Raw genomic sequence first — 216,508 nt, forward strand, 5'->3', positions numbered from 1 at the left:
CTCTTAGATAAGTTTTTAAGCCTTATTAATCCGTTACTCTTTTTTTTATAATAAAAGGGCTGCTTTTATTTCTATAATAATATATTATAATATCTCTTTTATTAATTTCCCTTTAAAGGATATAATTTAAAAAACCTTATTTATTTTTAATAGTTAAAGTTCTTTCTTATTATAATACCTAACTAAATATATTAGTCTTATATCTTATTTAGGGTAAAGTCTTCTTTATTTAGGTTAAAATATTTTTTATCCCTATATTTAAATTTAGGATACTCTTTAGCCCTATATAGATTATCTTAGGCTTTATAATATAAGCTGCTAAGTATATTATTAGAAGTATCTATATTAATTAACTTAAAATCTCTAAATAGTTAAACTATCCCTAATACTAAGAATTTTTTAGGGAGAAAATCTTTAAATAAGGATTTTTTAACTTTTATATTATTTTTATCTTTTATATTTTTAAGACTTCTTAAATAAGACTCTTTATTTTTCCTTTAATTTAGCTATTGCTAAATATGCTTAATATTTACTTAGCCTCTATATTATCTTTAAATTATATAGTTTTAATATTTTATATATCTTTTAGGTATCTAGTTTCTTTTTTAATAAAGGGGTCTTCTAGATTTACTACAGAAAAGAAGGGCTTTATATTAATTCTTAAGGCTTTATTAGGAGGTTTTATTACCTATTTATCTTTAAAAGTTTTATTTATAAATTATTTAGTTTCTTTAAGTAAATTTTTATAAAAATAAGTTATTATTTTAAATAATCTCTTTTTCTATTACTTTATTATTACTAGCTTTATATTTTTAACTATTTTTAATATTCCTCTGGCTTTTTTTATAGATATATTCTCCTTTATATTAATTATATTAGCTAATAATTATATATATAGCTTGTAGATTAATTTAATCTTCCTTAAATTAACTTATTATAAGACTTTTTTAACCTCTTTAATACTTATATTTAGTTTATTTAGCTAAGTCTATATTTTAGTTTCCTCCTTATCTAAGTAGTAATAATCTTTAAAGTTAGTATTAAATCTTTATCTCTCTTAAAACTATTTCTAGTAGTCTATATTAGTATTCTAGGATTTAAGGTTATTATTATTATCTATAAGTATTTTTAACCTTTTTCTAAGAATATTATCTTTTATACTTCTTAGTCCTATTATATTTTATATTTTTTTAATATAAACTTAATATATAGCGGCAGGTTTAATCCTTTCTTCCCTTAAAAATTCTAATATTTTTTTGCCTTTTAGATTAATAATAGCCTTTTTTATTAATATAGATATACTAACCTTATATTTATATCTTTTTTTTAGCTATTTCCTCTTATTTTAAATCTTAAGCTTTTTTTTTTTTTTTAGTTTTTTAGGACTTTTAATTCTCTTCTTCCCTTTCTTCTTTTTTTCTATATTTTTTTTTCCTTTATCTAATATTAGATCTATTAATAAGCTCTTATTTAAATCTTTTATTTAATATCTTTTCTCTTCTCCTATAATCTCCTTTAAAAGATTATTTTTTTTATTTTTATTTTAACCTCTTATAGCTCTTTATTAATAAATTTTTAAAAAATTAGTCTTTCTCTACTAAGGGCTTTTCTTAAGATATCTCTTGCCTTTCTAATATTAATTAATTAAAGGCTTTTTTTAGTTAATATTCCTTATCTCCTAATATTATAAAATCTGTTAACCTATACTTTTATTAAATATATAGCTGCTATTCTTTAGTCTCTAATATTAGATATTAATCCTCCTATAGCTATTAAGATCTAATATAATTATCTAATAATTAATAAGACTTAATCTATAGTCTCTTAGCCCTATTTCTTTATAGCTTTATAATAACCTTTATTAATATATTTATAATTCTTTTTTACTTATATTTTTAATTCTTTTAGCTTATTAATAGCTAATATTTCTTTTTTTTTTACTTCTTTTAATAGCTCCTATTAATTTAAAAAATTATAAAAATTACTAGCTGCTTTATTATGCCTGCTTTAAAAATTTAAAATAATTATTACTATATTGCTTATAAACTAAATCTTCTCTTTTTTATTATTAGCCTTACTTATTATCTCTTTTATAAGCTTATAAATTTCGCTAATTATAATATATATATATATTTTAAGTTAAAGAGCTTTATCCTAATAGATAATATTTTATATTTTTAATATATTTTCTTCTATTTTTAATATATATCTTTATAGAGTAATTTTTTAAAATAGTTTTTAAGTAAAAAGATATACTTAAAAGATAAGATAGGGTTAAGTTTAATTTAATTTAGTCTCTAATTACTTCTGCTGTAGTATTATATAATATAAAAAGTAAGGTTTTTATAATAAGGTAAGCATTCTTTATTTATTGCTTATATTCTTTATCTAATATTTTCTATTTTTAGCTTTATTTATAAACTTTTTTAAGATATTTAAACTAATATTATATATTTTTTAATTATCTCTCTTTTTCTTCTTTCTTAATTATTATTAGGCATCTTTAAATTCTTCTCCTCCCTTAAAAAAAATACCCTTATCTTAAGTTTACTCTCTTTCTTTTTTTATTATAATACTAGTACTTATTTTATTATTATCTTTTTATTTCTTCTCCTTTTAAACTAATTTTTTATTTAGCATTAAATTTACTTTACTGCTAGCTTTTTACTTCCCTCTTTTTAAGCTAATATTTTTAAAAAGAAGGTATTAAAATTATAACTATATATTTTAATCTAAATAATATCTAGTCTATATTATTGTTACTATTACTTAATTACTAATTTTCTTACTTAAATATTATATTATTACTTATAGTTAATATTTTATTTTAATTCTCTTATAAATAGTAGCCTTTTAAATAATTCTTATAAATTAGGTTCCTAAAAGGTATACTATTTAACTTTTTAAGCTTATAAGATTTTTTTCTAAGGACTTTTTTAATCTTATATAGTTTAAGCTAGTGGTATACTAGTTTTATAAAGTAAAATATCTTAAGCTTTATATTATAAAGCAGAATAAGCTATCTTTCTATTAATTATTCTTTATAGAGCTATTTTTTATTATTAAAAACTTCCTTACTAGCTTCTCTTATATATTAGATATAAAGTTAGGCCTTTTTTATATCTTAATCTTAAAGCTTTATTTATTATATATAAAAGAATAGAAGATCTTTTATAGTCCTAACCTTATCCTATATTAAAGTCTTTTAAATAGGTATTTCTAGTTTAATTAGCAGTATAGTATTATATCTTATAATTGCTTTAAATAGTATTAAGCCTATAGAGGTCTTAATTATATTCTTATCTGCCTAAATTACTACTAATAGATAATTTACTTAATTTACCTTTATTTCTTTTATAAGTTTTCTAATACTATATATAAAAGACTTATATATAACTTTAATTGCTTTATTTGCTTGCAGATTATATAATAAGACTTTAATATAATTAATCTTATATTTCTATACTAATATATTAACTATAGCTTTATTTTTTAATCTTTTATTATTAATAAGAGTCTTTATTACTCTTTAATAATAAATCTAATCTTTCTATAGGAATTTAGCAATAGCTCCTAAAATAAAGCTATTAAAGACTTTATATTTAACTTAGCTAAAGTTATCCTAAAATATAATAATATAAGTTTTTCCTTTACTAGGCAGTATAATCTTATAGATATCTAGATATAGCTTTAATCTCTTTAATAGAATAAATATTAACTATAAAGCTTCTTCTATATATTCTTTATTTATTTTTTAATATTTATTATATATCTTTACCTATTTAGTAATATACTTATATAGGCCTTTTTATTAATATTAATTAGCTATCTTTTAATAAGTTGCTTTATGCTTATAATATCTATACTCTTTATAAAGGGCTATAAGAATTTTTTTTTACTTTTTTTTATTGTTAATAACTATACAGTAAGGCTAATTTTATTATATTCTTTAGAAAAGCATATTATCTTAGACTATATATTTTAGGGCCTCTTTCTTAAATTTAGTATACTATCTTTTATCTATATTATCTAGTTTTATTATAATTTATAACTATTCTATAATTAGTAAAGACTTTTTTAACTAATATAATATAAGTATTAATTAAGGGATATTATTTAATTCTATCTCTTATATGCTAGTATAATAGACTATATAAAATTATAAATCTAAGAATTTCTCTATATTATTATCTTCTATCTTTTTTAAATCTTATTCTATTGCTAGCTTCTAAAATAACCTATCTATAATTAAGTTCTTTTTCCCCAATATATAGATAATATTAAAGTTAAATAACTAAATTTAAGCAATTTATTAAGTAATTATTAATTTAAGAAAGTCTATAACTATCTTATTTAGTTACACTACTAAAATTTTTATATTTACCTCTAATTAAAAATATATATTATATAGGTATATTTAGAATTTATAAAGCATTTTTAGCACTATCTTATATTCTAGCTTTTTTTTATTATATTGCCTCTCTGCTTATATTTATACTTTACTTTTATATCTAGCTGGGTATCTCTTATTAAACTCTTTTTTTTTTAAGTAAATTAAGCTCTTTATTTACTGCTATTAGTATTAGTATTAATAATAATTATACCTTCCTTTTTATAATTAATTAGCTTAAATGCTAGTACTATTATTAGGGCTATTTTTAAAGTATTTATTGCTTTTTATTATTCTAGCCCCTAAAAGAAGTCTTATTTCTTTTTTAGTATTAAGTATATTAGCTTAGCTTTAATAATATATTTTTTAATCTATATCTAGTAATAGGCTATAACTCCTAAAAATCCTCTTGCTTTTTATAAGTTCTAATAAAATAATTATTTTAAGATCTTAATTATTTTAACTAACTTAAGATATTTCCCTTTAATATTATATATATAGCCTACTATTTTAATTCCTAGTATTATAAATTATAATTTTTCCCTAATAATTATTAAATCTGCAAGTTTAAGACTGCATAATACCTTATTAATATTCTGGATATATTTAAATATAAACCTTCTAATTCTTAGTAGTATCTCTTCCCCCTTATAATTAATCTTAAGTCCTTATATTAGCATATTATCTAGAAATATATTATAGATATTAGGAATATTATCTGCTAGTATTCTTATAACTTCTTATATAAATTCTTATATTATATTTATCTATTCTTAAGATAGTCTAGCTTAATAAATTAAACTAATCTCTAGTATATAAAAAGCTATTAAGTCTTATAATTCCTTAGCTAATTTTAATTAATTATATCTAGAGAATAAGTCTATAAATATTAATACTAATATTTTATTAAACTCTTCTAAGAACTTATTAGCTAAAGGGGGCAGATTAGTATCTTATATTATTACTTAATTAACTTTTATAGCTATATTAATTAGCTAATATTTATTATTTTTCTTTTTTATTAGGAACTATAGATTTTAGTAAGATCCTTAACTATATTTAAGGATCCCTATATTTATCCTCTCTTTTATTATTTCTTATATTATATTATAGAGTATTTTTAATATTAAGAAGCTCTTTACCTATTATAATTTATAATTTATAGTCTAAATAGCAATTAAAGGTATAACCTCTAGATATATTTATTTAATCTTTTTAAAGGTCTAGATAAAGACTATTTTTTAGGCAAAAAGTATTTTTATTAATAGTTTTTTTTCTCTTAGCTATAAATTGTTATTTATAATGAGATTCTTTAGATAGTCTAGTATTAATCTTATTCCTCTCTTAATATCTAATATCTTTAACTAAATATATTTAGCAAATCCTTTATATATTTTTTTTATATTTTTTTAGAGGTTCCTATAATAATATTCTCTAATAATTTTTTTTTATTTTAATAACTCCTTTAAAGCTATTATAGGTCTGTTTAATATATTTATTAAATAAATCTTTTTATATTTCTTTTTATACTATATATTAATAGAATATTTTATTTTTATAGTAAAAAGGTTATATCTTCTAGATAGTCTATACTCTTATAACCTTCTAACTCCTTTATTTAATTTAATAGGTTTAAATATCCTTATTTCTTTGCTTTTAATTTCCTTACTTATTTTAAAGTTAATATTATTTATTAAGTATAGCTCCTACAGGCCTTTTTTATTCTTAGTCTAATATTTATTATTTTTTTTTAATTCTAGTTTAATAATTCTTATACCTAGGATAATAGATTGCGCAATATTTTTTCTCTTAATTTATTTCTTAGGTTATCTATTAAAAATACCTAAATAATAGCTTAATTTTTTTAGTCTATAAAATAAATTATACTCTTTACTATTTTATCTAATAAAGTAATATATTATAAATATATTTAATACTTAAAAGGCCGTCTCAGAATATAATTATAGTTAATCTTATTATTTACTATAAAGAAAGGGACCTTATAATAAAAAGATCTTATTTATATAGGTATCTCTTTATAGAGACCTATAAAAGGAGTTTGCCTACTATCTATTAATATTATATTACTTTTAAATTTCTAGCTTATAATAAGTTTATAGTAATTTATTATATCTTTATATATTATATTAATTTTAGCTCTACTATCTATTATAATATTTTATATCTTCTTATAACTATTAATTCTAATTAATAACTTTAGAGTTGCGGCTATATATAGTACCTTATCTTTATTAAGAGGCTTAAGTTATAAGGATATATAAGTGCATTAATCCGCACTATTTATTATATACTTTATATTTAATATAGAGGTATTAAACTATATTCCTTTAATATTATAAAATATTATCTTTATTATTACCTGCTATAGTTATAAAATAAATAAGGCCTTATATAAATTAGGAGATAGACTAATAAGGTCTTAAATTAATATCTGAACTTTAATATTTAATATCTAATTTATAACCCCTATTATATTAATAGTCCCTTTTAGCTTATTTATAATTTTAAACTTTTTTAACTTTTATTTCTTTTTTATTTTAATAACCTTTTTATCCTTACTCTGCTTAGGTATATTCTTTATTTTTTCTTAAATTATTCTTATTTTTTCAATTATACTTAAAGGCTAATAATTACTAAATTAATTTATCTTAATTAAAAAAAATCTCTATTTTTATTTAATTACTTTCTATAATTTTTCTTTATATAATTATTTAATCCCGCTTTATTTTTTCTTTACTTTTTAAGACTTATTTAATCTTATTATATTAATAAAATAGTAATTTTTTATAATATTCCTAGCTTCTTCCTTAAAACTTAAGTTATCCTTAAGCTATTCTAGCATAATTAACTAAATATTATACTTAATTAAGCTAATATTTTTTTACTCTTCTTTTAGTCTCTATTTAATAATCTTTTTTTATAATATATTCCCCTATATAAGATAAATAACTTCTTTATTTTATCTTTCTAGCCTAAAATAAAGTTTATAATCTTTTTTTTAATAGATAAGCTTCTAATTTAAAAGGCTTTTTAAATCTAGATAATAAGATTAAATATAATTAAGAGCCCAGCAGAAGTTATATAAATTTAGAGATATTCTAGATTCTCTAGTTAGATTAAATCCTAAAGATGCCTTAATTTATATATTTATATTAGTATTAGGCATACTATTATTAGGCCTTCTTATATATTATATACTATATAATTTCAACTTCTTAAACTTTTTTATTAACTAATTAATTTATAACTATTTTATTAACTTTATTTTAGTACTCTATTATTTAGTCCTATTTTTATTCTTATTTAGGTAAGTTTTATTAGATTTAATAAGAAGTTATATATTGCTTTCTTTAATTATTTTCTCCTTTATTAAAGCTATTATATCTTAATCTTTCTTTAGTTTATTATTATTAAGGTAGTAAAAGGTTTTAATTATTCTTACTCTATTTACTATCTTTTTATAGAAATTAATATATTTAATAATAGATAGAATATAGTAATTTATATTTAACTCTTAAACTATTTACTATTTAAGCTTCTCTAAAAGTTCTTAAAAATACTAAACTCCCTGTAAGTATTAGTTTAACTTATTTAAAGTTACCAGCGCTTTTAATACAGCTTAATATTTTTAGTTATACTCCCTTAGATTTTTAGAGCTATTATATTTTATATTTTTAAACCTTTTTAGCTATTAGATATTATATTTCTTTTAGTGCTTATTATAGTAAATATACTCTTATTTAATTGCTTTTATTAGTTTTAGATAATTCTTTTTTTTATATTTAGATTAAATATTTATTTATAATAATATTAATAGGCTATAATAATCTATAAACTATTTAATTTTTTCTTTTTCTAAGAGTTAATTTACCTTATATAGCCTTTTAAAAAGCTTTAAGTAATAAGTAATATTATCCCCTTTAAAATATAGTACTCTAGAATTTTTAAGCATCGGCATTTATAGAGCTAATATAATCTAGATTAGCTATATTATTAGTAGTTCTATATTTTTAGATACCTAAGCTATTTATACCTCTAGACCTAATAATATTAAGAAGCTAGGGGTTCTTTTATTTTAACTAACATTAAAAAGATTAGTACTTTTTTTTATATTTTTTTAAAGGAATAGTAATAAGGATAATAATAAGAAATTCTTTTACTTTTTAATAGATAGTTCTTGCTTAATAATTTCTTATTCCTTTTAAATTTTTATTTCTCTTTTATATTTATTAAGCTCTTCTTTATATTTAATAGTCTTTCCTTTTTCTTATTATTAATATATATTTTCGCCCTATATTATATTTGCTGTCTTTATTAATTTAAGAGATATATTTATTTCTTTCTATTTATAGTAGTAATTTTCCTTAATTATTTTATTTATTTTTTTATTGCTTTTTACTCTTTTCTTTAATTTTAGCCTTAATCTTAGCTTTTAATTTTTCTTTCTCCCTTATTTCTGCTTAATATTTTAATACCCCCTATATTTAGCTCTAATTTATTATAGGAAGATATATTAAGACTTAATATAAAGTCTTTAAGTGAGTAAGTATTAAGAAAGAAGAGAAGAGTATTTAGCTTTAGAGCTTAAAATAGAGTTAGAGAAAAAACTCTAGCTATAAACTAATATAGTAAACTAATAATAATCTAATATTAAACTAATACTAAATAATAATAGAAAGGAAAAGCTAATTATTTTATTTTAAATAACTAAAAGGTATTATCTTCTTACTCTCCTGCTTTACTTATAGACTTTATAAAGACTTTAAGTAAAAGCATATAACCTCTTGACTAATTATATTCTTTACACTAATTCTCTTTACTATACTAGGAGTTATAATATCTTAAATAGACTCTTCTCTAATTATCTTAATAATTAGCATTCTTTATATTAAGTATTTTAAACTACCTATACCGCCCGTTTTAATAGGTTTATATTCTAAACTGCTTTCTTATATATGCTTATTCTAAGCTTTATACTAAAGCTTTTTTTAGAGGGTTAGAAATAATCTTATTTAAGATTTAGATTTAAATAATTTAAAATCTACCTTTTTAAATAGAGTATTTATAATATTAAGCTATCTTAGCTTATATTTAATTTAAAAGTTATATGCTACTAATAGTTCTGCCTATTAAGCTTATCTATTATTTAATATCTTTATAGTAAAGAAATAGTATAAGTTTATATAGTTGCTTTATATCTATATAGAGTATCTATTACTTTCTAGATAATAATACTAATATTTAAAAGTATTAATAATAGCTAGAAGTTCTTAATTATAGATTTTATAGTATACTTCTATTTTAATAAACTTTTAGGCATAATATATTATAAAGTGCTAGTTCTTAAATATAATTTATTAGTCTGTCTAGGTTTTAATTCTTAGACCTATTTCTAATTTAATACCTAGAGCTATTTTATTATTATTTCCCTAAAGAAGTATAATAGTAAGAATAAATCTTAAGATATTAATCGCTAGTATTATTAGCTTCTCTAGATTAAAATACCTTAGCACTAATAGAGTTATAAAAGCTAATTTTAGCTTATTAAATGCCTTTATAGCTTCTTTAGTTTAAATAAATATCTTAATTTTCTTTTCTTAAATATTTCCTTTTAGTAAACTAATTAAGGAAGCTATTTTTATAAAGTAGTTATAGATAAATCTTTTAAAGAAACTAATAAATTTTAAAAAGACTTAAACTTCTTTAAAAGATTTAGGCTCTAGCTAGTCTTTAATAGTTTTTATTCTGCTAAAATCTATTTTTATTCTATTTTTTTTTATAAAAAAATTAAGGAATTTAACTCTTTTTTTATAGAATTTATATTTAGATAATTTTATATATAATTTATATTTTTATAGCCTTTCTAGAATTTATACTATATATCTCTTATACTTCTTAATAGAGTTAGAGAAAATTAAGATATTATCTAAATATATAATATAATAGATATTTAATAACCCCTGCAATATCTAATTAATATAGGCTTAAAAAATAGCAGACGTATTATATAGGCTAAATAATATTATTAAATATTTAAAATATCTATAATAGGTTTAAAAGGCTATTTTCTATTTATCTCCTTAGTGGATTTAAATCTAATAATAGGTATTCTTAAGATTAAGCTTAATAAAGATCTTAGAGCTAACTAATTAATTAAGCATTTTATCTACTTTAAGTAAAGAATATCTGTTTTTTATAGTAATACTATTTAAAGCTCTATAATTAATATAAAGCCTTAATATACTATCTGCCTTTAGAATAAATAGAATAAGTACCTTTATAGAACTAATTAATAATTATATTTAACCCTTCTATTATATATCTTTAAGATATTTATATAGAATATCTAATTCTTTAGTAAAGAGGTTATAAAATCTACTCTATAGAGGCGCCTTATTATTTAAAAGTTTAATCTTATATTTACTTATTTTAGCGGGTAATATATTTATATTCTTCTTTAAAAAGACCTTAATATATTTCTTATATTTTAGAGATAGATCTTTAGGAATAATAAGGTTAATTTAGTCCTTATAAAATATATAGATTATCTCTCCTCTTATTATTTTAGAGAATTATTAAGCATTTTTAATCTTTATCTATAGCTAATATAGAATATAATATCTCTAAGTTATTAACTCCTAATCTATAATAAGATTTATAATATATAGCTATAATTTCTTAAAAATAATATTTAATCTAGATATTAAGATAATATAAAAATATATCTTTACCTTCTCTATTATTTTTTTAGAGTTAATAATATAAATCTTTACTTTAAATAATCTATACTTCTAAATTTTATACCTATTAATAGATTTAAAGTTTATATATTATTAGAAGTTTAAAGAAATTTTATAATATATAGCTATATCTAGGCTAATATAATAATAGGCTAATCTAGAATTAATAAAAGCCTTATTTTTAAATATATTATTAGGAAGGTACAGTTATATTAAAATATATAAAGATTTTTTTTTTAGCTTAAACCCTTTATTATAAAAAGCTATAATAGTCTTAAATTTTTTTTTAAGAGGTCTTTTTTTTTCAGGTATAATTTAAATCTTTATATATAGCTTATTTTATTATAATTAAAGTAGTAGCTTTCTTTTTTAAGCTAATCCTATTTTATTAATAATTTAAACTTTTTTTTTTAAGATTTAGTTAACTCCACGCGCTAATTATTAATCTCCTTTCTTTTTTATCTTAAGGGAGAGTCCTTTAATATATTTTATATTAATCTACTTATATTTAGTAGAATAAATTAATTTATAGTCTTATTTTTCTTCTAATTTATCTTTTAATTAATAGCTAAAGATATTAATTAATTAAGATTTATTAGGAGGTCTTAATAGTTTAGTAATTTTATTTAAACCTTAGGTTATAATTTTATATAGAAGATATAAGACTAGATAATTCTATTATTATTAAACCCTTTACCTTAATTTAACTTTACTTAAGCCTACTTAAAATAATATAAGAAGGCTTAGGCAGTTTAATTAAGATATTAAATTAAGGTATAAAAATAGTTTATTACATTCTATCTTTAATAATATAGATTATTAAGTAAATCTAATAACTAATCCTTAAATTCTTCCTAAATTAGCATTTAAAAGTTAGAATTCTCTTATTAGTAGATTTAAAACTAAGCTAATTCTCTATTTAGTAATACTATAATATAAATAACCTTCTTAGCTTTATTTTTAAATAACAAAGTATTATAAGCTAAGTATTTATCTATATACTAGCACTACTAGTAATAGGTATTAAGTATAGTAGCTTTATATCTCTATAAATCTAATAGCTTAAACCTTAGCTACTTATTAATATAACTAGCGGCAAAGAACTATAAAAGGTTTCTTTTTATTAATAATTTATTTTCTGTTTAAGCTTACTTTATCCCTGGGCTTATTAGAGTATCTCCTAGGGTTTATAAGCTAGCTTTAGTAATTAATTACTGCGAGCTAAGTTTAGCACTTTCTAAACCCTTTAAAATATATACTATAGGCTAAATATTAAGACCCTTATTCTCTAAGTTATAGGATATATTAATACTGCTATTTATATTGCTAAATTAAGTAATTTAAACTATAAGGAATAGAGGTTCTTAAAGGTTATTAATAAATTACTCTACTAATAATTATAATAAGAAAGATAGCAGCTTTATATATTTAGCTTAGAGAAGGGTTTACTAGCAAAATAAAGGGTTAACTATTATAATAAAGGGTTTAACTAGTATAAAGAAAGGTCTATGCTAAAGGGTTTTAATAGTAAAGAGTTTATATAAATAGAAAAATAATAAGATATATATTATATTAAAACAGATTACTAGCTTTTAATAAAATAATAATCTAGAGCCTATTTATATTCTAAATCTTAAGCACTTCTTAGCTTTATCTTATATAAATCTTAAAAGCAGGGAGAGTAAGGTTTAACTAATTACCTCGGTATTATATTTAGATTTGGGGCTTCGCTATAGTCTTATAAGCTTATACCCTAGCGGGGAGCTAGGAGCATAATACTAATCTATTAAAATTAATACTTAGAATCTCTTAAATAAATAATATATTTTCTTTTTATCTTTTAATATATAAAATTATCTAACTCTATTATTATTATAGTCTACTTATAATTTCTTAAAATAGGGAAATAGTATATTTCTTATTTACTTTATTTAACTAAGACTATTTAAACTATTTAAAAAAGCCTTAGCTAAATACTCTTTAGAGGTTTATATTAGGTTATAAATATATAGTCCTTTTAATATTTTTATAAAATATAGAATCTTAATATTTAATCCTTATAGATAAGAGGGTAAGCTCTCTATATTACCCTATTAAAATTAGTTAAGACTAAGTATAAAATAATAATAAATAAATTTTATATATATATTATTAAGATTATATAAAAAGGCCTTATATACTTATTTTTAATAGGAGATTTATTCTATATTATAGTTTTTAATACTATTAAATACTAGGATAAGGCTATAAATAACTTAAAATATATTATGTTTAAGATAGAGAAAACTGCTATTATATTAATTATTCTAAGTTTAAAAATAAGATTTTTAAAAAAGTAATTGCCTAAATAGTTATTATAAGTTTTAGGGATATTATTAATAATATAGTAGATGCTATAATAAGATTAATTACTAATTTATAGCTAAACCTCTTAGTCTATATTAGTTAAAGTTTATAATATTTTTAGTCTTAAAGAGAGGAGTATATAATAGCTAATTTATAGTCTATTTCTATAGCTTATCTCTATAGTATAATAAATATATTATAATAAATAGATAGACTTATCTTTTTATAAATAAGTTAATCTGCTATTTATTATTTTTATAAATAAAGAGATTACTTATTAATTAATTACACTAAATCTATAGATTATATATTAAATAAAGATAAAAAGAGTTTAATAAAATATATTATCCCTACTATTAGCAATTTAAAAATAGATATAAATATAAATAATATAGAAGATAAAGGATAGAAGTCTAAATTAAAGCAGAAGTATAAGAAGAGGCTAGCTAATATATCTAATAATAAAAAAAAGATTAAATTAATTAATAAAGGATTAGGGTATTAAAAAAAAGAGAATTAAGACTTCTTATAATATTGCTATTATATTATCTAATACTATTAAAGATTTTAAAGGCCTTATATTATTTTTTATTAAATTAAAGAAAGAATAATTATCTTTAAGAAAGAAGATATAATATAATTAGCAATACTTATTATTATAATTATACTAGAAGTAAAGAATTATTAAATACTTAATACTAAGTATGAATTTATAAAGGCTTATTTATATATATATTATTATATCTCTATTTATTTTCTCTCCTTATTTTATTAGTTTCTTTTTTTTTTTATTTTTTTAAGATTATATATTAATCTAAACAATAAATACTAGTTTTATATAGTATATTAAGGCCACAATTATATTAGCAGTAATTAGATTAGTATAGTACTTGATTATTAAGTTTCTCTCTTTTTAAGCAGTTGTATTGCAAGTTGCAGAATATATATATACAGTAAGACTACAGAGTTTAGAAGTCCACAAAATCAATCAACCTTTCCGCACAGGAAATCAAATAACTAAATGCATAGGATAAAGCTCCCGGACGAAGTAGTCTTAAGGAGATACGTCACGTTTATAAGCGAGTCATTTTAAGGTCTCGAGTCTATTGTAAGCTGCGGGTACGAAGGGCAAGGTTCTATTGTCCTGCTGTCTTGTTCTTCGGGCCTTCTCCCGTATTCTAAAGGTATGTGTGCTGTGAGTTATTGTCAATAATGTAAGGCAATCACAATAGATATTGTATACAGACTGTCCCGAGTCATCCTTCTATTTGCTAGGTAGGCGCTGTACGTACATATGTGCATGCGTCGATGAAAATCAGACAAGAACCGAGGGCGATGACAGGGACAGGAAAGAAAAGATACAGAAGAATAGAGATGGCAACTAAAAATATCTACGGTAGAAATAACTCGCTTTAACAAGGTTGAGAGCGAGGACAGAATCGTGTAGGTAAAGCGAACCGCTAGGTATGGACATCCAATGCAATGAATGGTATCTGAAAACGCCGGCTGATGCATGAGATGCTTCCTTTCGATCATCATGATGCAAACAAATCCCCAAACAGCGGCCATGACCTGGACCACTAGGGATGATTGTGAAAGAAATCGGACATCTTCTCCGGCCATACTTATAGTTGAATAAGATCGACCTCCGAAAAGTCCGGGGGGCTACGACTGAATATTGTGCGGCCCTTTCCGTCCAGGGCTTGGTATTCGTTACTGATCCAGATGTGCTTGCTGAATCGCTGCGTACGGTAGATCTCGTCGTCGCTGACACCAAGATCATCCCGGGGAATCCAAATGACAGGGCGTTTGGCCCGCAAAGCCTCGTGTTGGAACGCGCGCTGTACCAACTGATCACGCTCGTCGGGAGTCAGATCCTCCAGCTCGTCGTGAATGCCAGAGAACAGCGCCTGGCCAATCCTGTTGGTTGGGGGAGCTTGGGCTTCCTGGTCTTCAGCTAACTTTTCACGCATACGCCGAATTGTAGGCATTGTGGTGTCTGAATTCGCGGCAAAGTATTTCGAGCGTCGGTTGCGATTGTTCGTTCGATCTGCCCATGTTTGACGATGGATGAACTTGGTGGCATCACCTAGCTTGTCGATTGTCTTGTCCACCGTCTTGGCAATCGAGCTTCCACGATTATGCTTCCGTTTTTGCTTCTCTGCCTCGATCTCTTTCATCTCGATCTCTTGTGCTCGTTCGTTCTCTTCGCGCTCTGCTCGCTCGCGGTCTGCCAGTTCATGCTCTATGCTTTCACGCTGCTCATCTTCATCGTCATCAGCGGGCATGCCGAGCCTGATCCTCTGTGCCCTAGCAAATTCTTCGTCTCGGCGGACGGCGTCATCTTCCAGGGTGATGGGAAGATAGCGAATAAGAGGATGAAAGGCTTCGTTAAAGAGATACTGGAAGCCGACAGTGAGAACCATGACGACAATCATGCAAATGGCTTGACCATCGCAAGCAACGTCACCGTTCGCGTCCCGGACCAAGAAGAACATGCCAATCAAGGAAAGCTCCATGACGTAGATACCGGTAAAGAGCTGATTGATGGCTTTGGGGAAAAGCAGACCACCAGTATCGAAACGGAACTTGGTCACATAGAGGGTGTTATATCTATACACGAACCAGAACAGGCTGAAGGTGATTACGTTGAACACCAGGATGAGGGGTGCAATAACGCAATAGATCAAACCTATCAGCAGATCAGAGTTGAGGCCACAGAGTATTTTAATAGCAGAGGCACTCACCGATGGAAGCAAGGGTCGTGTAGACAGGGAAGAAAGTGCCCCATTGCATCTGGTTTAAGTTCGTCGTCCGAGCCCATTTCATCCTGGCCGTGTTATCCAGTATGGGTGCCAAGATGAACCAACTGATCAGATTCCAGATCTGTACCAGTGCACCAGCACTAACGGACAAGGCTTGCAGAATCATGTAAGAAAAGAAATAGTTGCTGGACTTGGGGATATTCTCGGCCAGGAGATTTGGCCAGCTAGTAATGTCTGTCAGGGAATTAAAGATGGTCGAAAAACTGGATGCGACAGCTACGACCAAGAACAGTTGCACAAAGAGAAAGGCAAAGTAATAATTCTGGACAGTCAGTTCAACAGCCATGCCTGTGTGGACTCCTTGTGTCTTTGAAAGGAACCGCAGCATGATGGGGAGTATAGCCATAAGGATGGCAAGGAAAAGAGGAGGCAGAATACCCTGGATAGCAGAGAGAAACCAGTTCGGGAGCTTGCTGAGCCAAGCGAGCCAGGGGACTCGCCCTTCGAGATATGCGAGTTGAGATAGCAGACCAGTAAACGCAACCGGGAACGCCCATCCGACAACCATCGCGCAGACGATGATAATTACACCAAACGTCCGCAGATACCGCTCCCACCACTTGATTGACATGTTATCCCAGATGACATCGTCAGGTGAAATCTCGACGATACGAGGCGCCATTTGCTTCGGAATGTGGTGACTGACGGCTTGACAGGCCATGTGAGCAGCGACTTGATGATTAAACTGGATGAAGGCCGAATTCATCAACGGGAACTTCTCCGGCTCCTGCTGGTCCATTTCGATTTCCAGGTTCAGGCGTGCGACCTCTTTCCGGCAGTAATTTATCGTGTCGACTTTCTTTCCCACCAGAGGCAGCGAGGGCATCCAACTAAGACCGAAGATGGGCAACCGCATCGTCTCCCGATCTTTTTCCTTGATATACTTCTTCCACAACGGCTCCCCATAGTCACCGTCCTCAAATTCTTCGTTGTACGCAATTGGATACTCCTGTCCTTCCACTTGATCTCCCTCCCTCGCGTTACCGTCAGCGGCCGTCTTTATCTCCTGCTGCATCTCCCGCGATTCCCGTTTTCTCTCCGAGTCCATGGTGCTTCTCGGGGATTCAGGGGCCGTCAAAGGCTGCTCGTCCCCGTGAGGGTCTGGTGCCGTTTTAGCGCTGCGCTTGGAGGTGTTGGATGAGTTCCGCTTCCAAAACGGCCTTCCACCGTCCGAGTATGACCTCTGCCTCTCAGACTCGTGAGGCTTGTCTGCATCGAACGGCTGGCGTTCTGCTGCGCTGTTGCTGGCAGTCGCCGCACGACGTTCAGCGCTGGGGGTTCGATGGAAATGATAGCCGGGTCCTACGCCATCGCCAATCGCATCGTCCTGGGTTTCCTCGTCCGGTCCTGTCGTTATATCGGGAACAAACCCATTCATTCTCGCTAGTTTCTCATCCAGCCCTCCCTCGACCTTCCTCGCTTCACCAAAGACCGCCTGGCCAACTTTCCCGACACCGTGGCCGACTGCATCAAAACCATTTCCTACAACAGGCATGAAACCACGCTTTTGTCGCGAGTCTCCTGTGGCGAGGCGCGAGGTCGATTCGCCCGCCAGCGCATCGTCGATGGTGTGGGCTACCTGATGCGGATTGCCCGAGCTCACGCCAGCATCCATTGCCAGATGAGAAGCTCGTCGATTAGCTGCCTCTTGCTCCCGATTTGCCACCTCCTTGACACTCTTTCCTGCCTTCTTTGCTTCCACCTTGGCCATCTTGATCTGAGCTTTTTTGCATTTCTTGATCAATGCGGTCTCCGCATCCTCCAACGCCAAGGCAAGTTGGTTTCGCAATTTAACCTTCTCGCTCAGTTCGTCGAAGTTCCGGTTGATCCAGATGTTACGAATCCCACCGGGGAAAACATCAAATAACGAGTCCAGCATCTCTACTGACAGCCAACGTTGTGGTATGGCAGTGACCAAGACAGTCGTTGCCGACGCTCGCAGACGATGTTGGGGGGATGTCAAATAGGCCTGTCGTAGACGTATATAGCCACGCATTTCGTCGAAGAAGACCGCGCACACGTAGATCACGACGATAACGGCCAGGACGAGATGAGCCCAATATCGGTGTGTATGATGCGGGTCGACGTTACCCCATGCCAGCTGATCCAGCCCGGTGACATTCCACCGGGTACTGTTCACGGAGTTGGGATTCTCAAGGTTCTGATCTCTCCCGCCAACCTTGTTCAATGGTATCAGGATGGGGAGCAGCAGAATGGCCAGCGGCACGAATATCTTGAGCAGCATGCGGAGATAGCGCAGGAAGAAGAAAGCGTCCAGGCCGCATTTTTGGATAAACTCCGAATTGCTTGTGCCAAACACGGGGGCTATCCATCGTACCAGGCCTGGGGGTGAAGGCCGCGTCCGCTCTCGATCCGGAACCAGGTACGTTCGTGGTTGACTGTGTAAGAGCTCTTGGTCAGCTACTCCCTCCCTGCATCTTCAGCAAGCGGATACGGTCAATGAACACTTACTAGATACGGGTCAGCTTCCCCTTGAGGAACAAGAAGAGCAGGAACTCTATCGCGAAGACGATAATACCAGTGGCCAAGGAAGCTACAAAAGTCGTGATAGAGATTCCCTGCTTGCGCTGTCCGGCACCACTGACGTCGTTCAAGGCGCTGCCCAGGTCCCCTCCCGCCATCTTGAGCTGGCTCCTAGGTCATTTAAAGGTCCTCCTGCGGGGGGAGGGATCACTGCAGAATAGTCCAATGGTCTCTGGTTAACCTAAAACGGGTGTCCCTCGCAGAAACCTGTCCAAATTTGATAAAGATAGTCTCTAAGGAGCGATGCGGAGGTGAAACGGTGAAACGGTTTGGTGAAGAGGGTCTAGACGATCTGCTATAGCCCCGGCATGGGTCGATCTCGACTATGCGTCCACGAATAGGGCCGGTCTGTCGTTGTTCAATTTGGCTGGGAAACCGATGCTGGTCCTCGTGGACGAAGAAGTCTCCGGGGTGGATCTGGTTTTTAAGAAATAGCCCTGGCTGCCAACATGCGCCGTGCTTCAAAGGTGAATACCCAAGATTTCATGACAACAGTGGCTCAACGAACGAGAACAGTTGGCGCCGGTGATCAACAACGATAGAGTCGCTTCCGCTTTTCATTCGCTCCCTGACCGGTATCGAGCGCTCGCCGGCCGGTTTGACTTTGGAGCTTCTTGGATCGGTCGGGGGTAGCTAGTTAACCGTAATCTAGCTAGAATGATGGGATGACATCAAGCGCCTGCTGAAACGCCGGATTGTGGCGCTGGGCTGGCTATTTGTTTCGCTTGGGCGAGCAGCACAGGCCACTATAGGACGCCAGAAAGCGACGCCAAACATTAGCAGATGCCAAAGCCCGCCGGGCAAACGGTAATACGGGGGCGTCCATTGACAGCAAACTTTGTGGCATACTCTCTGTGACAGCTAAAACAAAGAGAGCGCTGTGAATTGCTGTCAAGAACCACCACCACCAGGGAAACAAAGTAACAGCTCCTTTGTTAGAGACTTAGAGACAGACATCGTTACTCGCCCAAGATTGAGATTGAGATTGCCCAATGATCGACTTTCCATCGCGCCAGGAGGGGATTCTGCCCCCTGATTGGACAGAAGCATCCAGGGGTCACATGGAGTGGCTTGCCTCTGGTGGCGGTGCAAGAACCATGTGGTGCGCCACAGACTGCACGTGATACAACATCATGTGACTGTCTGACCGGAACGCGTGTTCCCAAAGAGGAAGTACTTTACACGCTTCCTCACGCGTTCCCGACGCGTTGCCCAGCAGAACTCCACCGCTCTCCCTCGCTGCACCGAGATGATTATTTTGCCTTCGCAGGACCTCATTCTTCCCCTCCACCACCCTCACCCCGCCCATAACCACACTTCCAGGCGGCCACAACATGTCTTCTCCGGCTTCAAATCGTCGTCGAGGGCAGTCCGCCAGGGACTCGGCCACCGCATCGCCTGCCCGCTCAACACGCTCCCAGCAGCAGCCCCCCTCCAGCAGCCCTGCGCCTGCCGCAATGGATAATCAGTCGCAGACGGCCACACCACGGGCCTCAAGGCGCCTGAGAGAAGAGGCAGCTGTGCAGTCTTCCTCTCCGATGTTCTATCGATCGTCCTCGCCGCCCGGAGGGACCCAGCAGTCGAACGGGTCCAGAATGGAGCCTAGTTCCCCAGTCAGGGCATCATCGAATGCGGACGATGGAGAAGCCACCCCTCGAGGCAACAGACAGGCAATGAGAGGTAAGAGAGGCTAGAACAATGTTCATGTAGTGACGGGAACACAAAAGACTGACAGAAGACTAGATTCGTCTCCAATCCGGTACATGTCCAGTTCCAGCCCGACACGGGCCAGCAACCGTCGAGAGCCACGCTCCGATATCCCCAGCAGCAGCAGTGGCCTATTCGTGCGTTCCACGAGGTCAGGCTTTTCTGCATATCAGCCGGCTCCCGCGCGACGCGGAGACATTCATTCAGACGCTTTCGGCTCCACGCCGAACCGTCGTCGTAGGCTCTTCGTGGACGCCAATGGTATGCCTGTCGCGGATGGCGAACCTCGTTCCGATGCGACCTTCTCCAACGTCCACCCGGGCACATCAGAGGCGGAGGCGCTGGGTGGTAACTCCACCCGTGTCATCTGGGGAACAAACATCTCCATCCAGGATTCCATGTCCGCCTTTAAGAACTTCCTGTACAACTACGCCAGGAAGTACCGTCTCTGGGCGGATGGTATGACGGAAGATCAGACCCGCGAAATGGGTCCGGCGGCAGAAGAGAGGGAGTATATCACCATGCTGAACAATATGCGTCAGCTCGGCGTGACGGGTCTCAACCTAGATGCCAAAAACCTCAAGGCCTATCCGTCGACGTTGAAGCTGTGGCATCAGCTCCATGCCTATCCTCAAGAAATCATCCCGTTGATGGATCAGACGGTTAAGGATGTGATGGTCGAGCTTGCCGAGAAGGAGATGGAGAGCATCATGGCACGGGGCCAACGGAACCACCCTCATGCCAGAGACAACAGCTCTGCTCCTCCAGCACCTAGTTCAGATGCCCTGATGAGCGATGCTGGCAGGGCTCCGCCAGCGGAGATCCCCGACCTGGTAGCAGAGGTCGAGAGCAAGACATTCAAGGTGCTACCATTTGGTCTGGACAAGACCGTGAACATGAGAGATCTCGATCCAGCTGGTGAGTGGCAACCATTGATAGTCGCCTGGACTCTTGCTAATGTCAATAGATATGGACAAGTTGATCAGCATTAAGGGTCTTGTTATCCGGACAACGCCGGTTATTCCTGATATGAAAGAAGGTAGGTGTTCCTCCGCGGATATCAATATACGGATGTTCACCTAAGGCTAACGCCCGACGCAGCATATTTCCGGTGCCAAACATGCGGTCACAGCGTCAAAGTCGATATTGACCGCGGAAAGATCGCGGAGCCTACCGTCTGTCCCCGACCGGTGTGTGCAGACAAAAACACGATGGAACTTGTCCACAACCGCTGTGTCTTTGCGGACAAACAGGTCATCAAGCTCCAGGAGACTCCAGACTCTGTACCGGATGGCCAAACGCCTCACTCGGTCTCGCTTTGCGCGTACGATGAGCTTGTGGATGTTTGTAAAGCCGGTGATCGTATCGAAGTGACGGGTATCTTCCGATGCAACCCTGTGCGCGTCAATCCCCGACAGCGCACGCAAAAAGCACTCTTCAAGACCTATGTCGACGTCTTGCATGTCCAAAAGGTTGATCGCAAGAAGTTGGGAATCGACGTGTCCACTGTTGAGCAGGAGTTGGCTGAGCAAGCCGCGGGAGATACGGAGCAGGTCCGCAAGATCACGGCGGAAGAAGAACAAAAGATCAAGGATACGGCTGCCCGTCCGGACGTCTATGAACTCCTCGCTCGCTCGCTCGCCCCGAGTATCTATGAGATGGATGACGTGAAGAAGGGCATTCTGCTCCAGCTCTTTGGAGGCACAAACAAGACCTTCGAGAAAGGCGGGAACCCTCGGTACAGAGGAGACATCAACGTCCTCCTCTGCGGTGATCCTTCTACGTCCAAGTCACAGCTTCTTAGATACGTTCACAAGATTGCGCCCCGAGGTGTCTATACCAGCGGCAAAGGTTCATCGGCCGTCGGTCTGACGGCTTATGTGACACGCGACCCGGAGACGCGTCAACTTGTGCTGGAGTCAGGTGCTCTTGTCCTTTCAGATGGCGGTGTCTGCTGCATTGACGAGTTTGACAAGATGAACGAGTCGACCCGGTCCGTCCTGCACGAAGTGATGGAGCAGCAAACCGTGTCCATCGCCAAGGCTGGTATCATCACCACGCTCAATGCCAGAACGAGTATTCTTGCTTCGGCCAATCCAATCGGCAGCAAGTATAACCCGAACCTCCCAGTGCCCCAGAACATCGATCTGCCTCCGACCCTGCTTTCCAGATTCGACCTTGTCTATCTGGTGCTGGATCGGGTTGATGAGCAAGAGGATCGCCGACTTGCCAAGCATCTGGTTGGCATGTATCTGGAAGACAAGCCAGAGAACGCGAGTCGCGACGAGATTCTGGTAAGTCTAAAAATCCGCTCGTCTTATCCATTTGATGCTTTTCTCACTGACGACTTGAATTGCAGCCCATCGAATTCCTTACGTCTTACATCACCTATGCCAAGACCCGCGTCCATCCGGTCCTGACACCCGCTGCTGGTAAGGCTCTAACGGATGCTTATGTTGCGATGCGCAAGTTGGGCGATGACATCCGCTCCCATGAGCGCCGAATTACTGCCACCACCCGTCAGCTGGAGTCCATGATTCGATTGTCTGAAGCACACGCGCGGATGCGTCTGTCCCCCGAGGTCACGGCTGATGATGTGGAGGAGGCCGTCCGATTGATCCGCTCCGCCCTGAAGCAAGCTGCAACCGACGCGCGCACAGGACTGATCGATATGGGCTTATTGACGGAGGGTACTAGTGCAAGTGAGCGCCGCAATCGCGAGAACATGAAGCGCAATATCCTCCGAGTCGTCGAGGAGATCGGTGGCAGCGGCGGTACGGCCCGCTGGGCTGAGGCCTACCGAAAGCTCGGTGAGCAAAGCAGCATTGAGGTGGACGGCGGCGAGTTCGCAGATGCCGTGCGAGCACTGGAGACCGAGGGACTAGTCAACGTTCTCGGGGAGGGTGCCCGGAGAAGCATTCGCCGTGTGGCGGGTACATTTTTGTAATCATCTTCTATTGCTTTGATTTTACTAGTGCTTCAGGACTTCAGCGGAGAGGAAGAGTCAGATTTCTGTGTACGGTTCACAGACGTACTCTTGATGATGAAATTAATGTTGATGCTGATATAACAACCAAAGCAAACGTGGAATGCGGGACGGGAACGGGAGGGTCGGATGATCCGGGATGGTGTTGTGTGATTTACCCTTGCTTATCATGTCCCTGCCGATTCTTACCATCTTGTCTCTTTCTCGGTGGAGTTTGAGGTGTTGATAATCATATCCCAGTTTGTTGTTCAACATGTCTATTCTGAATCTATTCATTGTTTTTAGAGATCTGGTATAACATAGTTATATGACATTTACATGCAGATTCCAGATCCAAAAAACACATAAAGCACCCGATAGGTTGTCTGCATACGCTATGACCTGCCCCGTAGATCTTTGATCTATATTTTAAGTTATCTGATTATCACAATTGATCCGAGTTATCGATCTAAGAGAGGGAGAGAGAGCCTTTACATGGTAGTCCTAGACCTAAAACTGGTTATAGACGATAAGTTATTATCAAAGGATATTATTGTCATTGATTATTATTTTACTCTGATGCCTTAGCTATCCTTGTTTAATCTCATGTGCGTTTGCACTTAATAATAGTCAAGGTCAAAGCGACTGACAAGTATTAGTTAGTATGTATTGCACACTGTAGTTATTTTCCCTTTCTACTATTGCAAACAAGAACAAGTAAATGATGGAAACTAACAGGGAATAAAGAAGCTTCGTGTTTATGTAGTACTACTGTTAACTAATATTAATCGAGAACAGAGTAAATGTTAATATGATATGATAGACACGAAGAATAATAACTGACCGACTCGGCTCTTTCTATCATCGTCATCTATCAGCGTAAAAGTAGCGAGGGCGGACCCGGTAGTACATACCATAGTGGGTTCGATTCGGTCGAGAGGCGATGTCCATTGTCTAGTCTCCCGCATAGTGGATAAGTGAGTAAGTGGGACATCCTTTTTTTTGTTTTTATCCCGTCTAATTAATAATGTCATGCTCACTTACGCTTATTTGCTCATTTACGGGAACAAGGTTTTGCATATAGACGGCCATTCTGGGATCTCGATTTAGTATTATTAGTTAAGAGTCCTTTGTTGTATGGTAGTTGGTATGGTTCTATATTATTCTTCCCTATGGTATCTAAGACTTTCGCGCCCGATTACAGTAAGCCAGGGCCGAGAACCGCCCTGTGGGTAGTTTTAAATATTATTTTTTTTGGCCTCTGCGAGAGCTTTTTGTGTGAGATTTCTAGTGCCATTGCGGAATGCTATCGATTGGTGTGGTCACTGTGGTGTGGCTGCTGGCTGCGCTTCTGGGTTCCGTTAATGCGCTGGGGCAGAATGGCTGGGAAGATCACACTGATCTTCCTCTTTAAATTTAATGTGAGGGTTTGTGTCACTGTCACCACTGGCCAGGTGTTCAGTGAGGAAGGAGATGGATGGGGTGATGTGCGCATCTCCAGTTCTCAACAGATCCAGGTACGGTCGCGAGCATTTCTGAAGCTACGTAGTATTCTTGTTATTATTCTTCTTCTTCCACAGTCGACTTACGTAGCTCAACCGTGGCTGCGAATGTTTAAGCTCCCTTAGCGAGTCGAGCAGGAAAAGCCACCTGGTAGAGAGGGGCGAATGAAAGAGTCGGGACAGCGAGCATGACGGCGGCAGGTGCAGTAGTGTAGAAGTAGAAGGAGATGGATAGTTCGACTCTGATATTTAGCCTAGTCTAGGGTCTGTTAGCACGACGGCAGCCGTCAGGGAGAAAAAGAGCAGGCCAGTTTGCTTGAGAGAGACAGACGGCATCTCGATCTCAGAGAGAGCAAGCGATCGATCGATCGATCAGGGATTTCAGCGCGGTGTGGTCCGTATGTGGTCCAAGTCCTCTTAAGAATTATTTTAGATCGTAGGGAAATCAACGATCCCGGGCGAGTGAAACAGATGAAACAGATCTGGTCAGTTTCTCGACTACGGAGTAGTTAATAATTCGTAGTCTCGCCAGGGATGCGGACACGTGCGGTGATGAGTGGCTTCCGGTTGCGGTGAGGGAGCCGGAACAATCAGAATAGAAATAATTGATCAATTAATTGAGTTAGCACCTCCAGATGGCGACAAGAAAGACAAGAACAAGAATCGAATCGGTGGAGCAGGACATCTGCTGGTTTTCTCCCGCGGTTCCTTGACTCTGGCTGGTCGATCGAGTTGCCTTTTCCCCAGATATAACCAGGTAGATAGTCTACTTACTGCTCGCCCGCGGTTCCCTACTTAGCTAGCCAGGTCTGGTATGTACCTACGATCCACGAGTTAGTGATAACTGCACCTCTGCAACCTCCCCCCGCGCATCGATCGACTTTTCCCTACGATTCTTGCTCCTTCATTCCTCGCATCCCCTTGACATCTTTTCCCCCGTCTTTCCAGCAATTGGACCATCGAGCTCTAGTTCCCCTCGAGCATCGACAGGGTACCGCTTCCCCAAGCTCGACCCAGGTACTCGCATTGCCGACGGAGGGGGGCGCCCACCTTTGTGACAAGACTCTTGCTCTCAGCACCGGAGCTGACTCGAGGGCGTGCCCAATATGAGGTAAATCCATCTACAACGCTTTATCAGCCATGGTCCCGGTCCGCCAGACTCAATCGGCGTCACGCTAATACGTTATCATCGCAGATTCGGGGAGCAGCTACAGTCGTCCCTGATCAAGGAATGGACATGGCACTACATCGCCTACGATGACCTCAAGAAGGCGCTCAAGACCGACTATGTCACTCCGCCAACGCCGCAGAACCCGAAGCCCGACCGGAAACCGTGGACGGAAGACGACGAGAAACGCTTCGTCGCCCTGCTAGAGGGTGACCTGGACAAGGTCTTTACCTTTCAGAAACTCAAACGTGACGAGATCGTCCGCCGTATCCAAGCCAGTGAGGGGGATGTCAACGAGGTCGTCTCGCGGATAGAACAGGGGGATCCTCCCACTGATGAGGAGTTCTTCCTACTTGAGGAAGACTTAAGTGATATCATCGCCGACGTGCACGACCTGGCCAAATTCACCCAACTCAACTACACCGGCTTCCAGAAGATCATCAAGAAGCACGACGTACGTGGACTTCTCTTCAATGGGCTTTCCCTTCGGGATTTTTCTCTTAAAACTAACCGTCACAGAAACAAACCGGATGGCATCTCAAGCCGGTCTTTGCAGCGCGCTTGAAGGCCAAGCCTTTCTTCCAAGACAACTACGATGCGTTTGTGGTGAAGCTGTCCAAGCTGTATGACCTGGTGCGGACCAAGGGAAACCCCGTGAAGGGCAACAGTGCCGCCGGCGGAGAACAGCAGAACTTTATCCGCCAGACCACCAAGTACTGGGTGCACCCGGACAATATCACTGAACTGAAGCTCATCATCCTAAAGGTATGCTTTTTTTTATCTTGATTTTCTCCCTTCCCATAGGACAGCTATTGACGGCAGCATCAACAGCATCTCCCTGTGCTCGTCTTCAACCCCAGCAAGGAATTCGAGGAGAAAGACTCGGCCATCACATCCATCTACTTTGACAACACAGATACGTGGGAGCTGTACACCGGGCGGTTGAAGAAGACGGAGGGTGCAGAGGCCATCCGTCTACGTTGGTATGGCGGGATGGAAAATGATCAGATCTTCGTGGAGCGGAAAACGCATCGAGAGGACTGGACGGGAGAGAAATCAGTCAAAGCTCGGTTCCCGATGAAGGAGAAGCATGTCAATGCGTACTTGTCGGGCCAGATGAGCGTGGAGAGCATCTTTGAGAAGGCCCGGAAACAGGGCAAGAAGTCGGAGAAGGAAATCGCTGAATGGGAGCAACTAGCCCGCGAGATTCAATATCGTGTCATCACCAGGAAACTGGAGCCAGTGACGCGGACATTCTATCACCGCACTGCTTTCCAGCTCCCCGGAGACGCCAGAGTCCGGATTTCGCTGGATACGGAGTTGACTATGGTCAGGGAAGACAATCTGGATGGCCGTCGTAGATCGGGGGACAACTGGCGCCGTACGGACATCGGAATCGATTGGCCATTCTCCCAGCTGCCCCCTGAGGACGTTGAGAGATTTCCTTACGCCGTCCTGGAAGTGAAGCTCCAGACCCAAGCTGGCCAGGAGCCTCCGCAGTGGATTCGCGAACTCGTGGCCAGTCACCTCGTCGAAGCTGTTCCCAAGTTCAGCAAGTTCATCCACGGCACAGCAACCCTCTTCCCAGACCGTATTAATCTCCTCCCCTACTGGATGCCGCAAATGGATGTCGATATCCGGAAGCCGCGGACGCGTGCCTTCGGCATCCAACGACCGCCGCCCGTCGCTAGCCTATCCACCAGTGATGACCCCGAGGAGGATGAGACAGAAGACGAAGACCAGATTGACTCCGCCACCCGTAACGGAAGGCCGCGGCCGGTTGTGTCCTCAGATGGCCACTTGCTCCCACCAACAGACCCATCACGCGGAGCAGCGGCGCAGCAGCGAGGCCAGAATGGTCTGTTCGAAGAGAATGGCAATAGTCTCGATGTCGAAGAACGGGTTGCCGCCCAGTGGCCTGAGGATGAGGACGATTATCCCCTGTATGACTCGGACTACGAAAGTGAAGGCTCAGAGGAGCTTGAGGAGGCTCGACGGATTGGTGGAATGCACTACCGGAAACAACTGCTCAAACACTATGCTCGGAAGGCTGGAAATCTCGCCCTCAATGCGGTCCAAGCCATTGTTCCACGACCGAGAGCAACCCAGATTCCCCCGCAAGAAGACTCGAATCGCATTGCCGTCCTAGGCAATAAGCGCATCGCCAAGCGATTCTATGCGCCCAAGGGAAAGCGTGAGTGCTGTCGATACATCCTGCGTGTGTGTCGTTCAAAACTGTTCCCGCTAACTTGTAACTAGGTATCCATGTCCCCGTGCGTGTCGAACCCAAGGTATACTTCGCAGCGGAGAGAACCTTCCTCTCTTGGCTGGAGTTCTCGATCATCCTGGGTTCTATTGCCGCGGCGCTTCTGAATTTCGGCAATGACACCGTTACTCTCTCTTCGTCGTGGGCATTCACCATCCTCGCCGCTTTGGCGCTCCTCTACAGTTTGGTTCTCTACATCTGGCGTGTGGACAAGATCCGCAAGCGACGCGACGTCAAGCGCGTATACCACGAAGCGTGGGGTCCTACTGTCCTCTGCCTCGGTCTTGTCGCTGCCATCTGTGTCAACTTCGGTCTGCGCCTTCGAGGTGGCGGTTTCACGCTCCCCGAGAACGGTGGAAAGTTCAGCGATGGCCTCCGTGATCGCGTGGAATTGTAAAATATATATATCTCTCTCTCTATAAGTAATTCTTGTCAATGACTGATGTTTTGCTTTTTCTTTTTCTTAACGTCTTTCGACGAATGAAGTGAAGTCCCTTTCAGCTCTCAGTCTTGTACTCTATTTGGCAATATATCTCTATCTCACTTCAGGTGAGGGCTTCCATCGCATCATTCACATTATGTATACATATTTTTTTCTCTCTTCTCCCACTTTTTTTTCCCTTCGTTTTCTTTTTTTTTTTTCCTCCTCCCATTCATGCAGAATGTATGTACATATCGAACGAGGGGGGGGGGGGGGGGGAAGGAAACTATAAGCACAGCGGGGAAGATTATCTTTATTCTACTTTATGGATGAAAAGAGACTTGTCATGGATACGATAGGATTAAATGAAAATGAAATGAACTGAAATCGGAAGGAAATTTCCGAATGAAATATTACTTTACTACCTAGTTAATTATTACGTACTCGAGTCCAGACTAACTAACTACGTAACTTACTATGTATGTATGTATATATGTATGTAGTTCATAATTGTTTCAGAGAGAGAGAGAATTTTCCATCATATCTGATTGATTGATTGATTTGACTGGCATCGAGAGAAAAAAAAAAAGAACTAACTAAAAAAATAAATAAATAAATACATCTAGAGCTAATTGAGACGCTCTCTCTCTATTTCATTCATCGCTTCTTGATACTCACGTCGATCTTGCCGATGAGCCAGACGGTGAAGAAGATAGTGATGAAACCACTGAAGATGGTCAGGGGTTTGCGAAGAGAGGCGAGGAAGGGGTAGTCGTAGATAACCTGAGAAAAAATATTCAATCAGCATTGCATTTTGGTATGGTGTGTGTTTTGCTCAGGTGGATTATGGATGTGGATTATGGATATATGTGGTGAGTGTGTGTTATATGTGGTCTAGGGGCGAACTTACCAGTAGTTGCGAGTCTCTAGCTTCGTCAGAGAGATTGTTTACAGTGAGAGTCAGGGCTGTTCGGCCGAGGGTGTCCATGTAGGTGATGTGCTTGGTGACGCTGGAGGAGATCTGGCTCGATCCTGGAAGGCCGTTGCTAGAAGTTCCTTCGACGATCTCGTATCGCACGTTAGAAGCGCCTTCGGGGAGAACGACGCGGACAACGGCCTTTTCGTACTGGAGGCCCTCGGGGATCTTGGGGCCTTCGATGAAGGGAACCTTGAGGATGTAGGAGTCTGTTCCTGGGACAGGTCCGCGCAGGAAGGAAGACAGATCGTTGTTCCAACCAATGCGGAAGCTGTACTTCCATCCGCCAAAGATGGGGTATCGTGGTCGGAGTTCCAGGTGGGCTTCGCGACCTGGACGAGGGCTGGGGCGGTATCGGCTCGTAGAGACGTTGCCAATGTCGTCGGTGAAGTATGGGTCAACTGAGCCAGGCTTGAGCGGGTACTTGAGCTCCCGAAGCGCGGAGCTGGGCTGCCCTTGGTACGTTTTCATAGTCCAGGAGACACGGTCAAAGTGCTTGGAGAGGTTGGCGCCGTCGTTGCGGAGCCAGTAGCGCTCCTCCGTGGCGAGGTTACCACCCCAGTGCGAAACTTCCAGATCCCTCTCGAGAAGGGATGCCGTAAGGACAGGCTTGGTGAACTCGTAGCGGACGGTGATCGGTTCATTGGTTCCCGGGGCGACCTTGGCCGTGTTGTATGGGCCATAGGTGTAGGTGCTACCCTGGCGCTCCGGGTCCGAACCAGCGCCAGTCTTCAGTCCCGATGTCTGAGTGTAATCGGGGACATTCGTGGTAGGGAACTTGACCTTGGTCTTCTGGCTCACTGTGGTGTAGGCAGATGGAGCATAGGCGGAGAAGGTGTAAGTGAGGAATTGCTTGTCATCCTGGCTAATCGATGCGGGGAGTGGTTGCACGCTTGAGAGGATATAGTAGGAAATGCCCAGAGTAATCTGCGATGATGGCGCGAGCGGTTCGGGGAAGTGAACGAGGAAGAATTGAGTGTCACTTTGTAAGGAAAATGTCAGTTATTCTGGCGCAATTCAATCGAGCAACCGTGGCATTGACGCGGATAACTATGGTGCTGAGATAGTATAATATAGCCGTAATACACAAAACATACCTGCCATCATGCGTTGTAACATCTATATCGAATCGTCCCTTCTCGGGCGCCTTCTTGTCTCTGACTTCCAGTCCTCCAACCTTGTCAATGATGTCGGCTGAGAAGGGGATGTAGTAGTCGCTCTGCGGTTTCTTGTCCACATTCTCCACGACCACGTTCACCGTTTCCCGAAGATATCCCTTCTCAAGATTGATATTTCGCAACAAGTTCGTATTCTTGAACACCTGAGGAGGTGTGAAATCCTTGGGAAGGACCAATCGCGCGACTGGTGATGTTGTGATGTTGGATTCAGCAGCACATAGTAAGCTACTGGACAACAAACCGCAGAGCGCAGTGGCTGCGGTGATGAGCCTCATTGTGTCGAAGGCGCCCTTCCACTGGGCCGCTCAGCTACACACAATGCCTCGCCAGAATAGAGAAGGAAGTAAAAACACCAGGAAATGGCGAGTGATGGACGGAGCTGGATGCTGCCCTCGTCTACGCGGCCTCTGGGAGAGCTTAGTTACTAGTAGTTACTTAGGTGTCCCGTCCAGGTATGCAGTACGGCAGCCGCTGCGGCCACTTTGCGCGCTCCGAGCCGCCGTTATCAACTCCGCGGGGGAGCTTTATCGGATCTCTTGCTCGCCGGTAATAATTATAATAACTCTCGTCTTTGTGTACCATAGAGTACATGATGTTGACCTCACGGGCCACTGCCCGGATGTCCCGCTGGCCGGTCAGGAGGCCATTGGCAAAGCTTCCACGGCCTTCTCGGAATTATCATGACTTTGCCCAGAGCAAGTTCTTCAAGGTTGCAGAGGAGGTCCGGGATGCCGTCGCGACTGGAAAGCCCGTGGTAGCATTGGAGACGACGATCTATACACATGGTATGATTGAAGGTCTGCTAAGAACAGACCAGATTTACAGTAATTGACTGGTGCTTTGACAGGCTTTCCGTACCCTGAGAATGTGGCGCTGGCGTCGCTTCTGGAGTCGGTCATCCGTGTAAATGGCGGTGTTCCCGCGTCCATCGGCATCTTCAACGGAGTGGCCCGAGTCGGTCTCGAAGCGGAAGAGCTGATTGAGCTGTGCGCAAGTGCAGAGAAAAAGAGTGCATTGAAGGTCTCACGTCGAGATCTTGGCTACATCTGCGGCCTGGTAGGACCATGTCTGCGCGAATGTGTATCTGGCTCTTGCTAAAGATCGACAGGGATTAACTGGAAGACCTATCCATGGAGGCACCACGATTTCGGGTACTATGGTGCTTGCACATCTAGCAGGTATCAAGATATTTGGCACTGGTGGCTTGGGTATGTGCTTTTGTAGTCTTGCGGCATCTTGCTCAGAGGGTCACTAACCTGGATAGGCGGTGTGCACCGTGGAGGAGAGATCTCCATGGATATTTCTGGTAATGACTTCGTCCCGTCATGGAGAAGCTGTGTACTGACTTTATTAGCTGACTTGACGGAATTGGGACGAACACCGGTCACCGTCATCAGTTCTGGCTGCAAGAGCTTCTTGGATATTCCACGGACCCTCGAGTATCTAGAGACGGAGGGTGTCTGCGTTGGCACATTCGCAGATGGGCGCGAAGGACCAGTGGATTTCCCTGCCTTTTTTACGCGTGAAAGCGGAGTACGAAGCCCGAAAGTGATTAAGAATGAGGAGGAAGCTGCGGCTATTGTCTGTGAGTCAATATCAGTCGTCTCTGGCATAATATTATCATCTGACACCTGATTAGTTGCGCAATCAAGACTTCCTGTAACATCAGGCATTCATTTTGCCAACCCAGTCCCCCAGGAGCATTCAATCGCCAAGTCGGAAATGGACAAAATAATCGAGGAAGCGGTTCGACTTGCTGATGTGGAAGGATATCACGGAAGCGACAATACCCCCTTTATCTTAAGCAAGATTAAGGAACTCAGCGGCGGGAAGAGTGTGGCTGCTAATCGTGCTCTCGTCGAATCGAACGTGAAACGTGCGACCAAGGTTGCCGTGGAGCTTGCTAAACTAGAGAAACTTCACAAAGGAAGCCTCAATCGGTGAGCAGTCATCCCTGGGTGCCTAGAAAAGGGATGTGCTTATGATACATAGGCAATCGTTTCCGAGCGCCGCTACACCTACGGCCGCAGCTAGTTCTACCAGTACAGAGACCATAGACAATTCAACGAGCCCTGACACGGCCAATTCTCCCACCGAACATGTAGAAAAAGCAGACATCCTAATCGCAGGATCTCTTGCTATTGACTTCTCATGCGACTACGCTCCTTTAGCTGAAAGGAGCACGGAAGTGACGCCTATCCCGCACACGTCTAATCCGGCCATCATCGGACAGGGTCTAGGTGGTGTCGGACACAACGTTGCCTTAGCTGCCAGCTACGTAGGCAGTCCTGTTATTTTCTGCAGTGTCGTTGGAAACGACTTCAGCGGCCACGCAGCGCTTGCCGCTCTGAAGAAGGAAAAATTGACAACAGGGGGCATTAAGATCTTACCGTCTGATTCTGGGGCTCGCACAGCGCAATATGTCGCTGTAAACGACGGGAAGAAAGATCTTGTTCTCGCTATGGCGGATATGAGCATCATGGAAATGCCGAGTCATGACCTGGACTTTGACGGCTTCTGGGAGCCCATGCTCCGCCGCACGAAACTAAAATGGGTCGTAGTCGATGCAAACTGGAGCTCTGAAGTTCTCGCAAACTGGGTTGCTGCTGCCAGGAAACACGGAGCTCGCGTCGCCTTCGAGCCCGTATCGACCGCGAAATCAACACGGCTTTTCAGTAAAGGTCCTGGCCAGAGCCCAGTCATCGGTCCTGACGATGCAGTCCCCAATCATATGCTCAATCTAGCCACCCCGAACAACCTCGAACTGACCGAAATGTACACCGCGGCACGCGAAGCTGAACTCTTCGATTCACCCGGCTGGTTCCGCATCATCGATGCCCTTGGCATGTCGAACGCCGGTTCTCGAGAGAAGCTCGTCTCCATCACCAATGCGGATCTCGTCAGGGAGGGCATTCCACAACAAAGTATCCAGCTCCTCCCTTACATCCCCGCTATACTGACCAAACTCGGCTCCCGGGGAGTCCTACTCACCCAGCTCCTCCGTCCGCGTGACCCACGTCTAACCGCTCCTGAATACGCCCCATACATCCTCTCCCGTGCATCAACCGATGACAATCTCGTAGGGGGCGTATACATGCGTCTCTTCCCACCAGATGAGGTCCTGGTCGGTAAGCAGATCGCGAGCGTCAACGGTGCAGGAGACACGTTATTGGGAGTTGTCGTGGCCGGATTGGCCAAAGAGACAGGTAAGAAAGGCGACAGACATCTGGAAGACATCATCCCCATTGCGCAAAAGGCGAGTCTGCGAACGTTGCAGAGTCGAGATAGTGTCAGCGAACATATCAAAGGTCTTTCGACGCTTTTGGAGGCGTTGTGATTGGTGAGATGTGAGTGCTTGGATGGATTATGTAGGCTAGAGATTTTTTTTTTAAATAAATAAATAAAAAAAAAGTTACACATTATCTATATATTCCGCTGGGAAATTGTATTGTTATGAAGTTTGTAGATGGAGTATTTTGAGATAATGGGACGAATCATAGAAATAGAAGTAGAAATAGTACAATATACATGTAACTTATGAGAAAAGGAAACAAAAGAAAAAGAAAAAAAAAAAAATATGACATATCGAGACGTATTATATATATATGGATATATCAATTACCTGTTTCAATTAAAGACAAAAGGCCAAGAGCAAATACAACTAATATCTGGACTCCCTCATCTCTCAAAAAGGCACATAGATAGGAAGCAACGCATTCCAAGCCCTTATGCAAAGGCATAGTGCATATTCTGGAGCGGCTATCTATATAACTCCTGACTGGAAATGTATAAACAAGCCTAATGCAAGGGACAAAATACATAAAATAAATATACAAATATATACAAAAAGCTCACACCCCCGAGCACTCCCTTACAAGGCGAGAGATGGAAGATATTACAAGAACCCCGCCTGAAATATATATATATATAGGTATATATGTATATATTAACCGAGAAAGCTCCTCTCATTCGTCCAAAAGTTTATTACTATCCTCCGACTGCTCGTCGACCACCATCCAAGCGGCCTCTGCGCCCGTGACGGGTAGCCTATCTACAGTTTCCTTCCCGTCGAGATTCTTGCCCGTTGCTTTGAAACTCTGCGGCACAAGCGTAGGGTCCAACAGGCCGATTTGCATCAAGACGCTCGCCTGGTCCCAGTAAATGTTCTCTCTGGCGAGTTTGTTCCCGCGCAACGTGACCACGATGACGATGACGATTTGCACTTCGCGGTCTGTGGGCGGGACTCGTGGTAGAAGCCAGGGGATCTCTTGTGTGTGACGGAATGTGAGGAGGAGTTCGTCGACGATGCGGTCTGTTCCGACGGTGCGTGAGAGGAGGTGTAGTTTTAAGGAAGGTGGGCTATGTGGGATGAATTCATGGGAGTAGAATTCGTGGAGATCGTGGTATCCGGTTCCTATACATAAAAGAAATTCAGTATTTTGATAATTGCGATGTAGACAAGAGAGAGAGAGAGAGAGAGAGAAAACTCACCGCCAACCATCGTCGGGACATGATTCACATGAAGCTGATCATCGTCGTTGCTATCACCATCATCATACATGGTCGCCATCGTCCGATCTGCATCCTTCCTCGAGAAAGCCTGCAGGAGATGTCTCTCCCACAATTCCTCCATCTCTACACTATGCTCGATATTGAACCCCTTTCGAAGACAGCCCAGAGTTCGGCTCCATGCTAACCGTGTAGACACCTTGTTATATACGTCGCGATCGTCGCCGGTTCGGTGCTCCGCGAACCCGATCTCTGTGTCGGGATAAGTGTAGGAATAATTTGCTTTGGTACCGAAATTTTGAGACCCTGCAAGATGGATTGCGACCTGGAGAGATGGCGGGAATGTTACATTCGCGGGTACAGTGGTAGGATAGTAGGCCACTGCGGCGCAGAGTTTTGGCATGGGTTCCGTGCATGCTTCGAGCACGCGAGCGGCTGCTTCACCGTAGGCTGGGATATGTTATTGATCTGTGCGAATGGATAGGATAGGATTTCATATATATATTCTTCGTTCCTTGTTTTTATACTTGTATTCAAGAGAGTGAAAAGAAAATACATACAAGTTACATACCTACAATAGCATATCTCTCCCCCTGTTCCAGATCATCGGCTATCTGTTGCAAGCGGCTATCATATTCCTTCTTATTCCCCTTGAAGGGCATATAAGAGACGTGGAACCCCTCATTCTTGAACAATCGGAGGATATAGGGGTCAAAACGAGGCGTCTCAGCAGTGATGACGAGTCGTGCCGGCGATGTATCTTTTTCCGGATAGGTACTTTGGGCAGTACGGAGGCGATGGCCTAAATTGGAGCCTGTGCGACGAATAGTGTTGGGGACTATCTTGTCCATGGCATGTGAAGATTGTTGTTGTGTTTTCGGAGAGGTAGGTAACTAGGTAGGTATTCCTGTTACTTTTTGAGCTCCGGAGTGACGAGGAAGGCGATTTCAATTGTGCATTTTGGATAATGGAAAGATGATTTGATGAGTCTTTTGTCTTCACCTATAGAAGAAGAGTATAATATACAATATAAGAGTATCTGCGATAACAATTCTGATAGTGGTGACGTCGACAAGGCTTGTTTGCAGCGTTTGTTTTGACGTGCGGGTTTCCTTTTGGGGAACATCAACTGGTGTTTATAGGCCCTTCTTACTACTAATAATGGTATCAGACCGTATCCTCAGGATATGTCAAGAGAGTCCAATAATAACTAGTTGTCAACTCCAGGCAATCGATTTGGTAATAATAAAAGGGCGGTATATTTGAGCCATGCTGTAGACCTATTGGCCATTCCAGTAAAGCTGGTGTGAGTCACTTAGTTAAGAGTAAACATCCGAGATAATCAGCAAGAAGGCTATTCTGTCCATCTAGAGTCGTAATTCGAACATCCCCGCTTTTGCTCGTGATGGTTTCTGATCCTTTTTTATCCATTAAAAGATTGACTCTCGTATTCTGTAAATCCTGCAAGACGTCAATGGTGATGACAGGAGCTATGACCTCTTTGCTACGACTGCTCACCTGCTGCCGTCTCCAAATGCTGTATACGGAGTACAGTGTCAGTCCATCTCTCAGCCAGTAGTCATAGTCAATTAGGCATCCCCGCATTTGCGGTTCCGACATTAGTGGACGTTCACTGCTGGAAACGGGGATAATGATGATAGGTCCATCTAGCAAGCATATGGTAGTTAGTTAACTATCCAACCTTTACAAACAAGGACCGTTGGCATATCCGCTGGCACTTATGACAAAAATCAGGAGCTCTACTAAATCGCAGATCTAACGAGGTTACAAACGGGTTGTACTAACTATGGTACTCCATTATCGAACCGACGGGAGACTAGCCGAGGCTCATCGAAGACGTCGGGTCGGTAGGCCGAGCGTTGTCGGCGCCACGGGACAATAACTCCAAGAAACAGGTTCACTGCACTATCCGGCCCAATTCATCTGATCCTGATGGAATGACAAAGTCCACGGGTCCAGGCGTTGGTCTACGAATAGTAACTAGTCAACTCATCGTAACTTGGCATGCCTGTTGGTTCTGCTGTAGGAACCGTGGACGGTTTCCCCGCACGGTGAGGAACGCTCTGTAGAGTGTAGACCCGGTCAGTCGGGACTGTAAGTAATATTTCCTACTGGGTTTCCAGCTCTGCAGAAAGCCGATCTGTCTGCAACGGGAAAAGGCGCGCGTGTCGCTGCGGACACTAGGATAATGTCATTGTCGACTCTCGAGCAATCGTAGAGGATCGCCAGCGACGTAGCTACTTACATTAGTCCAGGGCTCTTTTTTTTTTTCTTTTTTCTTTTCTACTCTATGCTCTCTTGTTGGCATGTGGAGACGTCGGGCATCCGGCTGGTAATTTTAATTAATTATTCGAAACTTTTTGCAGCGCTGAAAGTGGGGGCGTAAAGCAATGTAAACTCACAGGTAACTAGCTATCGAATAATGTTTCTCATGATGATTTATCTTGCAGATGCCAGAGAGATGTAGTGCGGAACCGCAATGGCAGATGGACGATGGACAAAGTATTATATAGAAGACATGGCAGCACGAGACGGATGTTGTTGCGCCAGTGCAGCGAAAAGAACAGCAAGTTACCGTACTTAGTGCCTGGTAAAGCGATTACCAGCATCCGCGGCTGTTAGACTGGCGTAGAACTAAAAGCCAAAGCACGTCGATTTGTCGGTCACCCAGTGGATAAGTTTAAGTAGTCTCTGCTGTCCACCTCTTTGTTTCTTCCAGTACGACGGTCTCACAATGGCCACTGTACTGGTCTTTCCAGAATCCAGAGCGACACTGACCGTACCGTACGCGGAATTCGAGTATACCAATACAATATACGAGCATTATTATTATTGAGCAGCCCAATAATAATCGACTGAGCCACGGGAGCTTCGGGGACAGTCTCCAAGCGCACACCAAGAACCAGCAGCCAAGCCAGTTGGAGAAACAAGTTTGTTCCTCCCAGGCCAGGCGAGGTGGAGGTAGTAATATTTTCTACCATTAATATTATTCTCCTCATCCCAACGACGCTCTGCCACCACCGCCACCATAGTTATCCGCGTCGTTCGTTACCGGCATCCTCCGCCGCACGCGATTCCTCCACTCTCAAACTTCGTCACGGCGAAATCTGAACTGAACTGCTCCCCCGCATTGTCCGTTTGCAGTCGTTTTGATATCACATCAATCGTCTCAAACACCCGGATGCTCGTATCCCTAATCTTCCCGGTCTTATCTGTGTCGTGAAAGACAGCGCGCGCTTCCTCTCCACTCCCACAGCTTCCCCGCAGGCCCGCGGGCGCGGAAAACTCTCCACTCACAGTCCAGCCCGCGTGCGGTGCAGTCATCGCTCGATCGCATTCCGCCAGCTCCAACATTTGACAATACTGTCCGCCAGTCGTCGAGTCGTCATTGCGGGCTCTCCGGAGACTCGAACCGTTGAGCGTGTTGCGACTCGTATCGTCGGTCCTCCTGGCATCGGTCGAACAGTCGCTGTCCCCTCGTTCGTCTATTTCGCTCAAGAACTACCGACCTCGACGCTGTCGCATTGCACCGCAGCCGCTGCAGCTGAGCCGGTAAATTGCGCTGGGACCTGCTCGTATAACTCCTCGACTACCAGCTGCGGTGTAACCGTCAACGGTTCTATTTCAGACAACATCCTGGCCTGGATCGAAAACGGACCTGGGTGAGTGGCGGCTCTGGGGTCGACCTGGTACACACTTGGTTCTGCGGTGGCCCGACTCTCAGAGACTCGACCTGACAAAGGAGCAGCACTGGCTACCGACAGGAGCAGGAAAACGTGGCCTTCTGTCTGTGACGGAGGTCAGGAGAAGCCACCCCTGCATCTATCCGCATTTTCGAGTCCCTACAAATAATCCGCGCGCATTGAGCCGGATCCATATATCATGACAGCAAGCGTGAGGGATGCTTCGCCCTCCCCGTCGGCGGATCAAAGTGGCGGCGATCAGGACTCTGGAGATATGGCCGAACACGCCGGAGGAAGTCGGTCCAAGGACCAGAGCACCGTTGACGGGGATGAGAACACTCAGAGTGGCCAGAAGTCGTCCTCAAACAACGCAAAGGACCCGCTAAGACCGCGAAGGAAGAAGGCCAGGAGAGCTTGTTTCGCCTGTCAACGGGCCCATCTGACTTGCGGTATGTTGATCGATCCTCTATACTGCGATACTTCTATCCTGTTGCTCCACTTCCCTTCAGGTAGTGGCCGTACGCCTAAAATACTTCTTCTTGTGTACCGCATGAAGAGTTGGATGTTGATCTTGTTATGATTTGGAGCTAACAAATGATTCATAGGTGACGAAAGACCATGCCAACGCTGCATTAAACGTGGCTTGCAGGACGCCTGCCATGACGGTGTCCGGAAGAAAGCCAAGTATCTTCATGATGCCCCAGACGGTGCCCTGATGCCAGGGGTTGGCGGCAATTTTTATAACGCCACGAATACCGTGCACAATAGCCTACCTCTTTCGAGAAATGGTGCAAACGCCGTCAAGACTCGGTCAAATTCTAATTTTTATAACGCCCAGCAGTCAGGATCATATAATATATATCAGCAGAACAAGCCTCAGGACCAGATAGGCTCCCTGCTTCAGGAAAATGCCTTGAACCAAGGCACCTTCAGCACACAATCACCGGTTTCGCCCACATTCAATCTGGGTACAAGCACGACGATACAGAATGCGAATCTATCTCCCTCTGTGCCTCAGCAGTCACCAAGCACAGCAGCTTCGGGGCCGCCACAGACGCAGAACCCATTCGCAGGGGCGTTGTTTGACCCCAGCGATCCTGCTCTCTTCAACTTCGATCTCTCGAGTATGAATTTCGGCAACCGGTATGGTGCGCTGGAGTTTGGTATGCTTGGTCACATGGCCACAGGTGCTGGTGAGACTCCGCCCAGTGATACAGCTACTCAACGCGGGTCGATCGGACGGAGTGGCTCTCAGCAGTTCACGAATGCACCCTTACCGGGATCCTCTGGTTTTGGTGAAAGTTCAGGGAACCAGCCGCCGTTCATGTTCGGAGATACGATTCTCAATGACTGGTCCAACGGTCAGGGCCAGGGTGGTGTGGGCGGACTCTATGGCCAGAACAATCTGGTGCCCGGCCACATGAAAGGCGATGCACCGCACGCTTTTGCTATTGAAAGCGGCCCTGCGAGCTTCACTAGTCCCGGTTCGATGAGTAGCCCTCAAGTTCCACACCATCTTGAGGACCCTACGACGTCTCCGTTCAATCATCCCAACAAATTGTCAGTCTCGAATGGACAGCGATCCCTGATATCTACGCCGGCCTTGAAGCACCAGAACCTGCAGGTCGGTGCAAAGCGGCGATTCCGTAACCCTTCCTCCATCTACGAGAGTGTCAAGGAGCCTTATTCCTATACTCTGGGTTTCCATAATTTGATCGCTTTCATCCAGCGGCGCTTCTCTCCTCCAAAGACCCTGCAGATTGCCAAAGCTCTGGCGTCCATCCGTCCGTCGTTCATCGCCACCACGAAGACGCTCAATGAGGACGATTTGATCTTCATGGAAAAATGCTTCCAGAGGACCCTTTTCGAGTACGAAGACTTCATCAATGCCTGCGGCACCCCGACTATCGTCTGTAGGCGGACAGGAGAGGTGGCGGCAGTGGGCAAAGAGTTCAGCATCCTTACGGGGTGGAAGAAGGACGTCCTACTGGGAAAGGAGCCCAACCTGAACGTCAACACTGGCGGTTCTCCCGGCAGCCAAAATGCGTCGTCGCGTGGCTTTGCTCCTCGTGTGCCGCCGCAAGACAACTCCGGAAACGGCCGTCTGCAACCCGTCTTCCTGGCAGAGTTATTGGATGACGACAGTGTCATCGAATTCTATGAGGACTTTGCCAAGCTCGCGTTTGGCGACTCGCGAGGCAGCGTCATGACGACCTGTAAGCTCTTGAAGTACAAGACCAAGGAAGACATGGAGCCTAGCAGTTCCGACGACAATCAAAAATGGAACGGCCATCTGAGCAAAGGCGGCATTGCGGGCGAGGCCGGAATGAACCAGCTGGGGCTGAAGGATGGGAAAGTGGAATGCAGTTACTGTTGGACGGTCAAGAGAGACGTGTTTGACATCCCCATGCTTATAGTTATGAATGTAGGTTGCTCCATCCTCTATTTCTTGAAAAGGACAGAAGCTAACATTCCCTCGCAGTTCCTACCTTGCATATGAGTTATAGCATGTTTTATGAGGGCCAAACGGGATACCATTGTTATGTTTTTGATTCTTTACTTACTGTTTTATATGGTCGCATGCCCTTCAATGGTCAAAAGCTAGGGTTTTTCTGTCATGTTCGACTGGGTTCGGGTATATACCCTTCGTTCTGAGTTTTATTCATCCCACCGGACCGGTCTCGGATTTGGGTCTTATCGCTGCTGCATGCGGCCTTGGTTGTATAGTCTACCTGTTGGGTTCAAAAGGATATTCTTTGTATCTAGTTCGATTTTCTGCGCTCAGCTGTGTTATTGACGTGCAGAATTGCCGATTCTGCTGTTTTGTCTTCAATTTTCCTCCGCGAGACTGTCCAGCTGGCGACAATTTTCTCGAATGTGACTTGGAACGTAGTCTGTAGGACCGCAAGGGTGATAGATATTCACTATTAGCGGTGGCATAAAACCAGGTAACTCCCCGTAACTACGTACCTAGGTACTTAGCTGGCGGCGGCTGTCGAGCCGCCGGGCGGACCCCACCACCTCAAGCTCCCTTTACGCGCTTTCTGCGGTCCAGAAAGCCATTAACGCGTCCCCCGCTCCAAGTGTTCGTCAATCCTCTTTCAGCTCTCATCTGTCACCTTTCTCTCACATCTCCGCCCCTATTGCGCTGATCTCTCACACCCTCCTTCGTCTCGGCGCATCCAACGCTCTCGACCTTTCCTCCCTGCGCTCTCGGATCCTGTCGAGAGGAGCTTGACTGGAGGCGACAGCGAACCGCATATACCTTTGAATACACAACTGGGGCGTTTGAAGCTGAGATGCCAGACGTGAGTCTCCTTATTTCTGCCTTTGGAGACCTTCAGGAGAAAGCACAATTCAATTATCCTATGATTGAGCTCTGTCGCAAACTTCTAGGCTAACTCCATCTGCGACATAGGTTAAGAGGACGGTACGACTGGTCACAGAGCAGAATGTGATGTGGGTATAACCAATCTGTGGTCGCATGGGCGAGCGCTTTGCACCCTTGCGTATTAGAGGCGAATATCTGTGTGCGCTGGGCTTTTGCTCTCTACTCTCCTTCTGGAGCCGTCACATACACACTCTGTTCAATTGTAGCGTGCTGACCGCTTGGATTGCAGCGACAAGGATTCCGGTGTGGAGGGGTTTCCTCTCCGTTCCTGGTCCATTGAGATTTACCTCTTGAACGAGCATGGAGAGCAGGTCCCAGCGAATGTGTTTGACAAGGTCACATATACTTTGCACCCTAGTTTCGGCGATAGAGCTATTCAGAGTATGTGACGGTCCTTTTGTTAGCATCTGGCGAATGCTCTTCGTGGGCATATCTTTGCCATGTTGTTGAGAATCGGTCATTTCCTCCCTGCCAACGAGACTGGCTAATATGAGCGGTGATGTGCAGCTTTCAAGAACCCCCCATTCAGAATCTCCGAGGAAGGATGGGGTGAATTCGACATGCAAATCACACTCCACGCGGATAAGGACCATATCATCACTCACGATCTGAACTTCCAATCTAATCGCTACGAGTCGAAACATGTCCTTGTGAGTTTGCCTACACTTCCCGGTCTATGCCAGCTTCGTGGCTGGTTTTAAGCACGCGATATATTAATGCTTTTGTCCAGACATTCAAGAACCCCAAGCCAGCACTACTGGCGGCTTTGCGGGAATCCGGTCCTGTTCCCGGCGACGAAAACGGTCTAAAGACGAAGCGCACGGCTGCGGCGGATGAGGGCAGCAAGAAGAAGAAGAGGGTTGATAAGAACGTAAGTTCCTCCAGGAGAGGGAGGGGTTTATAGAACTTGGCGCATGAAGAATGGGGTATTGATCTGTTGCTTTAGGTCGACATGGACAAGCTGGCGGATGGCCTCCAGAAGCTGGGCGAGGACGATCTACTCCAGGTCGTCCAGATGGTTCACGACAACAAGTCTGCCGACTCTTACACGAAAAATGATGTCGAACGTATGTTGCTATCTCACGAATGATTCTTATTGGGCTGAAAACGAGGCTAATATATCCTGCAGAGGGCGAGTTCCACGTTGACCTGTACACCCTCCCCGATCCGCTAATCAAAATGCTTTGGGATTTCGCGCAGGAGAAGGGAACGATATAATTGATGAATTTGGAATGATCTCACGGGATCCCGAAACATAATGTTGTAACTCCTTATCCAGACATAGTCGTCTATTTTGCAGTTCCGCTATGCAAGAACAAAACTCCTCAGTTGACTCTAGAATGTCGGTTTGTACCAAGCGTATATCAGCATGCTGGAATAAGTTACTCTACTTCTTCTATATAAACGGTAATAAATCGCAGCGCGTAAACCACATGGCAGAGCAGCCGCTACAACCCAAAAGTGACCCCGCGCGGATATCCGCCCTGCCGCTTCGGCGGCTTTCCACCCCACTTCTTCTACTCATCTCTTCCAACACCGCGGCATATTCTACAAAATAATTATACAATCCCTCTCTCCATTCTTTACCAGCCCTGATAAAACAAGACCAAAGCGAATCAACCCACAAAGAGGATCAGAAAGACTGATTAAAATGAGACCCGACAAGCCCCGGGATCCCGTCGCTGGGCCTGATAGTGGCCCAGAGCCGCCATTTCCTATCCGACTATCGGGGCCAGTCATCAAGGGATTCGGAAGGGGCAGTAAGGAGGTCAGTTCATTCAATGTTATGGTTGATTTGTTTGTTGGCTGCCTGGTATTGATATTGCGCTTGCTTTGCGTTACTTTCTTTGTTGCGTGGTTTGAAGTCAGTCGCTATTGGAACATGATTTGTTCTGTTTGGTTTGTTCCCATTGCTTGAATTTATGATTATCATTATTATTATCTCTTGTGTTTCATGTTATTTTTACGGATACACCAGACTGAAACATGCTACACTATGCGTTTCTGAATCGAGTGCGTGTATACTGGTTGGTGGTCATAGTTGTTTCCGATACAATTCGAGCCATATGAGCCATTGTGTTTTGTTCTGGTATTATTTTATTTCATGCTTGTCATGCCATACCCTTGTGGATGGAGTATGCGGGATTGTTATAAGATTTTGCATGTTTTCTGTGTTCGGATATTGAAGCAGGTATACTTTTTTTTCGATTTTGTGGTTTGGATGTTGAGTAATGTATCTGGGTATTTAAACATGTTTGATTATTCTATCTTTCTTCTGTGTTATTTTCTCCTATGATTATTATTATTATTATTTTTTTTTTTTTTTTTTTTCTGTTACATGCATCATCCCCCTATCCTCGATATCAATTACACCCTTCCAGAAACTAACATATAATATTATTAGCTCGGCATCCCCACCGCCAACATTCCCCCCGACGGTCTCTCCGCCTACCCAGACCTCCAGACAGGAGTCTATTATGGCGTCGTGGCTCTCGACCCAGCAAAGTTCATCTACGACAAGAACGAATCGACCGCGCATACCGTGGCTGATACGACTGCAACTTCAACTTCAACGAAGCAAGAACAAGAACAAAAACAAGCTACTATCCTCCCTGCTGTTTTGAGTATTGGGTATAATCCATTCTATAAGAATACCGTACGGAGTGTGGTATGTTCCATCCATCCATCCATCCATCCTTCTTCTTGACTTTCGAAAGAAAAGTGAAATTCAAAAAAAAAAAAAAAAAAAAAAAAAAAAAAAAAAAAAAACTCGGTATTAATTAATGAATTTCCAACGCCATAGGAAATCCACATAATGTCTCCCCCCACCACCACCTCCTCAACCACACCAACAACAACAAACACAAACACTACATCCAACAACTTCAACAAACTACCCGACTTCTACTCTACCAAACTCAACCTTCTTATCCTAGGCTACATCAGACCTGAATACGACTACGTCTCCCTAGAGGCTTTGATCGATGATATTCGAACGGATTGCGAAGTCGCTAAGAAGAGTCTTGCTAGGGAGGCGTATGTGGGGTATTTGGAAGATGGAAGGGAGGAAAGTGAGAAGGTGAAGGAGGAGAAGAAGTGGTTGAGGAGTTTTTCTCAATAGATAGAGATAGAGATTGTGGTTTGGTTTGGTTTGGTTTTTTGGTTTATGAGATGGATAGATTTAGAGATAGATGGATGGATGAAATAACTAGAGCGTGGTCTGCTATTATCATTATTATTATACAGGAACATTATAAATCTCGATTATTATTTGTTTTCCTTAATAGGAAAAAGCAAAAAGGATCTATCAGGAATAATTATCACAATCACGATGCCTATATGCATAAGAAGTCATTATCAAAAGCAAAATAGATAGGACTTCTAGTTGATAGAAACCACGATGGAATTATCAAAATAGGGACAACAGTGTATTATATACTACCTCCTTTCTTCACTTACAATTTCAAGCTAGAAGAAGAATAACGCATAGTAAAGTAGCCGGGCAGGTAACTAATTAGCTAGAGCAAAAAGAAAAGAAAAAAAAAAGATCATGCACGAAGAAAAAGAATTAATTAGTAATATTGATTCTAAATAACTAACCAGCTAATGATTCTAAATACCTAGCTAAGTTTGTCATCATATAAACACTTTCTTGTGTTTTATTATTTCTTTCCCGATAATTAATTACTTTTGTTTACTTTTCCGAGGCGGCAAAACGACTCTTCTTGCGGATGATGTGGCCGTAGCGGAAGAATATGTACCTGGTTTGGAGAATTAGTTTTATCGGGATAATAATAGTAAATAACAATCAAATATCGTATCAGACTTACGGGAATGGAAGCATGGCTAGTGTCAAGAACGCCAGGAGGGACGTGGCCCAGTGATATCCGAGGTTATTGTACACTGCAGACGGTAATTAGTGATACTATTTTCGCCAACAGGGACATGGACTTGAACAGGAAGAAGTGGTGCTCACTCTGGATTCCGAAAAGTGGAAAGATCGCTCCGAAGCTCGACCGCGCAAAGCTGTTTGCTGCCAACGCACTAGCTGCAAATGTAGGGTATGCGTCGACTAAGAATGTAAAGACGCCCGAGTACACGAGAATCGTCCTGTTGTGCATATCGAGGTTAGCAAACTGATCACTAGTTGTCATGTATGAAATGGCAATAGTGGTGATAGGACGTACCCAGCTCCGAAAATAGCGCTGCCAATGATCGCCCCGATCCAGTGGCAGTTGGAATAGATTGTCCAGGCAAAGATGAAAAGACCAATTGTCACCAATGGAGCGCCAACAATCGCTGTTTATCCTTCGTCAGAATGCTTCGATATGCCATGGAGCGGGAGACTCACCTGGAGGCAACCGCCATTCGGGCTGGAAATCGCCTTTCACTCCCTTCCGTTGCTCATGCTTGAGCTCCAGCCGCGCATAGTTCCTCCGCCAGATGGGGTCCGTTAAGATAGCAAAAATCATGCCGACAAAGATCCCCATGAAGGATAGACCGACTTGCCACAGTTTGAATCCCCAAACGTTGGTGAATACCAGGTTAAAGGCGCCGAAGAAGAGGTAGAGGATACCAAGAAGGATGGCCGAAAAGATGCAGAGGTTCAGACACATAGGCTCCAGCGTGAGAAGGAGCATCGGCCTGTACAGAGAGCGAAGGACGGTTTGCAGCACCGAGCGGTGCATATTCTCAATCGGGGCCACCCATCGCTCATCTCCCGTTTCCCTGCGCAGTCTCTGGGCCTTTCGTCGCAGCAGCCTGAAAAGAAAGTCAGTTGGTGCAGAGAGCAGTCCGCTCATGGGGCTGACGTACACAGGATGGTAAGTCTCCGGAACGAAGAACACGATCAATCCCAGAACGGAGCCCGTCCAGATGAGGAGCACATAGAATGTCCAGCGCCTGACGAGTCAGCTCGATGGGCTTAACCACAATGCAAGAAAACATACCACGTAGTAAAAGAATTGATGAACCCGCCAACCCTGGACACCGGTCAGCAATCTTACACACAGATCAGGTTTCAAGGCTATATGTAGCTTACAGAGGACCGATCTCAGGACCAACGAAAGGACTGGCAGTGTACAGCATCATCGGAGCAGCCAACTCGTGACGCGCGAAAAGATCTCCCACTGTTCCACCCGCCACGCTGAGGAACGCACTTCCCGAAAGACCGTTGAAGAAACGGGCAACGATCATAGTCTGGATGTTTTGCGCAACGGCGCAAGGGATCAGCCAGATCAGGAAAAAGGTAAACGATACGATGTAGATGTTTCTCCGTCCATAAAACTTGATCTCGTCAGTATGGCTTGCGTGTGTCGTCACGGAAGCAAGATCACGCGGGAACATACTTCAGATAGGGGACTTAGGAACAATGGTCCGACACCTGTATATCCCAAGGTCAGTAAGCACAGCCAATCCCAACGAGATCACAGATCGACTCACCAAGACCAAAGATGAAAAACGACAGACCCAACGTAGCGACCTCCCGCGAGCAGTGGAACTCTCTCATAATTTGCTCGTATGTCATGGTATACATTGACGAAGTGCATGTCCTGCCACAGTATCAGTCTCCAGGTCGTTTCGAAACGTCGCATCCACGACTATCCTCGATCTGAACCCAACTTACACGCAAACCGAACCCGTCGAACAGATGACAACTATCAACCACCTCCGCAGCTTATTCATATTGCGAGGATTCGCAGGATCATTTTCATCCCAAGTGACCGTAAAATCCGACACCCCCTCCTCTGCCGGAACCGCACCAGCCTCTTCGTCCTTATCTTCCTCATCAGCCCCGATCCCACTACAGCTATATCCATCATTCATCGACCAGCTCCGCTCGAGCGACCTCCGCGACGTGCGCGAGTGCGTCTTCTGCACGGCCAAATCGCCATTGCGCCCGTTGCTGTTGGCGGTGGTAGCTCTGAGCGGCTCGTACGCCTTTTCTGGATCTCCGTTCTGCCCATCTTCCATATCGCTGGCCTTGACTTGACTGGATGGTGCGGGACTTATGTTCTCCGCGCGAGACGGCGCTGGTGTCACGGCCATGGTGTTCTTTATCTTCCTCTTCTTCTGTCGAGCAGCAAAGGCTGACGACGGGGAGTCAGGACGATCTCCCTCTGACCGGGATTCTGTCTGACAAAGAAGCTTCGCGTGCGGGGAGGACAGAAACCAGGATTAAGTATGCGCTGCGGAGAAATCCTGGGAGTCGGTCAGTTTTAGTTCCAAAGTCCCAGATACAGAACCTCTGTATCACGCACCAGTGTTAGTTAGTTAGTAATTGACGTCTGACTAACACACTGCAATGCCCATGCGGGACATCATACAGCAGCAGCAGCAGCAGTAGCCAGCTAAATAACAGGGAAAAGAAGAGAGCAATGGCCAGCGCCAATTAACTAACTAGTTAGTTCGAGATGGATGTTCCTGAGTAATCAACGAGTCGGCTTTCTGGATGCGGACCGTGCGGACCGCTCCCAATTCGTCGATCACTGAGATGGACGGATTTAGTCCCTCTCGCCCGGTCTTTTCTCCGGGTAAGAGAATGATTGTGAATTGGAAAAGAGCTGGGGAATAATAGAATCATAAAGGATGAATTGAGATGGAAAGATAATAAATAAATGATAGAGTCGACAGTCAATAAGAAGAATATTAAATAAATAATGCGGGGGAAGTTAACTAACTCCCTGTCCAGATCGGGCCGGTACGTCACTGCCAAGCCAGATGGACTATCTATACAAATTAGATTAACTGTACGGAGTATACAGTATGCATATATCTTTTGAGCTTGGGGAGAAGAAGCTCTAGAACCCATCAGAGAATCTCATTGACGAATCATCATGAGAAGTAGGATCTTCTTACTTTCCAATGCTATGCCTAGTAACTACAGTCGTTCTATCTGGTCATCGGACAATTACCCCCCAAAAGCCAAGCAATATGCACGTCGGGAGTATCCGACGGTCGATCGATCAGCACTCAATCTTTAGCCTACCTATCTACGCAAAAAGTAGGTAGTTATAGTTTATACAATCTGATCTCGCACATAACATGATCGAGTTCGTTTCGAGATCATGACCACGGAGTGCTTACGGTGGTAGCTAGTATCAGTTAGTTTACAATTGTCCGGAAACAACACTTCTCTGTTTACGTCACACGCATATATTTCACAGTGGTAAAGAAAAAGAAGACTGCCTTCGATTGCTGACTGTGTGCTAGATAATAGCAATATATCATATCGTTCAAATATCCAAGCCATGTCTGGATGCTCATCACCCGACCAGAGGGCCAGCGCTAACAGCACTCCCTCTCCTCGGTGGGTATTATTTATTCACAAAATATCAAAAACATAGAGGACAGATACAAAAAAGAAAAAGTCATCATAAGAATTGCATGGAATCCCGTGTTAGCGTCATCTATCCTGGCGCTGTGGGATCACGCGATTGGCCTAGGCTCTGCGTCTGACACTCCTAAAAGTGTCACATATATCAAGGACCGATCCTGGCGAGTCTTTCAGACCAGCACTTCATATGCAGAACCAGACAGGAGTCGCAGTTGGTCAATGATCCGGTCTTTCACCTGTACCGCGGCATGGCCATCGGCGGGCGTGTCAGCACGGGGGGACCTCGACTTCGCCTCGTGAATTGGGGCGGACCACGCTCAAGGTCGTAGAATCCCGATCGATCTGGCATCGGAGGCTTCTCACTAAGCTGGTTGCCCCTCCTGGGGCCCCTCATGCCCTCGATACAACCATGCACAAAGAGGAAGGTTGTGATGAACCTAGAAGTAACGTCAGTCGCTAATTTGGTTTTACGTGGAATACAGTGTCGAGGGGGATTTCAAATCTGCCAGACAGAAGACCTGTGGAACTTACCAGACCAAGATAGCAAAGATAACACCGGCCAACTCCAGGTCCCCGATCTGATACAGCTCAGGATTGCACTCCTTGCTGAACATGTTCATTCCAGTGTCGCAAACGACCATGCTTCCAGCCATTGACATTGTCGGTTTCTTCCAGAGATTAAACACACCAGCCCAGGCGGAGAACGTGACGGCCGGGATGAGGATCGCCCAGACAAGGAAGTCGAAGATGCCGGTAACGAGTCCGCGGAACGGACTCGCCGTCTTGAAGACATAGACGGAGTTGGTGAGGTTAAAGAAGAATGAAAGGAGAAGCTAAACGTTCTCGTCAGCTTACAGTCAACAACATATGATGAATATGGACCAAAATCCCATCGTGTATTCCCACAAAGTGCAGTGGCCCATAAATAGAAGACACAGGTCCATACCGGTGCAATCGGAAACCCATCCTGCCAATCACCCGGGGTCCCCTTCGAATGGAAGAAATTCTCTTGCCATGGATTGATCGCTGCTGCCAGGAGTATTGTTCCCAGCAGCGCAAAATGTGCCGTGACGAACCGAAGGATTGTCTTCTGGAACAACCGTGGAGAGTTCCCGGCGTTGACTCGATCTCGGTGACTCGCCCAGTAGGTCTTCATACGATAGATCGTGCTACCCATGATTGGTATTCGTTTTTGCTTTTCGCTACGCTTGACTGCAGCTGCTGATTCAAGATCGTTGCGCGGAGACTTTGTTGTTCCGCTTCGGGTCGACTGCGAAGCTGATCCGTTTATCCTTCTCTTTTCTTTTGTTGTAGAAATGTCACGACCAGCGTTTCAAAGATAAAATATGTTGAAAGTATAGTATCGGGTGTGTCGTCGTCAAGGGATAGGAGTAAATAGAATAGAACTGAATGCCTCACCAGGGGGCTAGAAGAATCGAAAACACACAAAAACTGAAGGACTGAACTGTCAAAAAAGAAAAAAAGGAACGACCAGTCGATTCTCTCCCACAGGGAGCAAAAGAAGATAAGATGAGGAAGGACAAAAGGACAGGAAAAGAAGAGAAAAAAGGGATCTTCCTAAAAAGAACCAAGCTGCCTCGGCGGCTCTGCCACTGTTATGTACCCCATACTCTTATTATTCTCCTGCTTAACATCAACCAGCAGTGGGTCAGTGGTCAGTGGTCAAACGGACACAAGGGAGATCAAGCATGTTCAGCCACAGAAGGCACACGCAATCCATCATCTAGCCGTGAACCTGGCGGAAGTCAGTAGCCCTCAACGGGGGTTTAGCAGAACACTCGCTGGCTGCAGTAGCCTGAACAGGACGCTTCAAACACAAGGCTAGGTCCTGGATCCCTTCAATCGTGAAGACAGGACGCCTCCTTGGGGGGCTAAGAAACTAAAGAGCCAGTGGTGAAGAGCGGAGATCGCGCTGGGACGTTGTGACAGGTTTCGAGACCCTGGACGCTTGACGCGGCGTTGGCGCAAGTATCAAACATCAGTTGTCGCAGCGCAAGGACGCCCAGCCGATCTCTTGCTGATGGCGGCCGTTCCTCACACGCCATAGAGATCAACAGATCGACTCGTCGACTGGAGACGATCTGAGCAGTATCTATTACTCGCGAAGGTTATACGGGCAGGCCTAAATGAGCATGTAATTTTCCCAATTCATGCGCCAAGATCGCTGACCACCGAATCGAGAGTTCAGTTCTACATTCTGTCTCTGGAGGATCAAAACCGAGTCTTCACAGTTCAATTATGATGGAATTGACTTCTACAGCTAACTACCTAAATACGTCTGCACAGGGGAACGCGCAGAAACTCCAACACCACGGCGGATCCGTTGGTATGTCCTAAAAACTCAAAACCGACTTGCTACCGACGCCAGGCCCGCGTCAACACCAAGAGCAACCTGTGGCAAGGATCCAAACATCCAGAATAGCCTCAATTCAAGAGAGAGAGAAAAAAAAAGAAAAGAAAAAAAGGACAAGAGTCGAGTCCACCCAAACACACGTTCAGAACCAGCGACAATGCTGGGACCAAGAATGCCAATCCAGAGCTATACATGAACAGGAGCTACGCCAAAGCCAACGCCTTCGTGACAGATACGGAAAGGTCGCCTTATCTAAACTGCGACTTGGGTCTGTTGACTGGCGATCTCTCCACCCGCCTCGGTCTCCGCCCAAGAGCCCCAGAGAGCACGTTTGGAACGGATCCGGAGAGGAGCTCCAATGGTGTCGGATTTCTGCTCCACCTTGACGGCGTCTTTGGTGGCCAAGACGAGCACCTCGAAGAACATCTTGGTCGCATCGGCCTTGCTTGTTTCCTTCTCGGGCAAGAGGTCCTGGAACAGCACGCTAGTCTTCTTCTGCTTCGAGGGGCTTTCGGTGGCCGCTTCGCCGCCAAAGCGGTCTCGCAGCAGGTGAACAGCATGTTTTGTGCCTGCTGAAACAGGGCCACTGTCGGCTGGGTGCACGGTGCTGTCGTCGAAATCATCCAACGGCTGGCCCATACCTTCGTCATCACTGCTGGCGTGGAAATGGTCACCCTCGGCAGGGAATTCGATTTCAGATCGTTGGTTGAGCGTGGTATCCATATCAATGCCTTCATCCGCAGGCACGGGAAGAATCGCCTCATCGTCGCCAAGTTCGAGGGCGGGAGCATTGGCTGCTTCGATATCCACGTCCGAGATCCCGCTGTCGCGCTTTCGCTTAAGCTCACCGGACTTCTTGACGGTCTCGAAAGACAACAATTCTCTCAGTTCCGGAGCCCAGCCACGGCCAATACCATCTCCCAGCACGCTCGACACGAAATCACCATTCTTCTGCATGTGCATCAGAGTAAGCAGGACGGGGTCTCGAGGCAGGAACGACACTGGCTTCAAGATCTTGGGATGACTTTGTTGCTGTTGCTTGATGTCCATAACCTTGAGCACCTTGTCCTCATCGAGCTGCATGATCTTGCGGCGCTTAGCACGCTGCGCGTGAGTGACAGCCTCGCCCTCTTCTTCCTGATCCTCTTGCGGCGCTTCCTCCTCACCGAAACCGGCGGGACGCTCACGCTCAAGGACCTCACTAGGTGGTGCAGGGCTCAAGGATACGCGTTCGGATCTCTGCTCATCAGCGAAAGGACCAGGAGTTGCCTCTTGACCGCGAAGTTCTCCCTCTCCGTCAAGATCCATAGCATCATCCTGGCGGAGAAAATCGTCCAGGTTGTCGTGGGAACCTTCAGCTCCCAGGTCCATTTTGTCCAGCGGAGCATCATCCTCTCCGAGGTCCAAGGGTAGATCGATATCGTTGAACTTTCCGGCGTCGCTGAACAGATCCTCCTCAACCGGACGAGGAGCCGGTGCATCTCGACCAAGTTCCATGCTGAAGTCATTGCCAAACGACGTGTCATCTTCGCCCAAATCGAGGTCGACCAGTGTGTGGTCCTCGAGACGAGCCGGTTCCTGGGAATAGCGCTGGCTGCCGCTGCTGTCCGGCAGCAGCTGACTGGAATAATCCATGGATGAACCAGGACGCTTGGGGTCTTGCTCCAAGTTCAGCGGCTGAGACAAGAGCAGAGATGCATCTAGGTTCATGAAAAGGTCGGATTCAGTCAATACATCCGGTAGAGTAATTCCACCGGGTGGCATCGTCACCGTGCTTGGAAGATCATTATTGTTGGTTAGACGGAAAGCCTGGGTTTGCACGTTAGTTGCTTGCGATTTAAAAAGAAACCGTAGACAGCGTAGACAACCTACCATCTTAATTTTCATCAGAGCTTCATTGCAGTCGTCCAATAGATAACGCGCCTTTCTGCTGTAGATACGGACGACACCCAGAAGCAGCTGACCGCTCAATCGCAGCGCCATGGGTGCCTGTCCTTGGTCTACAATGGCACTGACGCTGCTTTCGATGTTGGATTGCAGAATATGCGACTTGGAAAGTTTGCGCTCGAGGTTTGCGGACAGCCAGACCCGGGCCAGCGGCCCGGTCTTGGACAGCAGCGTCTCTGAATAGAACATCCTGTCCCTCTGGGCCCGCGATTAATGTGTCCAGATCGAAATAAACGCGCTGAGGGACCCGACGCGGAGGGGGTTGGCGATGCGAAAAGACGTCAGGCCAATGCGAAGGCCAATGACGCGCCGACCCAAACAACCGAATACCGCGCTGTTTTCAACAGCGTACCAGCGTTATCGAGTCCGACGGGACCTGGCGACCAGAATCGAGTCGTTATCCTAGAGCAGGCGACCCGAATCCGATAGTAGATTGCGGGAATGAACGGAGTGAAGGTCGTGGAGGAGGGGTGGGCGCGTGTATATTTTTGAGGGGGAAAGAGGAAGAAGACAAACGGGGATGCAAGCGGATGGAGTTGCCAGAGCGCCGCGGGCATGTGTGGCTGGGATCACGTGTCGCCGACGTGACAGGCCCGCGTCGTTACTCGGGAAGCCGTATTTATGATATTGGCCGTATTGCAGTTACAGGAATGGCAGGCAGCAGGGCATGATTCTAGCGGAAGTTACGGAACTGACACGTATTGCCCATACCGTCGCCAGTCCTCGGATCCGGGGATACGTAGTTCCAGGTCTAACCGCAACAGGAAAAGCATCCGCCGGTAAGTTACGGGTCCCGTAAGTTACAGTAAGTAAGTTACTTGGCTTTCCCCAGTCTGAAGTCGCAAGTCTAGAGCCTCAACAATAATAACTAACTACCATACTACCAATTTCCCAATTCTCGCTGCACCGACGCTTGTCTCTCCTGTCTGCGTCTGCGCCTGTTCTCCCCATAGACTGCAAAGTGTCCGTGACCGCAAGCCGTGGAGACTCCAGGGATCCCTATTCAGGACGTTCATTGAACCCGGTGGATGTTCGTGCCAGCTTGCTGCTCCTGAAGCTGGCGTAAGCGTTTCTTTCTGTCGCACCCTTCTTTCCCCCGGGATGCTCCGACTCTACGCCTGATTCTTTTTTTGTTCCAGAGCTCCGGATCGTCCAGAGCATGAGAGATGTCAAGGTCAGCGACTCCCGCACTGCCTCTGCACAATGCGCACATCTCCATCGACCGGCCAGCGGCAACCGCGTCGCCGTCCTCGCGACCTAATGCTCCATCGGTGAGAGCTCCTTGTCCGTTCGAATGAACAGAGAATCGTCACGGCTGACTGATCGCGTGCTCTAGTCATCTACGGCCGCATATTCCCTATTAGATCCTCAGCAGGTTGCGGAGCGACTCAACACCTCCCTGGTTCACGGCCTCACACCCGCAGAGGCTGAAATACGACTCCTACGAGATGGACCCAATGAGTTGCCCCACGAAGAACCGGAGCCGCTATGGCTGCGCTTCCTGAAGCAATTCAAGGAGACCTTGATCCTCCTCCTCCTGGCCTCCGCAGGTTTGTCCTTCTTCATGGGCAACTACGATGATGCCGTCAGTATCACTCTCGCCGTGACGATCGTGGTGACGGTAGGATTCGTGCAGGAATACAGATCGGAGCAATCCCTTGAGGCCTTGAGTCGACTTGTCCCTCATTATGCCCACTTGATTCGCAACGTGCCCACCGGAGGTACCCGTACTCCCCTGACCACGAGCGGCGGGAGTGAATATGAACTTCACGACCTACGGACCAACACCCCTAGCCCAGCGTCAGCCGCCGCGAAGGCATCCACCACCGTTGCGGCAGCACAGTTGGTTCCAGGAGATTTGGTCTTGTTTTCGACGGGAGATCGCATTCCTGCTGATATTCGTATTACCGCTGCCACGGACCTGAGCATTGACGAGTCGAATCTGACCGGAGAGAATGAACCGGTTGCCAAATACGCCGATGCGCTGGGGACTGCTGCCGCGGCTGCACCAGAGACACCAAAGATTATCACCCCCCCTCGTTCTCCGTTTTTCGACGCACCAGCTGCTGGCACAGTGGGGGCAGATGTCCGCTTGAATGAACAACATAATATCGCTTTCATGGGTACGCTAGTGAGATCGGGTTACGGTCAGGGAATTGTCATCGCAACTGGACCCAACACTGAGTTCGGTAGCATATCAGCTTCGTTGCAGGAGATTGAGAGCCCCAGAACGCCATTGCAGCTATCCATGGACCGCTTAGGTCAGGAGCTGAGCTACATGTCGTTTGGTGTCATCGGCCTTATCGTTCTAATTGGCGTGTTGCAAGGAAGGAAGCTCCTCGAGATGTTTACGATAGGTGTCTCGCTGGCAGTGGCTGCGATTCCGGAAGGTCTCCCTATCATTGTGACAGTCACCCTTGCCCTTGGCGTCCTCCGCATGGCCAAGCGAGGAGCGATCATGCGAAGGCTTCCAAGTGTGGAGACCCTGGGATCGGTCAATGTCGTGTGTAGCGACAAGACGGGGACGTTGACAATGAACCATATGACAGTCACCAAGATGTGGCATTTCGATTGTCCTGAACCCTTCGAAGTCCACAAAGACATTACGTCGTTGACCCCTGGACCTGCGGCGCGGACTGTACTCAGAGTGGGAAACATTGCTAACAATGCTCGACTGTCGCGCGTGCATGCAAACTCGCCCGCAAGCGCTTCGTCGGCTGCAGTGCTGTCCTCGACTGCCGATAGCTCGTCAGGCGCAGTGAAGAGCAGGTGGGTAGGCCAACCGACCGACGTTGCCATTCTTGACCTGCTGGACGCCTTTGGAGAGGATGATGTGCGAGAACGGATCAGTGCCCGTGTCTCGGAAACGCCTTTCAGCTCGGAGCGGAAATGGATGGGAGTGATCATTGGAAGTGGCATGTCTGGGGACCCTTCGGGGGGAAACAGCGGCACCGAGGTCGCTTATATCAAGGGTGCTCTGGAGCAAGTGCTCGCCCGATGTGATACCTATCTGATGAAAGACGGCCGCGAGGTGATCTTGGACGAACCAAGACGACAGGTTATCAGACGTGCAGCAGAGCAGATGGCGGCAGAAGGACTGAGGGTTCTCGCCTTTGCCAGCGGACCAGCGCCAAAGGGTAGACGATTCGGCAGCCGAAGTGCAACCCCAAGCCCCAAACCGGGTCAGGTTCAGGAGGATGAAAGGTACACCGGTCTGGTGTTTTCAGGACTCGTGGGCATGAATGATCCGCCGCGAAAGGACGTGTACAAGTCGATCCGGCGACTCATGTCGGGAGGCGTCCGAGTTATCATGATCACAGGTGATGCGGAGACGACTGCGGTGGCCATTGCGAAGAAGCTTGGAATGCCAGTTAACGACGCTCCCGGATCGAGATCGGTCCTCAGGGGAGACGAAATAGATCGCATGACCACAGAGGAGCTTTCACAGGCAATGGCAACAGCCACAGTCTTCGCGCGTACGAGTCCTGACCATAAGATGAAGATCATTCGAGCTCTCCAGTCGCGCGGCGATGTTGTTGCTATGACTGGAGACGGCGTGAACGATGCGCCTGCACTGAAGAAGGCAGACATCGGTATCGCGATGGGCAAGTTGGGAACAGACGTTGCCAAGGAGGCGGCTGACATGATCCTGACCGACGATGATTTCTCGACTATCTTGCGCGCGATTGAGCAAGGAAAGGGCATCTTCTACAACATCCAGAACTTCATCACCTTCCAGCTTAGCACAAGCGTTGCTGCGCTGACCCTTGTTCTTCTGAGCACGACCCTTGGCTTCAAGAACCCGCTGAATGCGATGCAAATCTTGTGGATCAGTAAGATTTCCCGGCTTGCAGTTTTATGGTAGATCATCACTGACATTTTTCGCAAGATATTCTTATGGACGGCCCACCAGCCCAGTCTTTGGGGGTTGAACCCGTCGACCCGGCGGTCATGTCGCGTCCGCCCCGGCCGAAGCATGCCCGAGTTCTCACAAAACCGCTCATCCAGCGTGTGCTCATGTCTGCCTTTATGATTATGCTCGGTACGCTCGCCATCTACGTCTACGAGATGGGCGATGCGGACGACGAGCTCAACCCGGGCAAGCGCTCTCGCGTTGTTACGGCCCACGATACGACCATGACCTTCACATGTTTCGTGCTCTTCGACATGTTCAACGCGCTCACTTGTCGAAGCGAAGGCAAGTCTGTCCTTCGCGGCGAACTGCCGCTCTTCGGCAATAAAATGTTCAACTACGCGGTGCTTGGCTCCCTAGCCGGCCAAGCGTGCGTCATCTACCTGCCGTTCCTGCAGCGCATCTTCCAGACGGAGCCTTTGAGTTTCGGCCATCTATTCAGGCTGTTGGTTGTCTCTAGTTCTGTATTCTGGGTCGACGAGGGTAGAAAATATCTGAATTCGCTGAAGCGACGAAAAGCCGTCGGTGCGGGATATAGCGTGAATGTCTGATTATGAATCCATAGAGAGATGTATTTAGTTTTCCTTTTCTTTCCTTTCGTTTCCTTTCTGGGTTAACCTGGGGCCGAAGCTGCCGGGTAGGCTGGAAAAAAAGCCACGGACATAAGGATGAGCGGTATTTTGCTCTTTCTTCCTTTTTTTTGGTTTATCTGAAACTCGCTGCAATGAATATAAAATCTTTTTTTTTTTTTTGGTTGTTTTCGACATCCCCTTCCAATACCGTGTCCATGTCATAGCTACTATACTATACTATACATACTATACGTACTATACGTACCATACATATCATGCCTTTATGTATATGTATAATTCGTTCTATATGACCCTTTTCTTTCCTATCTGATTTCATCCCATTCCCCTACCCCGCTAAAATGTTACGTTATACATTAATGAATATTTGCTTCTTCTTCTTCTGCCCCCACACCTCTCACATCGAACTTGGAGCATTCTTACCTCCCTCGTCTTGTTATTAAACCCCAAAGAATTGAGCGATGAGGTTATGGACACTGTTAATGTTATAGAATCGAATAGAATAGAATAGGGTAGGAGCTCGCCAGTTTGCATAGTCACCAGACTCGAGACGACTAGTTGGCTTAACTTAACTAGCTATATGATTTATGGTTGATATTAAATAAATTCTAATGCTAATGCTGACCTGGATAGATAAACAAGTGAAATAACTTGTGTTATATTTAAAAAAAACCCCAACTACTAAGTAAGTAGATATTAACTATAGTTACTAGTTATAGGTTAGCATAACTGGTTAGGAACCAGTTTTTATTTATACTGTGGCTTGATTTGATTCTCTTCTGTCTGCACAATCACTTACGAAGATCTATGGCTGGCTCATTTAGATTACATACTTGCCAACTGAGTGAATCTTTCGAAAACTATTCGCCCTAATTAATACATTATACTCAACTCAACATCTACAATCGAGGAAGAGAAGAAAATTCCGGATATGATATGGTATGGTATTTATGGCACGGTATCGACTTTTGATGGACCTCACAATTCCAAGACGCCTATGACACCCAGTCCAATGGCTATGGCTACCCCAAGGTGCGCAACAAAAAAAAGCCGTTGTAAGTATATATATTTACACACAGAGAGATATATATCATATCATCCAGAAGGGGACGAAGGAAAAAAAGAGACGAGCTCCAGGCTAGAACGCAGAGATGGATATATAGAAGAACCAACATGAAGAATTCGCCGGCCGTGATGGTATAAGGTTGAGAAAACGAAGAACTCCGGAGGGAAAAAAAAAAAAGGGAACGCGAAGAGGAAAAAAGAGGGCGTAAGCACGACGCAAGTCTATGCAGATGGCCCTTCGGCCTTCTCCGACACAGGCTTCAACTCGACAGTCCGTCCTGCAGCTTCCAGATCGGCCTGTCGAGGCGCGGGTGCGATGCTCTCCTCATCGCTGCCTCCACGGCTGCTCTTGCTGGCTCCCTCCAGGGGCGTCCGGCCCTCGAGCATCTCGCTGTGTGGGCCAATGCCGTATCGTTCCGCGGCCGGGATCTGGTGGCCGTCCTCCATCTGGCAGTTCTTCTGTGGTGTCCAGGCGAGGTAGTCTCGACGGACTTCGACGTAGTCGTAGGCGAATTCTCCTAGCTGGTCGTCATCCATACCCAGAAGCTCGGCCTCTTCGGACGCTCTCAGGTTCAACCCGGGGATGGCGTTGATCGCATAGGCGATGATGGCGGACATGACGAAGGAGTAAGCGCAGCAGGCGACGATATAGGCGATCTGGATGTACAGCTGACGGTAGTTGTGGATGAGCCAGCCACCGACAGCGGTGCCGGTAGTGGCGTTCGTCGTGCCAACGTTGACACCGTCAAGTCCAACAATGGCGTCGGTTCCAAACAGGGCGTTAAAAACGAGTCCGACAATACCGGCGACACCGTGTTCCGCGAACACATCCATCGAGTCATCGATCCTAATCCAGTATTTCACTGCGAGATTGTTAGTTATCTATAGGACGGGCAAACAACCGAAAACAGCGACACGTACCCTTGGTGGCATAGTTGCACACGATGCCCGTGACGATACCCAGGATGACACTGGCCCACGGGGGGATGAAACCGGACGCGGGCGTGGCAGCCACCAGGCCCGAGATCGTACCCGAACACCAACCGACCATGGACCATTTGCGAGCCAGTCGCCAATCGAGGAGAACCCAGGTGATGGCGCCAAAGGCGGCCGTGATGTTGGAGTTCCAGCAAGCCATGGTCGCACGGACATTGGCACCAAAGGCAGAACCACCGTTGAAACCAAGCCAGCCAAACCACAGGAAGACGGTGCCCAGCAGGATCAACGAGACATTGTGTGGGCGGAAGTTGAGCATCATGCGTTCCTGGCGACGGCCCAGGACCATGGAGTATGCCAGGGCCGACAAGCCCGATCCGATTTCGACGGGACCACCACCGGCATAGTCCATCACACCGTATTTGTAGGCCCAACCGTTGGAGTTCCAGGCCCAGCAGGCCAAGGGGCAGTAGACGATAGTGGCCCAGATGAAGGTGAAAACCATGGCGGGAAGCATGCGACCACGCTCAGCTACGGCACCCATGACGATGGCCGCAGTAACGGCGGCGAATTGCATCTGGGGAAGAGTCAGGTACAGGACATCTTTAAAGAAATCTATATCGCATGTGTCCATACCTCGTAGAAAGCAAAGAGGAGCCCCGGAATGAGGGGTGAAGCAGGACTCGGGTCGGCCAGGGTTTTCATCAGACCAAAGTTGCGGAGGTTGCCAATGTAGCCGTTGGTGGCTGTAGGAGAGAAGGCGAGCGAGTATCCCCAGAAATACCACTGGAAGATGATGACAGACATTGAGCCCATACAGGCCCAGATCATACTGAGCGCGGACTTGCGGCGTGCCAGACCGGAGTAGAGGAAACCAAGACCGGGCACCATGACCAGCACCATGGCCGAGGACACGATGATGTAGGCCTGGTCACCCGATTGAAACCATTTGTTCAGATTCTCCGTTCCTGCAGATCAGTGAGCTTTGTTGTCTTTGCGTGTAATGATATGCAGCCTGGATCCTACGCACGTGAATTTCCGCCTAGATCGGGGTTTGTGGAGAGAGAATAGTCGGCCGGGGCGCCCGTCCAGTTGTATGAAGCATAATCAGGCGCATAGGGCGCGTGTCCGGAGCCGGACATGTTGAAATGCACGAAGACCGGGGGTCGGTCTTCGCAATGGACTCGACTGTCGATTCGACCTGGACGAAAATACGGTGCTTTGCTTCGTTCGTTCTAGAAAACCGCAGCGGGAGGCACGTGAGGCGGCGGCGAGTGGTCGAGCGGACGGGATTGCAGGAGGGGGTATCACAACGGAGAAGAAGAAGAAGAGAGAAAAATAAATGATAATCAAGAACGGCAATGGGAAGATGATGCCCTCACACAACTCGCCTCCGGGCTGACTGGGGGGAGAATGAGACCAGAGACAGCGGAGGCGCAGTCGGGCAGGTATATATTTAATTCTGGACGGCGAGTGGGCCAGCGGAAGGCGAGAGACGGGGTGATTCCGGAGACGCTATGGATTTGTGTTTGCAATCTGCAAGAGTCAACGGTCAGCGATAGATAGACAAGACACGAGACGACACTAGACAAGCGACTAGACGCCCGAGAAAAAGAATGGAAAAAAAGAGAGTTTGGCCCGGATCGAGTGGGGAACCATCTGGAACAGACATCACATACCGCGGAGGAATTGGCTCAATGGCTGGGATGTTGGAGATGTTGGAGATATTGGATGTTATGGATGTTGAAGATGTTGCTCTTGCGATATCAGCCAGCCTGCGATCAAGCGTGTGCGCACTGTACCAGTAGATAGGTAAGTTGTCGCGAGTGCGTGAGGCTGTAGAGAGAGAGAAAAAAAACAGTCCCAGGCCGAAAGCGTCAGGCCCAAACCGGGATGGTCTGGGAGAAGAAAAGGCCGAGAACCGCTAGTTAGCGTGGGAGGGAAAGATATTGACAATTCCAATGAGTTAAGATGGTGAGGATATCGATCAGCGCGCTAAGTAGGGATCATCATCACAGCAGAAGAAGAGGAAGAAGAAAAGAGAAGAGAAGAAAAAGAAGAGAATTGAAAGCATGGATAGAGAATCATCATCATCATCATTATCATCATCATCACCTTTCTTCTCCTCCTCCTCTCATCCTGCCCAGCGAGACCACCAAGTGGCAAAAACCAGAAATCCAGGCAATTCTCGGCCGCAAGAAAGGAAATTCACCAGAGCTTAACGCGTCGATCCAATAATCCACTCTGCTCCGAGACCCGCCGGGAGTATCGTATGGTAATAATACCATACGGGCAGACCACGACGGACAAGAAAAGAAAAGGAAAGGGAAGGGAATCGAATTATAGAATAGAATGAAAAGAAACGAAATAAAATAAAATAAAATGAATTGATTAGTATCTGCAGAGTTTATACAAAGAGCAAGAAATAATAAAAATTCATCATCATCAGCATCAGCATCAGCATCAGCAGCAGCATGTCAGTACATCATCGCCATTCTGCCAGCCATGCCATGCCGAACACCCCATCCGGGATCCACGCAGGCACCGGCAGTTCTCTCTGTATCAAGAGGAAAGCAGTCTGGAGAAGAGATCGTCCCTTAGAGAGACACGGAGAGAGAGAGACACAGAGAGAGACGTGCGCAGGATATATCATCTTGTTCTCTTCGAGGGTGGGGGTGGCAGTTTGATCTCTCGATCGATCTCTATCTCTTTATCTGTCTCAATCTCTTTTTTTCTCTCTCTCTATATATATACATATATATACATTTTTTTCTTCCTTTCTTTATCTCTCCATCCATATCTTCTTGCTTTCTTTATCTCCTATCTCTAAGGGTTCTTTCGCCTCTCTCAGCCTCTGCAGTGTCGAACAACTGGCTGAATGCGTTTCCATTGGCTGCAGATAACGCCTCTGCCGCCATCACGCCGAGTGGGGCCTCAGAGGGCTTAGCGCTGCCTGTTTTTACCACGTCGGGCTTAGCGCCGATTGCCAACCGTCGGTCGCAGCCGGCCTGTGATTGGCACAAGATAAGGCGGAAGCCGGCGGTCTGATTGGCCGGGAGACACTCGGGCATCCCGACTGCTCGGGCGTTTCAGGAACGACATCGGACACCGTATCGCCCCCGATTCCTCTCGCATAATATCTCCTAGTCATCGCAATACCAATCCGGGCGTCGTGAGTGGATGACGACCTGACTTAGCATCTAGTTACACCGTTGGATTTGTTTCTTTAGATAGCAGCTTAATTTACTTATACCCGTTTAGTTACTGCTTAGCAGTCTACTTACTCTACATATTCACTCAGAGTAACTAACAATATCACAATAACTACCAAGTTCCAACGCACAGCACTCTGCAGTATGTACCAGTATTCTAGACTACTAGTCGATCGCTCGACCACCAGCGGAGCGGAACCGCGTGGCCTCGACGCACGCCTCAGCCGCAAACGGCCATCTTAATTTTCTCCCTGCCCAACGCAGCATCCGCTGCGGGGATTCCACTCTAGTATGATTAGAGTAACTAGCTCCTGTAGGACTATAGGTAGTTAACTACCGAACCTCTCCCGAACACGGCAGATCACCCATGATTACTTTTATACTTTATTGGCTAGGAATTATTCTTTTAATCTCGCACGCGACAGGTTACTAGACTAGACTAGTTAGGTAGCAGTAGCACTGTAGGTAGTCGCGTTCAACGGATATGCAGGAACGGAACAGTGGAGAATCTGTGAATTATACATAGTACTTTAATCTGTTACGCGCTCTTATCTCTGGAGTCTGAACTATGGTACAGTAGTACGTAGTAGACTCTAGAGTGTAGCTTTCTCCGTACTTCGTTGATAATAATAATTACCACGTTTTTTTTTTCCTTCTTTACGGGCTCGTGCCTTTCCCTACCCGATATAGTCTAAATAACCGAGAAGGAAATACCTAGCTAACCCAAAATCCAAAACTATACTAAGCCCTGATTTTCACTCGTTAAGATTAAGAACAAATAACTCCCTTACAGACCTGCCCCAGACGCCGTGACCACGGGATCCGGCGTTATTCACTCTAGTCTAGTTATATCTACAGAGTAGATAGATAGTCCGTGTTATCGTCATCGCCCTCGTCATAACTACCTATACTATGTATATGGCTGGCCACTACTAACTAGCTAGCTACTTGTGTAGTTTATCAACTAATTAACTAGCTTCAGGGGTGAATCGTGATAAGCTTTATGTAGTCCTACTACTAATTATATGGTATATCTTTTGTTTTGGTTTTATCTGATTCGATTATTCGATTGTTTTTCGTCATGTTTGAATCATAGAAGTTAACTATCTCGCTGTTTCTCGCTAGAGAATAAGTAGTTAACTATACGCATAGTGTATGTGTGCTATAAGTATAGGGGAACCTTAAACAGATATATCTCGCATTTATTTTAGTTACGGGATATAGCAGTGCATAATAATGCGTATAGATACTTATTTTATTGCCCGCTTAATCCGTTCTGTTAAGCTACTAGTTATAGAGTAGCTCTAGCTTCTCCGGACGTAAGAAATATTTACCCTATAGAAACAGCTATATTAGGCTCCTAACTATAAAAGAGCACTACTTAGAAAACAGAGTATAGCTTTCCCCAAGAAAAAACGAATAAAAACCTCCCCGAATAACCCACGTCATTATTATTACTCCCAAGAACTAGTTGACCAAGAACAAATCATCACGCACGTAGTCTATCTAATAGCTAGTCTCATAATCTTCTAATAGGTCAAATCCCCTAGAACAACGGCTCGATGGTCTAGGGGGATGATTCGTCCTTCGGGCAGCGATATTCTGGGAATGGACGAGGTCCCGGGTTCGAATCCCGGTCGAGCCCCGGTTAAAGAGATTTAACCACCTCTTTTTTTTTTTCTTCTTTCTTTTTTTGGTTATTGTCAGTGTAATTGTAATATAATATTATAATATGAATGGTAAAGATATTTCGTGCATTTTTTTTTGTTGATATTGAGGGCCTGAGTTTATTTTTTATATAACTACCTGTGGTTTGGCGAGGTGATTGAAATTGGGACCTATGAAATACAGTAGTCGACGGTTGTAATCACCGTGTCGCTCGCATACTCCCACTCCTGATTCAGATATACTCTATTATTTGGCAGTATCTAAATGCAATGGCAGTCCTGTCGTACATCACATCGGGTATCGTCATCGAATTCTAGGATTAGGTTTCTTCTTCTTCTTCTTCTTCTTCTTCTTCTTCTTCTTCTTCTTCTTCTTCTTCTTCTTCTTCTTCTTCTTCTTCTTCTTCTTCTTCTTCTTCTTCTTCTTCTTCTTCTTCTTCTTCTTTTCAACTTCGCCGCTAGTAGCTCTACCTGACTATTGCTCGCGCTCTGCTTCGCTCCTCCGCGCTGAGCTTGTCTACCATCTCTGCCGTCTCGCCGCCTTGAACAACATCCTGCCACTCGTCGTCGTCCATGCCCATGATCAGCACCATCTGCAAGCACCGTGCAAAGACCTCCCGATGCCGGTAGCGTGCTGGCGCTCCGTGGCCGCTGGTCACATCCACCGCAGCGTTGACGATGCCGGACACATCGCGCTCGAGTCTCGTTGCGCCCAGGGCGTTGACCCGGCCGTGGTATGACCATAATCGCTTCTCGAGCAGCCGCGCAAGGTATGCCACCGTCACGCCCAGGAGACGGTCAAACGCAGACGGCGTTAAGATTCGCGCGATGGGCAGCATAAGCCCCGACCAGCCTGTCGCAAAACGGGGTCGGACCAGCTCCGCACGGAGAGTCTCCTCATCCATGTCCTCATCGTCGTAGCTGTGGTACACTGTGCTGGTCGGATCGCGGTCTCCGCGCGGCTGATACTCGATGTCGCGAAAGGCGTCAGCCAGGATGGGCCGTAGACGATGCTTGACGACATTGTTGAAAACAACCTGGATACCGTCGGATAGCAGATCACTGGCCTTCGAGTCGAACGAGTTGGAGAGAGATCGCAGCGACTGAGCGACCGCCAATGCATCGTCATCAAGTGGAAACAACACATGCAGTCCGCTTTCACCATCACCCGTCGAGCGCTCTGCAGTCTGTGGCTGGACAGGCTCTTTCGGCTCCACGTGGTCTTGGACAATGCGACGGATGTAGTCGACAGCCACGTCCAAGTTGTTGATGAGTACCAAGAATGCAATGACAATCTGCTCCGGCGGCTGCCCGCCGTGAACAGGTGCTTTGGGGTAGCATTCGTCGCGCATCCTCCGCTGTATCATACCGATGAAGTCAGTACCCAGCACTCGAGACAGTGTAGGCACGGTATTCAGCACGACGCTCCTCTGAGCGGTAGCGAGAGACTGCCGGAGGACCTTGTTTACAATGTACATGATATCGTCGACTGCAGAAGTGATGTGCGGGGGGTCTGCATGTAGTGGCTTGTGCGGGTTGAGCGTCAGCCCGGACGGCTGCTCATCCAGCTGGAAGGCCTTCTCGACGGAGCGGCGAGAGAAGAACGTGGTCATGGCATTGAAAGGGGTGATGACCCGCTCCGAAATCTTCCTGGCGAGAGTCGACTCTGCCACAAACTCAGGCAGTGTAAAAGCGTCCTCGTTGTCTTCCGGATCCTGCACGTTGTCAGCGCGTCTGAGTAAGTAGAATATCTCGAAAACCGTACCCTGCATTTATCCGCAAGGAACCTGGAGTACAGTGACCATCGCTCAAGCATAACCGCCATCTCATTCAAGACCGCGTCCACCTCCTTCATGTCAACGCCTTCCTCCTCCGTCTGGTCTCCCTGACTCCCATCCTTACTGACCGGAGAGCCCGTTCGAGGCGTCCCCGCCGCGCGCTGCGCAGGAAGAAAGCTCTGCACTAGAAAGGTAAAAGCATAGGACTTTACATCAGTCAGCTTGCGGTCGATATTCCTTTCGTCTCTCCAGGTGTCCAGTATGATTCCACCCTGGACATCCGCCTCTACTTGCAAACGCTCTATCACCCGCGCCATCTTGCCAGCTCCGTAATGACGCTCCACCAGCGGGCCATGCCCCTCAATGATCTGAGCGATGTGCTCAAAAAGCTTCGTCAGAGCACCAGCGTAGAAGAAGCCATCCTGAGAATTTGCCGCCCCAGCATTGAGGTTTGTCCGCGCCCGTGATGCGACGCCCTGACATACGTATCGTCCATACACCTCCAGTCCAACCTCCGACCTGCCAATCAGCGGGAATAGCTTGAAGAACCGAGTGATCTTGGCACCATTATTGTCCTTGACGGCCTTGTCGAACTCGCGCAGGAACAGACCGCAGAGAGACTCAGCAGCATTGTGCAACGTGACGCTGGGAGGATCAGGCACCTCCGCTGTCGGTACAATCTCCTCCGCAAAGGCCCCATTGACCACCTCCGGCGGAATCTTGGACGCTCGGCTCAGATAGCTGGCCGCTGTCTCCCAGTCCTGCGGACCTTCCATGGAGCCAGCCACACCCAAGACACATGCCTTGAGCTCTGCCACCTGCTCCACCACCTGCAGCGTTGCCTTGACTCTTGCCTGTTCGAGATCCAGCTTCCTGACAGCGTTGGAGATCCGGTCCGCGGTGGCCGCAGCGTCCGAGAGCATGCCGTGGCTAACGGACCTGGTCGTGCTGGCCTGGGTACCCAAGTGAGCTCGTAACAAATCCAGCCGGCCCAATTCTCTAGAGAAATCATTCTGGGACGCAACCAGCGCATCCAGCCGGGCGGTCACTGAGGCATCTTGATCATGAAGGTGTGAGAGCGTCGCCTTGATCTGTGCGACTGATACGGCGTTGAAGATGTCGACAGGAGGACTCGTGTCGCGGGCATTGTCGACGGCGATCTTCGAAGAAGTCACGATATGTCCGTTGACGGCGCTGTGCCCGCTCGTCTTCGACATTATTCTCAGTGTGAGGTCCCCTTGAGGAGACAGCGTCGCGGTGAGATTGACCGTCCGCAGCTATCCACCAAGTGTCCATTGCAGCGGCGAGCGCCATTGGTGGTGACGCCGGGCGGTGAGGCGGTGGGACGTGCCAACACGATTCGAGTATTTATTTACTTACGGACTTATTGTAGATATAAGAAGCACTGATGGACTAAGTTAGGTGATTATTCAGGTGTAACATTATTAGTTATGGAGGCTGTCTACATCAGGATGAATCCCTGACATATATCATTTCCAACATCATCATTATCTGCACGGCATTTCAGGAATGGAATATAAGGTCTGTGTCACACGCCGAGCAACGACGATGCAAGTATGCATTCTCAGACGAACTGAGAAGGATAACACTCCATGAGAACTCATTCAGTGCAAGTAAAGCTTCGGTACAGCATTCCACTTCTCCCCTACGCCATATACACACTGATCACCTCTTGAAGGCTGTCTTGAACTCCCCGCAGCGCAGCGGGGATTATATAAGCCTCCGCCGACAAAAACCCGCAACCCCACTGGCTCTCGTGCGACTGACGTATTATTTATCGATAGTGCGAACAAAGAAACGGTTTCACTGCAGCTTGGTTGCTGGCGTATTTCCCCCGCTTATCGAGGCAACTTGCGAACAAGTGAACGCTAGGGTTTGCAAAAGATAACTTATATACGCAGCTTAACCAACCTTAGACTCGTTTCTACTTCTTCCGCTACCACCATAGGTCGCCGTCGCCGAGAGAGACACCAGCGGCCAAAACCTGGCCGGCCGCGCTCCAAAATGGGCAACGAATCTTCAACCCCAGTGGACGAGAAGACCCCTCCCAAGGTCCTCGAGGCGCGGAATATCGAGTCCGTCGCTAAGTATATCGAGGAGAACAATGTCCGCCGCATTGTGGTGATGGTATGATCGCCTATGGTTAGCTACCAAGTGAATTGTAGCACAATGCTGATAGAAAATTTCCAGTGCGGCGCTGGTATTAGTACTTCTGCGGGAATCCCTGATTTCCGCTCACCTGATACTGGAATATACTCCAATCTGGCGCATTTGGACCTGCCCGACCCGGAAGCTGTGTTCGACATTTCTTTCTTCCGGCAGAATCCTCGTCCCTTTTACGCACTAGCTCACGAGCTCTATCCCGGACGGTATCGACCAACCGTTGCACACTCGTTCATCAAATTGCTCTACAACAAGGGTCGCCTGCTGAAGCACTTCACGCAGAACATCGACTGTCTCGAGCGTGAGGCTGGTGTGCCCGGGGAGATGATCGTCGAGGCTCACGGCAGCTTCGCGAATCAGCACTGTATCGACTGCAAGAGCGAATACCCGGATGACATGATGAAACAGGCCATCGACAAGGCGGAGGTGCCACGCTGCCTGAACCCCAAGTGCAATGGCCTTGTCAAGCCGGATATCGTCTTCTTCGGCGAGGCGCTGCCGGAGGAATTCTTCCTGAACCGGACCCTCCCGGCAGCGGCTGACCTGTGCATCGTCATGGGAACAAGCTTGACGGTTCAGCCGTTTGCTAGTTTGCCAGGATACTGCAAGGAGGGAGTACCCCGCGTGCTCATCAATATGGAGCGTGTTGGCGGTCTGGGGTCTCGTCCCGATGATGTGTTGCTCCTGGGCGACTGTGATGCCGGTGTCCGGAAGTTCGCCAAAGCTCTGGGCTGGCAGGACGAACTGGAGGCCCTGTGGGAAGAGACCAACCCGGACAAGAAGGCTCGAGATGAGGAATCTGCACCTCTGAAGGATCGCGATGAGCGACTGAAGGATGAGGTTGAACGGCTCACGGAAGAAGTTGACCGGACATTGAGCGTCTCAACGGCCTATGAAGATCGCGTCCGGCAGCAGATCAAAGACCAGGAGAAATCTGCGGCCAAAGAAGACGCGACTAAGCCTGCAGCACTGGGGCAGGGAGCTTCTGCTTCAGACGCAGGCAAGGGCCAAGTTAGTGCTGAGTCGGAGGGCCGCGACGGACTCAGCCATGTGTTCCCGCATCTCGCGGGTAAGAAGCCATCTTTGTAGATGATCATGACCGGCGTACAGGCGTAAGAGAGGGGGAATCGGATCGAGGCTATCACTAGCACATGTGTGGGTGTATATAATGTTTCACGATAGGGAGACTCTCTACCCCCAGTATTGAGAGTATTGAGAGTTACTAAGTAGTAATGACAAGCCACACGGAACAAGTTAGTTTCATCTCGTAATTCATGATTCACCATGGAGCGGATTTTCGTAACAAGTAGCATGAAGCAATTACCAGGCGATTAACTAACCACCCCATGGTAACTAGCCAGCTGGTTCAAATAGAGAGCAGAATACCAAAGCAGCACGTCCAGTCCGGTCGCGGATGGCTGTTGACCGTCGTATGATTGCGCCGCCACCAACGCCTCGCAAAGGATCGCAGTCAGACAAGACTATCGAGTGCTGCGGGCGATGCGGTCCAGGCCAAGTGTAAACCCCGTTAGTCTCTTTTTCCTCGGTATGGTCGTTCAAGTGGGGGAAATAACGTCACGAGCTGCGATCCTGTTCGGGTGCTATCGCAGAACGTTCTCGAGTCTCTGGCGGTGATATTGTCACTCCCCTTCTGTCCTGCATCCCTTCAGACATCATCTTCTGGAAAAACCTGTAGATAGCATCCTCCGTATTTTGGCTGTTGTACGGTTCGTATTGGACGGTCCTTTTGGTGGTGAAGCTGCTGCCCCACGTTCTGGTCAGCGATCCCGCTCCCGTCCCGATTTGGTTCTCCGGTATTTTACTACTACACACTTCTCCCAATCCTCTTTGTTCTTCACCTCGCACCTCCCATTGCGACAGTCGCTGGACCCCCAAGTAATTCATCAGTCTTGCCTCGTGTGATTGTCCACAATGGTCGGCCTAGGACCTCGTCGTCGACCCTCCCGCAAGGGTAACGTTCCTCCGCGATAACCTCTCCCCCGCGTTGGGGAAGCCCCGCGGTCCAGCGAGCTGACCGTCCGCCCACAGGTTCCATGGCCGATGTGCCCAAGGATCTCCTGGAGCAGATTAAGGAGTTCGAGGAGATCTTCACTGTCGATGCTGCGAAGCTCAAGCAGATCGTCAACCATTTCGTCAAGGAGCTGGAGAAGGGTATGGCCGTCCCGATCCAGGCGTCTCAATTGCTTGATAACGATATAAAACATCAAGAATCATGCTGACGGATGTTTCTCAGGTCTCAGCGTTGAGGGCGGCAACATTGTGAGTTGCGGTAATATCTAAAACTATCTGTTGTTCCCGATGCGCTGACCTCTTTTCAGCCCATGAATGTTACCTGGGTCATGGGCTTCCCCACCGGTCATGAAGAGGGAACCTTCCTCGCCCTCGATATGGGCGGCACCAACCTGCGCGTTTGTGAAATCATCCTGTCGAAGGAGAAGGGCGAGTTCGATATCATCCAGTCCAAGTACCGTATGCCGGAGGAGCTCAAGACGGGTACTGCTGAGGAACTGTGGGAGTACACGGCCGACTGTCTGCAGCAGTTCTTGGAATACCACCACCCCGGAGAGAATCTGCACCAGCTGCCTCTGGGTTTCACCTTTTCGTATCCTGCCACTCAAGATTACGTTGACCACGGTGTGCTCCAGCGGTGGACTAAGGGATTTGACATCGAGGGTGTCGAGGGCCAGGACGTCGTTCCACAGTTTGAAGCGGTTCTGAAGAAGAGGGTGCGTGGTCATTTGAAGACAGTGATTGGTGAACCTCTATTGACGTCGTCCAGAATCTGCCCGTCAAGATTGCCGCCTTGATCAATGACACGACCGGTACCATGATCGCCTCTGCGTACACTGATCCCGAGGTGAAGATCGGCTGCATCTTCGGAACCGGTGTCAACGCTGCCTACATGGAGAATGTCGGCTCTATACCCAAGATTGCGCACATGAACCTGCCGCCGGACATGCCTATCGCCATTAACTGCGAGTACGGTGCTTTCGACAATGAGCACGTAGTCCTTCCTCTGACGCCGTACGATATCATCATCGACCGCGACTCCCCCCGTCCCGGCCAGCAGGCTTTTGAGAAGATGACTGCGGGACTGTATCTTGGTGAGATCTTCCGCCTGGCACTTATCGACCTCATCGACAAGAAGCCCGGCCTTATCTTCGAGGGTCAGGACGTTTCAAAGCTCCGCAAGGCCTACTCTATCGACACCTCTCTCCTCTCTGCCATCGAGGAGGATCCCTTTGAGAACCTCCAGGAGACGCAGGAGCTCCTCGAGAAGCAACTCGGCATTAAGGCTGTCAAACCCGAGCTGGAGCTGATCCGTCGCCTAGCCGAACTGATTGGCACCCGTGCCGCTCGTCTGTCTGCGTGCGGTGTCGCTGCTATCTGCAAGAAGAAGAACATCGAGAGCTGCCACGTCGGTGCCGACGGCTCCGTCTTCAACAAGTACCCTCACTTCAAGGCCCGCGGTGCCCAGGCTCTGCGCGAGATTCTTGACTGGGCACCCAACGAGAAGGACAAGGTTGTCATTCTGCCCGCCGAGGATGGTTCCGGTGTGGGTGCTGCCCTCATTGCTGCTCTGACGCTGAAACGTGTCAAGGAGGGTAACCTGGCTGGTATCAGAGATGAGAAGGAGTTCCAGGCTATGCTAGGATGAGTTGCGCTACGGGAGAGGACTCTACAAGAGTTTTGCACTCGACAAAATAATTGCATTTCGGAAGTTTTCGCAGGCGATCTCGATGAAATATACTAAATCTCTCTCTTTCTACCCGATCTTTACAACATCCTTCTTGTCAGATAGACTGAACCGGATGGCTAGATAAATACATAGGTAGATGGACCAAATATATTGTTTAAACGAATTATGAGATAGTTAGCATATTGCCTTGATTTTATTCTCGATCTCCCATATCAAACAGTCGCGATACATGCAATCTACGTGCTCTAGTAAATGAATGATGCTCTACTAAATATACTGGCAGACAGATCATGTGATCAATACCCCGACACGGGCTCACCGCCTTCGTCACCGCCCGTTGATGCTCCACCGCCAGCTGCGCCCGCAGCCAATAGCGGGATCGCAGTAGCGCAAAAAGCAGAAAAGAAAAATTACTCCCGAATAGGTCGAGTTATGCTACAAGGCTCAACACCAGACAGACACCATCTCTGCGCTGGAGCCTCCAAGGGAAATTAGCTTCCGGATAAGTGATTCCTATCACATACAGGACTTTACCAAGCGTCTTTTGTGTGCGGAATCCCGTGCTGCGGCGCGAAAGAAGCATACTTGAAAAAATGTCCGAAACACACATCAAGAAGGCCAAATCAACCAGGACTTTAACCAGGCCGGAACCGGAATTCGAAGACGAGTCATCTATGGGGAAACCATTCTACGATAGTGAAGATGGTGGTCACGCGCCAAAGGTCGTGACGAAGAAAGATGAGACGGAGGAGAAATTGGAGAGATTGCTCTTCGGAGACGATGCGGGTTTTCATGAGGCGTTGAAGAGCCATCGGACTCCCGGAACGATGGATTTGGTGCTGCAGGCTGATTCGGATGAAGAGGAAGGAGAAGGTGAAGAAGAGGGAGGGTTGGATGATGTTGCGGATGCGGATGTGAGTGGTTTCTTTCTTCTATCTTTTTTATGTGTGTTTGAGGGGGCATGTATGTGCTGATACCTTTTCTTTTTCGACTATGTAGCTTTTCTTCTTGGATTCAGGAACTGCTGATGTTGCTGGATCTCATGGCGATGTAGCCATGACTCTCGCGGAGGACGGGGAGAAAGAAGAAGAGGAGGAGGAGATTACACCGGCCGCATGGCACGATAGCGACGATGAGCGCCTTACTATCTCCCTGGCGAGTGAACAGAGGTTGCGAAAGCTGCGGAATACGGAGGCGGAGGACCTTGTCAGCGGAAAGGAGTATATTCGTCGCCTGCGCAGACAGTTTGAGCGCCTACATCCTACTCCTGAATGGGCGGTGCCGGAGCGGAGCACGAAGCGACGGAAGACGATCAATGGCGATGAGGATGACTCTGATGCTTCTAGCGGTGTCGATGACATGGATACGTCCGATGAGGAGGCGGAACTGACGATGCAGCCGCTGGCTAAGCTACTTCAGAACGCGGGTGATCTGGTCATGAATGAGGATAATACGAAGACGGGCGGGAAGAGAAAACTCCGCCAGGAGGTCATTGATATTCAGAGATTGAAGGACGTCGGTGCAAATCAACCGGTAAGTTTGGGGAATACCAGAGTGGTTTCTGGCTACTTCAGGAGCTAACAATGTCTATCAACAGTCCTCTATCGACTCTCTGTCCTTCCACCCTCATTATCCTCTTCTTCTCTCGTCCGGTCCGGCATCTACTCTCTTCCTCCACCATATCTCCCCTGATGCCCCTATCCCGAATCCACTTCTCACATCTCTCCATATCCGGCGCACGCCACTCCATACCTCTGCATTCGCGCCGCCAACTGGCAACAAGATCTTCGCCTCCGGTCGCCGCCGGTACTTCCACATCTGGGATCTCAACACCGGCAAGATCGAAAAGGTCAATGGCACAGCCGACCGCAAGAACGAACAAAAGTCCATGGAGAGGTTCAAGTTGTCCCCTTGCGGACGGTATATCGGCTTGGTTGGAACAGCCCGCAAGGGCGGCGGTCTCATCAACGTCTTGGACGCAGGCACCGCCCAGTGGATTGCACAGGTGCGTGTGGACGGCCGCGGCGGCGTTGCAGACTTCGCATGGTGGAGTGACGGCGAAGGCATGACTGTTGCCAGCAAGAATGGTGAAATCTCCGAATGGGACGGCCGACTCCGTCGCGTCGTCGCCCGCTGGGTCGATGAGGGCGCTGTTGGAACTACGGTCATCTCTCTTGGTGGCCGTTCAGGCCGTAAGGAACTCGGTGGAGACCGCTGGGTCGCAGTAGGCAGTTCTAGCGGTATCGTCAACATTTACGACCGACGACCCTGGGCGGCTGCTTCTGCTCAAGCCTCATCCTCATCAAAAGACAAGAACGATATCCAGGTTGAAATTCCTCGAAACCCAAAACCTACCCGTGTCTTTGACCATCTAACTACCCCGACGAGCCATCTCGTCTTTTCTTCTGATGGCCAGCTCATGGTGATGGCCAGTCGATGGAAGCGTGATGCGCTGAGATTAGGTATGTATTATTTCCCGACCCCTTTCTCCTGGAATGAACCAACGACAAATAATAACACTAACAATCACAACAGTCCACCTCCCCTCTTGCACCGTCTACCGAAACTGGCCTACATCCAACACGCCCTTTGGCCGTATCTCCTCTGTGGCCATTTCTCCCGCCTCCGACATGCTCGCTGTTGCGAACGAGCAGGGTAAAATCCGAGTGTGGGAGATCCATGGATAGATATATCTTTTTCAAATAAGGTTGAATTCAATTCAAAAAGATTAGATTCGTTTGGATTATCGTCAGGATATAGATTATCACGGTGTAGATTATAATCGTTTTATGTTGAATCTTTGATATAAAGTTTATATGTATAATGATGGGTCTATCTCTGTCCAGATGAGCTAATCTTTCTGAGTAACTAACTGTATGTCGAATATTAAATGGTAAGTTAGCACAGAAGCATATTTAGACCTGAACAATTTGACTTGCTTGCTTGAATCTAGTTCTAGGGGGTTTGAACACATATTTCTATCTTTGGATTATAGTAATCTTCTAAGCAGAGAAATAATCAAGGTCCTAGTGATCTAGTAGCTTATACCCTGTAGCCAAGGTAAGCAAGGTAATAATCAAGGAATCTGCTGGAAACGGATTATGTGACGGATCATTTCGACGAACGTGTTTGCGCCGACAATGTGTAATGGAAGTCAGAGTGTCCTTTTGCATATAGCAGTACGATCACTTGCAGCCTCTCCTTTATGATGCTAGTGCTACTGTAAACCAAGCCTCGTAGCCAACTTTCCTTTCTTCGATATCTTCCTTTAAGCCATTCGGAACTAGTGTGTGAACAAAGGAATGTCGGGTTGTGGTTTCGTCTAAGTATGGTGACAAAGTTACTGTACCTACAACAGAGATCGACGCTCCTCCATTGCTCTCTCTCTCTCTCTCTCTCTATATTCAAGGAAACTGAAGTTACCAACTCCGATACAGACAAATTCCTCTCTTTAGAAAGGAGCAAAAGCGAGAATCGGCGTTCATTGATGGATACTTGCAGGAGAAGAAATCGAACGGCCTGCCCATGGCAAGGAGGTATGAATAGGATCATACTGAACAATAACGTCCTCGATTGCTCTGAATTTGACCACCCAAAACGTGATCTCTTCAAGAACATCGCGGACGACTATTCTGCGCAGGATCTGGTAGTGGCTAATTGCGAATCTGGAGCCACGTTCGAGTACAATATGCCTGGAAAACGACTCGGACAATGTTAAATTGCAATAAGATCGTCTGTCTCCCTACGTAGTGACCTCACTTACTTCGTATATGTACATACGAATATGTTTGATAGCAGAACCTTGCTATGCTTCCTCTCAGGTTGCAAACTCGTCCCTGCGGACCACGATAGATGGAGTTTTTTTCTCTAACTACCCAAGGCTGTCGGTACTCCTCATTATCTACTACTAGATGGTTACACTACGTCAAGAGATAAATGCAACTCGAATGGGCTCTCTGTTTCAGATTAAAAATTGGGTAGCATAATAGAAACTATGTCAGAAAGGGCGATTCCCCTTTGCATCCATCTTCAGTCCGACTGCCGTCTCCAGTAGTCACTATCATTCTTATAATCATTATCATCATCATAATTATTATCATAGAAGTTATAATCCTCTTCATCATAACTGCCGAAAGATCTCTTACTATACAATCCCTCAGTGAGTTCAATCACATTAATCACCCACCCGTGACTCTCCATTTTCAATCTTACATCAGATCTCTCACTAACCTCGTAAACATCGACGCTGATTTCTCGTAGGGATGGAATTCCTCTAAAATGAGCATCAACTAGCTCTAACACCCTGGCAACAAGCTTTGGGTCATCAAGTGCCTCGAGCGTTTTCTCCACGACATTCGTACTGTGCGCGGACATTTTCAGCGTCTTCGATTCAGATTAGGACAATCCCTCTGGATCAGTGCTAGTATGTGAACATCATCATCATCATCAAGCACATGACACTATCTCCAGGAGAGAGATGGAGGATTTTCGGAAAGTCGATCCATATAGATCGGATATTGTTTCTATTGATGCCGCCAATCGTGTTGAGGAATCGGGCTACGTGCTCGGAGCTGGAACTGGTAAAATCGAATGTGTTTTCAGCATAGAGCACAGAGCTGGCTTTGTGCTGGATGATCTTGTTTGTTTGTGTAAAGGAGGTTCAGATTGAGTTCTTCTTGGTGGTTCAATCATAGGTCAATGGGCTCCTTGAGTATAAAGAGATAGTTATATACCTCGTTGCGGAGTTCGTTGGGGAGGTTAAGAAATGAAATTGTCATTTTCTTCGTGTAGATACAATGTGCCTTATAACTTATTTATAGTAAGTATATATATCATAATGTTCAAGAGGTGCACCGGAAATTTTACTATGCGGTCAAGCAGCACACGGTGAGTGCGCTGGCACCCAGGGCACACACAGCTCGTCGGAATCCTCAATTCTGTCGATCTTTTCCGCTTCATCAGACTATATTGAGATTTATTCCTTTTCGACTGGCCCGTTCAAGATCTAACAGTGACCTCATATCAAGTGGTAGAGCTCTTAATATATATTATCTCAAGCAAACCCATAGTGTCTAAAGCGTTTTCACCTATTTAAAGATATCCATAAATATATCCTTTAGTTTAGTCACATTATTTCAATAAGCTAAGCTTATAATCTCTATATGTCGGCGTATAAAGCAAACGCCAGGTGATCTGTCAATTATCCGTTTACGGCAGATTTTTTTTAAATCCTGATTATACTGGATTACTACTAGATTACTAGGATCTAGATTCTTTGTATGCAGAGATAATAATGGGATCAAATTCCCCCTAGACCTAGAGGCAAGCAAGCAAGCAATTCAAGTCGTTCAGGTCAGACCTTGCTTCCGTGCTAAAGGATTCGACACTGTATTCGCGCAAAATATTCTCATTATTAGTATTATGCAGGATGAAAAGAAAGAACTATTGACTTTTCCTGATACTCCCTGAGGATAACACAACACAATGTGTGTATTTTCTTTCTTATAATTAAGAGCTCGATAATGCTTTTTTTAATTGTTATATTATTGCACATTACTATGGAAGCATAGAATATATATATATATATAAAAGGGACTGGGGAATCGGTTATATGAAATACTCTGTTGGAATTATCACTATGAACAATAGCTACATGATGCAGTTGCCATATTCGGTCACGTAAAAAAACAGGAGAGGCGCTCTTTTTTTTCCAGCATAAAGCATAAATGCCAGCCAGTTATTAACTCCATACTACGTCGTTGGCCCCAGTGGAAGTAAGAACTGGACAGGCAGCATGTCCGGGTTCTTGTAGATCTCTGGCCGGTAGAGATGGCTGGTAATGTAATGTTTGAGAATTGTATGCTAGTAATGCCGTCATACTTATATAGATACAGTTGTTACCAACGTAGGTTAAAGGGTTACGATGGACTGCAATTGATTGCATGAAGATACAAGATGACTTCGCAAATGAACTTGAAACCATGGAATTTTTTCCAGACTCCCCGGTGTGATATAGACAGAATAATGGTCACTTCCCATAGATAAGTAAATGAAACACAGCGCAAGCGAGTATCATCCATAGAATACAGTGGCTTGATAAGCATGGTACGTAGTTCAATTCCCTCCCAGAAACGCCCAGAATGCATGAAACACGTATACATATACCGGATTGATCGATTGATGGCAGCTTATCGGAAGACAGAAATCAATGTACTGGTCGTGACGTAAGTTTCGTCGCAAACGGATCCTGCCCGTACTCGCCATGGCTACTGCTACCGCTGCCTGAGGAGTGGAGTTGAGATCTGTTCTCGCCGTCTGTGCGAGGGTCATATTCGACATGGCGGAGATGATGGGCCATGCCATGCGGTTGCGACGGCGATTCAGGTTCCTTCAGCACTGAATCGTCGTCTGAGTCCGAGTCCGAGTCATCCAGACCAGCCAGTAATGCGCTGCGGTGGTGTCTGTCATTCGGGTCAAATTCCGAGTCGATCTCCTCATCCCCAGAGATGGAGTCCAGCTGCACCGAAGTCTGCTTTTTGATAAAAGTGTCGATAATGTAATATTGCAAGGCGTTCATGATGACTGGGAAGAGAAGCATGACAAAGCAGATCTGGATGGCGGTGTTTCCCTCTGTCCACCGCAATGCCCAGTCGCCGACGCTGACGATCCAGGGCATCAAATCGATAATGAAGAAGACGCAGATCTTCATCCCTAAAAGTCCGACGAAATATATAATCGACTGCTTGAACCACCACGATGCTCGAGGTGGGTCGCCATAGTTCCCAGATTCGATGGATTCGGGAGGGTTAGCAAGCGGTGTGTACATGGCCAACGCGTTGAGAATGCGAAGTATAAAAATCAGGATCGGAATCCCAAGAGTAGTCTGTAGGCGAAACGTGAGCTGCGTTCTTCCGACAGTGGATATGCGAACTTACATCAATACCCAGGTTCAATAGATAGAACGAACATGGGTTGGGCTGGTATTTACGAGCCGTGATCTCGAACTTCCCCGCAGAGAACATCGACATCAAGAGATTTGCCAGATGCAGCATTGCAGAACCGAAAACCTGTTTCGAGGCATCGAACGCCCATATCTTGACCGGTCGTTGCGGTCTCTCCCTGTATCGCTTATAGACCAGAGAGAGCAAAGCCAGCGCTCCCAGCGCTGCTTGTACTAGCAACGAAAAAGGACCCAGGAGCTTGCATTCTCCGGTATCGTCGTCGCCGGGCGCATACGGACTGCCTGGTGGAAACGGCGTGGCCATCGCGGCCAAGGGAGCTGCGGTGGAGGAGCTGATGCTGGCCATAATGCTATGGGCCGATGCAGTTGCTCTCGTGAGGGCGGGATGATCCATGGCCGTGATCCTACCGCGAGAGAGACGACCTTATCTGCTGGAGTGAGACATGGATCGAGTCAGTGATGGCGGTGATGCTGTTGCCGATCGACTGAGAGTACAATCGGGAGGCAGTCGAGAGAATAATAACGCAGACAGGCGAATACACGAGAGAAGAAAGAAAAGCCCTCAACCAGCAAGGGCCCGTGGATGTTCCCCTGGTGCGCTCTAGCGTGAGCGGTGAGGGAGGTCAGATGGAAGATGAATTATTGAGCGCCTGGATGCGATGGGAGGCGGAGTCGGGGGGCGCTGACTCTCGATAGTCCCGCTTTAGGTTGGCAACGGGGGCCGAATTGATGCCTAGAACCAGCTTAACCAGGGAGGAGGCTAACTTTAGAGTCGAATCATTAGTAGGAGTATTATTATTATTATCGTTATTATTATGATTATGGTATTAATATTACAATTGTCGGACTGGCGCTAGTGTTAGAATAATCCATCGTCGATAATGACAATAATCATAATAATCATAATACCATAATAACTAATTAATGTCTTGCTTTATCAGACTGAGTCGATGATCTCACCAATTCGCCCATGGGCGATGCAATCTGAAACGCGACCACATTCCAGATTGAGGCTATTTGTACGATGACAGTATCAGGATCCTTACGGAAACATAGAAATAAACAGCGTATTCATAGCGACGACCGTTCGAGAGGTCTCCGACCTCCGGTAGCAATCTGTATCGTCGGAGTCGTAGACCAAACTAGACATACATTCTTCCCAGCAGCCCAACCCCGCACAATCTTCATAAGCATGAAAGAGAGCCGTGCAAAACCGATGCAATAGAACGCCAGAAACCCCGCGAACCACCCATTATGTGTCGACAACAGAGGACGTCTGCTGCAGCTCCACAGGCAACGAGATGCCTATAAGGGGAATATTCGGAAAAGGACAGACCAGACAGGCGATATTATTCTATCCCGTGCTGCTGCTTCAGACGCTCTAAATTCTCTTGTCTCTCGGCGAGGTCCTCTTTCGAACGGGCCATTTTCTCTGGCTGGTGATATAGAACTGCAGCGGCCCTGTTTTAGCATCACGCTGGACTCTATAGCAGCTGAAAACAAGACAGAAAAAAAAAATCCACCAGACTTACCAACAAGGTATCTGTTCTGGAAATTGAAACCGTTCAACTTGTCGCAGGCCTGTTTTGCATCCATCACGTCCTCATATACGACAAAGGCGGTTCCCTTCGAGTTGTTTGCAATCCCCTGACGGATTTGGCTGTGAATATCGCGATTCCAATTAGCTCGGGGTCCTGGATGGGGTGCTGGTTGCAAGGCGCACAGCCATTTGACGGCGCATAATGCTGCTTACCGGATAGGGCCAAATTTCCCAAAGAGGTCAAAAAGCTCTTCTGCAGTGACGTTGTAGCTAACCCGCAGCTTCCAGTTAGTATACAGGATGCTGGAGATGCCTGCGCGAGAGACGGCTTCACAGCCCGGACACGTGCGAATCTGCGTAGGCCGACTGTAGCACCACGACGACGTACCTGAGGTTCTTGACGAAGAGAATGCTGCGCAAAGAGGATCCGAGTCAGTAAACAACAGTGCTATCTCACGTAGTCCAAGCGGGCCGGGGATGCTCTGCGCCTGGCTGGACCGCGGAGGGGTAGATGGAGGGGTGTGACCTACCGATTAGCTTCGGGGGCGAGCTTCCGGCTCATTCTTGTGCGAAGAGAAAGACGAGACGAGCGCAGCTAAGGTGAACGGGGGTATATCGAGGGGGGTATATCTGTGGCTAGAAAACGGGGGAGCTGTCGAAGGACGAGAAGCAGCAGGATTAGGATATTATCTAGGATTGCCAACGCGAGAGAGTCACGATGGGTGCTTTGCCCGAAGCGGACTAGACCCGAAGGTGCCGCTGAGCCTCAAACCTCCCAGAGACTCTGAGAGAGAGAGAGAGGGAGAGGGAGAGGGAGAGACAGAGAGAGAGAGAGACGCTTCTTCCCTTCTCTCCGACCACAACCCATTGTATTCCATCTCAACGCTCTCTCGACAGCAGCGCGCCATCTCAGAGCTCCCTGGCGAGGCGCGGCATGCCCGGCCGGAAACGACTGACTGCTCGTGCGAACTACCATAGATCATCACAGCCCGCCAGACCTCCCAGGACACCGCGCCTCCTCTCCCGTCGCCGTCGAGCTCACCCTCATCGCGTCCAGCGCCCATCAATATTAATTCAACCGCCGCATCTCCCAATTCACTTCTCCTTCAGACGGTTCTCTCTCTCGAGCGATTCTACGTCGCATTGTCTCGTCTCCCTGTCCTGTCACCCGCTGTGTTCTCCTCCGTTCGGCTTTCCGCCGCCCGCGCCCGCTAGTGAGTCGCTCCTCGACAGGACCGAAGCAGACTCAACTCCTCCCAGGACAGCGCTCCGCCGCGCAACAATTTCTCGCTCTACGCAGCCACCACGGCTTTCTTCTACACAATCGACTATCATACTCCCACACGAGCTGACTGGCGCATCCTCCATTGCACCGGGAATGACTCTCCCACCGCTTGCGGTGGTCGTTCTCTAGCCCGCGTTGTCCAGCACCCCCGCTTCGCATCTCGAGTTCCCCGTTTGACATCGACCTTCTTGTCCGCCCCCTCTCGTCACTACCTCTCCGGGATTCCATCTGCGGTTGTCTCGATGGCGAGCGCTACATCCTTTCTGAGCCACCTAGGTGGCCGCCCACCAAGATATCGTACCCCCTCCCCGCCGCGGCGAGCCATCGAACCCATATCGCCCTCCACCTCAGCCAGCTTTCGCGTTGTGTGGGATGAGCGCAACGCCCACGAAGCTGCGAATCTGGAGCGCAGCAGTTATACAGTGGATAACGGACATTCTGGAGCTGCAGGACGAGATGTTGGTCAACAGCATCCCGTCGCGGGCGGCGGGGCTCACCACCGCGCGGGCGGGCATGGCCGGACGAGTTCCACGATCGATACTCTCGCAACGATCGCTTTGGCGACCAGTCCTACATTTGCACCCCTGCCTTATGAGCACTCTGAGTCCGTAGAACCCCATGAGGTGTCTCCGTTTACTTCCGACTACCGCGAACCTGTGGAGCGTCCGGCGAAGCGCGCTCGTTCGGAGAAAGACTTGTCGCCGAATTGGGACTCCAGCAGCGGGAGACCAGCGACCAGTCACGCGTCAATTCTGGATAGTATGAAAACTGATGCGGAACTCCTCCTTAACTTTGCGAGACCTAGTAATGTCCATCCTCTCGCATCTTCCTCACACCACCGGCTGAGCGTGAACGAACCTTACGGACCCGCCGGCGACACAAAGTGGTACTCGAAACCAAATTTGGCTGCCACCGGATACTCCAGAGTTGATCCAGAAGGTTACCTCAATTCGTTTCCGGGACATGGTATCTCGCCTTCTCGTATGAGGTCACGATCAGATGGCTCCGCGGCCATCGCAAGGCCGATTATGCAGGGCCTCAGACCCAACACAAGCTCCTCGAATCTCCCACCAGTTATTTGGCAAGCCGACGACGGCGACAGTGCTTGGCTACATGGACCTGGATCCCCTGAGCACGGCACGCGCACTGTCGGGCAGCGATTTGATGGCGCTGGGAGCCATGCCCCTCAGTCTTCAACCGCCATGCCTCCCAAGAAGGAGGACGATGAAGACACAGAGGATTCAAACCAAGCAACCTGTGCAGCATGCAATCTAGTGCGCATACCTGTGAACGGTGACGAACAAGGTGAAGTCACTTGGATCAATTGTGACGGTTGCAAGCAGTGGTTTCACATTGTCTGTGCTGGATTCAAGAATGACCGTGAGGTGCGGACGGTCGACAAGTTCATCTGCCGCCCTTGCAGACCTATCCATGGACAGACAACGTTTGTACGAAAATCTTCCCGTGCTCGTACCGCTATAGACTACGCCGGTCTCAACCAAGGGGTAGTCAAAACATCCACCGACCATCCGGAGCATCATTACATCCAAATTATCAAGGACGGCAAATTCCGATTCCTACCAGAGAGTTTTCCGCGGATGAGGCCAGAGCTGGTCACTGCTGAATATTTCGAACGGGGCAATGGGATGACTGAACCGATTGTCATTCCAGCTGCCTTCAATACTCGTAAATCGGTTACTCCAACCGGATCCGATTTCGATGCCCTCGTCGAAGAGGTCTCGACGCAGGAAATGTTCGACGAACTACTCGAGAATCAACCTGACGAGGCGGAGGATACTGAGGAAGTCATTGACTGCGGCCAGGACCTTCTGGACATGATTGTTCCCCAAGGCCTCACGGTCCGAGCTGTTGCAGAGCTGTATGGGCCTGATGAGAGAGTCGAGGTCATTGATGTGAAGTCCCAACAAGGTGAAGATAAGAGATGGAATATGCAGAAATGGGCCGATTATTATGAAAGCACTGGTCCGAAAGTTGTTCGGAACGTCATCAGCCTGGAAGTGTCGCAGAGCAGACTAGGCAGGCTGATCCGTCGGCCAAAGATTGTGCGTGATCTTGACCTCCAGGACTCGGTTTGGCCCGAAGAGCTGAAGGCTATTGGAGACTATCCCAAAGTTCAATTCTACTGCTTGATGTCGGTAGCTGACTGCTACACTGACTTCCATATTGACTTTGGTGGGTCTTCGGTCTACTATCATATACTGAAGGGCAAAAAGACATTCTTCTTCATACCGCCCAAGGAAAAGCATCTGAAGAAATACGAGGAGTGGTGCAACTCCCCTGCTCAGGACACCACTTTTCTTGGGGACCAAACCAAAGAATGCTACCGGGTTGATCTCTCAGAGGGCGATACAATGCTCATTCCATCCGGTTGGATTCATGCTGTCTGGACTCCCGAGAATAGCCTGGTTATCGGCGGGAACTTCTTGACAAGGATGAACTACGGGATGCAGATAAAGGTGGCTAAGATCGAGAAGGACACCAAAGTGCCCCGGAAGTTTCGCTATCCTTTCTTCCAGAAGATCCAATGGTACACTGCCCTGAAATACTTGGAGGATGATCCTATTCCCGACGATGTCCTGGAATCTTTCACCCAGGATGAGAATTTCCGCTTCCATCGAGACTACCCTATCTATTACGAATTTGGAGAACGAGCGAACCAGGCGCCGCGAGGCTCTGCTTATTACAATTCACGCTTTTATTCTCAAGCCGAACTGGAGGGATTGCCTGATTTGGCCAAGTATTTGCTCCGGACGGCTCTGATCGCGGGTGGTTACATCGTGGATGGCGTCACCCAAGAGACCAGGAACGCTGTCAAGCGCTCCATACCAAAGGGCCATGGGGATCCAGTGGATACGGTCAGGAAGTTTGGCGTCTGGATTGCATGGAAGCGAGGCAATGAGAAAGCTCCGCAGTGGACTCGCCCAGGCGCCATTGCTCTCAACACCAAGATTGACTTGTCCGACAAGAAGCCGGCTGGCCGTCCCAGTCGTCGGTCAGAACGCACTGCCGAGAGCCAGCGGATGTATGCTGAACGACAGGCTGTACGTCGCCTGTCCGACCAGGCCTCGACGTCATCGTCGAACGGAATTACTGGCCTTGTTCCTACTCCAGCGGATAGCAGCCCAGTCACCATCCGCAAAGATAGCCTGTCGGGCCCTGCTGTCAAGGAAGAAGGGGTAAAGCCTCGGAACGCCCAAAAGGGGTCCGGTCTGGGACCGAAGAGGGTCGCCTGTGATGCCTGCCGCAAGCGACGAATTCGATGCCGTCACAAGGATGAGCAGAACGACGCCTCATTCATGAAGACATATACCAAGCAGATGGCGGTCGATCAATTTGGCCCCGGTGTCGGTATGCAGAGCCAGACTAATCTAGCACACGATGCTGCTTCTGTATTGAATTCCCTTGCTACAATCGCGACTGAAGCAGCCTTCCATAATGGCGGCAACGCGGCAAGGCTCGAGACTCTTGGGAAGCATAACTCGTCTCTTATCGGCGTTCCTGGTGCAGGGCTTGTCAAGGGAGCCGATTTGGTTGCAGATGGTCCAAATTCTGCAAAAAAGGGACGGAGCAAGGCATGCGACGAGTGTCGAAAAAGCAAGGTCGGTGATCACCTTTATATTCCCTTACTGCGTTCTGTGTACTGACTGGAGTGAGTAGCGTCGTTGCATACATGATGAGTACGGCAGAATCGATCCAGTTAAAGCCCAGGAGCGATCGAAACCTCGTGGCTCGAATGCCGCAAAGCGCCCACGACCGGGTGAGGAGGGTGCCGCTTCATCACCCAACAAGAAATTGAAGCAAGGGACGGAGCCCGAAATGGTCCTACCAGTGACCTGGGGAGAAGGAGAGCCTCAGACGTCCCAGCCAGCTGCAGGGCTGGCTGCTCCAGAAATCCGAGCGGAAGCTCATCCTAACGATGATCTTTCCAACATTGATCCGCTCCTCCAGGATCACTCCCAGTTCGAAATAGGACATGGGCTTTCGATGAGCCAGAATTCGTACGCCTCTCCGCCTGCTCTGAAGCCAGACACGGTGGTATCTAGCGAGGTCACATCGGTGCCAGTGCATGCAGAGCCGACTACTTCTCTTGTTTCGCCGCCCACTTCGCTCGCAGACGATATGGATGTCTCGTTAGACCATCCTGATGCCAACATGCGGGCTTCTATTGAAGAGGGACAGGGAGGAGAAAACTCCGCGTTGCACACACCAACCTCAAGCTCCCGCCACTCCTCCCGTCAGCCACGCCAGATCGAGCGGTATGTACTGGATTCCCAGCCGCCTAAAGCTGCATCCCAGCCGTCGTCGGCGCATCGACCGTCTTCCAGCACGGCAGGGTCTGTGGCACGTAGGGCGACTCCTGCTCCTCAGTCTGCCAGCAAGAAGCCATCCTCACGGCCGTCATCATCTCATGCAAAGAAAAGCCATTCGCCTGCCGTTGATAAGAAATCGGACCGAAGCGCCGTCTCGTCAGCGTCCCCGGGTCAACTTGGCAAGAGTATGAAACGCGACCAGGCGACCTTCGCGGAGCTGGAGGCGGATGCAGAGAGCTTGCGATTGATCCGAGAACTCCAGGAACAGGATTTTGGATTGCGCAAGCGGGGTACAAGGGTTTAGTGACACATATAGCAGTAACACCCCCTATGGGGTTGTCCGTCGCTAGTCTGTTTTCTCGTTTCCTATGTTTATCGACAGCCACGGTCCTTTATCTGATATCCCTCTTGCTTCTTGTTTGTTCTTTTTCGTCTCATTTCTTTTCTGTTTTGCGTTGTACTGGGTTATGGTTCTCACATGGATGGTGGGAGTGCATCTTAGAATTTCCCCCTTTTTTTTTAATCGGTCTGGTGTCTCTTCATAATCCGGGTTTGTGCCGTTGATGGCGACATCCCATAGGCAGGTTTACGGTTGCGGCGTTTCATGGGGCGGATATTGTCATTTTTGGGTTCTTTCCTTTTCATCTACCACTTTCTCTATTATACCTCCGTCTGCGTGTGTCGTGGATTGCTCTTCTTAATCTGTGTCCTGTTTTTCCCGATTAATATGGTCTTTGAGAATCCATACTGTCCGTCTATATCGCAACCCGCTAGTCCTGGTCCACTTGTAAGCAGTCGACACCATCTCGAGAAGCATCCCCGCCTATTTCTCTAGACAATTCACGAGAAGTAGAAAGTAACAGAGTTTCCACTAGCCTGACATCTCCAGGTGACCAGAGGTAATTATCATTAGCTACTTTCTAGCAGTCCAGCATTGCACGGAGGATACAGCTTGTGGTCGGAGCAGCAGCCATTATTGGTGGGTTGAGCTGATAAGTCGATAAGTTACCGTCGCCGGCCTGACATCAGTGGTTTGGTTTAGTAGATGTTAGTGAGATGTGCATATGATCAGATCAGCCACCGATCTTATTATGATCCTCATGCAGCAAGAGAACTCTGTTTCAATCTGAGACCAACTGATATATCTGGCTGATGTTTCTGATCATAATTGACTGCCAGCTAATTACTCAAGTAGTTGGCGGGGGAACAAAGAAAGAGTCTGTGACGCTTGTTTCACGTGCGGCTTCGCTAGCTTCAGATCGAACCGGTTAAGATCGGTGAGGTCTCTCTTGTGTGCTTGTGTGAATACAACCACCAGCATTCTATTATCCGGGTGTTGTTATATATATTATATCACCAAAAAGTAATAACAGTATGTATTCCAACTGAGACATTCCACAATGCTTCAGTTTCCCCCTCTACTGACCCCGGCCCGCTCCGGCACCCCTCATGGCTCCTGTCTGCTGTCGCGAACCTGGACGAGTTTCCTCAACCTGCTGAAAGCAGCGTCTCATCGCGCGAGTAATTAAGGACAGGGTCATTTGGTCCCTGTGCCTCTCTCGCGATGGTCTGTTGTCCAGCATATGCACGCACTCCTTTTGCTGCTTCCCCCGATGATGTACACTACATATCCATTGGTCGTCCCGCTAGCTGACATGGCTGCTGCCTGTGTTTCCAGGGAACCCAGAATTATCATCGTGTCCAATCGTCCTCGCCTGCTCTCCAGACGACACCACAAGGGACCATCCGTGCCGGTGCCTCGTCATTCACTTCTTGGGCGCCGTCCTCCGATGCCGACGACGAAGATTCCTCTCTAGACCATGCACGTTACGATATGCAGGACGACTTTCCAGAAGAGCAGCTCCTGCTACCGCAGTATCCGGGCGATGACACCAGACCGACGAGCAAGAAAGAGCTAGCAGGATGGTACAGCTATGGATGGGCAGCGGAGGTCTTCACTGTGTGTGCTATGGGTACGGTCTTGATTCCCTTGATGATTGCTGTATGCCTTCCAGCAATTGAGTATGGGAACTCTCTCGTGCTGATATACTTGTCTTTGTGCAGGCTCCTTTCTTCCCATGACTTTGGAACAGATGGCCCGCGATCGAGGAGTTCTGCTATCCGACAAGACCACGCCATGTAGTGCTTCGTGGAACAGCGCCCCGAAGTCTTCCCCCGTGAGCGCTTCGGAACTGCTATCGGCCTGGGAAAACCACCATGATCCCAAAACCGGTGCTTGCGTCGTCTACTTCCTGGGCCTTGAAATCAACACTGCGAGCTTTGCTATGTATACATTTTCAGTAAGCGTGCTGATCCAATCATTGCTTATCATCTCCATGTCTGGGGCAGCAGACCATGGAAGTTATCGCAAGTTTCTGCTTGTCGTGTTCGCCCTCCTGGGTTCGACCGCTACCATGTTGTTCCTGGCAGTTGTGCCCAATGTGTATCTTCTTGGGTCTTTGTTTGCGATCATCGCAAACACGTGCTTTGGAGCGTCCTTTGTGCTTTTGAATTCATTCCTGCCGCTTCTGGTCCGACATCATCCGTCGGTGACCAAAAGCACGGTCGACGCTGCGGTGGATGCTGGGGTAGAAGGCTCCTACTCAGAAGAGCCGGAGGGGGGGCATGGCACCGAGACTGTCACCGAGGCCAACGTCACGACGCCGCTCTTACAAGCGAGTCGAGCCAACGGTGGACCAGCAGAGCAGAATGAGGACATTGCAGAGCCAGTCAGTACTGCACCAGAGTTGCAGCTGTCTACTCAAATCTCATCGAACGGCATTGGTATTGGGTACATCGCGGCGGTCATCCTCCAGGGTCTATGTATCCTGGTCGTCAAGTTTACCGGCCAGACAACGTTCTCCCTACGACTTGTTCTCTTCATGATCGGAGCGTGGTGGTTTGTCTTCACCATCCCTGCCGTCATTTGGCTACGGCCGCGGCCTGGGCCTCCCCTGCCGTTTGCCTTCCGAGATAAGAAACGTGGCTCCTGGGTCGGATATATGGGTTATGCGTGGGCCTCACTTGGCAAAACCATTTTACGCGCACGCAGACTTAAAGATATCCTACTCTTCCTTGCCGCATGGTTCCTCCTAAGTGATGGCATCGCTACGGTGAGCGGGACCGCCGTGCTCTTTGCCAAGACACAGCTGGGGATGCAACCTGCTTCGTTGGGTCTGATCAACGTTGTTGCAATGATATCGGGTGTCTTGGGAGCCTTCTCGTGGAGTCGAGTTTCCCGCTTGCTAGGCCTGCGGCCGTCACAGACCATCATCGCATGCATCTGCTTGTTCGAACTTATTCCGATCTACGGCATGTTAGGTTTCATCCCCGCTGTGCAGAGGCAGGGCACCTTTGGACTGCAGAACCCGTGGGAAATGTTTCCGTTGGGTGCAGTGTACGGTCTCGTCATGGGCGGTCTGTCCTCCTATTGCCGCAGCTTCTTCGGCGAGCTCGTTCCGCCGGGCTATGAAGCTGCCTTTTACGCTCTCTATGCTATTACGGACAAGGGATCGAGCGTGTTCGGGCCGGCTGTGGTGGGAGCCATTACCGATCGGTACGGCGAAATCCGACCAGCGTTTGTGTTCCTGGCTGTCCTGATCCTCTTGCCGCTGCCGCTGATGCTCCTGGTCGACGTGGACCGGGGCAGACAGGATGCCTTGGACCTGGCGGCCGAGTTGGAGGGACGGCAGAAAGGACATGCCTATCGGGCAGTTCCTACGATCCAGCTCGTCGATGAAGAAAACGGAGAGGAGCCGCCGATGGGCGACCACTACGGGGCTCCTGGGCCTGGAATGTGAATACTAATATATAGTGAGCCAAGCGTATTTCCAGCGATCTACTTTATTTCAGATGTCTTGTGTTACGTTCTGCGTATTACTGTCATTTCAGTTTGGGGAGTTCGTCCTTCTTTTCGTATAGAGTCATGAAGAAAATCTGTCGGTAATGAATCAATCTCCACATAGCATACTTATTTGTACTCTACTCCTTCTCCCTTCGTAGGATAACCGTCCCTGGATATACTCGAGGTCCTCTCCCATTACAGCGGTGGGGCTGATGTCTTACCCGTTGCATGAGGTTTCTCAGTTATTATATAATTATTTGTATTTGCAAGGCACAGTGCTGCGTCCCTAGCTAGCTAGCTAGCTAGGGCGCTGTCGCCCGCACGAGGGGGGGGGTCTTATCCAACGTGTCTCCTCGCTTTGCTATCGACCGTAGCTTCAGACTAAAGCATGCAGTACATTCCTGGTCCACCAGATGGGCACTCGCGTCAGGATCTTGCCGAATTGGCTCCGGAATGATGGGATCTACTCCGTATACTGGAACAGTGCCACAAGGGACCATCGCGATATCCTTGGGATATCCTGCAAGATGGATAAGTCGAAGTATGATCGTACAGGTTGGTAGTGCCAGTGCCAGTACTGTACATATCTATCTCCTGTGTATGAAGTATTGTATTGCTGTATTTCTGGCTGGGTTGGAGTGGGCTGATGATCTCTCAACACCAACTAACTAAATCAGCTCAACGCATGGAGTTTCATACCTAGAATCGGCCCTCAATGTGCTGAGTGAGCATAAGCACTATGTATGATTATTAGTTAGTTATTTGATATTAGTTATTATTGATTAACAGTCTCTTGTGTTCAGCTCCTTGCGGCGGTCTTTCTTCTCGGTCGCACAGCGGGTCACAGCGGCTCGGCCAGTCAGATCGACCAGAAAGAACAAACTGGCCTCATCGCCTAAACAAAGGATGCCTCCTCCCATCTAACCAGCATTCCTCCCTCTCGTCGTTTTTCTTTTAATCCTTTTTCTCTCTTTTCTCTTTATTACAACCATCTTGTTTCTTCACCTCCTTGTATTCTTTCTCAGTATCTACTTCTCCCTCGTTCCCTTGTCATCGTGTGCCGTGGACAAGGTGGAGAGAGAAAGATAGTTGGCCAACTACCTAGCTAAGCTACCCCGTTGCCGCTCTTAGCTTGGGGAAAGCAATATAAGCTGTTCCCATCCAGTTTGATATTGTTATTGTCTATCTCCCCCCCCCATCCTCCATCCAGCTCGTGTACCACTGGCCTCTGGTCACGACTGCTCTGTGGATTGTTTCAAATCTGTGAATCGTCTTATCAGCTGCTGAGTTGACTTGATTTGATCCGTTTTCTTTTTCTTAATATTTATAATCAACCATGCGGTCTTTCGCCCATTTGGCGCTGGGTCTGCTCGGAGCGGCTGCCGTCGCGTCTGCCGCTGATGCAGTGTCCGATGTCCATTCGCTGAACAAGGACAACTTTGAGGATTTCGTCAAGGAGCATGATCTCGTGCTGGCGGAGTTCTTTGCCCCCTGGTGCGGTCACTGCAAGGCTCTGGCCCCCGAGTATGAAATCGCCGCTACGGAGCTGAAGGAGAAGGATATTCCTCTGGTCAAGGTCGACTGTACCGAGGAGTCGGATCTCTGCAAGGACTATGGCGTCGAGGGTTATCCTACCCTGAAGATCTTCCGTGGTACGGACTCGATCAAGCCTTACCAGGGAGCTCGCAAGTCTGGAGCGTAAGTGGTTTCTTGTCGTGTTTATTTCTTTATTTTTTTTTATCTTTCTTACGAAAGAGGGCTAATCGGTCTGTTTTCGCATGCAGTATCGTCTCCTACATGATCAAGCAGTCCCTGCCGGCCGTCTCTCCGGTCACTGAGGCGAACCTGGAGGAGGTCAAGGCTATGGACAAGATTGTTATTATCGGATACATCGCCCCCGATGACAAGGCTTCCAACGAGACTTTCACTACTCTGGCGGAGTCTCTGCGGGATGTCTACGTCTTCGCGGGCAGCAACGACGCCGCTCTCGCCAAGGCAGAGGGTGTCAAGCAGCCGGCCATCGTTCTCTACAAGGACTTTGACGAGAAGAAGGCCGTTTTCGACGGCAAGTTCGAGAAGGACGACATCATCAGCTGGGCTAAGACCGCCAGCACCCCTCTCGTGGGCGAGGTTGGCCCTGACACTTACGCGGGATACATGTCGGTATGTACAAGATTACTCGGGGTGTGATACGTGAGGTTCACCTTGGCTAACAATGATCGTGAATTTAGGCTGGCATTCCTCTGGCCTACATCTTCGCTGAGACCCCCGAGGAGCGCAAGCAGTTCGCTGAGGACTTCAAGCCCATCGCTGAGAAGCACCGCGGCGCGATCAACATTGCTACCATCGATGCTAAGGCTTTCGGTGCTCACGCCAACAACCTGAACCTGGACCCCGAGAAGTTCCCTGCATTCGCCATTCAGGACACCGTCAAGGCTTCCAAGTACCCGTACGACCAGTCGAAGAAGATTGAAGCCAAGGAGGTTGGCAAGTTCATCCAGAAGGTCCTGGACGGCAAGGTTGAGCCCAGCGTCAAGTCTGAGCCCATCCCCGAGAAGCAGGAGGGTCCCGTCACCGTCGTTGTCGCCCACACCTACCAGGACCTGGTCATTGACAACGACAAGGATGTCCTGGTCGAGTTCTATGCCCCCTGGTGTGGACACTGCAAGGCGTAAGGAGTCCCTGATAGTCTCGTCCCTCAACCTGGCATCTTGCTAACTTCGTGTGACAGTCTCGCTCCCAAGTACGAGGAGCTCGGACAGCTCTACGCTGGGAACCCTGACCTCGCCGACAAGGTGACCATCGCCAAGATCGATGCCACCGCCAACGATATCCCCGAGCCCATCCAGGGCTTCCCCACCATCAAGATCTTCCCTGCCGGCGCCAAGGACTCTCCCATTGAGTATGCTGGAGACCGCACCGTTGAGGACCTCGCCGACTTCATCAAGGAGAACGGCAAGTACAAGGCTGATGCCCTCGCCGCTGCGACCGAGAAGCCCCAGGAGGGCGGCGACGTCACCAACGCCCCGTCCGAGGCGACCGTTGTCCCTGATGAGCCCGTGGAGCATGATGAGCTGTGAATGTACCATAGACCCAAATGTTATGTGGGTTTTTGATGTGAGAAATTATATCATGTATTGTCTTTTTTTCCCTCTCCAATATAGGGCCGCGGGTACTTATGGCCAATATGAATTGAATCGAATCCAAACAATAAATCTCTGAGGTTACAATCCTTTTTTTTTCTCTTTTACTTTATCTATATCCTATGGAAATTGGAATGGCAATTTGTACGAGATGACTTCAAGGGTTATGTTTTGTAAAACTTCTCCTTCCTATTGTTACTATGATGAATACTGGAAATGAAATCTTCAAATAAATATATATACTTATTCAATGGGCGAGTTCGAGATCTTCTAAAAACTGTACTTTCAGTAAAATTAATGGTATTGTATGTATTATACACAGACATAAAAGACCTAGAATGTTGTGACAACGCCGCCTCCAAAACGCCTACCTGGCCCAGGGACAGTGGAACTGACATATCAAGACATAATATAATAACCGAAAGGTATCTATCCATCCGAAGTAAAAAGAAAACAACAAATCGGGGCCCAGATTTTCAACTTTCGCATACGATAGACATTTCTGGTGCGTTCTGATATCTGACTCTTCTTTTCGAAAATTTTATGCATGGTTGAAATGCATCATGCGTGCGAGAGAAGTTTATTCCTTTTTCTCTTCTTCTTCTTGTGTATTCTCGGTTGTTTCTGGCGGGACGTTTTCTTTAATGTTATTCTCGCTTGACTTGTCCTTATCCTTGTCTGATTCAGCGGCGGCTAATGCTTCGAGAGCTTCGAGGTCATCCTCATCATCGTAGATGTCGCCTGAGTTAGAAGTTTCGGGCTTTAGGTTTGCACTCTTCTCCTCGGTGGTGGTTGAGGTCTTGGATTCTGAGATGGTCTTTTTCTCATTCTCGGCAGCTGGAGAGGTTGAGATGGCTGCCGTAGTGACTGTGGTTGTTTTCTTGGAGAGGATTGTTGTTCCTTTGGTCAGTGCCCAGTCGATAGGGCCATCTTCGCCGTATCTCTGCGTTAGCCATTCATTGCATTTCTTGAAATGGCCGCAGGTGAACTGAAAAAAAAAAAAGTTCTCACGGGTTAGTTGGTGCTGTGTAATGGTATGTTGGTTGGGGTGGGGGAAGAGCAAACTCACAAATCCATTACGAGCACTAAACGGACTCGGGTGAACGCATTGCAGTACGCAGTGCCTTTCTCTGTTGATGCCAGCTACTCGCTTCCCTGCTGGAGTGCCCCATGCTAGAAAGACTACTCCATGGGTGCGGACTTTGGCCACTATATCCAGACACTTTTGTGTGAATCTCTCCCAGCCTTTACCCTGATGGCTGTTGGCAGCGTGGACACGAACAGTCAGGCAAGTGTTCAGCATCAGGACGCCACGCTCAGCCCAGGGGGTCAGGAGACCACCCTTGTTTGGAGGCGGTTGGAATGAAGGATAATCATTCTTGAGCGCAATGTAGATGTTTGCGAGGGATGGGGGAGCAGGCGTGGGCGGGCGAACAGAAAAGCAAAGGCCGTGAGCTTGGTTGTAGTTATGGTACGGGTCCTGGCCGACAATGACGGCCTTGACCGTGTGCAGGGGAGTATGGCGAGACCTGAGATACGAGTTAGAAAAAAAATGTAGAAAATAAATAAATACTACAATAGGTAGTAGGACTGCGTTTTTTTACCAGGAGTAGATGTCTTCCTCTGGTGGAAAGACCGTTACGCCCGCATCTTTCTCCTTCTTGAGGAACCGCTTCAGGTTGAGGAACTCCGGAGTAACCAGCTCATCCTTGAGATGTGCCAGCCAACTCACGTCCAATGTATCAATCTCCAATTGCAGAAGCTCCTTTTGCTCTGGGGTGAGCGAGTCAACCCACTTGTCCTTGTTGAACTTGGAAACCGCAGGAGAAGGGGAGTTGGTCACTTCCACCCTGGGCTTCGGGGCCCCGAAAAACGATGTGATACTCCCATTAGCCTTGGGTTTCTTGGTACTGTCTGGTGAACTTGATAAATGGTTCGCATTTCGCTTGACACCCAGTGTGTTACTCATGATGATCACTGGTCGGCGGCGGAGCTGAGAAGAGTAGGACACGGGGTGTGATGAACGCGGGAGTAGTGAAATTGGATGGAAGAAAACACGCATGCAGATGTTGAGGTTGCCAGAAGGCCTGTTCAACCCCAGAATAGATGATGGGATTAAGATGCTGCTTGTTGTATCAAGATTCTCTGATAAGGATAAGGGATTCGCTTCTCCCGAACGCGTCGAGTCGCGTTCTTCGCGTAAAGTGCACTTTTTCCACGCACCCAAAGGTTCGTGGCCTCAGGCGGAAAGAAGGCAACGAGGCATTCATTCATTACACTTTACTAGTTGGGGATCATCCATACTACTTAAGACTATCAGTATTCATTATTGCAACGATGTATGTGTCCAGATGCTAAACATCACGCAAAAAGATCCATATAGGTGCTGTCATGATGGAGCTCACTTGGTTGGCGGATACCCCTCAGTCTCGCCGTCGTTCGAGAGCAGCAAAAGCATGTTCAAACTGTCAAAGGAAAAAGGTGCATAGATGAATCGAATCCTCATCACGTTCGCTAATTCGGAAGCAAGAAACGTTGTCGTCACCTCTCGACTTCTTTTACAGGAAGTAGCAACATACGGAGACGGGCTGAGCATGGAGGTCCTATACCCAGCAGTCAAGTTGGGGATAGCAGCCGTGTAGCTGGCGATCAACAGCTAGACTCTGTCGCAGAGGTGATGCACCACAGGCCCAGTCATTCTGACATCTCCACAACTCATTCTGCCCTTCCCAGATCTACTCGCTTCGTTGGAGATCTGAATCCAGAAGCTGTATTACTCGGGAAACTAGATGAAGCTTCCCAGGTCCGACGCAACCGGATCGGCCTATGGGTGAGCCCTTCGGACAGACAGGATGAAGAGAGAAACATACCTTCATCTGTGACGACTGCTTCTCGGTCGTTGGAGCCATTTGCTAGATCGCCCCTCGATAAAGGCTCTGTGTTTCTCTCTCTCCATCAAAGATACCTTGCAGCCATTGAATCATGCCAGCCACTGCCTGCTTCAACGCAGGAACATCTGGTCAGCATCTACTTCTCCAAAATTAACTCCATTCTTCCTTTGCTCGAGGAGGATCTCTTCCTACGAGACTGTCGCAACGCAAATGTCTCGGTGCTGCTTGTAAGAGCAATGTGTCTCGTTGCTGCTAAGAACGGGGCAGCACGATCCCACCTGCGGCTCAAAGATACTGGACCATGTCTCACACCACGCGAATTTTGTTCTGAGCTATATAAAGGTTTGGCCTCCGCCGTGAGTTTCGAGGTAGAAGCGGACAGGATCTCCAGAATACAGATACTGGCCTTACTGTCGTTACATTGCGAGGGCTTTGAAGGAGCGGAGACAGCGTCAATGCATCTATGCCATGCCCTCCATCAGGCTCAGACGGTGGGGTTACATCTCAGTCATCCAGGAAGAGCGGTGGATGATCATCTTGCCAGACTTTTCTGGTGCTTATGGAGTCTAGATAAGCTTCATGCAAGCATAGGAGGTCGTCCAATACTCATGGCAGACCGTGATATCGGCATCGACAAGCCCAGTACCAAGGGCTCTGGTCGCCATTCAGCCTTCGGTGTCTGGCTTGATACCGCTGATCTTTTAGCTTCCGTCATATCTCTCTACAGGCCATCTTTGCATTCTGATCCTGCATGGGAAGGTGACTTCCCTAGTTTCGAAAATGTCATGGGAAACGGCTTACGAGACCACCTTAATTCAGCAACAGTCGGTTTGTTCATGGTCCGTATGGAATACCATCTAGATTATAAACTAATTCCTATAGGCCTTCTGGAGCTCTTTTACCACGCTGTCAGTATACTCTCATGCAGATCCGGATCATCCGGCCCTGGACCTTCCCGGTCCTCTCTTACGCGTCGTGATACCTCGGCTGCTTGTATATGCTCTATTATGGCAAGTGATTGGGCGCGCGAGCTGCCACCGCTTCCTATCGTTCCCTATGCAATCTCCCTTTCTATGAGCGTTTCATATCAGCAACTCCGCCAAGGCGATTCTGATATACCCTTCGATCGAGCCAAAAATAACATGGAATTCTGTTGTTCGTTTCTGGAAGAATTGAGTATGTATTGGGACTCTGCAAATGCAATGTTCCGGCTAGGACGGAGAGCCCTTAAGCAGATTGAAGATGCACGAGCCAGACCGTATGAGGCAACAGCGCATCAATCACGGGTGCCACTGGTTCCCTCGTCTAGGCGACATGTCGTTCATGATGAGGTATTGTCAGAGACCACGAAACCGACAACTCCTGAGCAGGAAGCAGATCACGTTGCGACCGACCTCAACATAGAAGATCCATCTTCAGGACGAACGGACCTTGCTCCAACCGGCGGACCCTCCTCTCTGGACGAAGGCTTCGATAGAGGTAACTTTGAGGACATCGACACTCTTTTTGGAGAATATTTGGATCTCTCGCTGCCTACCAACTTCTGGGACCCTATGTTTATGGTAGAGGAAAACACCTAGGCTGTGAGACTTGACTCGCTTTGCTTTGTACTTTTGGCGCTATCCTCTAGGTACTAGGGATTATTCAAAGTACACAACTTTCGACAACATGATTGCTGTCTTAGATGGAAGATGCACTGGCATACTGATCTCGCCTCTCCCTCGGCTTTCCGTTGATGCCAACCAACACCGGAATATCGATGTGTTCCCATAAGACTACCGCTATCACGCACTACATATGGTCAATTCCATATCCGCTCCGAACCAGTTGCGACGGCAGGCAGAGCCATCGGGGCGAATTTCCACGAGCGTCGCATCAGGCCAAGCTGGTATATGTCCAGCAGGTATTGAAACAGCTGCTGGTCATGTGTAGAGGGAGTCTGGGACTGCCGGGGTTGCTTGCATCGATTACTTTCCGTACTGAGACCTCCAGTGCTGATCGACCTCACGGAGTCGCACGACAGTGCTCCCTGACTGGAGTGCATAACGCCAAGGATAGACGGGCTACCTCTCCAGGCTGGGAATGAGTGTTTAGGATCATATCATAGGCTACAATGGTACACTGGAGGACCCGCCTTCGCGTGTTGGCGGAATTTACTTTTACGAAACTGACTCTACTACTCCGTACACCTATGAGGCATAACACAAACAACGAGGACGCTAATATACGCAGCCGGACCCAGCGGACGATTACGCATCTATGTCGAGCGAATAGGAAAAGAAAGGATGCAAGATTTCGGTACAGAGACAAACGGATAATATCAGGAAGCGCCCAACAGCCAATGTGCATGGAAGGCCATCTCCGAACAGGATTGTCTAATTACATCGGATTTTTCATCTCGAACAGGGCTGAAACGACGATCGGGCACCCGTGTAACTCAACGCGGTAGAGTCTTTTCTCGGATGAGCTAACAAGTTACGGAAACTTCCGACTACTCCGTGACAAGGCGCTCGTGGTTGTAGAACGCCTTAGAAGACGGGAAAATGCAGCTTCGAACAGATTTCCCAAAAGGGACAAGATTACTGCTACGCAATGACCTTTCTAACTGCGCCGGGCCAGATGATCAGCCTCACCAGCGTTGGCGAGAACGTGCAAATACGTGGAATCGACGCCCCGGCCCGTGTCCTGCGGAGGTGGATGTGACCGTTCGCTCTGGGGAGCCTGCAAAAAAAATGAGACGGTCAGAGATTGGGCCTCACTAGTCAGTTATTAGCTTGGATCTGCAGGTACAACTAATAATGACAATATGGCGATTTCAGTTCTGGATGGCCGGCGACTGCACGACCCACGTACGCAATATCGCGACTTTCAGGCCTCTGTACATGGAGCTGGAGAGTCCAGGAACAGCCATTGCCTGAACCATTCGGGCTGCTTATCTCGCTACCTATATGGATACACAGTTTCTCTCCTGTCTCCGCCATCTCTTCATCTACTCATTGTCTCCACTCGCTCGTGCAAACAGAAGAATGGGCTTCCAGGGGCGCGCCACGAAGTAAAGCACTCCGTATTAAGCTTTGGACGGCCAACAGTTGGCTTGTGCATTTCGTCCTCACCTTACCCGTCAAGGTTTAAGTCCACGGACATTGCCCCTGGACCAAAAATATAAATTCGGAAACACCTCGTGGGCTCCAGGATGGACCTCCAATGACAGACTTCGATCTTTACCGTGGGTCTCGCTCCAGTTCATTGAGTATTTGGAAATATTGTGTTTAGCAACCTACTCCACTTAACAAACAAGTACATTGAAGCGTCCGTACTCCGTAAAGAACTTGGATTCTTGGTAGGAGCTCCCAAATAATGACAATTACTCTGTGTTAGCTCCCGGTCTAGCTTTTCTTGCAGTCTCTTCAGCCCGCAGTGACGAATATTTGATCTTATCTCTCCTATCATCCCCCTCCGCCTCCCGCCTGGCACCGTTCGCACGTATTCTCACCTCATACATATTCAACTATACTCGTTCCTTGCTATGTCTCAATAGCAAGTTGTCTCAACAACATGCACATGCACATGCATCTTGCCGTAAACCAGTGGACACTGAGCTGAAGACGCCGGAGTGCAGGCATCTTCCTAAAACGGCCCATTTACCTGAGATATCACCTTCATCTTCATCGATCGTGTTACTCTCGTGACTAATCATATACTGGTCACAATCCGGCTGTTACTGGACAATTTCTTGCAAAGACTATACGACTTTCTTTTCCTCTTGATCAGACCGACAATATGGCACCTATACCCGATGAAACGGAGTGGTTGGCAGCTACAGCAAAGGCTCGCGAGGAGGCAGAAAAAATGGACAAGGATATGGCACAGGACGGACCGCCGGAACACCCGGTTGCGCAACTGCAAGGCCCCTTCGAAGAATCCATAGTCGATTCGAATGACCCGGCTGGTGAACTATACACAGTGCAAATAGATGCTCTGAGTCGGCGCATAGAAATTCTGATGAGCCAACAATATGAGCGTCTCTGTGGCAGAAAGTGGCGTCAGAAGCCACGGGAAAGGCAAGCGTTCCAAGCTTGATATTTGATGTTAAGATTCTAACAGAAACGCAGGTATCACCCTCTGTGGAAGATCGTCGCACAGATGTCCTTCGGCATGCATCTCCTGGCGAACGGGCTCGCCAAGTCAGAACCAGAAGTCATGAAGATCTTGCAGGGCCATGTAGACGAAATGGATGGCTTCATCGAGCGAACAACAGACGACCTGATTCTTGCCGAGGCTGACATCAGAGAGCGCTTGAATTATCTTAAGATCCCCCTCGAGACAGGGAGGGTATTCGATGAACTGCTGGAAGATCGAACCTTCAGGCATTCTGTGATGGATGACACCGAAAAGATCGAGCACATAAACCACCGATCAGCAGCAGCCATGAGTGACGCTTTCAAGGACATCCAAAAAGGACGAGAGGCGATTAGCGCACTGTGGCATTACTTGAAGAAGTTAGGGAAAGAATGGACGCCAAGACCAGGCAGTTTTGATGCCGTTTATGCCGCGATGGTTGGGAATGTAGAAGGCTGGCAGGGCGCGTTTACGGATTTACGAAAACATGGGAAAGGACTGGCCATCGTCATTATCCAGCTGGGCGCCGTCGTGACTGAAATACAGTCGCGAGCAGCTGCAGCCAGTAGGAAAGAAGTGGTTCGTGGAATAACCCTCCCCTCGAGTATATGTGCAGGCCTGAAGCTAATGGTCCTAATGTCGCAGATGAACACTGTTAGCAGACCACGAGCCAAATCGCTCAAAGTTGGGTTATTCAAGAGATCGTCCTCACTCCCAACAGTCCCCCAGGTTTCAGACAAGCCTCTTCCCAGCGCTCCGCAGCTTGTGGATCCAGCAATCGAAGCAGTGCTTCCCACGGAAATACGACCTGAGGCATTTCCTAAGAGAGACATTTCTGGCACCCAAAATGCCGGTCTGGCGCGTCACTCGTCCTCAGCAGGTCGACGCCGTACGAGATCTTTTGACGATGGCACCACTGAGGGTAACCGGTATTTGTCTTCAAGCAAGACTCCACAGGATCGCCCAGGGAGTCAAGGGAAACCCGCCAAATCCGTTACCTGGGTGGAACCTGGTCAAAATCGCCCTGCTACAGCACATCAGCCTGAAAACGATGCCTTCCGTGGCCGAAGCCGGTCCACGGGACAATTAAGAGAGGGCGGCGCAGAGGGAAGACCGCAGTCCAGGGGTGTCCTGGGATCTTTTGCACCGTTCGAGAAGAAGAAGTCATTGCCGGCCGGTGGGCGAGACAAGACGAAAGACCAGTTACTGGTCCATCTCAAATCCAAGAAAGCTCTCGACGCCCTCGCCGTACCGGTCAATAAGCTACGGTCTGCCTCTCCACGGCCATCATCCGTCAGAAGAGATTGGCCTCTTAGCATCTTCCGCGCCAAATCGTCGAATTGTCTCAGAAGCCCTGACGGATCTCAACATAGCGATTCTGGAAGTGGTCTCGATTCGGATGTCCAGATGGAATGGTCCAAGCCGGAGGAGGAGATCCCGAATACTCATACGCTACGCCCTGGGCCAGGCGATTCCCCTCGGATACCTCACATAAGGGCGTCACTATGCTCGACCATCAGAGAGCTAGATGAAGAGGGTGAAGCAAGAGAAGATGACGAGAGCGAGGTTGGGGAAGAGGGGGAAGTGGAATCGATACTTACAGCCTTACCCACACTAGATCCCTCGTTGGCAAGGCATTTCGATATTGCTATCTCTCAGATTTCAACAGAAACCGATGTCCACGAGATTTCTCCGAGCTCTGCGGACAAATCTGCCACGGCAAAGGCTACCGACTCGATCCAACTCGACACAGATCCCTCCGACACATTAAATGATACTGGGAAGAGCGCAGATTCATCTAGTCCAGCTGGTCCACAGCCCAAGCGTCTCGTTCCCCATTCGGCTGATATCCTCGGATTATCTTCCAGTAGGCCACTCCGTCTGAGCAGCAAGGTACTACCGGCTCCGATTATGCAAACTGACAATGATATCAAGTCTGGCATCGCGGTAAACGTCGCCTCCCTAACGTCAGAGTCATTGATCGACTTTCTCGCCGCAACACCTCCAGTGTCTCCCCGTCCTGACGATCTAGAAAGCTGCTCGACGGATGATGACCTAGACATAGACCTGTACGAACCACCAGAGCCGAAGGAGGAGGACACCAGCAGCAGGGCAAGACTCGGCCTCGGAATCCGAGTTGGACTACAGTGCTATCCTGAAGAAGTCAGCAGTCCGCCCCCGCCAGGCCCCGGTGGAAGAACCATGGTCACCCCTGACTTTTCCACAAAATACGCCCTCGAGTGTGAAAAGCGCTTCAGACCGAGACTAGGCCTCGGAATGAGTAGCCTTTCTCTTTCTCTCATCCCGCGCAAGAAGAGTCTGAAAAGACTATTCAGCCCGACGTGGAAGAGTCACAACATCTCCCGGGATGTCGTGGTGGTGGGATCAGGAAGCGAGACCTCTTCCATGGAGGACATGGGAATGGCTCAGATGGATTCAGAGCAGAATTTCCATTTCCGCGGTCTGGGAAAGGATGGGACTTGGGTAATGAGTGATTGAAGAACCTTATTAAATTAAATTAATAGTTAATATGATTATTTAGCTATTTTTTTCATGTATAATACTTACGATAGGCTTCTTACTTAGTTACCCAGCCAGCTTGAATAGATAAATGTATGTATGTATATATAATGTCACTGCGGAATCATATTATGGGTGCTCCAGGTCATGGAAAATGCAATGTAAGTATCCTGAACAGCTTATTATACTTGAAAATGTCCGCTGGTAAGTAATTATATATATAACTATATATCAGGCGGAGACCCGTACAGGTACGCACAACCTCTGTAGAAGTCATGCTAGGAAAAAGTTCAACAGCTAGTGGTGTTTATCAGTTGAATTGATTGATATTTGAAGCCGACCAGTCACCAAAGGTATTATTACTCATACAGTACATCCTACCCATTTGTAAAGCGTTAAATATTCCTTTTTTTTGTGTCTCTTTTTTTTTCATTGTTATCGTTCATTCTTTGATGGATCACTCGCAACATCTGGACAAGAAACAAGAGAGGCTTTTTAACTTCCATAAACCCCACTAAAAAAAACCTCTAACATAACGGATAAAAGAAACCAGAAAAGAAGGGCAAAAAAGAAAGCTTATTACTTGCACCGCTTATCCACAATGTTAGGACCGTGCTCCTCGTACTCTTTCTTCGAGATCCACATCTGGTGGAAAGTACCCAGACTTGCGAGGATACTGCCTCCGATCCAAGAACCGAATTTGCGCTCGGAGGTGTTTCCAGGAGCGGCGATTTTCACTCTTGGGCTGGGGAATGCCTGTAATAGCTCCTGGTTGAGACGGTCGGTGAAACCGTAGTGTAGGCTTCCGGCGCCGGTCACGACGACGTTGCTCAGTAGGTGAGGTCGAATATCGACATCCACGGCGTTGAGTGCGTTCTTGATGAGCTCGGGGATCGTCTGCGCGGGGGTGGGCGCGGGGAAGGGAGATTCAGGGTCGGGAATCGCGGCTTTGGCGTCAAACAACGATTCCACGACGCGGTACCGTTCAGCGCCAAACACCTGGTTGTAGCCGTCTGGGAATTCGAACGGTCGTCCTGGAGTGCTCTTGGCAAGCTCTTCGTTCGCGACGCCATTCGGACCCGTGGAGGAGAGCTTTCCTGGACCGGGCCAGACTTGCACGACACATTCCTTGAATTCGGTGAGGGTACGTTCTTCGATCAACGAGCGGTACGAGGCATCAGGAGCCTTATCGGCAGGGAAAGTCTTATAGGTTGCCTGCGGCGGCTGGCCAGCCTCGACGGGGGTCTTTGACGAGATGAGATAATGAGGCGTGATAGTTATCGGCTGGGGGGAGTTGGTCTTGAAGAGGGCCCGGATCTGGGATGAGACGTAGTCACCACCAAGTGGAGAGTGCTGGACGCCTCGCTTCAGGATAATTCCATCATGGACGGGAGTCACTGAGATGTTAGAGGCGCCAACATCGACCACCAAGGCGGACGCCTTGCCGGATGCAAAGCTAGAAGACACGAGTTAGCAGTGAACCCTTTTGCGTGCGACGAAGGACAATGATGAGACAGACGTACGCTGCTAGCACGCCATTCCGGGCCAGATAGAAAGCCGGTGTTCCCCATTGCTCCATGGCGATTTCTATGGTCTTTTCCCGCGCCTTCGTAGGATTCCATCCGCACTCCGTCATGAGAAGCGGGGTGTCTGAGAGAGGCTTCTCTTCCGTCTCCACGCCCTCCATTTCTGCTGGGAGCTCGCCGTTCTGGACATCGTTGAGTCCGTTCGACAATGGGTCGCTGGGCTTCGACCCCGTCAGTCTCGAGGTGAACGAATATTCCCACACTTTGGTCGCCATGTCCCAATCTTCGACGACGCCATCTCTGCTCATGGGGTTGTGAACCGACAATCCCGGTCGAGGAGTAACGTAGATGTCATCGCCGTATATGTATCTCTCTTCCGATCCCGACTGATATTTCCCGTAGTATGTCGGAATCAGAGACTTGGGCGTATCCTCTCCCGCGAAACCGGCGCGCGTCGTGGAGAATCCTGGGTCTAGGACGATAGCAGACACCTCATCTGCGCGCACCAGGAGTCAGCGTCTCAATTCTGACATATATCCCACCCGAAGGGGATTTAAACGCAGCTAGGGTCATCAAGCTGTACGTACCTCCGCCGTATTCAGCCGTTGAGGGTGGTATAGAAGGGTTCATATTGAAAGTCGATGCGATCCAGCGGAGCTCGTAAAGAGGTAGGGATGCCCGCGACCAATTTGGCGGCTGGAGAGTCGCGCAGGCGGCGACGCACAGGGATTGATTAGAAAGCCAGAAAAGGCGCAGATCGCAGCTCCTGCTTTCTGGTGCTCTTTGAGCAAAGGGTGGGTGTTTTGACGGAGACTGCTTGTCTTTCCGATCTTTGGTTTGAAGTCTCGCGGGCGCCAAGCGGCTCTGAGAGAACCGCGCCAGAGCTGCCGAACCTACGATGTCATCGGCCGATCTATCTCTCTTTCTCTTCACAACCTATCTCTCTCTCTAATATCCATACACCACATATTTCTTCGTCCAGGCCGCATCGATCGACCATGACGGACCTTGCAGAGACAGCAGGACCTCTCTTTCGCCCCGTCAAGAAGAGGAAGTTTCTGAGAAAGCGGCCGGAGGACGATCTGAATACAGAACCGGAAAATGCACCGTCTGCTCCTCCCTCGCAAGCAGAGCAGCAGCAGAAGACACAAGGACTGTCTACTGCATCTACATTCAATGATGATGAAGAATCAACTCCTGTGTCCGACATTCTACGGCTCCGGAAGGTGCATAAAGCTCGACGAGGTGGCGTCGAGTTCAGCGCAAGCTCGAGATCGAGAACCCACGGTGATGCAGAGTCTACGGATCTGGTCAATACGCAAGACCAGGACGTGGAGAAGGTCCGTGCTATGGCAGACAGGTTTACTGCTCATACAGGACAGAAGGTGGACGTTGACAAGCACATGTACGGTCCCGGCCCTCAGACTATATGCAGCGCGAAATGCGACTGGAGACTAACAAGATAAGGATGGCATATATAGAATCAGAACTGGCTAAGCGACATCAGCGCGATATGCCCACAGAAGACATTTCTCAGGATTCTCGCCCCGCGAACGAAACGGTCGACCGACAGTCAGATCCGAGATTCCTTCAGCGCGAGCCAGCCTCGTTGGGTAAACTCCACGAGATCGACCTTGGGGATGAAGCGAAACTAGAGAATATTGCGCGCACAGAGGCTGCTACAAGGCGACTTGTTGGGGAGGCACCACCATCACCAACAGAGGAAGCGCCACAGAAGAAAGCTCGTGATGGCAAATCCTGGCGAAACCGCAAGCGACGGACTAGTGAGGACATTGAGAGAGATAGGCTTGTGGAAGAGGTCTTGCGGGAAAGCAGACGTGAGTGTTCCTCCAGCCCAGCTGACGTATGCCGTGCTTGTAAATGTCTAACAGTGATTTTCCAGTTGATGTATATGAGGAACCTGAAGAACAGGGCGAACCAGATGATCAAGCTGCTGACGACCGGATCGCGGAGCAATTTCGTCGAGACTTTCTTGACGCGCTACAGAGTCGCCGTCGCGGTACGCGGACGAAGCCTACGAAAACTGCAAAGCAGGAACCGCCCAAGGGACCGAAACTGGGTGGCAGCCGGAGTGCCAGGGCTGCTATGCGGGAGTTGCAGGAAAAAGGTCAAAAGTGATGGCAATTGGATATGTTCTACGAGAGTCCATTGTGGTCCAGAGTCTGGTCAATATTCCTCGACCGAGGTCGGGTCTAGACCTTTTGTCTATCCCTGAGGGACGCCCGGTTGCCGTTTGACCGCCGGTAACCTCATATATTCCGTTGTGAAACCGCCACTATCCGCGGTCACGGTTCGTTTGTTGGCGAGTGGAGAAGCACGAATTTTTCGGGTTATCCTCGCTAATTATGCTGTGGTCATCCCTCATGAATCATGACTGGCATGGTAGTGATCGTTTGGTAACTTGCTGAGATGGGTATCTAGAGTCGATAAACTTCGTGTGGGGAGCAGATCGTCCTTGTTTGGGTATTTGGGGAATGAATCCTCTCTCCGCGATGCGCGTCGGCATGTTTGTACCGGCTCTGGCATGGGAAGTACCCGTGTTGCGACCTGGTATATCAGATGATTCAGATCTCTGCTGAGCGTACATTTTACCGGTATTAGATAGGCCGATTCGATAGAATTGTGCGCCTTTCTAAAGGTCGAAACCTCGCGCATGTCTGAGTGAATCCCGCGTTCTTCCAGTTTCTGCTGTGACCCGCACACGATCCCGGGGCCAAAATTACTGCATAATAATAATAGTTAGCATCTAGAAAGCAGAAAACTAGGATATTCAACCTTCAAGGGTAGCTTTAAGCTGTACCCCGGATCCTGGAACGCACTCCTGGATCTGTCCTGTACAGAAAGGGACAAGGACGGAAGGAATGGAAGCATACCATAGAAACACCCGACAAAAATAGCAACAAAAGCACCTGCTTTTCTTTTGAGCTAACTAGATATCGCGTTCTTTTTCTGGACTTGCCAAGGTCTGTACGTGTAGAGCTACTTCGTACTAGCATGGTTATTTGCATTATTATTATTCTTGAACAAGGGACCGGTTGGACGGTCGCACGAGATGAAACGCCCACAAGCCAATAATGGGGTAATATGGCTACGTACCAGATAGATAATTTTTGTCTTCGAGGACATGGCGCATATTGAAGACGGATAACGTAGGACCATTCTGATTAGTTGTATGTTCCAGTTGCATGACGAATTGGAGGAATCTTGCGGGAGTTGAGGCCATGGGTCAAGGGACAGAATTCCGGAAGAACCTGGATTGAGAGACATGGCGCTTAGAAGCACGAGGGCGTGAATAACTATTCGTCAAGTAGAAAATAAATATAGTATACTGTTTACCTCCAATGACCGTACGGCGATGCTCTGGGCGGCATAATGTAATGACACTTTCGGGATCTAGTTCGAACGAAGACGCCAACAATTAAGCTCCAGTAGAGTGATAATAATGTCCATACTAATAGGACATCAGCCGGGTCGCAACGTCTTCCACATGGAACGGGGTACGAAGGTTGACGCCAGCGACTTGGCCGCGATGATAACAGTGATCAGCCGGCGGCTAGACGACCAAGAGTATATCAGATTGAGATTCAGGAGACAGGAGAGGGACCGATCCTGATCTCGTGTGCTCTCTAACTCAGTCGAGACTCGAGGAGTCGAGAGTCAAATAATATTAAGCAGGCGGGACGGGCTGAAATCGCCGGCGCTATTATTATTATTGAACCGTGGGTGGCCATTTGTGGCGCCGTCAGGGCAATCAGTAGTGAGGAGTTTAGTGGATCGATCTGGATGGCGGGTTAGATAGATAAATAATAATATGAGAGGCAGAGGAAGCAAACCTGGGGATTGTTTGTATACAGCAGACAGGGATGGGCTGGGAATCGGTTTGTTTCTGCTCTGTATGATTGTTATTATTATTTTCCCATCCACCCCGGAACACGTAGGATTCCCACGATGGAAAATACCTCGACGGCGCGGTCTCCTGTGATCAGCCACTGCAAGAGACAACGGACTGTAGAAGGCGTCCAGCACTAGAGCATACTCGGTCTGGACATTCACCATCTCCACTAGCTAGTACCGTAGGCTGGACGAAGCGCGAGCCCAAGAGCGGGTTCCTGAAACGAGCAGTGGAGATGGCGAGTTGAGACAACTCCAGCGCCCCTGGAGGAGGAGAGAGTGATTGGCAACGAAGCGTGCATTCCTCCACTGCCAACCTCATCCAAGCCCAAACGCTGTCGTCGTTCATTCCTCGCGGTCGACCCTATCTATTCCTACTATTGTCACTCGTTTGCAATCGCCTTCCAAACCACCCTCACTCGTTACTCTCTTTCTTTTTGCCCGGTCGTTCTCGCTGCCTTTGTTCACATCGTCTCTCCTGTTGCGCGTCTCGACTTGGAGCAACAGCATCATATCTTCGATTCCTCAGCAGGTTGACCCTGTGTACTGTCGCCCAGCGAGTACGGGGAGATCCGCTCGCTTGGCAGTGGCTTCGTTTTGGGAATACTAGTTCTCTTTGTAATTCAATGTTTGCATTATTAAGACGGAATTGACAGCGACGACAAGGGTTACCATCTGGTGAAGACTATTATTGACAGCTGCGTGGTGTCCTCGTCTTGACACTCCTTTTTTTGTTTGAATCCAGGATAACTGACCGTCCGGGTCTCTCCTGGACCCCTCGAGGACTCGAACTTCACAATAAACCATCGCAATGCGGCCAACGTCGTTCCCAGCGGCCGCGTTGCTGACGCTGGGCCTACTGCCCGTGGGGATACTAGGTGGTATTCTGCAGACAGAAGGGTTCTCAACATGCTTGCCGGCCTCTGTCATCACGGTTGACCAGCTGGATGTGACGTATAATAGTGGCAGCCAAATTGTGACATTCGACCTGGCTGGAACCAGCACGAAGGAAGAGGAAGTGATTGTCTCTCTTGCTATCTCTGCATACGGCAACCAAGTGTACTCGAAGTCTTTTGATCCTTGCGACCCCGCCACAAAGGTTGAGAAAATGTGTCCTGGTACGTATATATACATATACTCTGCTTGAATGAAGACTGATAAACCGTCACTAGTGCCCGCGGGTACTTTCCAGGCATCGGGCTCGCAAGCGATTCCTGCTCAATTCGCATCTCAGATCCCTTCCATTGCGTTCAGCATTCCTGATTTTGAGGGCGAGGTTAAACTTGAATTGAAAGCTAAGGACACCGGCAGTGATATTGTTTGCATTCAATCGGGTGTCACCAATGGGAAGTCAGCACAAGTGAAAGGTGCCACCTATGTCACAGCGGGAATCGCAGGTGCTGCTTTGGCAATGTCAAGTATTTCTGCTCTGGGTGCTGGTGCTGCAGGCCATGGTGCTGCCTCGGCCAGTATATCAGCGCACCCTGGGTTTGGGGATGTGATGGGTTGGTTCCATGTGATGGCCACCAACGGAATGCTCAGCGTCGACTACCCATCCATTTACCGTAGCTTCACCAGAAATTTTGCATGGAGCACTGGCGTCATTCCGTGGAACAGCATGCAGATATCCATCGACAATTTCAGGAACCACACGGGTGGTAACCTGACTGACAACAGCTTTGAGTTTCTGTTCAACAGTACCGTCGCGGACAAAGACGGTACCACGTTGAAGTCCGCGGGAGTTGCCAAACGTACGCTTGACTTCCTCGTCGACCCTGGTCATATCTTCCCTCGAGACGTGAGCTCGTCCGTGAATGGAACAGGAAACGCTACTGCTGCGAGCGGTAGCGGCGACGGAGGAATCAATCACGTCGTCTCCGGAATTCAGGCTTACGTCGAAGAGCTCTCGATCCCCCAAGCCAACGTGTTCATGACTATCCTGCTCATTTTTGCCATCGTTATCGCTTCAATCGCTGCGGGCATTCTACTTTGCAAGGTCATCCTGGAAGTGTGGGCCATGTACGGCACTTTCCCTGAAAAGCTGTCGAACTTCCGCAAAGACTATTGGGGTCTTCTCGCCCGCACAATCACGAACTTGATCCTTATCATGTACGGCATGTGGACCCTTTACTGTGTCTTCCAGTTCACTCGCGGCGACTCATGGGCTGCCAAACTTCTCGCTGCGGTTACGCTGGCCATATTCACTGCAGTTCTCGGATTCTTCAGCTTCCGGATTTGGCAGATTGCCCACAAGTATAAGAAGGCCGAAGGTGACACATCGCGTTTGTTCGAAGATCAGGAGACTTGGCGCAAATACAGTCTCTTCTATGATAGTTACAAGAAGGATTACTGGTGGATCTTTGTCCCTACGATTGCCTACATGTTCACTCGGGGTTGCATCATTGCCGCAGGTGATGGCCACGGCCTCTTCCAGTCCGCTGGCCAACTTATTGTGGAGGCATTGATGCTGATACTCTTGGTCTGGAGCCGCCCGTACGAGGCCAAGTCCGCTAGATGGATCAACATTACCATTCAGGCTGTCCGTGTACTTTCAGTTGCCTGCGTCTTGGTCTTCGTCCAAGAGCTCGGAATCTCCAAGACCACCAAGACAGTCACAGGCATTGTTCTGATCGCAATCCAGTCAACGCTCACTGGAGTACTGGCGATACTGATCGCCGTCAATGCCGTTATTGGCTGCATCAGGGAGAATCCCCACGCGAGACGCCGAAGGGAAGCTGGTAAGTCGAATCAAATAGTCAGATGTCCACCTCAACGTTTACTAACGAATCTCAGAAAAATTAAACCGTGACTTTGACGACTTGACGCCGCTCGATGCGCGTAACTCTCTGCTCATGGACCGCCCTTCAACTAAGCATGGTCTCGATGACCAGGGAATGAACAAGTTTAACTACACCGGCCCTTACGCGCCTTACCGAGACTCCGTTCCTCGATCACGACACCATGCGACAGAAAGTACTGACCGACTGATTAACTCCGAGGAGGTGGATGTGAAACATACTCGGAGCTCCAGTCGCGAGAGCCGCGGACGCAGCCCATCTCCAAATGCAGAGAAGCCTGCTCCTTATGGCGTTGCGCTCTGAGTTATGTAAAAGAAAAAAGAAAAAAAAAGTGAAAAATCACCACAACCTCCTGAAAGCCGCCTGAAAGCAGAGAGGGCGAGCGGAGCTTTTTGATCGGGATGCTTTCGGCTACTCTTCACTTTAGCGTGCTCTTCATACTGTCCTATTATGTTCTCAAATTCCCCCTTTCGCCATGCTATCCGGACCTGTCCCCTATATCACTGAACTAGCGAGTTTTATTCAGCATTGAACGCCGTTCATATATGTCGAAATTTGGTTTTTTTTTTGCTTCCCTGTACCATGTTGTGTGTCCATCCTTACTTACATCTTGCATCATAAACCGTGTTTCCCATTCTCAGTTGGAGTGTCCCATGTCTTTTGATAAGACTAAATCTCTGCCCGCCTTTTGACAAATACATATTACTTGCTCTTTAGATGCTGCTATATGAGAAAGAAGTACATGCGGAAAACCCCGCGCAAGTGCTGTGTTGTATTGTATGTATGTTGACACTTTTAAAATATATCGGGTTGTGTGTGAATCTGGAAGAATTGGTTTTTTTTTTTTTTTTGGATGCCCCTTTTTCTTTCTACCACTCTTATATTATCCTTGATGGGATTCCGTAGTCCTCTTTCTTATCATCAATTATTGATTTGATTGTGTATAGTCAATATCCATCTGGCGTATATAGAAATATTTTCAAATCCAGAGATCCCTCAATGTTCCAAAGCCGGATAGGAGAGGAGAGGAGAGGAGAGGAGACTACATAATTTATATAGCCCATATTACAGTAAAATCACTATTATATGCTCAAAAGAAAACACAGATCAAGACTGTTCTAGCCTACTTCGATCTTATCTTATCTTACAGGCCTATGTCCAGTCCACAGTAAGTACTTACTCAGGAAGCGGGCACTGAATATTTTTTTGTTTTTCCCATTATCGCAAAACCAGGTTTTTGTAACACACACTTACTTGATCCCGTCGGTGACTAGACGGGGAAGTCGAGAAAAAAAAAAGAAAAAGAAAAAACAGAAACAGAAAAGGACATCAAGAGTGGCTAGAAGGCCACCCTTCTAGCATTCAGTATGTTTAGAACTTTAGTAGTTGTTGTAGTAGGATCATGCGGGTCTTTCGAAGGTTATTAAAAAAGAAGACAGAAAAGGAGAAAGAGAGAAAGAAAAAAAAGTAATTGAAACAGTAGTGATGATGAGTTTTGGCATGGTGGAGGGGATAGGAGGACAGTGAAAGGAGGGGGAGAGAAAGGGAGTGTAAGTGGATGGGTAAGTTGCTAGGTCGTGATGTTACGCCGCTTGTTTCCCTTATGTGCATGTCTCTCTCTCTCCTGTCTTGAAGGTTCCTGAGGGACGAGCATTAGTTTTAGAAGGTGAGGCGATGGTAGAGTACTGCAGCAGGTGGTTGCGGACTCATGAGGATATAGAGTGAAAATACCTTTCTTAGCCTCGAGCATATGGATGAAAGCCACGATGACCTCCACGACCTCCACCGCGATAGTTGGCACCTGGTTTGCCGGCGTTCTTTGGCCCCGTGGGAGCGTTGGCGGGAGCTGCGCTCTGGGGCTGCGGCGTTGGTCCTTTACTTGATTGAGCCGATGTTGAACGTCTAACGTTTTGATCTGGAGTCATACCACGTCCTATTGATCCTGCACGACTCATACCTTGAGGTCCCGTAGGGATACTGGGCTGAGGCACTTCATCGTACATGCCCTCCCACGAAGTCGGTCCTCCTTGCTGGTAAGGAGAGAAACCACGATTCTCGACGGCTCGACGAGCCTGCTGCTGTTCGTACTTCTGCTGTTCGAAGGCTAATTGTTCCTGGGCATTATATCCAGGTCCGCCGCGCGTACCCGTGAAGTTTCCACCCATGCCCATGCCTCCGCTGGCTCCCATCGCGTTACCGGCCATACTCATACTAGCTGGTGACATACTCCCTCCCATGGGGCTTACACTGGCGCCCTGACCCTGGTTCTGCATCTGTTGCATCTGCTGCATCTGCTGCATCATAGCGGGGTTCATCATATTCGGGGGCATGTTGGGCATTGCCTGAGGACCGGGACTCGGTGAGGAAGCGTTCATTCCACTTTGTTGCTGGTTACCGCCCATCTGCATCTGCTGCATCTGTTTCATCTGTTGCATTTGCTGCATCATGGCCGGGTTCATAGCACCCATGCCCATCCCACCCATGGCGCCCTGGCCCTGGGTTGCTGCTGCCATGGCCATCTGTTGCTGCATTAAAGAAAAGTATTGCTGCATTCTCTGCCAGTATTGAGCCATCATCTGTGGTGTGAGGCCTGCGGCCAAGCCGCCCTGGCTCTGGGCGTTCTGTTGTTGCTGAGAGCTATCGCCCTGATTTGAATCGCGAAAGCTTTCCCGTCCACGTCGGTTTCTCCGGTCTTCCTCATCCCGCATATTGCCCCTAGGCTGAGCCTTCTTCACTTCGATGGGCTTACCCAGGATCTCCAACGGTCCAGAAAGGGTGGCCTCGACTGCAGCTTCGCTGTCAAACGTGACGAAACCGAATCCACGAGGTCGACCAGTATCTTTATCGATCATAAGGGTGGCATCCACGACGCGGCCGAACTGCATGAAAAACTGCTTAAAATCCTGTTCGGTTGCTTCTTGACTGACTCCACCAACGAAGATCTTGCTCGTTTTCTCTTGTTCATCACGGGGAATCGCACGTTTCGGGTCAATCTTCCTGTTGCGTGAGCATATGTTCCTCTCAGTTCTTCGATAATAGGTGCTTTGGGACGAAGCCACGGCTATGGAGGGAAGGTCTTACGATTTTCCCATCAAGGTAATGCTCCTTGACCATAACAGTATTCACAGTCTTGGGATCTTTGAAAGTGAGGAACCCGAAACCACGTGAGCGTCCGGTCGCACCGTCGCGCATCACAGTACATTCCTGGACTTCGCCGAATTGCGAGAAGTAGTCCTTCAGAGATTCTAATTTAATCAAAGAGTTAGGTTGCGCTCAGCAAGACCTCATAGATGATAGCGTGGATGTCAGGTGCCATACGATCTGTAGTCTCCCAGTTCAAACCACCAATGAACATTTTCCTATATAGTCTAGTGATTAGCAAACGCCGTGATTCCTGTGATACATGAAAGAACTATGTATAGCCAATTATGGATGCAATCGCGAAAAGGGCATCGAGTAAAAGACACGATCCTGTTGGCTGGAGTGTCTGTCTTGGCTGTACGGCTGACGGCACTGTTGTATTTCTATCCCACCCGTTCCAAAGAGCGAAACAGAGCGGTTCTCAAGCGGTGAGATTATGTATCGAGGCAAACTGTTGTACGCAGGCCTCAGAAACCTCTCGAATTTTGTAATGTCGTACATCTTCAAGATCAAAGAGGTAGCCAATGAATTAGCTCCTGTAACCGCCCGCTCCTTATCATCCCCATCATAGCGTTTGCTTGCCCATGTAGACGATTCTAGACAGGTCTCATTGGTTTACAAACCGGCCAAGAGGCCCGACAGCCCAGCGAGGCGCACTCGTAAGGTCGATGTAGTAAATAGCCAGAGCAAGCCGCATGCTGCAGCGATCTGGCAAGGTTTCAAGGCGAGAGGCGTGACAACTGATATGTTTTCTTTTTGCTCTGACCGAAGATCCACTGCCTGTCTAAAAGAGCCCGAAGCTAGATAAAGCTGTTTGACATTCCCACTTCTCGAACAGTCGCGGTTGTCTATTCCTTGCTCAGCTCTAACAAGATATATCGACAAGAAGCTATATAGTATCTGTATACTATAGTCGCTCGTAACACCGGTTGCTGGATTCCGGAGTTCGACCTGCAGCCCCGATGGAGAGAGATCTGGTGGAAAAAGGCCGATTCATTGCTGCCCCCGATATAAGCCCATGAGAACCCTTCGTCGACCTTCCGGCCATCAGTTGGCCGCTTAACCTTTTCGCCCCAATAGGATCTTTTCCACATCAGATGAGCAAATAAGGATCCACTTCTAGCAGCGCCCGATTTGACCCATGAGAATCACACGCTGAGAAAAAGGAACCAAGCATCTCGTAGGACACTAGGGCGACTTCGCTCCATTGATACCCCAGCGTCGTTCCCAGTCCTTCATCATTGCGAACATGATCCGCCTCATTACCACGACCCTCGACCATAGAGGCTAGTCCTACCCCCAAGAGCAAGCAGAGGATATATAGCTCCGATCTTCCCTCCCCAATTGATAGACCCCTCACGTGCTCATATACAGCCAGCTCAGTGCCGTCGTCGTACCGCAGCCAAGATAACATCTCCGAACAAAGAAAAAGAAAATGAGTTGGGAGAATACTGTATCGATGATGGACTTACCCGTCTTCCTTAATACCAGTTCCTCGTGTCTCCGGTCCTACGGGGGTACCGGGCGCATCGCCGCCGTGACCTACATCTGTACCACCGGCAGCATTCTGAAAAGATCCATTATAATCAGTCGGCCTCTGCTCGTGCTCATATGCCTGGATCGATGAATTGCCGGTAACATTCTCTCCGGCTGCATGCTCGGTAGTTGGACGGGGTGGCGAAGCGGGAGCAGGCTCGACGTTGGCCGGCGCAGCATTCGTGGATACTGGATGGTTTGCACTGTCATCCGCGTCGTAACTGGAAGAAAGGACAAGTATTAGATGGTATTCAGAGGAAGGGAGGGTTGGGTGACGTACAGGTCGGCGAAGAGATCTTCCTCGAGATCCTCTGGTTCGGTCATGATGGTCACTGGCTATAGTGCTAGAGAAAAGAAGAATTTCAGGCCTCGCCAACTTCTGACCAGCAGTTATGGGCGCTGTAGATGTGTTATGAACTAAGGGAGCAGCAACAAGTAAGTAATCACCCAGCCCCCTCTGATGGATCAGGTAAGGTAGGGCTTGGCTTGGCACTGGATGGAGAAAGAGGGAAAGGAGCAAGGGATCGAGAATTAGTGACGGTCCTGACGGAGGGGAATGTGCTGATGATGAAGGATAGACAGCAGTAACTCGCGACTGCGACGTGCGGGGAGTTGGAAGATTCGAAGTTGATTCGCTTACGGGTAAGCGATCGGGAGAAGTTGAATTCCATCCATCGTTATACAGGCTCTTGCTGAGCCCGTTCACCGCCCTGGACCAGTGGCAGAAACGGTGGAATCGACCATGTGGAGGACGAGATAGCGAACACCATCGGGCTCACAGACACTCGATAGCCACTGCAGATCACCCTGGCTATTGTTCTTCTGTGGTTCAGAGCTCATGCGGATCTCCCAAGACACAGTCAGACTTCCTTTGAGCTCCTAATGTTATTGGAAAGTTGAGGACCAGGCAGATGGCAAGCAAGAAAGGCCAGCAGCAGGTCCGTAGTAACCCCTCACTACTCCCAATGGCGATATAACGTTTTGCGCCGGCTAACATATACGCTGCAGGAGATGGTCCAGGTCGGTTCGTACCTCACTCCCATTACATACCTCTAACTAGGGTGCTGTAGCTGACATGAAGTCGATGTTCTCGTTCATTATGAAGATCGCTCCGAGTATGTACCATACCCATCGAGCCTAGATTCGCTTTAGTCCAATGGTATGATTAGAAGTTGACAGTTATTATAAGACGGACAGGTGCACCTTTTTGGAAGAACAGGTCAGCATCGCAGCCTCAAGGTGCTTCTAAGCCCTATGACTCCAACACCGTTGTCGGGGCTTCCTATTCGCATGCGAATATCCTAACGTTCGTAACATGGACCGAGCCAACAGGTTCCCTGGACTCTAGGATATATGAGCTAACCCTGGTTCTTTCTGGCAGCGGTACATCCCCCCATACGCGACCACGAACACCCCCGCGATATTCATCAACCCCCGGTTCTCGACCGTTGGCTTCTCCGCCTTCTAAAGCTGGAGGTGCCTCCCTCCCACCTACTAATCAGCCATATTCGAGTATATTATCCCATGGGGTCGGAGGTTGGAGCAATGATAACGAAGAGGACGACGATGACGACGATGATGAGATCGTATATGACGACGACGAGGATGAATTCGGACTTCCCAGTCTCGCCAGCATGCGCAGAAAGAGAGACAAAGAATCTCGGGCGTTGCGGAACAAGCTGAGCGATCCAGGAGGCCGGGGGAGCAATACTTCCAGCATCAGCTATGCCCTGGGTAGTAGTCGGCAGCGAGCGAACAGCTCGGATATCGCAGAGGAGAGGGGGGCATCCTTATATCCGAACGCGAAGAAATCCGAAGGCAAGATACTTCGCCCTCAGTATAAGGACATACTTAGAGACCCGGTGAACGCATTGAATCTCATCGATCATGCTCCGCCGCCGCCAGGCGCGACGCCTAAGGAAGTGGAGATGCATTCAGCACGCATAGGCAGGATCAACAAGTTTAAACGCATTCTCCAAGCAAGCACCGTCTCTTTGCCCCAACTCCGTGACCTAGCTTGGTCGGGAATTCCCGATGAAGCTCGAGCAATGACATGGCAATTGCTTTTAGGGTATCTCCCGACTAACAGCGAGAGACGCGTGTCAACATTGGAGAGGAAACGCAAAGAATATCTTGACGGTGTTCGCCAGGCATTTGAGCGAAGTACTGTCGCCGGCCTCTCGTCCACATCTGGGAATACAGGCTCCATGTCGGGTCGAGGACGTGGATTGGATGAAGCTATATGGCATCAAATCAGCATCGATGTCCCACGTACTAACCCGCACCTCGAGCTTTACGGTTTCGAAGCAACGCAACGTTCCCTCGAGAGGATCCTTTATGTTTGGGCGATTAGACATCCCGCAAGTGGCTACGTGCAAGGAATCAATGATCTTGTCACGCCTTTCTGGCAAGTTTTCCTCGGCATGTATATGACAGACCTGGACGTTGAAAAGGGGATGGATCCCGGTCAATTGCCCAGATCCGTGCTGGACGCAGTAGAGGCGGACTCATTCTGGTGTCTGACTAAACTGCTGGATGGAATTCAGGATAACTACATTTATGCTCAGCCCGGTATCCACAGGCAAGTCAAAGCGCTGCGCGACTTAACTACGCGCATCGACTCAGCTCTTGCCAAACACCTAGAGAATGAGGGAGTCGAGTTCATGCAGTTCAGCTTCCGGTGGATGAACTGCCTTCTCATGAGGGAATTGAGCATCAAAAATACTATCCGCATGTGGGACACGTACCTGGTATGTTTTCTTCTCCAGAGGAACATCCTTAAGGGCAGGCTAATTTCGTGATAGGCTGAAGAACAGGGCTTCTCCCGCTTCCATCTCTATGTCTGCGCGGCTTTTCTTGTCAAGTGGTCCGAGCAGTTGGTAAAAATGGATTTTCAGGTTAGATTCGTCTACTCAGCTCTACAAAGTCACTCACCGAAATAACTGACAAACTCTACATAGGAGATTATGATGTTTCTCCAAGCTCTTCCGACCCGCGACTGGACTGAGAAAGACATTGAGCTTCTGCTGAGTGAGGCGTTCATCTGGCAAAGCCTGTTTCAGGACTCGAGTGCCCATCTCCGACCTGCGGGAGAACAGTCATCTTCTTCCAGCTTCGGCGGGCTATGAAGTCGAATAACGAGGTTCCACAGGAGCCGGTCTCTGAGGGCATGAACAGTCAACAATAACAACAATAAAAATAATTCTAGGTGAAATCTAAAGGAGTTCGAACGGTTCCGGTTTCTATCTCTATCATGTGTCGGCTATCAGAAACTTCTGTACATCTTGTCACGGCCTGTGCGATTTTGTCCTACTTTTAGCGGCTGAGGGTGCTCCTGGAATTACCTGTCAAAGCGGATCGACCCAGGGAATCTAGGATACAACATCACCTACCGCGATAATTATGCCTTCAAGTTAAATTTCGCTGATATTGGCAGTTACAGGGTTAAATGGAGGGAGGTACGCACTTTGGTCCTGTCGAGAATCAGTGCCTGTGTTTCATCTATTGGATCATTAGCGCTTGCTCGCGCTTATATTGCACAACTAGATAATGTCGCAAAGTTCTGTTACTTGCTATCCGATACCTGCTGCGGGAAGTACTTACAATGTAAATATTCTGGAAGCCGGAACTGCTGGTCAGCCTTTGCTACGGAGACTCTTCTCCAGTTAGCTGATATACCCCAAATACATGTCCTTGTGGGTGTAACGTCCCATTATTACGCTAGCATTATTCGTGTTCCAGTTGCCAGCGTAAGATATTGCAATCCCCAAAGGTGCTAATCACCGTAATTTACCTAGAAGGACGTAGCGTGAAGATATCTGGACGATGTTGCCACCATGCCTGCTCTCATCGATACTGTAGTTATGCTGATAAGATAAGATCGGGGGGCGCCGTCGGTCTAACATTTCTGCGATGCCCGTTCTGGGAACAACGACTGAGACGCCACCGACTTAGTATTTACAGACTTGTTAGCTGCTCTCATAGGAGCTTCACATAACCTCTCCCGCATATAATCGCGAGGTCAGCTCTCCTGTCCCTCGCCCTTTTATACAGCGACCATGTCGTTCGGTCGGAATGATTTCCTGAGCCAGCGTGCGCCTGAGAATTATGTCGCAGGTCTGGGCAGAGGTGCGACCGGTTTCACCACCAGATCAGATCTTGGTCCTGCGCGAGAAGGTCCTACCCCAGAACAGATCCAGGAGGCTCTTGCGAAGAGAGCGCAGCTTCTGGGAACTGCGCCTCCCACTGCATATGGAGCTGGGCGCGAAAAGGGCCGAGCAGAGGCGAAGGTAGAGGAAGAGGAAGAGGACGAACGTTTCCAAGATCCGGAGAACGAAGTTGGACTATTTGCCTACGGGCAATATGACCAGGAAGATGACGAGGCGGATCGCATATACAAGGAAGTCGATGAGAAGATGGACAGACGGAGAAAAGCAAGAAGGTTAGTACCATCCCCATCCTTTGACCCAGCATATCGCATTCCCCTTCCCTGTCTTTATTGAAAGCCTTTTGTTCATCCGGTTTTCGGTTGATCTGGACAGAATACCGACTTGAATCCTTTCGCCGTCTATAGGGAAGCTCGAGAACGTCAAGAACGTGAAGAATACGAACGGAATAATCCGAAAATTCAACAACAGTTCGCTGATTTGAAGCGCTCATTGGCCACTGTCTCGGACGAAGACTGGGCGAATATCCCTGAGGTCGGAGACCTTACGGGTAAGAACAGGCGCGCCAAGCAGAACCTCAGACAACGCTTCTATGCCGTTCCGGATAGTGTCATTGCAAGTGCGAGAGATGCCACACAGTTTGAGACGACCATTGCCGAAGATGGCACCCAGACCGATGTGCGCGGTGGAGAGAGCGCAGATGGAACCATGACCAACTTCGCTGATATTGGAGCGGCCCGAGACAAAGTGCTGCAGGTCAGACTGGATCAGGCAGCCCAGGGGTCGACTGGCGATACTGCGTCCGGGAGCGCGACAAATATAGACCCGAAGGGATACTTGACCAGTCTGACAAAGTCAGAACTGAAAGCTGGTGAGGTGGAAATCGGGGATATCAAGCGTGTCCGTGTGCTGCTAGAGTCAGTTACACGAACAAACCCGAAACATGCGCCGGGTTGGATTGCTATTGCTCGTCTAGAGGAACTTGCTGGACGGATTGGCGCAGCCAGGAATTATATCGCGAAAGGATGTGAACTGTGTCCTAAAAGTGAGGACGCTTGGTTGGAAAATATTCGACTCAACGAAGGCCATAACGCAAAGGTTATAGCCGCCAATGCGATTAAGAACAATGACCGTTCCACGAGGTTATGGATTGAAGCCATGAAGCTTGAGACTGAACCTCGAGCAAAGAAGAACGTTCTCAGACAAGCAATCCTCCACATCCCACAGTCTGTCGCCATATGGAAGGAAGCTGTGAATCTGGAGGAAGACCCCGCAGATGCTCGTCTGCTACTTGCGAAAGCGGTGGAGATGATTCCTCTTTCAGTTGAGCTTTGGCTTGCGCTTGCTCGTCTTGAGACGCCCGAGAACGCGCAAAAGGTTCTCAACGCTGCGCGCAAAGCCGTCCCGACAAGTCACGAAGTATGGATTGCTGCTGCGAGATTGCAGGAGCAGATGGGTACGGCTGATAAGGTCAATGTCATGAAGAGGGCTGTGCAGTCTCTGGCGAGGGAGAATGCCATGCTGAAGAGAGAGGAGTGGATTGCAGAGGCCGAGAAATGCGAAGAGGAGGGTGCGGTGCTGACCTGTGGTGCCATTATTCGCGAGACCCTCGGTTGGGGATTGGATGAAGATGACGACAGGAAGGATATTTGGATGGAAGATGCGAGAGGCAGTATTGCCAGGGGTAAATATGAGACTGCGAGGGCTATATACGCTTACGCCCTCCGCGTCTTCGTGAACAGGAAGTCCATCTGGCTTGCCGCAGCCGATTTGGAGCGCAATCATGGAACCAAGGAAGCCCTCTGGCAGGTTCTGGAGAAAGCCGTGGAAGCTTGTCCTCAGAGTGAAGTGCTCTGGATGCAACTTGCAAAGGAGAAATGGCAAGCTGGAGAGATCGACAATGCCAGGAGAGTCCTTGGAAGAGCATTCAACCAAAACCCCAACAACGAGGATATCTGGCTTGCTGCTGTGAAACTTGAAGCGGATGCCAGGCAAACTGACCAAGCCAGGGAGCTTCTTGCTACAGCTCGCCGCGAAGCCGGTACGGATCGTGTTTGGATCAAGAGTGTGGCATTCGAGCGTCAACTGGGCAACACTGATGAGGCACTCGACCTGGTCAACCAAGGCCTTCAGCTCTATCCCAAGGCAGATAAGCTCTGGATGATGAAAGGTCAAATCTACGAGTTACAGAACAAGTACCCCCAGGCTCGTGAAGCGTATGGCACTGGTACTAGAGCCTGTCCCAAATCAGTTCCTCTGTGGCTTCTTGCTTCGAGACTGGAAGAAAAGGCAGGCCTCGTGGTTAAGGCACGTTCAGTCCTCGACCGAGCTCGTCTGGCCGTTCCGAAGAACGCTGAGCTTTGGACTGAGAGCGTTAGAGTCGAACGACGAGCCAACAACATCACCCAAGCCAAGGTGCTGATGGCTAAAGCGCTGCAAGAGGTTCCTGACTCCGGCTTACTCTGGAGTGAGAGCATCTGGCACCTGGAGCCGAGAACGCAGCGGAAGCCACGTAGTTTGGAGGCTATCAAGAAAGTGGAAAACGATCCTATCCTCTTCGTCACTGTTGCACGTATATTCTGGGGCGAACGCAGGCTGGAGAAGGCCATGACCTGGTTCGAGAAAGCTATTGTCGCAAACAGCGACCTCGGAGATGCATGGGCATGGTATTACAAATTCCTACTACAACATGGCACCGAGGTAAGTTTTAAAAACCATTTCCACTACTGTCCTCTACATAGAGAAGAAATCTGAGACTAATACCACCGCTACAGGAGAAACGAGCCGATGTGCTAGCCAAGTGTATCGCCACGGAACCCAAACATGGCGAAGTCTGGCAATCCGTCGCCAAAGATCCAGCCAACGCCTACAAGACCGTAGAAGAGGTGCTGAAAATGGTAGTGGAGCGTCTTGCATAGCGTTTTCAAAGAACAAAAAGCATGATTCTCTAATGTCATCTGGGTTATGCTACTTTTTTTTTTCCTTTTCTTGTATACTATCTTTTAGCAATGGCGTTTGACAAGGCCTGCTAGCAGGTTATGGGGTTTATTCATATTGCTTTGTACTTATATGTGGACGCAAAAGGATGTGATTCGCTTATTGTTATTTCCCCTTAAATGATTTGCAAATAACTGATTATAAATAACTGCAGAAATTCATAACTAACTAGTAAACTAATAATTTATCCACCGAAGAGCAGTTGCTATATATGTAATTGATTCTTGATATAGTTACATAATGTCTCTTATCCAAGTTCTTAATTAATCGAACAGTATGCTTTTTATTTATTCTGTCTGCATAATTGATTAACCTATAGCCAATCTCCTCTGCGGAAAAGCAAGCACAAAGACACAAAATAGAGCAGTATATCAACACATGGGTATCTACCGTAGCCCCTGTCCAGATACAACGAGGACAAAAGATACATGCTCCCCTTCCTGCGGGAGGTCGTCAATAGCAACGCCCTCGCCTTGGTCCGTCACAGTAGTCAAGATTTTTTTGGTAACACAAGAGAGGATCAAGCCAAGAGAAGAAGAGAAAAAGGAAAGAAAAAAAAAAGAAGGAGAAGAAGAAAAAAACCCTCAATGAACTCCACGCAATGCAAATATGAATGTCCGTGAAATAGAGAAGTTCTCTGCCCGGGAGATCTTCTAGGGACATGTCCAGAGGAGCTGTAGTCAGTCGAGATGGCGCAAAAGAATATTGAGAAGCGAAAGAGCAGAAATTGCGGTAATGATATCAAGCCGCCATGGAAAGGCACTCGTCCAGCAAAGAGCCCAGTTGCTCTCTGTCATCTGCGGCACCTCCTTCCCAGTCCCAGCCGGCTTCGTCTATGTCCATCTCATCTATGGGGCTTGGTGGAGACTCAACCTTGTTACCATTAGCGGTTTCCATCAGGATGTCCTGTCTTTCTGCTTCCAGTTCGTCCTCAACATATCCTCCCATGATTTGATCGATGATCAACGGCATATGGCTGAGCAGTCCACCTCCAAGCTCAAGGGCAATCCTAAGGTCCTTCACCCCAAGAGGTCTTCTGGCGCTAGCTTCCTTAGCTTCAACCGGCAGCAACCCGGTAGTGGCATCCTTCGCGATCTCACCACGAGTGAATGCCAGCTCTTCCCGTTCTAGCTGGTGTCGATATCTCCTAGTCATCATGCCGTTAATTGTACCGGACGGGCCATTTGACCGCGTTCGCGCGAACACGCTGGACAGTACTTCCTTCACAAAAGTTTCCGTCGCAATGGCCATGAATTCGGCACAAGAGAAGCTAGCACCGCTAACGACAGACTCCTCATAACATATGGGAACCATACGGGCGTGGATCGATTCGGCATCGGGGAATTCGCCGATTTCTGATGCCAGTGGCTGCGCATATCGTTTTCTGATCTCGAGTTCCCAATCTGATCGAAAGATATGTGGTCAGCAATGCTGCCGTACAGCTGGGAGAGAAGCTATTAGGTCTTACTAGTCTTATTCAATCCACCTGCACTCGCTGGTACTTGTGTCGGCAATTTTATTTGCTTCGCCTGGCGATATTCTTCAAGTTCATTCCGCGCCACTTCGCTGGGGTCGGGCTGGGTAGGTATGAACCGTTAGCATCCAGTTCAGTCGCAGCACAACCAGTAGTCTTCAAGGGTCAGGAATAAGTACCTCCTGGATCGCCTTTATTCTCCGACGGTCTCGAGGGGGTAGCTGCATGACCTCGGTCTTGAGCCTTTGCTCGGCCGCATCCCCGGAGGCCGGCTTAGACACAACCGTGGGCTTATCATTCGCAGATACCCAGCTGGCGACTCCATGGTCAGGGAGGTCCCTCGTAAGGTTCCCGATAATTGTGCATATGAAGCTATTGTGGAGGTGTTCGGTCTTCGCATCTGCGCATATTATATGGTCGACACGTGAGGAGAACTCGCTCTGGTTGAGATGACCTAGATATCAGAGGGTCAGAAACGTGCCAGCAATAACCTGAAGTCTCCAGGGCGATCGCATCTATGATAGGGACTATATCAGAGAGCCAGTCTTACGTACCTAGAAGGAAAAGGGCTGTCGACTGCTTGTACTCCGCCCAACTGTCCCCGATAGCGGCCTTCAGCTCAGTGTAGACAGGTTCCAGATCCAGACGCGGAACAGAGATGAGCGCCTTAGTCGACTTCTGCGTCGTCGAAGCGCCAGTAGCAGTTGCCGGTTTAGCAGACGACGTCGAAGTCGACGCAGAGTCTGTCCGACTCAAAGCTGCTGGGTCGATCTGCATGGTCGTTGCGAACTCGTTATGACGCGACGGGCTGCGCGAAGCCGAAAAGAGGATCACTAGGACACATCAAGTGCGCGCTGGGATGAACAGTGGTCTCGCGGGCGGAGTGGACAAACGCGAGGATGGAAATGGTCGTGGTCGCGAAGCCATCGATGGATGGAGGTTGCATCTCATGTTCGTCGTCGTCCTCCCGCCGATCCAAAAGCAGACGCACGAGGGCGCCCTTCACAGCGTCTCGCTCGCTTTCGGAAGCGATCCCTGGGAGCACCACGACACAGAACGAATTATCTCGTGTTAATTCTCTACAATATTCACAAGTTGAACTGATATTACAAACTTCCAGCGCTATATTTTACAGTGTGCTTCCAAGGCCGATTTGGAACTACTGAAGCCTAACTACATCCTCATCTAACGTGCCAAACAGCTTCCCAATGTCATCCATAATGCCCATAATCTGTGTACAAAGCTGTCCAGTGACCAGGGCTATCAAGGTTAGCTTTTGCACCTCGATCAAATTATAGGGCTCTAATGTTGTAACCTACCATAGGCGTAGAGTAGCGCGTAGTCTTCATCCGTTGTCAATTGAGAGACACGGCTATCCTGGCGATAGTGGAAGATGGACGACAGTAATCGATCTCTGGCGTGTTCAATATTTGGGAGAACATCACTCAAGGGATATTCAAGCTTCATGGACGACGCCAAAACTACGGCTTGTCAACATTTCGACTTCACAAGCTAGATATAGATAGTTTGTACAACTTACCGGACAATAGATGGCTGATGCGGGCGGTTAATTGCGACCTCTCTTCCATAGTATAATGAAGAAGGGCAATTTCTCCTTCCGAAGCCTGGCGATTCTTCACGATCTCCAGATTCATGGCGTGAAATGCATCCACCATACTCCTTGTGCGGCGGAGAATGCTCGTGTAGAGAGCATCGTTGAATGAGCTCTTGAGCTCAAATTCAGCGCGGGCAGACGCCTGGAGACCTTCGAGATGAGACATGAAGCGTGCAACTTGAAGCTTCTCTCGGTCATTCATGTATTCGACTGTCTCTTTCCCTTGAACCATCGTCGACAAGGGGTCGCGTTTCCAGATCACGCTCATGCGAAGCCAGAGCAGACTTAAGCCATCTTTCAATTTCTTTCGAGCACTAATGGGCCAGAGCAACCGAGTAAACATAATACCCCAGATACAGCCGGATAAGACTGCCACAACCCGATGAAGCGTGATTTCTGTGATGACTGGGTGGGCGCCTCCCTCGTCCTGGTCACCCTTGCTGTCGTCCTGCGAGAGTGAGTATGCATATAGCACACAGAGGTTGTATGTGAGCATGATGAACCGCCCCATAGGGCCCTGGCCCTTCACAAGGATTATATAGGCAGTCCACATAGCCATCATCCAACCCAGAAAGGCCAGGAAGAACACATTCCCGGCAGTGACGTACCAAGACCCGATTGCACAAACTGCTCCCAAAGAAGTTCCCAGGAATCGAGCATATCCAGTGGTATTTGATGCACCGATGGTCATCGAACAAACAAGCATGTACGATAGCAGGCCCCATTCCCCTCGCCAGTGGGAGTAAAAAGGCCGTGTAGCACTTAGGAAAGATGGCAGCGCATATAACGCTGCACCAGCACCGACCTTGATAGCAAATTTAGTATCATCGCGCCTGAATGCGCTAAGCGATCTCCAGATACGATAGGCGAGTCTTTCTTTCAGGCGATCTGCCTTTGAATTGGACTGGGCTCCCTTCGGCTTTCCACGGTGAATAGAGATCATATTGGATATGTCCTTTGCTCCCGACGCAGAGATCCGGAGTCCTTGAGAAAGGCATCAGTTGAAAGTCATCGACTACAGGAATGTACATTTGTGATCGCTTACCAGCGTCTGCATCGTTGCTATTTCCCGTCCTCCAACGCCAGAACTTCAGCCAGTTCCAAGACCGTCCATTTGGTCTCTCCTCAAATTCGAGCTGAAGCTCATCTAATATTGCCATTAGATCCTTGAGCTGCTCTCCGAAGTCAAGAAGCGAAAAACTGAAGTGCCCACAGCTTGCGGCTACTTCTTCGATGTCCGCTTCTACTTCGAGGGATCTAGTTCTCATGATTTCTTTCTGTTTATAGACGGACTTCAGAGCCTCTTCTCTGGAGGTTCGATAGAGACTAAGGGCACGATCTAGGCTGATTCTGAATTTACTGTTGACGACGACCCTGTGTTCAGGAGTAGGGCCAAAGGGCAACTCTTCCAGAATTTCCTTCAAGGTGAAAGCAAGAGATCGCTATACATAGGTCAGTAATCTAGCATCATGTACAAGCGGGAAAGTCAAATACCATGGAGGGCCCGAGATGTGTGATGAATAATTCAAATATATCTTCAGGTGATTTTAGAATGGCCTGAGAAGCCATATCTGGAGTCGTGATTGCTTGTCGCTCCTCTGATCCCTCATGCAAGGACGGCGAGAGTATCGGCTGATGCTCATGGTAGGGTGTCCCGAATGGGGAGGAACCGATTCTTGGAGACGATCGCCCTTCGAGAAGATGTTCGCCATAGGCAACTCGACTCTGCTTGAGCAACTCGAATTGCAGTGCAGCGGCGCTTCGCAGTCCACCCATATTCTGCGTTGTATTCTGCACCCAACGGACGAGTCTTTTCTCAAGACGATATTCCTTCTCTGTGCCTACCACATAGTGTTCCAGTTTTGCTTCTTTCACCAGTTTGTCGAGCATGCCATAGGCCTTCTTATTACGCCCTGAGGCATTGGTAAACTCTGCTCCTTGGAGCTCTTCCTCTGACCCGCGAAGGAAGCTCTCCGTAATTAGCCCTAACATGGTGGCAAGCGTATCGGTCATTGTGACTAGGTTTGAACGGAGCTGCTTACGTGCAGATATAGGGAAAATAAGGAATGACACTGTCATAGTAGCAATTACACCCATAATGACCATCTTGAGAACCTGGAATATCTTAGCGAAAGACAGGTCACCTTTCTGTACGGCGCCTTCTTTCGTCAAGACTGTGATGATGGCAAGAGATGCCAGCGAACAGGCAACATTGACCAAAGGATCACCAAGCCTCAGTTTTGTCCAACCGATAAAACCCAGACCGCCGCCGCAAAATATGATGAGCACCAGTGCATGACCAAGAGGAAGTAAGTCGAGGGTGTCCTCGAAGAACATGGCCACGCACATACTCGTGAGAGAAATGAACGCAGCATAGAGGAAAGCAAGGAAGGCACATATCAGAGCCTTGAACATGCTTCCCATTGACCGCGCAGGATGGAAGTAGACCGTAATCGTAGCCACAACATGTTTCCCATCTTGGTGGCCGAGAAACGCGGCGATCGCTGGTATAAAAGTTGCCAGAGATCCCAGTAAATATGCCACACTGCATTTGAACACCCCTTTTCCTGCATCCGAAATGGCAAACCGATAGGCTCGCTCCCCGAGATGGTATGCATTGCCGTATATCCTCGATGTAGTCCCGCCGCGGTCTATAGGCGCTTCGCCGGCGGGCAAGAGCGGTGTCCGCTCATCTTCGCCATCGTCCGTCGAGGAACCAGATTTTCGTAGGTTAACGAGCCCTTTTAGACGTTGACCTGTATGAGGCAATATGAAGGTGGCATTCCGCAGCTACAGTACACCGCAATATAGTCAGTTATTATCGTGTAACAAGCTCGGAGATGCTGGGTGAACTGCTTACCTTACGTCGGAAGGAACTAATATGATACGAGGGCACCGGCGGCGATGCCATGTTTTGACAGCTATCGCCGGTCTTCGTCTGCGATATCAAAGCATGTTTGTGTTTGGTGCTGTGAATGTTGTGGTTCTCGTCCACGCGAGCTCTGCTCTTGCGGAGTAGCTTCTTAGGAGCTAGTTAACTAGTTAATCGAGTCGGTCACTTTTTGCTGGGTTGTTGCCACGACCTCCGCCCTGCGCACACGCCATTGTATGTAGCTTATGCTGTCTGCTCTATAGACACAGAGGATCTTGATAACGCGCATGAAGTTTATGTAACACTCAGGTTAGTTCTTCAGGAACTGTACTGTTCTGTTCTTACTGATTGAATTCTATATTTGTCTTGAATAGAGTCATAAGGTTTGGGGGCTGCAGCACATACATGCCCAGATAGTGATTTCGTACATAGAAGATAGCACCCATATGGAGACAATGGTTCTAGCGTGAGACCTAGAAAACACCTTTACTCCAAGCCCTCCACATTCCATACCTTTACCGTTGCGTCAGCACCTGCAGAGGCTATCTTGCGACCTCCTTCGATCCAGGATACACCGTTAACTCCTTCCTTATGGGCATTGGAAACCTGCAGCCAATCTCCGGGCTTTGCTAAGCTCCAGACAAAGATGTTTGTATCAAGTGCGCCACTTGCAATATGAGTCCCGGCCTTGTTCCAGGCCAGAGAAGTGATACGCGCTGTGTGAGCCGTCCAGCGGTCCGTCACCAGACTACCATCAGCAACTTTGAAGACAAGCACGCGACCACGAGAATCACCAACAGCTAGAAGGGATCCATCAGGTGAGAATGCTAGGACTGATATCGGGTTTCGTGACGCCTTAATATCAGTCTTTGGAGTGAGACCAGAGCTGGAAACGGTGGCGATCTGAATCGAAGAATCTTCTGTTCCAAGGGCGGCGGTAGTTCCGTGAGCTGCCACAGCTGTCAGAGGAGACTTTGAAGCGAAATCGCCTGATTTCTTTCCATCCTGGAAAATCTCGACTCCTTCAGAGTTGGCGACCAGCACTGTTGAGTCTCCAACGGCAATACCCTTCGGCTGGCCTGATAGCTTCGATGAGCTGCCAGTGTACGTCTTAGCGGAGATATCAATGGACCTGATTGTGTCGTCCCAGCCGACACTGTAGACCCTTCCACTTCCCTCTGAAGTGGGCGCCAGGCCACATACATAGCTTCCATGGCTGGCACCGTCCACTTCATCCGCAGTTCCTGTGGCGACGTCCCAGCTGCAAACCCTTCCTTCGAAACTTCCAGTCCAGAGAGTTTCCTTGTCGCTGTCACCGCCGAAATGGGTCAAGGATGTGATATTCTTCTGGTGACCGTGGAGGACTTGTCTCGGCTTCTCGCTGCCCTCGACGAGGTAATTGAGATCTCCGCTCAGAGAAAGACTGATAATGAGTCCGTCGCTTCGGCCCTGGGGCCAAACGACACCGACTTGCTGGTCCCGAACATTCGAGGATCCTTCTTCGCCAATAGACCAGGTTTGGATAGCCTTTCCAGCTTCCACATCCCAGATCTTGACGGTCCGGTCAGCACTAGCTGTGACGAATTTCCGGGAGTCACTAGCCCATGAGACTCCAAAGATGCTGCCCTTGTGTTCTCCTTCGCCAATCTGGCCCTTGGCTTCTCCGGTCTTGCCATCATACAGCCAGATTCTCCGGTCACCACCGACACTAACAAGTGTAGAGCCATCCGGACTGAAACCAACACCATAGATATAGTTTATATGGTTGTCCTTCAAACTGGTGTTGAATTTGAAGGGAGCGCCATGGTAGAAAACAAGCGTCTTGTCGTCTCCTGCTGCGGCTGCTCGTAACGGACGCTGTTGTCTAATCGAGACGGAGTTGATTGCTTGCGTATGACCGGCAATTTCACCAACGCTGTTTCCACTATCGGCTGTTATACAATGTCCATATCTCTGCTTGCCGTCCCCGACTGCGATGATGCGCTGCGAGTCTCCGTCCCAAGCCAGATCGTTGATGCGCCCGCTGGTAATGAAGTACTCTCCCTTCGTGAGACCGTCACCCAAGCAGTCCCAGACTCTTACAGTACCTGCAGCGTCTCCACTAGCAACATAGGCTCCAGAAGGAGAGAACCGTGCGACTGTGGTCAGCGCCTTGTGGTCTGTATACTGCTTTGCGACGGTGGGGTTGTCGATGGAGCGGAGGAAGATCGATTTGCCCGACTTTCAGGGTTGTTAGTACAATTGTTTCTACGTCGTATGATGCCTTCAGTATGAGCAAAAAACGTACCGCGTATGAAAGGCGCTCTCCTTTTGCATCGGAAGCAAGCTGCGTGGGCTGACCCCTCGTTGTTGAGGGGCTCGCCGCCCAGATGGACTCTGGTACAATCAGCCTTAATGTTGCATGTCTGTCACGAAGAGACCATACCATTCGTTATGGACATGTCTATAGTATCTGGCAGAAATCAGATATCGAAGAAGAGTCTCTCAAAAGAGACGATATGAACAGTATTCAGATGATGCGAGGTAAATCGAAACAGTTGCCTTAGCTACGTGGAGCTATCTGCCGTGCGGAGGTGGGGTTCGGTGACATCGTCAACACTACCACAGGCAACATTCGAAACAACGACGTGTTTTGAAGACAACGCTCTGTTCTAAGTAGATCGGTAACAAGACAGTTCCACATCCGACGAAAAGCAATAGGAATAGGTGAAAGAAAACATGAAAAGGGAAAAGAGCAGACTTAGAAAGTAGAGCAATTGCAGCTACGCTAGGAGCTTAACCATGCGTCCCATCTCTAAGGTACAGGTTTGAATACGCCGTTTAAAATGTAATAATATACATCGCCTGGAAGCCCATCCGTGACGAGTTTGGCTCATGTCATGTACGCCGACTCGACCATAACGTAAAACGTCTCTCACGCAATGCTGCCCGAATCCATCCTGGCCTTTGCTTCCGCCGCCAGGATCTCGGGGTGCCTGTGAACACTGGGCATGAGACCGAGCCCAATAGATCTGCGAATTGCCTTGGCGATCTTTCGTTGGTTAACCGGCCGGAGACCAGTTTGGCTGGAGTGCTTGATACGGCCCATCGATGTCATGTACTCGGACATGATGGAGAAGTTCTATCGCCGAAAAACATGAAGTTAGCTTTCTCGTCATGATTTCCTCTGGCGAGAAGCGAGTGTACGCACCTTGTAGTGGTCGAGAGGGTTCATGTTCAGAGCATCAAATGCATCTGTGGAGGGACTGTAACGCTTCCTCCACTTCTTCATCTCGACGGGACTCAGATCATGAGGCGCATAGATATCACCAGCCTTCCATTCTCGGGTCTGAAATCGCTCCAAAACTCTGCTTTCTCCCTGAGATTTCTGGTCTTCAAGGAACTTCTGGCGGTTCGGCAGTCGACGGCGCGCGAGGTTTCTGACGTCTGACGCTATAAGTCAGTCACTGTTCTAGGATTTCAGACAATAAAAATCATTGATTTGATGATCACCAGGCAGACAAGTACTTACTCTGTCCATGAGCATTCGGGGAGCGTTGTGACGTGAAAGTGCTCGTAGACACTGTGGAAGAGGTCGAGTTCCATCGGCAACCCGACAAGGCTTTAGTGCTCATATGAGCAGCCCGGGACAAGGGCGATGAAAAGATATTGAGAGACATCTTCAATGGAGTTGGCGGCTTGTGTTGAAGAAAGGCGCATCAACTGCCGAGAAGATGTCCGCAACTTTTCCAGCGGACTTCCGTACTTTACTTTAGCGCCAAGAAGCGGTCGCGCTTCTCCAGCCGCGGAGAGCCAGAACTCCCGGTTTACTACTCTTGCAATGCAAGCTTCTTCCTAGTTCTGCGACCTCTGCTCTCTTCGCCTCGATCTTCATGTGGTCTCTGATGCCAATTGTTTGCCGATGACACAGTGATCCTTCGAACAATTACTATACTCGAGCTGTGCTTCGATTCGGAGAAGCATTATCATTTTGAGGGCGTTAATTTTACGACAACCTCGCAGACTATGCGCGCAACATGCAGTCCCACCTGACCAAGAATGTATTTCGCGCGATCTTGAATAATGAGCCTATCCATTTTTCACAGTGCCATGGGCGAAGAGGCCTTCCTCCGCTTTTGTCTTCGTTGCGTGGAAGAAGACTGGCCCTTCGCTCCCCGCACTATCTACAACGACGAACTCTTTTCGCCTTCAACTTCCCTCCACCCCCTACTGAACAGCAATCGTCGACAAAGCCTCTATCTCCAGAGACGGGCTTGAAGGCTATGAGAGATCTTTCCAAGTCGTTGGCAGACAAAAGCAGACCTCCGACAAACGATATTCTAGCAAAGGCCTTCCGAGATTTTTTCTCTTCTCACGTCGATACGCCTGGTGTCATCACCGATTTTCACGCGAGACTACTTATAGTTACGTGGAAGCACCTGAAGGCACAACAGGAAGAGCTAGAGCCGGACGAGTATGGGGCAGTCTTTTCCACGGAAAATCTCGAAAATGTTCTATTTGTCCTCTCCGAGGCACAATGCCTTGAGGAGTCCCGGGATGCAGTGCAGAAAGTAGCACGCTTTGCTTTCCTAGAGCTTTGTTCCGATCGAGGTTTTGGTCCCAACAACGTCAACCAGCAACCACTACTTGCGTATATAAATCTCTTGTGCTCCTATGGGAATCCTGAGGAAGCGCGGCATGTGGTAGAGAAATTCTGGAACCAACTCCGAGAATGTAAGCCTTCTCCATGGCTCACAGTGATGAGGGGATTTGCAATGAAGGGCGACAGACGCCAACTTCGGAGGATTACAGAGGAGCTTGAGAAGCAGGGCACCAAGTTCGACCGGGAATCCCATGAGCATCTGACCTTGGTTCTCATTGAGCAAGACCTTCTCAATGCAGTCAAGTCGATCTATGACTGCCCAATTTCTGGAAACCTTGAGCCCACAATTGCTACAAAGAAAGCTGTGATCAAGTATGCAATCCTTAGGTCAGAGTCTGAGTGGGCTACACACGTTTTCCAATCTCTTCCTCAAGAGCTTACTCCTGAGACACGAGATATCATCTTGCTTTGGGAGGCTGCGAAAGGGGGGAAGGCGGCTGAATTGTCAGCGAAAATGAAGGTCATTGCCGCGGAGAACCCCGAACTACAGACATCGCTCACTATCTCGACTGTCAATGATCTAGTCGAGCTCGCTAATGGCAAAGAGGATCCCGCGTTGGCACTTGACTTTCTTTCGCTGGCATCCCAATGGGGCCTCCAGCCAAATACGCAGACACATATGCTACATCTAGAGTCACGAGTCCAAGCCGGTGACGTGGATGGGATTCTAGGATGCTTGGATAAGATCGAAGACATCCAATCTGTAGCGTTGTCCTACGTGCCATTGATAAACAGAGTGGTCACTGCTCTTTGCTTGTCTCAGCCCTCGGATACCTTGTTCGACCAGATTCTATCTCTCCTCGACCCTCTCGTGGAGAATAATATTCGCTTTGAAGCGGCGACTGTCGCTGCCTTATCTCACATGTTGCTCCTCCGACGTGATTGGAACGCACTTTCTGAACTTCTCCGCCCGCGTCTTGGTTCCTATGATACGGAGGAAAGGAGCACGATCAGGAAATCTTTCACTACGTTCATCTTGGACCCCAATCTCAAGAGCGAGGACGCATGGGAAGCGTATGGCATCCTGAAGCTCGCGTTCCCAGAGACAGGCGTCGCTACTCGAACCGACATCATGACTTCCTTCTTCAAGCGGAATCGCAGTGACCTGGCGTGTATGGTCTTCGGCCATATGCGTCAAGCAGACAAGCTATCGCAACGCCCCAAACCAGACACGTACGCTAGATGCTTCCAAGGCCTGTCTCGAGCCGCAGACAAAGAGAACCTTGAGCTGGTACATAACATGTTGAAGCTTGACCTTGAAGTTGATATCAACACGAGAATCCTAAATGGATTGATGCTCGCGTATGCATCCTGCGGAAACCCCGAAAAGAGCATGGAGATATTCCGCGACATTCTACAATCAGACGAAGGACCCAACCACAAGACCATCACGATCTTCTTCAAAGCATGCGAGAACCATCACAACGGAGCTCAGGAAGCTTTCAAAATGATGGAAAAGACGAAACTGCTAGAGATAGCCGTCGACCGTCGGATGTACCATGCGTATATCGAAGCCCTAGCCGCGCAGTGCGAATTTGACCATGCAGTCCAGGCCGTGGACAAGATGGAATCCCAAATAGGCCATCCTCCCACTCGCAATACGTAAGTTATCACCTTATCCCGCCCATTGTCCTGTGTCAGCAAAACAAAAAAAAAAAAAAAAAAGAGGGAGAGAGAGGATTAACATAAATCCCAGCATCGGCCTCTTCTACAACGCCATACCATACAAATATTGGAAAGATCAAGTCGAACAATGGGCAAAAACAACTTATCCTGATCTATGGTCTCAGCTCGAAGAACTACCTCGCACGGAGCATGAAGAAGGACCGAAATTCGACGCCATCAGAAACGATATCGCTCTCTAGGAGCGTTGTCGTTCTAAAAGAAGGAAAGAAAAAAAAAAGGGATCAAAAGGAATCTGGGGGAATGCATTTATCATGATGTGCTTTGATACGTGGATATGGATGTGGATATGGATATGGATTTTACTACTAGGTAATTAGTATGTATATATATATATAGGATCAGAGACAGAAACAGTGCCTGCCACTACGAAAGGCATGCTATGAAATATTTTATCTAGTTCAAGAATCATGTTTTGTCTTATCATTTAACATATTGTGGATCTAATCTACTTACAACACTGTACATAGGACAGCTATTTTTTTTTTTTTTTTAAGCATCTACGTCTTAAGTTTTCAAAGGCACCTTTCTACTACTATTGCTGTTATGTAATTCTTCTCCGAATACATTATATCTTCAGGCTAGTTAAGTAACTATCGTGCCTTACAGAATATTTGTTTAATATGCATATGGGATTACAGAACATTCTTTCGTTTCCCTTTTCTTCTTTTCTTAGTCACAATATCTGTTGCGTCCTTCTCAAAGCAACAGACAGACAGGTTCATAAAATAAAAACACGTCTCAGGGAAATCAACCAGCTCATCTCATATAATGGAGCCATGCAACTAAATTACTCTCCGACTTTGGCGGTCCTTTTGCTCATACTATGAATAATTACGGTTAGTATATTTGATGTGTACCTGGATAGATAGGTAGAAAGAAAGAAAGGGGCGACGACTTACAATTCGAAGAAAGCGAACTGGCTAGGACTGCTGCCGTACTCGTAGACAAAGCGACTTGCGATGTAACTGCCGAAGATAGCACGTAGGTAGCTATCAGGCACCTTGTTTTCATCACGTTAGCGTAATCGGTTATTGCAGCGACAAAGATTAGTATGCTACACTTACCCTCTCCATGATTGTGTCAAGGCCTATCTTGTCGAGGAGGAGTCTAGGTAGAGCGTCTTTGAGAACCGATCTACGCAGTTCCAGATCATCCCAGAGCTTTGTCTTCTGAAGCTCTTCGTCAAGGGTGGTAATGGCGACACTGAGCTTGTCACTGAGGACACTGCGCGGCATACCGGTCTGTTCCTGCTCACGCCAGATAGCCTCGAATTCAAGGGTTGCGTTTCTTTTGATGATCTCCTGGACCTCTTTGACGTACTCCTTGTAGAATTCTGGGATTGTGCCATCTTCACGGACGCACATGTTCTCTACGAAGCCTTTATCATCAAAGGAGAGAGATGCAAGAACTTCAAGGGACGAGGATGTAACACCTCCCTTGTTGGCAGACGCATCTTTGAATACAATGCAGCCCGCCTTTTCCAGCCGGAGCTTGCTGTCTTGGGTGATGAAAAGGTTCGCTCCTTCGACAATATATGGGATGCATGTTTTGCCATCGACGATGAGCTTTCCGACAGATGAAAGATCGATAGACTCTGGTCTTCCACCGCAAGGAACAAACATGTCGTATTTGTGATCCCTGCGCAGATGGAAGGTATTACGGAAGACCATGCCGTTGTTGACTATCTCACCACTGGGCAGCTTGACATTGCTCTCGTCGACGAGGACCCGGTATCCGTTAGGTGAGAGTTTGGAGGTATCAAACTCTGATATGGTGACTCTCTTCTTGGCGAGTCTCACCAGCTCCTCGTGGTCAATTCCCTCGGGGTCCACGAGTACACCAGAGCCATCGACGATTGCAATATACTTCTCGTTTCCAAGGAGGATCTCGTTCGACCCAAGATCGCCGTCCGGACCACCCGTCTGCAGTTTCCTCACCGTCGACGGGTCGATGCCCAGCTTACGGTAGATTCCAAGCACGTATTGGCGCACGGACAAGGTAGTCATGCCGTAAGCGTCGTGAGGAATACCACCAAGCTTGGGACTCTTTCCGGTAAAGAATGACTTCCACCAAGACGCGCCTCTCTTTCTCGCGTGTTCAGTGGCCCAGTCCACCAGCTCAGCCGTATTCTCATCAGGGCCCATGAATAGGATCTCATCCTTGCCATACAGATCGACGATAGGATCCTTGATTCCCGGGCTAGTCGGTGGAAGCAAGAGGTCCATGATACTGTCGATGTACTTCTCGAAAGCGACCCGGGCCTTGTCCTGATGGTTCACGTCAAGCAGGATGACACCCTTCGCACCGCCTTCGGGGATATCCTTGTTTTTCCGCTGTTGGGTGTTCGCCAGGTTGTAATTCTCGTCGAACAAAGAGCGAGCATTGATGCTGTAGGCTTCCTTGTTACGGCTCTTGACGATACGGATACCTCCACGAGCTATGTCACGGAATCGAAGGTGGAAAGCCCGGAACTCAGAGCTGATGACGAGGAACATGCCATAAAGACGTTGCGGGTATTCATGCTCAGGAAGGAAATCAGGGTTAAGTCGGAAACTAAGAGCAACCTTCGTAGGAGTGTAGAAATTCGTCTTCAGGACCGAAGCGTTGAAGACACGGAAGGCCGTCATGACCATCTCGTCATGCTCGTTCAATGCAGTTTTCGAGATGAGTTCCTTGAGTTGCGCGTCATCCAAAACCTCGTCAACCTGAAGACGGAGGTAACTCAATGTTGGTAGGAAATCATCGTGTCCCGGACCGCCAGTTTGCACATAATGCGTATTGGCAAAGTCTAGATACAGCTTGTGGACGAGCTCGGGATACTTGTTGATAATATCGAAGATATAGTCCGAGGTGAAAGTTTCAGTGCGAAGTCTGCGCTTTATCTTCGCCAGCAGTTCAGCGTGAACGCTGTTATTCGGGTCCAGCACAGCTGTCAGCGAGGTGTATTCCGAACCAAGACGGTTCAAGAACTGCTGGACGAAAACCCAGCTACAATGAGCGTAGATGGTCTCCTGCAAGCTGAGACGTCCGCTGGCAAAGTGACCCTGGAACCTGTTCTGTGGGATACAGTACAACAGCGAGATTTCCTTCATGATCTGATGGATAGCAGCCTCGATGGGAGGATACCTCTGAGAAATCTCAGGGTTGTCCAGGGGGCGCAGATAAAGAGATAGCACCGTGATGCCATTGGAGAAGTTCTCCAGATACTTCCTCGAGCTCGTCAGGCGGTAGTAATGGTAAAGATCAGACAGCGCACTGAACATGCCTATGGCAGAGCCCTGACGGTATGCGATGACCAGTCTCTTTTCCCGACTGCCTTCGATTTCGAACATTTCAATCACTGGACCAGCTCGATTCACAGCATTGCTGATGATCTCCTGGTAGACTGCCTTGGTGTTGGCCGTGGCCTTTTGCAGGAACCGCCTCTCACCGATGATTTCAATGTTAGTCTCGTCAGGCGACGGGTTTGGATTGCTAAACTGGCACTTGTATACGAAGTAGCAGCGCAGTTGCTGTTCCTTGTCGCCCGGAAGCGGGCTCGAGGAGCGGAAAGTCTCGACACGGTAGCTGTTGTCATGGGTGGAGTTATCGATGTATTTCTCGTCTATCCTCTTTTCATACTGCGGTCCGTCAAAGGTCGAAACACCAGGCTTGCTGGTGTCGATGTACACCGCGTGGTCTTCTGCTTCCTTATCCAATCTAATTTCCAGCTGCTTGTCATCGCGAGCGTACGCCGCAACCTTTGCTGCGTACAGGGAAAGGATCTGCGTGACGATGGAATCGACCGTCTCCGTTTGGAAGTACATGTCGTCAATGCCTAACATATTGTAGAACCAGGTAGTCTCTGATACGACGAAATCGCTAGGGAAGAATCCCTTCTCTTCCAGCTTGTCCATGACTACGCTTGATGATCAGATCACATTGTCGAACAAGGAGCTGCACAGATCGCTGCAAACTGGGACTATCTCACCTTGTTCCATCTGCTTCTGCTTGCCCTCGAACTTGGCAGCAATATATCCGGGATCCTCCTCTGATAAGATCCTGTAAGGACCGCCTCCAGGGATCCCCAAATGCGTAGGCTGGGGCGAGGGCTGACGCTGCTGAGAGCGCAGCGCGGCATTTTCGAGGACCTTGTTCTGAGGATATCTCTGGAATCCTATAGGCGTGCCAGTCCCTGAAGCCCCGTTCTCACCATTGGAAAACAGCTTTGGGCCAGACGGGTTCGAAAGACTGCTGCTGTTGAGGCCCCGGTCTGCGAGGTCTCCAGACGCAGAGACATCCTGCGAGAGACGACCGGCCGGACGAGTGGGAGAAGACATGACGGATCACTGTTTTTGTTTTTGGTGAGATCCGTCTAGATAGAGAGGAGAGTTTCTTTTTCTTTTCTCTCTCTCTTTTCTTTTCTTTCAAACAAACAACAGACACTCTGTTATCTGCAAGGGTTCGTTGGAAGCGGTCAGCGGGATAACGAGTCTCCTCGCGCGAGGGGCATGAGATGTCAAGACAACACAACAAAGAAGCGCACACTCCCCATAAAAGGCGAGAGCTAGCTAACTAGCGAGGATAGTCAATCAAGGGATACGTGCCTCAATCAGACAGGGAGGACGAAGGCTTAAATATGAACCAGGTTGGACTGTAATACTAATAATAAATTGGATTAATTAATCCATTGCACGTTACGCCGACCGGACCGGGTTGACGTTTTTCTAGTTCGCCAGGGGCAAAAGGGCACGTCATTTTGCAAGTTCATTATTATTGGGAGCTGCAGAAGAGCGGCAAAATAACCAGTCTGCTCCAGCGGGATCATTCTGGTTCCAATCGCATTGTTGTCTTGTTCGTGTCTTCCTCTGCTAGTTACACTTACTTACTAGACTAACTAACTATCTCTATCTATCTTTAGACACTTTAGACAACCCCAGCCGGCCAGCAGCGGCCAGGCGCGGCCAACCCGGTCCGCACGGGGCTGGATCGATCATTGAAATGATCGGTGACCAGCCGTCGAGGAAGCTACTTATCGCTAGTCTAACCCTGGAAAAGAAGCCCATCGCGGGGTACTAGTAACCAGAAAAATGGAACAAGAAGAACAAGAAGAGGCACACCCACGCTGTTCCTGGCTGATCTCTATCTGAAAGTAATACAGTAATACATACCACCGCCTACAACCGGAAGAATCCAGCCGCAAACATGGCACAATATCAAACCCGCAATACTAACTATGGTTACTTAACAAGGGTCAAGTGACGACCGCAGCTAATTACTCTCCCATTCCAACCGATTATCACAGAGTATGTACCATAATATGTAACTGCGTCTTTTTTTCCCCCCCTTGGTCTTTCTCACCTCTAGACTACTAACTAACGACCATATGACATGACAAGAAAGAATTCGCGCTTCTTCTCGGATGTGCCCCGCCCTGGGCCCGTTCGATCCTGGAGAATTCGGAGTATCAAATGCCCCAGACGGGAAACCATTCAAGTAATATACCCCGCTTACTCTTCTGCTTATAACGTAAGAGCCCGTTTCCATGAGTCAACGATTTCCTTCTCGCTGGCCAACAAGGTCGCTTGGAGAGACAGAGAGAGAGAAAAGGGCGTTTTTCTTGTTGCTGTTGCACGCACGCAATTTGCTCGCAGTAATTCCTTTCCGGTCCTGTTGGGGATAGAGCGGTGTAGAGGGCAGGTCGACGTTCTCATAAAAATAAGAATAATAGAGTATTGTTATGATTAACTATTATTATTACTATTATGCATCGTGCTCTATGGTATGTACTTACATCAGAGACCTTTCTAGCCGCTTCTAGATAAATGCTCAGGAACCTACCGTAGCGGGTCCACTATGTTGTTCACACGACGAGAGAAAAGAAAGACATCCGAGCGTCAAAGTAATAATACTTAGATAGGGGCTCGGCTTGAGCCGGGGCTACATCGAATTGAATAATGCAGTCAGAAGTGTCGATTGGATAAACGATTCCTCCGTTTTTGTTTTCTGAAATAACTCATTCTTGTAACTCGTCTTTCTTGCAAAGAAGAAGAAAAAAAAAACCCCCCCGCAAAGAAAAAAGGAATCCAAACTAGTCTTTAAGATAATATGTCTAAGAACCGCGGATTAAAACTACATATACGGTTAATCAGGCCCAAAAAAAAAAAAAAAAACACAGCGCTGGTAAGGATCCTCGAGTAGACTACGTACTACGTAGTCTAGACCAGATTAACTATCGATTTGAACACATACCATATATCTATCTCTGTAGCGTCATATGACCAGGTCCTCAATAACTAGCCCATTCTCTTCTTTCTTTTTTTTTTTTCTTTTCCAGATAACTAGTTAATTACCTACTTGGTCAGTTACCAAATTTTGTCTACATGCTTAGATACTGATCACGGCCTCCTTCCCCGGATTCCGTCAGATGCATAACTATACCGGAATTCAAAGCTAACTATCCTTTCCTTTTATTATGGACGGTATAAATTCTAGGACAGTATAAATTCTAGGTTTCTATATTCGCGATGTTGATTAGAAGTTCTTTCTTTTCTTTTTGTCTATTTGAGAAGAAGATTAATGTAACTACACCTGGTGACAGATACATATTCGCACGCTGGTAAGGTAGTATGTCTAGCCGCCTCTTTCTGTTTTTTCGATCATGAGGCACTTCCCAGAGGTGGATGGCAGTTTACGAAGAAAGACTTGGGGGTCTGTGTCCTTTCTAAAATAGAATTTTCATTGCCTGTCATCACCGCTCAAAGACGTCCAATCCGGTAAGCGACCCATCTATATAAGAGATATGCATCATGCATAAAAAACGAAGAACAACAGGGGGTATAAAGAAGTGATAACTCGAGACAGCAAAACATAGAATCTTCAACGCGTGAGCACCATTACGTGACGCCATAATCATTCCAGCCATAATTGCAAATTCATAAAAAAAAAAAAAAAACAAGAAGGAATATTCGTGTTGCCTCGGTTTCCGGTGGGTTACTCGCCCGTCCCCGAGGTCGTCCAGCGTTTGGCCCGTGGACGGTCGCCAATCCAATTCTTGATCACGCAAGGATCGTGCACTGTGCCTTGACAGACCTTCCGTCTGTTGAGGTTCTTGAATCGGGGACCCAGTGGGCCATTGACGTAGTGGTATTGTCCAGCAAACCGGTATTGCCTCTTGTCACCCAGAGGATAGAACTTATCGCCCCAGTGGCCGTTGAAATAAAACCACTCCGTTGGAGAAGCGGGGTTTTGGACGGACGCGCGGAGGGTGTCGCTCAGATAATCGTACGTGTAAGTGTGCGAGTTCAGCACCGGATCCCAGAGTGGGCCCCGATCCGTCTCGTCATGGAGGAGTCCCCACGGCAGAATATATTCGTGTATCCCCGGCGTGGCATACATCGCATGGGTGCCAACGGCAGAGTATATCACAGGCTAGGTTGCACCGTCAGTGCTTTGGTTCATTCGAGCTTCCGGCTAGGATGGCAACTCACCCGTTTCCCGATCTTCTCGACCGCCTCATAGCTGTATGCCTCACCGGCAGAGTGTGCGCTGAAGAACAACGCCTTCGGCTTGCCATTGTGAAACCGCACGAGACAATGCTCCCAGTCACCTACGTGGTTACCGAAGCGCACGTTCAGAACCACATTCCCCAGATTGAAACTGTAGAAGTAAAACCAGAAGGCATCGATGATGCCGTGTCCCTTGTCTACGACGATCAGAACGGCAGGGGCATCACTTCGTCCGCCGTTATGGCCTTCATCGCGGATTCTCTTCCCGCCATAGCGTTTTCTCAGTTCATCGCGAAACTCTTCACCTTCGGGCGTATCTACCGGTACTGGTCCAGTCTCTTCTTGCAATGGGCTTTCATCACCGGAATCGTACCACTTCGTCCTTTCGTCATAGGTATCCCCCGGAATAGTGCCGTCCACTCTGCCATCCCAATCGGCCCAGGGTTCTTCCGGGTCTGAGTCACCTGGATCGGGGATATTCTTCTCTCCTTCCAGCCAGTCCGGTCGATCTTCAACATTATCGTTACTGGTTAAGAAAACATGTCTTCCTTCCTGGAATTGATTCAATTGGTCCAGATTGCGTAATGTGGGATGGTCCCACGGGGACTGAATTGGCGTATAGTTCAGCATGGGGGTGATATGGTATAGATGCTCTGCAATGTCGCCAGGCCAGAATTGCTCTTTGGAAAACAAATGCACCAGAGGCGCGTATTCGAAAACATAGTCGGGGATCTCCCGCAGGACCCGGTCATCGTCCGACCATTGCGCGGAGAAATTGGCAGCTGGACCCCATGCAGAACGCCAGGGTGCGTTGTCATCGTCCACAGGCTCCTGCAGGCCTGCTTTCCTATGTCCAAACCGGGGCCGGACTGGGCGTAGGTGCGCTGTACCGCAGAGTCCTAGCCAGCGGCAGGCTTTGCGGTCCACCCACGAATGGGAGCTCGCGATCCATCGCGGCTCGTCGTAGTCTTCTTCGTACCATATGAACGCAGACGGATTGACAGCTCTGTAGAGACTGTTGATCGATACGTAAGCTATCAGGGACGACAAGACAGCAATGGCAGCCCAGGACTTGCGCGTCATCTGCTGGAAGAGCGAGAGATCCCGCGGATCCCCCGACTCGACAAGATCGTTGGGACCAGACGAGAGCGCGGTCGGGGTTGTCTGCTGGTGGACATATACTGTTTGTCGAGTGCGGCCGGGCAGGTCGTCAGGGGAATTGGACGGTGCGGTCGCAGGCGAGAGAACGATCGACTGGTCCGTTGGGGGTGGTCCTAGATGGCCGTGGTGTAGCAACGCAGTGGTGGTGGGATGTATCGCGAACGGCGGAGTGAAAAGCGGTGTCTGGCCGCCATGACGGAGTTGCAGGGACACTGTTATAAGAAAAAAGAAGGACGAGAGGTTTCCAGTTAGCCGGGGGCCCAGAACATGCTTCAGATCCAGCACGTCTCCTCGTGAGCAGCAAAAAAGTCAACAGTACAGATAATACAAGACAAGAGGCGACAAGGCTTAGTGGGGTGGATCAGGACAGGGGAGAAAAGAGCGGATAAGCCTGACAATCCGGGCCAGTGAGATGGTTAGGCCGGGAGGGAGCGGATGGCATCATGATGAGCACCCAAAAGCATCTGACGGCCTAGACGGATGCATCCTCGAACTAAAACTTCTATCAAGCTGTTGGGCTTGACTCATCGAGAGCTTTCCGCGAGCAGCCGGAGAAGGTGAACGTTCCGGATGAGATGGGGGGAACACGGATGTTACCGTTTTTCTCTGCCACCGGGAGGAATGGACAGACAGACAGATACAGATAGATAGACAGATAGACAGACACACAATATGCACAGAGAAAAAGGGACTAGAGCAGTCACGACTTACTGGGTGCAGAATAATGCAGATACGGAGGATGGTACAGATACAGATACAGAACTGTCCATACATCAGTGGGAGAGTGTCGAGCTTCTTCGGGCACTTGGAGATGGTCGACGGCCTGACCCGGGACCGGCACGGCGAGAGAGAAGAGGGGTAAAACCGGGGGAGTTGGACTGGAGTTTCAGTATCTACTCTAGTCCATCTAGTAGTGTCTATGGTATTATGGTATTATTATGGTACTACCATATGGTACTCTACGGCATAGATACGTACCATACGTATGTGGTAGTATAGGACAGGGTACAGAGTAGTAGTTAGGCAGTAGTAGTAGTATAGTCCGATGTATGTACCAGTAAGTAGTAGTAGTAATAATAATAATAATAATAATAATAATAATACTCTATCTACCGTATGAATTCAGTCGTCATAACCTACCTAAGGTACTTACTGCCTACCTAGGTAGTAACTATCTCGAACTACTCTAGGCTTAAAGAGTTCTTCCACTACGTCAACCACCGCAACTCCGAGGCGGAACCGGGAACCGGTTGGCGCGCGGGACGGCAGCGGGCGGCCTCCACTGATGTTATGGATCATGGTAGAGTAGAATATGGTAGAGTTGCTGGAGTATCTAGTAGTATTATTATTCAGGTAAGTTGATGATTAAATAAGTCAACTAGTAACTCGTTATTCACAGATTATCGTTCATCCATCAGCCCCATGATCATGACGATGCGCCCGCTGACCAACTGCAATTCGCCGTCAAGGTATTATTCGGATAGTCCGGGTAGATAGATAGAAGATAGAACTAACTATGACCTGGTAGGTTTATGACCAGACTGACTGACAGCATTAGGTATGGTATTATGTATTATTACTCGACTTTTTCCAGGTCCGGGAGCGGTCCTTTTTTTTTTCTTTTTCTGTTGGTAAAATATCTTCTGGCTTCGACCGGCATCGACCCCACCGATCGGCCCTAGACTCGCTTTGATAATAATAATATCATGCTGATGCAACGGCAGCGGACTGTCTTCTCTCACAAGTTGACAACCCTATGGTAGACTACTCTCTAATCGATACTCTGATCATACTCTAGATATGGTAGACTAACTAACTAAATCACCAACTATCCAACCAACCAACCAACGGGCTGCCCCGTTCCGAACTCCGACGGACCGCTATCTTTCCCTTTTCTTCTTTTCTTGCCCTTCCCTTTCTTTCTCTTTTTAATGATCGCCTGGATCATCCCGGGTGCGCCGGCAGTGATAGCCCAACCGGTCCTGCCAACACATCTCGACCGCCAATGCAAGCCGATCCCCGCGAGCTTGTGGTGGATCCGGCCCTAGCTGGCCCCGACCACGACTCCGACGACGAGTATGAATACGAGTATGACCAGTCCGAGACAGAGGCAGGTTTTTTTCTGGTTCTCTCCGCTTCTCCAGCGGACGATCACTAATGCGCACTCCAGACCTTCTATCTGAATCTCGATCTCACCACCTGTAATGGCGTGTTACGGCCCCCAAGACGCAGGCAGGAGCCTGCTACTGCCGCTGCCACTATCGCGTCCTCTGCATCCTCGCCCTTCTCGACCGCTCTTGATGCAGGCTCGTCGTTCCTAGATAGTCAGAATGACCCTGCTACGGACGCAGGCGACGATATGTCGTCACAAAACCGGCTTCAGTTACTCGATTTAGCGGGCACCAACCCTATCGTATCTTACCAGAACCAGGTCTTCAGCTGCTCCTGGACAGACATGATTGGTACAGAACTACTTTTCACAGCGCCGGAGCCCCAGACAGAGCCGTCAGAGCTCACATTCGTCAAACAAGAGAAGGAGTTTGATCTTCTCGCTGTAAATTCTGTCAAACTCGTTGGTCAGAAAGCAACCCTTGTGACCAGCAGTGGTATGAAGGCTGCACAGAGCGTGAGCGCAGACCACTCTGCGGTTACACAGGCACCTGAACTCCAGCAGCAACGACCAAGAACGATTATCCCGAAGACAGCCCGACAAACGGACCAGGCAATCTTTCTAGAACGGCTCATGAATGCCAAGCAAGCAAAGAATGAAAAGGACATCGTCCGCACCGTCTTCGGCACAAGACGAGGTCCCAGTTTTGATAGCAGGTTGCAAGGCTGGGCAAGAACAGAAGAGCGGATGGCAGAGATTCAAAACCTCAACCGTGCCATGCTGCAGGGAGACATGAATGCGATGATGTCTCTGGAGCAGATCTACAGCCAGATTGACAACGGTAACAATAACAACAACAATCATGACAATAGTAATAATGATGCCGTTGCAGAGGACAGCAATAATGCGAGACTTTAGGCTTAGACCGGAGCCCGTCACTATTATTGTCACTGTTGTCACTATTCCTTTCTCTGTGCATTGAAATACCCCGGGTGAATTTGGTATGACTTCTTTTGATTCAATCTTCTCTCATAATTCATTCTAAATACAATCATACTACCAACAGCCTTATGTTTATATGTTTATTCCTCGCAGAGCGAGATCCAATGCGCCTCTGGCGGAGGTGCCGTGGACACTAATTTTAAAGTTACGGCACCATGCACGACAACATGCCTATGGAAATAATATGGTAATATGGCACTACTTGCGGCAATCCCCACGGAAGCATCGGATCTGACTATCACCTCCAGGGAAGAAGGCGGTGGCTGAGTTTTCCCTTTTGAAGTAATTTACAAGGGCTGTCTACTTCTAGTGGCGGTTCCCCCCAGTAAGTACCATAGTCAGGGCGTCAAATGGGATCGAGTCCTCTTGTCTACTACTCCGTACTCCCAATCAGCTAAGCAGCCTTGCTCGGAGGAGTTAAACTGTAGGGCTGAGTGATGTGCTTTGCTGAGCCGCAACCTCCCTGTACTGTAACATGTGTGTAGTTTCCCGTTCCTCTGTGACATACATGGCACGTTTATCAGATCGTTCGGGTGCTGATGACGTTCGTTGCTATTAGTGTCAGGGTGAGTACTATAGAATGGCTTCATTCTATCAGATTTCCCTTTGATTGAGAGGCCCTGTTAAGACCAGGATATAAAAGGGCAGCACCCCTACATACTGCCATCTCTTTTTATCTAACTTATGTCTTGAATTTCGAGATATTGACATCATCGGATAGGCCGGGTTTTTGTACAGAATTTTCTGTCGGTTTGCTCTGGAATCCGTTCGTAGATTCAAGATCTGTTTAATATCGTCTAGATATTTCTCGATGGGATTAATATCTCCAAAGATGAGTAGAATCGGTAGCTGAAGTGCCCATCAGTAATGCAGTGCTTCGTCGGTATCTGAAGTAACTAATAAATAGATAACTAGTTAGTTAATTATGCACGCTAGCACTGCTGATTAAGTAATACTAAGGCTTTATTTAGTTACTGCAAACTAGTTAAACCAATCAGTTAAAATAGTTCAATTAACTTAACATAGATAAGTACGGAGTAGATAGTCTAACTAAGACTTTTGACGTTGGCAGTGGCTGGTCTGGAGCTCATCACGTGAGAGCGGACGTCTTCACTGCCCGGTCGATATCCCCATCCGCCCTGGAAACTTCGACGGCGATCCACGACCGCAGCGTCGTGAGGCTCGAAGAACGCTTCGCATTATTATGCCGATAGAGAGTCCTCTCGGTTCGACCTACACAATCGCCCCGTCATCGACAAAACGATCGACAGTCCACGATCTGCGAGGTGGTTGTGGTTAGAGGGGCCATATGCGTGAGATGACGAGTGCTGCTGCGCATCAGATATGCCTGGTATCATTATGGACGATGCCAATGCTAGTGGGTCTAGGCTGGGACTGAACCCATCGAATCGCCAGAATGGCATCACGAACTCATCAACGGACAACGGAGTGAAGGGCGGCGACCGTGGCGATTCGAAAGATGTGTCGTATGACAGAGACGGCGGCGTATTCAATAGCAATAACCACGATGGCGTGAAATCGCAGAGGGAGTCAACATCGGGGTCGGCGAGCATGCGCGTTCCGGAACTACCACATATTACGCAAGGCTTCTTCCCTTATGCGCAGCTGGTCAACCGAGCAGTGCAGCAATGCTGGAACGACCTGGTCGATGTGATGAATGAGCTCGCCGAGACGCAAGTACCTTCCCAGAATCTGGAACCGCAGTCTTCTCTCGTCAATGGCAAGACGGCCGGAAACCAGAGCGCGGAGAATGTACACAAGAAGATGCGCCTGTTGGAGTTTGCGCAGGCCAAGAGGGCTGAATTCATCAAGCTCCTCGTCCTGTCGCAATGGGGTCGACGGGCGGCGGAGGTCAGCAAGTTGATTGATATTCAGAACTTTATCAGGACCCGGCATATGGCTTACAGTGGCGCGCTTCAGCGTGTCGGTGATATGAAAAGGGATCTTGTGCAAGCTCAAGTCGCCAACCCAGACCTGAAGACTGCAGCCGAAGTCTTGTCAAAGGGGAAGGTTGCAGCATTACCGGATGTGAGTGTTACGTGGGAGCTTTTTTTTCTCTACAGTCATACTAATTCTGATTCTTTAGCTGGGATACAAGCCGCCTAAGCCTCTGAATGCCAAGAAGATGCTCAAGACACTGCAGAAAATAAACAGAGCTATTAGCACGAGGCTGGTACTCCACGATACTGTACCAAGTGCCTTCCGGACCTATCACGTTCATGACGGCAGGGTGACGTTCTTCGTTAAAGGAGAATTCGAGATTGATCTGTCTATCGCGGAACAGAACCATTCGTCTCAGTTCTTCTTCATCGATCTACGTTTCCTCTACTCTCCTTCTTCGCCAATTCCAAAGGGGCGGTTTTTCAGCGAGCTGGACCTCAAGATCAATGACATTCTTCTGCAAAGCAGTTTGACAGGCTGTTTTAACTTCGTTCACAATTTGGTGTTAACAAACCAGATCAATATCCTGTTCAGACAAGCCTTGAATCTAGCGCGTGGTGGCTGGTCGGATGCCCTGCATGTCGAATTGCTACATCGAACGCTGATCGTCCAATATTGGGCCCTGAAATCTGGTCCTCGAAACTGGCTTGAGATTGGTGTCAAAACTGGGCGTCATAAATCCGGTTCGAACAATGCCACTATCCCTGGCATTTCACATCTAGACTTGCGCTGGATGCGCGATGGGAAGGAGGTCGACCACTCCCGCATCCAGTTCAATAAAGAGGTTCTGTCCATGGAAAATATCCTTCGGAGTGCCATCGCGTTACATTCTTCTCACCTGCTTCAATCGGCTTACTCTAAGCTGGAAGAAGGTCATCTGTACTCATCTGGGACACTCGCTTTGAAAGTGGATATGTCCGACGAAGAACCAGGTAATTGCTGCCTTACGGTTCAACTCACGAAGTCTCGGTACCTCCGCGTGTCGGTGGAACCGATCTCTGGAACAATCACACTTTCTACAAGTCCCACGATCTTGATCCGTCAGGAAGTCGATCGCAATGGAGACAAGTCCCCGGTCGAGGATATAGTCACCCGCGTTTCGCGCCTTCGCTGCATTGCTGCTATGGAGGAGGTGGAATCACACGCCAGGATGATGGGTTGGGACACCGTCAATCCTCGTAGCGTGAAACTCGACATCCGGCGAACATTCCCATCCAATGTTCTCCGATTTTCTCTCTTCTCACACCCTCTCTGGGAGCGAAATTGGATCGCCGCAGCGACTAGTAGCATGGACGGTGACCACTGGTGGATACTTCAGCTGAAGTCTGCCCCTTCGACTTCTACGCGACCAGCTGTGGGTGCGGGACTTCCTGTCCTGCAATCGGTGCAGAACGTGACTGAAAAGCTCGGCCAAAGACAAAATCGGCTGGATTATGCGTCTTTCGCGAATCTAGAGCATTCTCTGGCGGGACTACTTGCTCTCTATGCGAATGCTCGTTACCTGGAAGATCTGGACTGCGTGCACTCATTCCCACAAGCACGGAATCTACAACTGGAACATGGACCGCGGGTGCCCGATTTGTTTATTCGTTTCGAGCCCTCAAGGCTCCCTGCTGGCGTCCAGATATCGTGCCCTACAGGGCTAAGGAAGTCCCGTTTCTTGAAGGAGACGGTCTGTCTCTCCTTCCAAGGAATCGACAGTCAGACTAAGCGTGTGATCATTGTAGCTCACGGACAATTCACGGCTCCAATGCGGACCGTATGGGCTCTGGCCTCGAACTCAGATAACTCAGTGGCTTTCCAGCGGAAAGGCCGCGGCTTTGCCATGCGCTTCCTCGTTACAGCTGGTAACTCGATGATTGGGCCTTTGTTCGATCGTCTGCAGAGACTCGAGTGCGTTCTCTCGATACTCGAAGCCCTCGACCGTAAAAACATCCGGACACGGTCCATGTCTCTTTCCCGCCTTGACTTTACCTACGGAGCCCAGCAGGATCTCCATGCCAGCATTCGCATCAAGGGCCCAGAATCGTCGCAGTCGCTATATGACAAGGGCACCGTCGATCTCCAACCGAAAACCGCACCTCTCCGTTTACAGTTGGAGATCAACTTCGATCAGTCGAACCCCCACCGCCGTATCTCACACTCTCTCTCATCAGTCCTCAATGACAACGGCGCAGTGTCCGGTGTCAATCACATGGCCAATCTCCTCACGCTCACGATCCCTCTACTACAAGCGCTAGACCGCATCACCTGCGGGGCTTCACGAGATCCACCATCGAAGGTCTTCGTGACTGCGCGGGACGCCAAGGTTTATCAGATCTACTATCCTCATCACCGCTATCGATTCCTTATCACGGTTGGTCAACATCGAGACCGCATCGCCTGGATATTAAGAGACGCCCGCACGGCGCAGGAGAAATCGAATCCTGGGCAACTTGAATCCAAGTTACGGGAACGAATATACAACTCCCAGGGTGAAGGCTGGAAGGGTCTCGGCACCGGCGCAGTCGCCGACGTTCAGAAGGTCGGAAACCTTCTGTCAGAGCTCGACACTTGCTTCACTAGTAGCGCGAACGATGCAGGTGTCAAAGGACCACAAACGACCACCACCCAAACAGGAACGGACCAACGAGAAGCCGCTAATGGCCAACATGCTCCAACGGCAGAATCTACCAAACCTGTCGAAGTGAAGTCGGAATCGAAGAAAGACCACGATGTGATCATGATCGATTGATTAGTTAGTTTAGATCTATTCATTCCATGGTGGTATTTCCGCCCCCCGCCCCCAAAACCTCTTTTTTTCCCCCCTTCTTTTTCCTTTTAACGACCATGTATTATCCTATCCGTTCTTGCTGGAGGGAGACGATATTATTATTATTATTATTATTATTCCCCCGACGTTATATTTTCCCGGGAGGTCCAAGTCACGGAAATAGCTACACATAGCATAACTAGCATAGTCTAGTTGACTATAAATAAATAAAATCGAAAATCAACTGATTGAGCAATAACTACTAGCTGACATGACAAATAACGGAGTAACTAACTAACTAGTGAATTTAACATTTACTACAGGGATCTATACCGGTGGTAAAAAGTAAAAAATAAAAAGCTATCATCAAATCGTAGTCTAATCTAGGATAAAGTAGTATACATACCCTGTACACCTTTTTTTTTTTTTTCGTCCTTCCTTTTCGTTTTCTTGCACATGCATGACAGTTGGTTGACCACATGATATGTACAGTATATTTACATACAACTAACAAGCGGACCAAGGTGGAAGTTATCCGCATGTTGGTAATGAAGATCTACTCCCCACGTGCGTTTGTATACTTAAGCTACTGAATGGAACGAGATCGCTCAGGAAGGAAAAAAAAAGGTCAATTAGCCACAACATCGTCGTATCATATCATATTAATATCATATCAATATCATATAATTTGCCTTGCCGCCATTAATAACCAAAGATATGTTAACTGTGTATGTATATTTGTATGTATACACGTATGCGTGAGGAGGGGGGGGAGATTCTCAGTAGCGACGCTCTCGGACTTTTCCTCGGTTTCGGGATAGGTCATATTCGATCCATCGGGCGAGGCCCTTGCTACCTTCGGGGACTAATGGACCGGGGTTCATAACATGACAGCCCTCGTAAGTGATGGAGAAGGGCGGCGCCTCGGCGTCTGCGAGTATACATGCTGTGGGCAAAGGGTATAGATGCAATGATGATCCGTAATCCCACAAGACAGGTCGCGAGGTTAGTGGGAATGGAGATATGTTTCCTTGATCTAGGACGGTCTTGACGAGTTTTCGGGCAGCCAGCGTCGCAGCAGATGGGACATCGTCTCTTTTTCGTGAATTCTCATTCGGGTCGTCGTTGGTCTCAGAGATTTCTGGCTGTCTCTCACCAGAGTCATCTGTCATCTCGATATCAGGCTGCTGGGAGGTTCCGGAAATCACAGAACTTCGTCTCAACCGTCCGGTGATGTCGTCTCGGAATACAACAATCTCGTGCACCGGACCGAAGATGGACAGTCGTGCTGGATTAGTTGTCCAAACTGCTTCACCGCGAGGCTCTTTCGAATGGGATGCATCTGCATCGTTATTCGCCGTCGCGAATGCACGCTTTATTCTGGTAGTAAACATGTCAGGAATCCCATCTCGCGGGATAGTGGTGGCGGCGCCAGTAGAAAATGCAGACGCCCAGGGGTCATTATCGCCCGGGACGAAGACGAACGTCGAATGGCGCAGCAGAGACGGAAATTCTGACAAGACCGTAGCAAGCGAATCGAAATATTCCTTGTATTCGATACTGCCGCCTCGTCCGCCCCCATTGATCACTGCGTGTTTGACAAAATTCCCAATCATGAAGAACACAAGCGGAAGCTCTTCGGTTGGTAAGGTGTTATAGATATTGAGGGCTTCCCTCAATGCTTCCAATGTTTTTACATTATCGAGGTTCAGCTCACTCATAACAACCATCATTCGTCGAGTGGAATGTTGTCCATCTTCATTTTCGCGTCGTAGACATTGTCTTTCGATTCTTCTCATGCGCTGCCCCTGTGCACGCTCACTGCCAACTCCGAGAAAGTCGACCCAGCCGAATCCTCCAGCAGTCACGTCTTTCTGAGCTTTGCGAAGATTCATCCCCAACGTAAGTTCCCTTCGTTCGCATGGCGGAGCACCAATTGAGATGCCGACAAATTTGCCTCCTATCGCGCCGCCAACTCCCGTATTACCCCCCAGGGTTGAGCCCCGGACACTTTCTTCTTCCTCGTAGATACCATCTACCAGGACGATCATCCCCGGTGCAAACCACGCACTATCCTCCGGCACAGTGCGTGCATGAGTCAAGTCCAACGCAATGCTTCCTGTCAAGTCGGTGATAGATAGGTCTCCCGAAGGAGAGATAGAAAGAAGACCCAGCACCAGATGAGAGGTTCCGCTCCTTCCCAGAAGATTCGCAATAAGTGTTAACTTGTAAGATTGCTGGCCAACCGTCCTCGATGACGACCCTCGCGGCCATGGATCGTCTGAAGCTCCCCGCAGGGATGACTGGAAGGATTCGTTGCGAAGTAATCGTTGGTAAATAAGATTGTATCGATCGCGAAACAAGGATGTCTTTCGTGACGGCGGCGGGAATAGCGAAGGCTTCCATGTGGGCGTCTCAAAATGCTTCTTGCTAACGTTATATGTGAAGCGAGGTTGGTCAAAGGCCCCAATGACTTTAATCCACCGTCTCGTATCGCCCATCTCGTTTTCATCATCAATACTTTCATCAGCTGCGCCTGAGGATGTACGAATCCCTCCTTGTATAGCGCCGCCGCTCGTAGTATCAGTAGAACCGCGTCGGATTGAAGGGTGCCTGTCTTGCGCAGTAGCCTTAGTGTGTACAATCCTCCCAGCACTCATACTGCTTTCGAGCGTCTGCAATATGGTCTTAAGGGATGCACCATTGCCCTCTTCGACAATCACGCTGCCGCCAGCTCTCTTCCATTGTTTCGCAACTTCGTCCAAGACCCGTTCCGCCAGTCCTTCTTCGCGCCATCCTGACCCACAGTTCTTGCCGATAAAAGTAGCCAGAGCCTGCAGAGCGGAGGACGATATCGTTAAATTATGTTTCCTGGTAATGGCTCGAAATGCCACCGGTCTTAGAGTGGCAGGAGGAAGTAGAATTGGTAGCACTGAGGCCTTAGAAGCAATGTTGTTCGGCTTCCCTTTGCGGATCGGATGAACTGGAGTCCCAAATGCAGGTGATGATGAAGGAATTGGGTCGGAAGGTATGAATCTCGATTTAGCCACTGACATTTTGGGCGTTTCAGCTGATTCTGAGTGTTCGTTCATTTCTTCGAGATTGATCAGGCGGGGAAGTGTAGATGTTTCTCTGTGTACTTGGCGGGGACAGTAGGAAGATCCATGTGGATATAGAGACAATCCTGTAACTAGAAGATGAAATAGACAGTAGCCACGATGATGTTCTGTTCCATCCAAGTATGCGGACAATAATGTCGACTATGGCATTAGAGCCCAAACGCGTACTTAGAAGGGCGGGCAGTTCGCGTCCGGCAGACGCGCCCGCGACTTAAGCATTTCCATTAAAGATAAATGGTTATCTTAGCGCAACATCCACTTCCTCCTCAACGCCACTACCTTCTGCACTCTCCTGCATCTCAATCGCAGAGATCCTCCGCGCTACTTGGCCTTGAGCTAAGCGCGATCTTCATACTTCTGACATCTTCATACCTCTGACCTACCTGCCCACCATGGCCGAAACCAATGACGTCGAGCATGTTGCGGAGGAGACAAAGCAAGAGGAGACGCCCGAACAGCTACGAGCGCAGCTGGCAAATCTCACGGAACGCGCCAATGCGCGCGAAGCCTTGAAAGACTATAATACAGCAGCTGAACTGTATTCGCAAGCTATGGAGATACAGGCGCAACTGAATGGAGAGATGTCACCTGAGAACGCTGACCTGCTCTACGCTTATGGAAAGTCGTTGTACAATGTCGCCGTGAGCAAAAGCGACGTCCTCGGAACTAAGGTCGCCGGCAAAGCAGCAGATTCCGAACCTGCTCCTGCACAACCGTCGAATAAATCCGGATCGAAGAGCACTGGCCAGGGAGCTACACAGAAGGGCGCTACTGGTGAAACAGGTCAAACGAAAACAGAAGAGAACCGGCCCTACTTCCAGTTCACGGGAGACGAGAACTTCGATGTCTCAGACTCGGAGGAAGGGGAGGATGCGGAGAACGAGGGCCCCGATGAAGAGGAAGATGATTTCGCAAACGCTTTCGAGGTGCTCGACCTGGCCCGTGTCCTCGTATTGCGAAAGCTTGAAGATGTGGAAAATAAGGACAGCAGTAGTGGCAAAGCGGCCGATATGCCTCCTGAGGTGAAGACCCTTAAGGAACGACTCAGCGACATACATGATTTGCAAGCGGAGATCTCCCTCGAGGCGGAAAGATTCGCGGACGCTGTTTCTGATCTTCGAGCTGCCCTTGAGCTGAAGGAGTCACTCTTCCCATTTGAAGACCCTACCGTCGCCGAATGTCATTACAAACTTTCCCTTGCTTTGGAGTTTGATTCCGTCCACAAAGCCGAAGACGGAACCGTAAGTGAAGATCAGTCCGGCGCCGACACCGAGAAGAGAGAAGAGGCTATCAAGCATATGGAAAAGGCCATTGAAAGCTGCAAAGTGCGAATGGCAAAGGAACAAAGCAAACTCGACAATGGAGAGGTGACAGATGAGGATAAGGTGGCTGCAGCAAAGCGCAAAATAGGCAACGTGAAGGAGATTGTGGCGGATATGGAACAACGCGTAAGTTCAGCTAGAAAACTGGTCTCTCAATTCTTGAATAGCTGTGATTTGATTGCTAAGATATGGGCAGCTACTTGATCTCCGGCGTGGGCCAGTTTCTGCTGCACAGAACGACGATCTAAATCCCTTGAATGGGCTTCTTGGGCAGATCCTTGGACAGGCGCCTGAGCAGCAGAAGGCCAAGCTTGAGGAGGCTGTGAAGAACGCCAACGATCTCTCGTCGTTTGTGAAAAAGAAGAAGCAACCCGCTCCTGCTCCTGCTCCTGCTGCTACTGGTGAGAAGAGATCCGTCGATGCGGACGGTGAGCAACCTTCGAAGCGAGCGAAGGTTGAGGAGAGCACAGAGGAGTAATCTCAGAGAGAGAGAGAAAAGAAATAAATGACCGTACCTACGGAACAGTGATACCCACAAAAAAAGAAAAGGGATAGGCTGAGTTAAATGCATGGTATCTTTTTTTCATTATCGTGATTTCGCATCATGTGTATCATTAGACTGCGCTTGAATGACAGGCAGTTTCTGCTTCGCTTAATTGACAGAGTATATTCCCAGATTAGATCCTGCCTGGTATTGCAATTGCAGGATTTAAATTCAAAAGAAGAAACACCTCACCCCAAATCCAATAAATCCGAATTCACCAGCCGATGTACGAGATTTGTTCTCCAAGTAGGTAAAGAAACTACTTAGCCAGCGCCATACATCGTAGATCGTCTGTCAAACTTGCGGCTTCTTCTGCGTGTTGCTAAACCAGGGCTCCAGACCCCAGCAAACAAGTCCTCGCACTCATCTTCGTCTTGGCTATCAAATTCCACATTATCATGCAGACTCTCATCATCATCATCATCATCGTCTCGGGCCTTTCCCGGACTGTCGACGTCGAGGTCGTTATTCGCACATCCATCCCACCGCGAAGTTGTAACAATCCGCTGTGTCTCTAAAATGAACTTGCCGACCTTATATCTCTGGCTCTCCTCTTCCGCAGCCACGTATTTCCAGCCTAAGATACTGCCGCAGAGAAGACAACTGATATCACTAACCGTATGAGCACCGGTTACCAGCTGTCGCGGAACAGGCTTATGCGTGACCGTATTGGGGAGAGATGCTGTCGGCGAAGACGATGAAGTCATGGATATAGCCGTCGTGACGGAATCAGCAGAGACGAGATATGCGCGCCCATGCCGGCCCGTGAAGCCTTTACTGATGATCTGAGACGTGAGGCAGAGATCGGCTGCGCATCGAGCACATTGGATATATGAGATATGGCCATCGAGGTACCTGGTGCTGGTGCTGGTGCTGGTGCTGTTATGATTATGATTATTCCGGTAGTTGGTATTAGGACCCTCGATTTTGTCCGCTTGGCTGTTCGGCCGTCGTTGTTTATTACCAAAAGGTGCGGATGGGAGGAGAAAGGTAGGAAATATGGATGATGATGATGATGATGAGTTTCTCTTTTTACCTGGCGGCATTGGTAATATATGCTCAGTAGTTATATTTCTGGACCAGTAAATAATAATAAAAAAGGATTACAGCTCTTGACGAACCGAGAAGAAGTCATCTAGTTGTCGGCTCCCCATCCTCCAGGGATCTCGCGGGGTCATATGAGAAGTTCCTAGTTACCTAGTACACCTTAGTTAAGTATGTATGTACCCAATGCCAAGCCACTCGGCCATCACTGCGATCGTCGCCTCTCCGGATGTAGACGAGTTACAATAGGATGATACATGCTGGTTGCTAGAGCATTCGTTTAGTCCAGGCAGAGCTCATCCTCGCTGCCCAAGGAGGAAATATCACCGGGTGACTTTCAAGACATGCTCCTAGATCAGTCGGTTACGAGGCCGTCTCATGCGCAACATATTCATCCGTATTGTTACATACACGTCCTGCAATGAACAAAGAAAAGAACCTAGAAAAAAAAAAAAGGAATGAAGAACACAAAGTACTGATAGTGTTGATTGAACATATCGAGTGCTATGCTATAATGGCGTCAATACCAGATGGGATAAGAAGCAGCGGTCTGTATCGGCAGCTGCCAACTCTAGACTTCCGCAACCAAGAAAATCCACCTAGAGCTCACAGAGGGTTCTGCGCTGTCTAGAGCAAGTGTCTGCTCCAAAGTTGTTAGGTTGAACCCGCACCAGCCCAGGTCCCTGACTGTGTCGAACTCAGCTGTAACCACTGAGCGACTAACGCATGCAACTATCTGACTGCAATCAAAGCCAGGCATGCTTGCCAGCTCAAAAAGAGCCATTAATCTAGACACGAACAGTTAGCCTCGTTTTGCGTGAATTGGACGACACCGATCAGCGTTGATATTGAGAAAGAAAGAACATACCCAGATTTCAATCCGTAGCCCAGCGCGTTGCCTTCGAAGAACACGAAGAGCGTTCTTGGATTGTTCCGTGTCACAAAGCCCCGATAGATATCATCGGACGCATAATTCCACACTTCGAGCCATCTCTGGATTTGGTTGTGGCTCGCTCTGGACTGGTTGGACCGAGAGACCCGATCATACGCATCCATCTCTAGTGACGCTCGTCTCGCACGACTCCTCTCACCAAGGAAAATCGCCGACAGCTTGTCACAGAAGAGCCTCTCACACTCTTCCGAGATAGTATGCGCTGCCTCCCCTCTTTGCTCTGGCCATTTGTTATTTGACCAGGAGCTCTCGGTGCCGGACACGACCGGACAGCTAAGGGGAGGGCTTATTGGAGGCATTTTAGACCCCGAGGCGACCTCAGGGATACCACTGTGCTCCTGTCGGTAACAATGACATGATCAGTCTCATCCCATTGAAAGAAATTGGCTGGGATTCTCGTATCCTTACCGGCCCCGCTCGTAGTGCAGTAATGGAATCCGCGGACGACCGCCGAAGAATTCACGGTGTAGCAGCTGGCGAGAACACTGGCTTCGGCCATGGTCGCCGCAAAGCGCTGCTGTCGTTGATTAATACTACTACTACTGGGTTCTCGAGCCATATTCGTAGTGATAACGATGTAACGGATGAGACAATTGACTTGGACGCGAGTTCGGTTGACGATTTGTGCGGTCGGTTGCAGGGAGGCTGGATGACGGACTTTTCAGAAGACAATTACACTGAGGTTCTGATGAACCCGTGAGGATGATTGCGATATCCGAGTGATAGTGGTAAGTTAGTCGGTTTAAGGACTCGAATCTTCGAAGCGGTCGGTCGATGGGGCTGACAGATTAAGTATTCACCGCCCCGAGCTTGGCGTTTTTGCCTCAGGCCACACACGCCACCGAGCTATTCCGAGGTGATAGATCCGGATCGTCAGATAGTATTAATAGTTAATAATAGTTATTGCATTGCAAGTCGACTTCTGCACTAATTCAACGTGAGTTGGGTCTCAGCGAAAGAGCTGACATCGGTGATATACTAGCTTCTTCATTCTACGGAAATATAATGTCCAAGGACCAATAACACGGTGGAAATATACAGAGAAGTCATGATGGATTGATGATATTTCACCTCTTCCTATCGCTCGTAATAACAGATCCTGCACCATGCAGACGACTCAACCATATTCCGTCTGAAAAAAACAAAAGAAACAATGAAGCCCGTCAAGATAGAGCTCTATGCAGAAATCACCCATGACATCTACAGACACAAATGTGCAAATCACACAGCGATCATGTACATGTACGTCCCGACGCTCGAAATCAAAAGAATCATGCAGCCGAGACCGATCGAAGGATAATAAAAGGTCGCAACCAAACCAACTCCGATATGCGCTCCAAGAACGGCATCACTTCACAGCTCTCGATAATCGCTTGGTCGCACTCTTCGCTGCCTTGCCTGGTGCCGGTGAGGGTTGACGGGTTGGCGGAAATACGCGTTATCCTCCTCGCGAGAGAAGGGAGCACCAAATGCAGTTCGCTGCTGATTAGTGAAGGCGTCCATCCCCATTCCTTGTGGGAAAGTTGACTGAGGCGGCATCTGGTTTCCCATCTGTCCCATGGCTTCCATACCCATTGGGCCGCCGCCCATTCCGTTGTACATGTTCGGCCCAAAAGGGTGATTTGGCATAGGAGCATTCATGTTGCCGTTATACATCCGGTTTTGTTGAGACATAAAGTTCATGCCGTTCATCTGATTCCATCCCGCATCCATGTTACCCATATAGCCGCTTCCACCTGGGAACATCATCGGGTTCATGAAGCCCATAGCTGCTGGCATAAAACCATTCTCAGGGGCGAAGGGCATTGCCGCCATGCCCTGGGGTGGCATAAACCCAGCACCACCGAAAGAGGCCTGCTCAAATGGCAACTGAGGGAAGGCATTCATGGGATTATTTGACTGGGACTCTGTTTTGTCAACCAGTGCCTTGGGATCTTCCGATTTCTGTTTCTTCATGGGTACCGAGTCCGTGCGCGGTGAACCATCCTGCTTGCCAGGTTCATCCTCAGCAGGTCTCTTCTTTGCCTGGGCTGATGTAGGACCATTTGACAAACTTGGGGACGACGTTTGTTTCGCCTGAGGAGACTTAGAGGGTTCTTTCTCTGACTGTTCATGCGGTTGCGCGTCGCGCGCAGATTGTTGCTTTTCTTTTTCTTTCTCTTTTTTCTCTGCCTTTTCGGCTTCGTACGATTTGATCTTTGCGACGGCATCCTCGTCAACAGAAAGATTATCAAGCAGCACGCCCTCTGAAGAACATCCAGGACACACAAAGTCACTCTCAATCAAAGCATTTGTGATACAGTCATTGCAATACGTCTTCCCGCAACACGGGGTTTTTGTTGGTTCTAAGAACATCCGCTTATCAATCGGGCATTCCAGACCCCTAGCCTGCAGTTCTCTGCTGCCCTCCGCAGCGGCTGCTTCGGCGGCTGCAGCTGCCGAAGCCTTCGCCTTTTCCTGATACAATTCCCAGGCAGCTTTGTCAGGCTGAGCAATCACAAAGTCTCCGTCAGCGTTCACCATGACCCCGGAGCTCTTTATCTCCTCATTAGAACCATCCAGAGCGAGAGAATCCGGCTTCTCAACTTTCGTCTGGAGGGAACGAGGGATACCAGTAGATCGTTTGACCCTATACCTCCCATCAAACTTAGGATCATTATTTGTAGGGCAAGCTTGGATCCAATGTCCTTGAAACAGCGTGTTAGTCATAGCAGTAGATAAGTGTCCCATGGAGGAACCTACCTTTTTCTCTACATCGGTAACAGAGATATCCTGGAGGCGGAGGATGGTCGGGAACATTCACTGGCTTCCCTCTACCGCGCCCAAAGGCGACAGGTGTGGCACTAGGATTCGACATATGTCAGCACGGCTATCCAAGGATATCGGTATCTATCTATTGCAACTTACTTGGCCATTTCTTGTTGTTGCTCTTTCCATTGATTTGCTTGAAGGTTGAAAAGTGCCTTGATCTTCTCCTCCTCTGTCTGGGCGTTATCAAGCTCCGACACACCATTGCTGGTTATGTTACCAGTCCCGCTGGCAGTACGGCTCGAGGACGAGATATCAGTACGAGCAGAACTGCGCGCATTGACTGGCATTTTCCCGGAAACATAACGTGCTGCACCGCCTTTTCCAGGCCTCGCTGCGGGCAACCTGCGAGCTATGACAGACGTAGAACGTGGTATGATTGTTGTGTCATCATCGTATTCTGTTCACGGCTTGGTCAGCATCGTTGTCGGGAAAAGAGGGTAGCAGGGCTTCTGTAAAAACCTACCTTCTCCCGTATCCTCATTATAAATGGATAATTCGAAATCTGTTCCATCACCTAGTCTATTCTGACTGATGATTTCCCGTTTTAATTCGAACACGGAGATACCGGTGCCATCAAAGGTTACCCTCGAGGGCTCTCTCTGGGACTTGAACTTGAAGTGGACGGAAGATGACATGTTTTCAATTTAGCAGCCAGATGCAGACGGTTCTAGGGCAACTAGGGACACGGGTTGAATACAAAGATACAAGCAGCAACGAAAAGTGTAAATCACAGCACACGGTGAAAAGCGAACACCACCACAGAATAACGCTATAGCTCGATTGGAGATGTTATTGCACAGCAGCTCCGCTATAGGGTTTAGGAACAATGGATATCAGAAGACTGTAATCCAGATTCTATGGGGAACGGTGGTCGAACTCATCAATCTGAGAAAAAGAAATTCTTCAAATGCTGGCCGGTAGGTCCTCAAGAACTCTGAGTACAAAAATGAGGTCTTGTGTACATAAACTGGTGTGCTTGTCGCAGAAAACTTTGAAGTGAGGCACGAGAGGCCTTTCACAGATTTTGCAGTCCAGCCACAGCGATTCAAGATGTCCCTGTCCAACACCACAGGACCTATCTCTAACCTTCTCTAATACCGTGTCGCGGATCAAAGGGGCAAGGAAAGTTGGACGGATGTGAAGATTCGCTCAGAGTAGAAAGACTGTTCAGAGATCACCTAGCTAAGCTGGAAAGTGCAGCTGATGAGGGGACAGAGAAGTGAGCACGGGCAATCGTAATATTAGTAGACCTCGACCAGAGAGGTCACGGCGAGAGTCTGACTTGACCTTGAGAAGTCGGTGAAAGTAGAGAAAAGAAAGGAGTGGACGACAGAAGAAGTTGCTGCTAACACTGCAGCTGTGATAATTGTGAATGATGGGCAGGTGGCAACAGGCGCCCAGATACTGGTGTTCATTGTCACGTGATATCTATATTACATAATGACACTGATCGTCTAGAGTTACCTAGTTAGTTAACTACCTAGTTAACCAACTAGTTTAACTGTCTGCTGTACAAAACAAGAGATCAGACTCATTGTCTGGAATGGATTACGACGGTTTTTATCAATCAGTATAAATCATTTAGTACTAGTGTATTGATAGTTTGAAGTAAGGGCTCAAATCGTCAGTATGTGCTATATGCTTAGATTCTCTAGTATTCGAGAAATTAAACCATGTGCCGGTTTCATCATGTGTCTTTCTATTTACAACTGTTTTCTAAGAATATTAACAGTATCTCCAACGTCTAATAGATTTTGTGCTTCGTAATTTCGTCTAGGATTGAGCCCCGGGGGTACAATCTGCCCAGAAATAAGCTGAAGAATCGGGTTTCCAACGCCTATTAGAAGAACCCGTTGGCGCGCTATTGGAAAGGCTATGTCGAGAGTATTCCGACGTTCAGATCGCTGACTCGAAATGGCGAACAAGGAACCCTTTTTCCTCGAGGTAGTCCTTAACTTCAGCTACCGTATACTCACCGCGGTGGAACTAGTTGTATCTAGTCAGAATAGCTTGACCATAAAATGGATATTTCATGCTTACCATTCCTGCTCCGAGTGCGGCATCTGTGGCAGTGTTCTCGAAAACATCTGCGAAATCCGCGGGTTTTCCAGCGCCACTGGAAGCGATGACTGGAATCTTTATAGCCGCTTTAACATCGTTGATCAATTCCAGGTCAAAGCCACTTTTGCTTCCATCCTTGTCGATGCTATTGAGGAGGATTTCGCCCGCACCCATAGCTTCGACAGCCTTCACCAGCTGCCAAACATCCATATCGCGTGTTTCTCGACCGCCCTTAATAGTACACTGGTACCAGCAATACTCCTGACCGGCAGCATTCGGATACGCCGTTTTGATGGTGTGGTGTGGTGTATCCTCCGGTTTGCTCACGTAAACGCGCTTGGGATCGACACTCACCACCACGGCCTGCTTACCGTAGGCTCCTGAAATTGTCTCTATAGCAGTCTTTCCGGACAACTTCTCCCCAGCAGCATAGTACTCCTCTGCCGCAATCACGGCCTCAGAGCCAATGCTGACCTTATCAGCGCCAGACTTAAAGTACATTTTCGCAACATCTAATGCGGAAACTGTTGTCCCATCCGTATCGACTGTATCTCTGATTCCGCCACCGATCGTTAGCGGAACAAAGACCGATTCAGAAGTGCGTCTTAGGATTTCCAGCATGGGAGTATCTGCAAGTGGACAGTTTCTGAATGAGGTGATGTTTAGAAATGTGACTTCGTCGGCACCCTGCTCGTAATACTTTTTGGCCATGTCAACCGGCTTTCCCAGGTTTCGTACCTGTCCACCGGCATCGACTCCACTCTTCTCTCGTACGTCGTACTGGTCGCCCTTTGTGACCACAAGATCACCAGCATCATTTGCGCGGACGTCGAGGCAAGCAATCACCCGGCGCGTCAATCCGTCCACATTCTTGGTCTCTTCTTCCCCCAGAGGCTGGAACTGCTGGCCGTCTAAAAAGGCTTTGATTGTGCGAAGGCCTGCCTGACCACTTTTTTCGGGATGGAACTGCGTGGCGAAGATGTTCCCACGCCCTATAGCACCGATAAATTCCTCGTCCCCGTATGTAGCTGTAGCCACCGTCCACCCTTGACTTTCCAGAACACCGCGCTGATAGGGTGCTGCATAGGAGTGTACATAATAGTACTTGCTGCTGGGCTTCAAGCCGTAAAAGCTCTGGGGCGTCGACTCCGCAGGGCTCGTGTTTTTCGCCGAATTCCAACCAATATGTGGGACACTCTTGTCGCGGTCGTCGAACTTCTGCATCCGCATCGGTATCAACCCTAGGCCGGGGACGCTTGGGTCTTCCTCTGATCCGGCAAAAAGCGCCTGCAGACCCACGCAGATACCCATGAAAGGTTTGCCCGACTCAATATGCCGCTGAATCGGTGCCAGGTAGCCACCCTCAGAGAGTTGGGACAGACAGTGTCCGAAATGGCCTACCCCTGGCAAAATGAGTTTCTATAGTACACATCAGTATCGTCGCATTAGCCCCCTAGAAGTCACATCCCTCGAGGGGAATGGCGATAATTTGTGTGAATACCTCTGCATTTTCAACCTCACTGGGTGACTTTATCCATTCCACTTGGTAACCGACTTTTTCGATCGCATTCACCAAAGAGCGGACATTCCCCGCGACGTAGTCGAGCAGGTGAACTTTAGGCATAGTGAACGATTGTGCCTGGGAAACACGGAGCGTTGTTTCACACAGGATCCGGAACGGATTCGTGCGGCGAACAGATCCAGAAAGAGACTAGGTGATTCTAGGAGGGCAGATAAATGAGATTCTGTTCAAAATTTCGGTGGTATCGCTAGCAATGGCAGAATGGGTTGATATAGCGAAAGCAATGTTGAGTCATGGCCGACAATTTTTTTCCCCTTCCCGACCCCTCCAAGGATCTTGATAAACTTCGGTTCCCCGCCTCTAGCTTTCCATTAGGTGGACCTAGCTCTATCATAAATACACAAGACGTAACTAACACTATTATTACTAGTTCTCAGAATATAGTCCAAAATGCGCAACGGCTACGCTAAACACATGTAGTCAGTCTTCATGCAATTATTTGATGCTCTTCGTCTATTAGGGTCCGGTACCTGCATCCGGCGGTCTTCAGAAGCAATCTCCACTGCAGATAAGCTTTTATCCAAGTCATATTTTCGATTTCCTTTCGATTGCTCAACTGAAGCTTGGGTGAATATGGTCTGCTGCTTGAGCTATATGGTGGTAACAGATCGCATTCCAGATGGGTTGCTTATCGTAAGCTTCCCACGCAGAAGTCTGTCGAGTATCTACCCGGTACACATTTCATGGGTATGAGAATATTTTAGACTAATTGAACTGTTGGGCCCAGGAAGCACAGGCGTGAAAGCCAAACAATTTTGACTGCTGCTACGTCCCGATTTGGATTGCTGACACGATTATAACAACAGACGCGAGGTGTTAAGATACTAGCCAGCATAGCCTGGATAATTCAAATTCGGGACATCCCATCCACAAATAACTCAGACGACTGAGCTATGCGGTTCCGATGGCTGAAGATAAATGAGTCCATTCCGAGGCTGCCAATCGCTTAGTATCAGTCACATCAGATGCATCTATGTTTCACTTACCGGTGAGAACTTTCTCAGGCGTATGCCTGCGCTTTCCAAAATTGCTGCGCTCTGAAAGCAGATGAGAAAACTTGCCATTTACAGACAGAAAATACGGTGCCATACCTCTTGGTCCATGTTATAGCTCTGAGAGTACACAACCTCAGAGATGCCCACTTGGGTGATTTTCACGGTGCAAGTCAGACAGGGGCAGCTAATTTAGTCCTTAGTTTTCTTCAAGACTGGGGGCCGGGGGGTTATGGAAATATGAGAGGCGTACGTGTCACAGTAGAGTATTGTGCCTTCCCTTATACGCTCCCTGCCCGCTTCCAACAGCGCGTTCTCCTCGGCGTGGAGGCAGAGACATGTCGAAAGCCCCGTGCCTCCACCGTCGCCACGATTACAACGAGGACCTACGCTCTGTCTCAGCATCATTCGATGAAAGATCCGCAAGAGGGCGGTACTTAGGACGGAAATAACCTACATCCTCCTTCGTTGCAGTTCTTCAGATGCCTGGGAGTACCATTATACCCCGTACTTATGACACGACGATCGCGAACCAAGACACAGCCGACTCGTCTTTTCATGCAATTACTTCTTTGGGCAGCAAGTGATGCCAGCTGCATGAAGTACTGGTCCCAGCTAGGCCTCAGTCGCTCCTCGTTGGTCAGGTCGAGGTTCCTCAAAGAATCATACAGGTCCTGCAATGATGACGAAGAATTGAACAACCTCAGTTGTGCTCTGTCAGTCAAGAAAGCTGGCCCCATTTTCCTGTCATATACATGTCGATCGTTCCAAAGGACAAACTTTTCGAGATCCGGAGGATGGATTCCGCGTTTCTGACACCTATACCAGGAAAATGAATTAAAAATCACGCACATACCACTGCCTATATTACAGGAGAAAGAGAAATAGTCTAACCTCTCCGTGAATCTCTTCCACCGTAAACTTACTGGCGCATCCACTGTTACAAGGAGGAAGAAAGGGCGCTGTAGGAAGCGATCCAGCACAGAGATATCCCTTATGTCCGTTGTGACCCAGCGCTCACGCCATCGTCTGGTAACGAATTCCAATACAGCGTCAACAGTTTCGAAAACGAGCTCTGGCGACTGTTTCTCATCTGCTACCTCAGATCCTTGTAGACACGGCCCATCATCTTTTTCATCTGCAATCCAGCTGTAATCCTTGCCAACAAGCCTGACCAACTGGAAATTGTGTTCACGAATTAAATATTCCGCAACAGAGTGCTTGCCAGCACATATCCCTTCATCTTCATCAGCAACTGCAAATGTCGTCTCAATCGTGCACCCGTATAATTCTTGCAAGGATCATAAACACAAACCTCCACATATTCCGACAAGCATAGTTGGCGTTGACGAAGGAGGAATTGGCGACCTTCAAAGGTCGAATCCGCTCGAGTATCAAAAGGAACCGAAGAAGATGCGACGCGTTGCGGGAACCACTTTCACTCGGACCTAGGTAGATACTTAGAGGGTGCTGTCTAGTCACGTGACAGTAGCCAGCGAATCTGGAGAAGCTTGCATTAATAATAATACCACAGCAAAAGGTGGTTTGCGACTGCTAATGGAGCTTATGCATGTCCTAGTAGCCCTATAAAGGATTGCTAGACTCAGAGCTCAATAATAACAATAATAATAATAATAATAATAATAATAATGGAGGTCCCAATAGTTAACCCAAGTTAGCAAAGCTTAATAATGATTGGAGACTTGGCAAGTTACAGTAAGGCACGGGCGGGGAGACCCCTCCAAAGCTAAGCATGATGCCGTCTTGAGTATCTAAGCGGACCGCAGGAAGATAAGCAACCTTGCTAACTACCTCTCTCCTCTCCTTGGCGGTCATCAAATGCAGGCGCAAGTATCTCTCCCTAAATATAACCTTCCAGTTGTCTAGTGCAGGTGAAGAAATCCGCTTTCTACATCTCATCCGTACTGCTAGGTATGTATCATCTGCTTATCTCTCTATCACCTGTCTCCCGCTATCAATTGTCATCTGACGATTGTTATTTCCCATCAGAGTCAGCAGAACTGCTAATACGCCCTGAATCATGTGGCCAAGTGTGTCAAAGGAAACTAATTCAAATTGTGTAATAAGGGAGATACTTTGCTAAAGTTCCGCCCATCTCACGGAGACCTAAGTTCACTCACTTCCTGCGCCCTTGATACTATGCGAACCCAAAGTACGTCCGCATAGACCTAGGCAAGATGCAGTACACTCCGTTCGCATCGGACATAGAGCTTCCCTTCTACACTTCGTTAGCGACTCTCAAAATCAACCATGACAAACTCGATGATTCCCCGCGCAAGTTGCTGGGCCTTTATGAGATCCGCTCCACGGATACTCCAGACACTTCCTGTCGCATGCAGATCCACGGAAACGCCCTTACTAGCGATCAGTATGTGACTTTTAAATACACCTCTCTACAAGTAAAGCAAGGCAGAATTCATTACGGGTGCTGACTGATATGACGCCTCAGTGCCCCAGTAGGTTACTATAGAGCCGAGGGTATGATCAAGAACGTCAACACAATCGAAGAGTACAGAAATTCGGATAAAGCGTCGATTCTTCAGCAAGCTGCAAGGACGGTCAGTCGCCAGATTATCTTCGATAGAGAAGAGCTAACTCTCTCTAGATCTGGGATGCGATCAATGATGGCACCATTTATTCCTGTCCTTCTTTGCTATCCTCATTTGTGGTTCTGTCATTTGCGGACCTCAAGAAATACAAGTTCCATTACTGGTTCGCATTTCCCGCAATACATTCGTCTCCTCCTTGGGTCCCTGTAGCGAGTGATACCCCCACGACGACAGGAAACAATGCGGGAACCAGGGAAGCCACAAGCTTGACAGGTCTTGAAAGCTCGGCTCTAGTCGATGCTGTGCAGACTTGGCGTTACGGAGTCGATACTCGCCAGCATGGATTCTTCCTGGCTAAGAAGAACAGGAATCCTTCTCAACAAGTCGAGGCGAAGGGTGAAGACAATGAAAACAGTGAGCTGCCACCGGAAACAGCCGGTACATCTGCGGATAACGTCGGATTTTCTTGGGAAATCGCCTCACTCGCGACCTTCGAAAAAGGATTTTTCAAGGACACCAACCCCGACGACTGCTATGTTTGCTTTGCGGACCCTTCCAATTATGACACCGCTCCTGGCTGGATGTTGAGAAATCTCCTGATTCTCGTGAGGCAACGATGGGGGCTGGCTAGAGTCCAGATCCTAAGGTACCGTGATGTTCAGTCAAAGCGTGATCAGGGCCGCAGTATTATAATGAAGTTGGCGTTGGAGTCAACACCAACAGCAAACATTGATCCTATCCCCGAGGATGCCCTTCCAAAAGTGACTGGTTGGGAACGCAACCCTTCCGGGAAACTAATGGGGCGTGTTGTAAATTTGACGGAATATATGGATCCCCATAGGTAACTTGAAGCCTCAAACATCCTCGTCGCCGGAGCTAACGATGGACCTCAAAATAGACTGGCTGATCAGTCGGTTGATCTCAACCTGAAGCTGATGAAATGGCGCATATCCCCTAATCTTGACCTTGAGAGGATAAAACACACAAAGTGTCTCCTACTTGGAGCGGGTACATTGGGGAGCTACGTCGCCCGTAATCTGCTGGTAGGTGGCGGTTGTTGATGTTTCGATGCCTTAGGAGTGCTGATTATGTTCTTTTAACAGGGATGGGGTGTACGAAAGATCACATTCGTGGATAGCGGAACTGTTTCCTTCTCCAATCCGGTCCGACAACCCCTTTTCAATTTCCAAGACTGTATAGGAGGTGGAGTCCAGAAGGCCCTTCGTGCGTCTCAGGCGTTGTCGGAGATATACCCAGGTGTCGATTCGACCGGATATGCACTCACAGTCCCCATGGCTGGCCATCCGATGACTGATAGTCCCAAATCCCGCAGCGATTTTGAGCTGCTTCAAAAACTCTTCGATGAACATGACGCCATATTCCTACTTATGGACACTCGCGAATCTCGCTGGCTGCCCACGGTAATGGGGAAGGCAGCAGGCAAGATTGTGATGAACGCAGCCTTGGGCTTCGATACGTATGTGGTTATGCGACATGGCGTTAAAACAGACTCAGATTCGAGCCCAGGGCTCGGTTGTTATTTCTGTAACGACGTGGTCGCGCCTGCAGATGTAAGTGAATTGGACAAAGAATTCTCAGCATCTTGTACTTACTATAGCTACTATTGTAGTCTGTCAGAGATCAGACACTCGACCAACAGTGCACTGTAACTCGTCCCGGAGTAGCAGCTATAGCGTCTGCTCTAGCGGTCGAGCTACTGGTCTCCATCCTCCAACATCCGAAAGGTGCAGCTGCCCCGGCTGCTCAAGAAGAAAAGGAAAGCGAACATCCTCTTGGTCTGGTTCCCCACCAAATCAGAGGTTTCTTGTCAAATTTCTCGAACATTTCCGTTGTGGGCAGGAATTACGACTGTTGCAGTGCATGTTCAGATAATATAGTCGAAGCATACAAGGCAAACGGTTGGGAGTTTGTTAAGCGGGCTTTGAACGAGAAAGGATATGTGGACGAGATAAGCGGTTTAAAGGAGGTTCGAGACGCCCCCCCCCCCTTTTTGCTCACTTCTGGTACTGACAAGTCGCAAGGTTCAGCGGCAGGCTGAAGCGGCCGCGGACGACGTCGAATGGGACGATGATGGCGAGGAGTTAGAGATCGTCTGAATTATAGACGCGAACTAGTTCAATAGGGACTAGATCTCGTCTTGAATGCCGTGACGGCCCTAAAATGAAGAGGCTTGGTCATCACCAGCGCCATGAGGAAATACCGATGTCTGCAAAGCGTCATTCTTTCTCCCGAGCCCAATTAGATAGGCCTCCTTTGATTCCTGAGAACGACATATGTAAGCCATGTTGTCCACAATCTCAGAAAGCCAGTGGCTGGCCCTTTTTGGAGACGTACACTGCGGGAAGATTCTGGTTTCAGCCTGTGGACCTTCTCGAACAGGGCTCGCAATTGTTTTTCCAAGGCCTTGTCTTCAGCTCCTTGGTAGAACTTGCATACAAAATGACCGCCGCTTTTGAGCACGTTGAAACTGAATTGTAATGCAGCTCGACAAAGGTCCTATTCGCGCATGGTTACCAATCTCACCATAGCTCTTTATGTGTAATGAGTGCTTACCATACTTCCAGCATGGTCCCTGAAAGCCACACCAGTTGTATTCATCATCCTGCGATAAGGTTCACTTAGACTTCTTTTCCAAAAACCAGTAGTTTGATCCCAGGGAGCACACATGTCGCTTAAAACCACATCCACAGTTTTATCAGACCCACCACCAACAGCATCGGTACTCTCACCGCTGCTCTGTGACAGGACTTTCCTCCCACGGTCGATATATCCATCTGCCACTGGACCTGAATCGCAGGAAACCTCAGTATCGATATTTGTAGTCGGTGAGTATGGTCGGCCTCGGTTCGGATCACGTAAAAAGTCTCGGATATATGACTGTATTGCCGGAGATAGAAAATTGCCTTGCACAGTAGAGACACCCTTCGGGGGTTGCGCGGGGATTATGTCGACACCGAGAACTCGACCGTTCGGCTGAGTGCGGCTCACAGCGACCTAGATAAGGGTACAGGTGTTAGAAAGTAATATCAAGCAGTCGGAATACAAGAACTAACCTGAGACCAGGAGCCAGGAGCATAGCCCTTGGTTATCTTTATTAGACCACATGTGATACTACTACATTACTTTCAGTAGAGAGTTCATACCAGATCGACCACAGTCTGGCCGCTTCGGAAAATGCGATATTTATCATCTATCTGTAACTTGCTATTATTATTCCCATTTTTTCGGACTGTCAAGAATGACGGTTGACGTACCTGTAAAAGCTTGAAGGCCGCTCGACTTTTGAGTCCTTGAACAGCAGCTTCACGCGTGAAACGGTCCTTTAACTGGCGAGCCTGCCATCTTTTTGAAGATGAATGGCGTCTTGAGAATATCGCGAAGCATGATGTAGAGACAACGGGGATAGCCCTCAATGGGCACAAAATAATTGACATATTCAGCAGCTAATAGGAAAATGCCTTGAAATTTGAACAATGCAATAATTGATATGCAGTAGCTAAGTACTAAGCACATCCGATGGATTGACCAGGACTGAAGCTCGGTCTTTTAGATTATCACCAATAGGGAACAGCATAGAAGCGGGCGGTGAACAAGAAGTGCCGCTACAAAAACACGTTCGCTCCCCACCCAATGGCACTATTATTACTCGAGATCGGATTCTATGCAGTTTGAGTCTGTCATATTGCCCTTGTTTTATCATACCTAGTGCGGCCCTTTTCTTTTCCTTTTCGTTTTTAGGTAGCATACAAGTAGACGCTGCATTTTCTTCCGGGATGATTTGACTGAAGAACACCGAGCCTCTATACATAATCTAAATGTCCGTGAACTCCGGGAAACAGTGGCATTATGATAATCAGAATGGGTCGTTCAATGCAGATCATCCATGATGTCTTCGTCAATATCGCCGCCCCCTCGCGAGATGAGAGTCGGTCCTTCCTTAGCCGAATCCTCCTTCCTTCGCAGGTTTCTCCGTAAATTATCCAAGTACTCCCTGCTCAATTCGAGCCGACTCTCTGTCTCGTCGATCTGGGTCACCAGGGCCTTAAGCCGTTTCCGTTCCAGACTTAGCTGTTCACTGATCTTTGCCTCTGAAGAAGTGTCCGAGTTGTGCGCATCGATGCTGAAACGGAGCATCGTGGGATCTGAGGGGTCGCTTGAATGGAGTAAAGTAGCACTGAGAGTTCGTGACATAATGAGAGACGCTACGAAGGCTTCTGTCTCTCTGATATCGCTTGGCTCTGGTGAAGTGCGGCGTGCTACATCGCCAATCGTCAACGCAGCAAAAGTGGTCCCAAGCTTGAGGATAGAAAACTTGCGTAAAGCAGGCACTAGTTGAAGAACAAGACCTGTGTTATTGTCCTGTTCAGCCATGAAGTTAGATATCTATATACGACAGAAGATAAGAGAATCAAGAATATAGAAACTCACCATATGCCATACGGTCTGGCCAATATCGATCTCTCCTTTCAATCGGTTAAGATCGCCACTTTTAAAGGCATCAGCGAGGGCGTCATAAGGTCGAGCCAGTGCTCTATATGTCTTTGCAGCATGGGGAGCAGTAACAGAGGGCAGAGAAATGGCCTGATAATTGTTGTTAGTTACAACATTTAACAGAGATAGGCAAAGATCTAAACGAACCGTTCCCTTCTCTAGCAGGCTCACTATGACCCATTTTTTGTACGCTTCCACCATTACCATGCTAACTGTGCCAACACTAGGCGCAGATATTACCAGATTCAGAAAGTGGAGAGCCCTCCCCCATTTCTTCAATCCGATATATATCATGCTGCAGTACAAGAAGTACTCCAGGTAATCCCTGTATGTGAGCTTTGCGGTGAGACCTGAAGCGTAAGTGATGTACGTCGCCAAAGAGTCCTGATCTTGCAACTCGGCAGACAAGGCCTGCTGGTAGACTCTTTTAAATGCTGGGTGCGAGGGAGCTGGAAAATGGCATATATCTTTGTCGATAACGGGGCGAGCCGCAGCATACGCTTTTCCTCGGAGACATAACCGGCTCAGAATTACGTGATTGGAGGTGAACGTCGAACCTGATGGATCCAAGCGAAGGATGGCATCCCTGATAGGAACAATTGCTAAAACAGGCTTGGAGGGGGTTAGATTCCACTTCTAGACGCGGAGGATTTGCATTAATACTTATGTCTCACCTTAGAAACTGCCTCTGCAGCTTTTACCACGAGTTCGAGTAGTCTCCTCCATTCCTGGCCAGTATATCTGACCTGAACCGGGTCAAAAACCCTCAAGAATTGCAACGCTTTGAGCCACAAGATTCCACCGGGCCGTACATCCTGTGGGACGGATTCCTTCGTTGTGCTCTGAGCAGCGTGAACTTGAAAGTGGAATATGAGTAGGAACGAGATTGAGTGTACAGAAGGATCTAGGGCCTGTAAATGACATTAGCATCGCGCACACAAACTATTGCAGCTGCAAGGGTAGATAATCATGCCACAAGGCTCTCCTTATTGTCGCCAAAAAGGGAGATACTCACATCTAATAAACCACCAACTTCAGGATCAGAAAGTCCTTTATTGAGTAATGATTGTTTCAGATACGCAATGAGGTCACGAATTTGCTTGTCATATTCGTCGGTGATGCCTTGCGTCGTTTGCGGCTGCGGGGAGAATGAGAGGATACGGGGCAGAAGATCTGCCATATCGGTTGTAGGTCGAGGGGAACAAGATGATATCTAGTTCGGCTTCCTTATGGCCTTATGCGAGAAGCAGATCGGAAATTTCGAGAGCTTGAGAGGTGAGGCGAGTAGCTCGTGTGTGGCTGCCCCGGTAGCTGCCTGTGACGGACTAACAAAGAGGTGCACGGAGGAAACAGTAAAGGGACATACAGTACAGCCGAATCGATAAATTTGCTGCAGTGCCTGACGTCTGATATAATCAAGTTATATGTCGTCGATGGGTTCTCGATTCAAGTAATCCAGAATCACAGCTTGTCATAGATATGATCTGCCAGCGGAGCGGGGAACCGTTGGAGATGCGACTCGGAGGTACTTAGAGAGCTCTCACCGCTTTAGGCAAATACCTACCACTAAATAGCCAAGTATTTTTTCAACCTACAAAGAAGATGGTGAGAATGTACAATAATAGCATTACAAGATAGAATCAATAAATTCCAGAGATTTATTACTGGCCTCGATTGTTTGGTACGACAACATGTCTACCCGGATACCTACTGGGAAGAATTCAAATGGAGACGACGCGACTTTAGCGCCAGGCTTTAGAACTCCTACCGCCAGTGGACTCCGCCCCCGCGACTGCTATTCATATCAAGAAATATACTAGTCCTAAACAGCAGTGCTGTCGTGATACTGTTTCCATTCTTCGAGTTGTGTCCAGGAAGACTTTCTTTCCGGTGTTCCTCCTCTTGGCTCTGAATTGCGGGACTTACTTGCCCCTCTTCTATTGACTCACCGTACCCAGCGTTAGTAAAGATTTTTCTACCCCTCTTATACAACGAGACTCCGCTAACAACCAGCTCAATACGTCTTTCAGTTAACTCGCGGGATAAAATGTCATTGACTGAGGCCTCAGCAATTGAGGTCGCCAAGACCGCCTCAGTCGCTGCACGCGGCCTGGCTACGTTGTCGAATGCTTCGCGCAATGAAGCATTAACCACAATACACGCCGCTCTCAGTGACAATAAAGATGCAGTTCTTCAAGCGAATGCGAAAGACATGGAAATAGCGACTCGTGCGGTAGAAAATGGCGACCTTAGCCACAGTGTGTTGAAGAGACTTGATCTGAGAAGACCAGGCAAATATGAAGATATGCTTGCTGGTATTCTCAATGTACGAGATCTCCCTGATCCAGGTGCGCGCAAGATGTCCCCATGCGACTGTGGCTCCATTCAAGACAATATTTCTCGACCTTTTACTAAAACTCATCTCAAGTGGGCAAGGTCTCGATGCGGACTCTCTTAGATGACGGTCTTACTCTGGAGAAGGTCAGCTGCCCCATAGGAGTCCTATTGATCATCTTCGAAGCCCGTCCGGAGGTCATTGCCAACATAGCTGCGCTTGCTATAAAATCAGGAAATGCTGCGATTCTAAAAGGTTGTGCCTAGTGCTACACACTATCAAACTTGTCTCGCTGTTACACTCATTAACAGGACTATAGGCGGCAAAGAGTCCACCGAGTCGTTCGTTGCTATTTCGAATATCATTTCCGAAGCTATATCCAAGACGGAAGTCCCAAATTCTTCAATTCAACTAGTGAAGACACGGGATGCAGTCTCTTCGTTGTTAGCGCAAGATTCGTTCATCGATCTCGTTGTACCCCGAGGATCCAACGACCTTGTGCGCCACGTGAAGGAAAACACCAAGATTCCTGTGCTGGGCCATGCAGATGGTCTCTGCTCGATATACCTCCACGCAGACGCCGATTTAGCTACCGCTGTCAAGGTCATTGTCGACGCAAAGACGGACTATCCTGCTGCTTGTAATGCCGTGGAGACTCTGCTTGTACACCCGGAAGCATTGGAGACTATTCTTCCAGCTGTTGCGGAAAGCCTCATCGCCAAGGGCGTATCTCTTCGTTGCGACGAGCAATCCAAAGCTGCATTGGAGAAAAAGCTATCGTCAACTCAGGCACAGTCACTCAAAGCGTCTACAGACAGCGATTATGACACGGAATTCTTAGACCTCATACTTGCTGTCAAGACACTACCCCCGACACCTTCTCCAGTTGCGGCCGTGCAGGCGGCCGTTTCGCATATCAATACGCACTCATCGAAGCACACAGAGGCTATCCTCACAAGATCGAGAGAGCTGGCCGAGTTGTTTCTCAGAGAGGTGGATAGCGCAGGAGTTTACTGGAACGCTTCCACTCGCTTTGCGGATGGCATGAGGTACGGCTTCGGAACTGAAGTCGGCATAAGTACGAACAAAATCCACAGCAGGGGTCCCGTTGGATTAGACGGCCTCACTATCTACAAATATCTGCTAAGGGGAGATGGTCATGTCGCTGGCGACTATTTTGAGGGGGAAGGGGGCAAAAAATGGAAGCATCAGAGTCTTCCCATTTAGTGATGGCCAATAAAGCCGTCCTCGTGTACTCAAACCATAGACAATCCCGAATACTATTTGCGATACTCAATTTCGGTAGCAATAGAATCTCCTTCCCAGCTTCAATGGAAAATCGTAGATGCAATCAGATAAATTTCTTTCTTTTTTGGTTGAGAACCTAGTCGTTCACGGCGCTGGCTGCGGGTTTTAACGCATCAGGCTCTGGAAATAAAAAGGCACAAAGCTTTGTCCGTCCTGAGATCACATTTCGTTCGTTTAAGTCTAGCAATCCATCCGTACCGAAAGCCTCAAGGCCAATGATAACACATTCATACGAACAACCCCATCTAGACCTTGAAACCACGAGACCTTCTGCGACCACGAGCCCGCTCGAACTTGCGGCCCTTGCTCTCAACGTACGGCTTCTGCAAAAAGGACAGAAGGGTCAGCAACCATAACCAACATCTCGCTGTACTAATAGTTTTCGAATCGCTTACCTTGCCACTGTGGGGACCGAAGCCGAAGTGCTTAACAGCCTCACGGGCGTTCTTGGGTCCACGGAGGAGCAGAGTGTTGGCACCAGTGGGAGCACGGAGAGCAAGCTGGTCCAGAGTCAAAGTCTCACCACCAGCCTTCTCGATTCTGGCGCGAGCGGTGGCAGTGAAACGGAGAGCAGCAACCGACAGCTTGGGAACGGTAAGGAGACGGTTGTCGTCAGTGACGGTTCCGATCACAACAACAGTCTTGCCCTTGTGCGGCTCGGTAATGTTGGAAACCAGACGCGAAAGAGAGACAGGGGGACGGTTGATCCGGGACATGAAAAGGCGGCGGAGCACGACCTTGTTGAAGTTGGCGTCGGTACGACCTAATCCAGCGCTTTTTATCAGCATTTTCTGCAATTTTCACCGATTATTTCTGAACGACAATCGCAAGAGACGGCATACGGGCAAGGAAGCGGTACAGCTTCACCAAGAGCTGGAGGTAGACATTGTCGCTCTTGGGTGCCTTGCGGTGGGTGCTGCGCACATGGTGACGGTCCAAGTCGATACCTATACAAGGAGAATACGTCTGTCAGTCGCCATTCAAAATATCATAGATCAAGGATCCCATCAAATGAGACGGTTTTCAACGCTGCGTATCACTCACCCATGGCTGCTGCTTCTGACTCGGTGACCTCGAAGTTGCCTACCTATCGACCGTATGCGGAACGAAGCTGTTGAAGATTTCGGTCTACGATTTTCAGATAGACGGTGTTGTGTGGGTTTAGCCCTACGCTAGTACGAATATGCCGGGTGTGGGTCCTGTCTGCAGAGCGGGTTGAACACCTCCGGCTATCAGCTAATGAGGTATCACCTGCTCTAGGGCAGCCCTCGTCCTCGTCCTATTTTAGGTTCCGTCGCATCTCGAAATTCTCGACGTTTTGCTATACTAGAATTGCAATTGGAATAAGCATCTATACATTTTCTAGGCGTAGTTACTGTCCAGTGCAAGAGTGTTATGTGTATGGCATCGACAATAAATCTTGATATCCCCGTGTGCAAACCCAGCCATCCTTGGGGGATTAATCTCTTCAAAAACAGAGAGGATTTGTCGACTAAAACAGCACCGAGATCTTACTGCGAGCATCTTGTAGGCGTTTAAGCAGGGTGCGCTTCGATTGAGGGCCTCGGTTGTCACAGTCCAAAGCCGGGGGATTGGTTCCACTTGTCTTTCTCGGCGTGGTTCATTGACAAGATGCCGTCCTTCTAATAATAGGGAGCCTAGCGGGATGTCTGTCCTCCGATCCTGTACGCAGCTAATCATACAGATTGAATTATTCTGAAGCGAAAGTGGTCTATGTAGTCATGTAACATAAATGCCCTCTTCTGAACGGGAACTAGACGGCGACCCGCATATCTATACAAGACTGGAAAAAACAAGCTTTGGCAAAAGAAAACCTGAAGAGTCAAAGGGACACAGGTATCAACACTGAAAATATATGGCTAGAACAGATGGTCCTTTGTGAGGGCATCAATTATTGTCCCCGAGGCTGACGAGGAAATCTCGTGTCAGCTCGAAGCTCAGCCAACTACTTGCCATGCTGGGTGCTACTTTGAGCAGATTAGGGACAATGCCCTTATATAGACCTCGGAGGCCTTCTTCAGCCACTATGAGCCTCACCGCGTCCCAGATGGATGAGTACTGATAACCCATCCCAGACATGGTATTTATCTGGAAACGGCGCCGCAAAACATCACTGTACTCATGAATCAGACAGGGAGCCAAGGAAGTAAGATGACAAAATACCTACAATGGATACGTGCAAGTCTGAGCAACTGCTCCTGAAATTGCACCAGCTAGGAGTTTACGGTACGGACTGGGGTTCTTGTCGCCTTCGGGAGTCAGGTATTCTCGCACTGACTCGTACGTCATAAAATTGAGGCCCACCTGAGAAAGCGTTAGCTGCACAAACACACGCGCGCTCTTTTATTCTGTGATAGGGATTTCACTCACATATGGGGCAACTCCAGCAACTGTCGGAATGATACCTCTATACAAAGCAAGAAATCCGCCCTCCATTTTATACATCCGAACCATAGTTTCGAACATACCAGGTAACTTCTCGCCAGACCGCTTACCAAGAGCAGCGAAAGAAGCTGATTGAATCGAAAGTCTTGTTCGGACTATATCCAGTGGATAAGTAAACGTTACTGACGTGATCCCGGCAATACCCCCGCAGACGAGACGACGGATTGGTGTCAGTTCGGCTCCAGGGGACGGTTCAAAAAACTAAGGGGAAAATCAGTATCATATGGACGCAACGTACATCTCACCAAATCGGAATCCAGTTACTGCCATGCGGGCAAGATCGGCGAGGATCGTTGTCCCCAAATGGACGGTTATTCATATAGAGACTGAGGGTCCCTACTTACCTTCTTGTAGAAGTTGTAGCTGCCAAACTGCACCGCAGAATAGGGGATTATACGGATGCAGTTGGTCCCATTACCTCGCATAAATCCCCTCCATCCCTCCTCACGACCCATCTTGACCAGGGCTCTCCATACGGACAATTTGTATTCCTCCCTTCCGGCACTTTGTACCTGGTACAATATCTTTAGGCGCTCTAGAGGGGAAACGATTGTTCTCGATACGGCACCGGCCACTCCACCACCTATGAAGGCGGCAGTAACAGGCTCAGCAAGCCCGTTTCTAATTGCCTCCAAGGAAGAATTGTTCCTAGGCAGGGTTTCCTGAGGCGGGTGAGCAGGTGATGTCGATTCTAAAAGTTTATGAGCTGGAAGAGCGTTTCTAAGAGACTTACCTCCCCTGGACCAGATGGTGTTGATGAGACGGGTGAGAGCTCATTGATTGGAGCTCCGGACCTCGGAGGCTCTTGACGGTCCAAACTCATCTTGATGTGGATTGAAGGATGGGCGAAAGGACCGCTTCGAGGTGTGAGACCTGGAGGTAGATGCCGTCGGTCCCTAGATAATCGCAAGAGACCCGCGCACTTCGCTCTCGCTCAGCATTCGACACGTATCGCAGTTAAGAGGATCGTAAACGAAGGCAACAATGTAACTCAGCACTCAAGGGCAGACGATAATGGTATAGAAGGAAACTTGTCTGAGCTTCGTCCGACGATTCCGTGTCGGCCATAAGGGAGCATTGGTGACCAAGGGAGTCCAAATCCTAGTAGACCATTGCTTGAGAGCCGTAGGGATTCAGCCCCTGACCATAACTTCGCAAATAAACCAGGAGTATTATGGATTGGATCCCACAGGATATTCGCAAACAAAGACGAAGCGACGAGTATCTGTTCCAGGAGAGATTATTTGGCGCCCAGAGGAATCGACGGAGGAGGTCGTAGGGATCCACCAAGGTCTTCCTCGACTTGCATATGACCCCTTCTCTCTTTGGTTCCGTTCTTTTCAGTAAAGACCGAAAGAGTCTTCCGAATGGATACGAGAGATCTAAAATGAGTGGGTAGATCGAGATAAACAAGCTTGTTGGTCAAACAGACAGTAATACCAATTCCCTGCGTTGGCTTTCTCGCCCACTCTATCTCCACCTGTACGTCGCGCCCGATGTATTTCTGCCTCAGGCATAAAATAGGGGCCCGAGATTTCCCCCTGCGCGTCTTACCTACTTTGCACCACCTGCTGCCAGTCACACGATTGCTTGATGAAACTGCCTATACATGATTGGCCTATTGGGATAATTGTCTCCAGTCAGTAATAGCAATTGAGGCTAGATACTACTATAATTAACAGTAGCTTAGAGTAGAGCCGCTTAGTTCTAGGACTTCCAGAGTCATATTTAATTTTACATCTCTACTAGTAGTACTCTAGTGGCATACAGATATTGAATTATTCCTGCACAATAATAATATTAATTAATAGACAGGTGACTGAGAGGTGCTTTGCGCATCCCACAGTGCACGAGTCGGGTAATAATAATAATAACCCAAACCACAATGCGAGTGCATCTGAGACGCTGACTCATCCAATATTAGTGCCTCAGGCATAAAAGTTGCGCTTTGTGTGCTTCTGGGTTGCCGTTGGTCTCTCTACATTGACCGTTCTCGCTTTTTCGATTCTCCAGTTGTCTCGTCAACCTCCACTCTATTATCACTCAAACTCTTCATCATCATCACCCGTACAAGACAGCTTGTTCTCGCCAATACTGCTTTTCAACTTCGATCGTTTACCATGTCTCGGTCCAGTGGCACCACTCTTTACGTCACTGGCTTCGGCCACGGCACTCGAGCTCGCGATCTTGCCTACGAATTCGAACGGTACGTCCTATCCGCCGATTCCATGCGCTAGTCGAACTCCGCGGTCGTTATGCTCCCCTATACCATACTGCTCGAATACTATCCTCGCTCGATCCTGATGGTCTCATTCGAAACTATCTATCCCTTCGTCTCCACAGCTATTCGTCCGCTTAGACAACGGCCTTTTGATCTTTATCGGCCGGTAACAAGCACGCAAAGCCCTTTCTCCTACTTGCTACCAGAGCGCGTCGAATCGATTCCATGGCCTGTTTTTTTTTATTATCAGATTCTATCGCGCATCTTAACCATCTCGCCAATATTTGCATCCTTCTTGTTGTCTAACATACACTCGACAGGTACGGTCGCCTTGTGCGATGTGATATTCCTGCTCCCCGTACTGCATCGAGCCGGCTGTAAGTCTCTTGATACTGGCCTCGTGAGTAACTGGCTCTAATAGTTCAGGTTTGCTTTTGTGGAATACGAAAGTCGTCGTGATGCAGACGATGCGTATCACGAGATGCACAACAAGCGTATCGGCCGTGACGACTTGCTGAAGATAGAGGTACGGGATTGCAGCTTCAATACCCAGATTACAGCAGCTAAATAAACGCCAGTGGGCTCGTACTCCTCCATCTGCTTCGTGGCGATTTGACTCGGGTCGCGACCGCCCAAGCCGACGTGACCGTACCCCTCCTCGTCGTGGACGTTCTCCCTCTCCTCGCCGTGGGCGTGATTACTCCCCTCGCAAAGATGATCGACGCGACCGGGACTATGACCGCCGAGACAGAGATCGGTCCCGCAGTCCCGATGACCGTGACAGAGACCTCAGAGATGACCGCGATAGACGCGATGACGACCGGGACAGACGCGATGATGACAGGGACAGACGTGAGGATGATCGCGACAATGGAACAAATGGTGATGACAGGAAAGGTGAGAGGTCCTCAATTCCCTATTGTCTCCCATCCATACTAACTTGAGACAGTTCCCTTGGATCCACTCACTTCTGCTCATGATGAGCTTGATACTGCTGAGTAGGTCGATCTGCGAACTCGACGATACTCGTACTGGATTACCATCTCATTTCCTTCCTGTCAAATGGCCAATTACACATACAGCTCTGCTGTTCTGACGGGTCATATCGGTTACGAATCGCCGTGCGGAGAAAAGACCAAAAGGAACTCTCTCACAATCGCCGAAGAGCGGTCACGCAACCAAGTCACCGTGCTAATCGTCCCGTCATTGTCCCCTCTCCTTTGAATCTGTTTTTTACCATTAAGTTTGGAGCAAGCGGTGAGAGCTTATCTTGAAAACTGCCGTTTCATCATATTGGTCCGCTATGGTATTTATCTGGTCAGCAGCTCGAATTCCCTCCGGACCCACCTCGAGCGAGCGGTTTCCTTACCTACTGCGACCTTACGTCGTCATTAGCTCTCGTCGATTAAAAGTCAACGTCCGTTTCGCGTACTCGCAAATTAAATCCCCCATTCGAAGATATCACCTACCCCCGGCTCGTCCGTCCTGTCGAACTCCGATTCAATCTGCATGATATCTACACCCTGATTGTAACTTCTAGCCGGTAGTTAAAAGTACTTGTCCTTGTACCTAAGCTCACGTAAGATTCCTGGTCAATATTGTCTGCAAATGATGATATTGTAACCTCGGGAATAGATAGCTATTGCTGTCTAGATTATTGCATACATTTTCCCGTGCCTTACGGTACCATACATGTACATCCGTTAGACCTTTCCATCTCACGGAGTATCAGTCCTGAGTCCTGGCCGAAATCCCATACACGCGTGTAGGTGAAAGAAGCTGTTACGCTGTGCGGCCAAAGCACCAGACGTTTCATGCAATCAAGTTGTAATACTCTGGTATATCAAATAAATTGAGAAGGAAACTCCAACATGATCCATTACTAAGAGCACATATATTGTGTATCAAACAGAGCAACAAACAGAGTTAGATAGACTGCTGCGGTCAGTCAGTCGAGCATATATTACTTTCATTAGAATAACCGATATATGCCAGACAGAACCACGCATACAGAAGGAGTTACAGCCTTCTTCTGTCACGTTTCAGTGGTGAAAATCCCGTTGAAGGTCCCAAGGTCCCATCTATGTCGGGTCCCATACCAGAGCTGCTGTGATTTTTTGAGGGACCAGGGACAAGGGTCCGTTTTTCTCCAATAGCGCTTTTCCAGACATTCCTCTTCTCCTGCACATCTTCTTCTTCTTCGTCGAACAGAGTTGCACCTCGGTGCGCACCAAGCAGCTTGCGCTTTCTAGGTTTTATTTGCTTTGGCATGGATGTTTCATTGGATGAAACATGGGCATCTGAAGGTTGTGCGGCTACACTACCACCACGGTTATTAGCTGATCTCGCATTCTGAGTTGCGTTCGTTGCGTTCGAAACTGGTCTCTGGCGCTCCATACCGGAGCGCTTCTTAGCACCAGACGCTTTACGAGCAGGCTTGTGGATGCTGCTAGCATCATTGTCTGTATCAGGCATATCCTCATCCCCATTATCCATGTCGCTTGCGAGCCTCCTACTCGTCTCGTTCGCAGAATCCGGCGAGTCCGGGGAGTCAGGAGGAGCCCCGGTACGACTGAGGAAAGGAGTAATAGAGAATGCGGATTTATATCCAGGGAGCGCCGTGGGCTTGTTGGTGTTGCGCGACATATGGACACCGCCGGGAGTATCAATTGTCATTGTATCGAAATTGGAACTGCCTTGTTGCCGAGTATTTCCATTGGATCGTAGGGGAGCCTCGTTCATATCCTCGTCTTTGGTAAAAGAGCCACGCTGCTGTAGTTCATCCTGAGCAACTTTTAATTTCTCCTTTGTCGTGCGTAGCTTCTTTCGTAGGGCTTCCAGTTTGGTTTCAAGAGCCGTTTCTTCGTTTTTCCGATCAATGGCCTGCTTCTTAATTTCTTCTTCGAGCTGCTGTCTCGCACTAGATTCCTTGGCAACTTCATTTCGTAGTTCCTTTATATTCATACTTAATTTGGTTATTTCTTCAGCTGTTCCGCCATTATCCCCGGCCCGTGTGCGCTCGGCTGCGCGTCTTTCATTCTTTAGCTGAGACTCTAAGGACTTCAGTTGTTGTTCGAGGGACAGTTTTTCTGAAAGCAATGTCTCGTGTGAGGCACTTCGCGCCCTAAGACGCTCGAGTTCTGGTCGCAGGCTCGACAGCTCCTTCACCATACGCTTATTTTCTTCTGCCAGTCGTTTCGATTCGTGCGAGGTATCACTGGATGAGGCAATCTTTCGTGGTTTAAACCATCAACGCGACATTCATGCAGGGTAGGGCAATTTGTGCTTACTTTCAAACGTTCGATCTCCTCACACTCGGCTCGCAGAGCACTTTGTAAACGCGTAATTTCGTTGAAAGCATCATTGAGGGTTTCATGTAGATTCGTTTCAGCTTGCAGCGCAGCAGTAGTACTGGCGTCTGCGATTTCCAACTGGCTTCGCAGCCCATCGTTATCGGCTTCCAGAAGCACTTGTTCAACGCGTAGCGTCCGAAGACTGTCGTTAGCGATAAGCTGCTTTGTCAAAGCGAGTGATTTCTCAAAGGTTAGTTCAAGCTGCGCTGTCCTTAGAGACACCTGACACTGTATAAGCAACAAGCAACTGTTATGATGCTGAATATGCGGCATACCTCATTAGTGATAGCATCTGGATACTCAATAGCATGTGCCATAGTGGCGGGGTAAGACCCAATGAATAAAAAAATGATTATTGCAGCGACATAGGCTGCTAATACTTGTGATTTAGCAAACCTTGTTTAGCATATATGCAATAGAGTACAAGATTCAATTACTCTGGTAGTTCTTGAAATGTCACGGGTAAACAAAATCCCCGGATTTTCTACAGTAGTGTAACCTAGAGAGACTAGGTACGCACATCGGATACCAGATCGGATAGGGAAAAGAAAGAGAAATTTTAGAGGGTGCTCTATCAAACTTGATTGAGTTTATTTCCTGAATAATAGAAAATAATTTGAATTAGCCATCTGAGGACTTCTATCTTAGGACCCTGAGTCCGCAAATCATAAGCCTTCCGTGCACGGTTGCCCCAGGCCTTAGGTATTTATCCTCGCGACATTTGGACATTATTCAACCTCGCGAACCGGCATCCCTCGTCTTTAGATTACTGCATAAGAAGCGCAACGGCAGCGATGGCATCCAAACGCAGGAGCATCGATGGAATTCTAGCTTCATCAGCGTCGGGAACAAGCTTACTCGTTCTAATCCAAATATTTTCCAAGGGTGTGACATTTGCCGCAAATCAAGTTCTCTTACGAAACATCTCCCCAACGACATTGGGGATATCAATGCACCTCGATCTGTACTCGGTTACCGCACTGTACTTTTCTAGAGAGAGCATCAGAATTGCGATACAGAGACAACCACCAGATGATCTCACCACCAAAGAAGCGGTTTCCGTCTCAGATAACGGTCAAGCTTCGGAGCTGAAGCATCAAGCTCGAGATGCAGATGCCGCGTTAGCGTCCAAAAACAGGGCTTCCCAAGTCATTGTGAATATGTCTTATGTGTGTCTGGGACTTGGGTTTCCACTTGTCTACTTGCTTGCTACCAGCTATCTCCATGTTGCGCAAAACGAAGTCACGGAATGCCCTTTCTTTGGAGAGAGTCTCCTTATTATGGGACTTGCTTCACTGCTAGAGCTTGCCACAGAGCCTTTCTTTGCCGTGGTACAGCAACGTATGCTCTACAGAACGCGGGCGTTAGTTGAAATGATAGCAGCTATCATCAAAAGTCTTCTAACATGTGCCGTTGCTGTCTGGGCCTCTCATGTTGGGCGGGAGGTTGGAGTCTTGCCAATGGCCCTGGGATATTTAGGCTACTCTCTTGCCCTCATGTCGAGCTATCTTGTTACAATGCTTCCAGTCTCTCGCCAGGAAAACTTCTCCTTCTGTCTCGTTCCTGTGGATTCAAGGTATGTCCCTTACTACTGCTTTCTTCCAATAAACTCAGGTGGTTGACTCCGAAGTGATGGAACGCATTATCTGGCAAGCCGATTTTCACAGCCCCTGGTGTCACTGGGGGCTAGTGCCTTCTTTCAATCTGTTGTAAAGCACATACTCACCCAAGGTGATTCCATGATCCTTGCGGCAATGTCCAGTCTGGAAGATCAAGGAGTATATACGTTTGCATCTAATTACGGTGGTTTGATTGCGCGCATAATCTTTCAGCCCGTCGAAGATAGCAGTCGCAATCTATTTTCCAAACTTCTGGCTTTTGGGAACAATTCAAAACCGGATCCTGAAGCCCTGGCAGCGGCTAAAGCCCATTTAATTGATATTATCCACGTATACTGGATACTAACCATTTTAGCATTTGTCCTCGGCCCAACTTTTCTGCCTTTGATCCTGCATCTCTTGACTGGGTCTCGATGGGCATCACCAAAAGTTGATAGTCTGCTCTCGGTATACTGCTACTATATCGCATTCCTGGCCTTCAATGGGATCACGGAAGCTTTCGTGTCATCGGCCGCTGACTCTCGAGAGTTGAGGCGACAAACAATATGGATGAGCTTCTTCTCTGCCTGCTTTGCAGCTGCGGCCTTCTTTTTTCTCAACGTTGGCGGACTGGGTGCCAATGGATTAGTATGGACTAACATTGTCAACATGTCTCTACGGATAACCTGGAGCTATTTCTTCATTAAGTCATACTTTGGCCGTCACGGAATTAGCTTGAATCTATCGGAAATAAGTCTCGGATATCACACTTATGGCGCAGCAATGGTTATGCTATCTGTTATGCATGCTGCCCAGTATCGACAAGGGACAGGTCTCTCAGGGCTTATAAAAGCAATTGGCTCCGGGATAGTTTTCACAGCTGTGATGTGAGTTAATCTATCTATGAGGTCACGTGTTCCTTTCTAACAACATGGCAGATTCTATCTTGAGAGAAATTTTATAATCAAGAAATACATGGCTATCCGTGGAATGAGAAGCCTGCAGGGATCAAATTAGGAAAATAGCAGATTGGTAGAAATTCAGTCATCAAATGTGATCTTGGTTGCCGTCTTTCCCGTGTCAACATCTTTAAAAAATGCGCCATATGCATCATGCTGCTTCTTCTTGACTGTCGTACCGAACTTCAGTAATTCATCAGGCACGTGCTGGTTCGCTGCTTTTAGGACATTTATCAATCTGAAATTTTAGCGCTGTTAGTCGATTCTGTGTTAGTATAGGAATGTCCGGAAATGAACTTACGCTCCCGATAGAGCTTTGTCGTTTTCAGTGAACAAAGTGATAGCATGGCCCTCAGCCCCGGCTCGCCCAGTACTGAAAATAAGGTTAGCTTATTCGTTATGCAAGTGCCTTGTACCATTACATACCGTCCAATGCGGTGAACATAGTCCTCGACAGTTAGCGGAAAGGTAACATTGAGGACCAATTTCACGGCAGGTATATCAAGACCTCGGGCTGCAACATCCGTGGCAACGAGGATGTTGACGGAACCAGTTTTGAAAGCCTCTAGACTTTTGAACCTCTCTTGCTGACTCAAGTCGCCGTGAATGCCAGCTACTGTGAATCCTCTTGATCGTATAAATCGTTCAATCCTCATCGCCTCCTTCTTGTACAGACAAAAGACCAAGGTCTTGTTCGCACTGCCCTTTCCTCCACCGTGCTGATTCAGTAGTTGTAAGAGTCTGTTCTCTTTATCACGAGGATCAAGAACCTCCACGACCTGCTTTATTCTGGTATTCGCACGAGGATCCGCTGATGGTTCACCGCCGATAGTGACCGTGACAGGCGACTTGGTAAATGTGGCGGCAAGGTTTCGAACCGAGGGGGGCCATGTCGCAGTAAACATAACGGTCTGACGCTTAGAGACAGGCATAAGACTGATTATGTCTTTGATATCTTGCTCAAAACCCTTGTCTAGCATACGATCTGCTTCGTCTAGTACTAAGTACTTGACTCTCCCGAGATCCACTGCACCTTCATCTTGCAAATCTTTCAAGCGACCCGGGGTAGCAACGACGACGGATGCCTTCTTCAAGGCACTTCGTTGTTCGTCTTTCCTAACGCCTCCAAAAATACAAGTGATCTCAACATGAGCCTTGCCAGAAAGCTTCAATAGCTGATCATGGATCTGCATGGCTAGCTCTCTTGTGGGTGTGATGATCACGGCCCGGGGACGGGCGCCTTTTCCTCCCTTTTTCGAATCAACGATGTTCTTGATGCAAGGCAAACCAAAGGCCATGGTCTTTCCGCTTCCAGTCTCGGCGACACCGATGACATCGCGGCCTGCAAACAGGAAAGGCCATGTTACTGACTGGATAGGCGTTGGTGCAGAGAATCCTTTGAGAGCTTGGTAAAGGTCACCCTCGCAGGTGGGGAGGTGATCAAACGAAATTAGAGGTCGCAGTGATTGTCTCTCCGGCGAAGATTCCGCTTCCGAGTCGGTGATTTTGATCGAATTTGAGCTCAGGAACTGGTCTATCTCGGACTGCGGCAAAGCAGAAAGCGCAGCAGATTGCACGTAAGGATTGCGCTTCGATGGCGCATTCTCATTTTCATCGGACGTTTCTTTTTTCTTTTTGGCGTCTTTGTCTGTTCTCGACTTCTTCTTTGGAGGCAGCTCTGGAGCAGACCCCTGAGGGGAGTGTCGTTTGCCCATGAGGAGAACCAGCAGTAAGTTACGATAAGATTAGAAAGAAAGAAAGAAAGAAAGAAAGAAACTGAACGCTTCTTGGGAGAGAAAAAATTTTCCCTTTTTTGGTAACTGATAACGGACTGAGAAGGGCGGCTTCCGACTAGCCTTCCTAAATCTTACATTAAGCTAGCCTAAATAGCAGTAGCGGTTCCGACGTCGATCGTTTAACCAACTTTAACTATTAATATTAATCTATTATTCTACATAAGTATAGACTCCTACAGCTGCCTTTTACGAGTTGCATCAATTGATATATATGTATGTATATATATAGATATATATACAGTTATTATATTGCTACTCAGTTAAGTAATTAATTTTTTAGTATCTATTTTCCAGAAACACTACTGTATATAAGGTAAAATTCGTAGTGTAACTTAGCGCAAAATTATCAAGCTACTATTATCCTTTTGACTACGCTAAATAAACATAACATTGGAGATGTTGTCCGTAGATAGTAATATTACTAGGTCACAAGGGAATTTGCCATTTTGCATAATACTACTCAATGACCCTGGGTCAGTTTAACTTAGCCAGCCAGGTATGTAATATCAGAGGGCTAATCTATAGTACAGATGATCTTCCCCTTTGTACGGTTACTCTCGAGCAACTTATGCGCCTCCACGACTTGCTCGAAGGGAAAGGTTTTCTCGACGAAGATCTTGAAAGTGCCATCCCTGAATTTCGGCAGCGCATGTTCCACCAGTAAATCGCGCAGTTTCTTCTGGTACTGCTCATCTCGGCTCCTCAACGTGCTGCCTTCGAATCTCAACCTCTTTCTGATGAAGCCGCTAATGTCAACACCGGCCGGCAGTGTCGAACCACTCATCTGTCCAAGCTCCACAATGCGTCCATCCCGGGCGGTTACGTCGAGGTTTCCTTGGAAATGAGCGGCTCCAACAAAATCAATAACCAGATCAACGCCCCGACCATTGGTCGCTTTTTGTATTTCCGATGCCCAATCCTGTGTTCGATAGTTATAACCGGCGGTCGCTCCAAGTTTATCCACGCAAAAGTCAATCTTCTCTTGCGATCCGGCGGTCACATAGATAGCGCTTGCATTATCAGCCTTCGATAGCTGGATACCAGCTATTGAGACTGAAGAGGCACCGGCGTGCCAGAGTATCGACCGGCCTGGCTCAAACCCGCCAACCAAATACATCGCTTGCGTGGCTGTTATCCACGTCTACTGGTACATGCGGATTAGTGATAATATAAACATAGCCGGTGAAAGGGGTTACTGCCTCTGGTATTCCTGCAGTCTCTTCCCAGGACAATTCCGCGGGTTTATGAATGAGCATGGCGACGGATACTGCAATGTACTCCGCATAGGCACCTAGAATGTATAATGTCTCAACTCGATGCGCCGCAATAAGCGCTCAGGGTAAAAAGGCTAGACGGACCACCATAAGCCAAACCAAAGACATTATCGCCGATTGCGAAATCTTTTCCATCATAGTCACCAAAGCTTTCAATGGTTCCCGAAAACTCGACACCTAATGTACTGGGCGCCTGCGGCGGTACTGGATACTGGCCTTCACGCTGTAGCAAATCCATGCGATTCAAACCGAACGCCTTCACTTTAACGAGCGCCTGGTTGCTACCAGGTACAGGAACGGGGATGGTGTCGACGAATAGTGCATCTGCCGGTCCCTTTCCACCCTTTATGCCTGTTGTAGAATGAGCAAATGAGCCTTCAGGGTCTAACAAAACTTACTAATTGCCCTCATTGTCCGTGCCATGTTGGAGACAGCTGGTTGCGCAAAACAATTGGGATACGTCAAACGGTCTTGACTTTCCAGAGAGCTCGGAGTATTCGGAAAGATCGGGGAGAATAATAACAGTTTGGCGGGGGCAGTTCAACGTGACCCCGCATTATATAAGCCTACAATTTAACTAACTACATAGTTAGTTAACTAACTAACAGTTACCAAGAGCGGCAAAGGGTTTTATATACTTTACATAATTTATCTTCTGAAGAGTTTAAGGTTTATACTTTATTCTATATGTATTTATATTTGTATATTATTTCTATTTTCTATAACTTTCTTTGTAGTGCAATAGGTATCTTAGTAGTTTACACCGTTGTGAACCACATAACTACAGTAGTAGTGGGTAGTTACTGGTAGACTGTTCGGATTATTAAATGCCGGACCCGACGCGGCCATAGCTCCAGGACACCTGTACACATCAATCAGTGTACGCTCCGAAGGACAATAGCAAGGGCAGTATCGGTCACATCAATCACTTTACAACTCCCCCCTCCAGCCAGTGGGGTAACAAGTGTACAATACGAGTCCCATGGGATCAATCTGCCTACAATGAAGTTGTTCCTTTTGGTCATTGCAGTCTTCCAGCTCTGCGGTTTCGCGTTCTGCGCAGGACCCGAGCTGGACAAATTCAGCAAATATCAAGCACAAGCCCGCAACGGTCACATCACGTTGGACGATTCTACGTACGAAGAGATTACCTCCAAACCTCGCGACTACCATGCTGCTATCCTTTTGACCGCCGTGGAGGCTCGATACGGCTGTACATTATGCCGTGATTTCCAGCCAGAATGGGAACTTGTTGCCCGGAGCTGGAACAAGGGCGCCAAGGCTGAAGATATGAAGTTGCTATTTAGCACATTGGATTTCACTAATGGGCGACAAGCTTTTCAGAAGGTATCTCACCTCCTCCATCCAGGTCATGATAGGGTCTAACGACTAGTGAAGCTGATGCTACAAACTGCGCCCGTGGTTCTCCTTTTCCCGCCAACAATTGGACCATTTGCTCAAGTAGACGGGTCACCATTCAGGCTTGATTTTAGCGGGTGAGAACTCACATCTTCATTGCATGACCAGAGTCAGATGCTGACAATTCATTTTTCAGACCTGTATCTGCAGAGCAAGTTTACGCATGGATCAGCCGTCACCTTCCGGAGGGTAACAAACCACCACTGGTGCGGCCTGTCAACTACATGCGTCTTGTATCCGTACTCGGGATTTTGATGGGTACCCTCTCATTGCTGGCGGTCACGTCTCCTTACGTCGTACCTATCATCCGGAATCGAAACCTTTGGGCCGCCATAAGTCTTATTGCAATCCTTCTCTTCACTAGCGGACATATGTTCAACCATATTCGCAAAGTCCCTTACGTTGCTGGTGACGGAAGAGGGGGAATTAGCTATTTCGCCGGTGGCTTTTCAAACCAATTCGGAATGGAGACCCAGATAATCGCAGCGATCTGTAAGTGGCTCGCTCCCCAGCCTGCCTTCAATTCCGTCCCCCGCTTGGAACTATCCACTAACGGTGTTCCTAGATGGAATTTTGTCTTTTGCGACTATTGCTCTAGCGTTAAAGGTGCCCCGTATGTCGGATACAAAGGCTCAACAACTGGCTGTAGTTATCTGGGGGGTTATATTGCTTGGAGTCTATAGCTTTCTCCTCAGTGTTTTCAGGATAAAAAATGGCGGCTATCCGTTCTTTTTGCCGCCATTTTAGGATTCCTACTAATGGTAGAGTACTAGAGCGCTAACTATAAGATTACATGAATAGAAGAAATCATTCAGAAATATTAAGAACAACAATAGTAACACCAGTAGCTTAGAAGTGCTTCTATACTGTGTGTATTGGGAAGTCACTCATTTTACTTTCCCTCGGCTCATTCAGGCTTATATAGCGTGCTAAGGACTGAGTACATATCAAATAGGCAAGGTGGCCGAGTGGTCTAAGGCGCACGGTTCAGGTTTCACCTGATCCATCACATTCCGTGTCATGAAAATGGCGTGGGTTCGAATCCCACCCTTGTCATATGTTTTTGTCTCTTATAATATTATTATAAAATTTTTTTTTTATAAAATTATATATATAATATAATATTTATTTATATTTTATTATTAAATAAATATTGTTTAACTTATTTTAAAAGCTAGCTTTTTTAAAAAAAATTTAATTTAAATTAATTTTAATATAATATTTAAATAAAGTAAAAGAATTTAAAGATAAAAGATATTTTAGCTATTTTAAAAGAGATAAGAGCTTAATTTTAAGCTAAATTAATTAATATATTTCTTATAAGAAATAAATAAATTATTAAATATTTTTTAAGAAGTTCTTTTTATTATTTTTTAATATTTCTTAAAGCCTTTAATTTATTTATTAATAATAAAAAATAATAAATATAATTATTAAACTTTATAAAGAAATTTAATCTTTAAAAAATAAATAATTAAAGTATTATAAAATAGTAATTAAAATTAATAAAAGAAAATTATATAATTAATATAATTTTACTTTAATAAAATTAAAGCTTTAAGAAAAACTTATTTTTAAATTTTCTTTTTATTAAAGTATAGGCTTAAGAAATAAGTTAAAATAAATAGAATAAAGTAATTAATACTAGAACTAGCTATAAAATCTTTATTTAGTTAACTTAAGCTAAAAATAAGCTATTATAAATAGACTTAATAAATAAAATATAGCTTAAAAGGCTTAAATTTAAATTAAGCTATATATTAAAGATATCTTTATAAGGTTATATAATTTATTATATAAGTATTAACTAATAAATTCTCTTAAATAATTTATTTCTTATATTAATACTATAATAATATTTTTCTTTTTAAAATTAAGCTTTATTAAAATTATCTTTTAACTTTAACTTATTTAAATAATAATAATAAGAATTAATAATAATTTTCTAAGTATATTATAAGTAATATATAAGCTCTTTAATTAAGTTATTATAATTTATTAATTATAATATATTATTAAAAGTTTAAAATATCTTTAATAACTTATTTTTTAATATAATTAACTTTAATAAATAGTAATAAGGATTATCTTTATTTAAGTATAATATCTTTAATAATAAAGTAAAGTAAGCTAATATTAAATATAATATAAATATATATTAAAATAAGTAAGTTAAGCTAATAAATATATAGGCTATTATAAAATAGTAGTTAAGACTAGTAAATTTTAGTATAATAAAGATTTTACTTTAAGAAAATCTTTAGAGATAATTTTACTTTAATAAAATTAAGCAGCTTAGAGAAATTATTTTTTAAGCCCTATATAAAATCTATTACCTTAATTAAAAAAATATAGATATATACTTTATATCTATTATATATACTAATACTCTTTTTCCTTAAATATTATTAATTCTTTAAGCTATTAGATTAATTTAGAGAATTTTATTTAAACCTATTTTTTTTAACTAATTATAAGCTTAAGTTTATAATAGCTTAAGAAAAATAGCTATATAATAAAAACTATTTTATCTTAAATATTTAAGTTTAAACTAGTAATAATAAGCTATTCTTATATAAGAGAATTTATAATAAAACTATTCTAATACTATATTAAATATTAAATTTAATAGGGGTTAAATCTTATTAAAGGTTAAAATATTAACTTACTATTATTATATTTTTAATAAATAATATTAAAAATAAGAAAAAAAAACCTATTTTTATTCTTTTAAAGAAAAACTATAAAAAATAGTTTATTTATATAAAAAGATAGCTTATTAATAAAGATTACTAAAGAGCTATTAAGCTTATTAAAAAGCTATATAATAATTAGTTTAATAAGGCTAATATAGCTACTTAATACTAGATTACTAAATATTTATTTAAAGATAATTAAAATAAATTTATTAACTCTAATAATATATATATATTATAGAAGGCTCTATAAATAAAATATATAAAAACTCTTTTTAGTTAAAAGCGCTAGCTTATTTAATTATTTATATACTTTTAAATAACTCTTAAATAAATAATCTTAAATACTTAAAGTTAATTATAATAAATAGAAAAGAGAATTATAATATCTAATAATATAATATTTTTTTTAGCTAAGCTTAAGACTAAAATATAATAACTATTTTTAATATTATTTAAAAAATATATTATAATTAGAATAATAATTAATATATATAAGAATTTAAAAATAGATAATATTCTAGCTATTTTAAAAAAATAAAAACTTAACTTTAAATAAAATTAACTATTATATTCTTAATAAAAAATAAATAAATTCTTATTAAATATTATATCTATAAAGAAAATTATTATATTAAAGATTATCTCTTTTTATTTATTACTGTAAAGAGCCGGGGTAAGGAAGCTCTTTATCGGAGGTAACTAGTCGGACTAGTTAAACAGAATATAAGATAAGAGGTAAAGACGCAGGCGAGTAATAGTCTATATATAGTAGAGTTAAAGATCAGATTCAGTAGTGATCAGAATAAATTGCTAATCTGTCTAACTTCTATTCCTTTAGGGGTTATTTATCTATCTATCTGTTCTACTAGGTCATCTAAATAACCTAGTCTTAACAGCTCTATCTATAACTAGCTGATCTAACTATTATATATAGCTCTAGTTATCTTATCATCTTTTATTATCTATCCTAGGTCTTAGCAGGTCTAGATTAGGTATTATAGCCCTAGTTCATAACAGTATCCCCCCCTATTAAAAGGCTCGTCCCGAGCTGTGTGAAGTTTATTATATAGATCTAGATATTTGGGCGTAGCTATAATAACAGTAGTAAATTGCTATTAAAGCATGCTTATTATGTGAATTTATCTAATAATAGCTTTATTTTAATATTTTCACCTAGGAGATTAAAAGTGTTTCTATTCTTTGTTAATTAACTTCTGTCCTCCTGCCTATATATTAAACTATCCTTTCCCTAGTTCTGCAGCTTATTTGGTGCTGTTTTTAATAATTTAAACATAGAAATAGCTGACATTTATATAGGTATATTAAAAATAGGATTTTTGAATTGTTTTCTTTATAGATCCTGCGCGTGCGCTTAATATAAGTTATAACCCTTCAGGTTTGTATAATAGTGCTAATTAATATAACAATGCCTCCTAAGCGCTTTAAGCGCGTTTTGTTTCTTCTGGGCTCTCCTAATAAGGCCCCTATGGCTAGCCCCAAGCTATTATAGCTGTCGACTAAAGATTACCTGCTCAATTATTAGCTTATAGATAATAAGTAGCTTAATAAGCTGTCTCCTCCCCCTATATCTCCGACTGCCGATGTGATATCAGAACTAACAACTCCTTCTTTATAGATTACTCTATTTACCGCTATTAATAATAGTGATAGAGTGTCTCCGCCAGGGGTATCTGTAGAGGACCCCTTAGTAGAGGAGCACCTCCTATCTAAGATACGCAGGGATCGGTTTATATCCAGTGATATAATTCCTCTTATATATGAGGAGGTATAGGCTAGTCTATTGCATCCTCTTCGGAGATTGAAATGTAGTTATAATAATATTGCTCTTACTGTGCCCGCAGCAAAGGAAACTCCTGCTTAGCTAGCTAAAAAACTATAAAGGAGGTTAAAAATAAAGGAGGTCCCTAGCACGGAGACTTAGGGAACTTAGGATACTATTATAACTTCTATTCCTGGAGTTAAAGCTACTATTAAGACGCCTCCTCCCCAGATTAATCCAGCTCTCACTGAGATAGTAATATTAACTACTGTTACTAATGCTGATACAGTAATAGATTGTCCTGCTGCCTTTAAGGCAGACCCTATTATAAATCCTTTTAGCCCAGAGAGTTTAACCAAAGACTTTCTTCCTGTCCCACAGGAGATGTATCTTTATTATTTAAAGGCCCTGGTGCAGGATTTAAAGCAATAATGTATCTATCCTTATATTAATACGAAGTATCTCTATTATAAGGGCTTTTATAAGCTATATATCCCTATACTGCTAGTGTATAAGGCCGAGTTAACTTATATTTAAAGTCTTAGCTAAGAGGCTTACCTCTTAAATAATTTAGAGTCTTTTAATAAGGCTGTAAATATATATATCTCTTCTATAGAGGCATATATGTAGAAATCTATATCTAAGACTACTAAATACTAGCTCAGTGCTGCTGCTGTCTTACTAACCCTATTATATTTTAAATTGGAGTTATTGCATCTTCTCCAGGAGTTATATTAAATAATCTGTTTATTAAACTATAATATCTTGCGTATAGCAAATATACTTACCCAGTTATAAGGACTGCCTCCGTTCTCTATTAAGGAGGAGGAAGATATTGTTAAGGGATTTTATAGTGATAAAGTAGCTAAATAGGATAATATTATAGGCCTATATTTAGAGCCTTAGCTGGGGCTAGCTTAGTTGAATTAAATTATTCCTATTAGGATTCCTTTCTTCTATATTCTCTTTAAAACTCCTAAACCTTATAAGAAAATTAGAGAAAGAGTAATACACATAGCAATATATTTAATAATAGTTAAAAACCTAGTAGGAGAAAAGTACTATTACCTATCTGTCTTGCTTCGCTTTCTGCTTTATAGCTCTCTTTTACTTTGCCTTTATTTAGGCGGCTTATCTGTATTAAGAGCTTTACTAGGGTTCTTATTGTAATACTCCTCTAAAGCTTTAGTCATATATATAAGATCTTCTAATATCTGCTATAAGTTCTTATATAAAGAATATCCTTTCTATTTCACTAGGAACTGTTTTTTTTTATAAAAAGTCTGTTTGCTAAGGATTTCTTCTACCTCTTATTCCTATTCTCCATTAATAAGAACTGGGTCTAGCTATTTAGGTTCTATTCCTTCTTATTAATTATAGGGCTCTAGCAGAGAGATATAAAACACCAGATATATCCTACCTAAGCTCTTTGGCAGTTATAATTAATATGCTTATTTTCTAATTATCTTAATTACTTTATAAGGTCTAGAAAATTAGTAGTCTAATTTCTTATTAGATTAATTAGTTTATAGATTCTTTATCGATAGAAGAACTTAATCCCTAACTTTATATAATTTAGGCTTATGCTTTTTATTATAATACTTTACTTGCACCTTAATAGCATATTATAAGTGCTTCTCTAACTTTGCCCTAATATCTATTAATTCTTTAAGTTGTTCTTTAACAGCGGGAATATTTAATCTTATTCTTATATTGTATTTATCCCAGCTATTAAGATTAAATCTATAAAAGGCCTTAAATAGTAAGCATTTAGTAGTAGAATACTTTATATTATTATAGGTATACTCCGCTGCACCTAATAATAACGCCCAGTTATCTTAACAATAATTTATGTATATCTTTAGATAATACTCTAAGGTCTGATTTTAGCACTCTATCTGCCTATCTATCTGTAGATAAAAAGCAGTATTTATTAATTAGGTAATTTGTATATACTAATAAAGCTTAGTCTAGTATTTATTAATAAATATTAATCCCTAATTTAAAACAATTAATATCGGGGGATTAAATTAGTAATATACCCTTTCTATAATTAGGTCAGCCAGGTCTTCTGCTATAATTGTTTCTTAGGTTAAGATATATAGAGCTATCTTAGAGTATCGGTCTATAACTACTAAGATTATATTATACTTAACTCTTTATTAAGTTAATAATAGCAGGCTAATAATAAAATTTATTAATATATTTTACTATAGTCTTTCTGCTATAGGTAATAAGCTTAACTGCCTATACAGCTTATGTTTAAGAATTTAATTCCTTTTACAGATATTACAGGTCTTTATATATTCTTATATATTATTCCACATACTTGGCCAGTAGAACTTTTGCCTAAGTAGCTTTTCTATAGTTTTAACTCCTTAATAGCTAGCATATAAATTATTATGATAAATTTATAGTAATTCTTGCTTCAGCAAATATTTATCTGGGATATAAATTTAATCTTATCTCTATAGCAGACCCTTACTATCTATAGTCTATTTAAAGCTTCTAGATTAATTAGTCTCTAAACTACTAATCTTCTCTATTATAAAGGTATCCCTCTGCTAGAGCTGTCTAAGCAATTCTAGAAGATTAGGCTTTAGAGAATCCTAGATTATTTCCCTATTAATAACCTTTAATACTAATAGTCTTAGCAGCAAGTGTTTGCGACTACCTGTGCTATTCTCTTTATTTAAAATATATAGTTTCAGTTTCTTTTATAGGGTAGGCAGCAGTCTAATCTCTTACTCCTCTTCTAAGAGTTTATAGTCTAGTCTCTAAGATAGTGTATTAGCTATATTTAAATAACCCGGCTTATATTTAATATAAAAGTTATAGCCTGCCAGTAGTTTTGCCTATCTTATCTGCCTATTATTTAAAGTCTTTATTATAAAGAAGTAGCGCAGGTTTATATAGTCAGTCTATACCCGAGCAGAGTATTTATTATTATCTAAATAGTATCTCTAGTATTTAAAAGCTTTAACTATTACTAATAGTTCCTAGTCGTATATTTTATATTAATATTCAATTTCAGTAAATTTCCTTAAGAAGTATGTAACTAGATGCTACTGCCTTATTACCTTACTTATAATCTATAGTAGAATAGTAGCTAAAGCAAATCCTAAGGCATCTATAGCTACTATAATCAGCTTCTCCAGATTATAATGCCGCAATACTAGCGGTTCAATAAATACAGTTTTTAAGTCTTTAAATACTTTCTGTGCTTTAAGTATCTATTCTAATAAGCCCATCTTTTTATTATACTTACTGCCCTTAAGCAAATCTATTAATAGCGTTGTAATAGAAGAGTAATTATAGATAAATCTTCTGAAAAAACTTGTAAATCCTAGAAAGACCTAAATATTATAAAAAGTCTTTAATATAGGCCAATTGCAAATTGTTTTAATTCTAAAGAAATCTATTTTAATTCTATCTTGTCCCACAATAAATCTAAGGAAGAAGACTTCCTCTTTATAGAATTTGCATTTGCTTAGCTTTATATATAAATTATGCTTATAAAGTCTCTCTAGCACTTTAGAGATATACTATTTATATTCTTTTTTATCTATTAAAAAGATCAGGATATTGTCTAAGTATATAATGCAGTATATATCTAACAGGCCCCTTAGCGCTGTATTAATATAGGCTTAAAATATAGCCGGAGCATTATATAATCTGAACGGTATAATAAGATATTTAAAATAGCCATATTAAGTTCTAAATGCCATCTTCTATTTATCTCCCCTTTATATATATATTCTATAGTAGGCTTTTTGGAGGTTTAGTTTCATAAAGAATCTTACACCTACTAATTAATCTAGTATCTTATTTATCTATAGCAGTAGATAGCAATTCTTAATTATTTAGGTATTTAGTCCTTAATAATTAATACATAAGCGCAGTTTATTATCTTTTTTAAGGATAAAGATAATTAGTAATCTGGCTGGACTAGTTAAAGCCCAAATCTAACCTTATTATTATATGTCTTTTAGATACTTTTATAGTATATCTAGTTCTCTAGCAAAGTATAGGTATAGAGGCCTCTATAGCAGTATCTCGCTGTTAATTAGCTCTATTATATAGGTCCTAATATCTTCTGGCAGGGGTAATATTTTAGCTCCCTCTTCTAAGAAGATATCTTAGAATTATACATAGTATAGGGGAAATTAAATTTCTTCCTTATCTATTTTAATATATTCCCCTTATATATAATAAATCGGTTAATCTCGCGCTATCTCTATAAATGCTTATAGGGTTTAAATCTTAACCTAGGGTAAAGCCTCCTGCTAATATCTCTAAGTCAGGCATCTCTAATCTATAATAGGATTATTGTAGTATAGCCATAATAATCCTAATATTATATTCTGGTTCTTCTTAATTATATTAAGTTCCTATATAGAAATAATTTGAAAGTTAATTTTATATTGTTTTATCTTCCCCTCTAAGTCCTTTACCTTAATAGTAACTGGGAAATAGCTATAGATTGGCATTGTTTAATCTCCTATTTATAAGGCACATCCGACTAGCTTTTAGGGGAACCCTTTATATCTATAGCATAGTAAAAAATCACAGTTAATAAAGTTAGTGTGTGCTTAGGAGTTAAGAAGTGCATTTGTTTTTATAGTATAATCTTTAATTAGTATATCTACTAAAATTATAAACTCTAGCTCTACGCCTTTAAGTTGCTGGAGCACCCTAAGCCTAACACCTTTATCTTTTAAAAATTCGGAGTCCTTTATAGTCTTTTTAGGACACTATTTACTAATATATCTGTTTTTCTTATAATTAAAGTATCGCCCTTCTTTTATTAACTATTCTCGCTCCTCTAAGATTTTAAACTTCCTTAGTTTGCATTCTGAATAGGTCTTTATAGAGGTTAACTAAAATAATTTATCCTTTTACTTATCCTTTATATATAAGTAGAATTAATCCTTCTCCCTCGCATAAAAATAAAATTATTCCTTCTTTTTATAGTCTTTCAATTGGGTTTTAATAGAGTTTTAAAGACTCTGTTTAACAACTATAGCTTCTGAAGCTAGTTATAATAGATCTGTCAAGATATATATATACTTAAACAACTAGTTCTATACATCTTCCCATAATATAGAGAAGAAAGTTTAGCTCTAGATATTATCCTCTAGGGCTAATTTAGCTTTATAAAGCTTAAATTTATTGCGGAAGTCCTAAGCGGTCTGTTCTAGCTATTACTTTAGCCTCTAGAATTATATAGCGGATATCTAGGGTCTAAATCTCAGGTCCTTAAGACAATCTAATAGCTACTGCTAAAATCCCTGCTAAGAAGTTATAGCTAAAGCAGGGGGTTTATAACTTTAAGCTATTCTATAATTATCCGAAAGCAAAGCAGCGACATAATTTATCTTACTTTCCTCAATTTAAAATGTAGATACATTATAGGTAAAGTATTACTCTATATAGCGGCACTAATAATAGTAAGTATTTAGATCCTTAGCTCGGTATTAATAAGGTTCAGACAGTTTAGCGATAGATCTAGATTTAGGAGTTGCATTAATCTATTTTATTAACTCTATAATTACAACTATACTTATCTTTTCTAATAATCCTTAAGTTGCATCTTATAGAGCTCCTATTGCTGTATTATTGACTTAACATAATACATCTAGCGAGATAATAGGTCCGGCACTAACAGTATTTAATTCTAGTTAAAGACTAGGGTCTATAATACTTCTTAGATTAGCTAGATTTCCTAGATCTATAGCAGTTATTAATCCAGGCTAAGCGCCAGGCTCTGAACTATATTCAGGTTCGGATTCAAACCACACCAGTCTTAGGTTATTTATAGATTCTCTATGCTAATCTTCAGCACTACTTCCTGATATCTCTTCTTTTTCTAATATGCTGCTAGTCGAGCGATTCAAACTATAAAGAGCTGGGGTAAAGAAGCTCTTTATTAGAGGTAACTAGTCGGACTAGTTAAATAGAATATAAAATAAGAGATAGAGATATAGGCGAGTAGCAGTCTACGCATAGTAGAGTTAAAAATCAGATTTAGTAGTAATCAGAATAAATTGCTAATCTATCTAACTTCTATTCCTTTAGGGATTATTTATCTATCTATCTGTTCTATTAGGTCATCTAGATAACCTAGTCTTAACAGCTCTATCTATAACTAGCTAATCTAACTATTATATATAGCTCTAGTCATCTTGTTATCCTTTATTATCTATCCTAGGTCTTGGCAGGTCCGGATTAGGTATCGTAGCCCTAGTTCATAACAATTACTTAAAGAAGTATAAGAAATAATTAAAAATAAAGAAAGAAATCTCTTAAATAAATATTTAATAATTTTATTATTTAAGATAAGATAATAATAGAAATAATTAATAAAATTTATAAGAAGATTTAATCTTTAAAAAATAAAAGATTAAAAAATAAGAAATAAAGAGTATATAATATAAAAGAAATCTTAGATATTAAAAAAAGCTAATCTTAATTAAAATTCTTAGCCTTAATTACTTTTAATAACTAAGTCTTATATAAAATTACTTATCTTTTAAAAGATATTACTAATAAAAATTTATTTTAATAATATATAGATAATAGTATTAGTTTATATATAATTAATAAAAACTATTATTTTAAAGAACTACTAATCTAGATTTAATAAAGGTATATTTATATAAATAAAGAGATCTTATATTTAGAATATATAGAGATAGTTATTTTAAAAGATAAAAATAAGAAGATATTAAACTTAGAAAATATATTACTTATATTAAACCTTAGGGTAAATCTTTTATTAACTAAAATATTTTACTAATAATTAAATATACGCAGATATTTTAATAAAAGAATAATATCTATATTAAATAAGTTAGATAAGGTTATAATTTAAAATACTATTAAATATAGAATTTATATTATTAAGAGAGTTTTTTTAAACTAAATACTTAAATTATAATATATACCTATTATATTACTCTTTATTAAAGATACTCTTAATACTATAATTATAGACTAAGAAAAAGAATTTTATTAAAATAAAATTAAGAAGAAGTATTAACTATAGTATAAAAGAATTAACTATTTTAAACTTAAAAAGGTTAGAAACTTATATAATTTAACTATATTAAAGAAGCCTATTAAAATAATAATAGACTATTAATATATAATATATACTATAGCTAATATTAGAAATAAAAAAGAGACTATTAATATATAAAAGGCTAATATTCTTAAATTTATCTATATAAATATATATAGTTAAATATTAAAATCTAAAAATAAATATATTTACTTTTTAATAGTTATAGATAATTTTTTAAGAAAAATATAAGTATTTCTAATAAAAGCTAAATCTAATACTGCCCCTATCTTAAATAAATAAAAAAAGAGATTAAGATAATAATAGGTCTTTAAATTCTTAGTATATAATTAAATAATATATTAGAATTTAAAAATCTTTTTAAGACTTAAAGGAAATAGTTTAATATCTATTATAAACTAATAATTCTATATATATTAATATAAAATAGAGCTATAAAATAAATATATTAAACTATTAAAAAAGGAATAAGAGTTATATTTAAAAATTTAAACCTTTTAGTTAAATTATAGATAGAGATAGCTTAAACTAATATATATATTAAAAATAAAATATTAAATAGACTAATAATTAATAGGGTTTAAATATCTTTAGAAAAAGCTTTTACTAGAGTTAAGCTATTAATTAATTACTTAAAAGTATAGAGATATTAAGCGGTATTATATATAAACTTAAAATCTTTACTATAAGGTATATAAAGAGATAAATTAATAAATTAAGGCAGAATCTATATTTTTATAAAATATATTAAGGGAATAAATAAATAATAGAAAGTTTAAGCTCTAGATATAAAAAAGACTATTAAAACCTATTAAGCTAAGTTCTTTAAAAATAAATTAAAAAAAGATTTAAATCTTAAGATTCTTAGAAGATTATTATTAAATATAATATTAATAAAGAATTTAAAAGGTTAACTAATAACTTAGCCTATTATCTTAAATATATATATACCTTTAAATAAAAAGAAGAATAATATAAATAATTAAGAAAAGAATTATAAAGAAGTTCTAATTTTTCCTTAAAAAGAAAAAAAATATTTTATTAAAAGAAAATTAAAATATTTTTTTAAAAAGAAAAAGAAACTTTTTATTATAATAAAATTATAGAATAAGAGAAAATATTTAATTATTCTTATTTTAATAATTTAAATAATTATAAAAACTTATAAATAAACTTCTTATTTTTATTAAGTAAATAAGTTATATCTTATATAAAGATTCTCTATATAATAAAATATAAGAGAAAGGAGATTAAGTTATTAAATAATAAATAAGATATTAAGAAGTTATATTAAGTAATACTTATACTAAATCTTCTATCTTTAAGTATTAATATAGATTAAGAGAATATATAAAATAAGTATTAAATACTATAATAGCAGTATATATAATAAAAAATATATTTTAATTTTAAACTTATATTATACTATAATTAATAACTCTATTTAAAGTAAACTATAGTAAAATATATTTAAAGCTAAAATAAATATACTTTAAATAAATAGAATTTTTAAAGTAGTTATACTATTATTAAGAGCTAATATTATAATTAATTATTAAATATTAGCTATAAAATATAATTTAAATAGTTCTCTTTAGAAGCTTAAGATATATCTTATTATTTAAGAGTTTATTTAGAAATATAATATTAATTTTAAATATATCTTTACTTCTATCTTATAATATAATATAATATAAATATTTTTAGCTATTATTATAATAGAGAATTATAAGTATTATATTATAAATATTAATAATATCTTTATAAAATTAATATTAAAGAAAGAAATCTATATAATACTTTTACGAAAAATAAATATATTATTAAAAATAATATTAAAAGTTTTTTAATCTTTATATAGTTTAAAATAAGCTATAAAAGATTAGAATTAAACCTATATAAAAATACTCTAGAAAATAAGTTTTATATAAACCAATATTAATCTATATTTATTATAATACTTAAAGAAAGAAATCTTATTCTTAATATATATTAATAATATTTTAATTAATATAAAATAAATAGAGAGTATTTATTAGTTTAAATAAGAGTTTAAATTAATATATAAAATAAAGAACTTAAGAGAAATAAAGAAAATTCTTAATATTTAAGTTATTTAAAATAAGTAAGACTAAATATTAATAATAGACTAATCTTATTATATTAAAGAACTCTTATTATAATATAAAATAAGTAAAAAAAAGATATATTTAATTAATATCTTATTAAATAAATATAATTCTCTAAAATTATTTAGCCTTTAAAATAAAAAAATAAATTAAAGAGAGTATTAAAAAATTATTAATAGCTTAATTTATTTAATAATTTTAATAAGACTAAATATTATATTTATAATAAGCAGATTAAGTTAATATCTATTAAATCTATTTAAAAGATATTTTAAAATATTAAAGTCTCTTATAAAATATCTATAATTAATTATATACTTTAGTCTTAAATTTAATATAAACTAAGACTAGTAATTTATTAAATATTTAAACTTAAATTATATAATAGATAAAACTAATTAAATATTAATTTTAAGGAATATTTTTATTTTAGTTAATAGCCTAATAAGCTAATTAAATAAAAAATAAAAATTTATTATAACTTTAACTATAAAGGCTAAATATATAATTATATATTAAACTATAAAATAGTCTTAATAATTAGCCCTTTTTTTAAAAAATATAAGATATAGATATTATATTAGTTTAAATAAATTTAAATTAATAATAAGAGAAGAATAAGCTTTTATTATTAATTCTTTAGTTAAAGTCTATAAAAATAACTAAATATTACTATTATTAATTAGAGATATTTATATTTATAAGAGATTAAAATATATTAGTATTATATATTACTATATATATAACTTATATTAAAAAATAGGATTAATATTAAATTTATTAGAATATAGAATATAATAGTAAATAGTTTTATTAAACTATTACTAAAGGTAAACTTCTTAAAATTTTTAAATTAACTAGAATTAATTAACTTAATAAGTTTAAACTAAGAAGAAATATTATAAAATAGTAATTAAGACTAGTAAGTTTTAATATAATAAAGATTTTACTTTAAAAAAAATCTTTAGAGATAATTTTACTTTAATAAAATTAAATAGCTTAAAGAAATTATTTCTTAAGTTTTATATAAAATTTATTATTTTAATTAAAAAAATATAGATATATACTTTATATTTATTATATGCGCTAATACTCTTTTTCCTTAAATATTATTAGCCCTTTAAGCTATTAGATTAATCTAGAGAATTTTATTTAAACTTATTCTTTTTAACTTAAAGAATATTTTATTATCTTTTATATCTATAGTATAAGCTAATATACCTTTTTCTCTAAGTATAATATTAGCCTCTTTAAGCTATTAAATTAGTTTAAGAAATTTTAATTAAGAACTTATTCTTTTTAAGTTAATTAATTAAAATATTTTAAACTAAGCTATAAGTAGCTTTTATAGAGTAATAAAGATATTAGCTAATAATTTTATTTTCTTATTTTAATAATAAGAATATTTAATAAAGAGTATTATTAAGAGAGAAAATAATATAAAAACTAATTAATTTATTAAGCTATAGCTATTTTAAGATATTATTATTATATATAATATAAATAAAAGCCTTTTTTAATTCTTAAAGAAATATTTTAATATTCTTAAATTAAAAATATTATATACTTAAATATCTTATAAATATCTTTAATATCTTCTTAAACTTCTTTAAGATATAATTAAGACTATTATATATAAGAACTATTATAAAATAATAATTAGAACTAGTAAATTCTAGTATAATAAAGATTTTATTTTAAGAAAATCTTTAAGAATAATTTTATTTTAATAAAATTAAGCAGCTTAGAGAAATTATTTCTTAAGCTTTATATAAAATCTATTACCTTAACTAAGAATATATAGATATATATTTTATATCTATTATATATGCTAATACTTTTTCTTTTTAAATATTATTAACTCTTTAAGTTATTAAATTAATCTAGAGAATTTTATTTAAACCTATTCTTTTTAATTAATTATAAAATTAGATCGGGATATAGCTCGGCCCAGCCGGGGCTAAGCTCAGCCTACCTGAAAAGCTCAGCCCACCCAAGAAAAATCTAGGTTCAGCTCAGACACTAAGTTAGTTTTAGTATAGTATTTAGGTGGGCTTAGTATATATACAGCTTATATAATTTATAATAAAGTTTTTATATTATATTGCAGTAAACTATATTTATTAAGAACTATATATAGCATATGCTCTGTACTATATTGTAATATATGCTAAGTATAGGTTAGAGCAACGCTAAGATATATATAGGGAGCTAGAACTGATGTTATTCTGCGCAGTTTATTAAGGTGGTATATATAAAGGCGGTTGTTGAGTATATGCTGAAGCGATATTAGAATCTTATTATATAGAAGTTTATATTGTTTATATTATTTTTAACCTCCCTAATAATGCCTTTACCCTGCTTTTATAGTACTATAGTCTACTCTTTTATATTATTACTATATAATTATGAAAATGCTATTATATTTAAAGGAACTCTTTACCTATAATACAGTTTTATCAATAGGTAATCTAATAAACTACAGGTATTACTATAATAAGTATATCTTTATTTAATATTAAGCATATGCTAAATAAAAATAGGCCCAGTTCTTAATTTAAATCTAATATAGATCCCAGACTTATATACTACAGCTAAGCAAGAAAATAAGAAATCTAATAAATAGATATTATATATATATTAAAAGCGCGCTAAATATAGACAGTGCCTGTAATTATTGCTAAAAAAAATACTTATATACTAACCCCTAAATCTTCTATCTTAAGCGTAAATAGGAATATATAAGTCCTTTCTTTAAAATTAACTAAGCATATATTAAGCTTTTATAGTTACTAGGTATAGATAAACATAGATAGCCCGCTTATATACAATAAGGTTATTAATTCACAGCCTGCTATAAGTCTAATATAAGTTTTATATATATATAATATGCTAATAGTTGAAGTTATAATATTATATAAAGACTACACACCTGGGGGTAAGTATATTATTATCTTTAGTATATACTAGATATATATTAATCTACTATAATATTAAACTATAATATAGAGACTAATAATATAATTATAGATAAAAAGATAATTAGGCTGCAGTAAGTTTAAGATCTATTCTATATATACTAGAGCTATACTAATAATATATAATATGCTAATTAAATACATTTTACTTAGCAAGTAGTAAAACACCAACTTTATTTATAAACTATAGTAAGTCTTAAATATATATAGAGCTTATATTAAGCTAATATTTCTTCTAATGCAAGAAGTATATTAATTAAGAGTATTGCTATATTCTGCAAAAAAATAGCTTGCGCTAATAATAAGTTTAAAAACAGCTATAAGAGCTAGTTTTATTAAAGAGTAAGTTTAATATATGCTAATATATAAATAGGATCTATATACTATCTTTTTTACTATTTATATTGCTATTTATATTACTATTTATATATAATTTATAACTCTTAGCAGGCTTTTTAGATACATTTAATATATGCCTAATATTAACTTTAACTAATCTTAGCCTTTATTCCAGTATCCTATATCTTTATTAACCCTATCTCGCAAATATATAATAAGTATACCCCTGCCTGCATTATATATATGCTAACCTTATATAGACTAGAAATATCTTACTACTATAAAATAATAATAATAAAAATAATAGTAAGTAGCCTTCTAATTTATCTTATATATATACTAAACTAGGTTATAATATAGGTCTTATCTTAACTTTATTAAAGCACAGATAGTCTATATCTTATAATAAATATGCGAGTAAATATACTGCCGATAAAGAAATACTAACTAAACTAGAATATAGCTATGCTTATAATTATAGCTATAGATATCCTTATAATATTAGTAGCTATAGTACTAAGTCTACTAATAAGTTTTTCTCTTTTATATATAGAATATATACTAAGTTTATATCTATAAGTTATGATTTTTTTTTCTAAGGATAAGTTTTCAGAGGCCTTAAATATATAGATATTTAAGCCCAGCTCTCCCCCAAGCATATGCTTAATACCGAACTTCGGTTTAATACTAAGCTCTTATGCTTAAAGATTGTTAATGCTGAACTTCAGTTTAATACTAAGTTTTTATATTTAAAGACTATTTTTTTATATCTTTAAATAATTGCAATATAATATTTTTTATTTTTTTATTTATTCTTATTGTAGGGGAAAAGGAAATATATATATATATTTATTATATAACTATAGCTATATAGATATATATATTTATTATATAAACTACTGTAATAATTCTTCTCTTTTTTGCTTAAATTCTTATTGCCTTTACTTTATTATTTTTCTTAATTAAATAGCAAAATTAGTCTCTGCTATTTCTTCTAATAAGGGTCCTCTATTATAGTATATATAAGCTCTATTTTATCCAGAATCTGTACTTAACTTTTAGATAATATATGCCGGATATAGAGTTAGTATATGCTCTAAATTAAAACTAGCAGAGCTATCTGAATTTAATAAAAGGGTTTAAACCCTTCTAGGTATTGGGACGGTATTAAATTAAATCTGGCCTTAAATATAACTAGAACCTCTAGATTAACCCCTTCCTTAACCTTTATTTAGTATATACTCTGTACTTAATCTGCGTTGAGAATAATAATCTGAGTCTAATTCTTTAGAGCTTAGCTTAGTTTATTTAGTCCTAGATTAAACCTAGCTCTGACAACAACCGGAACCTCTAGATTAATCCCTTTCTTAATCTCTATTTAGTATATATTCTATATTTAATCTGCGTTAAGAATAATAATCTAAGTCTAATTCTTTAGAGCTTAGCTCAGTCCGCTTAGTCCTAGATTAAATCTAGCTTTAATAATAACTAGAACCTCTAGATTAACCCCTTTCTTAACCTTTATTTAGTATATACTCTATAAATATTTTATCTCTAGCTAATATATATTTAATAAAAGGTTTAGATAAAGATATTAAAACAACCTTAAAATTAGCATCTTTATTAGAAGATTAATTATTATTATTATCTAAAGGTATATTATAGGGATTATTAAGATTAAATAATAAATAAGATTAATTCATTTAATAATTAGCAGCTCTTTAATTCTATTAGTCTAAAAGATATGTTCAGCATATGTTTAAAGGTATATTAAACTTTTATCTTACTATTTCTCTGTATCTATTGGGAGATCTATATAGTATTACTATAGTTTTACTATGTATTATTAATATTATAGCTAAAAAGCTCTTATTATTTAATAATATCTTCTATATATTATTATAGACTAAATATAAATTAGCCTTATTAATATTTAATCTATACTAGATAGATACTAAGCATATGCTGAGTATAGATATACTGTTAAATAGCCCCCAGTAAAGATAGGTTTCTCTCTATATTATAATTATCTTAGAAGTAACTACTTTTAGATAATCTAGTATGCTTTTAAGCATAACTCTACTATTTAAAAGGGATTTTTAATATTTCCCGTGATAATACAGTAAGAATCTATAGTTTTATTTTGCTTTAAAGCTATTTTTTAATATCTAGATATTCCTCACCCTATTAATATATAGTTTGAAGGATTTTTTAGTAAGAATATAAATCCTATAGATATTTTAGTTGATAAATAAGGGGATAGGATCTTTTAAATTTTTTATAGAAATTGCGTTCAATATATATTTAGTAGAAGATAAGTATATGCTTAAGATATTTTTGCCAGTTAAGGGAAGAATAAATAGAATATAAGTAGTTACTAAAGCCTAAATATATTTAGTATATATTTTGCATCTATTGAGATAATATTAACTAAATGCTTATTTTTTATATATATCTACAGTAACAGTCTATATCCCTTCTCTATTTAAAATATATGCCTATTAAATATATTAATATATAGCTTATGATAATATTTAAAATAGTAATTTAAATATTTAAAAATATATATAATAAGTTTGTAGAGAGACAAAAGTATAACAATAAGTATTAATCCCTAATATAAAGTTAGTATATGCTAAACGCATAATAAAGAGAAGTTAAATATATATTTAGCTTTAGAATTCCAGCTTGAGATCAAAAAGATATTTATATTTCTAAGTATTATTTTGTAAGTTAAATCTATTTTAAGATATTTAGCTTTTATAAATATTTTTACTTAAGCATTTATATAATAAATAATAATATATTCTCTAGTTTTACTAATATTAACTGCGCAAATCTATTATTTATCACTTTTTCTGCGTTGGTCAAACTTATACTCTTATATAACCCCTATATAGTATTAGTATATGCAAAATATATAATAAGAATAGATTCTAACTGGTAATATCTGAACTAAATAGGTATTGCAGAAGTTTTTATTTTTAAATTAAATAAGCAATTTTATCCTTAATATTTAAAGAAGCTCTAATTAAATTTAGAGCTTAACCTTAATATTTTTGCTTAAATATATATACTTTAGGAGATATTAAAAATTTGTCTATAAGTATCTGGTCAGCATATACAGAATATAAGCTTAAGGTATATATAATATACGCGCAGTTATAGTAAGAATATCTCTTTAATTAATTAGATCTATAAGTTTTTAAGCAAAATCTTAACTCAACTTAGTTAATAATAAAAGAAAATATATATAATCTTCTCAACAAACAAGAAGGATAAAAAGAAAATAATCCTAATTATAAGGAATAAAAATATTAATTAAAGCATTATATTCTTTGTATAGAACTTTAGATACACCTTAAAGATAGTTAAATCCTAGACCTATAGTTAGTATATACCTAATATATATAGAGCAAATACCTACTATAAGTTATACGCCTTAAAGTAGTATAGTTAATATAAATACAAATAGATTAAATAAGAGTATTAGTACTATATATCCTATAAGCTACTAAAATATATAGATAAGGCATATAAATTTAAGCTATATATATAGAGATAGCTTATACAATATGCTATAATTTAAAATCACTTGCTAACAGGCAACTAATAAAGGTAACTAGTGGCTAAGGATATATTTAGTATATGCCGAGATTAAATATAGAGTTAAACTTACTTTATATTATTTAAAGATTACTAGAATTTAATTTAAGCATACCTATATTTTATTTTCTAGATAAAAATAATGCCCTGCTAATTGTTAATTCTAAAAATAAAGAAATCTATTATATTAATTTTTAGTTTCTCTTTTAAGAAATTTACTAGCAAAAGTAGTATTAGATATATAGCTTACTTCTTTATAAAGCGTTTTAAAGATATTTAGTTTAATATAGCTATATTTATAGCATTATCTAAATATATACTCCGGCATATACTTATAATATTTAATACCGCTACATTTATATGCCTAATAATATGCCTTGCTTTAAATTTTATCCTTTTTATCCTTTTAAAAAAGTAGAAGAGATAAGATCTTATAATTGCCTTAAATATAGAGCCTAAACTGGATCTAAGCTATACTTAGCATATGCTTATAATATATTAAACATCTGCTTAAGATAAGGTATAGACATACCTTTAATAAAAATTATTAAAATATTTAATAAATATTTATACTAAAACAATTATAAGATAAAGAATTTTTTTAATAAATAAAATATAAGATACTACTAAAATAAGTTATTAGATATTTAGGAATAGATAACTTATCCTAAATACTATTAACTATAATCTTAGAGATACTACCGCGGCTAATAATAATGCCTATAAAAGAAATAGCCTCCTAGATATGCTTAGTATATGCCTTATTAAAACTTATATAAAAAGAATATATCTAATCAAGTCCTATATAAAAAGGAAATTTAGGATATATTTTAAATTTTTTATCTTTGCTTTTTATACAGGAATAGATACTGCTTTAATTATTTATTATATTCTCAAACTAGTTTAGGTGTGCTTTATAAAGGTTATAGTTCTATATAAGTTCGCTCTATAATAAATTAGCATCCAGTTTAAATATAATAGATATTAAATATATGCTTAGCATCTGCTAGGCCTCTATAGGAATTATATTAATATACCCGGATAAGAATATCATGCAGCTATTAACTAAGAATACTATTAATTTAGCTATCAGTTATAGTTATTTAGTTCTCAGCTATTTTTAAATATTTGGGGAAAAAGTAATAGTACTTAGCTTTATATTAGCTATTATATATATATATATTATAAATTCTAAAGAGTTTTATTGTATAAATATTATTATTAATCCTTAAATAGGCTAACCTTATATTAATTATGCAATCGGCTTATACTGAGCTTATACTTGATCTATGCGTAAAGTGGGTTAAGCTTAACCTAGCTAAGGATGAGCTCTAGGGTAGGCTGAGCTCCTAGGGTAGGCTGAGCTTAGCCCCGGCTGGGCCGAGATATATACCCAAATTAGATTTATAATAATTTAAGAGAAATAGCTATATAATAAAAACTATTTTATCTTAAATATTTAAGTTTAAATTAATAGTAATAAGCTATTCTTATATAAGAGAATTTATAATAAGATTATTTTAATATTATATTAAGTATTAAATCTAATAGAGATTAAATTCTATTAAAGATTAAAATATTAATCTATTATTATTATATCTTTAATAAATAATATTAAAAATAAGAAAGAGAAACTTATTTTTATTTTTTTAAAAGAGAATTATAAGAAATAGTTTATTTATATAAAAAGATAGCTTATTAATAAAAATTACTAAAGAGCTATTAAGTTTATTAAAAAGCTATATAATAACTAGTTTAATAAGGCTAATATAATTACTTAATATTAAATTATTAAATATTTATTTAAAGATAATTAAAATAGATTTATTAATTTTAATAGTATATATATATTATAAAAGGCTCTATAAATAAAATATATAAAAACTCTCCCTAATTAAAAGCGCTAATTTATTTAATTATTTATATATTCTTAAATAATTCCTAAATAAATTATCTTAAATACTTAGAATTAATTATAATAGATAAGAAAGAGAATTATAATATCTAATAGTATAATATTTTCTTTAATTAAACTTAAAGCTAAAATATAATAATTACTTTTAATACTATTTAAAAAATATACTATAATTAAGATAATAATTAATATATATAAGAATTTAAAGGTAGATAATATTTTAGCTATTTTAAAAGAAATAAAAACCTAAATTTAAATAAAATTAACTACTATATTTTTAATAAAAAATAAATAAATCTTTATTAAATATTATATCTATAAGGAAGATTATTATATTAAAAATTATCTATTTCTATTTATTATTTAGAGAAATATAAGAGATAATTAAAAATAGAGAAAGAAGTCTTTTAAGCAAATATTTAATAATCTTATTATTTAAGATAAAATAATAATAGAGATAATTAATAAAATCTATAAGGAGATTTAATCCTTAAAGAATAAGAGATTAAAAAATAAAAAATATAAAGTATATAATATAGAAGAAATCTTAAATATTAAAAAGAGCTAATTTTAATTAAAATTCTTAGTCTTAATTACCTTTAATAATTAAATCTTATATAAGATTACTTATCTTTTAAAAGATATTATTAATAAAAATTTATTCTAATAATATATAAATAATAATACTAGTTTATATATAATTAATAAAAATTATTATTTTAAAGAATTATTAATTTAAATTTAATAGAGGTATATTTATATAAGCGGAGAAATCCTATATTTAAAATATATAGAAATAGCTATTTTAAGAGATAAGAATAGGAAGATATTAAACTTAGAAAATATATTATTTATATTAAACCTTAGGGTAAATCTTTTATTAATTAAGAT

At 44.9% G+C, this 216,508-nt stretch overlaps 56 protein-coding genes and 2 non-coding genes across 58 annotated transcripts; 30 read left to right on the forward strand and 28 right to left on the reverse strand.

The window, feature by feature from the left end:
- Window positions 1-14,916: 14,916 nt before the first annotated feature.
- C8Q69DRAFT_189633 (hypothetical protein) lies at window positions 14,917-19,077 on the reverse strand. The gene is made up of 3 exons (XM_028625961.1): window positions 18,795-19,077; window positions 16,245-18,721; window positions 14,917-16,189 (listed from the first exon to the last, which is right to left on the reverse strand). The coding sequence occupies exons 1-3, from the start codon at window positions 18,962-18,964 to the stop codon at window positions 15,123-15,125; spliced, it is 3,714 nt and encodes a 1,237-aa protein (XP_028480949.1). The 5' UTR covers window positions 18,965-19,077; the 3' UTR covers window positions 14,917-15,122.
- Window positions 19,078-20,200: 1,123 nt separating this feature from the next.
- Window positions 20,201-23,520, forward strand: C8Q69DRAFT_409929 (DNA replication licensing factor MCM4; the record flags this gene model as incomplete). Its single annotated transcript, XM_028628270.1, has 5 exons — window positions 20,201-20,546; window positions 20,610-21,491; window positions 21,541-21,612; window positions 21,675-22,867; window positions 22,933-23,520. The coding sequence occupies 5 exons, from the start codon at window positions 20,201-20,203 to the stop codon at window positions 23,518-23,520; spliced, it is 3,081 nt and encodes a 1,026-aa protein (XP_028480950.1).
- A 2,136-nt stretch (window positions 23,521-25,656) lies between these two features.
- C8Q69DRAFT_189659 (putative vacuolar transporter chaperone) lies at window positions 25,657-28,958 on the forward strand. Its single transcript, XM_028625962.1, has 5 exons — window positions 25,657-26,151; window positions 26,236-26,662; window positions 26,728-26,973; window positions 27,040-28,402; window positions 28,468-28,958. The coding sequence occupies exons 1-5, from the start codon at window positions 26,147-26,149 to the stop codon at window positions 28,869-28,871; spliced, it is 2,445 nt and encodes an 814-aa protein (XP_028480951.1). The 5' UTR covers window positions 25,657-26,146; the 3' UTR covers window positions 28,872-28,958.
- A 435-nt stretch (window positions 28,959-29,393) lies between these two features.
- C8Q69DRAFT_483071 (putative oligosaccharyl transferase subunit) lies at window positions 29,394-31,459 on the reverse strand. Its single transcript, XM_028631696.1, has 3 exons — window positions 30,969-31,459; window positions 29,806-30,853; window positions 29,394-29,678 (listed from the first exon to the last, which is right to left on the reverse strand). The coding sequence occupies exons 1-3, from the start codon at window positions 31,322-31,324 to the stop codon at window positions 29,553-29,555; spliced, it is 1,530 nt and encodes a 509-aa protein (XP_028480952.1). The 5' UTR covers window positions 31,325-31,459; the 3' UTR covers window positions 29,394-29,552.
- A 96-nt stretch (window positions 31,460-31,555) lies between these two features.
- C8Q69DRAFT_483074 (IdgA domain protein) lies at window positions 31,556-34,471 on the forward strand. Its single transcript, XM_028631697.1, has 7 exons — window positions 31,556-31,834; window positions 31,897-32,105; window positions 32,158-32,257; window positions 32,314-32,355; window positions 32,404-32,634; window positions 32,689-32,989; window positions 33,042-34,471. The coding sequence occupies exons 1-7, from the start codon at window positions 31,639-31,641 to the stop codon at window positions 34,384-34,386; spliced, it is 2,424 nt and encodes an 807-aa protein (XP_028480953.1). The 5' UTR covers window positions 31,556-31,638; the 3' UTR covers window positions 34,387-34,471.
- A 322-nt stretch (window positions 34,472-34,793) lies between these two features.
- C8Q69DRAFT_483078 (dienelactone hydrolase) lies at window positions 34,794-36,612 on the reverse strand. The gene is made up of 3 exons (XM_028631698.1): window positions 36,130-36,612; window positions 35,541-36,008; window positions 34,794-35,463 (listed from the first exon to the last, which is right to left on the reverse strand). The coding sequence occupies exons 1-3, from the start codon at window positions 36,407-36,409 to the stop codon at window positions 35,015-35,017; spliced, it is 1,197 nt and encodes a 398-aa protein (XP_028480954.1). The 5' UTR covers window positions 36,410-36,612; the 3' UTR covers window positions 34,794-35,014.
- Window positions 36,613-39,197: 2,585 nt separating this feature from the next.
- On the forward strand, window positions 39,198-41,927 carry C8Q69DRAFT_189718 (transcription factor). Its single transcript, XM_028625963.1, has 2 exons — window positions 39,198-39,711; window positions 39,868-41,927. The coding sequence occupies exons 1-2, from the start codon at window positions 39,462-39,464 to the stop codon at window positions 41,760-41,762; spliced, it is 2,145 nt and encodes a 714-aa protein (XP_028480955.1). The 5' UTR covers window positions 39,198-39,461; the 3' UTR covers window positions 41,763-41,927.
- A 267-nt stretch (window positions 41,928-42,194) lies between these two features.
- Window positions 42,195-44,030, forward strand: C8Q69DRAFT_483087 (transcription factor TFIIF complex subunit). Its single transcript, XM_028631699.1, has 7 exons — window positions 42,195-42,570; window positions 42,681-42,721; window positions 42,883-43,034; window positions 43,161-43,303; window positions 43,384-43,524; window positions 43,600-43,720; window positions 43,783-44,030. The coding sequence occupies exons 1-7, from the start codon at window positions 42,562-42,564 to the stop codon at window positions 43,869-43,871; spliced, it is 696 nt and encodes a 231-aa protein (XP_028480956.1). The 5' UTR covers window positions 42,195-42,561; the 3' UTR covers window positions 43,872-44,030.
- Window positions 44,031-46,069, forward strand: C8Q69DRAFT_483089 (putative riboflavin kinase). Its single transcript, XM_028631700.1, has 3 exons — window positions 44,031-44,421; window positions 45,058-45,321; window positions 45,457-46,069. Exons 1-3 carry the CDS (start codon window positions 44,305-44,307, stop codon window positions 45,772-45,774), a joined length of 699 nt encoding a protein of 232 aa, XP_028480957.1. The 5' UTR covers window positions 44,031-44,304; the 3' UTR covers window positions 45,775-46,069.
- Window positions 46,070-46,202: 133 nt separating this feature from the next.
- C8Q69DRAFT_189833 (MFS transporter) lies at window positions 46,203-48,849 on the reverse strand. Its single transcript, XM_028625964.1, has 11 exons — window positions 48,280-48,849; window positions 48,096-48,205; window positions 48,002-48,036; window positions 47,695-47,939; window positions 47,603-47,635; window positions 47,469-47,555; window positions 47,005-47,414; window positions 46,841-46,952; window positions 46,630-46,763; window positions 46,484-46,556; window positions 46,203-46,414 (listed from the first exon to the last, which is right to left on the reverse strand). The coding sequence occupies exons 1-11, from the start codon at window positions 48,699-48,701 to the stop codon at window positions 46,348-46,350; spliced, it is 1,728 nt and encodes a 575-aa protein (XP_028480958.1). The 5' UTR covers window positions 48,702-48,849; the 3' UTR covers window positions 46,203-46,347.
- Window positions 48,850-50,063: 1,214 nt separating this feature from the next.
- C8Q69DRAFT_189882 (hypothetical protein) lies at window positions 50,064-51,342 on the reverse strand. The gene is made up of 3 exons (XM_028625965.1): window positions 50,936-51,342; window positions 50,521-50,822; window positions 50,064-50,426 (listed from the first exon to the last, which is right to left on the reverse strand). Exons 1-3 carry the CDS (start codon window positions 51,164-51,166, stop codon window positions 50,222-50,224), a joined length of 738 nt encoding a protein of 245 aa, XP_028480959.1. The 5' UTR covers window positions 51,167-51,342; the 3' UTR covers window positions 50,064-50,221.
- An 886-nt stretch (window positions 51,343-52,228) lies between these two features.
- C8Q69DRAFT_424758 (double-strand-break repair protein rad21) lies at window positions 52,229-54,860 on the reverse strand. The gene is made up of 2 exons (XM_028628419.1): window positions 54,236-54,860; window positions 52,229-54,172 (listed from the first exon to the last, which is right to left on the reverse strand). The coding sequence occupies exons 1-2, from the start codon at window positions 54,497-54,499 to the stop codon at window positions 52,616-52,618; spliced, it is 1,821 nt and encodes a 606-aa protein (XP_028480960.1). The 5' UTR covers window positions 54,500-54,860; the 3' UTR covers window positions 52,229-52,615.
- Window positions 54,861-55,155: 295 nt separating this feature from the next.
- C8Q69DRAFT_483104 (putative calcium/mangenease P-type ATPase) lies at window positions 55,156-59,048 on the forward strand. The gene is made up of 3 exons (XM_028631701.1): window positions 55,156-55,581; window positions 55,647-58,143; window positions 58,200-59,048. Exons 1-3 carry the CDS (start codon window positions 55,477-55,479, stop codon window positions 58,772-58,774), a joined length of 3,177 nt encoding a protein of 1,058 aa, XP_028480961.1. The 5' UTR covers window positions 55,156-55,476; the 3' UTR covers window positions 58,775-59,048.
- Window positions 59,049-60,045: 997 nt separating this feature from the next.
- Window positions 60,046-62,091, reverse strand: C8Q69DRAFT_189933 (ammonium transporter MeaA). Its single transcript, XM_028625966.1, has 4 exons — window positions 61,845-62,091; window positions 61,451-61,782; window positions 60,800-61,391; window positions 60,046-60,741 (listed from the first exon to the last, which is right to left on the reverse strand). Exons 1-4 carry the CDS (start codon window positions 61,954-61,956, stop codon window positions 60,101-60,103), a joined length of 1,677 nt encoding a protein of 558 aa, XP_028480962.1. The 5' UTR covers window positions 61,957-62,091; the 3' UTR covers window positions 60,046-60,100.
- Window positions 62,092-65,582: 3,491 nt separating this feature from the next.
- Window positions 65,583-65,671, forward strand: C8Q69DRAFT_t144. The gene has a single exon. It is a non-coding gene; the product is annotated as a tRNA-Pro (tRNA).
- A 489-nt stretch (window positions 65,672-66,160) lies between these two features.
- On the reverse strand, window positions 66,161-68,688 carry C8Q69DRAFT_409922 (COG4 transport protein-domain-containing protein; the record flags this gene model as incomplete). The annotated part of the gene is made up of 2 exons (XM_028628269.1): window positions 66,161-67,408; window positions 67,459-68,688. 2 exons carry the CDS (start codon window positions 68,686-68,688, stop codon window positions 66,161-66,163), a joined length of 2,478 nt encoding a protein of 825 aa, XP_028480963.1.
- An 808-nt stretch (window positions 68,689-69,496) lies between these two features.
- Window positions 69,497-70,744, forward strand: C8Q69DRAFT_448619 (NAD-dependent deacetylase sirtuin-2; the record flags this gene model as incomplete). The annotated part of the gene is made up of 2 exons (XM_028629298.1): window positions 69,497-69,619; window positions 69,683-70,744. 2 exons carry the CDS (start codon window positions 69,497-69,499, stop codon window positions 70,742-70,744), a joined length of 1,185 nt encoding a protein of 394 aa, XP_028480964.1.
- A 959-nt stretch (window positions 70,745-71,703) lies between these two features.
- On the forward strand, window positions 71,704-73,610 carry C8Q69DRAFT_483125 (putative hexokinase Kxk). The gene is made up of 3 exons (XM_028631702.1): window positions 71,704-71,935; window positions 71,995-72,402; window positions 72,456-73,610. Exons 2-3 carry the CDS (start codon window positions 71,998-72,000, stop codon window positions 73,332-73,334), a joined length of 1,284 nt encoding a protein of 427 aa, XP_028480965.1. The 5' UTR covers window positions 71,704-71,935; window positions 71,995-71,997; the 3' UTR covers window positions 73,335-73,610.
- Window positions 73,611-73,804: 194 nt separating this feature from the next.
- C8Q69DRAFT_483127 (WD40-repeat-containing domain protein) lies at window positions 73,805-76,337 on the forward strand. The gene is made up of 4 exons (XM_028631703.1): window positions 73,805-74,290; window positions 74,376-74,909; window positions 74,974-75,838; window positions 75,912-76,337. The coding sequence occupies exons 1-4, from the start codon at window positions 73,970-73,972 to the stop codon at window positions 76,061-76,063; spliced, it is 1,872 nt and encodes a 623-aa protein (XP_028480966.1). The 5' UTR covers window positions 73,805-73,969; the 3' UTR covers window positions 76,064-76,337.
- A 2,873-nt stretch (window positions 76,338-79,210) lies between these two features.
- On the reverse strand, window positions 79,211-81,109 carry C8Q69DRAFT_483130 (Vaculolar membrane protein-domain-containing protein). The gene is made up of 2 exons (XM_028631704.1): window positions 80,312-81,109; window positions 79,211-80,259 (listed from the first exon to the last, which is right to left on the reverse strand). Exons 1-2 carry the CDS (start codon window positions 80,729-80,731, stop codon window positions 79,582-79,584), a joined length of 1,098 nt encoding a protein of 365 aa, XP_028480967.1. The 5' UTR covers window positions 80,732-81,109; the 3' UTR covers window positions 79,211-79,581.
- Window positions 81,110-81,686: 577 nt separating this feature from the next.
- C8Q69DRAFT_409840 (putative pre-mRNA branch site protein p14) lies at window positions 81,687-82,288 on the reverse strand (the record flags this gene model as incomplete). The annotated part of the gene is made up of 4 exons (XM_028628265.1): window positions 81,687-81,787; window positions 81,870-81,997; window positions 82,091-82,147; window positions 82,266-82,288. Coding segments are annotated over 4 exons (309 nt in total), but the record flags the coding sequence as incomplete, so codon positions are not given.
- Window positions 82,289-83,173: 885 nt separating this feature from the next.
- Window positions 83,174-87,947, forward strand: C8Q69DRAFT_190166 (putative PHD finger and JmjC domain protein). Its single transcript, XM_028625967.1, has 2 exons — window positions 83,174-86,782; window positions 86,841-87,947. Exons 1-2 carry the CDS (start codon window positions 83,405-83,407, stop codon window positions 87,795-87,797), a joined length of 4,335 nt encoding a protein of 1,444 aa, XP_028480969.1. The 5' UTR covers window positions 83,174-83,404; the 3' UTR covers window positions 87,798-87,947.
- Window positions 87,948-88,584: 637 nt separating this feature from the next.
- C8Q69DRAFT_483143 (autophagy-related protein 22-2) lies at window positions 88,585-91,543 on the forward strand. Its single transcript, XM_028631706.1, has 3 exons — window positions 88,585-89,060; window positions 89,172-89,466; window positions 89,558-91,543. Exons 1-3 carry the CDS (start codon window positions 89,058-89,060, stop codon window positions 91,291-91,293), a joined length of 2,034 nt encoding a protein of 677 aa, XP_028480970.1. The 5' UTR covers window positions 88,585-89,057; the 3' UTR covers window positions 91,294-91,543.
- A 1,130-nt stretch (window positions 91,544-92,673) lies between these two features.
- Window positions 92,674-94,417, forward strand: C8Q69DRAFT_448626 (thioredoxin-like domain-containing protein; the record flags this gene model as incomplete). The annotated part of the gene is made up of 4 exons (XM_028629299.1): window positions 92,674-93,035; window positions 93,122-93,500; window positions 93,569-94,008; window positions 94,069-94,417. The coding sequence occupies 4 exons, from the start codon at window positions 92,674-92,676 to the stop codon at window positions 94,415-94,417; spliced, it is 1,530 nt and encodes a 509-aa protein (XP_028480971.1).
- Window positions 94,418-94,758: 341 nt separating this feature from the next.
- On the reverse strand, window positions 94,759-96,648 carry C8Q69DRAFT_483147 (putative uracil DNA N-glycosylase Ung1). The gene is made up of 3 exons (XM_028631707.1): window positions 96,085-96,648; window positions 95,550-96,009; window positions 94,759-95,468 (listed from the first exon to the last, which is right to left on the reverse strand). Exons 1-3 carry the CDS (start codon window positions 96,540-96,542, stop codon window positions 95,061-95,063), a joined length of 1,326 nt encoding a protein of 441 aa, XP_028480972.1. The 5' UTR covers window positions 96,543-96,648; the 3' UTR covers window positions 94,759-95,060.
- An 80-nt stretch (window positions 96,649-96,728) lies between these two features.
- On the forward strand, window positions 96,729-99,163 carry C8Q69DRAFT_190243 (fungal-specific transcription factor). The gene is made up of 3 exons (XM_028625968.1): window positions 96,729-96,961; window positions 97,011-98,199; window positions 98,254-99,163. The coding sequence occupies exons 1-3, from the start codon at window positions 96,872-96,874 to the stop codon at window positions 98,949-98,951; spliced, it is 1,977 nt and encodes a 658-aa protein (XP_028480973.1). The 5' UTR covers window positions 96,729-96,871; the 3' UTR covers window positions 98,952-99,163.
- Window positions 99,164-100,986: 1,823 nt separating this feature from the next.
- On the forward strand, window positions 100,987-104,145 carry C8Q69DRAFT_190273 (hypothetical protein). Its single transcript, XM_028625969.1, has 3 exons — window positions 100,987-101,432; window positions 101,484-102,069; window positions 102,136-104,145. Exons 1-3 carry the CDS (start codon window positions 101,152-101,154, stop codon window positions 103,987-103,989), a joined length of 2,721 nt encoding a protein of 906 aa, XP_028480974.1. The 5' UTR covers window positions 100,987-101,151; the 3' UTR covers window positions 103,990-104,145.
- A 10-nt stretch (window positions 104,146-104,155) lies between these two features.
- On the reverse strand, window positions 104,156-106,364 carry C8Q69DRAFT_502203 (actin family). Its single transcript, XM_028632384.1, has 3 exons — window positions 106,124-106,364; window positions 105,534-106,032; window positions 104,156-105,466 (listed from the first exon to the last, which is right to left on the reverse strand). Exons 1-3 carry the CDS (start codon window positions 106,164-106,166, stop codon window positions 104,590-104,592), a joined length of 1,419 nt encoding a protein of 472 aa, XP_028480975.1. The 5' UTR covers window positions 106,167-106,364; the 3' UTR covers window positions 104,156-104,589.
- Window positions 106,365-106,534: 170 nt separating this feature from the next.
- Window positions 106,535-107,675, forward strand: C8Q69DRAFT_511077 (hepatocellular carcinoma-associated antigen 59-domain-containing protein; the record flags this gene model as incomplete). The annotated part of the gene is made up of 3 exons (XM_028633240.1): window positions 106,535-106,941; window positions 107,004-107,374; window positions 107,440-107,675. 3 exons carry the CDS (start codon window positions 106,535-106,537, stop codon window positions 107,673-107,675), a joined length of 1,014 nt encoding a protein of 337 aa, XP_028480976.1.
- A 2,435-nt stretch (window positions 107,676-110,110) lies between these two features.
- On the forward strand, window positions 110,111-112,756 carry C8Q69DRAFT_190326 (hypothetical protein). Its single transcript, XM_028625971.1, has 3 exons — window positions 110,111-110,566; window positions 110,621-112,186; window positions 112,242-112,756. The coding sequence occupies exons 1-3, from the start codon at window positions 110,260-110,262 to the stop codon at window positions 112,547-112,549; spliced, it is 2,181 nt and encodes a 726-aa protein (XP_028480977.1). The 5' UTR covers window positions 110,111-110,259; the 3' UTR covers window positions 112,550-112,756.
- Window positions 112,757-113,521: 765 nt separating this feature from the next.
- Window positions 113,522-117,499, reverse strand: C8Q69DRAFT_190316 (heterogeneous nuclear ribonucleo protein HRP1). Its single transcript, XM_028625970.1, has 7 exons — window positions 117,204-117,499; window positions 116,860-117,144; window positions 115,565-115,605; window positions 115,328-115,491; window positions 114,174-115,239; window positions 113,978-114,119; window positions 113,522-113,885 (listed from the first exon to the last, which is right to left on the reverse strand). The coding sequence occupies exons 1-6, from the start codon at window positions 117,245-117,247 to the stop codon at window positions 113,983-113,985; spliced, it is 1,737 nt and encodes a 578-aa protein (XP_028480978.1). The 5' UTR covers window positions 117,248-117,499; the 3' UTR covers window positions 113,522-113,885; window positions 113,978-113,982.
- Window positions 117,500-117,834: 335 nt separating this feature from the next.
- Window positions 117,835-120,051, forward strand: C8Q69DRAFT_489181 (rab-GTPase-TBC domain-containing protein; the record flags this gene model as incomplete). The annotated part of the gene is made up of 5 exons (XM_028632099.1): window positions 117,835-117,861; window positions 117,932-117,947; window positions 118,121-119,673; window positions 119,728-119,820; window positions 119,884-120,051. The coding sequence occupies 5 exons, from the start codon at window positions 117,835-117,837 to the stop codon at window positions 120,049-120,051; spliced, it is 1,857 nt and encodes a 618-aa protein (XP_028480979.1).
- An 821-nt stretch (window positions 120,052-120,872) lies between these two features.
- Window positions 120,873-124,258, forward strand: C8Q69DRAFT_483224 (PRP1 splicing factor, N-terminal-domain-containing protein). Its single transcript, XM_028631708.1, has 3 exons — window positions 120,873-121,364; window positions 121,497-123,789; window positions 123,864-124,258. Exons 1-3 carry the CDS (start codon window positions 120,982-120,984, stop codon window positions 124,005-124,007), a joined length of 2,820 nt encoding a protein of 939 aa, XP_028480980.1. The 5' UTR covers window positions 120,873-120,981; the 3' UTR covers window positions 124,008-124,258.
- Window positions 124,259-124,827: 569 nt separating this feature from the next.
- C8Q69DRAFT_448637 (transcriptional regulator of RNA polII, SAGA, subunit-domain-containing protein) lies at window positions 124,828-132,488 on the reverse strand (the record flags this gene model as incomplete). The annotated part of the gene is made up of 12 exons (XM_028629300.1): window positions 124,828-125,489; window positions 125,555-125,663; window positions 125,740-126,014; window positions 126,115-126,393; window positions 126,880-127,041; window positions 127,101-128,159; window positions 128,221-128,617; window positions 128,670-129,965; window positions 130,036-130,113; window positions 130,561-132,267; window positions 132,335-132,423; window positions 132,473-132,488. The coding sequence occupies 12 exons, from the start codon at window positions 132,486-132,488 to the stop codon at window positions 124,828-124,830; spliced, it is 6,129 nt and encodes a 2,042-aa protein (XP_028480981.1).
- A 473-nt stretch (window positions 132,489-132,961) lies between these two features.
- Window positions 132,962-133,706, reverse strand: C8Q69DRAFT_511084 (putative 37S ribosomal protein S18; the record flags this gene model as incomplete). The annotated part of the gene is made up of 3 exons (XM_028633241.1): window positions 132,962-133,168; window positions 133,238-133,473; window positions 133,559-133,706. 3 exons carry the CDS (start codon window positions 133,704-133,706, stop codon window positions 132,962-132,964), a joined length of 591 nt encoding a protein of 196 aa, XP_028480982.1.
- Window positions 133,707-133,859: 153 nt separating this feature from the next.
- C8Q69DRAFT_531559 (mitochondrial respiratory complex I chaperone) lies at window positions 133,860-136,815 on the forward strand. Its single transcript, XM_028633755.1, has 2 exons — window positions 133,860-136,291; window positions 136,386-136,815. The coding sequence occupies exons 1-2, from the start codon at window positions 134,064-134,066 to the stop codon at window positions 136,552-136,554; spliced, it is 2,397 nt and encodes a 798-aa protein (XP_028480983.1). The 5' UTR covers window positions 133,860-134,063; the 3' UTR covers window positions 136,555-136,815.
- Window positions 136,816-137,270: 455 nt separating this feature from the next.
- C8Q69DRAFT_409876 (putative NAD+ dependent glutamate dehydrogenase) lies at window positions 137,271-140,694 on the reverse strand (the record flags this gene model as incomplete). The annotated part of the gene is made up of 3 exons (XM_028628267.1): window positions 137,271-137,375; window positions 137,440-140,273; window positions 140,346-140,694. The coding sequence occupies 3 exons, from the start codon at window positions 140,692-140,694 to the stop codon at window positions 137,271-137,273; spliced, it is 3,288 nt and encodes a 1,095-aa protein (XP_028480984.1).
- Window positions 140,695-143,347: 2,653 nt separating this feature from the next.
- C8Q69DRAFT_409833 (hypothetical protein) lies at window positions 143,348-144,945 on the reverse strand (the record flags this gene model as incomplete). Its single annotated transcript, XM_028628264.1, has 2 exons — window positions 143,348-143,785; window positions 143,845-144,945. 2 exons carry the CDS (start codon window positions 144,943-144,945, stop codon window positions 143,348-143,350), a joined length of 1,539 nt encoding a protein of 512 aa, XP_028480985.1.
- A 2,083-nt stretch (window positions 144,946-147,028) lies between these two features.
- On the forward strand, window positions 147,029-148,051 carry C8Q69DRAFT_511088 (hypothetical protein; the record flags this gene model as incomplete). The annotated part of the gene is made up of 2 exons (XM_028633242.1): window positions 147,029-147,148; window positions 147,194-148,051. 2 exons carry the CDS (start codon window positions 147,029-147,031, stop codon window positions 148,049-148,051), a joined length of 978 nt encoding a protein of 325 aa, XP_028480986.1.
- Window positions 148,052-149,278: 1,227 nt separating this feature from the next.
- On the forward strand, window positions 149,279-152,988 carry C8Q69DRAFT_483250 (mediator complex subunit MED14-domain-containing protein). The gene is made up of 2 exons (XM_028631709.1): window positions 149,279-150,184; window positions 150,243-152,988. The coding sequence occupies exons 1-2, from the start codon at window positions 149,480-149,482 to the stop codon at window positions 152,829-152,831; spliced, it is 3,294 nt and encodes a 1,097-aa protein (XP_028480987.1). The 5' UTR covers window positions 149,279-149,479; the 3' UTR covers window positions 152,832-152,988.
- A 640-nt stretch (window positions 152,989-153,628) lies between these two features.
- Window positions 153,629-155,905, reverse strand: C8Q69DRAFT_409882 (DNA polymerase alpha/epsilon subunit B-domain-containing protein; the record flags this gene model as incomplete). The annotated part of the gene is made up of 1 exon (XM_028628268.1): window positions 153,629-155,905. One exon carries the CDS (start codon window positions 155,903-155,905, stop codon window positions 153,629-153,631), a length of 2,277 nt encoding a protein of 758 aa, XP_028480988.1.
- A 263-nt stretch (window positions 155,906-156,168) lies between these two features.
- C8Q69DRAFT_190922 (hypothetical protein) lies at window positions 156,169-157,933 on the forward strand. Its single transcript, XM_028625972.1, has 2 exons — window positions 156,169-157,416; window positions 157,487-157,933. Exons 1-2 carry the CDS (start codon window positions 156,361-156,363, stop codon window positions 157,766-157,768), a joined length of 1,338 nt encoding a protein of 445 aa, XP_028480989.1. The 5' UTR covers window positions 156,169-156,360; the 3' UTR covers window positions 157,769-157,933.
- Window positions 157,934-158,097: 164 nt separating this feature from the next.
- C8Q69DRAFT_448647 (yippee family protein) lies at window positions 158,098-160,129 on the reverse strand (the record flags this gene model as incomplete). Its single annotated transcript, XM_028629301.1, has 4 exons — window positions 158,098-158,870; window positions 159,290-159,317; window positions 159,489-159,666; window positions 159,747-160,129. 4 exons carry the CDS (start codon window positions 160,127-160,129, stop codon window positions 158,098-158,100), a joined length of 1,362 nt encoding a protein of 453 aa, XP_028480990.1.
- Window positions 160,130-161,060: 931 nt separating this feature from the next.
- Window positions 161,061-163,549, reverse strand: C8Q69DRAFT_190939 (DWNN domain-containing protein). Its single transcript, XM_028625973.1, has 4 exons — window positions 163,105-163,549; window positions 162,738-163,038; window positions 162,573-162,673; window positions 161,061-162,517 (listed from the first exon to the last, which is right to left on the reverse strand). Exons 1-4 carry the CDS (start codon window positions 163,274-163,276, stop codon window positions 161,184-161,186), a joined length of 1,908 nt encoding a protein of 635 aa, XP_028480991.1. The 5' UTR covers window positions 163,277-163,549; the 3' UTR covers window positions 161,061-161,183.
- An 843-nt stretch (window positions 163,550-164,392) lies between these two features.
- C8Q69DRAFT_191109 (imidazole glycerol phosphate synthase hisHF) lies at window positions 164,393-166,519 on the reverse strand. The gene is made up of 3 exons (XM_028625974.1): window positions 166,204-166,519; window positions 164,682-166,121; window positions 164,393-164,627 (listed from the first exon to the last, which is right to left on the reverse strand). Exons 1-3 carry the CDS (start codon window positions 166,324-166,326, stop codon window positions 164,538-164,540), a joined length of 1,653 nt encoding a protein of 550 aa, XP_028480992.1. The 5' UTR covers window positions 166,327-166,519; the 3' UTR covers window positions 164,393-164,537.
- A 643-nt stretch (window positions 166,520-167,162) lies between these two features.
- On the reverse strand, window positions 167,163-168,514 carry C8Q69DRAFT_409955 (deoxycytidylate deaminase; the record flags this gene model as incomplete). Its single annotated transcript, XM_028628271.1, has 6 exons — window positions 167,163-167,219; window positions 167,271-167,321; window positions 167,376-167,463; window positions 167,530-167,667; window positions 167,730-168,095; window positions 168,171-168,514. Coding segments are annotated over 6 exons (1,044 nt in total), but the record flags the coding sequence as incomplete, so codon positions are not given.
- Window positions 168,515-169,474: 960 nt separating this feature from the next.
- Window positions 169,475-172,056, forward strand: C8Q69DRAFT_518036 (ubiquitin activating E1 enzyme-like protein; the record flags this gene model as incomplete). The annotated part of the gene is made up of 7 exons (XM_028633428.1): window positions 169,475-169,665; window positions 169,747-169,855; window positions 169,903-170,687; window positions 170,745-170,889; window positions 170,950-171,417; window positions 171,477-171,833; window positions 171,889-172,056. The coding sequence occupies 7 exons, from the start codon at window positions 169,475-169,477 to the stop codon at window positions 171,961-171,963; spliced, it is 2,130 nt and encodes a 709-aa protein (XP_028480994.1). The 3' UTR covers window positions 171,964-172,056.
- On the reverse strand, window positions 171,645-173,380 carry C8Q69DRAFT_191441 (cell division protein ftsj). The gene is made up of 6 exons (XM_028625975.1): window positions 173,122-173,380; window positions 173,011-173,061; window positions 172,921-172,947; window positions 172,421-172,861; window positions 172,202-172,363; window positions 171,645-172,127 (listed from the first exon to the last, which is right to left on the reverse strand). Exons 1-6 carry the CDS (start codon window positions 173,299-173,301, stop codon window positions 172,023-172,025), a joined length of 966 nt encoding a protein of 321 aa, XP_028480995.1. The 5' UTR covers window positions 173,302-173,380; the 3' UTR covers window positions 171,645-172,022.
- A 354-nt stretch (window positions 173,381-173,734) lies between these two features.
- C8Q69DRAFT_511099 (COP9 signalosome complex subunit 3) lies at window positions 173,735-175,538 on the reverse strand (the record flags this gene model as incomplete). Its single annotated transcript, XM_028633243.1, has 5 exons — window positions 173,735-174,226; window positions 174,296-174,448; window positions 174,506-174,970; window positions 175,033-175,269; window positions 175,374-175,538. 5 exons carry the CDS (start codon window positions 175,536-175,538, stop codon window positions 173,735-173,737), a joined length of 1,512 nt encoding a protein of 503 aa, XP_028480996.1.
- An 867-nt stretch (window positions 175,539-176,405) lies between these two features.
- C8Q69DRAFT_511100 (glutamate semialdehyde dehydrogenase) lies at window positions 176,406-177,920 on the forward strand (the record flags this gene model as incomplete). Its single annotated transcript, XM_028633244.1, has 3 exons — window positions 176,406-176,706; window positions 176,787-176,948; window positions 177,013-177,920. The coding sequence occupies 3 exons, from the start codon at window positions 176,406-176,408 to the stop codon at window positions 177,918-177,920; spliced, it is 1,371 nt and encodes a 456-aa protein (XP_028480997.1).
- Window positions 177,921-178,246: 326 nt separating this feature from the next.
- Window positions 178,247-181,290, reverse strand: C8Q69DRAFT_489196 (solute carrier family 25 member 42; the record flags this gene model as incomplete). The annotated part of the gene is made up of 8 exons (XM_028632100.1): window positions 178,247-178,324; window positions 178,397-178,764; window positions 178,844-178,967; window positions 179,934-180,135; window positions 180,190-180,326; window positions 180,393-180,668; window positions 180,812-181,129; window positions 181,201-181,290. The coding sequence occupies 8 exons, from the start codon at window positions 181,288-181,290 to the stop codon at window positions 178,247-178,249; spliced, it is 1,593 nt and encodes a 530-aa protein (XP_028480998.1).
- A 1,297-nt stretch (window positions 181,291-182,587) lies between these two features.
- Window positions 182,588-183,690, forward strand: C8Q69DRAFT_511102 (pre-mRNA-splicing factor srp1; the record flags this gene model as incomplete). The annotated part of the gene is made up of 5 exons (XM_028633245.1): window positions 182,588-182,673; window positions 183,009-183,065; window positions 183,115-183,214; window positions 183,267-183,585; window positions 183,638-183,690. 5 exons carry the CDS (start codon window positions 182,588-182,590, stop codon window positions 183,688-183,690), a joined length of 615 nt encoding a protein of 204 aa, XP_028480999.1.
- Window positions 183,691-184,515: 825 nt separating this feature from the next.
- C8Q69DRAFT_191532 (hypothetical protein) lies at window positions 184,516-186,598 on the reverse strand. The gene is made up of 3 exons (XM_028625976.1): window positions 186,317-186,598; window positions 185,979-186,263; window positions 184,516-185,919 (listed from the first exon to the last, which is right to left on the reverse strand). Exons 1-3 carry the CDS (start codon window positions 186,356-186,358, stop codon window positions 184,708-184,710), a joined length of 1,539 nt encoding a protein of 512 aa, XP_028481000.1. The 5' UTR covers window positions 186,359-186,598; the 3' UTR covers window positions 184,516-184,707.
- Window positions 186,599-186,835: 237 nt separating this feature from the next.
- Window positions 186,836-188,656, forward strand: C8Q69DRAFT_511104 (putative nuclear division Rft1 protein; the record flags this gene model as incomplete). The annotated part of the gene is made up of 3 exons (XM_028633246.1): window positions 186,836-187,617; window positions 187,672-188,526; window positions 188,578-188,656. The coding sequence occupies 3 exons, from the start codon at window positions 186,836-186,838 to the stop codon at window positions 188,654-188,656; spliced, it is 1,716 nt and encodes a 571-aa protein (XP_028481001.1).
- A 23-nt stretch (window positions 188,657-188,679) lies between these two features.
- Window positions 188,680-190,313, reverse strand: C8Q69DRAFT_409875 (ATP-dependent RNA helicase dbp3; the record flags this gene model as incomplete). The annotated part of the gene is made up of 3 exons (XM_028628266.1): window positions 188,680-188,836; window positions 188,900-188,971; window positions 189,025-190,313. The coding sequence occupies 3 exons, from the start codon at window positions 190,311-190,313 to the stop codon at window positions 188,680-188,682; spliced, it is 1,518 nt and encodes a 505-aa protein (XP_028481002.1).
- Window positions 190,314-190,796: 483 nt separating this feature from the next.
- Window positions 190,797-192,243, reverse strand: C8Q69DRAFT_502233 (quinone oxidoreductase). Its single transcript, XM_028632385.1, has 4 exons — window positions 192,067-192,243; window positions 191,753-192,019; window positions 191,594-191,685; window positions 190,797-191,535 (listed from the first exon to the last, which is right to left on the reverse strand). Exons 1-4 carry the CDS (start codon window positions 192,089-192,091, stop codon window positions 190,909-190,911), a joined length of 1,011 nt encoding a protein of 336 aa, XP_028481003.1. The 5' UTR covers window positions 192,092-192,243; the 3' UTR covers window positions 190,797-190,908.
- Window positions 192,244-192,537: 294 nt separating this feature from the next.
- On the forward strand, window positions 192,538-193,902 carry C8Q69DRAFT_483360 (gamma subunit of oligosaccharyltransferase). Its single transcript, XM_028631710.1, has 4 exons — window positions 192,538-193,015; window positions 193,067-193,164; window positions 193,224-193,579; window positions 193,653-193,902. The coding sequence occupies exons 1-4, from the start codon at window positions 192,671-192,673 to the stop codon at window positions 193,832-193,834; spliced, it is 981 nt and encodes a 326-aa protein (XP_028481004.1). The 5' UTR covers window positions 192,538-192,670; the 3' UTR covers window positions 193,835-193,902.
- Window positions 193,903-194,041: 139 nt separating this feature from the next.
- Window positions 194,042-194,143, forward strand: C8Q69DRAFT_t145. The gene has a single exon. It is a non-coding gene; the product is annotated as a tRNA-Leu (tRNA).
- The last annotated feature ends 22,365 nt before the right edge of the window (window positions 194,144-216,508 follow it).

This window comes from Paecilomyces variotii, assembly GCF_004022145.1.
Source record: "Paecilomyces variotii strain CBS 101075 chromosome Unknown C8Q69scaffold_22, whole genome shotgun sequence".
NCBI lineage: Eukaryota > Fungi > Ascomycota > Eurotiomycetes > Eurotiales > Thermoascaceae > Paecilomyces > Paecilomyces variotii.

Excerpts from the sequence above, each read along its gene's own strand:
- C8Q69DRAFT_189633 (XM_028625961.1), bottom strand. The coding sequence starts at position 18,964 with ATGGCGGGAGGGGACCTGGGCAGCGCCTTGAACGACGTCAGTGGTGCC. Across the intron at positions 18,722-18,794 it reads GGGAAGCTGACCCGTATCTA|TCAACCACGAACGTACCTGG; the intron begins GTAAGTGTTCAT and ends GCTCTTACACAG. Across the intron at positions 16,190-16,244 it reads CACGACCCTTGCTTCCATCG|GTTTGATCTATTGCGTTATT; the intron begins GTGAGTGCCTCT and ends ATCTGCTGATAG.
- C8Q69DRAFT_189659 (XM_028625962.1), top strand. Across the intron at positions 26,663-26,727 it reads AGATCATCAAGAAGCACGAC|AAACAAACCGGATGGCATCT; the intron begins GTACGTGGACTT and ends TAACCGTCACAG. Across the intron at positions 26,974-27,039 it reads TGAAGCTCATCATCCTAAAG|CATCTCCCTGTGCTCGTCTT; the intron begins GTATGCTTTTTT and ends CAGCATCAACAG.
- C8Q69DRAFT_483071 (XM_028631696.1), bottom strand. The coding sequence starts at position 31,324 with ATGAGGCTCATCACCGCAGCCACTGCGCTCTGCGGTTTGTTGTCCAGT. Across the intron at positions 30,854-30,968 it reads GTTACAACGCATGATGGCAG|TGACACTCAATTCTTCCTCG; the intron begins GTATGTTTTGTG and ends TTCCTTACAAAG. Across the intron at positions 29,679-29,805 it reads CTAGAGACTCGCAACTACTG|GTTATCTACGACTACCCCTT; the intron begins GTAAGTTCGCCC and ends ATTTTTTCTCAG.
- C8Q69DRAFT_483074 (XM_028631697.1), top strand. The coding sequence starts at position 31,639 with ATGATGTTGACCTCACGGGCCACTGCCCGGATGTCCCGCTGGCCGGTC. Across the intron at positions 32,635-32,688 it reads GGAAGCTGCGGCTATTGTCT|TTGCGCAATCAAGACTTCCT; the intron begins GTGAGTCAATAT and ends ACACCTGATTAG. Across the intron at positions 32,990-33,041 it reads CACAAAGGAAGCCTCAATCG|GCAATCGTTTCCGAGCGCCG; the intron begins GTGAGCAGTCAT and ends TATGATACATAG.
- C8Q69DRAFT_483078 (XM_028631698.1), bottom strand. The coding sequence starts at position 36,409 with ATGGACAAGATAGTCCCCAACACTATTCGTCGCACAGGCTCCAATTTA. Across the intron at positions 36,009-36,129 it reads GGAGAGATATGCTATTGTAG|CCTACGGTGAAGCAGCCGCT; the intron begins GTATGTAACTTG and ends AACATATCCCAG. Across the intron at positions 35,464-35,540 it reads TGTCCCGACGATGGTTGGCG|GAACCGGATACCACGATCTC; the intron begins GTGAGTTTTCTC and ends TTTTATGTATAG.
- C8Q69DRAFT_189718 (XM_028625963.1), top strand. The coding sequence starts at position 39,462 with ATGACAGCAAGCGTGAGGGATGCTTCGCCCTCCCCGTCGGCGGATCAA. Across the intron at positions 39,712-39,867 it reads ACGGGCCCATCTGACTTGCG|GTGACGAAAGACCATGCCAA; the intron begins GTATGTTGATCG and ends AATGATTCATAG.
- C8Q69DRAFT_483087 (XM_028631699.1), top strand. Across the intron at positions 43,035-43,160 it reads CGGCGATAGAGCTATTCAGA|CTTTCAAGAACCCCCCATTC; the intron begins GTATGTGACGGT and ends GGTGATGTGCAG. Across the intron at positions 43,525-43,599 it reads AGAAGAGGGTTGATAAGAAC|GTCGACATGGACAAGCTGGC; the intron begins GTAAGTTCCTCC and ends CTGTTGCTTTAG.
- C8Q69DRAFT_483089 (XM_028631700.1), top strand. The coding sequence starts at position 44,305 with ATGAGACCCGACAAGCCCCGGGATCCCGTCGCTGGGCCTGATAGTGGC. Across the intron at positions 44,422-45,057 it reads TCGGAAGGGGCAGTAAGGAG|CTCGGCATCCCCACCGCCAA; the intron begins GTCAGTTCATTC and ends TAATATTATTAG. Across the intron at positions 45,322-45,456 it reads AGAATACCGTACGGAGTGTG|GAAATCCACATAATGTCTCC; the intron begins GTATGTTCCATC and ends CCAACGCCATAG.
- C8Q69DRAFT_189833 (XM_028625964.1), bottom strand. The coding sequence starts at position 48,701 with ATGGCCGTGACACCAGCGCCGTCTCGCGCGGAGAACATAAGTCCCGCA. Across the intron at positions 48,037-48,095 it reads GTTTTTCATCTTTGGTCTTG|GTGTCGGACCATTGTTCCTA; the intron begins GTGAGTCGATCT and ends TGGGATATACAG. Across the intron at positions 46,764-46,840 it reads AGCGCTATTTTCGGAGCTGG|GACGATTCTCGTGTACTCGG; the intron begins GTACGTCCTATC and ends TATGCACAACAG.
- C8Q69DRAFT_189882 (XM_028625965.1), bottom strand. The coding sequence starts at position 51,166 with ATGGGTAGCACGATCTATCGTATGAAGACCTACTGGGCGAGTCACCGA. Across the intron at positions 50,823-50,935 it reads ATGGGTTTCCGATTGCACCG|CTTCTCCTTTCATTCTTCTT; the intron begins GTATGGACCTGT and ends GAGAACGTTTAG. Across the intron at positions 50,427-50,520 it reads ATCTTTGCTATCTTGGTCTG|GTTCATCACAACCTTCCTCT; the intron begins GTAAGTTCCACA and ends CGTTACTTCTAG.
- C8Q69DRAFT_424758 (XM_028628419.1), bottom strand. The coding sequence starts at position 54,499 with ATGTTCTATTCAGAGACGCTGCTGTCCAAGACCGGGCCGCTGGCCCGG. Across the intron at positions 54,173-54,235 it reads CTCTGATGAAAATTAAGATG|GCTTTCCGTCTAACCAACAA; the intron begins GTAGGTTGTCTA and ends GTGCAAACCCAG.
- C8Q69DRAFT_483104 (XM_028631701.1), top strand. The coding sequence starts at position 55,477 with ATGTCAAGGTCAGCGACTCCCGCACTGCCTCTGCACAATGCGCACATC. Across the intron at positions 55,582-55,646 it reads CGCGACCTAATGCTCCATCG|TCATCTACGGCCGCATATTC; the intron begins GTGAGAGCTCCT and ends CGCGTGCTCTAG. Across the intron at positions 58,144-58,199 it reads GATGCAAATCTTGTGGATCA|ATATTCTTATGGACGGCCCA; the intron begins GTAAGATTTCCC and ends ATTTTTCGCAAG.
- C8Q69DRAFT_189933 (XM_028625966.1), bottom strand. The coding sequence starts at position 61,956 with ATGTCCGGCTCCGGACACGCGCCCTATGCGCCTGATTATGCTTCATAC. Across the intron at positions 61,392-61,450 it reads TCCTCTTTGCTTTCTACGAG|ATGCAATTCGCCGCCGTTAC; the intron begins GTATGGACACAT and ends ACTCTTCCCCAG. Across the intron at positions 60,742-60,799 it reads GTGCAACTATGCCACCAAGG|TGAAATACTGGATTAGGATC; the intron begins GTACGTGTCGCT and ends ACAATCTCGCAG.
- C8Q69DRAFT_483125 (XM_028631702.1), top strand. The coding sequence starts at position 71,998 with ATGAATGTTACCTGGGTCATGGGCTTCCCCACCGGTCATGAAGAGGGA. Across the intron at positions 72,403-72,455 it reads AAGCGGTTCTGAAGAAGAGG|AATCTGCCCGTCAAGATTGC; the intron begins GTGCGTGGTCAT and ends GACGTCGTCCAG.
- C8Q69DRAFT_483127 (XM_028631703.1), top strand. The coding sequence starts at position 73,970 with ATGTCCGAAACACACATCAAGAAGGCCAAATCAACCAGGACTTTAACC. Across the intron at positions 74,291-74,375 it reads ATGATGTTGCGGATGCGGAT|CTTTTCTTCTTGGATTCAGG; the intron begins GTGAGTGGTTTC and ends TCGACTATGTAG. Across the intron at positions 74,910-74,973 it reads ACGTCGGTGCAAATCAACCG|TCCTCTATCGACTCTCTGTC; the intron begins GTAAGTTTGGGG and ends GTCTATCAACAG.
- C8Q69DRAFT_483130 (XM_028631704.1), bottom strand. The coding sequence starts at position 80,731 with ATGGATCATCCCGCCCTCACGAGAGCAACTGCATCGGCCCATAGCATT. Across the intron at positions 80,260-80,311 it reads TATTGAACCTGGGTATTGAT|ACTACTCTTGGGATTCCGAT; the intron begins GTAAGTTCGCAT and ends TTTCGCCTACAG.
- C8Q69DRAFT_190166 (XM_028625967.1), top strand. The coding sequence starts at position 83,405 with ATGGCGAGCGCTACATCCTTTCTGAGCCACCTAGGTGGCCGCCCACCA. Across the intron at positions 86,783-86,840 it reads ACGAGTGTCGAAAAAGCAAG|CGTCGTTGCATACATGATGA; the intron begins GTCGGTGATCAC and ends TGGAGTGAGTAG.
- C8Q69DRAFT_483143 (XM_028631706.1), top strand. Across the intron at positions 89,467-89,557 it reads CTTCACTGTGTGTGCTATGG|GCTCCTTTCTTCCCATGACT; the intron begins GTACGGTCTTGA and ends GTCTTTGTGCAG.
- C8Q69DRAFT_483147 (XM_028631707.1), bottom strand. The coding sequence starts at position 96,542 with ATGCGTGTTTTCTTCCATCCAATTTCACTACTCCCGCGTTCATCACAC. Across the intron at positions 96,010-96,084 it reads GAGGAAGACATCTACTCCTG|GTCTCGCCATACTCCCCTGC; the intron begins GTAAAAAAACGC and ends CTCGTATCTCAG. Across the intron at positions 95,469-95,549 it reads TTAGTGCTCGTAATGGATTT|TTCACCTGCGGCCATTTCAA; the intron begins GTGAGTTTGCTC and ends TTTTTTTTTCAG.
- C8Q69DRAFT_190243 (XM_028625968.1), top strand. The coding sequence starts at position 96,872 with ATGATGGAGCTCACTTGGTTGGCGGATACCCCTCAGTCTCGCCGTCGT. Across the intron at positions 96,962-97,010 it reads CAAACTGTCAAAGGAAAAAG|AAACGTTGTCGTCACCTCTC; the intron begins GTGCATAGATGA and ends TTCGGAAGCAAG. Across the intron at positions 98,200-98,253 it reads CCTTAATTCAGCAACAGTCG|GCCTTCTGGAGCTCTTTTAC; the intron begins GTTTGTTCATGG and ends TAATTCCTATAG.
- C8Q69DRAFT_190273 (XM_028625969.1), top strand. The coding sequence starts at position 101,152 with ATGGCACCTATACCCGATGAAACGGAGTGGTTGGCAGCTACAGCAAAG. Across the intron at positions 101,433-101,483 it reads CGTCAGAAGCCACGGGAAAG|GTATCACCCTCTGTGGAAGA; the intron begins GCAAGCGTTCCA and ends ACAGAAACGCAG. Across the intron at positions 102,070-102,135 it reads CAGCCAGTAGGAAAGAAGTG|ATGAACACTGTTAGCAGACC; the intron begins GTTCGTGGAATA and ends CTAATGTCGCAG.
- C8Q69DRAFT_502203 (XM_028632384.1), bottom strand. The coding sequence starts at position 106,166 with ATGAACCCTTCTATACCACCCTCAACGGCTGAATACGGCGGAG. Across the intron at positions 106,033-106,123 it reads AACGGCTGAATACGGCGGAG|ATGAGGTGTCTGCTATCGTC; the intron begins GTACGTACAGCT and ends TGGTGCGCGCAG. Across the intron at positions 105,467-105,533 it reads CGGAATGGCGTGCTAGCAGC|CTTTGCATCCGGCAAGGCGT; the intron begins GTACGTCTGTCT and ends CGTGTCTTCTAG.
- C8Q69DRAFT_190326 (XM_028625971.1), top strand. The coding sequence starts at position 110,260 with ATGCGGCCAACGTCGTTCCCAGCGGCCGCGTTGCTGACGCTGGGCCTA. Across the intron at positions 110,567-110,620 it reads GGTTGAGAAAATGTGTCCTG|TGCCCGCGGGTACTTTCCAG; the intron begins GTACGTATATAT and ends AACCGTCACTAG. Across the intron at positions 112,187-112,241 it reads GAGACGCCGAAGGGAAGCTG|AAAAATTAAACCGTGACTTT; the intron begins GTAAGTCGAATC and ends AACGAATCTCAG.
- C8Q69DRAFT_190316 (XM_028625970.1), bottom strand. The coding sequence starts at position 117,247 with ATGACCGAACCAGAGGATCTCGAGGAAGATCTCTTCGCCGACCT. Across the intron at positions 115,492-115,564 it reads GAACTGGGAGACTACAGATC|AATCTCTGAAGGACTACTTC; the intron begins GTATGGCACCTG and ends TGATTAAATTAG. Across the intron at positions 114,120-114,173 it reads TGCAGGATCAATAGGACGTG|GACCAACGCCGCAGCCCCAG; the intron begins GTATGACTCCAG and ends AATCAAGTAAAG.
- C8Q69DRAFT_483224 (XM_028631708.1), top strand. The coding sequence starts at position 120,982 with ATGTCGTTCGGTCGGAATGATTTCCTGAGCCAGCGTGCGCCTGAGAAT. Across the intron at positions 121,365-121,496 it reads AGACGGAGAAAAGCAAGAAG|GGAAGCTCGAGAACGTCAAG; the intron begins GTTAGTACCATC and ends CGCCGTCTATAG. Across the intron at positions 123,790-123,863 it reads TACTACAACATGGCACCGAG|GAGAAACGAGCCGATGTGCT; the intron begins GTAAGTTTTAAA and ends CCACCGCTACAG.
- C8Q69DRAFT_531559 (XM_028633755.1), top strand. The coding sequence starts at position 134,064 with ATGCAGTCCCACCTGACCAAGAATGTATTTCGCGCGATCTTGAATAAT. Across the intron at positions 136,292-136,385 it reads CATCCTCCCACTCGCAATAC|CATCGGCCTCTTCTACAACG; the intron begins GTAAGTTATCAC and ends CATAAATCCCAG.
- C8Q69DRAFT_483250 (XM_028631709.1), top strand. The coding sequence starts at position 149,480 with ATGCCTGGTATCATTATGGACGATGCCAATGCTAGTGGGTCTAGGCTG. Across the intron at positions 150,185-150,242 it reads AGGTTGCAGCATTACCGGAT|CTGGGATACAAGCCGCCTAA; the intron begins GTGAGTGTTACG and ends CTGATTCTTTAG.
- C8Q69DRAFT_190922 (XM_028625972.1), top strand. The coding sequence starts at position 156,361 with ATGGCCGAAACCAATGACGTCGAGCATGTTGCGGAGGAGACAAAGCAA. Across the intron at positions 157,417-157,486 it reads TGGCGGATATGGAACAACGC|CTACTTGATCTCCGGCGTGG; the intron begins GTAAGTTCAGCT and ends AGATATGGGCAG.
- C8Q69DRAFT_190939 (XM_028625973.1), bottom strand. The coding sequence starts at position 163,276 with ATGTCATCTTCCGTCCACTTCAAGTTCAAGTCCCAGAGAGAGCCCTCG. Across the intron at positions 163,039-163,104 it reads TAATGAGGATACGGGAGAAG|AATACGATGATGACACAACA; the intron begins GTAGGTTTTTAC and ends AGCCGTGAACAG. Across the intron at positions 162,674-162,737 it reads CAACAACAAGAAATGGCCAA|TGCCACACCTGTCGCCTTTG; the intron begins GTAAGTTGCAAT and ends GTCGAATCCTAG.
- C8Q69DRAFT_191109 (XM_028625974.1), bottom strand. The coding sequence starts at position 166,326 with ATGCCTAAAGTTCACCTGCTCGACTACGTCGCGGGGAATGTCCGCTCT. Across the intron at positions 166,122-166,203 it reads GTGAGGTTGAAAATGCAGAG|AAACTCATTTTGCCAGGGGT; the intron begins GTATTCACACAA and ends TGTGTACTATAG. Across the intron at positions 164,628-164,681 it reads CCGCACTCGGAGCAGGAATG|TTCCACCGCGGTGAGTATAC; the intron begins GTAAGCATGAAA and ends AGATACAACTAG.
- C8Q69DRAFT_191441 (XM_028625975.1), bottom strand. The coding sequence starts at position 173,301 with ATGTCAATTATTTTGTGCCCATTGAGGGCTATCCCCGTTGTCTCTACA. Across the intron at positions 172,948-173,010 it reads GCCAGACTGTGGTCGATCTG|GGCTATGCTCCTGGCTCCTG; the intron begins GTATGAACTCTC and ends AAGATAACCAAG. Across the intron at positions 172,364-172,420 it reads GGGACCATGCTGGAAGTATG|GACCTTTGTCGAGCTGCATT; the intron begins GTAAGCACTCAT and ends ATGCGCGAATAG.
- C8Q69DRAFT_191532 (XM_028625976.1), bottom strand. The coding sequence starts at position 186,358 with ATGGCACATGCTATTGAGTATCCAGATGCTATCACTAATGAG. Across the intron at positions 186,264-186,316 it reads CAGATGCTATCACTAATGAG|GTGTCTCTAAGGACAGCGCA; the intron begins GTATGCCGCATA and ends ATACAGTGTCAG. Across the intron at positions 185,920-185,978 it reads AGGAGATCGAACGTTTGAAA|ATTGCCTCATCCAGTGATAC; the intron begins GTAAGCACAAAT and ends AAACCACGAAAG.
- C8Q69DRAFT_502233 (XM_028632385.1), bottom strand. The coding sequence starts at position 192,091 with ATGGCACGGACAATGAGGGCAATTA. Across the intron at positions 191,686-191,752 it reads CTTTGGTTTGGCTTATGGTG|GTGCCTATGCGGAGTACATT; the intron begins GTCCGTCTAGCC and ends TATACATTCTAG. Across the intron at positions 191,536-191,593 it reads AGACTGCAGGAATACCAGAG|ACGTGGATAACAGCCACGCA; the intron begins GCAGTAACCCCT and ends ATGTACCAGTAG.
- C8Q69DRAFT_483360 (XM_028631710.1), top strand. The coding sequence starts at position 192,671 with ATGAAGTTGTTCCTTTTGGTCATTGCAGTCTTCCAGCTCTGCGGTTTC. Across the intron at positions 193,165-193,223 it reads TTCAGGCTTGATTTTAGCGG|ACCTGTATCTGCAGAGCAAG; the intron begins GTGAGAACTCAC and ends TTCATTTTTCAG. Across the intron at positions 193,580-193,652 it reads CCAGATAATCGCAGCGATCT|ATGGAATTTTGTCTTTTGCG; the intron begins GTAAGTGGCTCG and ends CGGTGTTCCTAG.